We start from the raw sequence: 207,130 nt of genomic DNA, 5'->3' as shown, positions 1-207,130 counted from the left end.
TAGATAGATGATTATTTACATAAATTACATCACCAATGTGAAAAAAAATCCAAAATAACTTCAAAGGATAAAGAGCTTAATTAAAAGGAGGCTTTTACATTTCTTCTGTGGTAGAACGCAGAAGAAATAGAAGAATTTGCAAAGGGAAAACGTAACACAACCATTTTAAACGTTTTGCAGTTTGTCTGTTGGCTTTTCCCCTCTGTGCATGGCTGTGGGGGTGCAGTGCTGCCCACACTGCCCGTGCCCAGGGGACAGGGCACGATGTGACATGGGCAGGGGCCGAGGCACAGCTTCCCAAACATCTCTGCAAAGACTCTGCAGGTTTTGGTGCCACTCTGACCAGTGCCTGCAGCTTCCACCGTTCTCTTACCACCAATTCCATACAACATAAAGCCACGAATTCAGCAGAACTGTTCCTCACCAACTCAGATTTGTTTGGCTTCACGTGCATAAGAAAAATAAATAACATTAAATATATAACAAATACATAATACATTCTGTATAACATAACGTGTACTATTTAACATAATGTGTTCTATTATAACTTACAGATCTACAAAGAGCAGCACCAAGGTGCTCATCAAGAGTGAGATTATGGGATCTGCATCCAGTCCTTCAGTCCTGTGCCTCAATGTCACTCATCAGGAAGCAAATTCAGCATCCTCCCCCCTGCCGTTGTGGATGATGAGAACAGGCTCAGCTGCAAGCTTTCAGCTCCCAGCTACTTGTAAGAAAACAATTTCAAAGGAGGTTGCAGGAATGGGTGAGAGGAGCACGCAGGAAAACCTCCCTGTGTGACACCTGCAGAGATCCAGGAGCACTTTGGGTACAGGTGACTGTGCTGGGCACGAGCAGCCTCAGGAGCCACTGCACACCCAGCACACCTCCAAAAAGATCCCTGAGCTGATGTGACCACGGCCACTGCCCCAGCTGGATTCCCTGGGCTGCAGAGGGGCTGGGCTGGCCAGTGCACACACTCTGCTGCACAGCCCAGGGCTGGAGCACAATCTGGGCGATCCACTGCAATTTCCTCTGCACGCTGAGCTGATCCCCACGCTGACCTCAGCCAATTTGTCTTCCCTCTGCCAGGAATGTCATCCAAAAAGGAAGTTATTAAGTCAAGGAGGTAATTCTGCAAGAGCAGTCCACTGTATAAACAGAACTTGACCCAGGGTAATTTATTTCTAGTCCTGCACACAGGTATGATCAATACATTTCAGGATCTAAATATGCCAGTGAAGGCCAAAACCTAAGAATTTTAGACATATTCATGAGGAGTTTTCTCTACTACTAGAAACTGAGAAACAAGTGTAAAACAGCCTTTGGAATCTGAAGAGATTTGGTATCTGTATTTAGGAGTATAAACATCTGCAGATAGTAGAGCATGGCCTAAAGTTTTGCTAACCAACTCTTATTTAATTCCCTCCCTAATGTGTTAAACTACATTGATGTTCCCCCAGGTAACAACATTACAAAGGGGACCATTTACTGTCTTTTTTCCTTACCAACTTGAAAGACTGCTTAAAAAATCTTTTTAAAATGAGGCAAAGAGTGAAAAAAATACAAATTCCTGCTCTCCAATGTAGGAAAAAAAAAGTAATTTGGAATGCTGTCAGAGGCCTGTCTTCCTTACTAATATTAAATTAATGTTTGTTTAGCCTAAAGTCTCATTTCCTTACCCCAATCTAGTTCTCAAACACTTCCATGAACACAAAGCATCATCTTTTCTTACAGTGGATGCACACACAGACATTCCATAGCTGGTGAGAATCTGCTGCTCCCGGCCCCTGCAGTGGCCACTGCTCCTGGCCAGGATGGCACCACAGCTCCCCTCGGACTTGCCGTGGGCTGCACACCCTGCTGGGCTGGCTCTAGGAAAGAGCCCGGGGTGTGAGGGCAGGAAAATCACCAAGCTGGTTCTGCAGGGAGCAGCTGGGACCAGCCTCTGATTTGGGGCAGGAGGTGTGAGGGCTGCTTTGCAGGCACAGGACAGCTCACATCTAGGGCAAACCTACAGGCAGCCGTGTCACAGTTACAAGTATCAACAGAGTATGGAGGGCTAATGTCACAGTTTCTACATCATCAAACCCTTTCCTGGCGTGCAAAGGTATGAAATGGTTAATTATATTTATACTGAGAATGCACATGACTTCCCAAGCTATGAAAAGCAGCTCCCTTTCTTGGCTGGTATTTACACTTCCATTAAACAGCTCTCTTTCTAGAAATACCAGCATTCGAAGTTCAAGGAACTTCACAGGATCAAATGTTTCCTCGGCTGCACCTGGACCCAGATGAGCTCATTGTGTACAACTACAGCCCTGCTCAAATGCACTGCCTGCACTGTTTGTTTTCACCAGTGAAACACGGATGTATGTCTCCAACAAACACAGAATCTGCTTTTTGTTCTTGCTCTTGTCACCCAAAACGGATTTCACAACATACTCTATATTATCAGCTTGCTTGAACATTACTTACACTAACAGGAATAAAAAGACATCTCGGTTTATTCACTTCTGATCCCCACATTGCTTTTGGGTCCCCCAGCTGGAAAGGCTTCTTCATATTTTGTGCCAGAGAAGTGAGTCTGTTTCTTGGCATTATTTGTGCATTATTCCCTCCTTCCACATATTTCCACTTGAAATTTCAAACTCTTTTCACAAGGGGTTCACTTTGTCTGCTGAAGCCAAACAAATCCTGTTTCTGCTCAGACTTTATTCCTGACACAATGCAATGAGCAGTTGGTCATTTGAGGTCTGCTTTTGCTGGAATGACTCCCATCACACAATTATCTGTCTGGCACCGAGAGCAAACCTCAGAACACAAAACTCACTGCTGGCACACTGCACTGGACATGGCCCCAGGTAAGGACAGAGCAGGTCCTGGCAACTCTGACTTCAGGGAAAACCTCACATCTTTGCTTCATGGGTCTGGCTGCAGGAAAACTTTAATATTCTGCATGAGGCAGCATAAGGGAGCAGTGTGGGACACAGAACAGATCCCTAGGCAGCTTTCTGCCCCCAAAGGAAACGCCCAGAAAGGTGCTCAGAGAAGATCCCATTGGCATCAATCCAGCCCAGAGGAGGGAGGAAAAAAAAGTATCACCCCAAAACCTCTCTGTGGAAGGCATTGTATATATATTATCTGTTTTTTATCAGTTTTCCGTGGTTTAAACAAGCTGAGTGAAGTTGTAGGATTTAAAGTCCTGCCTGCAATGTGAACCAGAGCATCACCTCCAGCCCACCAGATGGTCAGGGTGGTGGTCCTCTCTTGGTTTGTCCTTGGGCTGTTTTCAACCAGTCTTAAAGAAGAATAGAGTTTAGTCCCATATTTTGTCCATTCAATGTATTGGTCACTTCTAGTTTTGATAAATAATAAACTACCTAATATAATACTAATACTAATACTAATACTAATACTAATACTAATACTAATACTAATACTAATATTACTAATAATAATAATAATAATAATAATAATTAGCTGAAAACAGCTAATAAATAACGTGAAACTGAGCATATTTCCCGTTTATGTGGAAGCTTGACTGGCACTGCCCAGAGCTGGCAAAGCACGAGACTGTTGGCCCTCTTCAGACACCCCAACTCTTCTGGTAGCATCCACAATCTCAGTTGGAAAACAGGTCTCCAAATAGCAAAGTGTTGAGACAGAGGATAGGTGAAAGCAATGAGCTCTTTGATGATCAATCTGTCACAACACACTTCTGTGGGGAGTTAAACTTCTAACATGACAGCGAGTGGCATGCAATGCCAGCTGGAGTTAACTCGAGCTTTGTTATTTTCTGTGAGTTCCAGATCAGGCATGCCTCAGATTCTTCCTACAGCTGATAGTACCCATCAGTTCTTCATACAATTATCATAATAATTGTTTGGAATTATCATTACTATTATGCACGCAGAGAATAGAAAATTAAAGTAGCACACAAATCAAATGGAAATATGTGTTTTAAAAGACCAGAATTCAAATCTAAAGTGACAGGCACAAAAACACTACCTCTCTGTGGAAAAGATGTGGATCTTCTTCACAGCTCTGGATGGGGCACTCCAGAAGATTGTTCATCAGTTTGCATTTTAATAGAAGCTTAAAATACTAAAATTAGAGCTGGGTGCAAAGTGCTCAGCCAAATCACTTCAGTTCTATCCGTTTCAGAACACAAGCCCTTCTGCTCCCCTCCTGCTCCCTCAGTGTCACCCAGCGAGGGCCAGGCTGTCCCAGGGAGCCCTGTGGGTGCCAGCAGTGCCCCTGGACACAGAGCTGTGCATCTGTGTGCAGAACCAGCCCCAGAGAAACCCCCAGACAGACACACAAATGCTGGGTTCGAGTGCAAAGGCAGCTGATACTCAAACCGAGCACTGCAATCCATTATTACTCACTACAGATGGAAACAGTGTAAGCTTACACTTTTCACACCACATTTTGACTCAATACCAGCCAAAAACCGGAGCCAAAATTCTATCAAGACTCTGTTCTTTTCAGTTTTGATTCCTTGAGAAAGAATCTGAGGGAACAACATGACTAGGACTCCTTTAACCTAATTAAAAACTTATGCCCTCTTACAAATGAATAGAAGAGATATAGACAGTGAAAGGAAATGTCATCAAAATCCCAGGATTCCAGCAGTCACAGGGATGTGAGCAATCCTCTGGTAACCCAATAGCTGCATCAAAAGCAGCCAGTGAGCCCCGGGCAGTGTGGCCAAGATGATTACTCAGTTCCTCTTGGAAGTTTACATCCAGCCTCATGTCTTACGTGCCCTGCTCTCCACATTCTGCAACAGGTAAAAGGAAACTGAGCCATGTGTTCCTGTTTTAATTACAAATCCAACCCTTTCAACTCATTCCTGGATGACTTAATCATGCTGGGAGACTGAGCAAAGCTGACAGGTGAATGTGAGTATAAGGAACACACAGTTGTTAATCTAAACCTTTCCTCTGTGCTGGGGGACCACGGACTCCCACCACGACTGGCAGGAGTGAAACATTCAAGGACCCCAGGGAGCACTGGTGTGGTTGTAAGGCTCGGGTAGAAACTGCACAACTCCCCATCTCTGGTCTATTTTCCTTGGTAAAACCCCTAAGAAATGCAGTTGTGAACCATTTTGCAGAAAACGAATGTAGACATACCAAGGGACTGAGCAATTCACCCAAGGGGACACAGAGGTCGTGCCACATGTCAGCAGGGGACTGAACTTTCACGTCCAGACTCTTTGGCTTCTTTGCCAGACACAAGTGTGCTCTCCATACCCAATCCATACCCGAAGGCATGTGCCATCCAGCACGAGCCAACAGACCAGCAGAGGCCTGGGGTGCTCAAAGCCACCTTCCAGCTGTAAGCACACCTGGCTCAGCCCTCATGCCAGCGTGGCACCGTGGTCAGTGACAGAACTCCCCCTGAAGCAGAACTGTGGCAAGAAAAGCAAAGGGAGGTTTGACCTTATTCAGCATTTTCCTTCCAGCATCCATTACCACATGCCCCATAACGCTCAGTCTCAAATTGAGATCTCCTAGCAGACTGATGGTGGAACATTCCAGGCCCTCTCAACCCTTGGGATGATAGCAGATGGCTCTGCACTTCACTACTCAGATGAAAGCCCATGGGTTCAGAGGTATTTCATCTCTCTGCAGCATGTCTCAGCATTTTCTTTACCAATGATGATTATTCAATAAAAGTTTGTAACGGCAACTTCATATCCACAATATAAATCAGTTTTAACTGCACAGTCTAAGTATGTGAGTGTTCTGGCAACCAATTGAAAACAGATAGGTTCCTGCTCACAGCTCCATGGCAGTGAAAACCATGACAAGCTGAGGAAGGTATGTTCAGAAAGGAAAATCTCACACCAGGGCTCATATGGAAATGATTTTTTCAAAACACTGTGGTATTACAAACCCAGCCCAATAAACAGCAAGGTCACAGTAGCATTGTTCATCATGGCATCTCCTGTAAAATTCAACTTATTCAGCATTTTTTACTGTCAAGACCCTATTTGCTCTTCAGTGCTAAAAGTTAACAGCTGAACAAAAGTCATCTTCATGGCTACTAATTATTTTTAAAGGTTCTCGAACTCAGCCTGTACACTCCTGAGTGCTGGAGCCTTATCTATAATATATATACATATATATAAAAAACATATATAGTTATATATATAACTATAATATAGTTGCCTACCTACCAACACAGAACACTGCATACTTGCTACTTTTAGTAACAAAAAATAACAACTTTATTAGTTAGCCCCAAGCCTGCCAGTGCTTAAGAATTCTTTGGACAAAGCTCTCAGATACATGGTTTAACTTTCCAGCTGCTCCGTGGAGTCAGGAGTTGGACTCGAGGGCCCTCATGGGTCCATTTCAGCTCAGGATATTCCACGATTCTCAGGATATTCCATGTTGTTGGGCCAAGACCAAAGTACCCATGACAATATGTTCAAAAGTCATGCAAACATGTCAGTTTATAGACTGCATTGGATATGTCTGTGGCTGGAGAAAAAGCCGTGATCAAACACATAGATTTAACTTTAGAGGCAGGAACAATTACACAAAAAATTCCGGAGTGAAGGCTAAATTTGGTCCTCTTAGAGATTTCATAAATACAAGGTAGTGATGAGGAAAGTGACCAAAAAATACGATGTCTCTACCCAGTCACCCGGGTCTGAGTAAGGGCTGGCCACCGTGGAGTGGCTGGAGGACCCAGGGGCTGCCTGGGCTTCCTGGCAGTCCAGGTGGGCAGGCAAGGGGGGACGAGCATTCCTCTGCTCAGGCCACTTCTTGCACAGGGGAAATTTTTGGCTGTTGCCCTGCCAACCACCCTTTTGGTTTGCATACCCTTATACAAGACACTCTATCTGATTTCAATGGTTCCTAATCCAGGAGAAAAACCAAACATGTGCTTAAACACACACTGAAGTCCCGTGGAAGCAAAGAGAGTAGTTTAGGAATCAGTGCCAAAGCAAGGAGAATTATTTCAGTGGTTTGGGAAACAATGTTGTGGGTTTGCTCTTCCCTCCCTTGCTCCGAGCTGTCTGCTCTCATGCCAGCACCTGGCCACCCTCGGGGCTAGCAGGGCTATGTGCCACTGCCAGAACAATGCAGCACCGAATCCACCGCCCAGTCCTGCACGAGCAGCACCACAGGAGTCCCTTCAGTGCTTCACTGTGCTTTTATCACAAACTGCATCAGCCCAGGGAGCCTTGAGTGCAGCTCAGGGGCAAGGACCACATCCTGCTTGGAGACTGGGGCCACGATATTCCAGAGAACCTGACTTGCAGGAACCACTGACAGGATGAGATGACCCCAAGCTGCACCATGGAAGGTTTAGATTAGGTATTAGGAAAAACACCTTCATGGAAAGGGTTGTAAAGCCCTGGCATAGCTGCCCAGGTGGAGTCACCATTCCTGGAAATGTTCAAAAAGCATGTGGCTGTGTTACCTAAGGACATGGTTTGGTGGTGAACATGAAGTTGATGATGGGTTGATGGTTGGACTTGATGATCTTAAAAGCTTTTTCCAGCCTTAACAAGTCGATAATTCTGTGATTGGAGTTTCTTCTCTGTTATTTGGAAAAAACACGTTTTTACTGTATTTTTCACTCGGGAATCTCATTAGGAGCTGTCATGATGGTGTGGCACAGGGAGAGGCAAAAGGCAGTTCCAGGAGCAGGAGGGCTGGCTACGCCTGGGGAGAAGGAGACAATCAGCTTTGTCTGCAGCAGAAAGAGGTAAAGCATTGCTGCTACCAAAAAAATCCCAGGTGTGACTGAGCAGCACCTCTCGCTCTGGGCAGCCACAGAACAGCGACAGCAGCAGCCAGCCTTTCACAGAGGTGCCTGCACATCACAGACACGACCTGCAGAATTCAGCTCATTACAGCCCTGCTGCTTCTGGACATGCATTTTTCCTGAAATGTACTTCTGTCACCTAATTGCTTATCAAATAATCTGTTTAAATTTGGTCTTTGAGTGGTTGCTGCTCTTTGGGGTGAGTGAGGGTTCCTGACAGCTCGTTCCTGTCCTCTCAATGACATTCATAATGAAAAGTGGGCAAAGAAAGGGAATAAGCCAGGGACCTACAGCACTGGGGTGGGCCAGGGCTGAGCACCCTCCAGAGACAAACCCCCACACTGCTGTGGACACTCAGGGGTCAATCAGTTCTTCCCCATATGTTGTAGCAAGCACTTACACATCCCACGAAGGGGCTGTGTTCACTGATAAATACCAGATTGCCTCAACATGGCTGTTCTGGGACTTGTTTCTGGGACAAGTTTCTTGAAAAATGCAGTTTTAAAGATAATTAAGCATTGTTTTCTTTGGTGTGAGTCACCGAACTGCATCATGTTCTGCCTTTGCATTTTGGACGATCAGTATGATGATACTGGGAAAATATAGTAATTTTGATTACCACAGCAAGAGCAAGGGCAACAAGTTCTGATCTTAAATTTCACGATGCACATCTATTACTACTCCCATATTAACAAAGCAGAGCCCTGAGCATGTTCATTTTTTACCCATGCTCCTTGGGAATATTGGAATAGTTCTTGTTCTATCCCAGTTCTTAGATACTACAGCTCTGCAGTTTACAAGCTCAAGCCAAATTCATACTGACTTCAGGAAACTATTAGAATATTTCAGCCAATTTTCCTCTAGCAAGAAGTAATCCCTTGGGAACAGAAAGGATTAAACTCCATCTTCAATGGGGTCTAAGCGGTTTTTTAGGCACTTTTCCAGGAATACCACACTGGAGAAGCCAAGATCCGTAGTCAGTCTTGTAAAAGATTTTGCATCACCAGTAAAAGCCTTTGGAAGTGAACCAAGGCTTTGCTGTCATTTGGTCAATGGAACCAAATCTTTGTCACCTGTGCAGTCCTGGGGGCAGGATTTTCCTGCAGACACTGTGAATTTAGGGCACATCCACCTCATGCTCAAAGGCAGTGCTCCAGGGCTCTAGTTCACAGCAGAACAACTTCTGGCACGGTGATGTAGGGGCGTTATGCCAAAGCTGTTGCACAAATTGCTTGGCTTTCTCTCCTGTTAGGGTTGCTGGCTAATTCCCAGGCAGAAGTGGGCACTGGACTGTAGGGACACTAGAGTCCACCCCCCTCCCCTCAAGAGCTGCCCAAAAGTCAACTTTACTTTGTGGAATTTCTGTTAATTTCAACGTCTTGTGCCTATTGCAAAGGTAAAAATCTGCCTATTAAAAATAAAACAGTGTTAGGCATCAGAAATTCTCAAGCAGTCTTTCAGAGCCTCAGAGGCTGTGCTGAAGCGTTTTCTTGTGATCTGTTAACAAATGTTTCATTTCCTGAGAATAAAGACTCTCACTTTGGTTGCTAAATATAGCTCAGACTTATAAAGCCTGTACAAAAACACACTAAAGCCAAAACAATAAAGCAGTAGATTTGATTCCATTTCCATCCAGGTTTTCTGAAATTTCTGTGTCTGATCTCCAGCTGACAAAAGAGGACCATGATCATCTGTGAGAAGAGTCTAGTCCATGGTGGGAAGATCAGCTGCAGCCCAGGCAGGACTGCAGCTCAGGAGCGTTTCCCTGTTTTGTACACAGTGAGAGCTCACAGCACTGCAGGATTTGTCTGCTCCCAGCTGAGGCAGCTGCCAGAGCATCGCTGTGGGAAGCCTCAGCCTCACCTCCTTTGTCTTGCATGTTTAGATTTCAGAAGGTTTCAGGGCTTAGCAAGTCCTTGAAGTACTTGGCCAGTTGTTTTGGTTTTGTTTTCTTTCATGGGGTTAGAAAATGGAGGCTGAAATGGGGAAGAATCTTCCAGAAAAAAACAATTCTAGTTGTTCTTAATGATTATAAAAATATGAATATATATAGAAGAGTTAGATTTCATATGGAAAATTATTAATCCTCTCTAAAACTTGATTACCTACAAAATACATCTCCTGTGACAAAGCTTTCCAAAGGAGTCCAATTAGTTTCCATAAGATAAAAATCACAATAAATTCTTAAGGTTTCTAAACCATTTTTATTCTAATCACATTTTTATTCCTAATACCTGTGATAAATTATTTTTACCACTTTCTGAGTGGTAAAATGACCAAACCACACTACTGGAATAAAACACTTTAAAGATTACCATTCCCATGAAGCATTTTGATTATGTTATTCAATTGAACTTAAAGATAAAAATTTTTAAATCACAAGGGAAATTCTTGTGTGGTTCAAAGACGTGTTCACCTGGTTTCAGCTTTTGTTTTTGTATTGAATTAAAGCTATACTTATTAACTCGAAACAATACACTCAAAATTTTAACATATGCGAGCTGAATTTGACTCGATGTCCTGGCAGCATCCCTGGTAAGGTGTTACCCAGTTCCTTATTTTGCTTTCATAGATGTACAACTTAGAGCTCCATAGACAATGCTGGTGCCTCTGAGATAGTCCAGATATATTTAAATATACATTAAAACACAAATATTAGGCTGCCACAGCCTTACAAAGGGTGCCCATAGTGCCAGCATTTACATTGAAACCCCAGAGTAAAGTTTGGGATGTTTTTCTGTGATGCAGGAAGGTACAAAAAGAAAGGACAAATGGCTCATCAATTACTAAATAAAATGCTGGATTTTCCTGAAGACGTGTGGTTATGCAAAGGCCATTTGTCAGTAGGAGGGACTTCACAAAAGCATCCTTCTTACCACCATGTCGTCTGAGTGTGAACTTCAAAGGTCTGCAGGGCATGGTGCACAGCCCCTGCCAGGGGAGAAAATGAATCCTCCCAGTGTGACCCGATGTTCTGCACACCCCTCTGCCTCTCCAGTCCCAAAACCACAAGCCAGGATTACATTCCTGGCTCAGCGTTGCCTTGGTCACACACAGGTCACTGTCACAGAGCTGCTCACTAACAGCAGTGTCCAAAACTGTCCCCTGAATTTAAAGCAGGAGGTGATTTTTGAAGTGTTGTGGCATCTCACAAAAGCAATTAATTGTTGTCAGCATTGGATATTCTATTGTATTCTCCAAACCTTGAAAAGAGCTCCAATAGTTTCAGTGGAAATTCCCTGAGGTACAGGTCTGCTGGCAGAGGAATGTGGTTTAAACGCTGTTAGCTGATCACACACCATTTCTAGATTAAGTGACAGGGCACTCCTTGCTCAGTGGAAGCCAATAACCATGAAGAATGATTGTGCAGGTGTTGATATCGCAGTAACTAAAAGGAGAAAAGCCAGCAAGGGCCAGAAGGGCCCGAGGCTGTCCCGGCACCTCTGGCTCTGTGCCCTGGGCCACCGCAGCTGCAGCGCCCAGAGCCCCGCGGCTCCACCTGCACCCACTCACCCCAAAATGCTCACCTCGGTTTCTGTGGACACGGCAAAAAAACCGCAATGCAACACAACATGTAAGGAAGACAAAAGAAGTATCTACAGAAAATATTTGCTAGATAATTTTCACTCATGGCAATACTGAAGAAAAGCCCAGCTCCCACAGTACACATACTGAAATAAAGGTCCAGAAATAAATTTCTATCCTGTGCACATGCTCTCTATATTATATTGCCTGCCAAGTGTTTTTAGAGAAACGTTTGTATTAAAAAATGTGCTGATTCATCAACAGTAAATTTGTATGTAGGTAAAAAGGTCAGTTATGAGCAACTGACAGTTTCGATATCCAATCCAAAATCCAGTTTCAAAAGTCTAAATTTACAGTTCCAAGTTTTCATTCAAAGTCAGTCTTTTACTATGAAAAATTGATTATTTTTTTCACGAATTTCAAAAATACCACATGAAACAAAAAACCTAAAATTTAGAATAAAATATTTTGAAATATTCTAAGCAAGCAGTTACAACTGACTCCCTTAATTTTTATGTTTTCAGTTCTTCCTCACATTTTAATGATACATGCCATAATGTGGATAGTGGTCTTAAGTCTTTTCTCAATATTTTTTCCCTGCAGCATCCCTCTGAGTACTCTCCATAGATGCCAGAATTTCCTGTCAGCATGATTCAGACTGATGCAGAGGGCTCACTTCAGAGGGTCAGGTCCAACACTGAGGCAGCTGCAGCCCCGTGAGTATCGAGCCTGAGGAGCTGCTCTGACAAACATTTCTCATTTCAGCCATCCTCCCTCACCCTCTGCTAATGCTCCATCACCGCATGGCATGCTAGGGCAGCCTTCTGAAACCACCTTTGGCTCCAAAATTCATTTAGGAGCCTCTTTTACTTACCCCAAGTACTCATTTTGTTCACGTAGCCGCATGCGTAGGATCATTAATGAATGAATACCGTCCCTTTCTTGCTTTCCTCTGTCATTTCTCTCCCTCCCACAGGGAGCATGGAGAGCCAGCCGGGCTCCCAGGGAGCCTCTCTGTCCTGGACTGGCCCCTGGGCTGGCCATGGGGTGGCCATGGGGTGGCCGTGGCCACTGGGGGCTGGTGGCAGGGATGAAGGACAAGCTCTGGTGGCAGGGGTGAAGGACAAGCTCTGGTGACAGGGATGAAGAAGACTCTGGTGGCAGGGATGAAGAAGACTCTGGTGTCAGGGATGAAGGACAAGCTCTGGTGGCAGGGATGAAGAAGACTCTGGTGGCAGGGATGAAGGACAAGCTCTGGTGGCAGGGGTGAAGGACAAGGCTCCCTGGCACCGGGGTGCTCCCGGGATGATGAAGGCTGTGGGCAGCCAGCCCCTGCCAGCCTGCCCCATCAGCACAGCCTGCTGGTGTCCCTTGGGGCTCGCTAGCAGGACACAGGCACCTCTGGGACCTCCATCACAGAGCTGATCACACAGAGTGATTTCCAGCTCCCCAAAATGACGCTGAGCTATTAAACGCTGTGTGGTGCACATTTCCTGAGCCACCAGCAGCAACCCAAGGACAGAAGCTTAGACTAGACTACAATTTGCCTCTACATTTTAATCAAGACCCAGCTCCTAATCAGCCTTTCCTGTAACTCCCCACTAAAACAACACCATGGAGGGTCAAGCAGCGTTCTCCAAAGTTTCTTTTTACAATTTCATCTTAAACGAAACAAAACAAAAAGTGAGAGTTGCATGGGATATGTGTTGCCGGTCTCAGTTTTCAAGGCAATTAAATCCTTCTGCTTTAAAATCCCCAGGTTTTTTTACTCAGCAGAGCAGAGAAAATCTCTCTGTTCACGGGGAAAGTGACGACTGGGATTTACTTATTTGTTCTCACTGTGAGGCACCCCACTGGCAAAGCACTCCTCCCACCCTGAGCACGCACCTGGGAAGGGCTCTCCCCTCTCCACGAGCTGAAACTGCCCTTGGCTTCCCACAACCACGACTACCAAATGTTAGAAAAAAAAAAAAAAAGTGAAGAAATTAAATTAAACAAAGGCGGTACTATAGAAAGGGTTCCTGATACACAAGATAAGCTTTCACGCTTTAACAAACATTTTACTTCCAAAGGACACCAATCTGGGTAGCCCAGAACATTATGTAAGGGGCATTGACAACAGAAGAATCATAAAGTTTAAAAGTCTCTCTTAATCAATGACAAATTTAGTACTTGTTGCTACAATTACAACGATAATAGTTCCTTTATGTCAGTGTCTTTGGTTTTGCAGCTGTAAAATAGCTTTGAATTCAGCATTTCAAGTAACAGAAATTAATAGGAGGTCATTTCTTCCAGAGAAATTTTAGGGGCCCATCCTCTCTAATCATCATTAAAAACTAAATCCACAGGAGAAGAGGCACTTTACTGATTGTCAAGTGGAAGCTATTATTCATTTGATGAAGCTCTTGGCACTGTGCCATTTATTCTGCTGTAGAGCCTGCTGGTTGCTCTACTTCATCTCATGCAATCAAGGTTGTTTCTGCCTGCCAAGAGTTATTTATAGAGTGGGGGAAAAAAATAGCAATATGTTCTCTTGCTTCAAAAGCAAGTTTCAAACTTTCTAAGTGAACAACTGCCTCCCTTCTCCCTAGTGACATTCTTCTTTTTGACCCACACTTGCACAAAAACAAAAGCACTTTCCTAGATTTCATCTTTCTTGAAACATGAAAACAATCCCCATGCCATGGACATTTTCATTGAGAAGTCATCTGCTTTTCTCCAGTTAAGATTCTGCATAGCCCCACAGCTCTGGCAGCAGACAGCAGCTCCCCTGTGTGCCCCCCTTGCAGCCCAGCAGTGCCAAAGGGGAATGCAGGAAGGAACTTCTCTGAGGGTCACCTTCACTGGTGCAACTCACCTGTACCTGCAGGGCAGGGACATTTCCTTGTGATGGGGACACTTTTCCTGTCTTCACTAAGCTGCCAGAATGAGGAGGTAGCCAAGGCATTTGGGATGAGGGATGCTGAATTTCTGTGCCAAAGCTTGATTCTCCAGGCCCAGGCCACGTACAATCCTTAGACCCAGGTGGGGTGGCTGCAGTGCTGTGGAAGTCCTTTATATCCATTTGATGTGCAAATGACCATAAATCCCTAAACAAAAGCTTAAACTCTGGTCTTGACCTCAAGGACAGTTTAAATTAGGAATCCTGACGTTCTTGTAGTGATATATATAAAATCAGAAACAGTCTTTAAAGTGAATGTTGTAAAGCACCACTGGTGTTGAGTTTGTGCATAAAACCAGAACCAACCCTTTATGCTTTTTGTAGTTTTTAAGAGCAGCCCCAAATAAAGCTCAGACTAAACATCTGAAAAGGAGGGGGAGGTAAACTTCCTGCATGGTAACACTAGAAGTCTCACAAATGTTTGGGAAGCAAAACTACCAAAGTGCAATTGAGTAATATTCAATTCTGATTTATTCTTCTCTGGGAAACACAAGGCAAACCACGGTCATCTCCACTTCAGAAAATATTGCTAGCCCTCCATTTCCAGAGCTATTAATCATTTTATTTAAACAGGCATAGTTATTTCAAGGTTACTCACTGCAGTTCTGATACCTTTGCTCACACAAAGTAGCACCCTATTCCATGGGTGTTCTCCCCTGATATCACATAATTATTTCCTGACTTAGCTCTCACTGGTGTCCTACTCCACCTTAGGACTTCAAACATAATAAACAAAGCACAATCCCTGCACCAGTCTCCTTCACCCCTAGACCAAACTAACTATTCCCTAACACAGTCCATAATAAATTCTCTCTGGTGTCTAATTTAGGGATGTCTGGATAACAGAGCAAAGGCAGGGGCAAGTGTGCAAACAGGAAAGGATGTATGCAGTAACCACAGAGAATTTGGGTTGGAAAAGCCCTCCCAGACCCCTGGGCCCAAGAGTTGCCCAGCCCTGCCAAGGCCACTAACTCCTGTCCCCAAATGCCACATGCACACGGCTTTTAAACTCCTCTGGGAATGGGAATTCTCAACTGCCAATGGGGACAAATTTCTTGGTTGGTTTGCAAACTTTGGAGACTAACAAAGATGATTAAACTAGCCCTGTTTCTAAGCTTTTATTATTATTACAATCTTTTAATGAACCTCATAGACAAAAAAGCAGAAATTTGATTTCATATCGTAATTCCCTAAATAAATATCAACCAAATGCAGAAATGCTGTTTTCTGATGGGTTCTATTCCCTTCCTTCTGACCAATATAAAATGTGCTGTAGTTTAGTGGATCATTAGTCAAACAGAACTCATAAGACATACAGAGAGCTACTTATATATAACAACTACAGAGAGACTACCAGAAAATCCCTTCAGTAAAGAAAATGTTAGCCAGTTTCCTAGGGATTTTATACATAATAAGCAAAGTACATTAGGATCTCTCAATTTAACAAAAACCCCTGAATTATGCATTTGTGTAAGGATGAGTATTGTAGGCAACATTTCACAAATATGCAAATTTTATGTAAAATATTATTTGCATATGGCGTAATACCCATCCCCCAAATAAAACATGGTATAATTTCAAGGAAGAATTCTCAGCACAGTAAGCTTGATAAAGAAAACACAGTTTTCTAAAATAACCAGCAAAGCTATTGTTAAAACTGAGATGTGAAAAGAAAAGATGCATAAATCACTGGAAAACCATGTGTGCTTTGAGGATTCTGTCTCAGAGCTGGTTTTCCCATTGGATGACATGCCAAACCCCAGACACCAAAATGGGTTATGCTGAAGAGCAAATACCAGTCATTAACTTTCCTGTGGTTTAATAATTACACCTCTTCCTGGGGATGTGATTAAACCACACACAGCATTAGAAAACAGAGGGAATTAAGTCAATATGCCTCAGAGCTGATGAGTTAGTGAGTGTGCAGAGTCAAGAAAAAGCTGGATCAGATGGCTGGCTGTATGTTTCCAAGGTCCATACAGCCGTGCAACACACGAATGCAATAAGAATAACATCAGTACCAGATGTAGAACGTTCCCCCCTCCAGAAGGAAAATGCAGCATTGCATTACAGATCAGCCTGAGGAGCAGCACGGACAGCAGAGACCTGACCCCCCGCCACCAACCCTGGATCTCCCAAAGGAAGGATGGCTCCTTGGCAAAACATTTTGGTCCACTATTTATTTAATCACTGATGCTGTGGGTTTATATTCCTTCCTGGAATACAGGGGAAAAGCACTTGAAATGCCTGGCAGGAACTGAAAGCCCTCAAATCATAAATACAATCAAACTGTAACCTGTGGAAAGAAGCACTCTGCTCAAAGACAAACACTGCCATTCCATACATGCCTGGCCAAGGACAAGTTGAGGGTCCAGACATGTGTGCTCTCTTCCCCTTCACCATGATTTTAGCACTGCAGTGATGGAAACATTCCCAACCAAAGCATTGTGCACGATCCATGTGGCACTGTGAGATGACATAAGCCACAGGAAATGTAATTTCTGAAGAACTGTGTTAAGCAAACGCTCCCTCATTTCTCCATTTTTAACTGGAGTAACTCCAGGAAATTCACTCTAGTTATGTCTGGGTGGGAAGCAAGAAAGAGGGGAAAAAACAGGTTCTGTGTTCCTGCCTCTGCCTGTAAGACAACACTGCACAGTGCACTGTCCATGGGAAACCAGCACATACCAAAGCATCTACAAGGAAATAATAAACTCCAAGTGTGACACGGGCAGGGAGAGTTTCCAGCCCTACTCTGACATGTCTCGCCCTCCCCACATTTTTCTCAGCCCACTTGCTTTCCAACCCATGACCTCACTTTTGTGGCAGAAGAGCAGCACAGCAGCAGGGGAGGCTGGAGGAGGAAGGACCACTCATTGTCCAGCAGCCCTTGGCTTACACTGGGCAGCTCCATCACATCCCCCGGGGAGAGCAGCTCCGATCTGAACTAGTGACCAGGAAAGAAGGGACCTTGTCCAGCTTTTGTCTGCTGGGCCAACCCAGTGCTTCTTAAGATGAGCAGCAGCTTAGCTAAAAAGTGTTTGTGGACTCCCATGAGTGAGATTACGAGTTTTCACCTTGTATTATTTTACATTCTCTGGTGAAGAGACCATCTATAACAGCTGGCAGAATTTGACGCAAGAAATAAATAACAAATTCTAAAAACCTTCCAGCTTTATTAGACCCACTGTTAATACATCATACCTAATCTCTCCAGGTCAAGTGCAAATCCATAGGCAGGGGACAGCTCTTCCTTGTAACGCCTTTGACCACTGACCATGCTCTCTGACTGTGGGATGGGAGGAGAACTTGCTCTAAAACCATTTGCAAGCAGAAGAAACAAGCCAAAAAAGTTTGGCAAAGTTCAGAAGGATGCTGGCTGAGGAGGCCAAAGTAATTGGCTTTGATGGAGCAACATCAGGGAGGAATTTAGGACTAAAGCATTTCAGTTGTGAGTAATTTCGGCTCCAATGTCACCATCTGGTTTTGGACAACTCTGGAACTGTGCTGCTCAAGGCTATGCTCCTGGGAAGAGCTGGCAGCTTTGTGCCAGGGCAGGGACCCATAGCTACCCAGGTGATGTTTGCCGTCCCCGAGGAGGGGGAAATGACAAAAGTGACAATGTTTTTATTGTTTTTGAGCATTTTTCTTCAATAGTTTTGTGGTTCTCTTTGAAATATGCAAAAAGGCATTGCATCTTTCAATCATTTGAGAAATCATTCTCCACTCAGTGGTAACATCCCGAGAACTTAATTGTAAGTTAACTGTACAAACTTGCATTTCAACAGAGAAAAAATGGAAGAAAGAAATTTCCCTCCCAAAATAATTTTGATCTCTCTTCACTTCCAAATCCATCCCTGAGTGATTACAGTAGATACTTGGCACTATCCCACTAAAGCCCCTTGTATCATCCTTTCCCAAAATTATTTGAGCTCAGACTAGCCCTGTACACATGAGGCAGGGGAGGGAACCTGGCACACATCACCCACTGCCAGGGGAGGGAACCTGGCACACATCACCCACGGCCAGGGGAGGGAACCTGGCACAGATCACCCACGGCCAGGGGAGGGAACCTGGCACACATCACCCACGGCCAGGGGAGGGAACCTGGCACACATCACCCTCAGCCTCTGCGTGCTGCTCCCAGGCTCCTGCAGTCATCTTCTGCTCCTCTGGAACTGCTGACTTCCACACCAGACCCCAGGGCACAGTGTAAGAGAGGAGAAGGGGATTTTGCCCTGCCCGAGATGATCCTTCCCACCCGCTGGCATTTGCAACAGCAGCGCTGGCCAGATCACCCCTGCAGAACACTCGAGGTCCCTGCTTATGGGACCTGTGAGCGGGGCTGGATCTCTTCAGTGTTTGGCAGTGTTTTTCTTCCTGTCTTATCTCTACTTACAAAGATCCCCTCTTATGGAAATATTCTGGTTTGTTGCAGACAGGAGCCCTGGAATACGGAAATGGAAGATGCTGCCGGTGAAAGCACTGGAGATTTGCTTTGTTTCCTTGGTAGCAAACTGAAATATTTCAGACCGAATGTATCCGATGCATCTTTTATTTAAATTGTAGGGGTTGCATCGGGAGTGAAATGTGTCACATCCCCGATCATTGATGTGATATTTTATACTGCAAGAAGACCCAAAAACACACTAGTTTATTTTATAGACTAGTTTGTTATAAAAAAAGTTATAAAGATAATAGAAGTAAATAAAAATTATAAATATAAATTGTAAATAAACATATCTCCTTGATAGAAAGGTGATAAATACATCATTTTTAATGAAGATGCATGCCTCTGAAATTCCTCTGACCAGTGAAGCAGAAATGCAGTTTATCCCATCTTGATAGTCTAATAAGGAGCCTTTAAAAAAACAACTATTTCACTGAAATAAAAGCGTCATTTCACAGCCCTTATTATGTAAATCATATGGATTTAAAGCATAAGCAAGGGACCAGGAAGGGTATGGAGCTCTAACACTTTGACTGTAATGAGTGAGCTGATCTGTATTTCCTTAGGGTGAAAGAGACTGAAGAATTAAAATAAAGGCACATATCATGCTCTAAGTTTCTTGCAAGAATCAGACTCTTCTAAGATTCAGTAGCTCTTCAGTATCTCCTCTACCTGGACTGCCTCACTATTTGCTTTAATGTATTAAATCTACTCTCTAATGACAGTAAAGGAGACCACTCAGGTAACTGCAGGTTATTAGAGGATGTCACCTTCAGCAGCTGTCAGGCCTTACTTCCACAGTCACACTTAACCACATACATTGCATATACTCATTTTCTCCTGAGCTTTAAGGAAGTACACAGCATGTGTGAGTGGATACTCCCATTTTGAGTGAAGCCACGTTATTCATACAGACCCACAAATGCTGACTTTAAATGTTGACATTCACAAAGTTCTACTGTGAACCCTATTTAAGCAAAACAGATTTACAATGTATGCTCTACAAGAAGGGATTTTTCTAGCAAATTCTGGGATTAGCCTAAAGGAAGTGTGAGACAATAAATTTAACCACTTTAATAAACATGTGATTCCCTGGGGAAATAAAAAATTTAAAAAGAGCGGAGTCATTGTGGTCTGTATGCCAGATTGTTTCAGTGCTTCTGCCCTGTTACTCCATCTCATCGTCCCAGTGTTTGCTGGAACGAAGGGGCAGCTCCTCTGCACCTCTCTGAATGCCATGTCTGCCACTGGCTTCAGCAGCTCCACCGGGGCAGCCCCACAGGAGAGCACCAGGGACAGAACCGGGGACAGAACCGGGGACAGAACCGGGGACAGAACCGGGGACAGAACCAGGGACAGCACCAGGGACAGAACCGGGGACAGAACCGGGGACAGAACCGGGGACAGCACCAGGGACAGCATGGCAGGGACAGCTGTGCCCAGCGTGTGCCCACGGGGCGCTGCACACCCAGCCAGAGCAGCCAGGGGCACGCAGAGGGGCGAGGGGCCAGCCCTGCCCTGGCACTGCCCAATGCCAGGGATAGCCCAGCCGGGGCACGCAGAGAGGGGCGAGGGGCCAGCCCAGCTCTGGCACTGCCCAATGCCAGGGATAGCCCAGCCGGGGCACACAGAGAGGGGCGAGGGGCCAGCCCAGCCCTGGCACTGCCCAGTGCCCAGCTCAGCGGGTGTCCCTGCCATGGCTCTGCAGGGTGGAGCAGGGCTGAGGGCCGGGCTGGGCTCTGCCCCAGAGCCCTGCTCACCTTGACAGGAGCTCAGGAGCAGCTGGCACACACAGAGCACCCGAGCCCTGCCCGCTCCCGGCTCCTCCTCGCCTGCACTCACGGTTTGGCTTCACCTCACACTTCCCTTTGATACAGCTCCACACGGGCTGGCTCCCTTGGACTCAGGTAGAAGCTCGAGGATTTTTTCCCCTCTTTAATTTCACCCAGAGTTACCTGGGGAATTGGGTTGTATAAATATTGACAGAGAAATATTCGTAACAAAAATATTTATAATTTCTATTTCCCTCAGCCCTGAAGTTTTGCTTTCAGGACATGAGGTGCCTGTTTCAGTGAACCTGCTCATCAGTAGACAAAACAAACAGGATTAAAGATCTGTTTTTAAACAGGGTCAGTGATGCACTCCCTGATTTAGAAACTGCCCCGCTGGCACGGAGCCCCAAGGATCCCTGAGCAGAACACGGTCCTGCCTTGGGGAGCAGTGCCTGGCTCCCTGCTCCAGGCAGGGCTGCCCTGGAGGAACTGGCACTGCTGATGGAATGAAGCTTGGTGGGAGTTTATCGGGGCAGGTGCAGGGTAATAAATGCATTCCTAATATCTTATTCTCACTATATTTAAGCAAAAAGCTATTTTTCCTGGCCTGTCCTTCCTAGGAGATTCCACACAAACTGGAGTATGAGTAAATATTGAAATGCACACTGGGATTCTCAGCACAGCACCAGAGCAGCATGGTTCCCAATCCAGCCAGAGGAATTTCACTGCTATCAGTACAACATCTGGAAGAAGCACAGTGCCCAGGTCAGAGTGACTGCAGCCCTGAGCAGGATGTCCATCCCAGCCCCAAAACTGGCTGCAGCCAAAACAAAGCCAGTCCAGCAGGGCAGCTGTGATCTGCAGTACCTGCTGCATTCCTGTCAGAGCCATCCCACATTCACCAGGAACCTGGCACAGGGCAGGGAGCAGACTGAGGGTCCTGCTCTTGAGAACCTCAAACAGCAGTTTGGTTTACTGAGTCAGTTCTCTACCATCTGCCATAAAGAAAATCAGGGGAGACATGCTGTATCTGCATGAGTGACTCAATTCCTGTGCCATCCAGGCAAAACAGGAGCCCATGTTATTTCTGTCATTAGTTATAATTAGAGAACTCTAATCAACCCCCTGCCTGCCTCAGTACTCAAGTGCTTGAATCTGCAATTTTACTTGTGTTCTTCATTAAGAGGAGGGAAAAAGGAAAAGCAATTCATTCATGAAATTTCCATCCATATCAAAGACTTTTATTTTAGGATTTACTTCCAACTTATATATCTTTAGACCTTTCAAACAGGAATACAGTCTCTTCCTCTGCCATTCTCTTTCATGTAATGTCTTTCATGTAATGTATATTAAAGAGCAGAGAATTCTCATTCCTCTGTAGCAGTAAATACAGGACTTTGATGTAGAGATGGAGAAGAAATATTAAGAGAACATAAAGATCTTTAAGATAACCAGAGATATTTGTTGCACATACTTTCTGGTGCAGAAGGGCAAATTACTTAAAAATCTTCAGCATCTTAAGTCTCAGCTATTTCCAATAGATGGAGCTGATGACATAATTACTAGTGATTAAATTTTAGCATTTATTAGTGAAGAATTTTAAAAGGCACAAGTTAGCAGCATCAAGCCTAGAGTGAGATCTTCACCAGGACTTCCATGACAACAAATTTACTTCCACCCACTCCACTGCTTTGACACTGGATCTCACAGATTTCATAGGCTGCTGGATTTCAGGGGTTCCTAAAGATCACAGACAGAGTGATAAATAATCATCCTTTTACTCCATCATACGCTTGCCCAAAAATGTGACCGTGCCTGCTGCAGAGAGGTGGGATGTGGCCACCAGACAGGGAAGGGATGAAGTTTTAGCTTTGGAGTAGAGGAGCCCTTTGGCACCCCCAGTTAGCCCCGTGCTCCCAGCTGCTCAGCCCTGACTGTGCCACACGGGCTGCCCAGATGTCAGATGTCAGCTCTATCTGATGAAGAGGTCCCTGCCTCGGGCTGTTTATATATAACCTACCAGAATTTCCTGCTGCATGATGAAATAATTAGGGGGCCCTCATGCAGGGAACAATGTTGTGAGTAGGTTGCAAAGGCAATACACATACAAAAAGAAAATTCTAAGCATTTTCCTTATCTGTGGTACAATCTTCTAAGACTCCTTATATACATTCAACTTGTTTGTATTATTTCTTCTGGTGCTGTTCATACAGATGCTAAATGAAGGCTTCAAAAAGTTCAGCAGCAGTCTTCCCTTTATACTCAGATTACACAGTGGGAATAACAGCATGAGAAAAACAGAAAAAATAGAATGTATTTGTTTGTTTTAAATCAAGATTGCTCTTTGCATCTTAGCTTGGTGAACTCTAAACTGCAGATAGCTTAATAGAAGTTGATCCTGTCATCAGACTCTCATTTTGTGGCTCTCCTTTTTCCTAATCAGTTTTAATTCACAACTGGCTTTATCCATAAAGAGATCACCCACAAGATAAAGAGATCGTGCCCACAGATGCTCCATGTGCTGATTCATCTCAGCTCACTCCCCTCCCAGCTCACTAAACTACAAAACCAGCTGGATCGTATCCTCAGCTGCAGTCTGGATCAGCTTCCCTCTGACTCCCAAACTTTCAAGTAAAACTTAGGAATCTGAGGTTTCAAATCTCCTGTGTCCTAAATATGTCCGAGACAGTTGAACTGGGCAATTCTGCTGGCTGGCAGCAGAGGGGAAACCAGCTCGGGAGGGAGGTTGGCATGGAGGTCTGTCCAGAAACACCCCCAGAGTGTCACCCCTGCAGCCACTCAGCCGTGCCAGGCTGTGCCCGAGCCCTGGAGCTCAGGGCAGTGCTGGCAGTGAACGTGGCCAGCTGGGCTCTCACAAACCCCGTTTTAATGAGGTCAGCAGCACATCTGAGGCAAAGTAGGAAGTCATCGTAAGGGAGAAAGTTTGTGGAATATTTGGCATTGGGGTAGGCTGCCCAGAGAGGCTGCAGAGATGCTCAGAGCTCAGCCTGGTGCAGCTGACTCTGTGTGAGAGTGAACACACTGAGAGTTTTCTCAATGAGAGCAGCCAGTCTCGGTGTCCCTCCAGCCACAGCCATCCTCTCTGGCTCTGTGAAAATAGCAGCAAAATTGTTGTTAGCTTAAAAAAACTGACATGCTTCAAAGTCTTCCTGGATTCCCATTTAATTTGTGGTTATTCTATTAACTACTTACAGTGCAGTGGAGAACATGACACTATACTTTCTCAGTTAGGAGATAGATGTACAGTGTCACCCTTCCCTGATGTTCTCACCTGGTCTCATGGGCATTCCCTACGTCCTTCTCAGAGCAATTACCTGCTTGAACGCATATTTTGCTCAGAAATGTAAATATTTTCTTTCTGTCTTGCCAGTTTCCAAGGCACCTCTATTACCTCTATTCTACTAAGACAGGGTTAGAAACAGCATTGTCATTTGTTTTGAGAGGACAAAAATATTAGATAGATCCCATGGTTCAGATTAAGAAAATGAATAGATATAAATTTTCAGATTGGGTGTGTAATTCACAGCCAGCCACCGAGCCTGCATTTTGACTCTCCCATCTGGGGGAAGCTTGAATAAGTAATAAACATGTCATTAAATGATCAAAAACATATTCAAAGAGTTAATCAAAATGGGATATTCTCAGAGAAGTGCAGTAGGAAACAAGGTTATACTGAAGAAATAGCTAGACATGAGAAACGAGTAAGTCAGATTTTCTTGTAAATTTCTCCTATCACAAATCATTAAGTAATTTTGTTTGGAAGGAACCTTAGAAGATGATCTAGGGGCCTGTACTCAGAGCAGGGACCCCTTGAAAGCAGGTCAGGTTTGAATGTCTCCAAGGATGGCAGCAGCCACCACATCGTTTACCTGCACTGCTCAACCTTTCCAGCAAAGCAGCCGTGTGAACCTCGGTGACCCCGAGCCACACCGGCCGTGAGCCAAATAAACCAACGAAGCAAAGGACAGGGGAGCACACACAGTCAGTAACAGCCGGCAGGAGCTGCGAGCAGGCAGCCCCTGGGGAGGGAACCGGGGGGCACTGACAGCACCTCAGCCTCTCAGCCAGTGCCTGGGGGGGCCCGGCTGCTGCCAAGATTAAACCACAGCAATCATGACAGACCCCAGTGCAGAACAAACCAGAATGAGCCATGTTACCTTGTCTTCTTCTTGTATACCCTCAAACAATGCATCAGGACGTACCAAAAATCTTTTCAGAGTTCAGAATCAACCTATCTTCCAAATTGCTCAAACAGTTGCCGTAAGTGTATGACATTTACAGACTTTGTTTAATTCAAATTAGCCCAAATAATTGGAAATAGGATAACAGGTGACCAAAACATGTAGAAGAAGAGTTTTCAGTGTGGTGACCATCTATATTTTCATGGTTAGGAAAACTAGATCCATGCTTTTGTTAGAACACAGCATGGAAAAGAAATTCACATATCCCAAATATCAAAAAGTATATATGTCACTGTGCTACAGATACATAATATAAATCAATTTCTAAATTGCCATTGCCTTTCTATTAGCATCTCAGCTGTCTTCCTTTACCCATCTTCTTCTCTAAATGGATCCTGTCTTTCACTAAGCAATGGTTCAGGCACAATGAACAGACATTTGTTTGAGTGTGCTGTCCCCACAGCTACCAGTTCATATTAACACTTCTGAAGTTAGGTTTGTACATAGCACACCTTACAGTACTGCCAAGGAAATCATTCTTAAAGATTGAAATAAAACAACATTTTTTTTAATCTTAATTCTCTGTACAGCTCACTATTTAATAGCTTCATTAGGTATATCAAGGAGATAGACCCTCATTTTTCCCCCACCATTAAAATCATGCGAGTACTGAACATCAGTGGAGGCTCTGGGTGGGGGCACAAGGGAGGCAGGAGCACATCTCACATCAAGAGCAGCAGCATTCTGCTCTGAGCCAGACAGAAATGTATTCCACTGTGCTGCTATTCAGCCACTGCCAGCTCATTTTAAGTTCCTTATTCTCAGTGCACATTCAAGGAAGAATAAAAAGGTCATAAGAGAAGGAAATTTTTACTGCTCATGTATTTGAAGACTACAACCATAACAGACATCAAGCCACCTATCATCAAGGCCAGGACACCCTCTACAGCAGTCATTCCTCTGTAAGGGAAAATCAGCAATGATACGTGATGATGGAAGGCACTGCCTTCCTCAAGGGCCAATTTAGCACAGCAGGAGAAAAGTAGCTCAGGCAATATGCATCTCAAAGCAGGAGAAAAATTAAAGGCAGGAAAAGGAAGAGTGGCTTTGGAAGGGAGAGTAAGGGATGAAAGCAGTAGCAGTAACCATGGGAAGGATAACCATGACAAGAGCAGTGGATAAGGTGGAGAAAATTTAGTCCTTGCAGTTTGTTAGTGCATAGGATACCTGGACTGAGAGAACTGGGATGTCACAAGCAGGGTTGGAGCCTAGACAAGTGCAAGTTCACAAGAACAGCTGTTTCTTTGTTCAGCTGCTTTCTACCAAAAGGTAAAAATCTTTCAGAAGCCAACACCTGCATGTCAGGTATCTTGCAGCAGGATTGCCGAGCTGTGGCTCTCACTGAGCACCGAGCTGGGAATGCCTTGCTAGGGTGAATAGACAGGAGCTGCTTCTGGCCCAGCATGTTTGTCCCCAAGCCCAGCCCAGACGAGGTTGTCCCTCCACCCTTCTCACCCTGTTTGGCACAGCTGCTGCCACACGGGGCTGCTGCTTTCTTGCCGAGGCAGAGCTCTGCGTGCTGGTGCCCAGCTCAGGAGAGCATTCCCACACACAGCACACCCCTGTGTGTCCCCACAGCCCCACGTGCTGCTGGGGTGGAGCATGCCAGCAGACCCCAAACCTCTGGGATCCCAGCTAAATCATTAATCTCCCCACACCTCTGTTTCTGCCTCCATTAAATTTTGCTAACTTACCTTACAGAGCTGAGAAGAAAAAATATTAAATTAGCATATTGAAAGTTGTGAAGAATTCGCTTCACCACTGTCTGCTTCCAGAGCTGTGAAATTGAATCTTAAACAATTTACAAGCCTTATAAGTGCCTATTATTTGAATAAAGTGTTTGTTGAATGAGCATTATATTTTGACCTCTAATTTGTAACATCAAGTTACTTCTGTCTAAATTGTGCATATTAAACAAAAACCCAGTAGTGGCAGGGTAAAGGAACAACAAAATCTTATACAAACTAAATATGATCACTTGAAGTTGATGTAGGTAACATAAAATTTTTCACCTGTTGTGCTCTGCCCTTCAACCCAAAAATTTCATAAACTGAAACTTTTTCCAAGTTTCTATGCGTTTAGGCAGTCCATTTGAAAATGGACTTCCAACTGTTCTGTAGGCAAAGGACTCAAAACAGAGACAAGTCTATTACTCACAGGAAAATTTTTCTTATGATCCACTAAATCCAATATATTGTGGGACAGATAATACTGAAATGTTTCCAGTGTGATGAGGACTCTAGTCTAAGGGAAACCTGAACTCCCTTGCTGCCTGTCCCCATGATTTTTGTGATTAATTATATATATCCTCATCTTAGTTTTAAGCTATTCTTAGTTTATTTCATTTGCAACATTTCTAAGCCCTTTTATGATAATCATTTTATTCCATTGCCTTCATTTTGTTTGGCAACAGCTGAGCTGGCAGCAAGCCCAAAGCCTGATAAATGACAAATCACTACCAGATGAAGCTATGAGTTTTACACAGAGCATGTCCTCCAGCCATGGAATACTTTTGAGGCCAAATAAAAATTACCAAACTGACTGAGAAGCCAAGTTCAAGCTTCACATGAAGGCCTGCCACTAACAAAAAACCAGAATAATTCTCCAAGCAGTGAGACAAGTGGCCAGGCTAATGAAGCCCCTGAAAAGCTGAAGAATTAGAAGCAGAGATAGAAATGCAAATTCTTAGCAGGGCCCCCAGGCAGGGTTTAACACTCCTGCCTCATAGGAGCAGGAAAGGCGCTGTGCTCCCAGGAAGGAAGGATGACCCACAATGGTCCACAAGAAGCACTAATGCTCCTTCCATCCTCATGCCCAGCTCAAGCTCTGGAGCCGTGCCAGGTGAGCCCAGCACGGGCACAGAGAGCTCCCCAGCAATGCAGCACTTGGGCCAGAGAGGAAAACGACTCTGGACAGAATTAGTGCTGCTCATACCCACTCGAATCCCTCCCTGCACACCGCGGGTCAGCAGAGTGAGGTGAAGTTGGGATTGGGAGGAAAGATGTTTCTCCTGGGTACCCTCCAAGCAGACCAAGACTGCCTTTTTTCCAGGAGTGCTCCCTGTAGAGTCTTGTGAACCCTGCACTGAAACCACAAGGCACGAAATGCTCTCCTGAACCTTGTTTCATCCTTCCCAGTCTGGTGCCACAGGACAGTTACAATTTTGGGTAACAACATTTTGTTACCCAAAATTATCAGACAAGAACTGAGGAAAGCCACCTTGCAAAAAATGTTTCCCTATCTTTTGCTAAGTAGATGTTTTTAGTCAAGGGTTTGGCCTCACGGTACCCTTGCAGGTCATGTAGAGAAGATCCCTGCTTACTCTAGTAGTATAGAGAGAGAGGTCTGAATTTCTGTGTGTAGTAATTTTGTAGCAGATACACAACGATACAGTGGATGTAAAGCAGCACTGTTCTGAGTCACACAGCACAGGCTGGACAGCACCTGGCTGTGGACATAGCCAAAAGATGCCAAGTGAAGCCATGGGAGTCCTGAACCCTCCTGAGGTCAGATTGTCATAATGGATGATACATCCATGCAGTGAGTGCTGCACACTAACACCAGAGGGGAAGGAAAAGACTCAATGAAGAAGAGGTGTTTGGCTATAATCCTGTGTACCTGGATGTCACACAATAACACAAATTCCCTGCAGCCTCTCCCCTGGGCTCCCACGGAGCAGGCCCCCATAGGCACCCACTGCACGTATGGGGCAATATATATATATATATATCTATATATCCATATACCTATGTATCTATAGATCCATATATCCATATGTCTATATATCCATATATCCACATATCCATATATCCATATGTCTATATATCTATGTATCTATAGATACATGTATATGTGCATGTATATATGTATATATACACGTATATAAAAGCCATGGCAGCACCCACAGCCCCCAAGAACCTGGGACAGGGACCCCCAGCGCTGTGGCTTCAGAAAGCTGGATGGTGGAGGTGAAAGCAGCCTCAAAGGGTTAAGTCCAGACAATACTTTCCTGTCCTGGGGGCATCGGAGAGGCCTGTCAGCCTTCATTGGCCACAGGTAATGGTATAGGGTAATTTCTCCTGATAATGTCACCGGAAGAGGAAATCCTGCAGACTAAACTCATTAAGGGCTGAGGGGAGCACTGTAAGGGGCTCTTTCTGCAGGAAGAAGGGCTGTAGGCTGGGTTTGTCTGAGTGGAGAGCGTCTCTTGTGGCCTATGGTTGGAAAGCCCTCAGGGATTTCAAATACCCTTCTTTGGCATATGTCAGCAGTGAAGTCCAAGTTTTCACTTTGAAGGTAAAACTCATCCTTCCTTCCAAAATGCAGCCCCCCAAGGGAAAACAAAAATACCAAAGGGACACGGCAGATTGATGCTCAAGAGCCAGTAATTTAGAGGCATTCGAAGAACTGTCATTCATTTGCACTCTTCTATCAAGCAAGCAAATAAATTAGACACTACATTGCTGTACGTGCTTGTTCCAGAGGCCATTAAGGGTTTGAATCTCAAGACTGATAATGCCTTGAGTTGCTGAAGGGCAGCACCATCTGCCAAAAAAAAAAGCACGATTTTCTTTGCAAGGCAGCCGAGGTACCCACAGGATTCAGCACCCAACTCCCCCCTGCTCCGGCCATCCTCAGTCTGGAGTGACTCTCCTGTGGCACAGCAGGAGGGGCCACCACGGCACAGGGCTGCTCACGGGGGGAGCACAGGGCACCCATCGTAGGGCAGCCCTGCAACCACCAACTGCTTTGACCCCAATAAACTGCACACTCTGGGTGTTCAACTCCTCGCCCCACACCTGCTCTCTGACCTTGAGGTGTTGTCCTGCACATCGACAACAGATCTGAGGAAATGTGGAGTTCCTTCTCTTCTGAGAAGCATGGTGGGACAGCTTATCTACTCAGCTCAACAGAAAAATGCCCAGAAGCAAGGCAGCCTGATCTCCTATCTTTTATAGGAAAATATTTTGACAGTGTAACAGATGAAATTAGCTAAAGCTAGGGTGACTGGCACTTAATCTGATAATCCCTCCAGGACCTTGAAAATATCTGATAAAATTTGTTCAGTGTGTGTCTCCGCTGTGGCAGTGCAGGCACAGCCCAGCTGGTGTGCAGCTCTGACCTGGCCAGCTGGGGGTGGGACAGTGTCCTGCTCACCATCCTCTCACGAACATTTTTACTGCTCATCTAAGAGAAGCTTCTGTTTGTTGCTTCAGCTTGAGATTGCAGAAGGAGAAGAGAGTGACAGAAGGAACCACTAATTTTAAAAGCAACTGTTTGTTTTAATACATACGAGGAAACACTCAAAGAGGAGTCAGTTCTGGCACAGCCCTCCCACCCCTTCCTGCACAACACAGCTGGTTTGCACACCTCTGGAGAAAACTGGGACTTGATACAGGCAAAATTCAGCTGACTGGTTAGAGAACTTCAGCTTCATCTCAACACAGAAAACAATTGTCATTTTACACCAGCTCCAGTCAGAAAACTTCTGATGGACAAGTACTTTAAAAATTAACTTGTCACAAGTGAAACAATTTAGGGAAACAATATGTCACTTTTACAAAATGCTAAGCTTCCTCCAGTATCCCATTTGCAGAGGAAGATATTACACCCCTAACTGCAACCATCATTCTTCCAATCCTTTCCTAAAATAACTGCTTTTATTTGGGAACTTAAATGGAAGAAGCCATATGTAAGTAGTGCAGAATGTTTTTAAACCATCACTTCTAGGCATTGAGCTAGTCTAATTCTGTTTCCTTCTTCATTCCTGGCCATGGACTTTAAAGCCTTTTGCATCAGATCCATGAGCTTTTGCTCAGATATTACCTCACACCTAAAATGACAGAAAGAGGGTTGTAAACAGACAAATCACCAATGTGAGCCATGGGCACCCAGCCTAGGAGGACAGCTCTTCAGGTGACCCTGAAGGAGGTGAGAGCTGCTCTCTCTGCTGGACAAAGGTGAAAGGAGCCTCCTGGCACCCCGTGGTGTGCACCTGGCTAAAGACTGGCACAAACCCTGCAGAATGCATCCTGTGGGAGCAGATGATCTCAACTGAGCCTCAAAATGATGAACTTTTTGTTGCCTGAAGGTGTTTAACTGTTCTTTGAAAAGTGAGACAGAAGGAATCTCTTGTCTCATCCCCTGTGAGAAGATGAGAGATGTTGTGGCCAATGAAACCACAAAGATGCACTTGGAGAGCAGGCTGCTCTATCTTAACTACTCTTGGTATCAAAATGCAACTGGTGCTTACACACCGTGGGTAAAAGTACGTTCATTTGCCAAATCAAACTGGTGGAAACATACTTGGTTCTTAATTTTCTCTTATAGTAAAAACAGTTTCTACAAACCCTGAAAGACAGCAGAGCTAGAAAGAAGGCATGCTTTAGCTGCACCAAGCAGAACTCTTTAGTGATATGAACTTCAAAGAAAACAGGATCCAGGAATATACATAATACAATTTATTAAGACTGACCCCAAAAATAAATTCTATTTCTCTTACATACCTATTTTAAGGTATATTTTTTTTCTACTCAAATAAAAGTGTTTCTGTATTTGAGATCTTAATTATATAATTAGTAGCAATAACAACAAATTAAAATGAATTAATCCCATTCTGATTTATTTTGCTTGCAGTATTAAATAAAAGGTACACAAAACACAATTAAGTAATTTTAAGTCCTCTCTTTAAATCCTAATCAGAAATTAGATACCCACATCTAGATAAAGCCAAACTAAAACAAAGCTTTTCATTTGTTATGAGTTGAGAATTGTCTAAAGTGCACAGTCCTCACTGACTCCAAGATAACTATTTCCACTGCTTCTCAGGATTTCTGGCTAAAAAGTTGCTCAACAATTTCAGGACTGTGCAAAGATGATTACAGAGAATCTGCTACTTAGAATTATTAATGCAAGGAAGCTTTAACTACAGTGTACAATATACAGACAGACATAAACCTGAGGATGGGGAAGGTCTGGCACTTGCTAAAATAAGAACAGAAATGGTTTGTTGACTTGCACTGATACCTCCCTCATGTTGTGTACTGGCATTTCTGCACCTCACCCCCAGGCAGCCTGCTTTGTTGTTTTTTAAGCACCCAGATAGAGCCCGGACTTATGTCTCCAGCTAAGGCATTGCACATGCCCAGGTAAGGCTGGGACACAAGGCCCACCGAGCCCAGCTGAGCTCAGAGCTGCCCAGCTGGCAGCAGGCAGCAGGCACAGACAAGTGGGCACTGCCATGGGCACAGCAGGGCTGTGCAGCTGGCAGGGGCTCCGTGCCCAGCACTGCCACAGCAAGGGGAGCTGGCTCTGCCTGTGGGGGAGGCCCAGGGCTGCAGCACCAGCAGAAGCACGGGAAAGGTGCAGTGGTGACACCTGAGCTGCTGGAAATGTGACAGCACCAGAGGACAGAGCCTCACATTTCTTCCCATCCCACACACCGCATCATGGGCATGTGACAAGTAGAGGTCCAAGAGTTATTGACCCTTTTTGGGTGATCTAAGTTAGCCCACCTGTGCACACACAGACACTAACTACCTGCCCACAGACATACACGTCCCACCACTGACACTCATGGGGTAACTCCTGGTGCAGAAGTTGGTAACCCTGCCACAAAGCAGAAAATAAATATAACATGAAACAGATGATTTTTTTGGATGGTTCAGCTGCTCTCAAACCACCTTGATGCAGTTTGTGGGTCCCCCTTCTCACCTCATTTTTCTCCAAGTGGTGGCCAGACTTCTCCCCTGCACGGGTGGACAAACCTCTCCCCTGAAGATGGCAAATGTAACCCTGCACTGTTGGGCTGCTCCTAAAGCCTGATGAGAGCCAGAGCTTGCAGCTGTGTGCAGCACAAATAAGAAGTTCGAGAAGGGGAATCAACATAGCTGTTGATTTTCAGGCAGCCTGAGCACCAGAGAGGAAGCATTGTTCCCCTAGAATGCACCAAAGATACAACCAATGCTAACCACAAATTCTCTGCATGGCAAAAAACAGCATAAAATAAACATTGCAGAGAGAACTCTCAGCTATTCCCAGGGCAGTGGGCAATGAGGAAGGTACCTAGTGCCTCTTTCTGCTCCAGAAGATGTATTTGTGGTTAGACAGGCACTGCACATTTGACATTTTCATTTCTCTGCTGTACCAATCAACATTCTTAATCTACATTCACTACGCACTCAATAAGGGAAGAAGTCCTTCATTATACCGACACCTTCTTACCTCCTTTGGTCTTTAGATGTAGTAGCTGTCTGGTCGGACTCCATTCTTCTTGTATATATCATCTAGTCATAGCTGAATAGCACATTCATAGCCTCTAGCACTGAATAGAATCCATATGTTCTCCTTTTGTACTCCTGCAGAGATCTATCTGTCTGAAATACTTGCTATGGGATCATGCATATCCCATTTTACACCAACATTTAGACATAAAGCAGCAGCATGAGAACGTGGGGAACAATCAAACATCAGTATGAAAATCTCCCAAAACACTGGGATGAACTGCAGTGGAGACAGGATAAATGCAATTTTCATTTCTGAACTCTCTATGATTTTGTCTCACCAGAAAGAGCAGATTTCCACAGTAACAGTAGAAATACAGCAAAAAATGTTGCAGAATACAAACAGTAAACAAGGCAGAGAGGGGCCATGTCTCCCACTCTGCTTGCAGCTACCTAGGAGGCAAAACCAGACAGACCCTGATGCTCTCACAGCTGCTGCTGTGATGAGCACGAAGCCAGCAGGCATTCACAGAGTTGTCTTTCCTCTTGCCAAAATCCTGGGCTCCAGCCCGACTGGGCTCCACACACTGGGAGAGTTTCAGTGGGCAGGAGCACGGCAGTGCAAGGGCTTCACTTTTGTGAGCTTCACTTTTTCTGAGCCAGGAGCCCATTGCACTCTTTGTTTTGTAAATCTGCCTCTCAGTGTCACCAGAGACTGATTAAAGGCGGTGTAGGAGTTTGGATATTTATAATAGAGCAGTAGAATCACAATATTATAGTCTCTATAACCCTGATGGTAAGTCAGTGTTTCACTCAACTCTAAGTTTTCTTTCATCCATCAAACCTTCCTGAGAGTTGGTGAAATAATTTTTCTCCTGGTCAAGCACCAACATTCAAATTGGTACCAAAGAACGGCAAAACATTAAACAATGAAGCGCTGTTGTATGTAAACCTTTTTTTCAGGTAATCTGCCAGAACTGACTCCTCTTTGAGTGTTTCCTCGTATGTATTAAAACAAACAGTTGCTTTTAAAATTAGTGGTTCCTTCTGTCACTCTCTTCTTCTTCTGCAATCTCAAGCTGAAGCAACAAACAGAAGCTTTTCTTAGATGACCAGTAAAAATGTTCATTTTCTGTCGACTTTCCTTGTGGGGTATAGAGTACTGAGTGCATAATGAGAGCACAGCATCTCCTGGGCCCCAAAAATGGAATGAGTAGCTTTGTGTAGAGCAGTGGGGTGAACAAGACTGTGTTGTTAATATGCTGTTTAAGTAATCAGCCTCTTCAGTTACTTTTTTTTCTCTTTTAATATGCTCAGTGAAATTTATCCTTGCTGTCCTTTGAAAGCAAAGACACCATAGCTGGAGCACTGCTGACTGAAGCAGGACTACGATTGGATTCCATAATTATAGCCAAGGTACCACGGAACAATGATTTTTTCCTACAGCCACCATGTGCTCACAGATCAAAGATGTATTTTAAATCCCAACCACTGTCTTTTCCTGTATGAGAAGGTTAGTTAAACTCAGAAAACAGCTCAAACCAAGCAGGCTGACAAAGGGAATTGTGTTGAAATTAATATGACGTTTTCCCCGTTTTGTCACCTGCCAAAAGCACTGGACTGCTTTCAGGCACTAAACTCAATAAAAGATATCTGAACAGAAACGTATTGTTCGGGCACTTCATTCTCCTCCAGACCAACATCACTCTGGCACCAGCTAAAATTTTCCCACTCAGTTCTGCAAGTGTCAGTCAAGAGTTAATGTTGCCAGATCAGTTTAAAAATTATAAACACCAAGAAGAATAAGATTTCTCATTTCTACTTAGAGCACTGCACTTCTTGCTACTTAAAATCTTCAGCCTCCGCACTTTCCAAATAAATGTATTTTATTTTGGAGCATAACAGTAGCACTTTGTAAACACCAATTACAAAACTGTAAATCTTGATTTACTTGTAGACACATGCAAATATTTCATCACTTGTAAGCTGTGGGCAGCAAATCAGGATCTCGTTTCTGGAGGCTCTCTGTATTTTTCAGACCTCATATGAATGAATCACCTTTCGTTCATGAGCTCCCCTCCCAGTCTGCTCACTTACTAAACAAAACATCTCTAGCTCGCTAATCCCAAATGTGCTCGATCTTTAACAGATATTTTCACTTTTATACACACACTTAACACTGTATAAACACGCAGTCACAAATAGGCTGGGGAAAAATTTGAAAGACGAATCTGCCCTGAAACTGATTTTTCTCTGAAAAGCATTTGCTGTGCTGTGGAGAAGGGAGCTGAGGTTTCTCACACCGGTGGCTGCCTGTGCCCCCTCTGCAGGGGCTGACACCGAGCGGGGTGCCTCGGAGCACAGGGCAGCCCCGTCCGAGGGGACTTGCAGCCGCCGGCGCTGCCCGGCCAGCACTCCTCTTTCCAAACCCCGGGCCGGCTGGATTCCTTCCTCTCGGGGCAATCGCCAGAGCGGCCAGGAGCAGGCTGCGGTCCGGTTCGGCCCCCCGGGCCCCGCTCGCTCTGCCCGGCACAGCCCAGTGCCCATCGAGCCGCTCCCGCAGCGGGTCCCGGCCCGCCCGCCCGGCACCGCTGGCCGGGAATTCTCGTTGCCGGCCGCGGACTCTCGCCTCAGCCGCCCCCGCTCCACGCGTCCTTCCCCGTCACCTCTGTCCTTCCAGCGCCGCAGCGCCGACAGCCATCGCGGCCCACGGCCCAGAGAGGGCTCGTATGAGTCCCGGGGCGCGGGCGGTGCGGGACGGGGGCCCTGCGAGCCCGCAGCGGCGCGGGGCTCACGGCGCCGGGCACAGCGCTCGCCGCGGAGATCGCGCTCAGCTGGACTCGCTGACAGCGGGCGCGACCCCGGGCCCACCGGGAAAGGGTTCCGCGGGGGAGCTGGGAGAGTACAGGGTTTCCACAATACCTGCGCGGGTCCCGGCGCAGCCTCCCCCCTTCCCCGGGCCGCAGCAGAGCAGGCTGCGGGAGGAGCAGGCGGCGCGCACGGCCGTCGGTGGCTCCGTCCCCAGCCGGGCGCGGCTCCGGTGGAGGGGCCCTCGGAGCAGCTGGACAGCCTGCGGGGGGCAGAGATAACTCCTAGGGAAGCTCTCCTACTGCCGCACCCCTCGGGTGTTTCCCAAAGCCCGTCCAGGGAGGGGCTTCCAGCTGTGCCCTGTCCGCATGGACGACGGCAGAAGGAGCCGAAAACCTTCCGAGCCTACTGCGGCCCCGGGCCCCCCGCCTCCCCGCACAGTCTGTCCCGCCTGACAGCCCGGGTCTCCTGCCAGAGACTGATTATTCATCGCATGAACAGAAGAGAAAGGAATCAGGCAGGCAGGCACACCCGATACCTTTCGGGCCCTCCAGCGTGGAGTTATCATGCTCACCGAAACCAGGACATCCTGGTTGTGCCTGTGTATTTATAAACAACCCGCCACGGTTTCCAGTTTGGCTTTGCCTTCCATTACGTTAGGGGCAAAATGCTCTTGTACATAATCTGATTGCTGCTCTAATTTCCTCCGTCCCCAGCACTTTCCCTGAGTGACAGTGTGACACAATTAGCATAGATGCTTATAAAGTCAACTTCCACATCAACTGTTCACCGCGATTTCAGGAACGCAGAGATGCAACACTTGATTTGAACAGGCACGACTTTCAGCCAGATTGTATGTTCAGAGTGCAGAGACCAAGAGTTGAAATAAATGAAGAAGTTCCACGCTGGGATGTCGAAATTACTTCCTGCACTTCTGCTCGCAGTGCAAGAGCCAGCGCTCTAAAAAAAAGCAAGGCTGCATCTCACTGACTCCCCTCTTGCCATCTGCCTCCCCACTCCAAGACCTCTCTTGAAGGGAAGGAAAAAAATGCTAGAAAAACCCAAACAAACAAAAAGGGGGGGAAAAAGCAAATTGCATCAAATTCTTGGTCTTGGTAGGGGAACCATAGTCTCAGGAATCCAGTTAGGAAATAGGAATTTTTTCCTATTACTGATATTGCCACTGACAACTAAGCAACACAGAGCTCTACACTGGAAGAGCCGTGAACGAAAGCCGCATGTCTGCAGCCCTGAAAGATCCCAGACCCGCAAACCGGAGACAGACAGCCCGACCCAAGGAAACGGCATTGCATTGATTTGGGAAAGGAGTCATTGGCAAGAGACTGGGTTCGTTTTCTTCCCGTTAAATCAGCCCAGAGTCAATTATTTAGGGCTAGTCCAAGCCCTGCATCTTTTACCAGTGGCTGGGATCAGTGGGCGTGCAAACTCAGAGAGCAAGCCTGAGGGCGCTGGCTCGGTTCTTTCCTCCACAGTTCACAGAGTCTCTACAGCCCAACACACGGCGATCTACAGATGAAAAACCTCTAGATACTTGCAGGTGTACAAACACGCAAGTAGTGCAAAGAAAAGGTTGACACAAGAGACGAGAGCTGCCGGGGAAGTGAACCTTGTCCCGCACAGGTGTCGGGCTTCCCTCTCTGAGCCGTCCCACCTCTCCGAGCTCTCCTGCCAGCAGCTGCTGAGAGAGGATGGGGTGGCTCTCGGGTGAAGGGACGGCGCGACCCCGCGGTTCCCCCCTGCCCTGCGACTCGTCCGTCCCACCGGCAGCACGGGGGGACCCGCTGGGCGGGCTCCAGTAAGCGCCGCTCGGGCACCGGCAGCGCCGTGCCCAACGGGACCGGCCGGGGGTGGGCACCCGATTCACAGCGGCCCTGGTCCCGGTGCCCGTTTTCCGTAAGCTGACCACAGTGGCGGTATTAATTTCTTACACAACTTGTTTTAACGGGAGAGCCGTTGTCGCTGAAGAAGACTCCGGAGAGAAGCGCCCTGCCGCATGCACTTGCAGCACGGTGCGGTCTCTGATGAAGGAGTCCGTATGCTAACACCTTCTCGTTAAAACAGAGGTATTTTTTTTCGTGCTGTACCTCATCGTCAAATATTTTAGAGATCTCTTTTATGTGCAGCTGGTCAGCGCTCCCACCTACATACATCTTGGTATAAGTCTTGAGAGACAGGATTCAGAACCAGATACAGTTCCCGTCGAAGGGTCCCGCCGGAGTCCCCTGCTCTTCTCCGCTCTCAGCCTCAGCAAGATCAGGCCAGGGCCACCCTGTCCGCCCCGTGGCAGGTTCTCCTTCCCTCCCGTCTCTGCCGACAGCGCGACGACATGCTGCGGGGTCCTACCCGGCGCCCCAAAAGGGGACACATCCTTCCGATGTGCACAGAGACGGCAGTGGGAGAGCAGGGTGCGCAAGAGTCGGGAATTCTCTAGAGCCTGCGTGTCTGCCGGTTTCCATCTCTTCAGAAAACGATGCAAGGAATACTCACTTAAAAATTGAGGGCGTGTAATTTAAGCGATGAAGTTTAGACTGGACTTCGGAGAGATGGGTGATAGAGGTGCACGGGCCAAGGTGTATCCCGGATAACCAAGCCCATATACTTCCCACGTCCACCCTGTACACATTATCGCGTTTCTGACCGCTTTTCAAAAATAACGCCTCTCTCCAATTAGCTCGGCAAAACAGCTCACCTTTTGGGAAGCCCCTCCGGCCACAACAACAACCCGGATCTGCTGACGTACTGTTGTCTGGGCGCGTTTTCCTCCTGGCTCTCCGAACTTGTCGCTCCCCGGAGCGGCCGACCCAGCCTGCGGCTCCGAGCAGCCATCGGAGAGGCCCTGGGTGAGCCCCGCCAAGCACCGCACCCCGCAGCGCATCCCCTGCCCCGCCTCCGCTGAGACCCTCGCGCTGCTCGGGGCTGCTCCGGAGCCTCGGGGCGGGCGGAGGGACCGGGGCGGCCAGTGCGGCCGCGCCCGCTCGTCACCTGGCGGAGCCGGCTCCGGATTCGCTACGAAACATGGGGATCTCCTGCACACTAGTTCTCCTCCAGCACCGCAGTATGAGCTACGGCTGCTCGTAATCTCACGATTGCCGCGGCAAACAACGCGCAGATTGACTTTGTTGACTCCTACCGCTGTATTTCCAGAGAGAAAAAGCGCATAGGAAGGGGGTTATTTCATAGAAATCTAACCCGCAGCCCTCTTCAGAGCGAGCACCAACCTCATTAATAATCTCGTTGAAGGCGTAGGAAAAGCACTGACGATCATCAACCTCGACGCTGCTCCCGGCCGTGCCCGATTCGCCGCGTTCGGACTCACCTCACGGGCTCTCGTCACGGTGGTCCGGCCCCGCCGCAGCGCATCCCTCGGAGCCCCCCGCCAGGTGCTCATTTTCTGTCGTGCTACCTGCGACAGACGACAGTAGTGCTGTCGTGACTCTGTCAGTCACGGATGGGGAGATCCGCGTGGGGGGCAGGATGGGGGCTCGGCAGGATCCGCGCTGGTCCTGCTCCGAGCCGAGCGCTCCGCTCCGCCCCGCCGCGACCCGCGGGGCCGCCCGAACACTCGGCCGCTGGCGCTCCGACCTGCACCGCTGCGGACAGGGAGCAGAGCCCAGGGGGGAACCTTGCTGAGGGGGGGAGAGGTGAGGTTACCGGACGCTCTGCGGGGCCGCAGCCCGTCGGCTGCGGGGCGGATGTTCGGGCCGGGCCGGGGCCCATATTTGGGTCGGAGGTTGGGCAAGCACACGCTGGGTCTTCGGGAGAGACGCCAGAAAGGCGGCTCCAAGCCAGCACAGGTATTGGCCGGGCTGGGCTCGGGCTCCCAGGGGCCGGCGTTGTCCGTCTTCCCTGCCGCCACTCGGTGCTTCGGACGCCGGGCCCGGCGTCGGTCGCTCTGCGCCGAGCCACGCCACGCCCTGCTTGCCTTGCTGAGGCAGCGGTGTCAGGGACACCGAGACTGCATGTCAGGGAGATTCTGCTCACGGTTAGATCGGTTAAAATCACTGGACGAACGAGTAATTGACGGTAAGTCCCGGCTTTACCGGGGCTCGGCACAGCCGAGTTTACTGTTCCGCAAGATCGGGTCCAGGGATTTGAAACAATTATCATCTTTTTTAGACGGAGAACAATAAGGGGCTTCTCCTTTCACACAGTTCCTCAAACGCAGAATTCCCTTTTATCAAATCCATCATGTTTATAAATGTGGGGGCAATTCTCTCAGATCGCTTTACCGAGGCTCATCAACACGTCCTGCATCCGTGGTGAGGCAAGGCTGAACCACCGAGGTGAGAGAAAAGATGGAAACTAAACGACAAGTTTAATTAAAACCAGCTGGCTGGTTAAGCACGTGCCTAGAAGCAGATACCCGATTATCTACCTCACTTGCGAAGGACAAGCTACTTCTCTATTCTCCCCTAATGTCCCGAGAGCACCATCAGTGTTCGGTGTGAGGGTACTCTGCGGACAAGATTTGTGATCGCGCAGAAAGGGTGCCCGTAACTCACAGCCTCTCCGCGACTGCTTCTGCAGATAGTGAGGGGCACCTCACTCAGCCTCTGCACCCTCTGCTCGTGGTGCCAGCGGGACACTGGTGTTAATCAGCAGCACCTGGGGGAGCTCAGAGCCGGAGGAACGCTTCCGCAGCTCAGGCCTTTCTATTTTAGCTAATTGAGAAAGGTTTTATTACGGGATTTCGGAGGTGCAAGCAGCAGGTGAGGTAGTGAGACGGGTGTAGGAGCTGTGAGCTTGAGCTACAGGATTCGCTTGGGCTTTGGGATTCAGGAGTGTGGGAAAATCCTTCCCGTCACACGGGCTCTCGCGTTCTTCCGTGTTTGTTTTCTTCGCTCAAAGGGAGGTGTAACTGGAACGTGTGCTTAGACTGGAGTGGTGGGGGAAAGCTGTGGCAAAAGATGTGGCAAGTGAGGGGGTTCTCGGGGTGAGGGGGTTGCATTTTTGTTGTTGTTGTTGATGCTGGGGGGTTTCCGTGCCTCCTCCCCTCACTAAACCCGCACGGGCTCGCTAGTGGAGATAACGGCCCCGCCGCGCTGGAAGGCGGGTTCTGTGCAGGAGGTGAGGCCAGCGGGGCAGGTCCACCCACTTGAAAACAAAACTTTTTTCCTGCAGGCGCTGAGAGCAGAGACCGGCGCGGGGTCCCCGGAGCCGGCTCGCCGCCCGCCGAGGGCTGGTATGTGGTAGGGTAGGGCCATGTATTGGAAGAGTGACCCGATGTTCGTCTGCAGGCTGGAGGACAAGGACCTGCCCGCGCTCGGCGGCCCGGCGGAGAAGGTGCGCGGGCGGGGGGGTGGCGCGGCTCGGGCTCCTGGTGCAGCTCGGCGGCTCCGGTGGCCCCGGCCGTGGCACTCCCGGAGGGACCCACGGGTGTCGGTGGGCCAGACCGAGCCGGCGTGGGGCTCCTGGGCGTGGCCGGGCGCTGACCGCGGTGTCCCGGCGCTCCCGCAGGCCAGCCCCGCAGCAGCTGACGAGGACTCCTGCTCTTCCTCCGCTGCCCTGTCGCCCTCCTCATCGCCGCGGTCCATGGCCTCAGGCTCGGGTTGCGCCCCCGGCAAGTGCGTGTGCAGCAGCTGCGGCCTGGAGATTGTGGACAAGTACCTGCTCAAGGTAAGGGCGCCCAACTCGGAGCCCCCTTTGTCTGGCGACTTCCCCCACGGCTGAGGCCAGGGAGTGGCCCTCTTACGGAGAGCCTGCCCGGGCCGCCGGCAGTGCCCGGAGAGCCTCGGGGGACCGGGCCCGGTGGGATCCGAGGGTACAGCCGTCCGGGACACCTCCCCCGCACGACGTGGAGCTGCCGCGGACACGGGAGTGCGGAGTCCCAGCGAGTTGGTTCGCGGTTTTCGGGTCGCAGACGGAACCCTGGCTGCTGTGGGTGGTTCGGGTGACGCTGCTTGCGCTGGGCTGCGCGTTCCTGACGCGCCGGGAGAAGCGGGGAAGAGACTGGGAACGGGAACGGGCGGTCCCGGCCGTGGTCAGACGGCGGCGGCGCGACCTGCGTTACACTCAAGTAGGTCTGGGGGGAACGACGTGAGTCGCAAAGCCAAAATTGCCTCTCGAGAAATGTGGAAATAAGTTAGTCCTGCAAAAGGTGGTCAACTAGCATATTTGGAAGAAACGAGCTGCTTACGTGCAGAGCAGTTCTCTTGTCTTAGCAATCAAGACCGAGTAAGATAACTTAAAAACAAACAAACAAAACCAAGTGGCCTTAAACATGAAGTGTTACTGTGGGGGAAGGGAGGGATGAGGGGAGTTTATTTGCCTTTTGTATTATAGCCATTAAAATTATTCTGGGTCAGATTTTTTCCGTCTTTCCTTTGAAAAGTGAGAGTAACGATCGTGACAGAAGTCGGTTGATTCAGCCTTAAACAAAGTTGTTGTGTACTTGCAAAGTGATAGTAGGTGACAGCCCTAGAAGCATAACTGGTGCTACTAAATCGTCTACTTAGGTCTTGGTTGAGGTGAGGAGGTCCGAGGAAAATGTCTACGGGGGCTAGTGCTCAGTTAATGCCACGCATTCCTAGTTCGGGTGGCCCTGTCTCCTTTGCAATAGTCTGGGCTGACACAGAATGGGCGAGAGGACCAGCAATAGAACTGACTTGAACTCAATTTCAGTTCTGCTAACTCCCGTGACGTTTTGGCAGCTCATTTATAGTTTACTGATCACTGCTGTCGCCTATTTGAACAACCAGGATAACGGGACTTGGAGCAAAAGACCTGTAAATTATTTAGCTTTGAGTTTAAATTAGCTGTTACTGCTTCTTGTGTAGGCAGAGAGGACGCTGGTATGCTACTACCTACCAGCAGCACGCCTTTCAACTTCAGCCCTGTCGATGGACAAGGGCACCGAAGGGGATAGCCACGGGAGCTGCTGGTGTCCTGCATTCATCTCTGCAGAAGGGGCAGTGGGCTCTCGGTGGCCCAGGTGCCAGCTCGCGTGGTGCAGGGCAGCGTGCCCGGGCTTGGGGAGGCCCAGGGAGCCCGGGCAGGGCAGGGCTGGCTGCGGGCAGGCTCAGTCTGGCTCAGCGCTGCCCCTCTGCTCTGCGGCCTCTCTAAGGGATGGTTGGGAGGGTTTGGTGACAGCTATTATCTGCTATCTGCAGTTTCGTATATTGCGGTGTGAACTTGTCGGCGTATGGGAAGGTGGCTGCCAACAAGGATAAGGGTTAGGAAAGCATTGGGCAAACTGCAATATTACAGCCTGAAGAATGACTGGAGTGGGGGATCCCAGCAGGAGTGTTGGAGTCCATGCCTTGCCTTCTCTGTGCTTTGTCTGGCCGTGCTCTGATGAAAGGCATGTCCTGGATTATCTCAAATCTGCTTTCCCATAGGTAACATATGGGCTGTTTGGTATGAGATGAGAAATTGGCTCAGTGGGGAAAAAAATTTAGACTTCATCGTTGTTTGGTTTTCAGAATTCCTCCTATACAGCATGGGATTATCCAGAGGGTTATTACTTAATTTTTGTGGTCACTGGGAGTCTTGGGTTGTCAAATGATTTATTTTGGTGATTCACAATGTCTGCACAATTAAGAGTTCCTTTTATAGGAAAGCAGAAATCAAAATAATTGCTCGAACTTTATTTATTTTATATGCCCCAAAATTATATGTAGGTTTTCAAAAATGCTGATTTCTACTGCATTCCATGACTACATTTAGTTTTGCTGTGGACATATTAAAGAAATGTCGATTTTGATATTAAAACACCTGCTGCTTTTTTTGAAACTCAGAATGCTATTTGCCAATTTTGCTTTACTAGAAACGTGGCAAATGGAGGAGTGGTTCATGGTGTGTTTCTGTCTGATAGACTTATTTTTTTTCCTTTCAATAAGCATGTTTAAAAAATTTAAAGAACTTTGCAACGTTTGGTTTTTTGTTGTGTTTCTTGGTTTTGTGTTGTTGGGTTTTTTTTTTTTGTTTTTTTTTGTTTTTTTTTTGTTAGGCAGGAATTTATACAAACTAGGAAATAGAAGTGTGTAATTTAGTTGCCTTCCCAAGGTTACATAAGACCAAAATTTGCTCTCTTACTCTAATGCTATGATAACAGAACTGGGCACAAAATACCTGCATGGAACTTGTACCTCTTGCTTCCTCTTCTACTGTTTTTAATTACAAACCCATGAAAGCTTATTCTGAAGACCTGAATCAAATTAGTTAACCTTCAATATGCAAGCAGTTCTGTAAAGAAAAAGTTTTGCATTCAAGATAATTTTTCTGTGAATCATGGTGTGCGTGTATAACTTCTGACTATTTCTGGAAAAAAAACCAGTGTTTGTAAATATACAGTGTAATATTGGTAGTACAAGTATTGAAGGTTTGGTGATTTTTTTGTTGGGTTTTTGCAGGTAAATGACCTCTGCTGGCACGTGCGCTGCCTCTCATGTAGCGTTTGCAGAACTTCCCTGGGAAGGCACACCAGCTGCTACATCAAAGATAAAGATATCTTCTGCAAACTTGATTATTTCAGGTATATCGTCTAGGAATGTAATTTATCAGACAACTCGTTAACTTGCTTGTAACTTTTCACTGCAGCACAACTGAAATTCACTCGAGGCTCTTTCATTTGCTAGGTTTATATTCAGCGGTTTAAACTCTGACTTTTCTTGAGGAGGGATTGGGGAACCCTAAGTCTGTGTAAATGTGACTGCCTGCTAAGTCTCCTGTCTGCCTTTCCCCTGTTGTGCACAGCTGCTGCATTTATATTGTATTTATCACTTACTTGTGTATGCACCAAGGGGGAAAAAGTCCGAGTCCCTGCCACAGTATGGTTGTAAAGCCATTGTATGTGCAAAGAATTGTCCTTGGGTAATGCTGGCTGAGAATGCAATGTAAATTTGAGATGATCTGTTTGGAGTAATGCTTCACTGGTGTGGGGCTTAAACCATCACAAGGAGCTGCAAAATCAGTCCAGAATAAATCCCATGATATTTAAAAGAAGCTTTCAGCAGTTATACCTTTCTATGATCAGTTTGATTTAGAATTTTATTCTTTCAAAATTACAGGCTAATCTTGCAAGGAAGGATATTTTTTGTGTTGGCAATGTAGTACTCAGGATGCAAAGTCTTTGATCCAGAAAGCAGCAAAAATTGTTGCTGTTAATTTTGATGCCATTGCTAGCACTGGTCTAGTTTGATTGCTACACCAAACTCTTTCTGGGATTCTCAGCCGTGTGGTGAATAGATTGCATTCAGCTAGCCAAGTCTGACACAGTGGGAGGGGGCAAGCTGAGTGCTGTAAACTTCTGAAAAAACTGAATTTGTGGAAGTTGAAAAAAATTTGGGTCTGCAAAGATCTTCAGGACAAATTCTTATCTAAATAATCAACATATTTTGGTGATATGTTTCCTTTTCAAAGAAATTTTCTAGTGTAATAATGTAAATGTAGATTTTTTTTTAATTTTTTAGTTTATTTAAAAATGTGATGTGAATTGATGAAATAACTATGAAGATACAGGTTTCCCCCCTTCTGCTGAAGATACTGAAAGATGAGCAAAGGGGTAATGTAGCTAAATATATTAGTTCAGACTACCACCAGAGTAATGTGAAATACATAAAGACATTCAAAAATTTGGAACAGTCTGCTGTTTCCATCTTTCCGCTTTTAAGAGTAATTATCTTTATAAAAGGAATGAAAAGGTGTGAATTCATGTAGCAGTCAAAATGCTTCAGCTTTGCTTTTTGCCTTCTGAAAATACTAAGCTATTCTATTTCAGTGGTGTCTTACCTTAAGCTACCAGAAACTCGCCGGTTTTTTGGGGATTTTTTTTGTTGTTGTTTGGGGTTTTATTTGGTTTTTTTGGGTTTTTTTGTGGCGGTGGTCCCGCCATGGCCCCCTCGCCCTGTCTTGCAGGCGGTACGGCACGCGCTGCTCGCGCTGCGGGCGGCACATCCACTCCACGGACTGGGTGCGCCGGGCCAAGGGCAATGTCTATCACCTGGCGTGCTTCGCCTGCTTCTCCTGCAAGAGACAGCTCTCCACGGGAGAGGAGTTCGCCCTGGTGGAGGAGAAAGTCCTTTGCAGAGTACACTACGACTGCATGTTGGACAACCTGAAAAGAGAAGTTGAAAACGGTAACGTACTGCTTGTGTTAAGAACTGTGGTGGTGGTTTAGGTTTAATTAAATTGTTGGGGTTTACTTAATTTTCCATGCGGAGAGATAATTGACTGCTTTTACTAAGACTGGAAGCACAGGTTCCTGAAGCAAAATAATGGAAAATAATTTCACGTTTGAGGGATTTTGTTTGTTCCGTTTTGGTTTTGTTGCTTTTGGAGGTGGGTTGTTGGTGGTTTTGTTTGGATTTTTTTTTTTTTTTTTTTTTTTTTTTTTGTCTGTAGAACTTGTTTGGTATCCTAAAGAAAAGAAAGCAACAGCATGTTAGATTTATTTCTTTCACTTGTGAGGGAGTTGTTTAAGGCATAAAGTGTTATGGTAGATCAATTTAACTTCAACTCCTGTTGGTTATTGTTGGAGAACAGTCTGGCTTACATCATTGTGAATATTTAGAAGGCAGTGTTGTTTTCTTTTCAATGTTTCAGGTAATGGGATTAGTGTGGAAGGAGCGTTACTAACAGAACAAGATGTTAACCATCCGAAACCAGCAAAAAGAGCTCGGACCAGCTTCACAGCAGATCAACTCCAGGTAGAGGCAGTGCTAAAAACTTGGGTAGCTCAGGTTTATGCAGGACATGGGTGCTGAACCAACAGAAAGTTTTATGCATACGGGGGAAAAGAAAAGCTTGAATGCTTTAAACTATTTCGTAAATTATCAAGACTCAGCATGTTTCTGGAAGTTTAACATGAAGTAGTATTCTTTGAGCTCGTTATTTCCCTGGGGGCAGATCATAATTCTGAAGAGTGGAAACAAAAAGGTGGTTCTATTTTGATTGCTTGATGAAATCAATTTAATCAGCCATTTACATCACTAAGCATAATAAAGATAAAATATTTTTTAGATTATGTAATGTGAATTATGAATTATGTAAAGTTGTTAGTTTATTACTAAAGATGGGCACTGTATGTGACTTCAAGACATTAATAGGGTGGAAGTTGGAATTATTGTAATGCCTGCATCTCCTCTGCTTTCCAGGCTTCTTGGGTTTTTGTTGTGTTGGCAAGAGTTAACTCCTATTGAGAAAATCCAGAGCTATTTCCAACTCTAGATAACCACTTAACTTAAATTAGCTTTCTAGGGAAACACATAAAGATAGGGCCAGCTTCCAGTGAAAGAGGGAGTGAGGAGACAAGATCTAGAGGTTTTAACCTGTAGAGAGAAGGAAGATGTGACTTTCTACCTAATCCTGGCTGTATCTCCTTGCCTTTGGTTTAACAGGTCTTTGAATTTCTGTTCACAGTGTGAGTTCTGTTTTGTTGGCCTGTCTCTTATTCATAGTGAAAGCAGTTGAGAAACTCATCTTGAGGTGTAACACGTGAGGGTTAAAGTAGTGCTCTATAGACAGGCATGGGACTGTTCAAAGCTTGGGTTCCTATTATAGTCATGACTGGAGGCAGAAGGTGGTGTTAACACAAACAAGCACATAAGCAATAATCCAACCAGGTGCACAGGGCAAGGGCTCTGGGCACTGACCCTGAACTTCAGCAAAAGGGAACTTTTTTCCCCAGCAGAAGCTGAAAGGGAGATAGGACCTGCCATTAGGATGGGAACTGTATTCAGGGCTTCTTCCCAGCTGCTGCTATTGAAACTTCCAGGTTCCCTTCTTTTCCTGTTTAAAGTAGATTGTAACATGCTTTTGCAGGTATTTGAGGTCTTATGGCATCTTGTTATTTAATGATACTTCTATCTGCTTGTTGCACCTCCCTACCTATCCTCGAGGCTGCTGTAAGACTTTACTTCCAACAAGAGAAACATTGTAGGGATAAAGTGCACTGTCAGAGAGGCAGGGTGTAATTACCCACCTCACAAAGGACTTGTGCAAAAGAACATCTGTGCTTTTTGAATGCTTTTGTTCTGTAGCACCTTGGTTCTGTAGGACTCCAAGGGGGCTCCAGGAGAGCTGGAGAGGCAGTTTGGACGAAGGCTTGGAGTGACAGGACAAGGGTGAATGGCTTCCCACTGCAAAAGGGCAGGGATGGATGGGATATTGGGAAGAGATTCTTCCTTTTGAGGCTGATGAGGCCCTGGCACAGGGTGCCCAGAGCAGCTGTGGTTGCCCCTGGATCCCTGGCAGTGCCCAAGGCCAGGTTTGACGGGGCTTGGAGCAGCCTGGGACCGGGGAAGGTGTCCCTGCCATGGTGTAGGGCTGGAACAAGGTGAGCGGTCTATGGTCTGTGATTCTATAAAGAGTTGCAAAAGGAAATGGTTTCTGAATGTGGTAAGTAGTAGACCGAATCTTCCAAGATGAACCCAGGCAAAGTTTGATGGGTCAAAAGTCCAAAAAGGAGAAAACAATCCTTTGCAATTGCTGAAGATACCCTGCAGAAATCCATGAAACCCTACTTTCATAAACAGGGCGAATCCTTAAGCCTGTGAAAGTCTTCAGTATGTAGGCCAAATTCACAATTACTTCCTCAAAAAAGGTCTAATTTATACCCTTAAGACAAGTGTTGACTTCACTTTTCTGTTCAAAGATGAGTAACCAAACAATCAAAAAAGATCAGATCGGCCAAGGTGGAGCTTCTGTTTCTTGGTTGGTGAAAGGCGAAGGAAGCACAGAGTGTCCCTGCATTCTCCATGGAGATGAAAAGAAGATTAATTGCTCCATATAATGTATGATGCAGACAAGTTCACAGTGCTGGATCATGACTCCTGCCTTTTTTATGCTGTGGTCTGCTACTATAGGTGTTTATTGAGCATATTTGAATTGCTTTGCAGTGAATTTTCTTCTAGAATTCTTTTAACGCAATCTTACAGAGTACCTCTTCCAGTTTTTACTACTGCCAATCTGAATCCAGTCTTCAATTTCTGGTAAATGTCACGGCTCAGTCAAGTATAGTGAGGACTTGTATTTTGGCTTTGGAGTTTTTTTGTTTGTTTGTTTTTTAATGTATTTGGTACACTCTAGAGACTAGTGACAACAAAAAATCCTGAAGACAGGCAAGGAGTAGTACCATAGGCTGAGAAGACTCTAATCTGGCTTTTGACACAAATGCTCCTGCAATCTCATATCTTGTCTTTTCAGGTTATGCAAGCACAGTTTGCTCAGGACAACAATCCAGATGCACAAACACTTCAGAAACTGGCAGAAAGAACAGGCTTAAGCAGGCGTGTTATACAGGTAACAGTGTGAAGTTACTTGACTCAGCCTGGTACTCATCCATTGGAAATGCTCAGTCACAATTTTCTCTGGGCTTATTCTAACATGGAGAAAAAATGGATTAAAATCTATTTTCATACAATAACCTTGGTCAGGAATACACCTAGAACAAGCATCACAATTTGGAAAACTTGCTGCATTCCTCTTGCACTTTGTGTGGAGGATTAAGTGTTCTAGGAAGAAACTTCTCAGCCTAAATAGTACAGAAACTGGCAGTAAGTTATTCCAAATATGTATTTCTGACTGTAGTAGTATGTTCTTAAGACCTGCACTCTTTTTGAAAGTGTCCTGTGGTATGACATTAGGAGCAAGTGAATGTCTAGGATATTGTTCTAGAGAGCAGAGTTAAAATGTATACACATGCCAACCAAAACTGAAACACAAACTTGGATTCTTTGTTTGAAGGTGTCTCTCAGCAAAGACATGGATGCATTTTTATATGTAAATTTGATTTAAAAAATATAATACCAGTTAAATATTTATATGTTAATATAAAAAAAATTTGAGTTGCCTTGGCTCATTCTAGCCTGGAAGATTGACAGAGTATTTCTATAGAAATGAGGTATTTAGCTGCTGCAGTCAGTCCTTTAAAAAAAAAGGAATCTTGTGTGCTTTTCCATGTGAAAAGGCAATCTGATATCGTATGAAAAATATGCTTTGCTGTCAGTAGTTCCAGGCAGGGAGAAGATTGTGTCTGGGACGTGCTGAGCAGAGCTGCAGGTGATGTTGCTTGGCCTGGGGGGGCACTGGCCCCGGGAGATGCCCAGCCCCTCACTGTGCCTGTCCCTGTCCTTGCTGGGCTGCTAGGTACTGAAGAGGCATTCTGACCTGACCACACTTGTAGGTTTAGAATGGATATTTCTCCATTTGGACTGTCAGCATTGTGTCAAAGGCCCAATTAACTAAGCAAACTCAGCTTAAGATAAACACCAAGGTTGTTGTTGTTGTGCCAGCATTGAATGCAATCCATCAATGTGATTGATGATATGTGATGTTATTGATTGATGTGATTGATTTCCCTCCTTTTCAGGTGTGGTTTCAGAATTGCAGAGCACGCCATAAGAAACACGTCAGTCCTAATCATTCATCCACTGCTCCTGTCACAGCAGTTCAGCCCTCCAGGCTGTCTCCACCCATGTTAGAAGAAATGGCATACTCTGCATATGTACCCCAGGATGGGACGATGCTCACTGCTCTGCATAGCTACATGGATGGTGGGTATAACAGCTTTGCTCTTTTTCTCCTCATGAAAACATTATCAGCTGTAGCAAAAACAGTTTACCAAGTTCTGATTAAAGAAACCTAATTCCTATATTCCTATTTACACCTCATTAAGAAAGCAGTAGCTCTTCACTGCAATAGCATGGCTGAAGATCTGAGTATGAAGACAACTATTCGTGCTTATTCTAGACCATTAAAACAAGAATAAAAATACTTATTTAAGCATCTACTTCACATATTTTAATAATGCATACTTTTAACGAAAACTGTTTGCCACCTGCTCCCTGGCTTTTATCCCATGGACTGTGAATATGCTCAATCCAGCAAATTCTCTGAGAGCTTCAGCTTCCCTTGCAATAACACACAAAGGAGGGGGGGAGAGCCTGGTGGTCAAAAGTGCTTCAGTCTTTGTCTTATGACCCAGCAGGTCAACAGCTTTGGGTCCTACTTGTGGTTAGGAGGGACTGTGATGGTTTTGGGAGAACCAGGCTGAGCCACGTGTGTGGCCTGAGCTCGTTTTCCTCCAGAGCAGTGGTGTTAAGGTGGGCTGTGGGTGGAGGAGTGCAGATGCTGGCCTAGGAAAAACAACATGCTGCAGGGTTAGGACAGTGAACAGTCATTACCCAGTGGAATTTACTGACTTCTCTTTTGCTACTTTCGATGAAGCTGACTGGTAAATGTTTCTGTTTTTGTAGCTCATTCACCTACAGCTCTTGGACTTCAGCCTTTGCTACCCCATTCAATGACACAACTGCCACTAAGTCACACCTAATTCCTTTTCATCAGGGATCGAAACTATTAAAGATGTAACCTTAAGTCATAGTGTATTGAAAATATAATTGGAAAGATACTAATGTTAACTTTTTATTTAACACCCAAAGCATTTTCAAGATAATTCTTGCCCAGGTATGTACGTCTATTTAGCCTGCAAGACACTTTTATGGATTCTGCATAAGTAACTATTACATTGTTTACAAGCCTTATTAAACACCTTTTTGTATTGTCTGGAAGTAGTCCACTCTAGTTATGTGTGTGTTAATTTATTTGTCATCAAAAGAGCACTTTGCCTAAAAGAAAGGACTGACAATTGTGCAAAATGTTTACAATTCTTTGTGAAATTGTAGTTTATCATTAGTTTGTATCTGTAAGTTATTGCTAAAAGTATTTACCTGTATTTGAGTTGTCTACAGCCTATATGTTAAAGCTTATTCTGTGAGTTTACAAAAGTAAATTTTGGTTGCTAATATTTTCAAAAAGAACTGAATAAAGTTTCTGCTGTAGCATGCCAAGCAAAAATGTTGCTGTGTCTATGGCTGAACTGTAATCATTTGTCAAGTGCTTAACTTGAATCTTTAATTTTAAGAGAAGGTCCCTGGTATACTGAGGAACATTACACTGAAGTCCTTCAGGAGGACTCATCTATTTCCATTGATAGTAAAAATCATTTCATGGACTTAGATGGGTCTTGACACACTCCAAATATTGATATACAAGTGGGTACATGCAAAGCAGTGCTGCTCATGAGGGTGCACACCTTGTGGGGGGGGAACTGGGCATGTGTAGGACAGATTTTAAACTTTGATTTGTCAAATGGAGAACCTGAAGTTGCAGCTGCTTTAACATTTTGAATTTTTCTTACTTCAGCTTTTGTTTTCTTCTGTGTTTTTATCTTTTGATTTTGTTAAGCAGGGCCATAAATAAGAGGCAATACTTACACAGTGTGCTTTTCCAAAGTAAAATCTAGTTTGGCACTTTAACTGACCAATATCAAACTGCATATGAACAATGGCTGGGATTCACTCAAATGCACTGTAGTCTGCTGTGTTTGGAGCTGCTAATATGCTAGGACTTACTAGTAGAGCATGTTTTGATACACTAATTTGAAGCACAAAGGTTACTATAAATTCAGTTGATTTTTGTCTTCAGAGACTAGTTTCCTTCAATGATTTAAGACAGATTCCCCCTAGCTTACTTAAAGTTTATTTGCATCAGAAGGAAACCATACTTTGCAAGGGTGTTTGTGTCCATGTCCCTTTTTTTCTCTCCCAACTATGCATTAGTGTCTGCTCTGTGAAATTCCTTAACAGTGCTGGTCAAACCATTTCAATTTGGGAAAGGTAGTGTAGTCTGTTGATGACTTTTGTGAGCAGAACTTTGATGGCAAGCTCTGAATTAATAGTTTTATGAGTTAAATGCTGGCACTGTTTTAAGTGCTGCTCATAGATGTCTAAGCTAATCTGAGTAGCCAAAGCAATCTCACTGGCACAGTGGTTTATCAAGGCTTTTATTATCCTTTTTATGCCTTTTTTTTCAAAATGGGGGCTGTAGTGGAACTTGACTGACCTTACATTTTATTTGAGCATACATAGCTTCTAAGTTAAATGCCCTGGGTAGAATATTGAATTCCAGATGACATTTTCAGTACCTAAGTTAGCTCCATATATCTGCATGCTACCAAAGTGCATGTGTAGCAGTAGACAAACTAGTTTTTGCTCATTTGTTTGATATGCTGAAGTTTTACCAGTTTAATGACAAACAATGTTAATTTAGATGTTAACATAAAATGGTAATTCAAAATGCAACTTGGCTTGTACTGAGCCCCTTTAAGTAAAAGAAATTATTCACTCTTATTTGAAGAACTGAGTAGCTTCAGGCTGCCTGAAACAAAAGCAAGTTTAAGCTTATTTATGAAATGCCTCTTTCTATTCAGTTTCAAGGTCAGAACAGGATTAAAGTACATGGGGAGCAATTTTCCTTTTTCCTTATAAACATAGGAAGCAGGAGCATTCATCTTTTGCTACTGTTGAGTGCATGAGCAGATATTTGTGGGTGGGGCTGGGAAAATGCAGACTGCATTGAAAAGAGGAGACTGCAGCAGAGTGTCTGGGCTCTGAGTCTTCTTTTGCCAGACCTGTCAGCAGCTGCTGCTGGGCTGAGAGAGATTTTTTTAAAACTTTGCCATACTGCAACAGAAACCAATCCTCTTCCTGAATGATAAAACAGCTTCTATCACAAACTGCACCAATATTATTTTCTGAGTTAATCTCATGGGAGAAAGATGTCTCCTGCTCCAAGCCTCCCAAAAACAAAGGTTATTACTAAAACAGGGGAAACTTAGGACAAGTAACAGTATCCTGTATATAAAAAATTTATATGTTTTCTTATTTTGAAATTAGGCCATTGCATTTTTAAGATAGCTACTCCATTAAAAAAATCACACAGGGAAGTGTTTGAGTTTTTTTATTATGTTAGCAGGTCATCCAAGAAAGTTAATCATAGAAATATCATTTAAATACTATGTAAGCTGTAATATGCTGAATGCAGGAATCACTAGCAGCCACTTTTTTTTACTATTTTCAGAAACAATCAGCATAAATACTAGCATTTCTATAATGTGGATACAGGCACTTAGCCAAAATATGATTTTAAGATCAAAGAAGTGTATATCTATGTTATGCATAGTTAAATGCATAAAAGTGTTTGTTGCATTTCAACATGCACTTTGGTCTTCAGTGTCTCTGCAGGAATTTGAAGAGGTGACTGGGTAGCTGGGTGGGATGCTCAGACACGCTCCACTGACACATTCCAATATGCCAGTGCAGGTTCATCACAACATCAGTTCAGAAAGAGTTGCAACTGCAAGACTAGAGCCACTAATATAAAGCTCACAAAGAGTTTAACAGTTGTTTTAAGCTCTGGCGACCCAGAACCACTGCAGCTCACTGTTATACTATGACTTGTTAATCTGTTTTGGACCATTGTTAGCATTCTCAAAAAAGCAACCCATTTGTGAGTTTAAACATATCAATGTCATGACTATTCAAATTGTCAGCATTTCTGTAAGAAAGTGGAACTTTGTAAACCAAAACAGAAAGTAAAATAAAAACAACACAACCCTTTTGACATTATCATTTGGAGCAAAATAAGTGCAGACCCTTCTCCTGGGAGGACTTTGATTCTTTTCCAAACTTAGCCTCTTTCAGACTCTAAAATTAAAACAGATTGCCTGCAAGAGCCCAGCCAAACCAACAGAAATGAGAACCTGGTACTTAATTAAATGAAAGTTGATTCAGGACAGGAAATTGAATTGGTCAGGTGTGTTGAAAATGATGGCAACCAGAAACTACATTGTGAAGCTCTGTACAAAACAATCCTTTCCTTCTCCAAGCCATCTGCAGATGTGTGGATTTGCAAAGGAACATGCCAGGTTTTTGCAGAAAATGCACCAAAAGCAACAGTCATCTGCAAAGTCTAACCACGACGACGGTATGCATCAGGTGCTGGCTGAGACAAAACCAGAAATATTTTCATCCCATATTTACGACCAAGGTCTGTTTGACTGTAACAGGTCAGTTATGTTACCATTTCCTTCTTTAGCTGAAATTTCAGTCAGAGCACACCACTGCTGCACTGTTGCTGTGGCCCAGAGTAACTGCAGCACAATGACTGCAGCCCGTGGTGCCACTGCAGAGCCTCTTCTTCCTCTCCCCGAGCAGCTGGCACCAGTGTCAGGAGGGCACCTCCATGAGCAAGGTGCTCAGGGCATGGGTGCTTCCCAAAACAAACCGACTGAAAATGAGAGCCGTGCTCTGTCCCCTCAGGTGTGACACGGGCCACTGGTCCAGGGCTGCCGGGGACACTTGCACAGTGTGACACTCCTCTTGGCTCACCAAAAAAACCCCAAAACTGTGCAAAAGTAGGATCCTTGGAAAAGACTGGAGAGAAAAAGATCCAGGTAGACTTTGAATTGATCTGGTTGTGGATTAAAGTTTCTGTGGCCAACATTAGATTTAAGTGTAATGTGACTAGCAAGAAAACCATGCGAGATAAGAAACCCATCAGCCTGAAATTTTAAAAGAGGCAAGAAAGCAATTCTGTTAGTAAACCTGACATCTTCTGAAGGAGGACAACATAACTAGTAGCTGCAGTCAGTTCAATAAGATGCATGTGTTAACAGGAGATACTGATGTTAGTTTAGAAAAATATCCAGATTTTAATCAAAATAACAACGTACATATGAGACACATAGTAAAGATCCTTTATGCTCCAGAATCCCCTTAAAATAACTTCTATATTACAATTGTACCCTCCAGTGTCTGGGTACACTATGTTAGATTCTTCAAGGCTATACATGATCACTTGTACTCAAAAAATGTTCTTTAATCCACACAATGCTTTACTGTTGTTGTTACCTTCTGGCACGAAAAAAAAAAAAAGAGTTTTACAGCAATGCTTTACAGCACAAAAAGCATGCAGGTTTTATTTGCATCTGATTAAAAGTTAAAAAGAAGAAAACCCAAAACAAATAAAAGGGAAACAAAAGTAAATATGCTTTCATGGAGATTTACCATAGAATAGTAGTGTCTTTTATCTCTTCTAAGCAACTGTAATGCACCTTGTCCCATGAGGCATGGCCTCAGTCAGTCTAGGAGCTAACCTGGGCTCAGGAAACATCAATAGAAAACATCTGAAGATCACTTTTGCTTGCTCACTTTTCACTGTCTAGTTCAGACTGAACTGGCTCACATCTAAATCTCCTAGGCTGTGACACTCTCCTGTCCATAAGCATTTGCTTTCACAGAATCACAGAATATTCTGAGCTGGAAGGGATCTTCAAAGATCATTGAGTCCAGCTCTTCAGGGATCAAACCCACAAATTTGCCACAAGTTGCCTTTTCCAGCAGTGGCCTGCCACCCCTTGTGGCACAGACCTGGGCTGAACATGTACTGCTATTCACTGCCAGTGACTGGACAGCACAAACCAACCAATCTCTCCAGCACTGATAACATTTAACCCTTGCTAAAAAATAGCATCCTATGGTATAAGCCTCATACACACTCATTTTCCCTTAAATGATTTATGCTGCAGTTATGCACACACATTGTGTGCCTGCATCTATTTGCTGTTCAGCCACTAAATCCCAAACACACAGCCACACCAGCTTGCTTTGCTAATTCAAGGTCTCGTTGCAGGGAATGCTGGACGCCAGAAGCAACTTCGGACAAGGCTCCCCACATATGGAATGACTTACAAGCATACCTTAACCTTAGCCCAAATTCATCCTTTGTCCTGACTCCAAAGAACTGCTCCACTGCTACCGCTGCTGAAATCTATCCCCATCCCTGACAGGCTTTTGCATGGGGTTTGGTGCTGGCCATTTTCCTTTCCTGTCCTCCAGAAAAACGAATGCAACAGGCCCCTGGCCAGATGGGGAGTCATTTGCCATAGCTCATCTGCCTGTGATGCTCTGCTTACTCACGGCGTACAATAAAGGCTTCTTCACGTCTCACAAACACACAGGAAAGCATGACTGTGAGACTCCTAAGCTTAAAAAAAGATTTCTGCTGAGTTCTATGGTATGATTTCAGCCATACATTACACATTGCTCTGTGTAAGATCTCGATTCAGGTTCAGACAAAAAGTAGTATGGTTTATTCTAACACAGTTAAAAAAAATTAAATTGAAATGAAAAAATGTGACAAACAATCCTCCATCTTTTATAAATAAGCCTCAGAATTCCCCTCCAACCAGAGGCAGCGGCGTGGCCCCTCCCGACGCCTCCTCTGCTCCGCTCCTACGCGGCAGCGATCGCCCCGCACACCCCGCCGGCACCGAACTGCGCCGGTATCGAACTGCGCCGGTACCGAACTGCACCGATACCGAACTGCGCCGATACCGAACTGCGCCGGCACCGAACTGCGCCGATACCGAACTGCGCCGGTACCGAACTGCGCCGATACCGAACTGCGCCGGCACCGAACTGCGCCGGTACCGAACTGCGCCGGTACCGAACTGCGCCGGCACCGAACTGCGCCGGCACCGAACTGCACCGATACCGAACTGCGCCGGCACCGAACTGCGCCGGCACCGAACTGCGCCGGCACCGAACTGCGCCGGTACCGAACTGCGCCGATACCGAACTGCGCCGGCACCGAACTGCGCCGATACCGAACTGCGCCGGCACCGGTCCCTCCTCGGTCCCTCCCCGTTCCCTCCTCCGGTCCCTCCCCGGTCCCTCCTCCGGTCCCGCCCCGTTCCCTCCCCTGGTCCCTCCCCGTTCCCTCCCCCGGTCCCGCCCCGGTCCCTCCCTGGTCTCTCCCCCGGTCCCGCCCCGGTCCCTCCCCGTTCCCTCCCCGTTCCCTCCTCGGTCCCTCCCCGTTCCCTCCCCGTTCCCTCCCCGGTCCCTCCCCGGTCCGGTCCCGCACAGCCCCCCCGTACGTCCCGGCGCGGTGCAGACGCAGTCCGGCTTATATCGAAATCTTTATTAGAACAATCCCCAAAAACTGTAAAAGGGTGAAGTAACAACAAAATTAAGGTCTTCCGTTATCAAAGGTATTTAAACAATGGGATTGTATTTCTGCATAGCAGAAGCAACAGAGTTTAGAGCTCAAATCATCGTGCTCGTGTTAATTCGGTTTTGGCAAAACAATACAATCTTAAGAATCATATTAATGAAACAGTAACCTACCTTCCATTTCTTAAACCTCAAAGAGCCATTTTTATGGTTTTAAAACTCATTATTTGGGACACATGCATGTGGACATTTTGTAGCATAGAGTAACAGACAATTTTAATATTAGTAGCACTAGTGTTACTTGAACATGAAGAAACACTCGTTTTCTAACTGTTTACAGTGAAGTACAAATTACATACTACCCCAAAAATCATTGCCTGTATCAAAAGTTAAAAAAATTTAGAACAATTTATAAAACCGTTCCAGAATAGGAAATTATCAGTCTTGAAATGGAGAAAGAACTTAATGCTTATAAACAGGCATATAGATATATTACAGTAATATATATGTAATTTTTAGCTTTACTCCTTCTGTTGTAAGTAGCAAGAGCCCAGTTCTACCCACAGTTACACAGGTACAACACACATGATCATTGTAAACAGAAAGCAGAATAGGCCCTACTCCGAAGTCCACCATACCACAAATTAAAGCTATTATAAAAATCTGTATAAAAATGGAACAGTCTTGCATTGTTTTCACTTATTTGCAACACTATTGTCATGTTTTCTCTCAGACCACACCATCAACTTTCATAATCTGACAACAGCAACAGGGAAATGATGGGTGCTGCATCACACAGTGCAAACACATCTGACATCCTTCCTACGGTTCAGTTTTTGTTAGTCAATTTGAAATACAGTGTTTGTTTTCCTCTCTAGCCTTTTCTGTTTTGTAGTCTACATGGTATAAATGAATTTCAGAATGTAAGCCAGGTAAAGTAACAGCCAGTAAGGCACTTTGTCTGCAGCTGTCCAGGCTGAGCAACTGGTCAAAGGGAGGCATTCTGGGTTACACAAAAACCAGTCAGTTTATTCTTCATAATCACTTATCTGACAGCTCATTTGTGGAAGAACACTTCCTGACTATTCCAGAATCAGCCTGACATTGCATCCATCAAAATATTTTTCCCGTTCTACAGCAGAACATGCAATAGTAAAATATTTCATTAAATTCTAACATTTAAAAGAATACTCAGCATCCTTGGATCACCCAAGAATCATTTGCTGAATACTGTTTGGAAAAAAAAAACAAAAAAAACCTCAGCAGAAGAAATTATCCTATTTCTTGTTTCTGTGTTTTGTTTCCATGGGGTTTTTTATTATTATTTGTTTGTTTTGCTGGGTTTGTGGGTTTGTTTTTTGTTTGGTTTTTTTTGGTTTCTTTTTTACAAAATTCGAAGGCTTGACATTAAAACTTTGGTATAAAACATGTAAATGAAAGCCATTCAGTAATTTGCTCTAGGGAGATACAATGAATCCAAACCAAACTAAACAAACGTGATTACATGGATGTGATAGCAGGTGTATTCTACTGTCTTGGTTTCTACATTCTACTAGTCTGTGATCTTGAGAATGTTCTTTTTTCTACTCATGTAAAAGGGTCTTTCTTCAGATCCACCGGGTTTTCCACAGCTCCTCCCAGGGAGAAGGTGCCTGGCATGACCCAGCTCTGCTGGGGCCACCGTGGCCACTGAGCACCAAAGCACGGAGCTTCTCTGACCGTGTTCCACTCTCTGAAGTAAAAAACGGAATTCTGCATTTTATACTAAACCAAGCCACAAAGTAAAAGTCCAAATCCATGAATGTCAATATCAGTACCTTCTCTGTGGTGCACATCTGCAGACTCTGGCCCACAGGATTAATTAGTAACCATTATAATAAGATAGTTTTGAAACATCTTAGGTGAATCTTTCCCAAGTAAATATTTGCATTAATTTTGACTTAGTAATTATTAGCAAATTATTTTTATAAAGCCAATTTTAATTTTAAATAATTACTACTTATTTACTGAATTTATTGGTTACGAAATCTACATGGTATTGCTTTATATTTTCACAGTTCTCATAATTACATCATAAGAAAATGGCTTTTAAATTTTCTTCTCAGAAACGATGATCAGTTACATTCTACTTTCACAAAATAGTGAGAGGAGCAAATTTATACATATATATACTTTTTACTGTATATAAATAATAATACAATTTAAAACTTTCACTTTTAGAAATTTCTTTAGTAAATGCATAGGTTTGTTACAAAAGTGTTCTAATCAAATAACTGTATACTATTTCTATTATGTTTTATTCCTAGTAAACTCTGGTTACATTCATATGATAAAAAAGCAAGTTATATTCAGAAATATGCTTTTTCAGTTGAGCTCCCAGTAAGACACTCAAGTCCAGTAGAAATATAGATTATGTAATGCAGTTTCTTTAGCTGAAAGTTAATCAGTAGTATTAAAAAAAAAAAAAAAAAAAAAAAAAAGGCTTTAGAATATGGATTGTAATGAGACCAACAGCTTCTTTAATTACAGAATGGTTACACATATCCCCAAAAGTTACTGACTTAATTCTCAGAAAACATTAGAATTATGGGGGGGTTGTGTAATCCATGCCATGCACATAATGAGAAAGGAATGATGATGATGATGGTGGTGATGATGATGATGATGATGAAAAACTTCATCCCTCACAAGTCCTTTTTTTTCCCAAAGGTGGGATTCTCAGTCCTTTCCAAAAGTCAAGTTTACTCAAGGGTATCTCGGGAGGGGTTACCAAAATCTAAAGGTGCCTATAATCAGTAGCTACATTTGAAACTGTATGCCTTTATTTTACATTGTGAACCCCTCATTTTTGCTTCAGGGAAAAGGGCTCCATCACCCACTGGACCACAGAGGAAGCTTACAAGGACACTCCCACTTGCACCTCAGGTCACTGAATTTCAAGATATTGCCATGCCCACGACTGCAAGCTTGTGGATGGTGGTCACTGGTGTTTCAACATGACCCCAGACCTGTGGCATGAAGGACAGTGTTACTGCCTTTGCTGTGATCACAGCCATCACAAACCAGAGCTGTAAGTTAGAGAGCAAAATCCCATTGGGATGTGGATGGTCAGAAATCAGAAACTTGCCTTCAAATCATTAGGAAAAGAATTTGTATTTCTTTTTGTGACACCAGTGGACTTCTAGGGTTAGCAAAGTATTTCCAGGTGCCGACCTCCTGTCACAGAACTGGCAAATGTATGGCACATGCCACTCCTGGAAAGTGGACAGTAGTGAAATAACTTTTCAGTATCCTGGAATCCATGAAAACTAGGGACAGGTCTCAGTATGCCTGGCTCACCCAAGAGACTAATACATTCAAATCTTTTTAGCTCAGTCTTTGCAGTAACAGACTTGAGAAACTCTCCAGTGTTAAGGCTTTTTCCATCAGCAGAGTTGTTACTTAATGGCAGTGGCAGTTCCACTACTGGGAGGGTCATAAACCACACCAAATGTTAACGTGCTTTCTACCAACAGGTGTATTAATAACTTTGTACTAATGACTGGGCAAATTTAACAATCAAAAACCAAACTAAATCTTTTGGAGCATCTCTCAGTAGTTGAATAATTCATCCTGTACCATGAGAAGACTTGAGTTCAGGGTCCTAGTACCTTACTGTGGGAGCCACTGGGAGCACGGAGACGTGCAGGACGTGCAGCCCTGGCCCTTGGCACCTGCACAGTCATTCCAATGGCTTGGGAGGAGCCCTTCTCAGCTAGGCAGAGGCAATGGAACTCCTTGTGCACACACACAGAGCAAAGACTTTGTTTCAATGGAAAAAAAAGAGACTGCATTTAGTTTTCCTTTCAGTGAAGCTCAACTTTCTTGTAACACAAAACGCGATGGGAGACTTGTCAGAGATAGGGGGATATTAGCACACGTGCATCTCTCTTTGACATCAGCTAAAAATTATACATTCACCATCTTGTACCAGATGAAACCTCATTTGTGTGAACCACAAATCACTCCAGCTGCAGTGGGACCTTCTCTCACAACTAGGCACAACTCCCAGAAAACTTCACTTTAAGCAGTATCAACTAAAGTCTTTCCTGATTACCTTCTCTGGGACCTGCAGGGTACCATCATGTCTTAAAAGATGAAGTTGTGGATGTGATTAAAATATCACTACATTTTTCAGTATAGGGAATTATTAATGCATGTATAATCACAGTTTAAATAGCTGTGAACCAGCTTGTACAAAAAAATACAATCATAGCACCATATTTACAAATTTAGTACCATCTCCTCATTAACTAGAGTCTCAAACTATGTTTTTTTATGGCTAATTAGGTTATACGTTAGTGCTTTCAAAAAATTGCCTGAATTTCTTTTACAAATATACACTTATAAGAAGAAACATTATATCAAAACTGCTGTCATCTAAGACAGCAACTTGTATTACAAAAGTTATTAAAACATCATTATACACTTAAAAAAGTTTCAAATTTACATTTTCCTTTTCATAGGCACTCTATAAACTAAAATGTGGCCTTGTTTTCACAGCTATTAGTTTAAGCATTTAAACTAGATAAACGTTACCAATGTTGCTTTTTTTTAATATAAGCAAAAGGAAAAAAGAATCACCCATTAACCAGAAGCATCATTTACAGTTTTTACTTTTGCCTACTTTATACACGTTTTGCTTAAAAGTGACACTTTTTGATGTTGAGGTTTAGCGTTCATTATCCCACTGCCTTCTTAGGGCTTAGTTTCTTCTTCCCTAGAATTCGGTGGAGGCTAGCTGACATAAAGTAGGGTTTTGCTGTAGATCCATCATTTCTTTCCAGGTCTTCACCTGAATTTACACAGCAAAACCAGTCAGAAAAGGAAACACTACAACTACACACACAGAGACACAAAGAGAATTGAAAGAACAAGAGAGCAAAAGACCCAACAGTAAAAGAAAATCAAGGTAATTTAGCTTTATTATTAAGTTGATGAAGGACATTATAACATTTCTAATTTTTAGACCACAAGAGGTTTTATGTGATGCAGAGACACAAATATCTTGCAATTTTTTAATGACAGCAATATATTCTTTTTATTCTCCAGATCTTTGATTTGGCAGTATAGGTGGAAATTTTCAGAAACTGTCATTCTTCCACTGAACCCTGGCATTTTGGAAACCTCTTGCTAGAAAATGTGTCAGAAAGACAGCCATGGAACTAAGCACTTTCTAAAACGGGACCATTTTTCACTGCCTGAGATAAAGTTAATTTGAAAACCTGTTGCTGTGAATTAGTGATATTCTGATCTATTGTTCATTACTTAATGGGAGTATGGGAAGCAGAACAGAATATGAATTTTAAACAACAAGGCAGACATTACTTTTTTCCCTACATAAGACCATGACTAAATCATCAGTCAGGGCTCAGCCCAGTTGGTGCCATGCAGCAGTGACAGACTGTGAACAATTGTGAACAATTACACACCAGTGGGCAATTGTGAGAGAGAGTGACTGAAGCACAGTCATTGTGAGTGCAGCCCTGCAGAGCTGGATCTGCAGAGCCAAACGAGAGTCTGAGCTGTAAGGAGTGGCCAAAGAAGCTAGAGGAGGCAAATCCTAATATATCTCCCTGGCAACATATACCATCTCTGGAATAAACTAATAATAAAATATTTTGGGTTTTGAATGCACCCACAAACTTGCTATAGTCCATTTCAGTCTAAATAACAAAATAAATAAATAAATAAATAAATAAATAAATAAATAAATATCACTATTTATTTATTTATGGTTTAGCTTATTTCTTTGAGTATTATTAGTGCTATATCTGCCTGTGCTCATGTTTGCTTAGAACCATAACATGAGATAAATAGGATGTAGCTCTCAACTAGAAACCAGTTCTGAGTCTTCTAAATGATCTTCTTCCTGTGATTCTTTGGCAATGCAGTTTTTCAGAATCCCTGCTAACCTTAGTTTCCAGGGAAGCAACGTTAAAGTGAGAGAAGAATCAGTATTACCACATTTACCTCACTTCAGTAATCCATAGTGCAGATTTATGAAAGATCAAGCCTTAGTATTTCCCTTAGTATTATCAAATAATTTACAAATTGCAAGAACAATCACTGCCATGTAACGAACTTCTACTTGGACCTACTAGAATGGCTTTCATTACAGAAAAATACAGCACATGGAAGGTACTACATGCTAAGGACATCTGCTTCTTGTAAGCATATCCTAATTCAAGACCAACAGATTTCTTTTGTGATTTTAGTATTCTCTGACTGGACAGCCTGAACAGTGGTCCTTTTGACAGGGCTCGTGGTTGTTTGCCATTGGGAGTCCAAGGGACAGTTAGTTTCAAGTGGTGTTTTACTGAATCTTTGCAATAATTCAGCATAATACTTTGTTCAGGGTTATTAAACTGAAAACAAAGTACCACCTATATACCAAAGAATATACTTGTTATTGTTAAGAGGCTTAAGCAAATCAGTACTGTACAGGGCTCTTCACAAAGCACCCAGAAGTAAACTTAATGAAATTTAAGGAACATCTTAAAAACAAAAGCCAGATATTTCCATAAACCATAAAGCTACCTTACACTTCTTAAAGTAATTAAATTTGAAAACTAGAGCATGGAAAACTGTATCACAGAGCAACATGAAAAGAAGAAGCTGCTAATTTTTTATACACTTTGCTAGTATGTAACCAGATTTCTGTGAGGAATGGATAAGGTGATTTTCTAGTCCTCTTTCCATGATTTGCAGGTATTATGGAAAGAAAACATAGTACTTACAAAAGCAGAGGAAAAGCGTGTCAACACACATTGCATAGACACTGAAGAACCCGTGTGCAACTAGGTAGGAGCCAATGATGACTGTCTACAAAAAACAAACCACAATAAACCCCCAAATTTCTTTCAACACTACTGTGGTAGTATTAACACAGGTCAGAGGCCTGGTCTGCAAAGCAGATTTAGAAGAATTTAATGTTAGCTCTGTATTTTTACAAAGGTTACTACTGCTGTGGGCAGGGATCACAGGTTCAAGGCACTGCATTCTAACATATACTAACTTCTAGTTTCCCAGCTGGAAATAGTTCCAAACTGGAACTATTTCAACCTCAGAAGAGATTATATGCCAAGAATATTCTGAACTCCTTCAAGAACCACTCAGTCTAGAGATGTTCTGAAGCTTAAGGGGTCGGGGGGGCTACAAAATGAGAAAGAGATGCATTGCAAGTCCCTCCCTCCCTTCCCTTAGACGCCATACTGTCATCAGTGTCTCGCTGTCTTGGAAGTCTGAGGAGATGTGAAACCTAATTTTTCTGAGGATTCAGAGTCACTGCAGCACCACTTCTGCCTGGAGGATCCCAAGGACTGGAGTGCAGCAGCTCAGTCTTCACTTGAGTGGATACTGTGCCACCGAGATGCTGACCAAAGCAGCTGCTACCAGACCATGCCCTGAGTAGTCTGAGCACCTCAAACTGCCCCAAGCATTCGAGAGATTAAATGGTTGTCTTACCAATAATGGTACCCAGTAGTAATTTAGCATTGGCACTTCCTGTGCAAAGATTGGTATTCTCTGTGTGAAGAAAAAGAATGCAAGAACACCTGCAAGAAGCACAGGCAATTAGTGATTCCCATGCTAGCTCTGATTTCCAGGGATCTAAAGAAAGATAAGACAGACAATAGATCCGAGGCTGGTTTCAATAAAAGTTTGCAAACAATATATTCTTCTGTACTAATTATCTAACAGAAGAGGTATGCAAATTAATCAATTATCACCATAAAGATATAAATGGGCCTGGAAAGACTTTAATGAGTTGTTTTGTTTCACCATTCTACTGAATTTAACAGCAAAATTAACAAATAATGTAATTCTACAGTGATGACAAAATACTTTAGATTAGCTCTTGATAGTAGTTATACTTTTGATTAAAATATAATTCATTAGTTAATTTTTAAAGTATACAGAATGCAAAATACAATTATTTGTAAAATGGTTTTTTGAAACTGCTGTGACATTTTGGAAAAACCACAACAGAACACTGCCAACCTGATTTTTGAAAGTGCTTAATTTTAAAAAATAGAAAACCACTTTTCTGTCACAGAAAATCTCATCTGCAATTTTGTTCAGTTCTTACAAAAGGAGAACTGACTGTGGCTGACTTACTGGACATGAATTTGGTCTGATTCAACTATGATGCTGTGGCTGTACAAGTCCTTGCACCAGCCACACATTCAAGAGCTGTAAAAGCAATTAAGGAAAAGATACTGTCAAGGCAAACCAGTTGCTGGGCAGGGGGGAGAAAAGGGGGAAAATAAAGAAAAAAGAGAAAAGGTTTTAGATCAACCTAGCAAATCCTAGAAACACAGAAACAGTTTTCCAAATAGTCAGACCAATGAGAATCTCCAGCTGCTAACTAAGCGTATATGAATATGGCAGGCATGCTTGCATGCTTGTGGGTACCAGAAAATAGAGCACACCATTTATTAAAAAAAAAAAAACCAACCAGCTTACCTACACCACCAGCAACAAGGATTTTCCCGAGAAACAGAAGGAAGTCTGTAACTTTGTCCAGAACTGCAACCCTGTTTAGCAACGGACAAATTATAGATAATCATCACAAACGCAACATTTGTATTCTTTCTCCTTAAATCCTTAAATGGATAATTGCAGAGCATGACCAGAAGCTGTCTTCTGCCGGTTTTACAGGCTGACAGCACAGCACCACAGGCAGGCAGTGCTGAGATGGGTGTTGCTACAGAGTAATCTCAGGAGGCAAAAAAGCACTGAGCCTTTGTTAATGTAGCAATGACAGGACTGATATGAAGACTGTTCTTTCCTCAAGTTGGTTTAAAAAAAAAAAATCAATCAACCCAAAACTTAAAAATATTTTTATTTCAGCCTTACTTCTAGGGGCACAGATAAGGCAGGCCAGAATAGGGGAAGTACACATCATAACAAGAAGCAGTATTTATGTAGATTGCTGGTAGGTCTCCACTTGGTCCTATCTGGACCCCTAACATGCCACATCTACTACTTTAGATATCATGATACAACACGGAAGGCAGGAGACCTCAAAGCAGGAAGATAATCACATGAGAAAAGTACACAGAAAAGCTGACAATAAATCTGCAGCTCTCATTGAAACACAGCAGGGAGTTTCTGCTCAATGTCCAGCCTGTCTAATCGGAAACTGCAGATTAATAATGGATGAAAAATGAACTTTGCATCATGAACCTCTTGACAGCACTGAGGGCCACATTACCATTATGGATATGGTAATATACAGTACTGGCTACTGCGATAAATAAACGTCAAGAACTAATTAAGAGACAAATCATCATTAACCTGTCAGAATTCGGATTTAGCAAAATACACAAGATATAAACATCTTTATTTGAAACAAGAGAATTATACGTCTAGCTTTTAACTACTGTTCTTCCTGATTAGGAGGAAAAATTATAAAGGGCAGAGAGGTGATATTCTGTAAGGAAATAAAGGCAGCTTCTCTTTTCTATTGCACAGGCATTACTTAGTACGGACATCACTGTCCTGATACTGGTGCAGGGTAACACAGTGAATGTATTCCATCTCCCAACTCCAGTCCTTTCCTCTTCTTTCTTAAGCGTCACTTCCACTTTCCTCTTTCAGCCTTCCCCTCCATTTCTCTCCTCCTCCCAGTCCTTCACGTAATGCTTTATACCACCTAACCAGTTTACTGAGTCTCTTGCTTGGTACTTAGATTGTGTGCTATTGCATCAATATGGCCTGCTCCTGAGTTATTCTCCTATTATTTTTTGCTCTTACAGTAGCAAAGGAGGAGCCAGAGGCAAAGAAGAAAAGTACTGATGAGGACAGGGAGTTTGGCAACGTGCTTGGTGGTGGAGAAAAGGGCCAGGAAATTTCCAAGCATCAGAGGAGATCTGGTTATGTTAAAGACAATCTTTTTGAAAGGAAAGTATTCTGTCTTCTTTACTTCCATTCTCTGACACCTCATAAGATTTCTGAACGAATCTGAAGACATAGGTTTTTCTGCTTTCCCTTTCTCAGACCAAGTGGACCAAAGCTCAAAAAACAAACATATGGCAGATGATGAGCACCCCATTCCCATGTATCTGCAGATCTCCTCTCAGGGGCTCTACTTGTTTCTTGGAGGCATTATTACAAATTATTACAATTATTACTGAGGAATTTAAATCGCAACAAAACCGTGAGATTACATCAACTCTGCATAGGTTACTGCACTGGACAGACTGATGTTACACACTGAGTATAAGAAGTGAGGGCCATGTCTGAGGACAGAAGCAGCTCTCAGTATTTGGAGGAGACAGGGGAAAGGAAAGAAGCGAGCCCACAGAGTGCAAGAGCAGGAGCTCCTGACATTTCCAAGGACTGGGAGATGGGCCCTTACCTCACCACATTCCGCATGAGCAAATAGAATGCTTCCTTTGCTGAGGTGCAGAAGTTTTTACCGTATATGGCAATCTGAAAAACAACAGTAGCTGTTAAGTGCTTTCAATAATTAGGATACCTTCTTGTATGCCAGGATCTATCTGCATGTAATGCATAGTTCTCCCTAATACGTGGCCTTGAAACTCAAATGGACATAAAACAATTTCCTCAGTCACCTGCTACTTCTCAACGCTTCCCATCAGGCTGGGACAGAATATTATCCATCTTTTCCCTTCAAATCACCTGGTGATGAGCATGCCACCCCTTGTGATCTCACAGGTAGTAGACTCAGTACTGAGTACTGAGTTTGAGCAGAGCAAAAAAGGTACTTGTTGAGGGATTATTTTCCCTTTGCTAGTTACCTACACTATATTTATAGTCAGTGGAAAAGAATAGGCCCTTGTAGAGCTGAAGTGAGCTGACCCCTCTAGTTATCTCCTTGGACCTGATGCTGCTTTCCCTGAAGAAGAAAACAGCATGAATTAAAGCAATTAAAGTTATTCAGGAACAAAACCACTTCTTCCTGGAATACTGTCCACCAGGGTAAGATATAGTAGAACAGCTCTCAGCTCAGACAGTTTATGAAGTGAAAGAAGAAAGATTTGAAACATCAATTGCATCAACACAGGTTGTAATGGACCCACTACAGCCACCTCCTTTGAGACAAGAAGTCTGTGACTGTACTATGCAATCATTGAAATTGCTTCAAGCCAGAACATCCTAGGCTGAAATCTGTATATGTTAATTTATGTGAAGATTTCAAACTTCTCTTACCTGGAATCTAAGAAGGCTTATTTGAGAGAAATATCACTGCTCCTGCTAGTAGAATTTGTGCTTTTAACTTCCAAGTGGAAATACAATTATCACATGCCTTCTGATCTCTTTATTCAAATATCACCTCCAAATAGAAATGTCACCCCAGAACAAATATGCAATATGAAATAAGCTAATTTTCCTGTTGAAATCAGGCTATCAATGATTGAATTACAAGGGGAGTTAACCAGTTATTCCATCTATTCCCACTTATTTTGGGGGTGAGGGTAATGGACAAAGACAGGGAAAAAAAGAGGTTGAAGTTATAAGGAAGAAAATCATCTCACTTTTTCATGGTAGAATCCCATGCATGTACTGAAAACTCCCATAAATCCTATTTATTCAGCAGATTCAAGTACTGCTGGCCTCTGATCAACTAGTAGTGTCTAAGATATTTTATTGTCCTAGATAGGGGAGGCCACATGCAGACATGGCACATACCATGATGTAGGCATTTCTGTTTACAAATTTTAAGAATTTTTCCAATAACCAGAAACAGCACTTGAGGCAGCCGAGTAGGAATCTAGTGAAGGAGTTCTGAGTACCTGAAAGAGCAGGAGAGAGTACATCATACATAGAGCTCATGAACAGTCTTCAGTATATAGAAAGCTATTCAGAAGATTCTAAATTGTGACATTATTTCTTTATTTCTAGGTATTGACTCTCTCTCAACCAAATTTAACTCACTAGCTTTCAATTAGATCAGGCTCATATCCCATCTGAACTTTGCATTAGGTTCCCAAGAACAGAGACTCAGTTCGAGTCAATGAACACAGATTTTTCTGGCTTCAGAAGAAACCACAACGGATAATGTCGAATTGTTCTCTTTTCCTTGCTAAAAAACAGCTTGGGAAACTAAGGAAGTAGTTTAGCAAGGAAGGTCTTAACAACTTAGGGCAGAATCATAAATCTCACCTTTCAGTTTGTGATCCAGGTACTCCAGTATTACTCTAATAAGCTGGACAATTGCAATAATTAAGGCTCCAAATGCCAGTGAACCTGTATGGTATCTAAAAACAAAATATTTGACTGTTATATCACACGTATGCCTATGTACATGGATATATGTATGCATATGTGTACGTATATACAAGTAAAATCAGAAGTGAAAGAAGGTCCATTAGTGGGAATTACATAAAATTAACAGACTTTCACCCCGATCCACTACAGAGGAACAGGATGAAGCCATTGGTGCTGCTGGTGTTTGTGAGTGCTGTGTCTTTCTCTCAATCTGTGTACACATGTGCTATATACATGTATTTTGTGTGTCTGTCTACTGGGAGTACCTGCTCAGCATTACAATTGGTTGGACCTAGGGGCAGGGAGCTGCAGCAGCCTCAGTGCTGTAGGGCTACAGAATTCAGCCTTCCCCAAATAACTACATCTTCCCAATTGTGCTGGTTGAATGGAATAGAGTTAGTTTTTTTCATAGTAGCTTGTGCTGTGCTATGTTTTGGATTTTTGACCAGGACAGTTATGATAACACACCCATGTTTTAGCCACTGTCGAGCAGCACCTGCACAGCACCAAGGACTGCTCTGCTTCTCACCCTGGCCCACTGGTAAGCAGCTTGGGGGTGCATGAGCAGCTGGGAGGGGATAGCTGATGCCAAATAACCCCAGGGATACCTCACACCTTGTGTTGTGCTCAGCAGTAACAGCTGATGGAAGGAGAGGTAGGAGGGGAGCATTTGGAGCTACAAAGTTTGCCTTCCTAAGACACTGCTATACATGAAGAAGCCCTGCTGTACTGGGGGTGGCTGAACACGTGCATGCCTGTGGGAAATGGGGAATTAATTCCCTGCTTTGCTTACTTGTGCATACAGCTTTCTTTTCTCTATTAAACTCTCTTCATCTCAGCCCATGTGTTTTTTCATTTTCAGATTGTCTCCTCCATCCCACTGTGGGGAAACAAGCAGGCGGCTGTGGGGGGCTTGACTGCCACCAAGATTAAACCATAATGCTGACTGATCATTTTCTAAGACTGGCTTCCCTAGATGTAAAAAGGGCACTAGTCAGATACACGACAAGGCTCACTTCCAGCTCCACAGTCTTACCGTATTGCTCGTCCAAAGGAAGAGAAGAGTGGCCACAGTGGAATATCAGCTGGTTTTCGATAGGCCCAGTAATAAGAGGCAAAGGCACCAGCAAGGGTACATTGACCCAGTGCAATTGCAAAGTTCACCAGCCAGAGAAAGACAAAGGCATTGGCTAACTGGAAGATGAAGATGTACTTATGGTACAGGCTTTCTCCTCCATAAAAAGCAAAAGTACACTGAGCACCTGGGCACAGTTTAGTCACATTGGTTGTGTTAAAAGTCTAAATAGAAAGAAAAATAAACACAATCATAAGCAATGAATTCTATGTACATAGCCTCTGAAGTTTAGCAGGGTAATACAAATAACACAACTCTGCTTGATGTTTCATTAGCTCATTCAAGACTATGCAACCTGTTTACATATTTAAGGCTTCATATAAAGGACTTACGCAGTCTTATACAAAGACAACTTTAAACTAGGAATTACCAAACAGGGATGTTCACCACATCCTTGAAATTTGAATAAATAGAATTTGAATTTCAGGAATCTACTTTTAAAATAGATAAATGCTTCATTAAAGAAAATCTGCTCAATGAAGAAGAAAAAAAGAATTACTTGAAAACTAGAGGCCAAATCGGATGTTCAGGTAAATCATCATGGTTGAAATGAAAAACTGAGCTATACAATTTAATATAAACTGTGGATGTGGTCACAACTTAGCTTATGTATCTCAGACTATTAGAAAAAGGAGTAATCTTTACATTGAATTACTTTTCCCTATTTCTAGTGTTCATTTCATGTATTTGCTTCATGAAACGAAACCAGATGAATTCTAATTCCTTTCTTTTGTAGTGCTTAGACATCAGCAGGGTGTGCATCACCACTGCAATACAATGAAATTTAATGCATCCATTTCTGCTCATTGCCCCTTGTCCCACTGCTGGGCCCCCAGAGCAGAGCCTGGACCCTGCTCTGCCCCTCCCTGCACCCAGAGACACCCATGGACACTCAGGGACACTCAGGGACACTCAGGGGCAGCCAAGGACAGACAGACAGGGACACCCAGAGACACCCAGGGACACCCAGGAACACCCAGGGCTGAGGCCCCTCTCAGCTGGGGCTCCTCTCCAGGCTGAGCAGCCCCAGCTCCCTCAGCCTTTCCTGGGCACAGGGATGCTCCAGGCCTTGCTCAGCTCCAGGAGCTCCTGTCCCTGCTGTGCTGAGGATCCAGAGCTGGGCACAGAACTCCAGAGGTGCCTCCAGGGCTGGCCACAGGGCAGGATCAGTCCCTGACCTGCTGGAAATGCTCTGCCTGAAGCACTTCTTGGCCCCAGGACAAACCACTGGCTCAGGGACAGCTCGTTGTCCACCAGGATCCCCAGGTCCTTCTCCACAGAGCTGGCCCCCAGCAGGTCACCTGCAGCCTGTGCTAGTGCCTAGGGTTATTTTTACCCTGGTGCATAACATTTGATACATATTTCTACTTTTTAAAGAATCTTTAAATTCAAACCCACAAGTAAAAAAAAAATGACTGAAGGCCAAATTAAAAAAAAAAAGACCAATATTTTTGGAGCTTCATAAAGGTAATTACTGTGCCAGAAGAAGCTAAGCTTCTGTTTCAAATCATGGCTAGTCCCTGAGCAAGTTTGAGGTGCAGCTTTTAAAGCTTGCCATTGCCTTTGAAAAACCAAAAAACAGACTCCTCACAAACTCAAGAACATCTTTCAAAAAAATTTTATTTTAGTCTCTTCCTTTCTCACCCTGTAAATTAGAATGTTAACATTTACAGGACAGTTTAGCAGAAAAACTAGTTTATGTCTGTAAAATAAAATAATGCTACCTGAACATCAGGTTATATTTTTAGATTTAACATGGAGACTCTTTACTTGAAATATGCACATTTTTTATTAGCATTGCATTTAATAGTGATTAAGAAATGCAATTAGTATTGCTCTCACGATAGGTTAATATTTATTACACTTACCTCCAGGTCACAGGTCAGGTTTGCATACTTGCACAGTGTTTGATTAGCCATTACTTTATACACAGGTTCTCCTGATGTGGCCAGAAAACTGGAGGAAATATTTTAAGGAAAAATCACAGAACTGTGGTTTTTGAGCAACTTAGGATTCTGCACTGGGTAACCACCAGCTCTAAAGAACTTGTGCTGATAACAGAAAAAGTGCTCTTGCTCTGCAGAGATGTATCTGGAGGGTTGACAGATAAGACTAAGTATTCTCATTACTTAGAAACCTAAGGCAAACTCATACCTGGAGCTGTAATAACCCCTGACCAGAATGGGCAGGGGGCATAACCTTGAAAATTGTCTCCATCTCTCCTCACATCTATCTTTGACAAGGCAGACTATGCAGTAGTTCTTGTGTTTTGGCAGAAGTAGATATAGAACATAAGGATGAATTAACACTGCCCTGAACAGCAACAACTGACCCCCTTTGCATATGAAATAACAGCTGTTTTTTAAATAGCAGTTTTCCCCTTTTTTAATCCTTACCAAACCCTTGCTGTTCAGGAACAAACAGTGGTTGCTATTAGGAAATTCAGAGAAGATAGTGCACTGCATATTCTCTCACTCTTTTCTCACATTTTTCTGAACAAAACACACAGAAAACCCACTCCACCTCAAGTTAACTAAGAAACCATTAACACCAGGCCTGTGGAGCACAGAGCACATTAAAGATCATACTCACTCTTTGCTGAGGGCCCTGTTCACCCCCTGGAGTCAACCTTATGCAGTACACAAGGTTTTGTATGATCCCCCTGCCTCGGCCTGAATTTTAGTCCAGTTTTTTTTAATTCAAATAAAATTACTGTCTGGTTTGTCCATCACATGCAGATGGACAGTGTGGAACACTGCATCAGAAGAGTTAAGTGCTAAGTGACCAAATAGCCCTCTTAATATTGGTTTAATTAACGTGAAATAGCAGAAAATTATCCAGTCTTGCAGACCAGAAGACTTGCTCCAGATAGGTACACAGACAGAAGGATACACAGCTGTCACAGCCCAGTAGGAAATACAAATTGCAATGAGTAAGAAGGTGACAATTGGGTAGAATAGTGTAGACATTATATAGCCAATTGCCCTATAAAAGAAACAAAATATATCAATAAGCTACAACAATTCCAGAAACAAGCTTTTTATCAGTCCTCTTCTAGAATTTTACTTTCAGAACCTTGTTGACACTCATAGCATAACCTAGTACTGGGATCTCAGAATGTTGCATGCATTTTTTTCTCATGTCTTCAAACTCTGACTTAGTCATTTCTACCACTCCACTTTTATCAATGGTACTACAGTGAACTTTATCAATTTGCCATGTTCCAACCTGTCTTCGACTTTCTCCTTCATGACTGCTTTGGAGATCCATCTCTTTCCAGGCCATGAACTGATTTCCTTGACATCTCCTTGCCGACTGCTGCAGGCATTACCCTTTATGTGCTTATCCCACTCTGCTCATCCTGTGTTCCTCCTTCATTCCTACAGACCTGAAACTACCTTGTTCTATTTGGTATTTGACCATTCTGTCCCAGAAACTTTCCTGCATTAAGTGCTAGCTATTCAGAGGCAGAGACAGTATCTTGTCTTTGCAATGCTAGGACAGACTGACACCTTCCTGCAACTCTGTGACTTTCCTTGCACATGCCATAGGTAAGTGGTGCTCACCTATGACTACTGGAAGGCAAAATGAGTAATTGCCTTTTCCTGTTGACAGCTTAGGGAGCCTCTTTTAACATCAAGGCATATGTAGATTGATATTCCACTGCTAATTGCTGTGGCTAGAGTGTGACTAGTGAGCAGGAACTTGAGCATGCCAATTCCTACCCTGCCAGGGGCTCATTCTCTCTAAGTGGGAGCTGCTATCCCAGAACTGAACACCTCCAGCTGGGCATCTCACTGGATGTGATGTCAGAAAGCATGTGCTTTGGTCACCAAAACTTACAGGTTGGCTCTCTTTATCAGAAGCCTTTTTGTCTAGTACTATTTCCTACAGTATTTCTCCTATGACTTAGGGCACTTCTGATGCTATTTGTTTTACACGATGCAGTTTCCAGAATGCAAAAGGAGAAAAATTTACTCAGTTTCTAAAGGCAAAGTAGTAAATGCTGGCAGGAATGCAAGGAAACTGTCATGTGCAACCCAGAGATCATGACCAAAACATCAATTGTTGTCTGAGTCCAGAGACAAGAAAGTCCATTATGAGTCACACAGAACACAGCCTTATGCTGTCTGAGAAATAATCACAACAAATCAGCTGTGTTCAGCAGTTATTAGTAGGCCTCTTAGTTACCATTAAGACCATGGCCTATTATTCCAAAACACTGATTAACAACTGTTGTTTCCAACTATGGATTTCAAGTCAATTGTTGTAATTGTAACTGTAATATTTTTGAAAATGTAGCTAAAAGGTATTGAATTACAATTGAATAATTGAATAATTTAATATTGAATAATAATTTGATTTCCAATCATTAGCACTTTACTTTTTACCTTCCTAAATACAGGACATGGTCTGTTAGGTTTACAGTAATTACATACAGTGTTTCATCTCATCCATTATGCACAAGAGAAAAAAGTTCACCTTCAACTGACCTTTCCATGCTGCTTGAAAACTACAGAATGTTATTACTAGTCAGCAAGAAGTTTATGTACTTCCTAAAATCCTTCCACTTGTCAAGGTTGTGACCTAAGGTTTTGCAGAATGTTAAAAGTGCTCCTGGATTTTAATGAACAGGAATTAAAGACTATAATTTAGTGCTGCCTAAATTAATTGCTATGCTCTAATTGCACAGTAACATAAGACAAGAAAAAGATACCTGGCTAAATGCAGAACTTCAGTATTTTTTAATCCCACGGCAAAAATCCCAAATCCTGATTCCTGGGAACCACAGTGGCAATAGAGATGGCAGAAAACCACAAGCAAGTGCACAGAGATGAACTGAGAGCTAATTCTATGTGCTCTGAGAACACAGCCTTGCTTTCAGGGCCTATGACACCATAATCTATTTGCAATGAAACCCAAGGTCCTGATGTTTTAAGTCAGTCAGTTTTAAGTCCATTTATATTTCATAATATGCCCACTAAAAAAAACCCAAACAAACAAAAAAACCCCCAACCCCCCAAACAAAAAACCCACCAAAACCCAAAAAAAACCAAACAAACAAAACAAAAAAACCCCAAAACAAAACAAACAAAAAACCACAAAAAACAAAACCAAAACCAACCAACCAAACAAACCCAAAAAACCCCCAAAACCAAAACACACAAACAAAAAAAAAAAAAAAAAAAACAAAACCAAAAAACCCACTAAATGTTCATACTGTGTAAAACAGGAACCACTGTGAACAAAGCTTATGTAGATTCCAGGAAACACACCCTGAAGAGGTCCCTTAGGCCTTAGACAGTCATATCCTTCTCAGCTTTCTTCTTTACTCAGAGCTAAAACAAATATCTTAGACTGCACCCTCTTACAATATCTGGTCATAGAAGTCTCCTTTTCTCTCTGCAGATTTATGCCTGTCCACACAGAAGTTTGACTGGAGCCAGTAAAATCTCCTAGTCTTTCCTAAACAGGAGCCACAGCCAAAACAACACCAATCCTCTGGTTTATGACTCCAGGGACAATCCAACGGCAGAGCAAAGTCATGGGGCCATTGTGGGGCCCAGGCTCCTATGAACACCCCTAGCTTTGTCTGCTGAGACAGCTTCTTTGCACTAAGGATATGTGGTAATAGAACAGTGTATGTGTTCTTAATGCAAGAAGAGGAGAGATAAATACCTTATTTAAAAGAGAAAGCTCTATTAAGCACAACCTCATTAAAAGGTAGCTGGCATTCCTTGAATGCCTCCTTTGAATTCCTTGTTGAACCTTTTTGGTTCAACAAATGCAGTGTTGTGTTTCAAAGCCCAATTTTCTGCCCTTGGTAGTGCAAGATGGAGTTCAAGAAGAGTGTACTCTAGAGATCATTTAATAAAATTCAACTTGTATTAAAATCAGACTAACATACCTACTACCTTCCTTCAACAGTGCAATAGCAATCCGGATCCGATTTCTTAGGAAGATTAGCATCAGTATGATTATGACCTCAACACCACAAAGTATTATCACTGTAAACAAGCAAATAAAGAAGTTAAATTTATCAAGAACCAAATCAATATGTTGCCTCTGTAATTTTTTTTCTTGTAATTTGAACTATTATTCATGAATTCTGTAAAATTCTCTGCTTGAGCACTTCTTTCTCCAACTGCACCTGCCAAACTTAAATATTATTTCATAGGTTTCTAAGTCTATTGTAAAAAAATTCTATATGCAGAGAGTTAAAATGTGTATGACCCTGATATTTATATTTTTAACAGAAAAATGGAACATATATAATTCTCAGAAAAAGATAAAAATTTACTTTGATGTGACTGCAGTATCTAGTCTTAGATACAGTTCATCCTTTACAAATTCTACTTTCCATCAACAAGAATTTTGCTCATAATATAAGCATTTCTTCATACTATACTGTTGCTCAGTAGTATTGCTTCGTAGTATTTAGATAATAAAAGCTAGGAGATGATTAGTCAAGTTTTTAATGGAGAGTGCATTTTTCTGATCTACATTGTTTTAAAATGTAGATGTACTAAAATCAATAGGTTTATTTGAGTATTAACCTGGCATCACCTCATTTGAGTTTGAAAAAGAAGAAAATAAGAAGAAAAAACTAAGATAGGATCAATTTGGACAAATTACTTTCACCTTCCAGTTGTGTTGCTGGAATCATGCTCTGATATTAGAGCTGAGAGCTCTTAGTTATAAGCAGTATTTGAATCATAACTCTGATTCCAGTATTCTGTTTCTTTCTGATTTCTATTCGTAATGGTTCAAAACCTACTTCTGCAATAGAAAGTAAGAAAATTCTGTGAACTTCACCTAGAGAAGACTGGTGGATATGTCTGTATAGTCTCTCTGCTTCACCTGAAGCACACATTCTCTGACTCTGAGACATATCCATTTATTTTTGGTGCTTCAGATTGTTAGACAACACTTAGACGAGACCAGTGGGGGCAGGCTGCTGTAAGCAGGAGCACCTGTGTCCTCCAGCTGAAATCAGGAAGTTCCATGGAGGGAGAGGAAGACAGAGGGGACAGTACCCTTAAGTATCCCAAAACTTATATGAAGGTTTGCAAAGGAAGACAAGATTTGGCTTTAGGTCCCACAGCTTAGACATAGTCTCAGAATATCAGACCAAATAGTCACAGGTGATGTTGAATTGCAATCCAAGTATCACCCCAGCAACAGAACTGCAGGTGGCAAGTGACTGCTGTGGTGCTCTGAGCCACAGGCCTTGTTCAGAACAAAGTTTTGTTAAATACATTGCAATGCCATTTTCCCATGAAGGAATATATAAACAGCTTTATTTAAAGTCAGTCTCATTCCAATTTGGTTCTGTTAGATTAATGTACTTGTCTGAAACATTGTGAAAAAGGCCAGCAATGTTAGCATATGATGAGTTCTAGACTAGGACTCTGACTATGTTTTCTTCAAGGATATGTAACTATTTACTTTGCTGGGTGATTTTGGAAAAGCAATTTAATTCTTGAGTACCTCAATTTACTCTTGTGAAAGTGCTAAACTATACACTGGCTGCTAAGGATCAGGCAGGGAAAGAGCTTGAAGAATTAGAAGAAAAAAACACATAATAAAGTCCTAATATTCTCTAGGGAGAAAACACTAAAAAGCTCTGCCTCAACAATATATATAGAAGACACATCATAAGCTCAAAGATCCAATACAGAAGTAAATAAAGACATAAAGAAGAGAAGGAGATTTAAGCAGTAAACTACTGTTCTGTTAACTTAGCTACCAATAGGGAGAGGCAGGGTTTTTGGCTATGACCCATTCATCATCAGTTAAAAGTCTGTGTGTCTTCTACAGGAGTGCAAGTAATATTTGACAGTTATTTCTTCTCTCTTCTGCCCCTCCTTTCTTGGGGAGGAACGCGTATGCTGCAGGTTTTCTTGTTCCTGTAAGACTTTGTTTAAAATAGTTCATTCCACAGTCTTAGATCAGACTCCAGGAAGATTCAGTAACATAAGTGTAAACTGACAGGAGACCTCACTGTGGTCTTCAACGTCCTCACAAGGGCACGTAGGAGGGCAGGTACTGATCTCTTCATTCTCATGACCAGAGACAGGACTGGAGGGAACAGCTGGAGCTGGGTCAGGGGGATTTAGGTGGGAGATCAGGAAAAGGTTCTTCCCCCCGAGTTGGGCACTGAACAGGCTCCCCAGGGAATGGTCATGGCCTCAAGGCTGCCAGAGCTCAATAAATATTTGGACAATACTCCCAGGCACAGGGTGGGATTCTAGGAGTGTCCTGTGCAGGGCCAGGAGCTGGACTTGATGATGTTGATGGGCCCCGTCCAACTTGGCATATTTTATGATTATAAGACACAAAGAAGTGTAGTTATTATTGTGACTTATTAATCTCAATTCTGGGGCTCTCAAAGAGGGAGAAAAAATAATCTGAGAGAGAAAAGTACCCCTCCTTATGCAACTTCATCATGATTAACTTAATTATTGCCTTCTGCTTTCCCCATGATGAAGACTGAACACACAGGAAGTAGAACACTAATAACAAAATATTTTTTCACTCTTATCACTAGTGTGATTGCATTATCTCCCTTTACAGATATACTAGTCTCCTTGAAAAAAAACACAGCTTTACACAATAGAGAAAAAGGGAATTCTGCTTTCTTTTCTGAGCAACATGTGTAGAGGAGGAGATTCAACAAGGCAGAAAGTGTATCAAGACATTGATTGATTTTCCTGAATATCCATTAACAGATACCAAATTTAAAGGGCACTTACTAAATGCTAACCATGTTTGCCTCAGTTGTAGGTACACTTTGAAGTCTGTCTGGAATCCAATATCATAAACAGTGAGGTCAGATCCAGGTATTCCTTTAAGATGATCATACTCCCAGTAACAATGCCAAATGCCTTTTAAAAAAGAATATAACAGGAATGTGTCTGAAGAGTGCAAAGACAGATTTTAGAAAAATCTTACAAGCCAAATGTTTTTTGCTTTTGTATAAGCAAAACCCAAAAATGCATCAATGTGAGACTAGCCAATTATGATATCACATATATAGGAAAGAAATACCAGTACAAGTGATTAACAGAATAAGCATACTGTGTATGGGTAATGCAAGTTACTACATCTGCTGCTAAGTATCAGCACAGCTGGATTCTTGCTACATTTTGCTGCCATTTATGTCCTTCTCACTTAACTGTGTCTAAAACTAGGCATTAATTCACCCAATTGTACCATTTAATTAAAGTAACTACTGATTTTCCTTGCCCAGACTTAAGCAGTAAGAAAAAATAGTCTCAGAGGCTAGAAAATTACACCTACCATATCCTATAATTCCAATCACACCAAAGATGAAAATCCAGAAGAGAACACCAGCTGTGAACCTCAATAACACAAGGAACAGCAGACTCAGCAACATTGCAATAAACAGCCCACTAGAAAGTGAAGAAACAGAAAAACAGGGAGAATGAGTGTGAGAATCTATTCATTTTCTTGCATTCCTGTTACTCCAAATGAGGGTCACTTCATCTCACAGAATAGCATGGTTTGTAAAAATGTATTTCAAAATCTTTGTTATGAAATACATTCTCATGGCTACTATCTGCCATTACAAACAAACAGCTTAGATATGATGAGCTCACAGGGCCTGAAATGTTTATGTGCACTAGGTTCTCAGGCTGGCTGAATGGGATTAATATAATGACTTTTTTGTCACTTACACCAGCTGAAAAATTCACTGCCTTTTTCAGGCCACAGTCTAATCTACAGTACAGAAAGTTAAACTGGAGGAATACCTATGTGTGGGGAAGTTGCTGGTTTATGTCCTCCACAGAAAATCCCTGCTTACAAAGAAACAATGTTAGTAAAAAGCATTCTAGGAGCTTCCTAGGAAAAGAAAAATAAATGTAGGAGGAAAACTATCAGGAGGTTAGGAGGACACAATTTCTACTCATCACAGCCTCTATTAACCATAAGAGGAAATGACCAGGGCACTGTGATGCACAGAAAGAAACTGTTGAGAGCATTTCTATGGACCCCTTAGGAAAGACATCTACAGTGCCTTCTCTTCATCAATATCATATCATACCATATCATATCATTAATATAATATATAATATATTAATTCACTCCTAGAAAGCAAGTAAGAAAGAAAAAAAATATTGTAAAAGGCTTTTTTACTCCATGAGACTTTCTAAAAAATTATAAAGAAAGCAACATGAATATTAATCCCATAAAATAAATATCCAGCTCAGGTGCTTCAAAGAACATTTCATGTCTCATTTTTAGTAGATGTTACATGAGAAGTTTTCATTTGTACAGACTCAAAAAAAATTTAACCCCCCTTCCTACCTGTGTCCAGTAACTTTTCTTCTGAATGTTCCCAGCTTATTTAGCCACTAGCCAAAGCTAGAAAATGGTGCAGCCTGATCATAAAAAATCTCATCAGCTTATTTAGTTAAAGCTTTTAAGTTTGCCATTGTTCCTACTCCTTTAAAGGCTTCCTACCCTGATGTACTTTGCCTTTCTGAATGATTTACTGACATTCAGAATGTATTCCTCAAGCAAATCTTGTAGTTTTGGAGCTCCATCTTGAAAGCAGTAAATTACCTTTATCTAAGGTTATCTTTAGCGATACATGAGTCCTAGCAACACCAAAACTAAGTACACAACAGCAACTGTCTTCAACATACTAGTTCCCTTAAACTGAGCCTTGAAGCAGTAGTTCTTTTGGGGTATGCTAAAATGACTACAGCAATTTCATATTTAAATTTTAATCCAGCCTCCCTTCACTGTCAAGCCTTCAAGTCATCACCCAAACTCTGGCACTTAAAATATATTTGTCCAGAAATCATTTGATTTATGCTATAATTTGGTGAAAAGTATGAAGAAAATTCTATCCAACTACTTTAAAGTGACAACACTTCCTTACAAAAAAAAATACCATATTTGAAACTGGAAACTTGCGTCAATATTTAGAATTTCTGCTAAAAAAAAGGTCAGTTCTCTGTCCAGTGTGTTCAGTGTATCTCCTTTGAAAGAATCTGTACCATAAGCCTGATTTCAGTAAGAGATAGAGAGACCCAAGCTTGCTGAATATCTGTGAGTTCCCTGCTACTAAATATTGTAAGCTCAGTATCAGACTATGAGAAAGCTGTCTTTCCACCAGTGACTGAACACCTTTAAAAGCTGACAACTCATGTTTCTGAACTGATTAAATCTCCGTATTATTTTCTAAAGTATGTATTAATTGTCGTGGATTTGCCTTCAGGATTGACTAATGTATGCTTAACATGTGCACGTTACAGGTTCTCATCTGGTGACAACCTCCTGTTTAAATAGATCAACACACTGGTTGTGTGGATCATCAAAACCAACATTAATGGGCTAGGAATTCACAAATACATATTTTCTTCAGCAAAGTAGCTAATTCTCATGTTTCAGTGCTGCATTTTAAATAATTGCATTTTAATTAACTAATGAATATTAATTGCAAGATAAAGTTAATGCTGTTCAATCATTTTTGTTCTTGATATTGCTTTGTCTGCTGCATTGCATTTATGGGCTTATATTGAACTTAGGTATTATAATGGCTTTAACTGTATATTGCTTGCATGAATTCAGAAACTATCTGTTTTATATGTGTACTGCAACTGCAACTGGCTTGGAAGTCAATTAAGATTCTTCAGTTTTGGAATTGCCACACACATGGGTGCTGCAACAGAACACTGCACCTCCTGATTTTCTCTCTGGCAGGACATTAAAAAGCTATTGCAGACCAACTGACACTCTACGTATGCACGCTGTATTATTCTTACCTCACCCACAGAAACATAACAACAGTATCATGTGTAATGAGAGGAAATTACAGCTGCTCCTTGAGTTTTAAAGTAGGATTTGTGCCAAATACATACATGATCTATTTTTTTATTCCCTGCACACTCCAAAACGAGTTTGGAAACACAAAAAATACTAAAAAAACCCTTACATTAAAATCCAATACCAAGAAATGGCGTAGTCTTCAAAAATTTTCATTCCAACTGATCTTGCATCCAGGACAATATTGATGCCACTGAGAAAAGAAAAATCCAAGAAAAGGTTGCTTCAGGTAGAAAAGGAGAATTTATTTATACAAAAAATAGGATCAGTGAAATACTTTGAAATATCTTTTGCAGTGGTATGAGTACATTAAAATTTTTCAGCTCCAGTTCTGTCACCAAGCCAATATCAATAAGTTACAGCAAAGAAAAAAACTGCATAAGAATGTCTCTAGAAGTCCTGAAAAAAAATTCATTAAAAAGGCTTTATTGTCAGAATTGCTTATTCAGTCACAAGACAAGTGTATGCTATCAATATCTGCAACGTACCAAGGGAAAAACAGTTGTGACTCTAGAACTGCTAATAGCACAGAACCAGAAAACAGCTCAGTGAAGCATCTCCATGGAGCTCTTTTTCTATCCTGCAGAATGCTTGCCCATATAATTGTTTTCTGAGGAACAGCCCAGTGGAGCACGAGCGCTTTGAAGCGCTGAGATGCCCGAAGCTCTAGGCCAGCCCACGGCACTGCAAAGGTCAACCCAGAACAGCACAGCCAAGGCCATTTCTGACTGGCCTGAGTCCTGCAGCATGAGGATTGCATTTTGAACCGCATCTAACTTTCCTCACAAAACTTATTTTTGCTAGGAAAAACAAAAATTATTTCAACAAATGACTGAGAGCATCAGACTAAAACTTTTTGCTCCTTTAGGTCCTTTCTGCACACCACAGTGCTGGATTTCCTTAATGGAACTTTGAAAGTGCTCAGGCACAGAGAGATCATTTACTACCAAGTCTTGTTTGGGTACCCTCAGTCATTTGCTACAACAAATTCTGATTTTTTTCCCGTTAATAAATTATTGCACAAACTTAGAATCCAACAAAAACGGAAGAAGGGTAAAACCTACTTTGCAGCTTCCCTGAGATCAGTTACATTTCTTGTTTTCCCTCTTCCATCTTTGAATGTAGTCTGATTTGCCACGGTCAACACACCATTCTTCGTGGAGAAGTCTGGGAAGCATCTCTTCAGAACTATTCAAAATATCAAAACAAAGCCTGCATATTACATTTCATGTCAAGCTCCCCTTTTGTAATGTGTGTTTTGTAACATATTTAAATGATTTCAGATTCACAGTCAATTGTTTTTCAACTGATTATCTAACAATATGTTGACTTTGACAAATCTTGGAAGAGTAATTTCATTCATTTATGCTCTGGGGCTTTTTGCCAAAGCTCAGGCAGGGTGGGATCATAGATTTCAACTGGAGATCCTAAGTCCTACCAAATAACAACAGTACTATACCTAGGGGTTTAAGAATTCCTAATAAATGTGGAACTTTCTGTCAGTATCTGGGCAGCCTATAAAAACTGCAGCTTCTCAAATACACCATTTGATGGTAATAACCAGACCACCCCCCGGGGACAGATTCAACTTGACTGGTCATTAATCATATTAGCCCCAAAACAATATATATGTTTCCTTGTATGCCAGATGAGCTCCAGTACCAGCCACTATCACTAGATATTATTGAAGATGAAGCAATGGAAAAAAGACAGAAACAACTGGTTAGAGAGAGGGAAGAGGAGATTATAAAAAAGAAAGAAAAGGAGAGATGTTTGCATATGCATTTACACTGCTCTGTTCTTTGCTGCAAAATGTCTTTGGTTTCATTCCAAAGAAAGGAGCAGGTGAGTCCCCCTTCAGAGCTGTACTTCACATAACCATTCAGTGCTTTCCTTACCAGATTCCAACAAATGCTGATGCCAGGGCTCAATATTCAGTCTGGTGTATCTCCCCCAGCAATTACTCTGACTAAATGATTAAGTAACATATCTTAATATATATTTTCTCCCCCTGTAATCTTTGCCCCTTGATGTAGTCTAAAAGAATATAAGAACTTCTTTACAAATTATTTTGTCTTTTGAGTCAGCACTTCAGTTTTCATACAAATTCAGACTATGTTTAAAAAATTTAATACACATTTTCTCCTTTTAATAATGTGTTCCTGGTTTACACGATCCCTACTTTAAAGAAGTATGGCAAAAACAAAAAGCAATTTCTTATTTCCATAAGACTCTGGGTCAGTGCTACACTTGTGCAGCTGAGAGGAGCTCTGAGATCAGTGGTTATCTACTCAGAAACACTTGCTGACCACAGTGACACTTCTTGCCCCTTAATTCTTCTGTATGCTCTACATAGCCAGCATTGCACTGAAAAGAGAGCTGCATTGTAACTGGGCTGAAGTATCATTTGAACTTCAACAGCTGGCCATATGATCCTTCCAACATTTGTAGCATTTTCTCTACACCAATGGTTTTGCTTGCTCTTGTGTTGGAAGGCACAATTTGAGTTGAAGAGCTCTTCTTGCTATCAGTGATGATTCAAGAACAAAAAAGAGCTCAGCTTGACCTGATCACATGCTGAATGTTCCCAGATGACTGTTAGAAAAAATATTAATAAACATTTGTATTTTCAAATTGAATTGACTTGTACTTTAAAACTGAATTAATGTCAATGTGAGATAACAGACAGCTCCTAGTGATGTTGCCACAAAATACACTTCAGATTGGAATTGTGCTTTAATATGAATGCTCACAATCTGCTAAGATGTGTATAAGAAGTAGAACCACTCACAAGGTCTGCTTGGAACGATCATCGAAGGACAATCTTCATCACGTAGAACTTGAGCAACAGACTATAAAGAGAAAAATAGGAATGCTGAATACACAGCAGTATAACCAGTGTTGTTTATTTCTCACCCAGTATGAGGGAATTCCTCAAACTGGGCTTTGCAGCCTCCTCTCCAAATTTTCCTGGTGGAGCTGCAAGATATATTTGTATCTAAGTGAGAATCCAAAGTGTCACTGAGATTTGGAAAAAGACAATTATTTTCTTTTCTAATGACATTAAAGAAAAGACCTTTGGATCAGCATCTAAGCCAGAAGTGACTGGGCAATTGTTCCTTGCCTACCCCTCACCTTTTCTCTTAAAGTAAAGTTAGAATTTAACCCAATTAATATAGCCGAATTGCAAGATGTTTTAAAGATGAGAGAAGTAATGCAGTACATTTGAGTGCAAAATCGGTTATATGAAGGACAGACTAATTTTCTTAGCTAACTTTCCAAGTAGCTAGAGATGACTTAGGAGCCTTAAGAATTGGTTTGAGACACTCCACTCTACAGCTGTGGGGTACCTAAGTACTAAAGGACACTGCTTGCCACAGTACTGCAACTACATGAGTAGCTGCAGGTAGTTTTTTAAGAAAACAGCAATCTTCTGAAGAGTGGGGGATTTAGTGTGCATTCAAGACTTTCAGCCTAGATTAAACGACTGTCAAATCACACAAATAGGACATCTTCTATGCTGAAATCAGAATAATTCAAATCTTTGATGCAACTCAGTAAAATCATGAACATTACATGCTGCTTGAAGAAAAAGTGTACTTTATCATCTAGAGATACATACACACCTTGCGAGGATTGTTAAAACCAGGTTTGCAGAACTGCCTGAAGTAATTCCACTGATCTGGTCTATATCTGTAGGAAGCCTGAACATCAGTGTAGGTTGCAAACCTGTCTGGGCACTTTGAGACACAAAGCTGCAAGAAAAGAAAAAAGTAAGTAAAGATACACTCTGGGTAGAGAAGGGTAAGGAAAGTTAGTGTAAAGAAAAAGCAAGAAAAATGCCACTGCCTTCAGTAACATTTACTGAAGGATTTAGAAAGAATATGTTGTCATTTTGATTCCCTAAATGAATACTTCTAGAATTCTTTGATAGAGAGCACTTTCAAAGTGTGTTCTCCTCATAGCTGGCATATCAAGCCCCTCTCTCTATCTTCTTAGGTTCTACACATTCTGATAGGTAAGAAGAGCTTTCAGTCTGTCGAAGAGTATTACTTATCTTTTTGGACAGCAAGAAAAAAAACCTGTCAGGTCCTCCTCTATATCTACCAGCAGCAGTATACATGAGCAAGGTGGTGTGACAGCTACTTTCACAGGATACATGCAATTTCCTTCTACATGTATAAGGAGAACTTTATTTAAAGAAAATCTCACTAAAATCAAAAGTTTCAGGTACTGCGGTTTCATCCTTCTACAAAACCTCTTCAGTCAATTACATCTCTACAAATATTATAAATCACTCAAAAGGGAATTTTAACTGTGGACTAAGAATGGTTCTCCCCTAGTTACAAAGCCAGGGAATGCACATGTCAAGCATGAACTTCACATGAATCAAGGTATAGTCATTATAAGCTGGATTTATGTGAGAAATCAGGTGAAGACTGGAGTTTATGGAATGCATCTACTGAGAAGTGGTTTAGATTTAGGATATGGAGAAGCAGCTGCCCTGATAAACAAACTCTGAAGGTTCTGCTGGTCCCTGGAATCACACAAGTGGACAGACATTCTGACTCCTCAGCGTTTAAGACTGTGAGGTGGTTTGAATTCCATCTTTACAGCAAGTTTCAGCCTTTTCTGGAAGGCAGCTTGTTTCCAAAGCTGTGCTATCCAAACACCCTTTGCAAAGCTCTGCTGTCCGAATACCAGAGAGACATCATGCACAAAAACTGTCTTTCATGTCAAGGGCATTCCATCATAAGTAATTCAACTCAAAGAATTTTGGGAAAAAGTCTTGTACTAATCTTAGAAAGGGCAGATGCTGCAAGAGGGTCTTTCTAGGTGAGTATTTCAGTCCTACAGGCTACCACAGGCCAAGGAACACAGAAAGAAGAGGTTTGTCCTCGCTGGGGCAACAGATGACTAACAAGTACACACTTTGCTATAAAATGTTTGCCATCTATGAAACAGGCAGTGAAATGTGCTGTCTATGGATACAATGGACTGTAATAACAGTTTTTAAATTCAGTCTTATTCAAGAACTGAAGCTCTCCTCATGTTAATTCTTGGGGTTTTTTTCTCCTACAATTTATATGTAGAGGTCAGGAATGAAGGACTCTGTTTGCAGTTCGAAAGAGGAATGATTAAAAAAAAATTTCCCTAGCATTTTCCAAAAAGACCAGTAATTTAACCATCCACAGTGAAAAACAGCATTCAAAATCAACATTCTTAGTTTCGGAGTTGGTGCATATCTGAAAATGAACACAATAACTACTCTACTCCCAAAAAATCTCCTTCAACAAGTATTTCACCCTATTTGATTTACAGCCATTGCCAACCTGACCACAGCACCAGTCAAATCCCACACAATTACCTCATATTTCTGAGCAGACTGAACTGTTCCAGTTAAAGAGTCTAAAGATTGCAGGGTAACAGTGTCAGTGTCTGCATGTGGATAGACAGGGATTCCTGAAGCAGATCTGCAGCTGATGGAGCAAGTTTTCATTCTGACAGCAACTAGCCAATGTTAAGAGGGCTCTTGCTCTTTCTTGTTGCAGATTTCCACGTTTTATGGTGGGGAAAATGGTCTTGTAAGAAAAACTGGGAGGTTAATCTTAACCCACACAAATGCAGTGGGTTTATTTCTCAAGTTCATGAGGAGTCACAGTACAACAAATGGAGTACAAATGGTGGCATAAGGCACGAACAAGCTTTCAAAATCTCTGCTTTTGAAAGAGCCATAGGCTCCAACCACACCCAGATACTCCTATCACTGGAAATACGCACAGTTTCTTGAACATGCCTAGCTTTAAAAACCTTAGGTATAAATATTTTCTGCATGCACTGAATACTACTGGATAGTTGCCTGTGACAAATTCATAAGTAACAAATTGCTGTATTCAAGTCAGCAGACTTTTTTGGTCTACTCTTATCCAAAATACACAGTCTTGTGCATTTCCATTTCATGTTTCTGACCATCACACGTTACAGAGAGTGCATGCTACAAGTAATTTATAAAACAATCACATTTGGAAGGACATGAACAACAATTTTTAAATCCAAACAAATACATGTCTCATTTTAAAGCACCATGACTAAGATGCAGGGAAAATATTTTATCTCCATATTTTCACTCACCTGTGTTGTAGGGCACTGTAGGTTTATTAACACTACGGGGCTGGCACATTTCAGAATGTTGAAGTAAAACAAAATGGTCTTGTTCCTATGGAAATGGATATAAGATAATTACCATAAATATAGGTGCTTATACATCCTACCACTCCAAAATTTGCAGCATATATTGATATTTAAATTCTATTATTGTGAATATCCATACAATCCTTGCAAACACAAGACAAAAAAAAATCCCAAGCAGACTTTGAATGTTTCACATCAGGACATCTATGAAACCAGAAGTATTTGCTCTAAAGAATGCTAATTTTGACAAGCTTTTCTCCACAGCAAGATTTTGAGCTGAAAAAATCCATGTATCTGTAGTCCTGCCTCGAGAGGATGAGGTTTGGAAAATAACCCTGCAAAAACACCATAGTCTCTGTGCCACCAACATCCTGTGTATGCACTGCATGCAAACTCACCATCAGCAAATGCTTCATTGTAAAAGCTGCCTAATTTTTGTTGATCAGAAGGTGGCACCAAAATCAATCAGAAGCTTTTTATGGTTGAAAACCAAAAGCAGTTGTCCAGAAAACAGAATATAATAGCATCTACTAATAACACTGACAAGATGGCCCTTCATATAATTAAGGGTCAGTCTGTCAGTCCCATGTATTTGGTATCTACTGGAACTTGGAGCCCTGTGGTAGCTGTCACTTAAGCCTGGATTTGTTGGAAACTGAGGACCCCAAAATCTCTTGATTTAAAGACTTGGGTTTTGAAGACAGAAAAATGTGCAGTTAGTCTTTGCTATGTCAGAAAATTATCAGATAGATCTAGTGAAGATAACATGGCAGTAGACTTGCCCTTTTTAAACAAGACTTCAAAGCCAGCTACTCAGGGTTATGCAGTGTCCCTGAGAGAAATGGTGCATAGCACCCCTATGGACTATGAAGGGCCACCAAGTCGATCAGAGAGATGGAGCACCTCTCCCAGGAGGAATGGCTGAGAGAATTGGGATTGTTCAGCCTGGAGAAGAGAAGGCTTCAGGGATGTCCTAACTGTGGCTTTCCAGTACCTGAAGGGAGCCTACAAAAAATATTGAGAGGGTATTTTTACAAGGGCTTGGAGTGACAAGACAACGGGGAATGGCTTCCCACTGACAGAGAGTAGGTTTACATGGGATATTGGGAAGAAATTCTTGGCTGTGAGGGTGGTGAGGCCCTGGCACAGGTTGCCCAGAGCAGCTGTGGCTGCCCCATCCCTTGAACTGCTCAAGGCCAGATTGAACAGGTAACCTGATCTAGTGGAAGGTGTCACTGGCCATGGAACGAGGGCTGGAATGAGATGAGCTTTAAGATCCCTTCCAACTCAGGCTATTCTATCCTTCTGTGATGTGCAAGAGACCCCACAAAACAGTGTTTGAGCCCTCATAGTAGGACCCAGAGCTGGTCTGTGGGTTAGAGAGGGTTAATGAATGAGGTTTGTTTTGAGAAGTATTCTCTGACCAAGGCTGTTGGTATGGAGAACAAGAAGAGAAGAAGGAGAAAAGAAGATAAGCAAGAAGAAACCTGAGCTGGGAAAAGTATTTTTAGAAAAGTTTTGTGGAAAACAGAGGCATAGATGGTTTTACACCAATCAACGTTATGTTGATCTATTGTAATTAATGACCACAGGATAAACTTTGTAGAGTGTGTAAAAGACAGCATGCTGTTGTAATAAATGGGGTATTAGCCTTCTGAAATGCAGTGTGCTTTTTGCATGTCTTGCCTGCCTCTGCAGCCACACTCACTGACCTTCACCATGGCAATGCAGCACAGTGGGAGCTCCATCTTGTGAGCAGGATGGCACTATTAACAATGAAGGGTGCTTGAGCTAACAAGGCTGCCCCTCTTCTATCTGTCCTGCTTCAACACCAGTCCTGCTTCTACATCTCACTGTATCCCCCAGTCAGGACATATCCTCTGCTCACCCAGCAGCATGTGAATCCCACCAACTGCTGAAGAGGGCTATGCCTTCAGAGCCATTACATAGCACCACTGCACATTCAAGCTCCATTTAAGACTGGGATTAGCTCAACTGCCTGACATTTTAGAACGTTAACTTGTTTTCACTGAGGTATATTCTGCTATGCACTGTTTAAGAAAAGATGCATCCTGGTAAAATTATTCACTGCCATTAGCTGCTATTTATTTAAATTAGTAGAATACAATTCTGGACTGAAATGTCATCATTCTTCAATAGTTTCTTGATGGTATTTATGATCTTTGAGTTGCTCAAAACCATTTATGAATTCATTTTCTTAGCCCACTTGCTGGTATCAACAGCAGAAAAGAAAGTTTAAACATATACATAACACATGAAAACACCCACTGAGAATTAGGTCTGTATTCTATATAATGAAACTGTGTTGTATTGAATTAGTACATTATGCTCTGTAGAATGCAAAACAAGTTCAGAGATTACACAGCAACTAATGGAGACAGATTACAAGAAGACACGAAGACGTCTAACAAAGACTTTCATGATGATACAAACAATTTATTTGACTGGATGGCATTCACTAGAGTTCAAATGGATTTTTGCACAAGTGGTGAATGTTGACTTTGTTTCTAACTTGTCTTTTCTACTCCTCAGTGAGATTGCTGAAAATACTTATTACAAGGACAAGTTTCAAAACATGAAGACTGTGATTACTTTCCAAGAAAAATGTCTCAGACTAAACCCTTGGGGACTTCGGAAAACCACAGCTCTGGGTCAGTCTTTCACACTGCTTACTTTCAGGGAATCTGAAAAACAATGGTATTGACGAAAGCCTCACAAGTATATCCACAGCCCCACTCCAGGGACTAGAGGGACTCATTCAGAGGAGTGTCCTGGCCTACTGCCATAAACACTCTTGCTTTCTTGGTAGGTTGTATTATGTATCTTCTGATTTATATTTTTATAACAATCTCCTCAATGTACCAAATAAATTCCAAAATGCAGTCTCAGTAGCTGTATTATTCTCCAGCAATCCTATACAGGGAGGGTCATTTGAAAAAAGAAACCTAAACTACAGTGTAAGAAATAACTAAAGGGAAGACTCAAGTAATAAAAAGAAAGAGGGAATGGGAGTGAATGGTAAGAATCAGAGAGAAACACCTGGCTCCACATCACACAGGATATTGAAGCTGTGTGTCTGAGACTCCCAAAGCTATTTGTCCACTACTTCCCAATGGCAACAGAGGGGACAAGGACAAATTGGCAGCGAGGCGGGGAGCAGAGAAGGCTTGTGGTGAGGGGAACAGACACACCAACACAACTTTTTCTTCTTGTTTTTCCTCTTCAGGAAGTTTGACTCTCCAACAATTGCTGTGAAGAATAGCCAGAGAACAGGTTTTCTTTCACTAGCCTGTTTCCCCTGTAAAAAAAACTTGAGAGTATATATAGCCCTAGCTCTACTTTTGTTCCAGTCTCTATCTCCTGCTCCTCCCCTTCTAAACTGCCCTTTGGACAGTGGCTTCCTCATTTTGTTCCATAGAAAGCTAAGTGGGAAAAGAAAGAAGAAGAAACGAGTTGTTATCAAACACTAGCATAGCATCCAGCTTCTTGACAGTGACAAGGGCATAAAATGTGCCGAAAACTTACCTTTCGAAAGGAAGATGGTGAGTGAAAAAACAAACCTTTTAATAAAATTATTTCTTAAACCACTTAGATTTTCAGAGAAAAAACTGATGCAACATCTTTCTTCCCTGAGCATAAGCTATCATCATGCGTAAGTACTCTATTGGTATCAACTAATTTAACTGTAACAATTCAAAATCTAAAATGACTGAAAACTAGAGACAAGTTAATAGAGCCATTTAGCTGTATTTACCTCCTGTTTATCCAAGGAGGATATGGTTACAGCTCCCAGACTACTCAGTCTCCTCTTTACCAGCACCACATAAGCACCAGAAAAAAACCAAGAGCCTTTCACTACAGACTTTTCTGTTATCTGGGGCACGTTGACAAAACTATAGACCAGGCTACAATGCCTTAACACTACTCTTATCTCAATGTGGATGAAGAATAACCTGTTGAGTAATGAATTACCCAAACTTTGGCAGTTAGAAGCTATGCCAGCTAGTCACTTTCTATGCAGCTGCTGACACAATCTTTAAGTTATATTGATACCTTACAAAAAATATTCTCTAAATGATGTAAACAACTGCATTACAGTACTAATTTGGATCTGGATTTGCACTGGGCAACTAACATATTTCTGAGCTTTATCTGCAATACATACAGTAAGAGTGTCACTGTCTCTTTGACAGAGACATTTGAAACCTCACATTGTATTCACAGTGCATGAGTAATAAAGGTATGTGAATGGATTTAGTACTCACTCATTGAAGGTATCTCTCTGACCACAGAACTGCCCATAGCTGTCAGTTGGATAAATCACTTTTCTGGGGTCCCCGTGCACCCAAGCTGTAAAATATAAAATACTTCTTAAGATTTTAGTCAAGTGCTCCCAGTTAATGATTAAAGCTAGCTAGTATGAGGTACCATTTTATTCTTTGTTGATCAACACTGAAGAGTTCTGATTAGTAGATTTCCTAATGAAAAACTAAAATGCAAAGCACAGTAAGCTGTACTAAGATATGGATTAAACTGTAAGAAAGCAATCCAATGCTCCAAGGCCCCTCCAGCCTGACCTTGAACACTTACAGGGATGGGGTAGCCACAGCTTCTCTGGGCAACCCGTGCCAGGGCCTCATCACACTCACAGGGAAGAATTTCTTCCTAATCTCCAACCTAACTCTGCCCTCTGTCAGTTTAGAAGCCATTTCCCCTCATCCTGTCACTCCACGCCCCTGTGCAAAGTCCCTCTTCAGCTCTCTCAGAGACCATTTAGGCACTGCAAGGGGCTCTAAGGTCTCCCCAGAGCCTTCCCTTCTCCACACTGAACAGCCCCAACTTGCCAGCTTGCCCCCATAGCAGAGGTGCTCCAGTCCTCAGAGCACTTCTCCTCTGGACTTGCTCCAGCATGTCAATGTCCTTCCTGTGCAGGGGCCCCAGAGCTGGATGCAGGAGTGCAGATGAGGTCTGACAAGAGCAGAGCAGAGCAGAGGGGCAGGATCGCCTCCTTCGACCTGCTGACCACACTTCTTTCAACACAGCCCAGGATATGTTTGCAATTCTGGGCTGCACGTGTACATGGCTAGCTCATGGTCAAACCTCACCAACCAGCATTGCCAATTCCTTCTCCTCAGGGCTGCTCTCAACCCAAGTTGTTTTTCTCTAGCTTCTGCTGCCTGAAATTTTCCAATACAGTTACTTTATGACAGCAAACTTATCAAACCACATATTTTTTTTGAAAACACTTAATTTTGAGGGTTTTTTTAATCAGTAAACACATGGCTTTGAACTTCTCCCAAATTACCTACAGGGAAGCAGCTCTTCAGAGAAAGACCTTGGGATCCTGAGGGACAACAAGCTTTCCCCAAGCCAGCAGGTCGCCCTTGGGGCCAAGAGGCCAGTAGGATCCTGGGCTGCCTCAGGCAGAGCATTCCCACCACATCAGAGACTGATCCTGCCCTGTGCCCAGCCTTGGAGGCACCTCTGGAGTTCTGTGCCCAGCTCTGGATCCTCAGCACAGCAGGGACAGGAGCTCCTGGAGCTGAGCAAGGCCTGGAGCATCCCTGTGCCCAGGAAAGGCTGAGGGAGCTGGGGCTGCTCAGCCTGGAGAGGAGCCCCAGCTGAGAGGGGCCTCAGCCCTGCCTGTCCCTGGGTGTCCCTGTCTATCCGACTGTCCCTGAGAGTCCCTTGGTTTCTCTGGCTGTCCCTGGGTGCTCCTGTCTGTCCCTGGGTGCAGGGAGGGGGCCGAGCATGAACCAGCTCTACTCTGGGGGCCCAGCAATGGCACCAGAGGAACACGCAGGGACTGAGCCCAGGAAGTTCCACCTGAACATAAAGAAGATCTTCTTCCCTGTGCAGTGATTGTGCACTTGAACAGATTGCCCAAAGAGGGTGTGGAGTCTCCCTCACAGGGGATATTCCAGAACCATCTGGATGCAATCCTGTGCCATATGCTCTGAGATGACCCTTCTGAGCAAGGATGTTGGACCAGATGACCCACTGTGATCCCTTCCAGCCTTATCCAGTCTGTGATTCTGTGAATTACAATAGATACTGAATTTTAATTCATTATTTGCTTCTATCAAAGGCATTTCTTATTGATTGGGAAGCTTTGCACAAATATAAGCAAAAGGGACATTTCAATTAAAAATTCTAATATTCACAAAGCTGCCTCCCCACTTTATTAAAAGACATTACTATACTTCTATTTACTTACCCACAACTCCTAATGCAATGTAACACAGAATGACAACTATGAAGATCACACAGCAAATAATGTCTGTGCAGCGTCTAGGGGCAAGAAGAAACACTTTTTAAAAATAAGGTGTTTAATATGACCCTTCAAAACCACTTATTGTCATAGGGTATTTTAACACCTAAGTAAGCTATCTGGACCAGCACTTTGCAGAAGCTTTAGTCACAAACTCCCGTTCGAGGTGTAAGGTCCTGTTTTTGCAGCAAGACCAGCAAATAAATGTGTACGGTTTTTTCACTGCAGACAACGAGAACATACTGAGGAACAGATTTAAATATTGTTGAAACAAGTGAACCCATGAGATCGCTTATCATATAAGTGATCATATAAGTGGTGAAACATTCTACAGGACATCTGCCTCAGAATTCATTTTTAGCATCTGCCATTCTTTCTGTTTTCCAATCTATGTTTCCTCTTACAGAGAAACATTTTTAGCATAAAAGAGATAAGGAGAGCAGATTTTTTAAACAGCTGGAGAACTTGAAATATGTTACCAAGTGTGGACACTTCTCCCTTCATAGAGAGGAACAGCTTTATCATCTCACTGAAATAAACTTTTGGTGAGGCTGAGGTGGGACAGGATCCAGGGTCAATATGACAGTAACCTAAGATAGGACAACTACTCAGAATTGAAGAGGCAATGCTAAAACAATGCTTCTCATTTTCCCAGCCTCCATTCAAACGCAATTCTGACACCACTCAAGTTTGGCTTGATACACCAGCAGTATCATAAAGATACTTCACAAATTAGGACTTACTCCCTAAACAAGTATTTCTATTTATTTCTAAAATTATTAGCTTTCAGAAAGGAAAAAATACATCCTTCATAGACAAGAACAGTGTGTGTGTTCAAATGACAGTATGACAAGCCTGCAGTGTTCTTCTCTGTCATAAATTTTCTCCTGAGAATGATAAAACTGAAATAACTTGTGGTTCTCTAATTTATTCTTCTCAGTAAAGACAGTAAATGCTAGTTTAGAACTTACCTCTCTGCATCCGGAAAAACATAGAAAAATTAACCATGATTAAAAGTTGGACTTGATGATCTTGGAGGTATTTTTCAACCTTAATGATTCTATGATTTCCTTAGATGCTTTCTGAGCAATTTCACTCTGCTCGTAAACTAATGAACCTCCTAAGTGGTAACACACTTTCACCTGCATTTCATAAAACTAAGTCAAGCCAGATTGCTCTGGTAAGAGGTCACAAAGAGGCGTATCAGAACTACTACACGTTGGACGGCAGATTCATTAGTCAATGCAAGGCACACAGAATTGGCATTCAAACTAAAAGGACTTAAGAGAACACAACTTAATACTGCCCAGTAATCATCCATCCTCAAGGGCAGTAAAGACGGTGGTCTGGATTTAGAAGACTTGCAGAATCAAATTCACAAGTTTTGCTAACAAACATTTTTAACCCCTGTTCACCAAAAGGATTTAACAGAATGAGTTATGATATTTACCTGTTATGAACAGGTCCTCTGAACTTCGGGTCAAATTTCCTTGGTTCACCTGCATTTAAAATAAAACAGTATAAAAACATGTCCTTATTTAAGACAAAATCTGTCCAGAGAGGGGTGTTAACACCAGCCTTTGAAGAGCATCTTCCATATATTTCTATTTAATCAGTTTTGTTAGAATTATTTCACACGGGCAATACCAGTAATTCACCAATAAAATTACCTAGATTTTGTATATGAGATTAAGGCCTTTTTCTTCTAACTTAAAAACACTGAGGGCCTCACATTTACCACATGATAAATTACCTTTAATGTACGTCCTATGACTATGCCTATGCTCAGGTTCACAATGTATTTGAGAGACAAGGATTATGTGTCCCAGTCACAGGCTACGTGTGTCTGACAGTGAGTAAATGAACCTACCTCTGCAATTACAGACTATGCTCTTCTGATTTTTCTCTAGAATTGTAGAATGTTAAAGGATTACAAGGGACCTTTAATATAATCTGGTCCCAACACCTCCTGCCATGGACAGGGACACCTCCTCCTACACCAGGTTGCTCAGAGCCCCCTCCAACCTGCCCTTGAACAGTGCAAGGGTTGGGGCATCCACAGCCTCCATCAGCAATCTGTTTTTCATGTGGCTATCCTGATTAGCACAGTTCCAACTGATTTACTCTACAAATAAAAAAAACTGCATTAAAAAACCTACCAAATACCAACCCACCAACCTGTGCTTCCAGTGTGGATCTGCATCAAGAGAAATTAAAGTATGATCTCACTTGGTAAAGAGTAACAAAAACTTATGGTCAAATTAAAATTTTCAAGTTTTGAGCTACTATACTGAAGAAAACCAAGCAGTTTTCCATTCAGCAGACGAGAATTTGGATTTTTCCTTTTGAAGCTAGCTATCCAGTTTTATGGGACTTTTTCTTTAAAAAGTTCAGTAATTATGAAGATTTACTGAACAAAACTTTGTGCAATGGAAAATTATTTCTTCATTCAATTGTCAAAGCTGCAATACAAATTACTGCTTCAGAGTGCTTTTCCACAGCTCTCTGAACGATCTCCTCTTCTGAACATCCCTGGAATTACATGGTGCTACCAGCCTAAATTTCCTCCCCCGGGCCTCAAGGAAAAATACTTAGTTTTGTCAATGAGAGAACAATTCAGCAACTTCTCAAAAGCGGAATTTGCTTATTAACTAAATGCCAGACTTTGTTCTTGGTTTATATCAGAAAAACCTTATCAAAATACACACATACCAGTACAATAAACACAACAGTTAATAAAATCTTATTTGCCCTTCATCTGAGGTATTCAGAACCACATTACCAAGCTCCTGCAACAAAAATATCTTAATACAGAAGAGACCAAAACATTAAAACTTTGGAGAAGTGATGTATGACTGCAATGCTAGGGAGTGGAAGAAGCTATGCTGTGATACATGGTTAGGAAAGCATACACAATACCTAATTCTGGGCCAACACCTTTATATTGAATGAACCTTTTTGAACAGAAATTTCTACAAAAATTTCTACTAAGAAATAATTTACTGTCATAACAAAACCGTACATAACATCGTGCCCTACAGGCAAGTTCTGGCCTTAAGGCACACTGAAGTTGAAGCTCTGTTCATTGCTCATACAGGACCTAAGAGCACATAAGAACAGCCACACCAGATCACACCTAAAATTCCACTGAACCCACACCTTGAATCTTACAAGGGGCCATATCTGAGGAGGAATGCCACACCAAGGCAAACTCTGTAGTATTTCCCCAACACTGATACTACAAAGAATTGCAAACGCATTTTTCCTGAAGTACTGACTTTGCATTTAATAGCTGTGAGTGAATTTCTTTTTCATTCATTGACAAATTGAGATTCAAGGAATCTCTATTTGCCTTGCATATACTTTAACAATCTGCAATGCCATACACATCACAGAGTATTACAAATTAATCACAAGTTAACTACAAGTTAAGCAATGAAGTACTACCTCCTTTTATCTGTTTTAAGCTTGCAATCAAACAGTTTATAACTGTACTGTATAACATGGCAGCATGTTATGCTACCAAAAATGTTTCAAATTATTATACTCAAATGTCCTGGTCTGCTCTAATGCCTCTTGTATATAAGCCATTTCACAGTTTCAGTCATGCTTATATTCCTTTTCTTACCTCTTATAGTGCTACTACAGATCACTAGAAAAGGAGGGTCCAGAATGGCACAGGACATTCACCACAAATATTGGATGTGATATATGTAATCCTATAATGACTCTTTCTATTTGACTTCAGTCCATTCCTAACAATTCTCTCTAACAGTCTACTTGCTTCTATGGGCAAACACTTTTACTGAGTCACCTATCAAGACACCAAGTTCTCACTCTTGAATTTTAGTAGTTAGCTCAATCCCACTACTGGAGGAGCCTATTCTCCAAAGCTATTTAATGCTTTCCTTAAAAATTAGAACAAGGAAGTAAAATGAACACTTTGAAACTATGCAGGTGACAAATGTTAAAGTACTTCTGGAGACAGAAGCATTTATCAAAAAGGATTTTTATAAACAACACTTCAAAGTGATTTTTGTAAAGTAATAAAATTTATAAAGACAAACTCTATTCAGAAATCCATACAGAACAACAGATTTCAAAAACACTGTTGAGAAAAATCCTAAAGGATTACAGCACACTACAAAGAGAGAATGAGTCAGTCAAGCAATGACTGCAAAAAAAGCACCACTCTTTTAAGATGTACGAGCATGATGCAAAGTCACTGTTCCTTGTGCTTGGGCACATGTGAGGCCTCAGATGAATAACTATGTCTAGATCATGGCACTAGAGTTCCAGAAGATACAAATAAATTGGAGAGTAGAGGGACTTATTAAAATGAAGATACTAAGAGGTTTACAGAAAACTGTAAATGAATGCAACTTCAATGCCTGTGATTAAGCGAAGGAACACAAAATACCAGTCTTCAATCACCCTACAAAACCGACAACGATCAGTAGTTCTGTTTCCTCTACCAGTTAGATAAGCTAACCTCATATGCTGCAAGGATGGTTTAGATTAGGCATTAGGAAATCTTTCAGGACGTAATTATACACTGGAATTTTCATCACCCTAAGTTTTTAAGAAAGGATTACACAAATACCACTTGGGAAGAGAACAGGAAAATGTAACATGTCCGCACACAGACAGCCAACTGGATCTAATAAATAAGAGGATAAAAACAGAGCAGTACAGAAAGGGAGCTCTATTTCAAATGGAGACTCTCATCTCCAACAAGCAAGAAGATGGATGCTGTGAAACAGTAACAGCCACTAACAGCTGAATTATTAGAATTATTGCAGTACTGCAAACTCCTTCCAAGAATTGTTCCTCACACCAGCAGTCTGTATGCTTATGGTGGCATGGTGTAGGGCAACATGGCTCAAACTCCTCCTCTGTCACTGAGCTCTTGGTATGAATTCATTACAGAATATGGTAAGAAACGGTAACAACATTCTACGTTCAAAATACACCAGGATTCACTGTCAGAAGTAGTCTGGATCCCTGGAACACTCGTTGCAGCTGATCACAACTGTGATCAGTTTCATGGAACAACAGGAAAAAAATAAAAATGCCATTTGTTTAATCTAATTTTTCTAACTTAATTCTAAATTAAATTCAAATTCCCTACTTAATTACTACTATTCTTTCATAATTCAGAAGACTTTTTGGGGGTGAGGTGGGAATTATTTATGTTTCTAGTATCCAGATAGCTCCTGGTAAAAGCAAACCACTTCCCCAGCTACAGAAGCCCAAATGTTGAAAGAAAGCAAATTCCACGCTTTAGGAGTTTGGCAGGCATAAGGAAGAAAGTAGTGGTGAGGGGGGGACTGACAACTTTCACTAAGATTAAAAACTGGAATTATATTAGTTCTTTGCAGATGAGACAGATCCATTTTACAGGCTGTCTTAGAATATGAAACTTGTGTAAGTTGAAGTAAAATATCATTACAAGAAATAACTCACAAGATATTTACAAATTCTGACTCCAAACAGCATATGAAGTTAATTGTTACACTTTATCATAGTAATAATTTTAAAAAGCAACTCTAAATTACTTATGTAAAATAAAAATCGACTATATACACATGTAAGATTTACCTTTGATGTGCAATTTAAATAAACTAACAAGTGACATGAAGGAAAAAATTAGAATATTCCTGATAATTGAAGAAGTTACAGAAGATCATTGGAGTCTGGTTCCAAGCCCATTTAAGTCAATTAAAATAACACAGTTGAAATACATGAGATTTAGATCAGCTGTTTTGAATTGTTCTAAGAAAGCAAGTAAATTACCATGTTTTCCATAGTAGTTTTCTTCATCTCTATCCATGTTACTGTACCTGGATCAGTTGAGCAAGCTGTCTGTGTGAGATACTGACTGTGTACTTCTGGGCTGCTAGCTAGCACGCTTTCCCCAGCAAGCAGAGATACACAAAAATACTATTTAAATAAAGCTGATTGTCAGAGACTTCTCCAACCAGAACAGAAATTCACAAAGTAGGCAGGCCTTTCTGTGAATAGAAAGTTATCAGTGCCTTGTCCACCTACCCAAGCCAGTCTGTACAAAGAGGAATGACTCTTATCAGCTTGTATTAACCTACACTGTACATGCAGAAAAGGGAACGGCTGCACCTGAATACCATTTGTGAAACAAACACATGGAAGTCAATACAACCGAAAAAAAAATCCCGATGATTTGCTAACTGAAAATAAGGTATAACACTGCTGGCTACATTTCTGTAGCCTGTGCTACTATGACAGTAAATAGTCCTTGCATGCAACAGGTGCCTACATCATTCCTCCTCTATACATATGACTAGCACCCCAAAATTCAAGTCATGTGAGTTTAAAGTGTAAACTCTCTTCTGTATACCGAAATTCCAGTCTTGTCAAGTGGAAATTTATCTTTAGAAGCAGTCATAATTTACTAAATTATTTATTACTAGAACGTACTTTTTGTGTTTCTGCACAGCACAAAAGTGAAGAACAGAAGATGTAGTGCTAGAAGATCTCAGCGCTGTTACATTGATACTGTAATGTTTTTATAGTGAAATTAAGTACAAGGCGTTATACTCAATTAGTGAATCTGAAAGCCTGTGGCAACCTCTCCTTTGAACCCACATAGGAACAGAATCTACTCGTGGTGATCCTGACCAGAATGAAATTTCCATTCTCTGTGGAATATGGTTAAAACACTAATTGTAGAATTCTGCAATGAGAAATGTGTACACTTATATACGCACTCCCACGATAATGTACAAGACAAGGCTGAACTACATGCTGGAACGCCAAAACCAACATTTTAAAGTCAGCACTGTCACTGCATAGTACGCAATGACAAAGAAGAATAATCTCATATGACATTTCACCACTGATGCCTGTGATATGAAGTCAAAGCCCATTTTGTTATTACAGAACTTAGCAGCAATGTTCTAATGTTTACCAAATTAGATATTTAATATAACCAGTATCAGGCAACCAAGGTAAAAGCAACGCATTGAGGATGTAGACCCATCTCCTGCAGAATATTAACTGTTGACTGAACCTAACTGCCTCCCAAGACCTCCTGTCATTCTTAGGCAGACAGAAAAAAAAGACATGCAGTGAGGCAAGTGACTGATTGTACTGTGCTCCCACTCAAGTTTGCACTTCTGTGAAAGGCTCCTTCACTAAATATCAATATAGTAAAGGAACAGAAGGCACTGAATAGACAGTGCTAAGCAAAAATGTACACTAACTAACATGTATTTGGTCAGCAATATATTACTCAACTGTAATAAAATGCTATTTCTAGTTTGATAACTACTAGAGTTTCTTTAGGTTTCTTCCCTGGTGTTTGGTCAAAAATTACACGTGCCAGTGACTAGAACAGGTAGTCAATAGTAGTCAATAGTCAAAGGACAATAGATCCTTTGTCTTAGGACAAAGACTTAGGTCTTTCAAACCAAGACAGGCTTTATAAGAGAATAGTGTTTTAATTAGCAAGCCGTTGGATCTGCACGTGTAGGAGCTGCTCCCTTCTACTGGAGCCCATCAGTCAGTTCATGTAATTCAAACTATTGCTAGAAAAGGCCTCAGCAACAGTAAGTCCTCCGTGTACTTAAGCTGCTAATTGTATGCTCAAAGATGCAAGTGCACAAGACAACAAATTAGGCTGCTAACAAATGCAGGGGGTGTAGTAGGATTGAAAGACGTTCATCCCAGTTATGTTTCTCTAAAAAAAAAACACATTAAGATTTTGATGCTTCTGCCCATCTGTTCTCAGTAGGATTATAAAAAATCGCAACACAAGTCCCTGCACAACTGATCTATCCTTTTCAAAAGCAGAAACTTCCTGAACATATATAAAAGCCTAAACTTTTTAAGGTTTACAGTCTTAATTTTGCAAAGAATCCAAATAAATGTTTGAAATGTACTGCTGTTTAGTGGTAGTCAATTTAATTCTACTTAGAAGATTTTTTAGGCAAACTTAAGGTACATTTTAAGCCACATTCAGTATTCCTTATGCAGATACAACCTAATAGTCCTAGTAATGTAAAATAATGCATTATTACTGTAAGACACACAGTGTTAAAGCAGTCTATTAAGTTAAAAGCTTGACATTAATACAAAAACAACTCTTTCAGCAAGTCTTGTACCTGGTTGACCGGCATACTGGGGTTTTTTCCCTCTTTGAAAGATTCAGGTGTAACTTATTCCTTATAAACTCATCTGTTGCATGTAGGTAAAAGCTTATAAAAAATAAGGGCCTTGTTACCTTTGTAAAATCATGGCTCAGACCTGCTACTTCGGCTAAGCAGAAGAGGACTATGGGAAAGTGACTCAGCTGAATTGGAGGTAGAAAAACAAGTTAAATAATCATTACATGTTCACATCGTGGTTTATAGTGGTTGGTTGGATTATGCTTGTTATGTTCTAAAACTATGTAACTGATACTGGGCTAACTGCTTTAAAAGGCCTGGTTTTTGCAGTAAAGTGGTTCTCCTTTGCACCTGCCTGGGGACTCTGCGTCACTTTGCTTTGTACAATCGTGCACACATAATTTGCAATTTTAATAAAAACACACTTATGATTCCTCCCCTGTGTAATAAATCATACTAAATGGTAGCTGTCTTTGAAATATCTTTTATGTGCCAGTATAAGTTTCTGGACTGCCATTATACTATTAATACTGGCTCATAACTTGCAAAAAAAAGAAAGGTAAAGAGGGAAGAGGAGTGGTAGATAAGACAAACAAGTCACTTCATCACTTAAGTGCTGTTTCCTTTACAAAGATGCAAAGACAGCGATCTCAACATTCAAGTCATTCTGCACCCACACTTAGTCTAAGTTTCAAAAGTGACTGTCCTGACTTACAGTGAAGCTGAGGGCATTCAGCACTGCTCACAAACCAAGTGCCACTGCTGCAAGTCTTACCAAAGGACACAATAAAGGAAGAGGGGCAAAAAACACAACACAGTGAAAGGCAAGGGTTTAAGGTTTCAAGCAGACCAAACTACTACGTACTGTTTAGTTCTACCCATCATTCAGACTCCTTTGCTTCTCAAGAAGTCCAGGGCACGTGCACTACATAAAGAATCCTGAGGTCAGTTGACAGTTCAGTGGAGAAGGCTGACTGTTTTTCCATTGTGGTTAAAAAACCAAGCACTAAATCAAACTCTAAGAATGAAATTATTATCATTGCAGTCTCCTAATTAGTCATGTAGCTGAAAAGGTATGATGTACTCCATGTCATAGCCACAAGACAAAGTGAACAACACATCATATTCTCAGATGACTATCAGTCCAAAGATTGTACAATATTTTTGCTGCTGATGATTGTACAATTAACATGCTGTCCATGTTCACTTAACATCAGACAAAACATCACCAGCATGACATAATCACATGTCAAAGGTCGACATCTAACATTTCCTTAATATTAGTGACAGCACAGGCTATTAGGGAGGTACTGAAATATATCAGTTGTCAAACAATTACTCTCAGAAGGGGGAATGAAAATGTATACAGTTAATGTATTACATGGAAATTATCATTGAACTTCAATTCTGCCACGTGATCAAAACCACCAATAGCTAGTGGAAGTTTTACAGTTCTCTGAACAACAAACAAAATGTTCCCAGCAGTTTGGGTCACATACAGACCTTCATTACGGTTTCCATTTCAATGCGCTTACTAGCTGTTCCCCCAAATTCTTCTTCGGTGCTGAAATTGTCTGTTCTTTTTTTTTTTTTTTCCCAGCTTCCATTTCTTATTCTTGTTCTGGGACTAATGCAGCAACAAGTTTCATGGGATATCCAAGTAAAAACATAGTTACCAAGATACTTCTGAAATGATGTGTGTGTGAAGAATACTTCTCTGCAAACTCAACTATCCTGCAAGACATTTTTTTTCAAAGTGAGGTTGGGCCCAGGAGACTGAGTGAACTCTAGAACAAAGCAAGTTCTGTTTGTTAGTTATGTCTGTTGTAACTGTTTTATTAAATATTTCCTTTTCCCAACATTTTGACGTATTAATCCAGCTAGAAAGGGCTCTTGGTCTTGGAACACACTCTCATGCTTTAGAAAAAACAGCATCTAAAATACAGCTTTGATGATGCTTTACCCAGAAAAAGGAATGTTTTGAAATAATCAGATGTTTCCCATCCAGGATCAGAAAATGGCAGAATTTTCTGTTTTTATGCTTCTTTATTCCAGCTGATCTAGAATGACAGATGGCAGCTAATGATTTTTTTCTCCCAGCAGAATCTCTAGCCCCAAACGCTTTACACCATTACATATCATTGTAACCTTTTCCAGTTATTCTTATGCAGTAAAATGCTGCATGCAGATACCATACCAAGACTTTTTCTATAAATCATTAAAGTAGCACTTTCATAATCTCAGAGGGAGGGTTATCTTCAGCATCTACCATTAATAATCACAATGTAGCACTGTTGCTACTGGGGAAAAAAAGTGCAACTATACACATTTTTTAGATATAAAAATGCCAGGTGGATGAAACAAGAGCTGGATTATTCTAGGTTTTGTGTACATCATCTATCTGCCACTATTTTATTTGTAGAAATACATTAAATTACTTAGGAAGCAAGAGAACAGTCAGACTCACAAACTTATGAATAAACTAGTGTCTAATTCACAAAAGCCATGTTGAAACTGCAGTAATCAGAGCCTTGACCGCAATGCACAATTTTGAAGATCTGTCTTTCTGTTTACCACATCTTTTCTAATAGCTGCCTATTAAACCAAGAATAGCCAGTAGTTGCCTATATTTGTTTAATGAGCTGACTCTTTTTTTGAAAGCTAGAAATCAATAATTCTAATGTAACATGTTTGTACAATGTCCAATATAAAATGAGTACAGCTATAACATGTCTCAAGTTGTTCCTTAATTCCAAAATTTTTCTGTCAGTATTACTTACATAATTATGAGAATACTAAGATAAGGTTCTATCCTTTCTCTCCCCTCCCTGCACAGCCTTTTTAAACATTTTAAAATGCAGCTTGTGTCTTGAAGACAATGAATTGGGCATCCAAATTTTAAAGACAATTACCTCTGGTTTATCTCCCCTTACGGTTCTTCACATCTTGGAGAGTCTACGCCTGGTGTGCACTACCCTGTTCCTGATGTAGCACACACGTACGACACTTCCACTTCAGCAGGAAGTGCCTGCTGAGCACATTCAGAAACTGGCAAGTTCACGTGTACAGTTAGGACCTCACTTTTAAGAGGAACTGTAGTCCTGCAGGTAAATATAGTAATTTGAACATAATCTTTACACAATTACAGAATGTACTGAGTTGGATGGGACCCTCGAGAATTATCGAGTCCCACACCCATCCCTCCATAGCGCCATCCCCAAGAGTCATATCATATGCCCGAGAGTAATGTCCAAATGTTTCCTGAACTCTGTCGGGCTTGGTGCTGTGACCACTTCCCTGGGGAACCTGTTCCAGCACCCAATCACCCTCTGGGAAGAACCTTTTCCTAATACCCCCTCTAAACCTCCCCTAACACAACTTCAGGCCATTCCCTCGGGTCCTGTCACTGGGCACCAGAGACGAGATCAGTGCCTGCCCCTCCTCTTCCCCTCACGAGGAAGTTGAAGACTGCAGTGAAATCTCCCCTCAAGTCTCCTCTTCTGCACGCTGAACAGACCAAATTACCTCAGTGGGCCTTCACACAGCTTCCCCTCAAGGCCCTTCACCATCTCTGATGCCCTTCTTTGGATGCTCTCTAAGAGCTTAGTATCTTTCTCATATTGTGGTGACCAAAACACACTATACTCAAGGTGAGGCCAACCTGGTGCAGAGCAGAGTGGTACAATCCCTTCCCTTGCCCAGCTGGTGATGATGTGCCCAGGCACAGTTGGTCCCCCTGGCTCCAGGGCACTGATGATTTATACTTCAACTTTCTGTCAACCAGGATCCCAGGACACTTTCCACAGCACTGCTTTCCAGCATCTCATTCCCCGGTCTGTCCATACCTCCAGGGCTGCCTATCCTATGTGCACAACCTTGCACTTGTCCATGTTGAACTTTATATGGCTGCTGGTTGCTCAGTCCTCTAGCTTGTCTTCTGGCTTTTCATTCAACAGCAACAAAAACCCCATCACTACTATTACAGAATTACATGACTCTGATACTGAAATCAAATGGAAGATGTAAAATAAATAAGATAGCCTTTAGCTCTAGAACAAGTTATGATATATTGTTAAAGGGAAAGCAGACTTTTAATAGCCTTTCACAATTCATTTTTGGGACTAACAAAATTTATACCACTAAACCTTTAGCACAAGGTTCAAATTCCACAACATATTTACATCTCGTGGACTCTGACCTTTGATAATTACTATAATTTTCTGTAAGATCGACTCTTGGCCCTACATGGTTAATTATGCCAAAATGTAGACCACTCATAGATTTGTCACAATTTTCCATTAAGAACTAAAAACAAATAATAACTTTAAATTGTCTTTTATTTTCTATTAATTTTTATACTAACAAGTATCCACTAGAAAACAACTATTACAACCTATTTAGAATCTTCCATTTAAAACTTATATAGCAAATTTAAAATTTCTTTTAGATACAAACAGAATACTGGAAGTGGCATTAAAAAATATGTTTTTCCTTCTGTTGAAGTAGAAGCATTTGAATAAGAAACTTGTAGCATAGGTCAGTTTAAAACCAGAGAAATGATATGAGAGTATTCTGTAAAATAAGTATACACATAAAGCTCCACTTTAAAAAGAAGTTAAGAAATTACAATTTTTTTAAACTGCAAGCCAGACATCCTGATTCACTCAAGACAAACTCCTGTCTCTCACCTTTAGTTTTTCAATAGAATACACAAATATCCATTCCCACAGTCCTTTATTCTGAGGGAAAAGGGGACACAGATCTATGAAGCACAGTCTTACAAAGTAGCACAAAGTCTCTGGAAGAACTGTCTCTAGTAATTAAACGCACAGCTTTCAGAAACTCCTAGCCCTACCATCTATGAGAATCTGGCATGGGAACTGCACTGAGCTAGGATGGCTGATTACTAGAGAAGACAGAAAAGCATCCAGAAAATATCCCTGCATAGCTTGAAGAATTAGTAAAATTTTAATCAGTTTTTTAGCAAGTCCTTGGATGTCATTATCGTATGATAAGCTGCTGCAACACGTTTTCTGTGGGTGTTGCCATCATTCTCCTTGCATTTCATATCTGAAATAAAACCACTCTTCTGCTTAGAGAGACTGAAATACTGGAAGCAGAGCAAGACATTTTCTGCCCTAGTTCAGCTCTACGCCTCAGGCAGCCCCTTTTGGACCACACAAGTGAGAGAAGTGCTAATGCCGAGCCCTGCGAGCCGCCTGCTCTCCCGCAGGCCTGGGCCCGGCTCCGCTCACGGTCTCTGGGGAGGCTCCGTGGCAGCGGCGAGGAGGCCTCGGCCAGGGCCGAGCCCTCTGGGGAGCCCTCGCCAGCCGCAGCCCGGGCGCCTTCGAGCTCCTGCCCGAGGCCACGGAGGCGTCCGGCCCTGGTGCGGCCCAGGCGGCCCCTGCGGTAGCCAGCCCTGCCTCCCGGCCTTGCCCAACGCCATCCCACGGGCCCAGCCCCATCCCGGCACGCGTGGCCCAGCTCCCACGGCAACACTTCATCTGGCAACAGGATGGTTACATAGAGTGACTAATTAATTTTTCTTAAAGAAAAACGTAACAGAAGTTCAAGCATATTTAACATTATTAAAACATTTTCTCTCAATAGAATACGCTCCACAACAGCTGAAGGGTTGTTTCACCCAAACATTGCTGAATACCAATAGATCATGTCTGCAGAGCAGCGTCTGCTAAATTATACTACATAAAACTGGACAATTTAATATGACATGTTGACAGTTCAAGGCGTTTCCAAAGCTAGAAAATGTCCTATTTTGTCTTTACAAAGGGCGTTGTTCTAACCCAGCACCCAGAATTTCAGTGAAAGTCCTGCTGCCCAAATGCGTGACCAACTTTTGCACTTGGTTACTAGTATTCAGTATGGTATTAGAATACAAAAACAAACCCATTCAGATGAGATTTGGTGAGTCATGACTACTGCTGCTTTAACAGAGATTAAAATATATGTTTATATACCATTGTACATAAGATACATTATTATGAATGCCTGTCTTTCTGAACAGTCTCTGTACAGCATACTTTCTGGTATAACAAACAAAGCACCAGCTCTCCCTGGTTGTTTCTGAACCATGAGATATGCAGTGACAATTAAGAGTTTGTAAGGCTATGTCAATTAGATCCAGTATTTTAACAGGCAGGCACATTTTCATTTATTTTGCCTTCATTTCTGCCACTTACTGTAAGATGTGCTCTGTAGTCTCAGTAGTGTTAACAATGGTTCTGTGTCTGGAACAGTGAATATATTCTCAAAATTATAATACAGGCAGATGTAATTTAAGAATTTATTTGAGCAAATACAGTAGCTTAGAAAGGGTCAGAAGTCACCCTTTATTCCAAGTTTTTTCACTTATTAATAAAAACAGACTTCCACTGTATTCTCTATTTTGTCTTCATAAAAGAAAATACTCTGGAATCAAAAGCTTGGTTTTTCACAAAGCCAAATGTGTTCTCAGACAAAAGGAGTGTGACTACTGATGTTTTCTGTTTCTATAGGTTTTGAAAGGAACAACATATCTAAGTTAGTCTGTATCCTTTGAGCCAGGTTCGATTCCTAGGACTGTTAGCAAATAAATAATCCAATATTGGTTACAGGATTTTCTTCCTCAAAGGAACTTGTTGGTATTTCCAACACACAATTAATCAGAGATTGTTACACACTAATGCAGAAAACAATGTCTCCATACATTTCATTATTAGGTGTAACAACAAAGAAATTATGATTTGAATGGTGATCTGAAAACTGTTTGAATATTTTGGATGTAAGAGGACTACGCTTAGAAAATTTCATGTTAGCTAGATATCTGTAAAAACTGATACACAGTGACTCCTAAACCTGTACACACACTGACTTGCAATGCTACTATGCCAGGCACAGTGCAATATGAGAAAAGGTTGTTTCTAGGAACCAACCTGTTTCTGCAGAAGCAGGTGTCAAGTTAGTGTCTAAAGCACAGAACTGGCTCAGATTCCTCCTCAATTTCTACAGAAAAACACACAACATGCTCATTGAATAAGACTAGGTTTATTATAACTAGTTTGAAGACTTTCCAGTTTGTGATGGGTAACCTAAAGCTAATTTGGAACTTGTTTTCTATTACTGGTGGTGTATCAATTTAGACCAAAACAACTGAAAAGTATAATCCTAGATGTAAATCCACAGACACAGTGGCATAAATAACAGTCCTGAATGCTTAGTCTAGACTGAAATGATTATAGGACTAAAGTCCATATACATGAATCGTTAGATATGTATCAGCTATATGTGGAATTAATGAAGATGTGATCACAAAAGATAAAATCCTCTGGGAACTTTTCTACAATGCTTCTTGTTGTTTAAAAGAAAGGATAGTCAGTGATAACCCAGCCCAAAATCTGCTTCATTATAGAAATGGGCCGTGGGCCTTCCCAGCATCTTAACAAGTGTTCAGGATCCAAAAGCTGGGCATTTAGCTAAATACAGATGCTGGATCAGAACCTCACTGTTTTCTAAGGGAGAGGAGATATTCTTACAGACTTTGCAGCAGCTCCAGAATACGACACACTCGTTATACATAAACGACATGAAAAGTGTATTCCAGCTGCTGGAGGGAGAGGGAGGAATTAAGGGGAGAATTGCAGCCCACTGTAGATGTGAACATTTAATGTGGATGTTTAACACATGAATATTTAACAGACTGACAAGTAACTTGTCTAGAAGAAACATCTCAAAGACAAATCAAAACCAGACCGATACAGAAGGCAAAATACGATTTGGGGGATTTGGGGAGATTTCTCAGAATAGGTATTAATCTTATCAACACTGAGAAAGTTTTTAAGAGAGTTGTGAAAAAATATGAGAAGATGGAAGCTGCATGACTAAGAAGCTGGTTTACTCTGATGAAAGATCAGAAAATTCCTTCCCAGTCTCAGAAGCAGAACAAGTCTCACCTCCTTATAAAAAGTTACAAAACCCGAGCACTTTACAGTCCTAGACTCAGCTTTATGCACTGCAGATGTACCTTAACATTTTGAGAATAACAGTAAGCAATTAGATCATAATGTATATAAGAACCTGCTGACTGGAAGTTCTGCTACTATTTTCTGAGCTAAAAATGCTTAATATTAGGCCTAGGTACCTAATAGTTAATCTCTGGTTTAATTTCCAACTCATTCCTAGAAGCTGATGTCTTATATTTGATAAATATTAACATTCACATTAATTATAACTGGAAATTAGTTTCTGCTCTTATATGTGACAAGGTTGTAATATCCTGTGAAAACTGTGAAATCCTAGGAAATGGAAGCAAAGTAAATTTTGAAAATTGAGCCTTTAGCATTACAGTTTTATTGCTGATTCAACTCCAGAGCTTTTTTCTTAGAGTTACTTGGCACTGCAAAGTACAGTCAAGAAATATCACGCTACTAATAAACAACCGATACATTGTTATTATTGCTGTTATTGTTGTTACATGTCTCCACTAAAACTGCATTTTTTGGTGTTACATATTAACGACCAAGTTATTTACACTTTTCTCTGCAACGTACGAAGCCAGTTGGTAGTACACAGATACCAAAGAGGTGGACTGAAAGCACATAAGCTTAACATTCAGCGATGAAGGTGCTGCTAACATACTTTGCTACATGGAATTTATAGCAGTAAGGTTTCTGTGGCTCGTAACGCTGCTACTGGTGCCACGAAGAATTCTACTCTGTCTTTCCCAACGGCATTCTAAGCAAATGCCCTCAGGACACACGTACTTGGAGCCAGTGCGGGTCACAGAACTCTCTTTATGGCCTTCAGATACTGTGCTTAAACTGTGACTGAGCCTACAGAAGGCATTACCACAGGACACCTAATCTCACCTCGAGACCTTGAAGGAATTGCACACCAATGTGCAATGTTTTCTGTTAGAAATGTTAGGGTGTGCAGTCTCAATTTGCCTTCTCCGGTGAGCCACTACAACATAGTATTCATTCTCTGATTGATGCAAACAAAAACGTATTGCAAAACTGAAGTGTCAGTTGTAGAGGGAAGATTTCACAGTGCATGCTTGTACCCTAACTTTTTCCTACGTTTTGTTAATCCACTTACCTCCTTAAAGAAGGGAAAGTGAGGAGAAAGATATTATATCTGTACTGTATTATGTATAAATGAGAAATACATGCATTTATTAACAGCACTCACTAAATATCCCAAATCTCTGGAGAAGCTGAAACACCCCAAACTATTTACTAGCAATTTTGCAACAACTGTATTTTACCTACTGTTTCTTTCCATGTGTGGTCTGGGAGTATACACATATATTTTATATTTTAATTGGAAGGACTTTCTTCATTGTGATTCTAAAATGCAAGATTTTAACACTCCAGGGTGACATGCGTCCACATGTTATTGCATAATAACACTTCCTGTCACCTTTAGTTAGCTAGCATGCTACATACTTCCTTTGCAGTTGAGCAGACTGTTCTGGTAAGAGAGCAATCCTTTCGTAATAGGGAGATCTTCGTGGAATTCTTCTGGCTAAAAAATAAGTAGAACATGTTCAAGGATTCATAAGTGCTATTTCCATTATCTGTGACCTCCAATGTTCCAGGTCCTGTAATATGTTTCCTTCTGTTCTGTCAATTCCTTCAACCCTCGTTTCCTAGTTCACATTCTTAAGTAATTCTCCATCCTGAATCCCAAATTATTCTCCCTTCTCTTCCTAACCACATTTTTATTACCATTCTGCTGCCATATATGAAATGAGATTGCTCCTGAATGATAGGTTTCCATTCTGTTCACCCTTAGAGATAAAAATGTTTTATACATTTTTAATGTTGGAGAGCTTATCCAAAATCAGTACATAAAGACCAATCAAATAAAGGGACTACTGCATACTAAATCTGCTTTCTATACCTTAGAATGCATTGCACTAATTAAATATCTCAGTGAGGAGTAGCATTTGTCTAGGCTCCTCTGAAATGGTGTCATTTACACTGCACCATCGCCTATTAAAACAAAATTAGCTCTTCATGTCCTCTAGAACATTTTGCCAGTCAAGAGCCGATCTGTTTGGAAGCCTGTCACAGGAAATAACTCTGAAGAGTGAAATCAACATTCCAACAATATTGTAAATTATGTAAGGTAACCAGAAACTAATTTGAAAAACAAGAGATGTTATGTAGAAACAACCCTGTGTTGACAGAGAGATTAATAAAAGGAAATGTGAAAAAAAGGACTGTTTATAAGAAGAAAAATATTCATTTTCATATACATTCCTTTTCTGGGTATAATTCAGCATTATGAATTTGGAAGCTGAGATTCTAAATCTTGCAAATCTTTTTTAACTTCTTTAATTAAAAAGACAAGTATCTTTACAGACTCCACAGGCAAGGGCCCAGGTTAAGTCTTTCCTGTAAGTCGAATGAGACTTGAACTAGTCTGAAATAGTGGTTCAGAAATTTCATCTTTCTCTACTGCTTCTAAATTGTATCTTCTCATTTGTTTTTTTATAAGGCAGATGGAGTTCTTAAAGAGCAACCTAAATTTGTGTGGCAATTACTACAGTAATTCCAAGAAAAGCTGCAAACATGTGCACTGAAAATAGCAAGAAATCTTGAATTTCGCTCATGTTTTAAGCAGCAGACCTTATGCTAGAGAAACTGATGCCAAAGATAAGTATCAGAAGTTTTTTGACTGCCCTTTTACTATTTTCTGGAAGGTTTCCTCTACTCTAGTAACTCAGACTCGCCTAAGGTGAAGAGACAGATCTCTAAACTGAAATAGGGGCATTAAAAAAATGTAAATAGGCAGACTTAAGGGATCCTGATACAAGCAGACCATACGGACAGTAATTTAAAAGTTGAGATCACTGTCAGTAAGCCAAGAGGAAAACAGGACTGGTTGACAGATACACTTGCCTGGTGGGAAAGGCTTGGTTTCCAATCTCACAGTACTGATTTTATGTTAAAGAGCTCTCAGAAAAAAAACAAAACAAAAAAACCCCAAAACAAACAAATGAACAAACCAAAGGGGGGGAACCAAAACAAAAAACCCAACAAAACCAACCAACTAAGGAAAAAAAAAAAAACCTCCAAAAAAACCAAAACCAAACTTATTCAGGACTTTCCTTGGCCTTTTAGCCAGAGCATCTCATACGAGAACTACTCTATTGAGATTTTTACAGCAGTAGAGCTCTTCTGAATGTTTGCCTATTCACACTCCCCAGTCACCTAAACAAGACTTATGTCATTGCTCAGAAAATATGTAGTCTGCAATGGCAGTGTTTTGGTTTTTTTATGTGCTGCTTCCAGGATGGCAGGATTGTGGGGTTTTTTTTGTTTGCTGCTGGTTTTCTGTTTGGTTGGGTATTAAATAGCAGTGATCAAATGTTTTAGAATGCTTATGTTTTCAGCTTTCCAGACTTCTTTCCCTGTCAATGCAACAACAGCAATATTTGTTCTTCAGCTTAAAAAACACAATACCAGATGTCCATCTAAACTGCGATTAATGGGGCTTGATTAATCATTAAGTGGAATAAAAAAATCTTCTGGAGGGAAAAAAAGGAAGGAATGAAAAAAATAGAGTGGAAAGCAAGTGGAAATGGAAACAATCGGGTAAGCAAGGGAAACAGGAACAAGATGATGCAGAAGGGTAAACTGAAGAACAAACTGTAGTGCAAGTGTAGGAGAGTTTAGAAGACTGATCAGATATCCAAGAACAGCAGCAAATTATCCATATGCCTTTCACTAAGGACAAGTCCACCACAAGTTGTATTTAGTAGGCAACCTAAAGGCATTAAGTTAAAATTGGACTTCGGTTATCCTGACAGCTGCAAAATGGAATAAAGTGTTCAAAAAATCAATTTCTGAATCAAAATTTTGAATCTGAAGCACTGGAATTTTGTAATTAACAGCAGTGTCAATGGAAGGAAGTTCAAATCCTAGCATGTTTTCAAGATACAATTCATATTATGACTTAAAAAGGGTTGTTTCTTGAATCTTAACCATCAGCAATAATTTCTTTTAATGCACCTAAACATTTTCTAACAATTACCTCCCATCCACTGAATCCATTGAAGTCAAACTATAACTGCAGTAAACTGTGCATAAATGAGAATTTGATAGTCACAATATGTTATTACTTGATTTTGATTTCTGGATAATACACTAATTAAATTATTCCTGAATGCTGACAACAAAGGCAGAACCCTAAAGATAATGAGCATGTAGTGGTAAAATGCAGAATGAGATAGCAGTACGTATACATCCTGAACGCTTTAGAAAATGCAATAAGGAATTTGACTGAAGGAAAATTACCTGAAACACAACCATGTATTTTCCTATTATTAATAGGCAAAGTGAAGGCTAAAAAATGATTTTCTTCTTAGAGTACCTTTTTGTGAGACATCTCAATCACTAAACCTAATCAAAGTTTCTATAAAAACTGAAAGGATTAATATAGATTAAATGGGACAAGTTGGGAATACTAGGACACAGAAGACTGTCTTTCTAGTCTCACATGCCAGAAGACTGCTCCAAATTATTATTCTATTCTAAGGACGGAAGCAAATGCTTTTCAATTCCAGGCTTTTTTAGACATACCAATAATTATCCTCAGTCTCTCTTCCTGCTTCACTACAGGCTAGGAAAAAAAGTTAAAATTTACTTGAGCTGTGATTACTGTCCTAATAGGAAAATTAAATCAGTTTGCCAGTGACTCTATAGTCTCACAAAACACTTTTAACTATGTGTTTGCTGATTATTTTATGCCAAGACATGGTTCCCCTTTCCCTCACTGTGATTTGGATACCGACCCTGCTAAGCCCTACTTTGCTCCGCAACTTGTGCTGGAACACTGAAGCAACTACGTGTCTTCACAGACCATATAAAAGCCATCATTCAGACTTAAGGAAAAAAAAAACAAACTATGGCAGTGGATTGGCCCCCCCACTCTTTAAATACTTCCCACCTACTAGTGAATTCAAGCAAAAAACTGTTCCACAGTGCACATTCCATCCTACTGGTATTCCCAGAATAGAAGTGTTTCAATTGTTTGGCACAGTGCATCACCAGGAATAAATACATCAAGCCAAACAGAGCTTGCATTAGGTATAAAGACCTATTATTTCTGGGATACTCTGTCATTTTGTCACAGTATCAGTACATTTACATTTACAATTGCTTTGAGTGCTACTGGGAAATGGTCCTGGAGCATGAACAACTTCTCACACATTCTGCAAGTCTCCCATCTTGAGCAACACACAAATCAACAAACAAGAGGCTTCCTTTACCAAATAAACATTTCGTCATCTTTTTCTAATGTGATAGTACATGGCAACATTCTTCTTAGTACTTCTAGAGGAAGGTTTTCTCATGGCCAAAAGATTTATTTTATTACATATTCAGCATGCTAATTCAGCAGAAGATTTGGAAAAGATTTGCAAACAACTTTCAACTTTATAGAAAATCTGCTGCAAAGTGCTTTCTACCTAGTTCTATGAAAATTGCAAAACAAATCAACAAAATCACCTCCAACAACTTGATCAATGTTTATCACTACTGAGGTTTTGCCAAAGAAAACGGGAGGTTTCCTATAGGTGTCCATCATGCATTACAGAGGATTCAAAGCTGGAAGTCAAGTACAAACTTCTCCTGAGAGAAGTCCTGTGTTCTAAACACAATTATATTTTGGCAATCTGCAATTACCTTTAAAAAAGTTCTGATGGTGAAATATGCTGCAAACGTAACACAGAAAAAAAGCTTTGGACTCTTTGCTTTTTGCTCATATTTATCTTTGATGTAGGTCAGATTTGTAGAATTGAAACCATTAGAGTGAGAATAGGAAGGAAAAATCAAAATTCCTCCAAATCAGAGGACAACAGTGAAGAAGTATGTGATAAACTAAAACTGTATTTTGTAACAAAAAGACAGGTGATTGACAGAATAGAGAGAGAAAAACAGACAATAATGAAAGACAAAGCAGATACTTCAGATGCCAGATGCACAGATGATGTCTAAATAGATGCCTGTAATGCCAACAGCTATAGTACAGGAACTTGACATCTGTACTAATAATTTGCATAAACTTTCTTTATCCTTGCAGGGATGCAACCTCACAATTATTTAGAAGCATCTACATTAGTAACATTAGCAGCATTTGGTTGAGGGATTATGTCAAATGGTCAGGAGGAAGCTGTGAGTAACCACAACGTAACCTACCACAGCTTTTGTAGTGCAGTCAAAGCAGCAGAGAAAGACAACCTAATATGTAGCTGTCATCAAATGTAAACATAGCCCACAAAAGTATAAGTACATAATTTAATCTTCTAATCAAATATTTAGCTTTCATCTATCTTTGAAAAAGAAAAGGTAAGGACATGGGTGAAGAGTAAACCAATCCCAGCTGTAACTTGAAATCATGTACAAGACCATAGCAAGGGAAAGCAGACACATATGGCTTTGCCCTTTATTACACTAATCATGACTGATATCAAAGTTAAAATGCTCTAACATCGGGAAAACATGTTTTAAGATAGTGCCCAGCTATCCCAAGGGTTTGCAAGTGCTCATCAGGTCTGCATGAGAGGATGAGCAGACAGGCCAAGACAGTGCAAGCGTGTTTGAATGGTCAAAAAGCACACAGCTATACAGATACAGTCCTAACCTTCCACAAGTGCTCCAGAAAGGCTCTTGGGGTCACACAATGAGAACAGAATCCACTTCCTCTTTCAGTTTCATTTATTATGCAGGCTACAAGCAGAATTTCACCAATAAACATGAGAATCTTTCCAAAGGCATAGCAGTCTGTGTTAAGGACCTCTGTCATTCAGTTGCCTTTGTTTGGTTGGTCAACTTATTATTTTAAAGGCAAAATCAATACAGGCAAATTCAATACTTTAAAGCTAATTCATGTAGGATGCCTTTTAAAGGTAATCTTTGGTACAGACATAAAACTATGATACTTTGCCTTAAAGTATAAGAGAAAATGGTTAGAGACAACATCGTTTAGTGCATGCCCATTAGGACTAGTCAAATCTAATGAACTTTAATTCCCACATTGAGTGCAATATTATCATTAACTGATCCCACTAACTCACTCAACAGCTTAAAACAAGTCAAAAAAACAGGTGACCAAAAATACACTAATTGACCATCCACATCCCCCAGGAGTCACTCTGTGAGGAAAAAAAGAAACCCTTCCCCACACTGTTCCTTTCCCATGCCATCCTTTCTTGCTATATTTTTCTTATACTTTTGAGTGACACAGAGCATAAATAAACAACATTTGTAGGTTTCCTCATATATCCTATTCTAGCAGTGGTTACAGTGTACACAGCAGGGAAGAGTCATGGAAAAAAGCTCTTGGCAGTTGGGGGGTTTATTTTTTTTCTGCTGGCAGAGCCACATTTCCAGGTGTATTATACAGTTTCATTGATAGTCACTGCCTCAGAATTCTAGTGTACTTGTTTATTTGTTTACAGATTCACTTGATTTGGGGTTACTTACACTTTGTAAAGAAACTTTCACTGATTTCTCTTCCTATTCTGCTTGTCAGTATCCCAAACCACTCATTCACTAGCTACAGATTTTTGATTCACTCAGCTGAAAGGAAAACCTTTCATTATAAAAGGATTAAAAGAAAAAGACACGTTTCCAGTAGCTGGACTCTCTTTATTATCTTCTTTACAATTCCAAAATAAGCTTCCAGACAGCTGCCAAGATGGTTGTTTTCCTTCTGACTAGAGACCAAAATGCTGGCTAACTTCAAGTTTGTGGACTGGTGTTACATGGCTCTTGCCACACCAGTCAGTCACTTGTGAAGAGCCTATCAGCATAAATTAGCAAGGATCTGCTCTGCATGAACTACATGACTAGTAATACAATATAATGTAACATTATGTTACTTGACAAATGAAATTATGTATTCCTAGTTATAATTCTGTTAGCAATATATATATATGCATATTATAGACATATTTACTTAAATACACACACACATATATATATGTATGAAAGAACTGTATTATCTCACAAATCCTACACAAACCTTTAAATTACTTATGGGGGTAAATATTATATGACTTCAAGCACACTGGTCACAGGGCACATAATTCCCCTGTTTACAGCATTTGCCTAGATGGTAGCACAGACACTGCATTGTACTGAAAGCAACAAAAAGGCGCATTCACAGATACAGCTTATTGCCTTTTGTCTGACAGCATAAAGCAACAGCATAGGAATTATTTATCATTCTGCCAGGAGGGGGTGGAATCTAAAAACAAAAACTGCATTTTGCTACACTTAGCTAGCAATCCGATCATATCCAAGAAATTATAACTCTTATAAAAGAATATCAACGATGAAAATACCAGTTAATTTTCATGCAATATCCACTACAAATAATCTTAGTTAATAAATACCAGAAGTATTATTCCACATATTCATTCATTTCAAAGTACATGGATTATAAAGGACACCAATTCAGCTACCAAATTTCACAGCACATCAGCTTGCACAAGTCTAGATGATCTGCATGCAGTACTTACTTTCTTCTGTATACAATCAGCTGTGCAGAAGAGATAATTATATGGTATCCCAGCCCACTCATGTTAGATCTCCTCTTTCTGGTGAAACATACTCCTAAAGCACAAATGGGTTCCCACCCGTATCACATCAGAAGTACACTCTGAATCATATATTTCAACAGATATCTACTGGTTAAAAGTAGGTACAAGCATGGGACTTCCTGCTGGAGAAGTAACCCACCAAACATCTTTTGGGAACCTTAATCAGTGGTCCTCTTTAGGGAGAGGATTGCTTTAGGCAAAACTTCCTTTTCTTGGCAGATGTCACAGGTCAATCAAAGGCACCGTTCCAGGTTTTAGTAAAACAGAAGACCTTTGACTTCACAGTACAGTCACTTGCTGCAGCTCCCTTCAGCACAATCTAGGAGGGAAAGGATGAGGCTGGAAAAATGCAAATATCCCTGAATTAGAAGGAACAGTCAGATGTATCCCATCTCTGCCCGTATAAAGTTGCCCATAATTTGTATAGGCTTGTGAACAGCACTGAATTTCTACATCAGCAGTAGACTTTGTGATTACCCCACAAGCGACAGAGATTCCCTCCTGGCTACTTTTATTTCTGGGTGCTTATAGCATCCCAGCTGCTGCAAAATGCCACAGCAGATGAATGTGAAAAGAAAAAACTCTTGATGCTTCATATGGATTGCAGCTCTATTATTTGGAATAGCAGGTATAAAGCTATTTATATCTATACCTGGAGAGAAGTGAATTCCAGAGACTGGAATTCCAGTATCACAGAAGCTTGGTACCAACAAATTTAGACTGAACAATGTGAAAAAAAAAAAAAAGAAAAAAGCAGAAACATTCTGCTTAAAGTTTAAGTTGCACGGGTCTTTTGTCCAAAATTATTCTCAGTCACTGTTGGGATCTGTTGCCTAAGAATACTTAGACATCAAAGACATCCACTTAACTCTAACTGTTGCCAGGCATTTATTTCCTGTCATCCTAGTAAAAATAAAACACAGGTTTATTATTAGCTTATTTCTTTCCCATTTTTTATTAGACTTGTCACCACTTTTCTACATCATCTTCATGGACTTTGAGTCCTGTGTATCACACCACCTCCCAAGTAAGTGCTCACAGAAAATGAAAGAACTTTGGAAAGAACTTTGAAAGGTTATTCTGTTAGTCTTCTTACAGGATTTCTTGGGTACTCCACTGTTTCCTCAACCTCTGACTGAAACACCTTCTTCAAAGCCCAAAATGAATCAGTACAAGTTCCACATATGGAAATCTAAATGTCCAGGCTCACTTATATGTTGTACAGTGCACAATCATCACATTTTCCTTACCTTCACTGTAGAAGAGTAAGGTTGTTAAAACATTTGGGTATTTACCTTCCCTGTATTAATCAAATCAGAGTATTATTCCATAAAACACACCTTGTTCCTAACCTCACAGTCAAGCTCTTACTTTATGTGCTTTAATAGTCCTAAGTTAACATAATTTACACTATCCTGCTAGATGCTTCTGTGTTATTTTATCAGAATATTAGACAGTAATGACACGCTGATTCCCTGACATAATACCCAGATGCTAAGGAATCACCTTCGCAGATTTTGTAAATCTGACTGGCTCTGAGCCAGATACTAGCAACAGGAAATACAAACACAGTTAAGCAACTGTGAATGTGACGTGCCTTTACACTTCAGGAGTGAATGCAGAGCAAACAGATTTTCTTCTTCCAAGTGAAGATCAGTTACTGAATTTACTAAATCACCTCCACATTTCTGTGTGTTTAATTGTAGTGTCATTTTATCTTCTGACCAGATGATTATAGCAAATTTATTTTATTTTTGCTTATTATGTAACAGTAATAACTAATTAGCCTGTGCAGAATTTATGACTCTAATACAAGATATAAGAGATATTTATGACTCTAATATAAGGATATAAGTGTAGAGAACTACAGGCCTGGTAGAACAGGAGAGACTTTGAGAAGCAGAGATGCAAGATTGTACAATAATATACTATACAAGCTTGGGATGGTAGTAGAGAGAATTTCCCCTCAACTATGTATTAGTATCCTGGTTGTTAAAAGATATAACCAAGTTTAATTAGTCAGCAAGAAGCCTAACTTTTTAAACTCTTTCTACATAATGTTCAGTGACAATTAATCATAACCCACTCAATAGCGTGTAACTATAACTATGCATGACAGTTCCATTAATCTCCTTACTTACAGATGTTCTGACTGTATTGTCCTTGCTCATGACTGAGCCAATACCTTACTACTAAGAATGGCTCATCTTAAGTCAATAAGCTAAAAGATGTACAACACTCAAGTGGTAAAAGAATAACAAATGCAGAACCTGGATGCTTTCAGATACGCTAGAATCTTAACTGGACTGGAATATGCAGTAATTAATTTGGCTCAAGAAATACAAAGAAGTGGTAGAGAACCAGATGAGGAAAAATTGTATTATTTAAATCCTACCAGTTTTATTGCCTATTCACTTACCCACCAAACCATCTCTAGTATGCAGTACTTTTCATATTTTCATAGAACCACCAAATGGTTTGGGTTGGAAGGGACCTTAAATCTCGTCTCATTCCAACCCTATGCCATGGGCATGGACACCTTCCACTAGAGCAGGTTACTCAGAGTCCCATTCAACCTGGCCTTAGACACTTCCAGGGATGGCACAGCCACAGCTGCTCTGGGCAACATGTTTCAGCACCTAATCACCCTTGAAAAAATTTCTTCCTTATGTCCAACCAAAATCCTCCTTCAGTTAAAAACCATTGCCCCATGTCCTGTCAACAGAAATCTTGGGGGAACAAAAAAAAAAAACCCAAAACAACAACAACAAAAACCAAACAAAACAAAACAAAAAAACCCCAAAAACACTTTCTCCATCTTTCTTTCAAACCCTCTTTACACATATCAAAAAGCTGAACAATCTCAAACTCTTTCAGCCTTTCCTCATAGCAGAGGTGTTCCATCCAGTCTGCTCTAAGATCCCTGTCTTTCTGGTGCTATGAATGCTGGAAACAGATGCAGTAACTTCACGTGGGGTCTCACTAGAGTGGAGTAGAGGGGCCGAATTACCTCCCTCAACCTGGTGCCTCACTTCTTTTCATGCAGCCCAGGACACAGCTGGCTTTCTGGGTTGCAGGTGCACATTGCCAGGCCATGAACAATTTCTCATCCACCAGTACCCCAAGTCCTTCTTCTGCAGCCCTGCTCTCAAACCATTCATCCCCCAACTTGTGCTGATAATGGGGATCCACCTGACCCAGGTGTAAGAGCTTGCACTTGGCCTTGCGTGACTTCATGCACCTTGCAGATCCTCAAGCCTGTCATGGCCTCCCTGAACGGCATCACTTCCTTTTAGTGTATCAAGTGAATCACTCACCTTGAAGAATTTGCCTTTGTTGTTTTAAATGCTGTGAGGAGTCCTTAAGTTTCCAAATAAAGAAGTTTAGGACATCTTTTCCTCTGAAAAATAACCAGTTGCTGGCAAAGACAACAAAGTCAAGAGAATAACTACTGCAGCAATCTAATTGAAAAGGAAAACCACATTACATATGCTCAATTTGAAAATGCTGCACCTTCCGCTTTGTAAGTCCTTAACATCATGGGATCTAACAAGGGAAAAAACCTTGCTCCCCAACCTAAGAGTAGAGTAATTGCTCAAGATTTCTGCAAATGTAGTAACACAACAAACATTACCACTATTAATATCCATATATGCAAATGAACTAAAAGGAAGTAAACACACTGATGAAACAGCTCAAATAGCAAAAATTCTACAATTCTTCAGAATGCTGCCTTCCCCCCTAAAGGTGAATAAAAAGATTCACCCTTTCTTACCCATGTAACATACTTTCAAAGTGAAGTTTAAAAGATTTCTGTATTATGACAGTAAAACACTTGGTATCGCTCTTCATGACTTAACCAGTGTTCTTGCTTCAGTAAGTGTACTTACTGAACTCTATTAGAAAGCTATTTTTCCCTTCCTGAATACTATGTTCCTGCTCTTCTTTCAGAATAATACTTCTGCTTTTTCTGTCATTAGTGCTGAATATCTCTGATCCTAGGCCTACACCCTGTCTCTCTGCAGTAACCTGCAAAACCATTTGAATTCCATAGGAGTAGAAAACGGTTCTCTCAGAAGTTAAACGATTTCAGACTTACCAATTTTTATTTTACTTTTAGCCTTGTGGCTTGTCTTCCCTCCCTAAAGGCCTTTTTTTTTTTCCATTTTCCTTTTGCGAAGGAAGCCAAGCCATGGATTTTCCTTTAGTCAGATCAAGGTTCAGACCATGGCAGTGAATTAAAAAACAGATTTTTCCAAGGTGTAAACATGTCACACAGCATGCCTGTGGTACCATGGCAAAGGCTGCTTCACCAAGCCACGTTTACCCTTTTGTGTAACTTGGCTCATTGCTCATCCTAGAGCAGCAGACCCGTCTTAAGGGTGTTTGCTCATTCTGCACATTTGTTTTGCCATGCAAATCTCGCGCACACTGGAAGAGGAAATCGGCTTTATAGCGACACCTTCAAACAGGCTAAGCAGCTTTGCAAACCCCGTGTCCCTCATCGCAAATACATTGCCTTTCAAGGAGCAATTAAAGCAGAGCCCAAACACCCAGATGAAGTTCTGTCCCCGGTGACCTTCCCGCGGCGCCGGTTAGCAGGACCAGCGGGAAGCTCCCGCTGCACGCGCCCCGAACGCCAGCAGTCCACAGGTACCACAGGTACCACAGGTACCACGGCACAGCGGGCTCCGGCCCCGCACACCGCTCCGGACAGCCCCCGGCCCTGCACACCGCTTCAGGCATCCCGCAGTCGCACGGTTCGGCTCGGCCTGCGCACCTGCCGCCCGGCCCCTTTCTGCCCCAGAACGCGGACAAAGCGGCCACAACGCACCTGCTCCCGCGGCGGGGGCGGCGGCGGAAGCTCCAGGTCTGCCCGCCCCCATCTCTGCGCCCGCCGCCTGTCCCCCTGAACCGATCGTCCTGCTTGCTCCAGGCCGGGCCAGGTGCTCCGGAGTCCTGGGGTCTACCTCCGACACGGGGGACCCTGCGACCACCGCGCTCCCGCATTCGCCAAGGGAAACAAACTCCGTCTGCCTCTGGCTGCTGCTGCCCGCCGGGCGGATCCGCGCTGTAAACAGGCCGGAGGGCAGTACAGGCGCCGGCCGCCCCCGCCCCAGCACCTGCGCTCGCCCCGCCGTGCCCCGCGCTCACCGTAGAGATGTGCGGAGGCTTCGCCCTTCCTCGCCATCGTCTCTCGGTGCCCTCCGCGCCAGCACTGCCGGGGCACAGCCAGGGGCCCGGCGCCTCCGCCCGCCGCTCAGCGCGTTCTTTGTTGCCGTGAAGGCATGAGAGGCGGCGGCGGCGGCCGGGCAGCCTCCCGCTCCGCTCTGCCTCGGCCGCCCGCAGCACCGCCCGCACCCCACGCCCACCCTCCCGTCCCGCCGGCTCCGCGGCGACGCCTGCGCCGACCCGCGGGGGCGGTGCCGGTGGCCGGGTCGCGAGGAGGGGGAGTGCAGGCGGAGCGGCCGCGCCACGGGCTGGCGAGGGGAGCCGGGACGGGTCGGGCGTCGCCAACTTCGCTTGGGCCCGGCGGCAACTTCGGCGTCCGGCGAGAGCGGGGCCGGACCCGGCGGGGCCGTACCTGGCTGGGCGGTTTCCATCTTCCCGCACCAAACGCCGCTGGCCGCGGCCGGGTGCGCTGCCCGTCTGTGCCCGTGCCCTGCGCAGAGCCCCGGAGGTGTTGCCGCTGGTGGGAAGCGGCCGGCCGGCCTCGAAGCCGCTCGCCGCCCGCCTGGGCCCCGCCGGGAAGCGCCTCCCTTGGCGGAGCTGTCCGTGCCGCCCGTGCTGAGCGTCGGGCCGGCCGGGCCGCCCTCGGGCAGCAGTCTCGGGCCCGGCAGCCGGCACGGGCTCCCGGGGCTGGAGGAGGGCGACGCGTTCTTACGTGCTCACCGACAGCCGTGCGTCTGTCTCCCGACGGGGGAAACTGTATTGGGTCTGCGTTGGGGCATTTTCATGATTGAGTCAAAAAACGCGCTCAGTACTGAGAAATACGCATTTCTGATCATGAACTTTCCGTCAGTTGACATCTTCCTCTGTGCGTTTTGTCTGAATAGGACAACGGCCACTTAGGAGCAACTAGTCTGACTGCTGAAATTCTTTTACAGCACAAAACATCACTACCGCAAAAGGCCACTGTACGTAGATGTCACGATGCTATTAGTCTGTTGTCACTCAGTCCAACACACAGAGTAAGAGAAAACATTCTGAAATGCCAGAAGTGCACCTGGCGGCTATTACTTATATTTTCAGACGTGAGCCTTACAGGAAAAGTTACTTTCCAAGGCTTGCAAATAAAGGTACCCTCTCAAAAATTTGCTCAAGACCTGAAAAGCCCATGGCTCGTTTATTTATGAGTAAATTAATGCCCATAGATCATGGTAGTTGTTGCTACGCTTGTATGGAAATGTAAACCAATCATCTGTGCCTTAGTGAAGGTACGTGCCTCTTACATACACGGTTAGTGCATCATCAGGTCTTGTAGAGGTAGCTGTCTTGGCTAGTTTCAAGAAAACTAAATCAGGCATCTGTACAGCCCTATCCATCCTCCTAGAGGTCTCAGTTCAGGCCAGTCACTCCAATAATTACTGAATTTCACATATGTAGTTTTGTCTGCTGGTTGTGGAAATACTGGGGGGAGTCAGTCACCCCGTTCCCTCCTCCCCCACAATATATTGAATTGTTAGAATTTATACTTTTAAATATTATATTTTCAAATGAGTACTTGCTTCCTCAGTCATCCCACTTCTTCAGAGTATTACCTGGGCAGAGGTGTATGATTCTGTGCACTGCTCATGGTCTACAAATTTAATGAGAGTTCCTTCTTAACCTCATCCCCCTATTCTCTAGGCCACTTACCTAACCTAGCTACCCAAGATGCCTATCTGTGTTCCAAGAAATGGACCTCAAGTAAATACCTGATGTGGAAAAGGGCTGACATATTTTGCTGTCTAAGAAGAAATGCTTATTTCATCCCAGTGATGTTAACCAGGAAAACAATTCAGACAATCTCACCTACAGAAGAGCTTCTTGTGTCAAAGACTGAGTCAAACATGAGAAAAGTGGCATAGGACAGCTTTGAAGAAGGAAGGAGGTGTATTAATGCCTTCTGGCTCATTCTGATAAGGCATGGCAACCTAAAGGTAGCAGGGCATGACCGGATTTGAGAGTCAGAGCTTAAGTAGCATGCTTGAGTTCCACAGCTCAGTGTTCTTCTGTTCCCCTTGTGCAGAAGAATGTATCTATATATAGCTGTATTGGTTTGGCATGGCCTCGTGGGTACCTGGCATTGGGCCAGTGTCAAACCACAATAACCAACCTTCAAGAATGAAGATTGGAATCTCAACAATAAAAAACATAGGTAATAGATGTAGTATAGCCTGTTGTACAAATAAATACATAAGATATATAAGTATCACATATGATATATCATATGTATAGTACAGAGCATATACAATGTCTATCTTTTATCTATACTATACAGTTTATAGACTATAGTATTTATATCCTCCAGGAGAAGTAACTTTTGACTTGGTTCTGACTACCAGAACCAAGGAATAACTTAAAAATACACTAAAATAGAAAACGTGCTAAAAATAATTCAAATGGTTAGAATAGTGTTAAAAACGACAAGACAGCTATTCAGATAGATAGAAGGCTATGTAAGGAGACCACTTTGAGACACAGCAGACCATCTTTGTATATTCATGTTTCTCCAAAGGGCTGAGAAAGGGCAGAAGCAAGTCACCAGGACTAGACAGAATGAAAAGGGCAGTAGCTACAAACAAGGAGGAATATTCCTAAATTCCTGTAACCTATCAAAATAGGGAATGGTTGTGTTCAAATGAGTAAATTATAAAGGATCACAAAATTGGGCATATTAAATGTGAAAGAACAGTAAGACAGGCCAAAAAAGAGTTTGACCATTAATGTGCAAGAAAGTATGGATGCTAAAAATATCTTTTTTCTAAAGGCCAAGTATGTAGAGTTAATAGGATATTTTCCTTAAGCCTCCTATGCACATATAAACTTGAAGGTAAGAAACATTTTCAAAATTTTTGTAAATACTTCCAATGAAAATCCATAAAACTGCAGACCTTGCCTCTGCATGTTGCAAATAGTGAAAACTGCAATAATGCAGACAGATTTGGAATATGTGATATATTGGGAAGTATAATTTTGTAAAGAGAAGTCAAGGCTCAGAGAGCTATTGAAGACTTCCCAAGGAGCCAGCAGACATGAGAACGAGGGAATACAGCTGATTTTCAAGATATTTGGATTTCTGAAAACATTCCACAAGGTTCCTAATGAAAAAAAGTTTTAAATAAAATTAGCCAGCACAGAGGGAAAAGTCCTTTTATGGCTAAAAATTGTTAAAGAGTATCAGAAGGGTCTGTCATTTCTTGCAGCTCCAAGACCCCTCCTGTCCTGCCCAGCCACTGGAGCCCATGCTGGTGCCTGGGGACGCAGGGTCCCTACCAAGGCAGAATGATGTGGCTGCTGCCGCCTTCCTGTTTGTGCTGCACAGTCTTGCACAGCACCTACACACAGTACTCACCCTCAGCTCCAACACAGGGCACAGGCAGCCGTGTCCTCTCCTCCTCCCAGCTGGCAGAGACAGAAGGTCCCTAGTGCAGGCACACAGAAGATTCCCTGGATGCCCAAGCACATGCACATTCACCCAGTACCCCAGCCCAGATCCCAGCCTCCTTGCCTGCCTCAGGAGTGCCTATTTCCAGGCTGGTTCAGCTTGATGCTTGCTGCAAACATATTGCACTTACACATCTTACAGGCACTCCACACTCACAGGTTGCCATGAATGACAGGATGGATCCCTGCCTGTCTGATGACCTGATGTCTTCTACTCATTGGCAAGTCCAGCTTAAAGTTTGCCAGGAAATGAGACACACACACCCACTCTGGGGAAGATAATGGCACCCTCAGCATCCAGCACCATGCACACAAACTGTGACATGTGGTCATGCTCCAACTACTGGTGCTGAACCCCTCACTCTCCTCACCCACACCAGTCCCTCCCAGTAGAAGACTGTCAGGACATTCACTGTTCCCACCTCAGCAGCTGGCAGCTAAGACCTCCAGCCACTCCAGCAGCAGATACTGAGACCTCTTCAACACCAACAGCACCAGTGGGCACCCACATTCCCAAATGTAACCTTGGTACAAAATCCACTCATGGAGGACCCTCAGTAGTTGCCACTTCATCCTTACAACACACATACACACATGGGATAGTGAGATAGGGCTCAGTCAGACAAGTGTACCTACTGCTCCTTTTAACATGACTGGTCCATTTAATGCTCCATTCTTTATTTTCTCCTCTGTTTCTCCAGATGCCCTTCCTCTGCACATTCCTTCATTAATTTGAATATTTCCACAGATCCATTTCCAACATTATGGACCCCCAGGTTTGCATCTTATCACGTGTAAAGCCCCAGTTTGCCTTCAGTTTATTGAGAGGCAGTTTGTTTCCTGTCTTTGTTATCTTCGGCTGTCCAAGTTTGTGTCTTCATATTTTGTTTATGACTTTCCACTTTTTCTTATCTCACTTGACAAGACCTTTAATCAGATAATCATACCGAAATAAACATTCTTCATCAGTTAGTATGACTGTCTGATTTGTGTCTCATCCCTGACTCCTTCACCACTTGTTAGTCAGGTCTCTGTCTCTTCATGTTCTTGGTTATGGCTTCCTCTGTTTCTGCACTGCAAAGGTTCATGACCAGATATCCTTAAAGAAGCATACATTTTTGTTCCACATAACCTTATGAAAAATACTTTTATTAAAATTTGAAAACTAATAAAAAATTTGTTAAATTGGTGGGGTCGCCCATGGAATCTCAAAAGCTTCTATGTTGGGACTCTTGTTCCAGATACTCAAAGATTTAAAACGGGAGAGGAATAGTGAAGTGGGAAAATTTGATGCCAATAGTAATGGGGGTGAAAGAATTTCACATAAATTCAGGGCAAAAAAAAAAACCAAAACACATGGACAAGGGGTGCAGAGAAATAATTATGTACAAAGATGAGCTTTGAATTGACTATTACATCCCACATCTTGTTGTCATAGATAATATATGAAAATTTTCACTTTGGTGTTCAGAGGTATTAAAAAAAGTGTAATAGAAAATCACACAAAAAGACCACAGAAGTTATACTCTTATATTTTTGTAAGAACATGAGCGACTCTATGATTCTAATTCTTTGACACAAAGCTAAGACATTGCAGGAAGTACTCAAATATGATTATTCAGCTCAGAAAAGAAATTGCTATGGAGATATCAACACACTTTTTTTATTAAATCTTTGATCCAAAGAGGATGACTGCCTCAAGGATGTTATATTTGAATGTGCCTGTTTGAATTCAAGTAGTAGGGACCAAAAATTAATTTAGCAGATGTCTGATTAAAAAGAAGCAACCTGAAGTGGTTCTTCATAGTGTAGTAAGTAAGCTGTGGTTCCCAACACATTCCAAAAGCAACCAGTCAAGGTAAGGGATGAGACATCTATGAAGCAGTATTAAACACAAAGGTATCACCTCCAGCTCAGGAAACCTGTAAATTGAAAAACTTCTGGAGTGTTGAAAAAAGAGATAAAAACAATCACTACGTTATTGGTAAATTATCTGTTCTGGAACCATTTCCTGACCATTCTTTGTTGCACTGCCATAAACTGGATACTAGGTCAAATGGATCCTTGGTCTGACCTAGTCCAAGCTTCGGCTATTCATGTTGTAAAAGGCCTCATTGTTTGTCACATGAATGTTAGATGAAAATCTCAATCTTGTGCTCATATTCTCAATCCCAGTATTCTTCTTCCAGAATCTCCAACCCAAGATTTCTCCCGTTCTTAACTTTTGCACTGCATGTGCCTCAATAGGGCTATAATCTCAGCTAGTGTTTCTAAACTTTACCTTATACAATTCAACAACAAGCAACAGCTATAATCATTATTGAATTCTGTCTTTATTATATAGGCATAAATTCTGTCAGCTGTTGTAGAAACTGAACTCTTGTGATTTAAGGCATGTTTTACTTTGTGTTGTCATTTGCTGCACTTACTAAAAATAAGTATGCATGTTTTACTATAAAATTAATATTTACTAAATTTACTAAATCAAAAATTAAAGCTTGAAAGCTTTCAAATGAGACTGGTGTATTTCCTTATATAACATCACAACACAGTGTTGCGATGATAAATAAACTGAGGAATACAAAGATACTGCGTACACACAAACCACACAAATAGTTAAATAATATATAGACAGAAAATGGACTGCTCAGTAATGAAATTCCCACACTATATTCAGAAACATGACTCTATATAAAATGGAACACAAAATGCAGACTGAGCACTGGCATTTAAAAGCCCCACTACAGCTTTACATTCCAAGGCTATGGTGTACTTGAAACACTTGAAACATACAGAATCTACAAAAATACTTAAACAACATAGAGTTATAAATTATGCTTTTGTCTTTTACTCAATTACCCTTAAACTACAAAAAAAAAAAAAATTCTACTGATGTTAGAGTGAAAAAGCAGCAGTCCTGAATCAAAGCTGCCTACATGCCTCCCTTAAGTCACCACTTGCAATCACAACAGTATGAAGTCTATAAAACATTACAATCATCTCCTTTCAGACAGTTGATAAATATGTCTGGAAATAACTTTTATATGGCTAGTTTTCTATCAAACTGTTTCTTTGGTATTAACTACAAAATCAATACTCTCAACTGTCAGAAACAAAACAAGCAATTAAGAGCCAAACATAAAAAGGCAATAATGATGGCAAAATATTTGTTGCATATTATTTTATTATGCAAAATAAAATGTTATTCGAAATCCAACTTCCAGAAAAATATTTTGTTAATTCTGTTAAAATTTCACACCAAATAAGGAATTCACAGAAAAATCAATGGCTGCCATTTTTCTTGAAATCCTTGCTTTAATAAACCCCTAAAAAACACTATTGTGAAATAGTGAAACGATATTCAAGAGCATATGCTTTTACACACCGCACGTAATTTCCAAAAGCATTGCTCTTCCTGTAAAATACAACCGGAATTAAGAGCATTTATAAGCACGTTTAATGTAACTATCAACACGCAACAACTCCCGTGCGCCAGGCCCAGTCACTCTCCAGTTCCTGGCACAACTCCGAAACACGAGTTTACGATTCCCTGAGGCGCAAATTACAGTGAAACTGCTTACACGGGGTTTTCTGCTAGCAGGTGACTGGAGCCAGCCTAGGACACTGAGCAAACAGGCAGCAAACCGGCCAAGCGCGGAGCACGGACACGGCCGGGGCTCGGGCGAACGGGCCGGGCCGCTCACGAGCCGCAGCCGTCCTCGCCCGGGCGGGCGGAGCACGGAACACGCCCGCACCTCTCCTCGCAGGGGCGGAGCAAGGCGGGGCGAGCGCACGGCTTCTCCGGGCGCTCGGCTCAGTGGCCAGCCCGCGTGGCACCGCCCCAGTCGCCCAAGCACCGCCCGCCGAAGCCGCTGCGGCTGCCGGGCACGCCCGCCGAGATGGCTGCGCTGAGGGCGACGCGGGTGAGTGGCCGGGGCGGGCGAACGCTCGAAGGACACAGGACCCGGGGGAGGCACGGCACGGCACGGCACGGACCGAACCGAACCGAGGCGCTGCCGGTGCTGGCGGCCGGGGAAGCCCGGGCGGCGGGGAAGGGCCGCAGTATCGCAGAGGGCAAAGGGGCGGAAGAGGCAGGGCCAGCCCGGATTCCGCCCGCCGTGACCGGCGGGACAGCTGCAGGCATAGGGGCTGACCCCTTGGGGAGAGCCGGCGCGGCTGGAATTCGCTCGCTGCGCTGCTTTTCCTGACTCGGAGTATTACCGAGTTTATCGTCTTAATCCTCACAGTTCGAATGGGTATTGCCTTCTGGTGTTCTTCAGTGGAGTTACTGCACAGCCCTGGCGTTCCTTATGTGCCAAAGGCTGCGTCGTGCCAAGTGTGTCTGACACCTCCCATTTAGCGGTGGAGACGGCTTCAAAACACCGGGGTTAGAGTTCAGAGTATTTTGTCCAATGCATTTCCTTTCGCATAGGTATCTGTACTAGCTACGTTAATTTAAAAAAAATACGTGTGAAATATAATAGTTGGTTTTCTAAAGTGCAAACTTTGTTTTGTATTGAACTACCAAAAACCCCACAGCTTCAAACTAAAAAAATAAAAATTATTCAAAACACATTTAGCATTTACACATGCCTTTTTTCTGGATCCCCATTTCCAGAGGCATTCATGAGTCTGAGTTACTTGAAAGGCCCTTCACAGCCTCCTTAGCAGCAGTGTTAGTTTGCCCCAGATTGATGCAGCTTGGCCACAGGTCGCAAGTGTTGCTGTGAGAGTGAGGGAAGAAGTCTCCATCTGAATTTGGTATCTTATGGATCAAAAGTAATGCTTTAGTCAAAGGAAGCCCATAGGGAGAAAATTATTATTTCAAGTTCAGCCTCCTGACATATTGCCCCAGCAACAAACTGCTCTTAATAATTCTTTTCATTTTTGCCCTGAGATACATGAGGGGGAATCAAAGTTAACGACCCTTAGCTTATTGTTGTCCCACCATTTTCTGTGATGTGCATCTTTTCAGACACGTTCTGTAGCTATTTTTGCATCAAGGTAATAAAGAGATTGCATCACTTTTATGAGTAGCCTTGTCATACCTTTTTCCTGACAGCACATTCTTCCAGTGTTAGTCACACTACACTGATGATCATATTTGTAATTGGGACAGTTTATATAATAGTGCAAGGAAATGCAGTAGGAGTTGCATCTGAATTTGTCACTGAATCTAACTGTTCCTCAGAGTCAAGCAACAGGAAAGTTGACAAGTAGACACATGGTCATCCAAATTCTTACATGTAGCAAACCCTCATCATGCAGTCATGCAGCTTCCAGGTATGAATCCCATCTGTCCATATTTGTTTGTGGGAGTGTTGTTGCGTTTTTCCAGAGTAATCTTCAGTGTTACCTTGCATACTGTACCACAATAGGCATAAGTTCACTGGTTTAAATTTTACAGCTTCTTCCTTGTAGGATATCACTTTTGGTATTAGTTTGAATCCAGTACTTTTCCAAGTGTAGGCAAAGCCTTTTGGTGGCAAAGCTATGCACTAATCTATCGAGGGCTGCTCCTTAGAAAAAGAAAAGAAAAAAATTTACAATTATCTGACTTTTTTCAACCTCATCTTGTATTTTTTCCAGATAAAATAAGGTGTAAATAATTCTGAAGAATTTAAGTCTTTCTAGATTTTTGTGGTATTGTTTTGGTTTTTAATATAAGACGTAGCAGTAACGGAAAACTTAGCAGGATGCTGTTTTGCAATGTCTATTGTTTCTAAAAACTTGAAATTAATACTATATTACCTACTGCAAAATGCAATCTTGAACTATTAATAAATTGACATTACCAGCACAGTTTGCAAATATGTCATACACTCTCCCTCTTCTGTGCCCAGCAGTGGTACTTCTGCATTTCTTCACCTTTGAAATTTATAGATGCTTTTAGTATCTTCTGGAAATACTTTTTTCACTGTGTTGATACCTATTATTGGCAGTATTCTTCATGCTTCTTGTGCTGTGTTATAACCTTCTATCATATAGCATTATTATTTTTAAGAGCACAGTTTATCTACTGTAACTTTTTTGAAGATACTTGTTGCCTCCCCAGCTATGTAACTTTCTGTAATGTCCTTGTCTTCTAGAGTTCCCAGTAAAATTTCTGTAATATTTTTTGCATTGCTATCAATAATTAATTTTTTTTTTTAATGCTAGGAAATAAGTGACTGCTCTGATCACAATTCAAAAAAAGAAGTCTACATTTTCACAGAAGAAAATCAAAAAGTAGTCTTTCCTTAATGTTTAGGCAAATTTGTTTTTGCAATATTGATTTGGGTAATTCTAAAAAATTATCCAATTACATATTTTTCACTAATTTCCAAGCATTTCAGAGGTTCATAGCTCTTGAAGAGAGTAAACCATCCTCTCAAAACAAATTCAGACATGTTTTTGCTCAGTATTAAGACATTCTGAATATAGCTGTAGCAACAATATTTGGGGCTCTAAACTTAAAAAAGAAGAGAAAGTACTTACAATGAAAAAGAATAAATTTGTGATAAGTATTAGAAGGAAATATAAACTTCAGATAGTCTGCTATATTCTATCCTATTGAGGGTAATAATAATCATCACATGTCAGTGGCAGCAGCTTATTAAAAGAAAGCAGAGATTAATTTAGGACATTATCAAAATATTTTGTTATATTGGCTAATAGGTAGGTAGTTTTTTAAATCTTGCTAAATCTGCATGTAGGTAAACATTGAGTAATTGGATATTCACTAGATGGGTGTATGTATAAATTAAATATATATTGCTGTGTCTCTGTGAACATAAATTTTAATTATGCTTAATAATTTTTAAATACTCAATTGCACAATACTTAAAAGTGCATACAGCAGTTCGCTCGCTCTTGGTCCTGTTACAGCCTGCGATTCCTAGTAGAGGTGTCAGGTCATGTAAGTGCTGCTTGCCACAGGAGGAAAACACAAAGTAGCCAGTAATTCTTTTATCACTGTAGTAATTGTATTATACCTGATGTGATACCGTTTCTAGAGAGGGAGTCTACATTTAAAGTTGTGCTGCAGACAGTTTAGTAGCTTTAGGAGGCTTGAGCTGTAAAGATCTTACATTCCATGTTCTTTTCCTCTTTAGCAAATGCTTCAAACCATCGCAGGGCATGGATGGATGTCCTATTCTAGTAAACCTGCTCAAAACTTACATGTAGGCAAACCTGGAGCTGGCTTCAGCTTTGGTGAGTAGTACAGTTTTTGAAAGAAATGTAACAATAATGGGCAAATTGCAGAGTTAAAAATAAATAATATCCGATATTGTAGTTGACCATAATTTTAAAATGAAGGTGTTTGTTCTAAATATATTTCTATTTAAAAATTCGGTTAAAAAACAAAGTAACTTTATCCTCAGCTGAGGCAAGGTAGATATGTGTAGTGTTCTGAAGATTTTCTTCTTTTTTTTTCATATCTGTCTTAAGAATTTTTATTGCCAAAGTGTCTTACCTTGGAATACTTACCTCATATTGCTGTTTTCAATGTTACAGTACCTAAATGTAGTCATAGTTGAACTTGGTTATCAAGAAATGTAAAGAAAAGAAATTCATCTTCATCTTAGCATATTACATACAATATATATACAAGCAAATGTAGAGGATCAGGGCTAGATGTTTGAAACTGAAGAGTCAGGATCTTTAGGCAACCTCTCTTTTTATGCATTTAATTAACACAGTGTTCTTCTTTCTTTTGGTAATACATTTTATATTACACCTCTCTACTTTGTTTTCAGTATTTTATGGATGATGTCATCAGACGTAAGTGCATGTAGGGGCTGATTAGAGAACAGTGGAGGTTTTCTCCCGGGAGGAAGAGGAACCTGAGCTTTTTTCTTCCTGGAGAGCCCCAAATAGAGGTGGTTTGGGTTGTCCTGGAAGGATGCTCTTGTTTTCTTTTTTATCATAGTCTTGATAATTGGCAAAATAAAAGACAGCAGAGGATTTTTGATCTTTTTCTCTTCCTTTTTTTAAAATAGAACTCACTGATGAACAGAAGGAGTTTCAAGCTACTGCTCGTAAATTTGCTGTGGAGGAAATTATTCCTGTTGCTGCACAATATGACAGAACTGGAGAGGTAAATCTACCATAGTGTAAAAGAAAAATTGGGAAAAACACAGACTTTTATCTTAACCTGCATAAAATTTAAAGTTTTGGTTGTGGTGAATCAGAACATGATTTTCCATGTTTCAGTATCCTGTTCCACTTATAAAGCGGGCTTGGGAGCTTGGTCTTATGAATTCACATATACCGGAAAGCTGTGGTAAGTAAACATTCTTTTTAGTCCGTAAAATGAAACAACGAAAAGACATTAGATGAGATTCCTATGTGTAATTATGGATTAATTATTCGAATAAACGGTTGGGTACTTGAATAATCTAAATTTAATCAGTAGGCAGGTTGACACACAAATGTGTTACTAGGTGTGGGTGTAATCAGGAGACAAATTAGACAGATTATGGTTTAGTAATTTATGACCAGATTTTTCTACCAGCTGCTTAATGTTCCCCTGCTGCAGTGTCATCTGATTAGGCAGAGAAATTAGGTGGTCATGTTTTTTTCTAGTCTCTAATACAGGCTGGAGCAATTTTAGAGTTTATTCCAGTTTAGATTAAGTGCAGTACAGCAGAATCCTGGCTCATAAGATATATGAGTGATACAGACAAACAATATGCTAGAGAAGGATTTTAGTCAAAGGAACTCATGTCTCATAAAATCATTGTAGTTCTCTGAAGTAGCTAATAAATGTGTGAACAAGGAATTGCTGGTTGATAATGCCTGAACGTCCAAAATAAGTTTTAAAAATCATCAGGTTTCATACGGGCAAAATTAGCAGCACAGCCTTGCTAGGTCTTGTGCTAGTTGGGATGTCTATAAATAAACTGGGAAAGGGCATAAATGCAAAGGTGATAGAGTTTGCTGATAATACTAAGTTATTCTGCGTAGAAAAGATGATCTGTTCAGAGAGCTGCAGGAAAATGTCATGAAACAGAGTAAGAGTTTAAAGAAAAAGTGTTGCACATGTGAAGGGAAAGAAGCAAGCTGAACTTCACAGAGAAAAGGTATGCTGTGCATTAGATACTGCCTGTCAGAAAAGATATCTTTGGATCCTGTGAACATGAGCATAATGCTCAGAAGTGGTCAAAACCATAAAATCTAAGGTCAATAGGGACCCTTAAGGGAATGAAGAAAAAAGCAGAAGGCATAATTATGTTGCTTCCTGAATCCAAATTGCACTTGCCTCTTAAAGTCGTTATACAAGTCAGATCCTTCCATCTCAAGAGAGTATTGGGGAAGTGGAGAAGGTTTCTAAAAGGATGACAAAGATTATAAAAGTTTTATCTTTTGTGTGAGATGTAAATTCTATAGGAGAAATTACTAAAATGTCAGTGTTATGGAAGAGTGTGAAAAGGAATTGATGGTTCACTGTCCCTTTCAATACAATCAGAAGGCATCAACTTATGTCAGCAGATGCTGGATTCAAAACAAGTGAAGGGAGATTGTTTCGCATGCATGGAGTTAATTTGCAACCTATTGGCCCTGTAGGATATAGGTGCTAAAATTTTACATAGATTCAAAAAGAGACTGGACAAATTAATGTAACAGATGTCTGTCAGGAGTTGGGATAACAAAGATACCAAAGAGAATTATTTCTTTGACCGAGGAAGTCACCTGAAAGTTCAGGGAAATATTTTTGAGGCAGTTACTGTATTTGTATGTAGTGTTGGCCAGTTTCCCATAGTGTTTGCTTCTTTCAGAAACAGATTACTGCATTGGTTGTCTACTGTAAATATGGACACTTATTTGTTCCCAAATGCTTTTGGCTCAGGAGCCCCTTCTCTGCTTCTTAGGAACTCTCAATTCTTGAATGTACAGTAGTAAAAAAACATGAGTGGCACATTCTTGCCATTTTGTGCAAGTTGTCCCACATTAATCAAACAGTAACTCTGGACACATGATACATAGTTTTCAAATCACCTGTTACTCTTCTGACAAAGATTTATTTGAAAAGCTTGCATCAGAATGCCTAACCAAACACCATACACAATCACATGTATGTTGAACAATACATTTTTGTTAAGTATGTTGTGTAAATCACTAATATTAATATGCTATAATTTAAATCCCCTTGAGTAACTTAAATACTTCAACCATAGGTGGCCTTGGCCTTGGCAGTTTTGAAGCGTGCCTTATTACAGAAGAGTTAGCTTATGGATGTACAGGGGTTCAAACTGCCATTGAAGCAAACTCCCTAGGGGTAAGTTCTGTCTTTTCTTACATCCCTTAAACTAAAATCTCTGCCCTTGAAAGAGCTGGATTAACGGTCTAAATATTTACTTTCAGCAAATGCCAGTTATCATTGCAGGAAATGAACATCAACAGAAAAAATACTTAGGAAGAATGACAGAGGAACCAATAATGTGTGTAAGTATAACTGCTATATTGTAGAATGTTTCTAAATCATATTAATAGTGTTATTCCTTTTTTTTTCCCCTTTTTTGCGATTTTTTTTCCCCCTAACACTTATATGTACTCACAACTTAGCTCTTTTTGATTTGTATGTAAACAGTGAAAGTTACTGAAACTTGGCGAATACCTAATGAGATACATACAGTAAATAAAGAGAAGATATCACTTGGAAAATTATCCCCATCCTAAGTCATTTACCAAAAATTAATAGTTTTTATTTCCCTTTCAAGAAGGCTTGTAGACGTTAAAGAAAAATACAAGGTTTGTGTAAGGAGACTCTTAAATTGGACAGGAATGAAACTCTACTTGTGATCTTAAATATTACATAAACAGTACTTGCTACATAGAAAGAAGATTTGTGTGCAACGTATGTAAGTCTACAACTAAGCCTCCAAAATTGAAGGACTCAGTAAACATAAAATGTTACTCAGTGGTCTTATTTCAGACTTTAAAGATCGTCAGCTTTCACATCAGAATTTTCGAAGCCTGAGGAAGTAATGACTTAAGGGTTACAGGGTGTTTGTTTGATTAAAAGCCAATTTTATGTATTATTATGGATGTAAAAAGAAAATTAACCCTTACCTGGCCAGCTGTTGGCAAGGGGAGGGGGCTGTGTGTTAGGTTGTTTGGGGGTTTTATTGGGGGGTTTTGTTTACTTGGTGTTTGGATTTTACCATGAAGTTCACTTAAAGTTTGACAATTAGTTTGATGCACATAATCTACATTAATTTGTAGTTGACTAAAGATAGAACTTTCATTCCCCAAGATTTTTCATCTTAATTTCATTTAGGCATACTGTGTAACAGAGCCTGGAGCAGGCTCTGATGTGGCTGGTATAAAAACAAAGGCTGAGAAGAAAGGAGATGAATATGTTATTAACGGTCAGAAGATGTGGATCACAAATGGAGGGAAAGCGAACTGGTACGTTAACTGGTGCTGTAGTTCTATGCTGTTATGTAGTGGCTTTACTCCACCCCTCCAACCTCAGCTAAATTCTTTAAAGACCTGTCCTTTAAAGACCTATCCTTCAGATACAAATCTGAGTGTTCTCTGTGTTTCAGCAGACTACATTTTAATCTCTGCCCAGTTTATCAGGATAGCTAGCAGGATAGCGTATACAAATCAGTCTTGAGTGCTATGCAAAGCCTAAAAAGGAAAATGAGTAATGACATCATGACTCCACACTCAAGAATGGCCTCTTGAATCTTGCGGCTATCAAAATTAAATGTGATTCTACTAGAAACACTGTTAGATTGTAGTATTAGTTTTTATGTTCTGAAAAGAAGACATTTTCCATCTGTCAAAGATTGCAGATATGGCCGTGTTGCCTGGAGCATGCTTTAACGATGTAAACCTCTTAAATTATATCTTACATCATGCTGATGCACAACACAGAAATTTCCCTGAATTCAAGTGGAAAAAACTTTATACACTTAACCAAAACCTGAATTTTCTAGTTATTTTCTTGTTGAAGCCAGACCCACCAAAGACAATCTAGCAAATTTCTTTTGACCTTACTGAATACCATAAAAGCGATTCACAGCTGTTCAATTTCTAAGAGAAATACTTATTTACCACTTACACTTAGAAAAACAAAATCAAGATCTTTGAAATCAGGTGGCAACTTTTACATCCAAGAATGTATGTCCTAAGCATTTATTTTTATGTACATGCTATGAATAGGTTTCTTTTGTACTATTTGGGAAGCTGTTAATATCATAAAGACTAACAATACATGGAAAAGGTAGGCTATCTTTGCATGCTCATCTGAATAATTTTATTCAATTTTATGAAATCTTGAATCTTTGAAACTTCTACTCTTTTGTTCCCTCTCCTTTTAATTTCAGGATGGGCAAGAAAGGAAGGTTGTTAACTCACAGACAGAATTCATTATATGGTAGAAACGCACACAGAAATGTTTAAAGTGCTAGATAAATATAGCTTGCTAATTGTGAGGATAAACTGCATCCATCTACTTTGTTTTACACTAGGTATTTTTTGCTAGCACGTACCAATCCAGATCCAAAAGTTCCTGCAAGCAAAGCCTTTACAGGATTCATTGTGGAAGCAGATAGCCCTGGGATCCAAATTGGAAGAAAGGTGAAGACTGTATTTCTAGTTCGACAAGCCAGGAATTATTGTTCAGTTCTAAACCAATAATAAAACTAATGTACTACTAAAGAAAAAAGACTGTTACACAACTGAAAAGTTTCATATGCTTATGTAGAACCACCTTTTCATTTTCACAATATAGAGGAACTATTCATAAAACACAATTTTAAAGCTATTAATTCAGAAAAGAAATTTTTCAGAGTGTTTTAAAGTAAGATGACTACTTTGAACAGCTGCAAAACAGTCTTTGAGAACTACTGTATTGGCAGGTGCCAAGAAATGAGAAGTAGTATGCCTTGAAAGAATAAGAAGCAAGTTGGACAATTTTGACTGTAAATACACACATAGTGAGTTTTAATTTTAGCTAGTGCTGGTCAAAGAAGAGGCCTTAGAGATACTGATGCTAGTTCTCTCTTTACAAAAAAGTACTATTTTTAATAGCAGGTAAACCTGAATGTTCAACATTAGGCAAGAAATCTGAAAACTTGAAAAGCTCATTTATTTATTCATTTGTAGTATACCTGTATTTCCTGCATATTAGATTCTTTTCCTTTTCCACTTGCATCTCAAAGATAGTTGAACTAGAAGACCACAGGAAGACTGATTACAGTGACAGAACTGATTTCATATAAGGAGAAAGTAAACTTCCCAGCTTAGATAAATTAAGGGCATGCTGGTCTGCAAGTACAACACTAGTATTTGTCTTGTATGTGGTAATTTTTAGATTAAGTGTTTTCGGGAAGAAAAGCTATATGCTTTGAATCAACAAAATAATGAAAACATATTGTACCTTTGAATAATCCAATTTAGTAGCACATCTGTAAATTTCCCACTTCAGGAAATGAATATGGGTCAACGCTGCTCAGATACAAGAGGCATTGTCTTTGAAGATGTGAGAGTCCCAAAAGAAAATGTATTGATAGGTGAAGGAGCCGGCTTTAAAATCGCAATGGGAGCTTTTGATAAGACCAGACCACCTGTAAGTATCAGAAAAAACTTGGTTATAAAATATAGCAGGACTTTCTGATTTTTTATTCTGGCCTGTATTCAATTTAGGTAGCAGCTGGTGCTGTTGGATTAGCAAAAAGAGCCCTTGATGAAGCTACTAGATACGCTTTGGAGAGAAAAACCTTTGGGAAACCAATTGTTGAGGTAAGTGTAGGGGCAGACAGAATATAATAAAAGCTTATGTTTTCACACCGGATGTACTGCTACCGATTTTTCAAGGTTATTCCTTGGTATTTATATTTCCTTAATTTTTATATTATGCCTCTTGCATTTTGTGGTTTCCAAGTATATAGGCTGCACCATAAGTAAACTTAGCTACATGGTAACTTCAAGAATTTTTGGTAATTTATCAATGGTAGTAGTAAAAGCAGAAAGAAAACTCTGCCCAGAAGCTCAGAACTTACATACCAGCAGGACATACTTAAGTTCTTCAGTGCTAGTAAAGAGGGATTTTCAGGAGAGAAGAAAACATCTGAGGTATGTGAAACAAGACATATAGTATTAATGAACACCAATAGAATACATTGCCCATCATGCTGCTTACCAGTTTTGAAGAAATACAAATAAACAGCAAGGTAAATACCAATCTCATAAATAGGAAAGAACAACTTCAACTGTTGTTTAATCAGTATTTAATCCCTATGACTAAATGGATTTGGAAATCAAAAACTTAAGAGTATAATTCAACATACGTACATGAGAGCATGATGCATATTCTGTAGAACTTCTCTTGTACAACGTACTGAGTTTTTTGAAAAAAATCACTGTATTAAGGAGATTGCATCTTTCTTGGATGCCATAGAATTTAAAGCAGGTAATATTAACATAGTTTATTTCATCATAGCACCAAGCAGTGTCTTTCATGCTTGCTGAAATGGCAATGAAAGTTGAACTCGCTAGGATGGCTTACCAGAGAGCTGCATGGGAAGTTGATGCTGGTCGCAGGAATACCTACTATGCTTCGATTGCGAAGGCATTTGCTGGTGACATTGCAAACCAAGTAGCTGCAGATGCAGTACAGATTTTTGGAGGAAATGGATTTAATACTGAATATCCTGTAGAAAAACTAATGAGAGATGCTAAGATCTACCAGGTAAGTAAAAGAAAATGTGATAATGCATAAATTTTGTATAGAATAAACTAATGACTACTTATTTGAAATTGTGATGCACACAAATGAAAAAATCATTTTAGAATAAAAGCACTAATCCTTCCATTTAAAGAAAGAGTCATTCAAATCAGGAAATTACTTCCATACAAAAGTCATTGCACTTGATGAAAACTGAAACCACATAAGAGAAATAAATTATGTTGTGAGTTTGCTTTATTTTCCTCCAATGTGGTAACTCTTTGCAATTCTTGGATTCTCAATTTTGAAGTTTTTGAACTCTTAGGGAAAAAATCCTGATCAAAATACTGATGCTTCCTTTGGTGTTCTATAACTAGAGGTGGTTTACATATCATACTGTTCTTGAAAATTTTCAGAGATGCAAATCTTCTGACCATCTGTCTGTATCCTGGATTGATGTCTGCTTATAGTTTAGCTGTCTAATTCTTAGCCTGAACACTAAAGCAGTTTCTTACCCAACAACTTAGGAGGGAAGACGTGGTTTTTGTTTGGTTGGGGTTTTTGTTTCCCCATCCACCTGCAGCAATCAGCACCCTCCTGGTCAACTCCCCCTACGTTTATATACTGGGTGTGACTTTTTATGGCATGAAATACTTTGGCCATTCCAGGTCAGCACTCCTTGCCATGTTCCCTCCCAGCTTTTTGTGCTCCTCCCTGGCAGATCACAGGAAACTAAAGTCCTGGATTTCAAGTAAGCACTACAGAGCAAGAACTGAAATATGAATGTGTTACCAACACTATTCTCACAAAACACAGCACTGGACCAGCTACTGGGAAGAATATCAACCCTATCCTAGATGACATGCAAAATTACTACCTTGCATGTGTTATATCAACAGAAGTGTGATACAACCTAGAGTGATAATCTGTTTTTTTTAACAACAAGACCCTTTTGTACTCATGTTTAGCCCATAGTTCACTGTAATCCCCAGGTTTTTTTACTGCAGTGTTACTGTCAAGAAATTAGTCCTCGTCATGTTGTAATTAGTATATTGGCACATATTATGCTGTAGTTCATTCAGCACAAATATTTTCATTGCATTCAGCAAAAACAGTAATCTTTATTGACATCTAACGGTAATAGTGACTAGATAAAACATTCCAAAATAGAGATAGCAAGAAATGCACATAGACCATGACCTATAATGATTGTTAGATATAAGAGCTGTCATTCCTAAGGTTCTAAGTAGTTAATATTTGTCTTACAGCTGACTTCAAAATGCAAACTATTATTGTCACTAGCCAATAATTTATTTTTTCAGTTTAAGGAAAGACAAGTGCTATGCTGGAATCTAAAGGTCCCTATAATTAACTTCACTTCTGTGAGTGAGGAAATGAATGACTAATTGAAATTTATGATTGGGATTTTTTTCCCATCAGATTGCATGCTTTTTTAGAGAACGATGGTGCGAGTATTCACAAAACACAGTCTGCTCTGTAGACTGGATCAACATGGGGTAAGCAGCAGCAGAGAATTCACCTTGGGAATCAACAGCTTGTTCTGAACCAGAACATTAATGTGAACACAGGTTATAGCATTCTTATTTTTAAAATGGTTCCTGGAAAGATTATTCCTGTAAGTGAGTTTGCATGATTTTCAACAATTTGCCACACCAAGTTCTGGCAGAACTGGGAGCTGAAACATTAAAACTAAACTATGTTGCCTAAGCCCTTGCATTATATTGCAGTATGCCTGTGGAGCATACCTCTTCCTTTGGCATTAGAACTTCGTAGGTGTCTTTTTCGTCTATTTTTGACTTTGCTGCCAGCAAACGAACAGAACAGAGGGATAATGCAGGCTGTTTCTAGAAGAAAATGCAAGAATAAAGAAAACCACAAACAAAACTGTATGGGGGAGAGTACTAGTTAACAAGAAGCAATGGAAATATATGGATCAAACAGCATATGATATGACCTTGAAAGGCTAGTCAAAGAAAACTCTTAAGGACAAGTCATCTCTTCCCTTCCACCCATGATTTCAGATCGTACTTTCAAAAATCTAAATAATGTATTTTCTTCTTCAAATAAGAGGAATGTTGTCACCTGTCTATTTTCATTAGAGCCCTGCTGACTTTAGATAAGAGCACCTGAGAGAACAGGACTTTCTCGGTATCTTGTATGAGTTACATTTCATTTAGCCCACTGTAAATACTCTGTCACACTGGAATTTTCGCTGTTTTTTCTGTCTTCGTGCACATCCTAATCCACGCTGGATTAGTGCCATGGATGTTTACAAATGTATACCTGTTAAAATCTTTTTTAAAATCACCCAGTAACATTATTGCAATTCTTCTTTTCAGATTTATGAGGGAACTGCTCAGATTCAAAGGATGATCATAGCTCGTGAACATGTTGGCAAATTTAAGGCTTAAAGAAATGTATAAAGCCTGCCTGGCCCTACTGTAGTGTTCTGTGTTCTTATGGAAAAAGATTTTAAGTGTTTCTCAATAGAATTAAAAAGGGATGAAGAAAAAAAATTCCCTCAAAATATTTTTATTCTGTTCATTATTAATCACTGATTCTGTTCTCACTATAAAATAAGATAATCAGAATGTAATTTTTGACAGTCAATGCTGCATTTTATTAAAATATTTTTAAGAGAAGTGTGGTTGGTTTATATTCATTTTGCTTATCATATCACTTACACTGGACAACTAACCCAAAATGCAATTTCTGAAGTAGGTTAATTTGCTGTATTTCAGTTTCTCTATGCTCTTGCCCCAAGCAGCTGAAGAGCCGTTCCAGAGGAGCAGCAGGAAGGCCTGCATTGCTATTGTCTGCATGTATCTGTGCTCAGGATTCATATACTATTCAGCAGAAGCAGTTCCAGCTTGAGACAATCAGGCCTTCACACTCTGAAGCGTGTACATATTAAATGAGGATGAATCACTTCAAGTGAAAATGTGTAGCTTTCCCTTAACAATTACTTAGAATATGTTTTTTATCTGAAATCCAATATATTTAAACACAGAATCACAGAGTACACCAAGTTAGGAGAGACCCACAAGGACCATCAAGTCCAACTCCTGGCCCTGCACAAAAGTCTCACCCTGTGCCTGAGAGCATGGTCCAAATGCTGCTTGAGCTCTGGCAACCTTGGAGCCGTGACCACTGCCATAGGGAACCTGTTCAGTGCCTGGCCACCCCCTGGGGGAGGAACCTTCCCATAATACCAAACCTAAGCCTCTCGACTTAGCTCCAGCCATTCCTTCAGGTTCTGCCACTGAGCACCAGAGACACGAGATCAGGGTCTGCCCCTCTTCCCTCACAAGGAAGTTGTAGACTGTGATGAGTCTCCCCTCCAACTCTTCTTCAGGCTGAACAGACGAAGTGACCTCCACTGCTCCTCATACAGCTTCCCCACAAGGCCCTTCACCATCTTCATTGCCCTCCTTTGGATGCTCTCTGATAGCTTAATGTCTTTCTTGTAAATATAAACCTCTTGTTCCTTTCCATCAATGTATATACTTAACTATGTTTGCAGCAAGAACAGCCAAAAGAAGGAATTAGGAGATTATTTTTTAAATCTTGGATAGACCCTTCTTGGCAATGCTGGCAGAATGGACATTCCCTGGAGTTTTAGAACAAATTGCTGGATACGTGAGGCTGTACTGCATCCAGTTCTAGGCTTCCCTGTATAAGAAAGATGGGGACTTAAAGGAGGGAATCTAGCACATGGCCACAAAAACATTAAGGGCCTGAAGCATCTGTCATGTGAGAAGAGGCTAACTTTTTAGCCTGAACAAGAGAAAGCTCGGGTAATTTACCTATATGCATAAATACCTGATGGGATGTAATGAAGAGGAGAGAGCCAGCCTCAGTTGTACCCACTGCCAGGACAAGAGGCAATGGAGACAAATTAAAATACATGACATTCCATGGAAAACAACTTACTTTTTTATTGTGAGGGATGTCATATGGTGGCAGAGGTGGTGGAGTCTCCATCTGACACTCAAAACTCAACAGGCAGTGGTCTTGAACAACCTGTTCTAGGTAAGCCCACTTGGTGTATGTGGGTTGTGCTCCATGATTTCAAGAGGTATGTTCAAATTTCAATAATTCTATTAATTAATTTCCAATTTCCCTCCAAAATGTCCTTGCTCTGTCTGGTCTCTTTCATGTCTCATCTGAATGTAGTGCTGGATGGTACTATTACTGTCATCAGGTATAAGCTCTGCAATCCTTACTTCTTGGGTAAGCTACCTGGGAAGTTAGTTCTTTAAAGAAAAGTGTTTAGTCTCTATAAAGTACCGACTTTCCTCCAGGAAGACTCATAATGCAACATCTTTGATAAGTATTTGACATACGTAAGAAATAGACCTTATTTTTGACTGTCCTATGCAACCCAGCATTATACATATTACTTCTTGTTTGACGTTCCTGCCTGGTACAGTTCAGGTGGTACATGTGCCAGCATCAAAAGTTAGTAATCGTGAACATAATCACCCAAGATAGTTTTAATTAGGAAGCAAGAGAGGCAAAAGGACAGTTGTCTTTACCCGTTTTACCTGTGACTAAATTCTTGGATTTGCTTTTCCATAGAATTAAGGAAGGAAACCGAAGTTATTTCTAAACGCCATCTTGTTTGCTGTGATGCAAGAAAGTGCACAGCTGGAGTTAGGGTACTTTAAATTTACTACCCGTTTCAGAATATACTTTAGCTGCAGCAATAGAGAACGCGAAAGCCCCTCCCGACTCCCTGAAGGGCACCGCGCACGGCGGGCGGGGCGCGGGCGGGGCGCGGGCGGGCAGCGCCGCTCGGCTCTGCGCAGGCGCCGTTGGGCGGGGCGCGGGCGGGCGGCGCCGCTCGGCTCTGCGCAGGCGCCGTTGGGCGGGGCGCGGGCGGGCGGCGCCGCTCGGCTCTGCGCAGGCGCCGTTGGGCGGGGCCCGGGCGGGCACAGTGAGGCCCCGCCGGCCACCGCCTTCCGTTTGGCCTCTTCCTGTGCGTGCGGAGACCATGGTGGGTCGGGGCGTCTGTGTTGCGACTCGTCTCGCCTGCGGGAACGCGTTGTTTTCTAGCGCGCGGCTGTATTGGCCTTGGAGGAGCGCGAGTCGCACTGCGTCCGCTCGGGGGAGGATGGTACTCGCCTCGCCAGCTCTACAGCGGCCCCGGGACTGGGGACTGGGCTGGGCCGGGCCTCGCGGGGCCACGGGGACGCGGGGCGGCACGGCTGGGCCCGGGGAAGGGCTCCTGCGTCCGGCACTTCAGGTTATTCTTGTCGAGCTGGTGTTATTTCTTAGCTTTATTGCAAGGTTTGGTTCTCAGCCTTTCTCGGGGAAGAGTTTAGGCATTCTGAACAGTGATGGCGTGAGATATGCAACCTGACCAGGGCTCAGAATAGTTAAAGAGATGTTTTTTCCCCAGAGTCACAGTCGCCGGTGTTGGCTGTATTATACCAAGTTGCTGAAACGTTTTGACCTAACATTGCAGCTGACTTGTTGGTGCTTTTTACAGGGGACACCGCAAAAGGATGTTATAATAAAACCCGATGCCCCAAGCACATTACTTTCAGAAAAACATGCGGATTATATAGCTTCATATGGAACAAAGAAAGATGATTATGTAGGTATCAGTTTGTTACAGTACAGCTGTGGTTTTGTTAACAGTAATAACCTATAATTATTGGCTCAGATTTAAGGGTTAGGTGGATGTTAACAAGGTAATTGGTTTTTACCCTGAAATCCAAAGTAAAAAATAAAGGTGCCTTTAATTTCTCTAGGTCTGTGATGAGTTTTGGCATGTATTATCTGACTATAAATTTGAAGATTATCATTTTAGCTCTATAATTACTCTGAGACTTGAGTACTAGTTTCTTCATCCACTAGAACACACAAGTAGACTTGCATTTACATGTTACTCTTTCGATGGGACAATTTACATCAATTTTATAGTCCTAAGTCGTCGAATGTGGCCCACAACAATGGGATTCCGCCTCCAGGAGGTGAAAATTGTCTGTAATGGCTTATGAGAAGCTGCTGTTACCTTTACTGTTCATAAAAGCATGCCAAGCACTGCTGCTTTCGATTGTACTGCATGTAAAAGATAATGTATATGTAGTGTAGGTGATGTAATCAGTGTAAGAGAATTTAATACAAAACTTCACTTCCTAGTGCAACTTCAAATTGTCAGTTTTAGCACTTGGAAATAATAGACTTATTATTTTTTGAGACTAGTTGGGATGGCAATTTGAGCGTTTCTTTGAATGCCAACATAAGTGATCTGAAGTGAATTGGCACGCAGCTGCTTGTTTGTGCCTAATTTGACATTGAGCTTGATGCTTTGAACTAGAAAAATACAGGAAGGAAGGGAGTGTAGTATGTGTTGGTATCTACATGTGCATTTTCCTGTACATGTGAGTGTATATATATACACATGTGCATGATGTACAGAATATCTGTGAGTGCCTGATGTGTAGTGGCTAGATGCATGGAAGATGGGTGACTAACTAGAAGCTATTTGTGAAAGTTAACTAATATATTTTCATTGCACTATATAGACGGTGTGCTTATCTGATCAAGAACTAAAATAATGCACTGTTTAGGAATACTGTATGTCGGAGTATTTGAGGATGAGTGGTGTATACTGGGGATTAACAGCAATGGATCTCATGGGGCAGCTGCACCGAATGAACAAAGAAGAAATTCTGTCATTCATCAAATCGTGTCAGCATGAATGCGGTGGAATAAGTGCCAGCATAGGTCATGATCCTCATCTTCTATATACCCTCAGTGCTGTCCAGGTAAATGTAGCAGGGTAATTTTTGAAAAAAAAAAGTTTGTGATTAAGATTTTGATGATTGCAGATTTATGAACCAGTTACTGCTGGAAGCCCATGGCAAAAATTATTTCAGTAGCTTATTAAAAAAAAAAATCTAATGGACAAAACCGTAGGATTTAGCTGTATCACTTTCTAAGAATTGTTATATTTGGGAATGTTTTGCTTTTAGTGGTCCATTAATGGTTACTGCATTGTTGCCAATTTTGAAACTTGTCTTGAAATACTCCTTAGCTACAGGTTTTACTGGAGCATTTTATAGATAATTTTTGATTTTACAAAATCTTCTTAGTGTACATTAAGGTGACAGATGTGTATGACCAGAATAAGTAATTTTTTTTATTTTTATAGGAGGTTTTAGGGGCATATAATTTAAAAATTTTACTAGTTTGTTGAGCATTTAATTAATTTATTTGGTGTATACATTCCCTCAATAAGAAGTAACTCTCAATCTTATTTTTTCACTGCAACTATCTCCATTATAGACTTATTTTCTCACTATTGCTTGTGTCTTCGTTTTGTTCTGTTTTTTGTTTTGGTCTATTCTGCTCGTGTGAACCATTGTGTGAAAAAGTACTGAAAAGGCTCAAACAGTTCTGAACAAATAGCTTGATTGCTTGCAGTGTGCGTCTCTCATTCAGTCTTACGGATGAACTATTTTAATGGCATTACCAATAATACGGCATTCTTTTCTAGGCGGAAACTATGCTGGATTTAAGGTATGAGGTTTGAACCCCTTAGGTAGGACAGGATGCTCTAAAGTTGATCTTTATTACCACTTTAGCACTAGAATTACTCTGAATACTTTGAGAACCAGGACACTAAAGTTTCTTCAGGCTGTGATGTCTGAACTTTTCCAAACTGCCCAATCCAGCTCCTTTCACAAATTCTATCTCAGTATAAGGAGGGTACAGTTTGAGGTTGTTACCTTACATACGTTAGTTCGTAAATAAATACTTGATATTACTAGGAGATAGCTCCATATTAAGTAAATTGAGCTGTAGCTGTGCAAACTGAAAAAGTGTTTACAAATGCTGATGTAAAATTTGTGATAAACTTAACCAGGAAATCTTAATGAGTATGCATGTTCTTAATGAACAAACACTGTTTAGTCCTGTCTACTTATCCAGGAGGTTTAAAGGGACATGTCATATGTTCTTGTGATCACAGTTAATAGTAATTTGCCTAGATTTGCGTTTGGGGTGCATGCTGTGATTGTATATTTTCTGTGGGAGCTCTACATTTTTTTGGAATTTTCTGTAAGACTTAAGTTTTATCCAACAGTTGAAAGATTTCAGTTAACTAGGTTTAAAGTCCTGGTGTCCAGTGTTTTTCAGCATTGGTACTAAAATATTGCTTAATTTCAACTGTGTTTCTTTTCTTTTTTTATATATAATAAATTTTTACTCTCTTTACCGATTATGCAAATTATGAGTAAAAACATCAAGTCAGGTGGGGCTCAGAAACAGTATTGCAGTTTTCACACGAGATTGTGATACAGATTTGCTGGTTTAAATCAGTGCTGGTTTGGAAAATTTAATTCCCTACTATTACCTTTCTTTTTCTTCCAGAATATATTCACTGTACAGTTGGTGTATAATCATTATTTAAGAAATAATGTATAATCAAAATTTAAGAAATTTTTTTTTTTCTAAATTATTGCTTCTATTGGGTCTATTAGTTATATTTAAAAATTTAATGTAAATAAAAATCTAATAATTTCAAACTAGTAATTGTTGACAAGTTTGCACTGTAAGTGGAATTAGTAACTAGCATCTTAGTGTACGCATATCCAAGTAGCTGCAGTGCAGAACTACAAATTGGTACATCTAAGGTGTCAGTGTCCCATTACAATATTAACCTTAACCAAATCTCTGTTCTACATATTGCTAACATAAAACAAATAAACCTGGTTATGCTTTTGAAAGGAGACCTCAACACTGGAAAGTAACAAAGCATGAAAGAGTTCTGTTTGAATTACTTGTATCACTGTCTGAGAATGTCCTAAAGTTTTTAGACAGAGATAATCTACAGTGTGGAGATTAACTACTAAGGTAGAAGAAAGTTTAATAAACCTTACCAAATAGTATTCAGAGTTAATTCAATCAAGTCTTTTATAAGTCCATGATTTTTTTTTTTGTTAAGAAATACATTTTTAAAATTTTGCTTCTCTCTGATTGTTACTGTGTCCTTTTTTTCCCCTCCCAGATTCTTATCTTATATGATAGTCTCCATGTAGTTGATGTAAATAAAATTGTTGAATATATACAGAGCTTGCAGAAAGAAGATGGATCATTTGCTGGAGATGAATGGGGTAATTTTTAGATCTTTTAAATGTAGTGTCTAGGTTGACTTGTCTAAGTCTGTAAACTTAAGCTTCCTTGGATGGTCTTTTTGCACATGTATTATATGTGAACACTTATTTTCTGAGTCGGGAAAAAGAAGGACAGAATTATGTTTCGTTCCTCTCATAAATATTCTCAGTTTCAGTTCCATTCTTGTATTAAGAATAGTGTTCAGTTCTTAAAGAAGAAAACTTCCGGGCATTTTTAACTTAACAGTACTTTGATATACTAGATATGCTGTTTCATAAGGCCCGTTCTGTACTGCTATTTGATGGAGTTAGTAATGATCTATGTCCATGCCAACTGAGAAAGGATTTTTCCATGTGTGGGAGTGAGAAAAACTGTGTTTGTACTCATGAACTTCTGTTAATACTGGTTTTGTTTCTGGATATAAATTCTTTATGAACAAACATGGCATTTTTAAGCTGTGGCATAAATATTTAGTCACTCTAAAAGGATTTATCACCGTGGAAGACCTAAATTTTAAGAAAATCTATTGCATATCACTCTTGTTCAAGTAAAATTCTGCAACTGAGATCTTGGCAGTGTATGTATGCTACTGTAGAGGTAGATGATATGCTACGTGCTAAATTGGTTCACAGTTTGCTGTGTCCTTTTTGTTGAAGTATTGTCACAAGTGTACTGATTGCACTTGGATTGACATTATTTCCAAGAGGAACAGCTGAAGGACTGGGTTCCCTGATGTAGGACAGAGCAGCAGATGTTTGCTTTATGTGTTTCAGCTTGTGAATTTCTTAAGAAGAGAAGTCTTGCGTAAGTTCGAACAAGAAACTGAATGTTTGCATCTCAGTTCAATTTTAAATTGTGACTTTAATTATTAATTGCCTGGAGTTTGTGTTACAAGAGTTACAATGGACTTGACAACCAATAATTCTGTTATAGGTGTAGGGGCTTTGGTTTTTCTTCTACGTCGCAATATGCAGAAGAAACCTTGTAACTTTAATTAGATTTTGCCAAAAACCAGAAATGGCTTCTACTTCTGTCTAGATTTAAGGCAGAGCAAGAGTTGTGTGATTATTTTTGCATTATTTCCATTGGTCTGCAATTATTTGTATAGCAGTACAGATAAACTAAAATTAAACAGTTATTTGTAAACTACCACTAGCTGAACTGATTTGGACATACAGAGGTCCAGCTCTAAATGAGTTGTTGACTTTTATGCATAGTAAAACATACAGATCACTTAAATGGTAATGTATATTTTCTAAATTACTTGGGAAATAATTGATAAGCTGGAAAATTAAATTGCATGGGGTGATTTTTTTTAGCTGATTTTTGTTTTTCGATGTAGAACCTAGGATTTTAACATTTTGTTCCATATTTTCAGTAGTTATTTAAATGTATGTTTGTTGAAAAAATAATCTTATTTCATTCCTTACCCCCCACATTATAGGAGAAATAGATACAAGGTTCTCTTTCTGTGCTGCAGCAACTCTTGCACTTCTGGTAAGTCCAAAACCATCACCAGCACAAGTAGAGAATTGATTGCTGCTGCTCTTTGATACTGCTGAAGTTTCTGCAGAAGATCAGCTTGGTAGAATATCAAGTGCATTAGTTATTTTCTGACTTGCAGGGAAAGCTGGATGCTATTGATGTGGGAAAAGCAGTAGAATTCGTTTTGTCCTGTATGAACTTTGATGGAGGATTTGGTTGTAGACCAGGTTCCGAATCACATGCAGGACAGGTGAGTTTCTCTTTATATGGAAATATTTTAAATTAGCAAGCATCACATACTGCCTATAAATGTTTCTTTACAACATGTATGAGTGATGACAATTGATGTACCTCTTGTTTCCCAAATGCCCGATTCTAGTATCTTAGTTAAAATAAATGAACAGATATGGAACCTCATCTGAGAAGGTGAGTCGAGACTCGAGAGTTTAGTTTAGGTAGGAAAAAAGATCATAACAGAACAGCTCTTAGGACTGTATTTCAGTCTTCACGTAGTGATTTTGAAATTGCTAGTGTCAGGATTTTTAGAGAATTTGAAATGGGTATCAGTGTAGACAGTGGACAAGATTTATCACTGTTTCTGACACGGATGATAATGAGATATAAAAATCAATCATATAGTATGTTTGAGATTTATCAGCCAATGAACCCAAATAAAAATGAGACGTGAATCTGTTACATACAGGTAAAATATTATAAAAGAAAGGCTTTATAAAATCAGGTCTTGCTCTGCTGAGTAATCATCTGGCCTGTAAGTTCCTGTAAAAAAAAATTAGTGAAATGAAAAACAGTTAACATAAAAAACTATTCTTGTAGAGAAAAGCAGTCTGCACCTGTGAGAAACAAGAAATCTGTCCCATGAGAATCAGTGAACATATCTAGAGAGAGAAAATTTAATAGATATATGCAATAGGCCTTACCGACCAATGAACTGAGTTTCACTATATTGCTGAGCAATTAGGTTTAACATGGTGCCTTGTCTTGGTTTCATTTCGATTTCCCGGCCAATGCACTAAATTAATGTCTTCGTTTTGATTTGCCAATTTAAATAAACTTATTTTTTCTGTTGTGAGACAGAACCAGGAGCAAAAGAGCAAGGCAGGCCTAAAACTTGAGAGAGTGTAAAAAAACTTTATTAACTACAAGAACAAAGAGAAGGAAAAAAAACAAATTCAGAATAAGATTTTTCAGATCACTCCTTCCTTCCCTCTCCCAACCTTCATAACAACAAAACAAACATATAACAAATACTTCGGTCAGTCCCCAATTTAGTCTTTCTCAGTTCACTTCTGGATTGAGAAGCTTCCTTTTGTTAAAAGCTGTAGGGATTTTTTTTCCTACAAGAAAGAAGACAGTTCTCTTGTGGTTTTATCTTTCACGATTTGCATCCGCCCGGGAACCTGCAACCGTGGCACTCCTCCCAATTCCACAGCCGCCCCAAAGTTGTAGATGTGGGCCATGTCTGTCTCATGGGGTATTACTTTTAAGAATGAAATGTTCGACAGCAAAGTTTCTCTTCATCTCCTTTCTCTCTGTTCAGGCTTCATCCTCAAAAAATCCGAAATCCCCTTTTTCCTCAAGGCAAAGATTCTTAACACAGGTGCTCTTTAGTCAAATCCTCTATTAAATGAAACATTTCCATCCCCCCATGTCTCTTTCCATGATTTATAGGAATATTCAGTACATCAGTTCATCCCTACAATTTTACAAAAAAGATTTTCAGCCATTTCAGCATCTTCTCATTCTCCTTCCATCTAAAAAACTCAGCTCTTACTTCACTGACTTCAGAAATCTTACTCCTTTTCGTCTTCAAAGGAAAGGCCAGAAGTTTTGCAAATCTTAACACTAAAGAGTTAAAGTTTAACACAAGTACTAAAGTTGGGCCAGGCTCAGGCCGTGCTGGGGGGTGGCTGAGGTGTCACTCAGCCTTTCTGGGGCTGGGCTGCAGCCCCACACTGCTCATGGCCACCCGGGCAGGCCCGGCCGGCAGCAGCAGGAGCCGGGCCCCCCCGCCAAGCCAGAGCCGCAGGCCCGTGGAGGAGGAAGCCGTGAGGGTCTCATCACACAACTTTGTCTCCCCCCGGCCATCGGGTCCCCTCGTTGGCAAACGGGGCCCAAGCGGCCTCCCGAGCCTCCTCCCCCGCATGGGGGGGGGAACTCGGGTTGATGTTACCTTGATGTTACCTGCTCAGCCGCAGGAAAGACCAAGAGACTCAGTTCCGGATTACCTCCTTCAAAATGTGTGTTCACCGAGCAAACTAACTTTCTCTAATTGGCTGTTGAAAGTGTCCCAACCCCCACAGAGGAAATTCCCTTAGACAGAACCTCTCTCTGAGTTTTTTCTTCCCAAATCAACTTATCACATGCCTTCTGATAGTCCTATGAAATATGGAAAAAGCAATAAAGATCTGACTTTTTCTGCATGATAAAACTGAGTCCCATCTGCATTATTGCAACATGAAACTTGTCAAGCATTACTTAATTTTTTGAAGAAAGACACTTTTAAGATGACATACCTAACTTAGTAATGGGAATATTTATCAGTTAGAATCACTAGTGTTATGCACTGTTACTGGTGATAGTGAATTCTGAAAAAAGCTCAGTAAAACCTACTTGAGAAGAAAATGCAGTAGTAAAGTTAGAACAAATTAAGGGATCTCCTGAGTAAGGCAATCTAAGTAGTTTCCTTCCTCAGGAAATTTATATAGTCTAAATAATTTTAAATTTAAATTTACCTTTCCTATTTTTACTTCTTTTCATGGAAGAGTTTAGTGCACTTAACCTCATTGTATGAAAAAAAGCAACTTTTAATGCTGTTACAGTTACCTGTTTATTTTGCAAAATTATGGTGAGTAATGCCATAGCCAGGATTCACTTTATCACATGAAAATACTAGAGTCATTTGGTGACAAGTGTTGGGTTTCCTGCCCTTTTTTTGTTTAAAATCAGGAAAAGAAGTTAAATCTGTTACATGTACATACCTTAGTTTTAAATATAGCAGCATTGCCCATATAGTCTAAATGGCACATTCTAGTGTTCGAGGAAGTCAGTTCAATAGCTGAACCCACTCTGTTTGCAGCTGGCATTTCCTGTGCGGATTGGATCTGTTGTGCTTATTCACATACTCCTTAAAAAATTCTCTCTTTAACCTCCATGGAAATTCAGTAGTTTTCTGGGAATGTTGCCAAACGTGATCTCCTTTTATGACTTGGTGACCTGCCTAGTGGATGAGAGAAAGGCAGTGGATATATCAGTGGATACCCAGACTTGAGTAAAGCTTTTAACATGCTTTCCCACAGCATTCTCCTGGAGAAGCTGCAGCCCACGGCTTGGACAGGTGCAGTCTTGGCTAGGTGAAAAATAGGCTGCTTGGCTGGACCCAGAGAGTAGTGGGGAATGATGTTAAATCCAGGTGGGCAAAGGGGTCACAAATGGGATTCTCCAGGGCTCAGTCCTGTTTGATATCCTCATCAGTGGTCTGGACAAAGGAATCAAGTGCATCCTCAGTAAGGTCACAGGAAGGACCATTTTGTGTGGGAGTCTTGCTTCATGTGAGGGCAGAAGGCTCTGCAAAGGGGTCTGGACATGCTGGATTCATGGGTCAAGGCCAACTGTGTGATGTGCAACAAGGCCCAGGGCCGGGTCCTGCATTTGTGTCAGCAACCCTGTGGAATGCTCCAGGTTTAGGGGAAGAGTGGTTGCAAAGCTGCCCAGCAGAAAAAGACTTCAGGGTGCTGGTCGGCAGGAGCTGAACAGCCCAGGTGTGCACAGGTGGGCAAGAAGACCACAGTGTGGGCACTGCACCGGGGCAGTTGCTGTCCCTTGTGCTGGCACTGCTGGGGCGCCTCCGATCCTGAGGACACATTTGGGCCCGTCACTTCCAAAAGGGCATTACAGTGCTGGAGCATGTCTATAGAGAAGGGTAGTGGAGCTGGGAAAGGGTCTGGAACATAAGGCCTATGAGGAGCAGATGAGGGTACTGGAGTATTTAATCTTGAGAAAAGAAGGTTCAGGAGAGACTTTACTGTTCTACAGCTACCTCAAATGAGGTTGTGGCAAGGTGGGAATCAGCCTCTTCTCCGAGACTGTTTGTAACACGACAAGGGAAGATGGCCTCAAGTTGCAGTGTGGGAGATTCAGGTTGGATATTTGGAAGAATTCTTTACTGAAGGAGTGGTTAAGCATTGGGACAGGCTCCCTAAAAAAGTAGTGGAGTCTCCATTCCTGGAAGTGTTCAAAAAATTAGTAGATGTGGCACTTTGTGATATGGTTTAGTGTTATTTGGTGGTATTAAGTTAAAGATTGGACTTGATGATTTTAGACGTCTTTTCCAGCTGTGATTCGATGATTCTTGGCTTTTTGTGCTTTGCTGCTTTCTTAGTGACCATATGAAATGTGACCAAAGTATGCTGTTGGACCGTAAATGTTATCTCCCAGGAAAAAAATTAATATTTAATTTAATTATTAAAAGGGGATTAATCAATCCAGATCTATTACATGGTGCTTTGAAAGTAAGTGTGACATGACTGAACATACAGAGAATTGCCAAGATAGTCGATGATCCGGGTTAGCCTGTTTCTGCTAGGGAATTCATTTGGTCGTTTGTTTACTCTCTGCAAGCGTTAGGGTAAAAGGCAGGTACAGGAACAAACCATAGACTGGATGCAAAATTTTGATTAGGGCCATATCCAGCCTGCAGAAGACAGTTTGACTACTCTGGCATGAGTCTGTGTTTTTAAAATAAAATTATATGGTTCTCTCAGATCTGCTAGGATCACTTTCCCAACCTTGCATTAGTGTCTTCTATTAGTAAAATACTACTGCTCTGTAATTAAATTGTGTTACCAGTACTTTTTACAGAAGCAACTGTAACAATAACATACTTTTTTGAAGGAAAAGTCTTTGAAACTAAAAGTTGAAATGTGTGTGCGCTTATTTTGCATTGTTTATATGACTGTATTGCTGCTTTGAGATCTTCCTGCATTAAGTCTGCTAAACTGTACTTAGTTTTTAAATACACAAAAAATTTATGTCTGTAATTTTAGATCTATTGTTGCACAGGATTTCTGGCTATAACAGACCAGTTACATCAAGTAAATGTTGACTTGCTGGGTTGGTGGCTTTGTGAACGTCAGTTACCTTCAGGAGGTCTCAACGGACGACCAGAGAAGGTATTGTGTGGCTTCTTTCCTTTGTTCAAACCTCAATAGAGATTGTTTTTTCTGAAGTTGAACTACTTCTGCAAAATGTCATGACTTCTATAAAACATTTAGTAAACTTTTCAAAGAAGTCAGGCCTTCATCCTGATTCTTTGATTACTAACACGTCATGCACTCCTTAGCTATGCTTTGTTTGAGTCCTCAGTATAGGAAGGTACACGTACTGAAGCATGTCTTGCTGACCACTTGAACCATTATCCTGTTAAACGGGGTCTTTAATATTTTCTGACTTCGGGAATGATGTTTTCTATAGTATTTGTATAAAAATCACTGTTTTACTTGATGTAAATCCAGTGTGTCCTAGTGTTCCACATCACACTAGGAATTTGTGTAACCTAGAATAATCTCTGCCAAATAGATAATCAACCAACAGATTCCCCTGCTTCCCCCCTTGCCCCCAAAATAGAAATAGTTGATACGAACATCTTTGTATTTCTTCTTGAAAAAAGTGCTGTGTTTTCTCAGCCTCTCTCACAGGAGGTGAAGTCTTTAAAAATCACATTCTTGTGGTCTTGTTTCTTGAAGAAGGGAAGAAGTTTGAAAAAGATACAGTCCCTTCTTCAAAACAGAAGCTGGCTGAAAAGAGACTCTGTCAAGAAATTCTTTTACTCTAAAGACACTCTTAAGTGTTGGGTCTCTGCAAGAATATTATGACAGCACACCTGATAATGTGCAGGATTGCCAGTAAAATTTGCATCATTATGTTTTAAACCAAATCAAATATTATTCTGCTTCTCTGCTTGCCAGTTACCTGATGTATGTTATTCATGGTGGGTACTAGCTTCTTTGAAGATGATTGGTAGAATACAGTGGATTGACAGAGAGAAACTGCGCTGCTTTATTTTGGCTTGCCAGGATGAGGAGACTGGAGGATTTGCTGACAGACCAGGAGATATGGTAAGTAATATTTTTTTCTAAATAAAATACACATGGAAATTTCAACAGGAAGTTTCAACTTTTGTTTGAGTGTAACTCAACTCGTGATCCAGGTGGGTTTTGCAAAGGCTGCAGTTTACTCTGAAGAAAGAATAGTGTAGAATTGCCATTGAAGGTGTACTTGGGGACCACATTCTTTATAATGCATTTGTATTCCCCCAATGAAGTCAGTTGCCATTCCTTACAAAATCTGGTTCAGTTCCCATAACACGTGCAACACAAACTATTTCTCACAAGACCGTTTGGAAGATCTATGTAAAAACACTGTGTTTGGTGGTGGGTTTTGTGGTGGGTGTGTGGGTGTTTTGGGTTTATTATTTTGTTTTGTGAAATGATCTGCAAGCTAAAACCTGGTAAGTAGGTTAAGCAATCTTCAACTGTCTTGGTGATTTTGTCCGATCTAAATAAATAATGAGTTTTTATTAAGAATCCCTATACACTAACTTACTTTTGCTAGCCCAGGGATTGCATAAATCTTACAGCTGGCATTTGTTTAGCAGAGGGAGGAAGAAGCTTTTGTGGTAACATCATCAAGAGGCTAGCGGTATGGATTTTTTGCTTGTTGAGAGAGCAGTTATGATTTAGCTGGTCTGTTCTCTCTGGTTTCAAGAGGAAGTAACTGATATTGTCCCAGTGAAATGGCAAATAAAGCTTGTATCTTTCAAGAGTGCTGGACAGATAAAATAAAAAGTATTATGAGACTTCATTGCAGTTCCTATCAAAGACTTGGCTTATTTGTTAATGGTGTGGAGAGGTATTAGCTGTTTTTGTTGCAGTTGCTCATGTCTACTCCCGTTTCTACACATGCATTAAAAAATAAAGTAACGTTGTTTGGGGGTTTTTTTGGTTGTTTTTTTTTTTTTGCAAGCAGCTACTTTATTTTCAGTTTGAGGAGAAATCTGATAACTCTGATCTGTCATTTGGAAAGTGTTTTTATGTTCTTAAAATAGTGTTTTGTATTTCTAAGGACCTTAGAGGAAGACCTTTTCCATTTTCAGAATTCTTCAAGAAAAGCCCAGAACTTGAAGTCTAAATGTTTTTCTAGCTTTGAGTACTGAAATATTTGTGTCTTCTTGGAAGAGCAGCTCTGCAGAGCCTCTTCTCTATATCTAAGGAGAGCACCTTGGGGAGAATTTTTCTATGTTATATTAGAAGTCATTTAATATTATTTTTACCTGTCTTTGATTGCTGAAGTGTAGAAATTTCTACTCCTGTAGAAATGTTGATGCCCAGGTTTTTTTTTTATTCTCGTAGAAACTCATTCCTAACATTCCTTGTTTAGGGGGATTTTGTGTTCGGGTTGTTTTTTTCATTTGTTTGTTTTGTGGCAGGGAGAGGGGGTGGTGGTCGTGTGGTTTTAGGAGTAGAGCTTTGGGGGGGATTTTGTTTATAGTTCTGGGAGGCTTTCTAGCAAAAAAGGTTGCTGCTTCCCTCTCAAGGTTTTACAGCACAGCTCTGTATTTGGAGACCATTACAGAGCATTACGATGTTTCTGAAGAGCAAATGGGGAATTTATAGAAGTGGTTGGTACCTGTAGATGAACCAGTTTACTTGAAAATGTCAATTATCTTTGCTTCTCCTACACTGTGATATTGCATGCTAATAGACAAATATGAGCACTTTCTGTCTAACTCAAGAGTTGGAAATAGTCTTAGCAAGCAGATAACTGAAAGGCATTCCTGAGTAAATCAGAGTATTGTAAATGCATGCTATGGAAATTGTCTTGCCTGTCAACACGTTAGCACAAATGAAAGTTTATTCGGTTGTATTGTCTTCCCCAGCCATAGAGATTTTCAGTTCTCTTGCTGGCAAACGAAAGTTTCATTCCATACAGGTGAAAAACCGATTGGCTTTTGGAAACAGACACAAGCGTTCTTTTTTCTCCCAGGTGGATCCATTTCACACCTTATTTGGTATTGCTGGACTATCTTTATTAGGAGAAGAACAAATTAAGGCTGTCAATCCTGTCTTTTGTATGCCAGAAGATGTCCTTCGAAGAATAAATGTACAGACTGAGCTTGTAAGCTAAGCCTTGTAGAGACAAAATGTTTGTATGACCAATGGCTTTGGTTTTACTGATTTATAATCTCATCTGTGAAAATGTCAGCTTATTCTGCCTTCAGATGTGTTTACATCATGGAAGTAAAGCAATAACTTTGCTGTGGACTTTGTCACTTTATAAATTGTATCAGAACGGGCTGGTTCTCATAATCTGAGTGTAACATGTTCTTTGGTTGTATTCCAAGATATGTAGAAACATTTCAATTCTGGATCTAAATGTATGGGCCTTGGTTTGTTGTTTTTTTTTTTAAATACAATATTCAAATCAAAGCTTGACACTGAATGCTTAACTTTTCTATTCCTGTAATATCAACCATGCTAGTACTCGTCTTCATACAGGCTTCTTTTGATGGTGGATCATGCAAAGCACTTTAATAAAAAACCAAAACACAATCCTACCATGCACTTAATACCACACACGTATTTGATTCTTCTTGTTCATGTTTGCCACCACACTTCTGTACTGAGAAACAGCTGCGTCTTCTCACAGTAGCATTGATAGTAGTAATTGATAGCAGTAAAACCAGTAATATGATAACAGTAATTATGGTTCTTTTAAATATATAAATGTCTTCATTTATTGGTACATCTCTTAGACAAAATTCCACTGATACTCGAAATACAGCATACCTTGAATATGTATAGTGAAACTTGCTGACATTAAACATTCTAGAGGACATCTCTGTTGGACAGTGACTTGTAATGGAACATAGAGTTGATTCTAAATTTGTTGCTGGAATGAAATCCTGCTTTTGTAGCTTTTAAAACACTAATTGTCAATATTTGATTATAGTGTAATTGAAAATAAAACTAGCTGTGGAAAATACTTGTTCTCTGAAGGGTGAAATCCTCTTTGTCTTCATAGAAGTGCTAAAATTGCCTATTAATTTACATTCCACACATCCTAGCAGAGACTGAATGATATTCCAGTTGTAATATACAGTAAAAGGTAATTGTGAAGAGGAGGAAGTCTTTGATAATCTCTGTACTTATGCTTAAGGTCTAAAGTTGTTTCACCTGTACTTCACTCAGCAGAGATAGCCACCCAAGATTTGGCCTGCAGTTTTCATACTAGCAGAACTATATATTAATGTGTAGTCATTTAAAATAAAAACCCAAACTCACTGAATAGAAAATCGGTTTAGGTTACAATAGTGGGAATTAATGTAATAATAGTAAAGACTAGCCATGACCAGTCTTTGAACGAACTTCAGTCACAGTAACAAAAGTGTCTTTCAGCACTTCCAAAGTAAAGGCTTTTTCTTGAGTACAGCAGAACAGCCCAAAGCCCAGTTTGGATCATTGTAGTTCTGCAGGAAAAGAATGCCTCAAGCGGGAGAGGGCTATAAAGCTGTACATACCAAGAAAGTGGCCTATTCCTTCTCCCAAGTTTCATATCCCCCCCTCACACCTCCACCACCATCCTGAAAAGCATAGTCTCTTCCTGCTTCTGGCAGCTCTGAAATCCCACACGACTGCTGCACCACAGCTAGAGACCTTGAATCAACTTTCTCCTACCAAAACACTGACCCTTAAATTATCAGAACTCTGGCACATCTCGAATCTGATAGGCTACGCTCTGTCTGGTGTAGCCTTGCCAGCATCTCCTGATCCTAAGTTCCAGGTAAAAAAAGGCATCTTTCATTGTCCCAAAACATGTACCCAAGCTCCGTTCACTGCATCTCATGCAGAATTTTCAAAGACAAAAAATCAAACCCACAGTATAGCCTCAAGCTTTTCAGCAAACCTTCCTTCAGAATAGCTAGAGTGATCTGGGTCCCTTGAAGTGGTTACTTTATTCAGAAATAGCTCAGCATTTGAATTATGCCATTGGAGGTAAGATGAACGGCCCGTGTGGAATAGGTGAATGCTTACGGGCATAGTGGACATCGTGTCACTTTGGTTTTTTTGTTTGCCACAGGAGATGCTGTGCAACACATGAGTGGAGTATTGTGCGCTACTGAGGACTATTTTTGTGGAAGAGGTCAGTGTTGGCTGGTATGACCTCCAGCCTTGTGTTTTTGCTGCTGATGAAGGGGCACTTACCTGCTGATGGCAAACAGCATGCCAATTAAATCGATGTTGTCCTTCTTTAGCTTGGATTCTGACGCTCAGCCCTCTGAAAGCGAAATTGAAGGGCCAGTGGTCTGGGAAGGTAAGGTGGAGAGACTGCAGAGTGGGACGGGCGAGGTGCTTAAATCAGTGCAGTGGTGGAGGGGTGTTAGGGATCAGTCATGTTTTGGTGCTCAGAACAGGTGTGGGATTAATTCCACATGAGGCGAGCATGTGCTGTGCACGGCAGTTCCCGCCTCTGTTCGGCCTCGTCCGGCGGCATCTTTCCAGTTACAGAGTTGTTTTTTCTGCTTATGATAGCCTCGCACATTACGGTCATGTCGTGTTATGTGCAGCCTGTGCGCGCTCGAGGTGGAGCTGCACAAGCTCAGAGCCCTCCTGGTACTGCGGGCCCGCTGGGCCCCGCCCCACCGCGCCTCACGCCACTACGGGCCGGCTCGGCCGTGCCCGCCGCCCGCCCGCTGCTCTCGGTTCGGGATCCCGTGCCGCCCCTGCTCGCCATGGTCCGCTGCGGCAGGTCTGAGGCCCGGGCCAGGCCGAGGCCGGGTCGGGGCGGTTCTGCGGGGCGGGGCAGGGCTGTGTAGGGGGCGGGAGCGCCCCGTCTGCCGCCTTTCCGTGGCGAAAGTGGCCCTTGGGTGCGGGAGAACTTCCGGGGCAGCGTCATCACCGTCACCCTCACCGGTATCGTCGTGATCGCCATCATCATGACAACGCTCCGCGCCTTCACCTGTGACGACCTCTTCCGATTCAACAACATGTGAGCTCCGGCTGTCCCCTCTCCCTGCCCCCGAGCTCCTGCGCGCTTTCCCACCCCGCGGGGTCTTCGGGACGCCCCGCCGGCCAGGCGGGACAGGGCCCGGGCCTGGGCCCTGGGTGAACGCCGCACTCTTCCCCCACAGCAATCTGGACCCGCTGACCGAGACCGTATCCTTCCCGCCGGGGCAGGGGCGCGGGGTCGGGCGCTGGCGGCGCAGCCGTGGCGGCCGCAGTTGCTCCTTAACGCAGCGCGCAGTACGGGATTCCCTTCTACTTGCAGTACCTCGCCCACTGGCCCGAGTATTTCATCGTAGCCGAGGCGCCCGGCGGGGAGCTGATGGGTTACAGTAAGTGCCGGGTGTTCCGGCGGTGACGTCTCTCTTCGTTGCCTATCTCGGGGATTATAACGCGGGAGCTTTTCTTACTCTTCGCATTTACGAAATATCCAACGTGGATGAGGAACGTTGCGTTGCATCTTACCGTTCCTTAAATGTCTTAGGGTGTTGTGCAAGATTCATGGCCGTAGCTTCCAGTTTGATGTTCCTGTCGCAACGGGGAGCCTTAGCTGTGGTAACATCCACCCGTATTTGGTGGATGGGTATTTCTCTAATCTGAAATTAAGTCTCTACACTCCCTACACACAGTGACTAAAAGTGCTGGGCTTTTTTGCATTGCCCTGTAAGGGAAACCTCTGGGCCTGGATGTCATTTGCTAATTTGTTGTGGAATATTTGTGTTTTTCAGAAATCAAGCCAAAGAGAACTGCCAGGAGGCAGGGTGGGGCAGAATAATGGTTTTTGCAGGGACCCAAGAAATATAATTATTTGACATACTAAAGCTTATTGTTACTTATTAGCAATGACTGTGATGTTTATAAAAGCACAGGGTGGAAGTGTGGATGTTCATTAATAAAGTAACATTGGATTGGCCCAGTATAGAAAGGAGAGAAACTAGGAAAAAAAACCCCCAAAACAGCATCCACACCTCCAATTCTTTTTCCCCTTTAAACACATCGTGTTTTTAGGGCCTTTGCTTTCTATTGCCAGATTGGCAGAGCTTCCCAAGCTTTATTCCCTCATAATCTCCAAAAGTCTCAAATAGTTGCTGGAATGGAAATTTTGGATTTCTAGCTCTCTGCTCCTCCTCTATTTTAGTCAGAGCTTAAATTTTGCTTCAGTGAAAGACTTACAAGAATTGCTTAAAATTTGCATTTAGAGGTCACCTCAAGCAAGGAATTTGCAAAATTGTTGGGTGTTTTTTTACACTAGTCAAGAAACTGCTGTATTATTTGAGCAAAATGACATTTTTAGTGGCTGCTGAATCATAGAGTGAAAAAGTGGATATCCCTGTTTTAGCCTCTGCCACAACCATTGTAATGTATGTTTATCCATGGTTTATTCCTCTTGTGAAGTTGTCTGGCTGCAGGCACTGCATTACTCCAGAGGTGCTGCTCTGCTGATGCTCTGTATGTTCACAGTTATGGGCAAAGCTGAAGGCTCTGTGGCTAGGGAAGAATGGCATGGACACGTTACTGCTCTCTCAGTTGCACCAGAATTTCGACGGCTGGGTTTGGCTGCTAAATTGATGGAGCTCCTGGAAGAAATTTCAGAAAAGTGAGTAGTATGTCTATCTTTAAATTCATCTTTTAAAGTAATATTTTAAAGTAGTATTTCTACAGACACCTGTCCCTGCTTTATGTGGTAGAATTTTGCTTTACATGGTGTTCTGATTTTCTGAAATTCCTCATAATTGGAATAAAAGAGTTATGAAAGTTGCTTAGCAGTTTAAAATCTCAGGGTTTCTCCGAAAGTTAACATGCCAGAGTGACGAAGACGTAACCTGAATTCCAGTAGAGATACTGTGTAAAAGAACATTTCTTGACAGGAAAAGAGATTTGTGAAATGTCAGCACTGTTTCCTGTAGGGCCTCCAACATACTTGTTCATTAACTGTAGGCTTTGTGCAGTGCCCTCAGGCACAATCTGGAACAAATTTTATGCTGCAGAGTATCTTAGTTTGCTTGCCATCCCGTGCTTCGTTACTTGTACCTGAGAAAATTTAATTTAGTGTCAGATGAACCCACTGGGAAGTGTCCTTAATTGATTCTGGTAGGGCAACTCCACTTTGGTTGGTAAAATTAGAAAGTAGTACGATGTATTGAAAAATTTGCCTTGTGAAATTAAGGATCTGTCATCTCCTGTTAGACAGCTGAATTTTCTGACTGATTCCACTCCTCCTAATACAAGCAATCTAAAGTGTGGATATTTTTTTAATCATATCATATGGATTTAGGCCTGTGGGGGCATTTAGCATGTCCTGTTCTTTCTCTTAAACTGAACCCACCAATTGGTGTAGAAGGGCCGTGTGACAAAAATAAAATTAAATCCGTGTCTATATTTGAATTTTCCCTTGGTAAAGGAGTGTATCTGTTACTACATTGTGAAGGATGTTTGATTAACATACTGCATTAGACTTGCTTTGGTTTCATTACAATTTATGGGTTGTTACTTAGAAATATATTTACCTACTATTCCTTAATGTGGCATGTTTGTTTGTTTTTCTCCTCCCCTGCTAAAGAAAGGGTGGATTTTTTGTCGATCTCTTTGTGAGAGTATCAAATCAGGTTGCTGTAAATATGTATAAGCAACTAGGCTACAGTGTGTACCGGACAGTCTTAGAGTACTACTCAGCTAGCAGTGGGGAGCCAGATGAAGATGCTTATGGTAAGTTCTTGTTTGGTCTCAAATTGATTGGAATGATTCTCATGTTGAGGGCTCCTGGGCTTGTTTGTAAGATGATTACTATTTTTTTGGCCTATGAAACAATTTCAGATAGTTACTGACTAATGGGATTTTTGTACCCTCCTTTAGATAACTTTTCTTACTTAAGATTATTTCAATTACAAAACTTAATCTTGCCATTTACACATTTTATACCATCTCTGGCAAAATCAACTGCAGAACAAGAATAAACAAGAAGGAATGTCAGTACTTTCTTCCTTTCATCCCATAAGAGGGACTTGAAACTTTTTCTCACGTGTCTGCCTGTAAATTAACAATTGGCAGTGTTCAGCAATGGCAGAGAATTGGGTGACATTTTCAGTTTAAAAGGGAAGGAACTTGGAAATTCAAGCATGTTAATGTTAATTATGTTAACAAACGTGAACTACCAGGTGCTTCCTCTTTCTAGGTCCTTTTTAAAATTATCCTCCCAAAGGGTTACATGGCCAGGCTGTGTATCATTTTTGTTCTTGTGCTATTTATTTGTTATGTAGGAACACTAGGGCTAGGAGGGCTAGGATAGACACCTACCCTTGCTGCATGTGACCTAAATCATATATTTGTCCCTTTAGCCTGCCATTTGCTTTCCATTCAGCTGAGTTTCTTGCAGTGTTTTATATCAGTTGATATAATTGCCATTGAGCAACATTAAGGACATGAATGTGTCCTGAGGAGAGCAATCAAGATGGTGAGAGGTCTTGAGGGCAAGATTTAGGAGGAGCAGCTGATGTCCATGAGTTTGTTCCACTTGGAGAAGAGAAAGCTGAGGCACGTCCTCATCACAGTCTATAGAGGACAGCAGGGGGAATGTTGATCTCCTCTCTCCAGTGACCAGTGACAGGACACGAGGAGATGGAGCAAAGCTGTGTCAGACTGGGCATTAGAAGGCTCTTCACAGAGAGGGTGGTTGGTAACTGCAGTGGTCTCTCCAGGGAAAGGGTCATGACAGCAAGCCCATCAGAGTTCAAGGAATATCTGCACAATGCTCCTGATCATACAGTATAGTTTTAGGTATTACTATGTAGAGCAGAGTGTTAGATCCTTATGGGCCCCTTCCAACTTGAGGTAGTGTCATGATTCTAGGAAATTTTTTTGATTAAAAATTATCTTATTTTAATGGAGAATTTACTTAACATGGCCTTGTACAATGACTGCATTACTATTACAACATTTTTTCCTTTTGCTGTAGATATGAGAAAAGCTCTTTCCAGGGATATAGAGAAGAAATCAGTTATACCTCTGCCTCATCCTGTGAGGCCAGAAGACATCGAGTAACTTTGAGCTGTGGTTCTCATGCAGTTTACTAAGTGTCAGGTTCCATCTCCTATAACCCCCAACAACTCATGCATAAGAAGTTTTAGGCCGAATTTTTTCCCCATGAAATACTAAAAAGCAGTGTTGAGAAGTCTACTAACACTGCTTCTATTAGTAATGGCTGTATACTGCTACACTTACTCTATTATTTTTCTTTCATGTATTGGAGATTTGGAGACTATTAAAATGAAATTACCTCCTGTATGGTCTTTTCTTGGTTTTCTTTGAAACCAAAATACCTGAATTCAGTAATAGTAAAAACTCTTCCAATGATTCTCTTCATGATCACTGAAAATGCTGTACAATACCCAAGAAACTTAGCACCACTGGAGCCCTCCGTGGGTCACCCAGGACTGGTGCCACATCCCCCTTGATCCCAGCAGCTCCACTTGGGCGGGGTGGTGGGAAGGTGCTGCCCTACTGGCCACAGGACTCATGGCACAGGACTGGGGGAGCCAGGGATGGAGAAGTGCCAGGCCAGTACTTCCATCTGGCACAAGATGGATATGTCTTTCAACCGGGGCTCCTCTGCAAAACACATCCCAGGAAACACATTGGTGGCAGGGTTTTGAGAGTGGGAATTTGGCGAGGAAGAGAGGAGAGATCCTCCAATAAGTGATTAAGGCCAGTTCTGCTGGCTTTGGGTGCTCCTAGCCCAAAAAATCATCCTGGTTAAAGGAGACTTGAAGAAGCAGGGGACTGTGCCAGGGGGCCTGTGCTGGAACCCCCAAGCCCTGGTCAGGGATGCTGGGAAGTGTCACCTCCTGAGGAACACTACAGAGGGGCTGCGCCGGTAACCCTCAGATTCCACCCAGATATGGTGGGCACTGCAAAACCTTTGGGACACCACTGAGAGGCTCCACTGCCCGATCCAGAGAGTTTTCCCATTATTTTCTGCTACGCTTAGCACCAGGCAGGTCCTTACAGCCCCACAGGTTGAAATGCCCTTTGGAGCAGTTGGAATGACGGACGATCACACAGAAGCCAGTCTGGGGGAGGAAATGAGCTTTTGCATAGATTTATTTTTCCCAAGGTGTTTTGAATTTATAGCAGAATCTCTCCTCTCCCCTCAGATCCCGTATCCCTAAGTCTTGAGTATTCTCATAAAGAATTCTCAGCCTACGCTGGAAAAAAAATTCCCTGGCACCGCGGGGAGCGGCGGGGTTTGGGGGGGTCATGGGGGCGGCACGGGCAGTCCCCGCGTCCCGGCCGGTCCCGAGGGCCCCGAGGAAACCGAGCGTGCCCGGAGGCGCGGCAGGACGGCAGCGCAGCGCCGCCTGGCGGCGGAGCAGGAGAGCAGCGCCGGGCCCCATGGCAGTATCGGTACCCGTGCGCCCCCTGCTGTCCGCGGCGATGCAGCGCCCGATGCCGAGTTCCACGCCCGTGTCGCCGAGGGAGAGGGGCACCGCTGGCTGGGGCCTCCCCGCCGACACGGACAGAAGCCGAAGCAGAAGCCTCGGTGCCATTTGCGGCCCCTCCCTAGCGGGCCGGGCTCCGCATGGGCCCGCGGCCCCGCGCGTTATCGGGTCGGCCCGACGTCGCTGCCTCGCCGGCGCCCGACTTCGGCACCCCGGCCCGCCTCCTGGCATCAGCGCGTCACCGTCCCGCGCCGTCCCGCCCCCCCCGAGCCGCCGCGTCATCGTGTCGGCGCGGCGGCCCTCCCCGGGGCCGGGGCCGGGGCCGGGGGTGAGCATGGGGCGGGCCCGGGGCGGACATCGGGAGCGGTTCTCGGGCAGCCCCGGGAGCGGTTCCGGGGGCGGGACACGATGGCGGAGTGCCCGGTGCTGGAGCGGTCCGTGTTGGAGCCGGGCAGCGGCCGGGCCGAGGAGCAGCAGAGCGGGAGCGGCGGGCGGGCGCGCGAGGCCCCCCCTATCCCCGGTGTTCCTGTGCGCGGGCTGCCGCGGCCCGGGCGTGACACCTCGAGCCGGGCGGGCAGTGCCATGGAGGGCGGCTGCATCCTGCGACCCCGGCGCGTCCCCGCGGTCAATGCCGCCATCCCTCCCTCCCGCTGCAGGTGCGGCTGCCAGCGTCGCCGTGCACACAGAGCACAAGGTCTCTGAGCTCCTCGGCGAGTGCAGAAGGTGAGGGCCGGTCCTGGCTGAGCACAGTCCCGGGGCAGCCGGGGCTTCCCGGGGAAGGCGCTGAGGACAAGCCCAGTAAAGGGTCCAGCCAGAGTGCTTGTGTGCCCCCGTGAGGCCCTGGAACACATTCCGCATATGGGGTAAGGCAGAGGGATTTCTCACAAGGACATGTCCTGATAGACAAGGGGAATGGCTTTAGGATGAAGGTAAACAGGTTTAGATTAAATATCAGGAAGCAGTTATTCCTCGGCAGGGTGGAGAGGCCCTGGCACAGGGTGCCCAGAGAAGCTGTGGCTGCTCCTGGATCCCTGGAAGTGTGCAAGGCCAGGCTGGTCACTGGGGCTTGGAGCAATGTGGGATAGTGGAAGGTGTCCCTGCCCAGGGCAGGGGGTGGCACTGAATGAGCTTGAAGGTGCCTTCCACAGTTTAGTGATTCTGAAGGTCTTGCCGAGGTCCATCAGCCTGAGGAGCTGTTGCAAATTCAGGCTGAAAGATGAGCGCTCATAATTTACACTGTGTAAAGCAAGAATGAATGCTCAAAAGAATTCTAATGCCTGATATTTTTTTTAGAAAAGGCATGGGGAGGGGTGCTTCCTTTAATTTTCTTCTGAATAAATGTTATTTCTTACTTACAGCTTGGTAGAAACCTTATTCTGCTCTGGCTGCTCGAGGACACTTGGCAGGATCTACAGGTGTACCTCAAGGCATCTCGACTAGAACAGAGATGTGTTCTGTTTCAGTGTTGACTCTGTTGAAAGGTAAATGCAGACTGTTTATGGGTCAGGCTGCTTCCCATGGTGGCAATAAAGGGTCAAAGCAGTGACGGAACCGCTTCTGCTGTGTGTCCAGTACTTGCACTAGGAAAACTGGGAGCACTGGCAGGGACACTGGAAGAACTGTGAGGGAAATGGGAACATTGGAAGGCACGCTGGGAGGAAACTAGGGTCACAGGGAGGACACTGGGACTCCTGGGAGTGATCCTGCCATTGAGAAGGACACAAAAATATGAAAGTTATCCCAGTGTTGCAGGACACTCCAGAAACCATGAAGACACGGAACAGGGCCCCTGGGGCCATCCAGGACCACTCCAAGGGCAAGCAGAGTTCTAGGTGGTGCCAGCTTTGGTCTGGGAGAAATCCTGCGTCAGTTGGAATTTTAGCAGGCAGAAGCCCAGTTCCTGGAACAGGGACCTATACGCAAACTGTGGTCCTTTTCCCTGTAAAACAAAATTGACCCTCCCAGTTTCCTGATGTCAGTTTGGAGGAGGCAGTTGGCACTCAAACAGCAGGCTAGGTTTGTAAAGGGTGGCAGGATCCTGATACATCACTCTGTGCTCGATTGCTCCTGCCTAGATCCATCTCTCAGTGCTCAATTGCTCCTGCGTTCATCCCATAATTGGCGTTCGATTGCTAATGCCTGCCGATCGATTAGCTCGGCGATCGATCACTAATCCCTGCCGATCGATTAGATCGGCAATCGAGTGACCGTGCCTGCCGATGGATCAGGTCGGTGATCGATTAGATGGGTGATCGATTGCGGATGCCTGCCGATTAATTAGATCGGAGCTCGATTGATCGCGCCTGCCGATCGATTAGATCGGCGATCAATTCGTAATACCTGCCGATTGATTCGATCGTTGCTCGATTGATCACGCCTGCTGATCGATTAGAAATGCCTGCCGATGGATTGCGAATGCCTGGCGATCGATTAGCTCGGCGATCGATTGATCGCGTCTGTCGATCGATTAGTTCGGTGATCGATTGCTGATGCCTGCCGAACGATTAGATCGGCGATCGATTTCCAATGCCTGCCGATCGATTAGATCGGCGGTCGATTGCCAATGCCTGCCGATCGATTAGATCGGCGGTCGATTGCCAATGCCTGCCGATCGATTGCTAATGCACACTATTTGCACACTCCTTGCACACCCTTTGCACTCATACAGAGGCAGGAGGTTTCTCAGTTCTGGTCGGGGTTTTTTGGGGCGTTCATTCAGGGGGATTTCCTCAAGGATTGGGACACTCCTTGATTCCATCCCTTGCCTGTCTCCCAAGCGCCACCTGCTCAGCTCCATGAAGGCGGCCGGACGGAGGCTTCACCCCTCCAGCGTCGCTCCTGGGGCTCCGTCCCGAGCGGGAGAGGCGCCGGCAGCTGCCCGCGCACATCCCGCTACCCCGGCGCACAGCCCTGCGCGTCCGCCCCGGCCCGCCGGGAGTTGTAGTCCCGGGCTGCGAGCCACGGGGAGCTGCAGTCCCGCGAGGAGAGCGAACGGGTCCTTCGCCCCTGTGAGGGGCGGGACCTTTCCCAGCATCGCCCCTCCCGAATGCCGGCTTTGTAAACGTCAAGGTAAAACGTCGTTTCAGACATCTGCTGAGAGTTTCCCATGGAAAGTACACCTATTCGATATGCCTGCGAGTAGCAGAAACTAGTCAGTTCCAAGACGGCCAAGCGGATAGGTCAGATTTGCTGCGGAATACCGCTCTCAAGTCCGGACGCCGCACCACGATGATTTCCACTTACACTCTATGACTGAAAGTGAGCTTGCATGGTGACTTGCCTGCCAGATGAAAGGCAAAGGGCTACAAGACACATCTACACAGCACTGTACTTAATACTGAGAAAAGCCAGCCCCCGGCACCACCCCTAACCCTGACTCCAGCCCCCGGCACCACCTCTAACCATCACACTCCCCCAGAACCACCCCTAACCCTAACCCAATATCCCGGCACCACCCCCTAACCCTGACACGAAGGGTGACCCTTTTCCCTGTGAAGCAAAACTCACCGTCCCACTTTCCTGATACCAGTTTGGAGGAGGCGTTTGTCACTCCAAAGGCAGCCGGGCTTCTAAGTGGTGGCAGCTTGGGTCTGACAGAAATCTTGATCTGTTCGGAATTTTAGCAGGCAGAAGCACAGTCCCTGGAACATGGACCGTGACACAGTGACCTATTTCCCTGCGAAAGAAAAACCACCCTCCCAGTTTCCTGATGGCAGTTTGGAGCAGGCAGCTGGCACTCAAACAGCACCTGGGTTTCTAAGTGGTGGCAGGTTGGGTCTGGAAGATTTCCTGCATTATTAGGAAAAAAATAATTTTAAGTTGAGGGAAAACATTTTCTTTTCCATAATTGTCTGTGTTTAAATTGAGGGGAATCTCCTTCCCTGCAATTTTAATGGTATCAATTGAAGAAAACCCTGCTTTTTCCATGATGTCAGGGATATCAGCTGATAGGGAATCCCCATTTTCCATTTTTTTCCAGTTCAAATGGAAAAGGAGAACCTTGACAATGCTCTTTTATGGGTTTGAATTGAGGGTAACTCCTGTATTTTCATCATCCTACAGTTTAAATTGGGGGGGGGAAGCCCAGTTGTGCTTCCTTTTTAAGGATATATATTATATACTATATATTTTATATAGATTTGTTACTTATATTTGTTCATATTATATGTTTATACAAATATATTTATAGTCTTATTTTGACGTCATTTTATTTTGATGTCATTTCCCCTGCCTGACTTCTGTGCAGCTCCTAGCTGGAAAAAACTGGGAAAACTTAGGGGGATAGAGGTGAAATTTTTAGCTGAATATTTCGAAAATTTCTAATTATACTGAAATTATTTCTGATAGCCTAGTGAGAAGAACACAAACTCACAGCCATTCAGGGCTGAAAGTCCCCTGCAGCAAGAGCTCAGCAGACACCCACAGAGCCAAGTCCAGCATCTGAAAGAAAGAGAGAAGAAAAAGGTGATTTCTTTTGTTTCAAAGTTATTTCAAGTCCTCAAACCCAAACCAACTCTCGATTTTAGTTAGGTGGATCGTGAGCAGTGGGCACGGGTCGTGTCATTCATGAGGATGTGAGTGACGTTTCCTGGAGGCAGAGCAGCTGATTTCAAAAGTTCACTTCCTGCCTCGTGCCTGATCTGCACGGGAGAAAACCTCTTCCATGAAGGCATTTTTCTCCATCTAATCCCCTTTGCCCAGTGTAAGAGTCGGTCCGGAGTTCCCTCATACACCTCATGACCATTGCGAGGATAGAGGCTATCCCGAGGACCCCCCACCCACTCACTTCTGGACAGGAGTTCTGGCCTGGTCCAGGTGGCTGCTGGCCAAGGGACTGTTTGCTGGTGCGCTCTGCTTGCCGTGCTGCTATGGTACAATGCCTTCGAACAGGTACTGCACCTACAGCTGCTTCTCGGAGCACCACTGCATGTTCTGTCTGGAGCACCTCACAATGGCCCATAAATCTCCACACCTCTTGGCCAGACGCCACTCGCTTTGGAAAAGGACTGTAAGAAAGCGACCCTCTGGAGAAGCCTTTGAGATCTCCCCACAGAAGACGTGTCTATTGGCAGGGACCACGAGGACACCGGAGTCTACTGGCTGGAACCACGAGAACCCCGGTATCTATTGGACCAGACCACGAGGACATCCATCTCGTCTGTCGGTAGCTATTCCCTATCTCCCTCTTTCTCTCTCTCTCTTTACTTTATTTTCTTTAACCCTCCCTCTATCACAAAACTGAGTTGTTGGCACTCAATAAAAGTGCATTTCTGCTTGTGCTGAGCACGCTTCCTCACTTTCCCCGTTCTGGGTTCTGGCTCCAGTCCAGTCTGAGTCTTCCCCTATTTTCCATGGTAAGAGACAGGAAATTGTCCTGGTCAAGGTGTAAGCCCTTAAACTGCACATTGATCTGGGGTCTGTGACTGGGATTCCAGCAGAAAACACAATATGTGTATCCAAAAACAAGGATAAAATGATTCTTTCTGCTTTTAGTGGGACCAGGGCTTATTTTGTCCTGGAATGACAAAGAACTCCCTCAGACCCTCCTCAAAAAGCCAAAGCGCAGCAGGGGAGAGAGGGAGGGAGGGAGGGCACCTCTGCTTCACCTGCTGGGGACAGCACAGGTCCAGCTGCTCCCAAGGACTGGGAATGTGTCTGGAGCCAAAAGCACCTTCCCATGCTGGAGGGACTTTTCTAAAGCACCACCTCTGGGAAGCAGAGGGCTATGGAAGAAATTGAGTGGGAATTTACAATAATAGTCATCATGTTATTGGGAAAGAGCAACAACGGAAACAACAGTAATTCCAAGGGAGCAGGAGGGATGCTGAGCTTTAAACAAGGTTTGAGTGAGGCAGCATCTCCTGGGAGTTCTAAAGCACAGCTCCAGGTCTGGGATTACAGGAGCAGTTCAAACTCCTACTGTCCAATCCCTGAATTTGCCTCCTGCCAGCACTCAGCACCTCGGTCATGTTTGGGTGCAAGTGCTCCAGTGCTGCTGCCTCGAGGGATTGAGAATATGGGCATTAAACCCCGTCCCACAGGGGTTTCCCTGGCTCTGAGCTCTGGCACCCCTGGCATTTCAATGAAATCAGTTCCCATCACTTTGAAGATACACTGAATAAACTCAGGGCACGTAAATAAACCTTTCTCCATAAGGACATCCCCAGGGAATACAGTTATTCCTATGCCTGGTCACACAAACCAGCAGCCAGGTTTTGGGGAGAGACTCTGGGGAGAGCGCGCAGCCATCCCTGCAGCCATCGCAGTCATAAGCAAACAGCTGCGTGTCGCTGGGACTGCACGGGAGTTGGACTTGCTCTGCTTGCCCTGTGCCTTAGGGGCCCTCCCCGCTCCTCCGCCACCTCCCCTCTCCCCACCAAGTCACCGCTGCTCCCTGGTCCAGGCTGCGATCGCAGAGCTCGCCTTTGCCACCCGGAGCCACTCCCGGGCAGCCTGCAGGCTACGCCCCACCCCGCCCCCTGTCCCGAATGCCGATGGGGCGCTCCGGTGAGAGCTCTGCGGGGGCCTTTTAGCCGGGACCTGGGCACGAGAGAGGGTCGGAGAAGGGGAGAGGGGTCTCGGAAGCGGGACCCAGCGCGACCACGGACTCTTTGAGCAGCCCTGGCTCCGCCCGGCTGGGCGCCCCGCGCTACCATGGGCTGCAGCCTCGCAGCTTCCAAGCCCCTCCAATCCCGGCCCGCCTTTCTCCGCCCTGTCCAATCAGAGCCGCCATTTCAATCCGGGCACGGCCCCGCCAAGCTCGGCCCGCTCAATCGCGGCCCCGCTCCCGCTCTTCACCTCAGACGCTGTTTCGGGAGACGGCAGAGCCGTGCCGCTGGTGGGGGAGCCTCAGCAGGTGCTGTTGAAGCCGAGGAAGGGCGGGCGGGAGCCCCCCCGTTCAAGTCGCGCCCCGGAGTTCTGCCAGGGAAACTGGGAGACGGCGGGAAGCGGGCGGAATCGCGGGAGCGGGGCTTGAGGGGACTGTAGGGGCTGGAGCCGAGCACGGCGGGAACGGGCGGGCTGTGATTGGCGGGCCGGCGCTGCCTCGGCCTGTGATTGGCTGGCCTGGCCGGCCCTGGGGCATAAATAGCGTGCGCTGGGAGGTGTGCGGCCAATAGTGCGGCGGCGAGCGACGAGGGACGGTGGAGAGCAGCGGCGGCAGAGGCTGCAGGTGCGCGATCTGAGGAGCGCCTCAGCGCCAGGACGGGACCCGCGCGGCTGCCGATCCGGGGAGCGCTGGTGAGCACGGATGCGGCTACCGAGGCTGGCAGTGTCCTGGGGCAGCGGGGCCGGCGGTGCTCCGTTCTTTGTGCCCTGTGCGGCTCGGGCGGCCTGTGGGGGGCCTGGAGCAATGCAGGGGGACCGGCTGCTACTACTGAGGGCAGATTATGTGGTTTAAAATACCGGGAATAAAGGTGACTTTTTGCGGTTTTCTTATTTTATTTTGCTTTTATTTGTAATAATCACGATTTTTTTCTTTAATAGACTGCTTCATTATTTTGCTATTTTTATTGCGTTCCTAGTAAGTTTTTTTTACTGCCTACCTGATATTAATTTGTTAAAGGTTATAGGGATAGGGCTGAAACACGGGCAGCCTTGGGGAGGTGAGGGAGCCTTTAGGAGAGTGCTGGGCTAAGGCCCGAGGGAGTGGGGGGAGAAGGTAAGTGTTAGGCATCAGGCCTCAAGAGTCCCCAGAATTAGGATCCTGTGGGGGCGGATAGGACAGCTCCTAGAAATACTGAATTAATGACGGTAACCGATTTCTGGCCTTATCAACAGCTCCGGGCTGCAGTGAGAAGCAGGATCAGCTTTTAGCTGCTGGCAGTGAGAAGCTGAGGAGTTGGAGCTGAGGAAGCAGAGCTGGAGAAATATGGTAGGGCTTGAGGACATAACTGCTTTGGGGATGTGTTAAGGAATATAGAGACAGGATGGGATATGTGTGGCTGGAGATAAAATCATTAAGGGATGGGATAGGGAGTCTAGAGATGTTAGTGGAGTAAGTATTCTCACATCGTGACTGGAATACGGGTTTAGGAGTTCACCTGAAAACACACAGAGATAGAACGAAAAAAAAGATACTTCCGTGGAAGGCAGAAACACCGTTAAATGGCACGACAGAGGCAACGTGGATACAGAAGCAAAGCAGAAGAGCTGGCAGTTCAATAAAGCTTGTGGGTTGAGAAAGAGCTGAAATCACTTGGGGTGGGACACAAGCTGCCAGTGGAGTAGACGCTGTTGGGCTGCCATCAAGATGATGGGGTTGGTGTGCTGAAATCAATGCAGCCCGGGGCTATTGGTGGAGCGGCGGGGTCGTGTGCCGGAGCATGGAACGGACACGTAGGGCTGAAAAAGGGGGGACTGTAGGATTGCTTGCGCCTGAAATCCCTTCCCTGCCGGCATATTGCCCGGGCGTGTGATAGCTGTGGTAGGGCTGGAACTGGCAGTGAGTGTGTGTGTGTGTGTCAGGGAAATGGCAAGTGGGGCTGGGATTGTGAGTGAAAAGGGGCAAGAAAGTGTGGAGCCGAGAAAGGGACCGTGCGCCCAGAGGTGAAACCACTGTGTGGCTGGGGTGGGGGACGGCAGGGCTGGAGGTGAAATCACAGTGGGACTGGGATATGGACTGGGCTGGGCTTGGAGGCTCTAGGGCAGCAGCTGAATTGTTGCAGAGCTGGAACCAAGACAGACATGCGGCCCTTTGAAGCAGGAGAAGATTGCGCTGGCAGAGATGGAGAAAGGCTCAGCTGGAGGTGGAAGAGCAGCAGTGGCAGTTCAATAAAGCTTGTGGCTTGAGAAAGAGCTGAAATCACTTGGGGTGGGACACAAGCTGCCAGTGGAGTAGACGCTGTTGGGCTGCCATCAAGATGATGGGGTTGGTGTGCTGAAATCAATGCAGCCCGGGGCTATTGGTGGAGCGGCGGGGTCGTGTGCCGGAGCATGGAACGGACACGTAGGGCTGAAAAAGGGGGGACTGTAGGATTGCTTGCGCCTGAAATCCCTTCCCTGCCGGCATATTGCCCGGGCGTGTGATAGCTGTGGTAGGGCTGGAACTGGCAGTGAGTGTGTGTGTGTGTGTGTGTCAGGGAAATGGCAAGTGGGGCTGGGATTGTGAGTGAAAAGGGGCAAGAAAGTGTGGAGCTGAGAAAGGGACCGTGCGCCCAGAGGTGAAACCAGTGTGTGGCTGGGGTGGGGGACGGCAGGGCTGGAGGTGAAATCACAGTGGGACTGGGATATGGACTGGGCTGGGCTTGGAGGCTCTAGGGCAGCAGCTGAATTGTTGCAGAGCTGGAACCAAGACAGACATGCGGCCCTTTGAAGCAGGAGAAGATTGCGCTGGCAGAGATGGAGAAAGGCTCAGCTGGAGGTGGAAGAGCAGCAGTGGCAGTTCAATAAAGCTTGTGGGTTGAGAAAGAGCTGAAATCACTTGGGGTGGGACACAAGCTGCCAGTGGAGTAGACGCTGTTGCGCTGCCATCAAGATGATGGGGTTGGTGTGCTGAAATCAATGCAGCCCGGGGCTATTGGTGGAGCGGCGGGGTCGTGTGCCGGAGCATGGAACGGACACGTAGGGCTGAAAAAGGGGGGACTGTAGGATTGCTTGCGCCTGAAATCCCTTCCCTGCCGGCATATTGCCCGGGCGTGTGATAGCTGTGGTAGGGCTGGAACTGGCAGTGAGTGTGTGTGTGTGTGTGTGTCAGGGAAATGGCAAGTGGGGCTGGGATTGTGAGTGAAAAGGGGCAAGAAAGTGTGGAGCCGAGAAAGGGACCGTGCGCCCAGAGGTGAAACCACTGTGTGGCTGGGGTGGGGGACGGCAGGGCTGGAGGTGAAATCACAGTGGGACTGGGATATGGACTGGGCTGGGCTTGGAGGCTCTAGGGCAGCAGCTGAATTGTTGCAGAGCTGGAACCAAGACAGACATGCGGCCCTTTGAAGCAGGAGAAGATTGCGCTGGCAGAGATGGAGAAAGGCTCAGCTGGAGGTGGAAGAGCAGCAGTGGCAGTTCAATAAAGCTTGTGGGTTGAGAAAGAGCTGAAATCACTTGGGGTGGGACACAAGCTGCCAGTGGAGTAGACGCTGTTGGGCTGCCATCAAGATGATGGGGTTGGTGTGCTGAAATCAATGCAGCCCGGGGCTATTGGTGGAGCGGCGGGGTCGTGTGCCGGAGCATGGAACGGACACGTAGGGCTGAAAAAGGGGGGACTGTAGGATTGCTTGCGCCTGAAATCCCTTCCCTGCCGGCATATTGCCCGGGCGTGTGATAGCTGTGGTAGGGCTGGAACTGGCAGTGAGTGTGTGTGTGTGTGTGTGTCAGGGAAATGGCAAGTGGGGCTGGGATTGTGAGTGAAAAGGGGCAAGAAAGTGTGGAGCCGAGAAAGGGACCGTGCGCCCAGAGGTGAAACCAGTGTGTGGCTGGGGTGGGGGACGGCAGGGCTGGAGGTGAAATCACAGTGGGACTGGGATATGGACTGGGCTGGGCTTGGAGGCTCTAGGGCAGCAGCTGAATTGTTGCAGAGCTGGAACCAAGACAGACATGCGGCCCTTTGAAGCAGGAGAAGATTGCGCTGGCAGAGATGGAGAAAGGCTCAGCTGGAGGTGGAAGAGCAGCAGTGGCAGTTCAATAAAGCTTGTGGGTTGAGAAAGAGCTGAAATCACTTGGGGTGGGACACAAGCTGCCAGTGGAGTAGACGCTGTTGGGCTGCCATCAAGATGATGGGGTTGGTGTGCTGAAATCAATGCAGCCCGGGGCTATTGGTGGAGCGGCGGGGTCGTGTGCCGGAGCATGGAACGGACACGTAGGGCTGAAAAAGGGGGGACTGTAGGATTGCTTGCGCCTGAAATCCCTTCCCTGCCGGCATATTGCCCGGGCGTGTGATAGCTGTGGTAGGGCTGGAACTGGCAGTGAGTGTGTGTGTGTGTGTGTGTCAGGGAAATGGCAAGTGGGGCTGGGATTGTGAGTGAAAAGGGGCAAGAAAGTGTGGAGCCGAGAAAGGGACCGTGCGCCCAGAGGTGAAACCACTGTGTGGCTGGGGTGGGGGACGGCAGGGCTGGAGGTGAAATCACAGTGGGACTGGGATATGGACTGGGCTGGGCTTGGAGGCTCTAGGGCAGCAGCTGAATTGTTGCAGAGCTGGAACCAAGACAGACATGCGGCCCTTTGAAGCAGGAGAAGATTGCGCTGGCAGAGATGGAGAAAGGCTCAGCTGGAGGTGGAAGAGCAGCAGTGGCAGTTCAATAAAGCTTGTGGGTTGAGAAAGAGCTGAAATCACTTGGGGTGGGACACAAGCTGCCAGTGGAGTAGACGCTGTTGGGCTGCCATCAAGATGATGGGGTTGGTGTGCTGAAATCAATGCAGCCCGGGGCTATTGGTGGAGCGGCGGGATCGTGTGCCGGAGCATGGAACGGACACGTAGGGCTGAAAAAGGGGGGACTGTAGGATTGCTTGCGCCTGAAATCCCTTCCCTGCCGGCATATTGCCCGGGCGTGTGATAGCTGTGGTAGGGCTGGAACTGGCAGTGAGTGTGTGTGTGTGTGTGTGTCAGGGAAATGGCAAGTGGGGCTGGGATTGTGAGTGAAAAGGGGCAAGAAAGTGTGGAGCCGAGAAAGGGACCGTGCGCCCAGAGGTGAAACCACTGTGTGGCTGGGGTGGGGGACGGCAGGGCTGGAGGTGAAATCACAGTGGGACTGGGATATGGACTGGGCTGGGCTTGGAGGCTCTAGGGCAGCAGCTGAATTGTTGCAGAGCTGGAACCAAGACAGACATGCGGCCCTTTGAAGCAGGAGAAGATTGCGCTGGCAGAGATGGAGAAAGGCTCAGCTGGAGGTGGAAGAGCAGCAGTGGCAGTTCAATAAAGCTTGTGGGTTGAGAAAGAGCTGAAATCACTTGGGGTGGGACACAAGCTGCCAGTGGAGTAGACGCTGTTGCGCTGCCATCAAGATGATGGGGTTGGTGTGCTGAAATCAATGCAGCCCGGGGCTATTGGTGGAGCGGCGGGGTCGTGTGCCGGAGCATGGAACGGACACGTAGGGCTGAAAAAGGGGGGACTGTAGGATTGCTTGCGCCTGAAATCCCTTCCCTGCCGGCATATTGCCCGGGCGTGTGATAGCTGTGGTAGGGCTGGAACTGGCAGTGAGTGTGTGTGTGTGTGTGTGTCAGGGAAATGGCAAGTGGGGCTGGGATTGTGAGTGAAAAGGGGCAAGAAAGTGTGGAGCCGAGAAAGGGACCGTGCGCCCAGAGGTGAAACCACTGTGTGGCTGGGGTGGGGGACGGCAGGGCTGGAGGTGAAATCACAGTGGGACTGGGATATGGACTGGGCTGGGCTTGGAGGCTCTAGGGCAGCAGCTGAATTGTTGCAGAGCTGGAACCAAGACAGACATGCGGCCCTTTGAAGCAGGAGAAGATTGCGCTGGCAGAGATGGAGAAAGGCTCAGCTGGAGGTGGAAGAGCAGCAGTGGCAGTTCAATAAAGCTTGTGGGTTGAGAAAGAGCTGAAATCACTTGGGGTGGGACACAAGCTGCCAGTGGAGTAGACGCTGTTGCGCTGCCATCAAGATGATGGGGTTGGTGTGCTGAAATCAATGCAGCCCGGGGCTATTGGTGGAGCGGCGGGATCGTGTGCCGGAGCATGGAACGGACACGTAGGGCTGAAAAAGGGGGGACTGTAGGATTGCTTGCGCCTGAAATCCCTTCCCTGCCGGCATATTGCCCGGGCGTGTGATAGCTGTGGTAGGGCTGGAACTGGCAGTGAGTGTGTGTGTGTCAGGGAAATGGCAAGTGGGGCTGGGATTGTGAGTGAAAAGGGGCAAGAAAGTGTGGAGCCGAGAAAGGGACCGTGCGCCCAGAGGTGAAACCACTGTGTGGCTGGGGTGGGGGACGGCAGGGCTGGAGGTGAAATCACAGTGGGACTGGGATATGGACTGGGCTGGGCTTGGAGGCTCTAGGGCAGCAGCTGAATTGTTGCAGAGCTGGAACCAAGACAGACATGCGGCCCTTTGAAGCAGGAGAAGATTGCGCTGGCAGAGATGGAGAAAGGCTCAGCTGGAGGTGGAAGAGCAGCAGTGGCAGTTCAATAAAGCTTGTGGGTTGAGAAAGAGCTGAAATCACTTGGGGTGGGACACAAGCTGCCAGTGGAGTAGACGCTGTTGCGCTGCCATCAAGATGATGGGGTTGGTGTGCTGAAATCAATGCAGCCCGGGGCTATTGGTGGAGCGGCGGGGTCGTGTGCCGGAGCATGGAACGGACACGTAGGGCTGAAAAAGGGGGGACTGTAGGATTGCTTGCGCCTGAAATCCCTTCCCTGCCGGCATATTGCCCGGGCGTGTGATAGCTGTGGTAGGGCTGGAACTGGCAGTGAGTGTGTGTGTGTGTGTGTGTCAGGGAAATGGCAAGTGGGGCTGGGATTGTGAGTGAAAAGGGGCAAGAAAGTGTGGAGCCGAGAAAGGGACCGTGCGCCCAGAGGTGAAACCACTGTGTGGCTGGGGTGGGGGACGGCAGGGCTGGAGGTGAAATCACAGTGGGACTGGGATATGGACTGGGCTGGGCTTGGAGGCTCTAGGGCAGCAGCTGAATTGTTGCAGAGCTGGAACCAAGACAGACATGCGGCCCTTTGAAGCAGGAGAAGATTGCGCTGGCAGAGATGGAGAAAGGCTCAGCTGGAGGTGGAAGAGCAGCAGTGGCAGTTCAATAAAGCTTGTGGCTTGAGAAAGAGCTGAAATCACTTGGGGTGGGACACAAGCTGCCAGTGGAGTAGACGCTGTTGCGCTGCCATCAAGATGATGGGGTTGGTGTGCTGAAATCAATGCAGCCCGGGGCTATTGGTGGAGCGGCGGGGTCGTGTGCCGGAGCATGGAACGGACACGTAGGGCTGAAAAAGGGGGGACTGTAGGATTGCTTGCGCCTGAAATCCCTTCCCTGCCGGCATATTGCCCGGGCGTGTGATAGCTGTGGTAGGGCTGGAACTGGCAGTGAGTGTGTGTGTGGTCAGGGAAATGGCAAGTGGGGCTGGGATTGTGAGTGAAAAGGGGCAAGAAAGTGTGGAGCCGAGAAAGGGACCGTGCGCCCAGAGGTGAAACCACTGTGTGGCTGGGGTGGGGGACGGCAGGGCTGGAGGTGAAATCACAGTGGGACTGGGATATGGACTGGGCTGGGCTTGGAGGCTCTAGGGCAGCAGCTGAATTGTTGCAGAGCTGGAACCAAGACAGACATGCGGCCCTTTGAAGCAGGAGAAGATTGCGCTGGCAGAGATGGAGAAAGGCTCAGCTGGAGGTGGAAGAGCAGCAGTGGCAGTTCAATAAAGCTTGTGGCTTGAGAAAGAGCTGAAATCACTTGGGGTGGGACACAAGCTGCCAGTGGAGTAGACGCTGTTGCGCTGCCATCAAGATGATGGGGTTGGTGTGCTGAAATCAATGCAGCCCGGGGCTATTGGTGGAGCGGCGGGGTCGTGTGCCGGAGCATGGAACGGACACGTAGGGCTGAAAAAGGGGGGACTGTAGGATTGCTTGCGCCTGAAATCCCTTCCCTGCCGGCATATTGCCCGGGCGTGTGATAGCTGTGGTAGGGCTGGAACTGGCAGTGAGTGTGTGTGTGTGTGTGTCAGGGAAATGGCAAGTGGGGCTGGGATTGTGAGTGAAAAGGGGCAAGAAAGTGTGGAGCCGAGAAAGGGACCGTGCGCCCAGAGGTGAAACCACTGTGTGGCTGGGGTGGGGGACGGCAGGGCTGGAGGTGAAATCACAGTGGGACTGGGATATGGACTGGGCTGGGCTTGGAGGCTCTAGGGCAGCAGCTGAATTGTTGCAGAGCTGGAACCAAGACAGACATGCGGCCCTTTGAAGCAGGAGAAGATTGCGCTGGCAGAGATGGAGAAAGGCTCAGCTGGAGGTGGAAGAGCAGCAGTGGCAGTTCAATAAAGCTTGTGGGTTGAGAAAGAGCTGAAATCACTTGGGGTGGGACACAAGCTGCCAGTGGAGTAGACGCTGTTGCGCTGCCATCAAGATGATGGGGTTGGTGTGCTGAAATCAATGCAGCCCGGGGCTATTGGTGGAGCGGCGGGGTCGTGTGCCGGAGCATGGAACGGACACGTAGGGCTGAAAAAGGGGGGACTGTAGGATTGCTTGCGCCTGAAATCCCTTCCCTGCCGGCATATTGCCCGGGCGTGTGATAGCTGTGGTAGGGCTGGAACTGGCAGTGAGTGTGTGTGTGGTCAGGGAAATGGCAAGTGGGGCTGGGATTGTGAGTGAAAAGGGGCAAGAAAATGTGGAGCCGAGAAAGGGACCGTGCGCCCAGAGGTGAAACCACTGTGTGGCTGGGGTGGGGGACGGCAGGGCTGGAGGTGAAATCACAGTGGGACTGGGATATGGACTGGGCTGGGCTTGGAGGCTCTAGGGCAGCAGCTGAATTGTTGCAGAGCTGGAACCAAGACAGACATGCGGCCCTTTGAAGCAGGAGAAGATTGCGCTGGCAGAGATGGAGAAAGGCTCAGCTGGAGGTGGAAGAGCAGCAGTGGCAGTTCAATAAAGCTTGTGGGTTGAGAAAGAGCTGAAATCACTTGGGGTGGGACACAAGCTGCCAGTGGAGTAGACGCTGTTGCGCTGCCATCAAGATGATGGGGTTGGTGTGCTGAAATCAATGCAGCCCGGGGCTATTGGTGGAGCGGCGGGGTCGTGTGCCGGAGCATGGAACGGACACGTAGGGCTGAAAAAGGGGGGACTGTAGGATTGCTTGCGCCTGAAATCCCTTCCCTGCCGGCATATTGCCCGGGCGTGTGATAGCTGTGGTAGGGCTGGAACTGGCAGTGAGTGTGTGTGTGGTCAGGGAAATGGCAAGTGGGGCTGGGATTGTGAGTGAAAAGGGGCAAGAAAATGTGGAGCCGAGAAAGGGACCGTGCGCCCAGAGGTGAAACCACTGTGTGGCTGGGGTGGGGGACGGCAGGGCTGGAGGTGAAATCACAGTGGGACTGGGATATGGACTGGGCTGGGCTTGGAGGCTCTAGGGCAGCAGCTGAATTGTTGCAGAGCTGGAACCAAGACAGACATGCGGCCCTTTGAAGCAGGAGAAGATTGCGCTGGCAGAGATGGAGAAAGGCTCAGCTGGAGGTGGAAGAGCAGCAGTGGCAGTTCAATAAAGCTTGTGGGTTGAGAAAGAGCTGAAATCACTTGGGGTGGGACACAAGCTGCCAGTGGAGTAGACGCTGTTGCGCTGCCATCAAGATGATGGGGTTGGTGTGCTGAAATCAATGCAGCCCGGGGCTATTGGTGGAGCGGCGGGGTCGTGTGCCGGAGCATGGAACGGACACGTAGGGCTGAAAAAGGGGGGACTGTAGGATTGCTTGCGCCTGAAATCCCTTCCCTGCCGGCATATTGCCCGGGCGTGTGATAGCTGTGGTAGGGCTGGAACTGGCAGTGAGTGTGTGTGTGTGTGTGTCAGGGAAATGGCAAGTGGGGCTGGGATTGTGAGTGAAAAGGGGCAAGAAAGTGTGGAGCCGAGAAAGGGACCGTGCGCCCAGAGGTGAAACCACTGTGTGGCTGGGGTGGGGGACGGCAGGGCTGGAGGTGAAATCACAGTGGGACTGGGATATGGACTGGGCTGGGCTTGGAGGCTCTAGGGCAGCAGCTGAATTGTTGCAGAGCTGGAACCAAGACAGACATGCGGCCCTTTGAAGCAGGAGAAGATTGCGCTGGCAGAGATGGAGAAAGGCTCAGCTGGAGGTGGAAGAGCAGCAGTGGCAGTTCAATAAAGCTTGTGGGTTGAGAAAGAGCTGAAATCACTTGGGGTGGGACACAAGCTGCCAGTGGAGTAGACGCTGTTGCGCTGCCATCAAGATGATGGGGTTGGTGTGCTGAAATCAATGCAGCCCGGGGCTATTGGTGGAGCGGCGGGGTCGTGTGCCGGAGCATGGAACGGACACGTAGGGCTGAAAAAGGGGGGACTGTAGGATTGCTTGCGCCTGAAATCCCTTCCCTGCCGGCATATTGCCCGGGCGTGTGATAGCTGTGGTAGGGCTGGAACTGGCAGTGAGTGTGTGTGTGGTCAGGGAAATGGCAAGTGGGGCTGGGATTGTGAGTGAAAAGGGGCAAGAAAATGTGGAGCCGAGAAAGGGACCGTGCGCCCAGAGGTGAAACCAGTGTGTGGCTGGGGTGGGGGACGGCAGGGCTGGAGGTGAAATCACAGTGGGACTGGGATATGGACTGGGCTGGGCTTGGAGGCTCTAGGGCAGCAGCTGAATTGTTGCAGAGCTGGAACCAAGACAGACATGCGGCCCTTTGAAGCAGGAGAAGATTGCGCTGGCAGAGATGGAGAAAGGCTCAGCTGGAGGTGGAAGAGCAGCAGTGGCAGTTCAATAAAGCTTGTGGGTTGAGAAAGAGCTGAAATCACTTGGGGTGGGACACAAGCTGCCAGTGGAGTAGACGCTGTTGCGCTGCCATCAAGATGATGGGGTTGGTGTGCTGAAATCAATGCAGCCCGGGGCTATTGGTGGAGCGGCGGGGTCGTGTGCCGGAGCATGGAACGGACACGTAGGGCTGAAAAAGGGGGGACTGTAGGATTGCTTGCGCCTGAAATCCCTTCCCTGCCGGCATATTGCCCGGGCGTGTGATAGCTGTGGTAGGGCTGGAACTGGCAGTGAGTGTGTGTGTGTGTGTGTCAGGGAAATGGCAAGTGGGGCTGGGATTGTGAGTGAAAAGGGGCAAGAAAGTGTGGAGCCGAGAAAGGGACCGTGCGCCCAGAGGTGAAACCACTGTGTGGCTGGGGTGGGGGACGGCAGGGCTGGAGGTGAAATCACAGTGGGACTGGGATATGGACTGGGCTGGGCTTGGAGGCTCTAGGGCAGCAGCTGAATTGTTGCAGAGCTGGAACCAAGACAGACATGCGGCCCTTTGAAGCAGGAGAAGATTGCGCTGGCAGAGATGGAGAAAGGCTCAGCTGGAGGTGGAAGAGCAGCAGTGGCAGTTCAATAAAGCTTGTGGGTTGAGAAAGAGCTGAAATCACTTGGGGTGGGACACAAGCTGCCAGTGGAGTAGACGCTGTTGCGCTGCCATCAAGATGATGGGGTTGGTGTGCTGAAATCAATGCAGCCCGGGGCTATTGGTGGAGCGGCGGGGTCGTGTGCCGGAGCATGGAACGGACACGTAGGGCTGAAAAAGGGGGGACTGTAGGATTGCTTGCGCCTGAAATCCCTTCCCTGCCGGCATATTGCCCGGGCGTGTGATAGCTGTGGTAGGGCTGGAACTGGCAGTGAGTGTGTGTGTGGTCAGGGAAATGGCAAGTGGGGCTGGGATTGTGAGTGAAAAGGGGCAAGAAAGTGTGGAGCTGAGAAAGGGACCGTGCGCCCAGAGGTGAAACCACTGTGTGGCTGGGGTGGGGGACGGCAGGGCTGGAGGTGAAATCACAGTGGGACTGGGATATGGACTGGGCTGGGCTTGGAGGCTCTAGGGCAGCAGCTGAATTGTTGCAGAGCTGGAACCAAGACAGACATGCGGCCCTTTGAAGCAGGAGAAGATTGCGCTGGCAGAGATGGAGAAAGGCTCAGCTGGAGGTGGAAGAGCAGCAGTGGCAGTTCAATAAAGCTTGTGGGTTGAGAAAGAGCTGAAATCACTTGGGGTGGGACACAAGCTGCCAGTGGAGTAGACGCTGTTGGGCTGCCATCAAGATGATGGGGTTGGTGTGCTGAAATCAATGCAGCCCGGGGCTATTGGTGGAGCGGCGGGGTCGTGTGCCGGAGCATGGAACGGACACGTAGGGCTGAAAAAGGGGGGACTGTAGGATTGCTTGCGCCTGAAATCCCTTCCCTGCCGGCATATTGCCCGGGCGTGTGATAGCTGTGGTAGGGCTGGAACTGGCAGTGAGTGTGTGTGTGGTCAGGGAAATGGCAAGTGGGGCTGGGATTGTGAGTGAAAAGGGGCAAGAAAGTGTGGAGCCGAGAAAGGGACCGTGCGCCCAGAGGTGAAACCACTGTGTGGCTGGGGTGGGGGACGGCAGGGCTGGAGGTGAAATCACAGTGGGACTGGGATATGGACTGGGCTGGGCTTGGAGGCTCTAGGGCAGCAGCTGAATTGTTGCAGAGCTGGAACCAAGACAGACATGCGGCCCTTTGAAGCAGGAGAAGATTGCGCTGGCAGAGATGGAGAAAGGCTCAGCTGGAGGTGGAAGAGCAGCAGTGGCAGTTCAATAAAGCTTGTGGCTTGAGAAAGAGCTGAAATCACTTGGGGTGGGACACAAGCTGCCAGTGGAGTAGACGCTGTTGCGCTGCCATCAAGATGATGGGGTTGGTGTGCTGAAATCAATGCAGCCCGGGGCTATTGGTGGAGCGGCGGGGTCGTGTGCCGGAGCATGGAACGGACACGTAGGGCTGAAAAAGGGGGGACTGTAGGATTGCTTGCGCCTGAAATCCCTTCCCTGTCGGCATATTGCCCGGGCGTGTGATAGCTGTGGTAGGGCTGGAACTGGCAGTGAGTGTGTGTGTGGTCAGGGAAATGGCAAGTGGGGCTGGGATTGTGAGTGAAAAGGGGCAAGAAAGTGTGGAGCCGAGAAAGGGACCGTGCGCCCAGAGGTGAAACCACTGTGTGGCTGGGGTGGGGGACGGCAGGGCTGGAGGTGAAATCACAGTGGGACTGGGATATGGACTGGGCTGGGCTTGGAGGCTCTAGGGCAGCAGCTGAATTGTTGCAGAGCTGGAACCAAGACAGACATGCGGCCCTTTGAAGCAGGAGAAGATTGCGCTGGCAGAGATGGAGAAAGGCTCAGCTGGAGGTGGAAGAGCAGCAGTGGCAGTTCAATAAAGCTTGTGGCTTGAGAAAGAGCTGAAATCACTTGGGGTGGGACACAAGCTGCCAGTGGAGTAGATGCTGTTGGGCTGCCATCAAGATGATGGGGTTGGTGTGCTGAAATCAATGCAGCCCGGGGCTATTGGTGGAGCGGCGGGGTCGTGTGCCGGAGCATGGAACGGACACGTAGGGCTGAAAAAGGGGGGACTGTAGGATTGCTTGCGCCTGAAATCCCTTCCCTGCCGGCATATTGCCCGGGCGTGTGATAGCTGTGGTAGGGCTGGAACTGGCAGTGAGTGTGTGTGTGGTCAGGGAAATGGCAAGTGGGGCTGGGATTGTGAGTGAAAAGGGGCAAGAAAGTGTGGAGCCGAGAAAGGGACCGTGCGCCCAGAGGTGAAACCACTGTGTGGCTGGGGTGGGGGACGGCAGGGCTGGAGGTGAAATCACAGTGGGACTGGGATATGGACTGGGCTGGGCTTGGAGGCTCTAGGGCAGCAGCTGAATTGTTGCAGAGCTGGAACCAAGACAGACATGCGGCCCTTTGAAGCAGGAGAAGATTGCGCTGGCAGAGATGGAGAAAGGCTCAGCTGGAGGTGGAAGAGCAGCAGTGGCAGTTCAATAAAGCTTGTGGGTTGAGAAAGAGCTGAAATCACTTGGGGTGGGACACAAGCTGCCAGTGGAGTAGACGCTGTTGCGCTGCCATCAAGATGATGGGGTTGGTGTGCTGAAATCAATGCAGCCCGGGGCTATTGGTGGAGCGGCGGGGTCGTGTGCCGGAGCATGGAACGGACACGTAGGGCTGAAAAAGGGGGGACTGTAGGATTGCTTGCGCCTGAAATCCCTTCCCTGCCGGCATATTGCCCGGGCGTGTGATAGCTGTGGTAGGGCTGGAACTGGCAGTGAGTGTGTGTGTGTGTGTGTCAGGGAAATGGCAAGTGGGGCTGGGATTGTGAGTGAAAAGGGGCAAGAAAGTGTGGAGCCGAGAAAGGGACCGTGCGCCCAGAGGTGAAACCACTGTGTGGCTGGGGTGGGGGACGGCAGGGCTGGAGGTGAAATCACAGTGGGACTGGGATATGGACTGGGCTGGGCTTGGAGGCTCTAGGGCAGCAGCTGAATTGTTGCAGAGCTGGAACCAAGACAGACATGCGGCCCTTTGAAGCAGGAGAAGATTGCGCTGGCAGAGATGGAGAAAGGCTCAGCTGGAGGTGGAAGAGCAGCAGTGGCAGTTCAATAAAGCTTGTGGCTTGAGAAAGAGCTGAAATCACTTGGGGTGGGACACAAGCTGCCAGTGGAGTAGACGCTGTTGCGCTGCCATCAAGATGATGGGGTTGGTGTGCTGAAATCAATGCAGCCCGGGGCTATTGGTGGAGCGGCGGGGTCGTGTGCCGGAGCATGGAACGGACACGTAGGGCTGAAAAAGGGGGGACTGTAGGATTGCTTGCGCCTGAAATCCCTTCCCTGCCGGCATATTGCCCGGGCGTGTGATAGCTGTGGTAGGGCTGGAACTGGCAGTGAGTGTGTGTGTGGTCAGGGAAATGGCAAGTGGGGCTGGGATTGTGAGTGAAAAGGGGCAAGAAAGTGTGGAGCTGAGAAAGGGACCGTGCGCCCAGAGGTGAAACCACTGTGTGGCTGGGGTGGGGGACGGCAGGGCTGGAGGTGAAATCACAGTGGGACTGGGATATGGACTGGGCTGGGCTTGGAGGCTCTAGGGCAGCAGCTGAATTGTTGCAGAGCTGGAACCAAGACAGACATGCGGCCCTTTGAAGCAGGAGAAGATTGCGCTGGCAGAGATGGAGAAAGGCTCAGCTGGAGGTGGAAGAGCAGCAGTGGCAGTTCAATAAAGCTTGTGGGTTGAGAAAGAGCTGAAATCACTTGGGGTGGGACACAAGCTGCCAGTGGAGTAGACGCTGTTGGGCTGCCATCAAGATGATGGGGTTGGTGTGCTGAAATCAATGCAGCCCGGGGCTATTGGTGGAGCGGCGGGGTCGTGTGCCGGAGCATGGAACGGACACGTAGGGCTGAAAAAGGGGGGACTGTAGGATTGCTTGCGCCTGAAATCCCTTCCCTGCCGGCATATTGCCCGGGCGTGTGATAGCTGTGGTAGGGCTGGAACTGGCAGTGAGTGTGTGTGTGGTCAGGGAAATGGCAAGTGGGACTGGGATTGTGAGTGAAAAGGGGCAAGAAAGTGTGGAGCCGAGAAAGGGACCGTGCGCCCAGAGGTGAAACCACTGTGTGGCTGGGGTGGGGGACGGCAGGGCTGGAGGTGAAATCACAGTGGGACTGGGATATGGACTGGGCTGGGCTTGGAGGCTCTAGGGCAGCAGCTGAATTGTTGCAGAGCTGGAACCAAGACAGACATGCGGCCCTTTGAAGCAGGAGAAGATTGCGCTGGCAGAGATGGAGAAAGGCTCAGCTGGAGGTGGAAGAGCAGCAGTGGCAGTTCAATAAAGCTTGTGGGTTGAGAAAGAGCTGAAATCACTTGGGGTGGGACACAAGCTGCCAGTGGAGTAGACGCTGTTGCGCTGCCATCAAGATGATGGGGTTGGTGTGCTGAAATCAATGCAGCCCGGGGCTATTGGTGGAGCGGCGGGGTCGTGTGCCGGAGCATGGAACGGACACGTAGGGCTGAAAAAGGGGGGACTGTAGGATTGCTTGCGCCTGAAATCCCTTCCCTGCCGGCATATTGCCCGGGCGTGTGATAGCTGTGGTAGGGCTGGAACTGGCAGTGAGTGTGTGTGTGGTCAGGGAAATGGCAAGTGGGGCTGGGATTGTGAGTGAAAAGGGGCAAGAAAGTGTGGAGCCGAGAAAGGGACCGTGCGCCCAGAGGTGAAACCACTGTGTGGCTGGGGTGGGGGACGGCAGGGCTGGAGGTGAAATCACAGTGGGACTGGGATATGGACTGGGCTGGGCTTGGAGGCTCTAGGGCAGCAGCTGAATTGTTGCAGAGCTGGAACCAAGACAGACATGCGGCCCTTTGAAGCAGGAGAAGATTGCGCTGGCAGAGATGGAGAAAGGCTCAGCTGGAGGTGGAAGAGCAGCAGTGGCAGTTCAATAAAGCTTGTGGCTTGAGAAAGAGCTGAAATCACTTGGGGTGGGACACAAGCTGCCAGTGGAGTAGACGCTGTTGTGCTGCCATCAAGATGATGGGGTTGGTGTGCTGAAATCAATGCAGCCCGGGGCTATTGGTGGAGCGGCGGGGTCGTGTGCCGGAGCATGGAACGGACACGTAGGGCTGAAAAAGGGGGGACTGTAGGATTGCTTGCGCCTGAAATCCCTTCCCTGCCGGCATATTGCCCGGGCGTGTGATAGCTGTGGTAGGGCTGGAACTGGCAGTGAGTGTGTGTGTGTGTGTGTGTCAGGGAAATGGCAAGTGGGGCTGGGATTGTGAGTGAAAAGGGGCAAGAAAGTGTGGAGCCGAGAAAGGGACCGTGCGCCCAGAGGTGAAACCACTGTGTGGCTGGGGTGGGGGACGGCAGGGCTGGAGGTGAAATCACAGTGGGACTGGGATATGGACTGGGCTGGGCTTGGAGGCTCTAGGGCAGCAGCTGAATTGTTGCAGAGCTGGAACCAAGACAGACATGCGGCCCTTTGAAGCAGGAGAAGATTGCGCTGGCAGAGATGGAGAAAGGCTCAGCTGGAGGTGGAAGAGCAGCAGTGGCAGTTCAATAAAGCTTGTGGCTTGAGAAAGAGCTGAAATCACTTGGGGTGGGACACAAGCTGCCAGTGGAGTAGATGCTGTTGGGCTGCCATCAAGATGATGGGGTTGGTGTGCTGAAATCAATGCAGCCCGGGGCTATTGGTGGAGCGGTGGGGTCGTGTGCCGGAGCATGGAACGGACACGTAGGGCTGAAAAAGGGGGGACTGTAGGATTGCTTGCGCCTGAAATCCCTTCCCTGCCGGCATATTGCCCGGGCGTGTGATAGCTGTGGTAGGGCTGGAACTGGCAGTGAGTGTGTGTGTGGTCAGGGAAATGGCAAGTGGGGCTGGGATTGTGAGTGAAAAGGGGCAAGAAAGTGTGGAGCCGAGAAAGGGACCGTGCGCCCAGAGGTGAAACCACTGTGTGGCTGGGGTGGGGGACGGCAGGGCTGGAGGTGAAATCACAGTGGGACTGGGATATGGACTGGGCTGGGCTTGGAGGCTCTAGGGCAGCAGCTGAATTGTTGCAGAGCTGGAACCAAGACAGACATGCGGCCCTTTGAAGCAGGAGAAGATTGCGCTGGCAGAGATGGAGAAAGGCTCAGCTGGAGGTGGAAGAGCAGCAGTGGCAGTTCAATAAAGCTTGTGGCTTGAGAAAGAGCTGAAATCACTTGGGGTGGGACACAAGCTGCCAGTGGAGTAGATGCTGTTGGGCTGCCATCAAGATGATGGGGTTGGTGTGCTGAAATCAATGCAGCCCGGGGCTATTGGTGGAGCGGTGGGGTCGTGTGCCGGAGCATGGAACGGACACGTAGGGCTGAAAAAGGGGGGACTGTAGGATTGCTTGCGCCTGAAATCCCTTCCCTGCCGGCATATTGCCCGGGCGTGTGATAGCTGTGGTAGGGCTGGAACTGGCAGTGAGTGTGTGTGTGGTCAGGGAAATGGCAAGTGGGACTGGGATTGTGAGTGAAAAGGGGCAAGAAAGTGTGGAGCCGAGAAAGGGACCGTGCGCCCAGAGGTGAAACCACTGTGTGGCTGGGGTGGGGGACGGCAGGGCTGGAGGTGAAATCACAGTGGGACTGGGATATGGACTGGGCTGGGCTTGGAGGCTCTAGGGCAGCAGCTGAATTGTTGCAGAGCTGGAACCAAGACAGACATGCGGCCCTTTGAAGCAGGAGAAGATTGCGCTGGCAGAGATGGAGAAAGGCTCAGCTGGAGGTGGAAGAGCAGCAGTGGCAGTTCAATAAAGCTTGTGGGTTGAGAAAGAGCTGAAATCACTTGGGGTGGGACACAAGCTGCCAGTGGAGTAGATGCTGTTGCGCTGCCATCAAGATGATGGGGTTGGTGTGCTGAAATCAATGCAGCCCGGGGCTATTGGTGGAGCGGTGGGGTCGTGTGCCGGAGCCTGAATCAGGACGTGTGGGATTCAATATGGGGGATTGTACGTTCAGTTGTCAGGTTTAGGGTTCAGTTTCAGGAGTCAGATGTAAGTATTAACGTTAAAGTCCGAGGTGACTTGTTAAGGTTAGGAGTCAGGGTCAGGAGACTGGATAGTACGGTCAGAGTCACGCGTCTGGTGTCGGCGTTATGGCTCTGGTCAGGGTTCGCGGTCTGGGGTCAGATATAAGGGTCAGCGTCAGATTCTGGGGTCTGGGTTAGGAGTCTATGTTCAAGGTCAGGGTGAGCGTGAGGCTCACATGTCAGGGTCAGGGATCTGTCGTCAGGGGTCAGAGGTAAGGTTCCGCGGTCAGGGTTTGGGATCAGATCTAAGGCTCAGGGTCAAAATCAGGGGTCCGAGGTCAGGGTCATGGTCATGGTCAGGGTCAGGGTTTGCATCAGGGATTGCAGTCAGGCGTCAGGGATTAGGCGTCAGGGGTCAGGTACATGGTCAGAGTCAGGGTCAGACATCAGGGTCACGGTCAGGGATCAGGGTTAGTGTTCAGGGTCAGGGGTGATGGTCAGGGAGCAGGTGCCAGGGTCAGGGGTCAGGAGTCAGCCGGCCAGCGCTGGCACGGACACAGCTCAAGGGCTGCCCGCAGCTCCTGGGCCACGGGCTGCTCTGAACAGGCACCCAGAGATGCTTCAGCCCGGACAGAGTCCCTAAAGCCCCCCAAGTGTCACGATCTGCTGTTAATACAGAGCAGGGGTCGTGATGGTTCGTTTGATCTCAGAGGTGCAAACAGGCAAATAGCAGGGGACAAAATCAGTTTACTCAACAACAGCAATGCATTTTTATTAAATGCCAGCAACTCAGTTGCAATAGAGGGGAGAGATATAGGAAACAAGGTATAGTGAGAAAAAGAGGGGTTTGGGAAAATAGCTACCAACCAGACGAGATGGTTGTGCAGTACATGTGGTCTCCAGTTGGTACCATAACAGCACAGTCCAGTGAACACAGGACACCAGCACAGTCAGTGCAGAAGGGATGGAAAGCTTTCACAGGTGGGTCCCACTGGAGATGCGCTGAAGGCAGGGATGTCCATCCCCTTCCTGAGGGAAAAGAACTTGCATAAGTCACTGCTGAGGCTCTGGAAGGAACTGAAATTCTGCAGGGAGAGATGTCCTCTCGTGGCCCCAGGGACTGCCTCGGCACGGGCCACGAGCGCCTCCGGCCCCTGCCTTCTCCTGCTTGAAAAGATCACCTGGAGCCCGAGCTCGGGGGGGTGAAATCAGCTGAAATCCAGGTAACTCTGTCAAGTGCCCCCCAGGGACATCGGCGGGGCTGGGGGATGAGGGTTTGAAACAGCAAATTCTTTGGAATATACACCTGTCCCTGTGCCGATGCTGCTGAGCTTCCTGCCACAGTATATCCCCACTCCATGAGGCGCTGTGAGGTTATGGCAGTGGGAATTGAGCAGGGAATTCGGGGCTATGGGCATAATTCACGGGAGCTAGCAAAGCTGACAGCCAACCCCAAATCGGGGCACAGCACAGAGGTGATGATGGGAATGACGGGAATGAATGGTGGGAATGAATGATGGGAATGATGGGAATGAATGATGGAAACGAATGATGGGAACCTAATGCCAAAATCCCGGGAATGGAGAAATCTGGGAATGAGAATTGGGGAATTTTGAGGGAAATTTTGGGGGGATTTTGGGGGAATTTTTGGATTTTGGGGGAATTTTTCGGGGGATTTTTTTGGATTTTTTGGGGGGTATTTTTTTTTTTAATTTTTGGGAATTTGGGGGGATTTTTCAGGGGATTTTGGGGGCAGTTTTGGGATTTTTTTGGGAGTTTTCTGGGGATTTTGGAGGGGATTTTAGGGGATTTTGAGGGGATTTTATTTTTGGGGGACATTTTTAGGATTTCTCTGGGGAATTTTGGGATTTTTTTGGAATATTTTGGGGATTTTTTGGGGGGAGATTTTTGGGATTTCTCAGGACAATTTGGGAATTTCTTGGAGAATTTTTTTGGTTTTTTTGGGGGAATTTTTAGGTTTTCTTAGAGGAGATTTCGGCTGATTTTGGGGTGATTTTTTGGGGATTTTTTGGAAATTTTGGGGAAGATTCGGGGGGATTTTTTTGATTTTTCAGGCGATTTGAGTGAATTTGGGGGGGCATTTTTTTGATTTTTGGAGGATTTTTTGGGGAGATTTTTTTTAAAATTTTTTTTGATTTTTGAGGGATTTTTAATTTTGGGGAATATGGGGGGATTTTTCTGGGGAGTTTTGTGATTTTTTGGGGGGAATTTTGGAGATTCTTTTTGTAATTTAGGAGATTTTAGGCGGTTTATTTGGGGGTGATTTGGGAGATTTTTTGGGGTTTTTTTTGGGGCGATTTTGGGATTTTTTGGGGGTGATTTTGGTTTTTACTTCCCCTCCCCACGCGCCCCTCGCTGTTGGCGACATCGCGGCCTGGCCTTGCGACTATTGCGACATCCGCGGCCACCATGGCGACATCTCGAGACAGCCGGCCCGGCCCGGGGTCCCAAAATCGCCCTGGGGACATTTCGGGGTCCCCAAACCCTTGGGATGAAATCTTTTTCTCCGGGAAACGTAATTCATCCTATCAGGTGTCACTGAGTCCAGTTTTGAGGAGGCCTTTGGCATTCAAACTGCTGCCAGGTTTCTAAGTGGTGGTTGGTTGTTTCTGCTAGGTTTCCTGCATTATTAGGAGAAAAGAATTCTATGTTCAGGGTAAACATATAAAGAATAGAAAAATAAAAATATAAAAATATAGCTATATTTGTATCGATATAAAACATCTCCAGATTAATCTATATGAAATATAGATTCTAGAATATAAATAATGCAAATAAAAGAATATGTATAAATATGAATTATAAATATGAAAATAGAAATATGAAAATAGTATGTGTTACAAACAAGCTCCTCTTTGTTCTGTTAATGTTCTGTTAGCTGTGGAAAGCTCCCCGTTTTGATGTTAATTGTTGCCGTTGTTCTGGTCTGACTCCCACTCCCTGGAACTGCCTTGCCCTGAACGGTGCCAGGCAAATCAGAAAACCGCAGGTGCTCATGGGACACAACTCAGTGACAAAAACCCCTAAAACCAACGAGCCAGTGTAACACAGAAAACTAAAAATGGCCCTGCCAAGTAAGAAAAGCAGTGCCGGAGATGCCATCAACAAGAAGAACGCTGCTGCCTTGTCACCGTGATCTGAACAGCGCCCGATGGCCATGACAGCCCTGGAGCAGGGCACGGGCTCTGGGTGCGGCGGCCCTCGGGTGGGGAGCGGGGTCGCGCTGCCCCCCAGAGCTGAATCTGCCGTGGTCGGCATCGCTCGGTGGGGGGTGCAGGAGACGCGTGGGGCTCCGGCCCGGAGCTGGCTCAACCAATAAAGGCACTGAAACGGGAACTGCTCTCCTTGACTTTCTTTATTTGGGGGGAGTCTTAAGTAAATGGAAGTTGTATGATTGGTTTTTATTTGATGTCAGGTTGGGTTTTACAGAGAGAATAGAAGCAAAAAGATAGACAAAAATGCAATAAATATATACGGACATCAGATTATGAATATATATGCGTATCTAAATATATATAAGTATAGATATGAAATAGAAATAAAAATAAGTACATATATGGTATTTAATATAAATATTATTGTACATATATTGTTATAGTATATTTTAAGATACAATATACATAGTATAGATATATGAATATAAAATACAGATATCAATATGAAAACTGTAAGTAAAAAAATATATTTAAATAGAGTTCAAAATAAAGGGAGTTTTTCTTTCTATTTCGTTAGAGGTAGGGTTTATAAATAAGACTAAAAATATAAACATAAAAATACATAAAAATTTACACATAAAATAAAAATATTAGGAATATAAAGATATATATATATAATGAGTAATAATATTGTATATGTGGTACATCATAATGGAAATTAAATTGAATCTATAAAATACGTATAGGTTATGAACTGGAATATAAATTAAATATTTTTAAAAGATAGAATTCTTTTATATCTAGAGTTGTTTTCTTATAATTTTCATTTGGGATTTTTTTTTTATTCCCATGGACACCTCCCTAAATAAAATCCCTCATTTCCCAAGGAATTGGGGATTTTGGGACAACCCCCCCCGCCCCCCCCACTAAATAAAATCCTTTTTTTCCCATGGATTTGTGGATTTTTTGGGATCCCCCTCTCAAAAATATCCATTAATTTCCCGTGGATTTGGGATTTTTTTAGGGTGTTCCCCAGAACCCTCAATTTTTTTCGGGATCGCTCCCTGAAAAATTCCCAGAGATTTCTCTCCAAAATCCCGCGGATCCCAGGGTCCCCTCCCCAAAATTCCGTGGCTCTTCCTCTCCAAAATTCCATTTATTGGCGGGGTCCGGGAGGATTTTTGGGGGGTCGGAGGGGATTCTGGGGGGTCAGGGTTGATTTTTTGGGGGGGGGTTCAAGGGGAACTTTGGGATCACTTCTGGGAGAAGCTGCTCTGGGATTCCAGGGGATTTTGGGGTGTGTGTGTGTGGGGGTGTTCGGTGTAAATTTGGGAGCGCCCGGGGAATTTCGGGGGGATTTTCCCGGGGATTCCGGGGTCACTTCTCGAACTGCTGGAGCGGGTCGTGCTCCCCGTAGGTCTCCCGGTGCCGCTCCAGCTCCTCCCGCTGCCGCCGCAGCCGCGGGGGCATCTCCAGGTAAAGGTTGGAGAAGAGCAGGTGAGGCGGCGGCTTCGCCTCCCGCTCCGCCTGCTCGAAGGCCTCCAGCACCTGCGGCAATTCCCCAGCTCTGGAATTACGGGAATTCCAGGAATCCCTCCTTTCCCAGCCCCCCAAACCGGCAGATTCCTGCCTCAAATCCTGCGCGGTTTTGCGGGGAATTGGGGTTTTCACTTCGATGAAATCCTGGCGCAGAATCTTGGTTATTCAACCCAAAAATCCCCGTGGTTTTGCATCCCCAGATTCCAGATATTTGCCCACCGCCCACCCACCTCCCCCCCCACCAAAAAAAAAAAAAAAAAAAAAAAAAAAATAATCCCAGCTCAAAATCTTTGGGATCTCTCAAAAAATCCCAGGGCCCCTTCTCCTAAATGCCAAAGCTCTCCTGTCCATGAACACCAAAAATTTCCCTCCCCAAATCCCAGTGATACTTCCCCACAACCACAACATGGCTCCAAAATCCCATAAATTCTCTCCTCAAATCTCAGGATTTCTTCCCCAAAATTCCTAATATTTCCTACCCCAAAATCCTTAAACTTCCCATCCCAGAATCCCACAAATTCCCCCCTCAAACCCCAGAGATTCCTCTCCAAAATTCCGAATATTTCCCACCCCAAAATCCCATAAATTCCCCCCTCAAATCCCAGGTTTTCTCCACCTAGAATCCCAACAATTTCGCTCCCCAGATCCCAGGGATTCTTCCCCAAAATGCCGAGTATTTCCCACCCCAAAATCCTTAAGCTTTCCATCCAAAAAATCCCATAAATTCCCCTCCTCAAACCTTAAGGACTCCACCCCAAAACACCAAATATTTCCCACCCCAAAACCCCCAAACTTCGAAACTAAAATCCCAGCGATCCTTCCCCAGAATCCCAATGATTTCTCTCCCCAGACCCCATGGATTCCTCCCCCAAAATTTCCGAGTAGTTCCCACCCCAAAACCCCATAAATCCCCCCCCCTCAAACCCTAAAGACACCACCCCAAAACACCGAATATTTCCCAGCCCGAAACCCCATAAATGCCCCGAAATCCCATAAATCCGCCCCAGAATGACCATTTTCTGGGAGCTCTCTCTCCAGGCCTGCTCCTGCTGCTCATCCCACCTGCCCCTCCTGCCCAGGTAGAGGTGCAGGTGGGAGATGGGATGGTCCTGCCTGTCCCAGGAATTCACCTCGTCCACCAAGCGGTACGCTGAGCTGTCACCGCTCATGCTGTGGTGGCCAATCCTGGGGAAGAAAATCAGTGCGAAATGGGGGAAAACATCAGTGAGAAATGGGAAAAAATCAGTGAGAAATGGGGAAAAAATCAGTGAGAAATGGGGGAAAACATCAGTGAGAAATGGGAAAAAAATCCATGAAAAATGGGGGAAAACATCAGTGAGAAATGGGGAAAAATGAGAAAAAAAAATCAATGAAAAATGAGGGAAAAAAATCCTTGAAAAATGGGGGAAATAATCAGTGAGAAATGGGGGGAAAAATCCATGAATAATGGGGGAAAAAAATAGTGAGAAATTGGGGAAAAAGTCAGAGAGAAATTGGGAAAAATCGGGAAAAAATCCATGAAAATTGGGTGAAAAATCCATGAGAAAGGGGGGAAAAAAATCATTGAGAAATGGGGAAAAAAATCCAAGAAAAATGGCGGAAAGAAATCAGATCGGCGATTAATAGCTAATGCGTGCCGATCGATTATATCGGCGATCGATTGATCGCGCCTGCCGATCGATTATATCGGCGATCGATTGCTAATGCCTGCCGATCGATTAGATCGGCGCTCGATTGCTAATGCCTGCCGATCGATTAGATCGGCGCTCGATTGCTAATGCCTGCCGATCGATTAGATCGGCGATCGTTTGATCGCGCCTGCCGATCGATTAGATCGGCGTTCGATTGCTAATGCCTGCCGATCGATTAGCTCGGCGATCGATTGATCGCGCCTGCCGATCGATTAGATCGGCGATGGATTGCTAATGCCTGCCGATCGATTAGATCGGCGATCGATTGATCGCGCCTGCCGATCGATTAGATCGGCGATCGCTTTCCAATGCCTGCCGATCGATTGCTAATGCACACTATTTGCACACTCCTTGCACACCGTTTGCACTCGTACAGAGGCAGGAGGTTTCTCAGTTCTGGTCGGGGTTTTTTGGGGCGTTCATTCCGGGGGATTTCCTCAAGGATTGGGACACTCCTTGATTCCATCCCTTGCCTGTCTCCCAAGCGCCACCCTGTGGGCAGAGCGCGGTACTGCGCGCCTGCCTCTCCCAAGATGGCGGCTCGGGTGTCGCTCCCCGACCTTCTAACTCTGGCTGCAAAAGGAGGGGGGCACAGCAAGGAGCCCGCTCGCTCTAGTGGGATGCCTGCGCACGACGCCGACACCGATCCCACGGGTGCGATTTTCGGCGGCGTTTCCAATCGTGCGGACATCTCCTTCAGCCCGCTTCGGCCCGGGGAAGAGGGGCGGGGCCGCCAGCGATGGTCCCGGCGCAGCCCGGGCAGGCTCGGGGCGGAGCCGGGGCTTGGCGAGGCGGGGCACGGAGGTCCCGGGGACGGGACCGGGCGGGGCCGGGGCGGTGCTTTAGGGGCGGTCCCCAGTGGTCCCGGGCGGCACCGGGGGCGGGGCCGGGTGATCCCGGAGCGGTACCGAGCTGTGCTGGGGACGGTGCTGCAGGGGCGGTGCCGCGCCCGCCTCAGGGTGATTGAATGCCCAGAAATCGCCTCCTCTGCCCCGTGCTCACACTGAGCTGCGGGCTGCAGCGTGCTGTCGGAGCTCCGCACACAGCACGGATTTGGGCTTCCCCTCCTCTCAAACCCTCTCCCCCTTCTTCCTCCTCCTCCTCTTCCTCTTTGTCCTCTGTCACTGCTGAGGCTCTGGAAAGAACTGAAATTCTGCAGGGAGAGATGTCCTCTCGTGGCCCCAGGGACTGCCTCGGCACGGGCCACGAGCGCCTCCGGCCCCTGCCTTCTCCTGCTTGAAAAGATCACCTGGAGCCCGAGCTCGGGGGGGTGAAATCAGCTGAAATCCAGGTAACTCTGTCAAGTGCCCCCCAGGGACATCGGCGGGGCTGGGGGATGAGGGTTTGAAACAGCAAATTCTTTGGAATATACACCTGTCCCTGTGCCGATGCTGCTGAGCTTCCTGCCACAGTATATCCCCACTCCATGAGGCGCTGTGAGGTTATGGCAGTGGGAATTGAGCAGGGAATTCGGGGCTATGGGCATAATTCACGGGAGCTAGCAAAGCTGACAGCCAACCCCAAATCGGGGCACAGCACAGAGAACAATCTGTGTGCTGCCCTGTCAGCTCAAGCTCCTGGGCTGGGAAGTATTGGGAGTTAAATGTATGGAATTACACAAATCACAGCAACTGGCATCACCCAGAGGGACAATCCAAGGCCCAAACAATTCCTCCACAGTCCACTCTGGGAAAAACACCCTGTGCCTGCCAGGAGCTCTGACCCTGCTTTTCCTACCAGCTCCTGAGCAGTGTCAGGGCCACCACGACGCCTTTAAAATCCAGATAAACCCCAAATCCTACACAGTGAATAATCCAAAGAAAGTACTGAATTGTTGTCATTAAAAGCTCAAAACTCATTAAGAATTCTATGACAACAGTGTAATGGACTCCCAGGAACCTCATGAATGCTCTCGGTTTCATTTTTGTGTATTTTTACTCCCTCATTTGGCAGCTTGTAAAACTTATCCTGGAATTCAGAGGTCAAGCAGGATCGACTTTGGATTGACCTTCACCTCTGTTCCCACTTTGTGCAAACACAACTCGTGCCCAGGTGGGTGAACTCATCACCTCAGCTTTTCACTCCAGAGTATCCCCTCCTTATTTCCCTGTAGATGAACTCAGATCCACTCCTCACCTCCACTGGTCATCCAAGCGTCCATTCTGTTCCCCACAGGCCCTGGTGGCCCCAGGGAGCTCCCTTGCCCTTTCTCCTGCCCCTCTGCAGCCCGAGGTCGCTACACAAACAGTTCTTGTGTCCCCTCTAAATGACCCCGGGTTTTCTGCTCAATGAATGGCATGACCCGTGCCCACTGCTCATGATTCACCCAACCAAAATCAAGAGCAAATGTTGCTTGGGCTTTAAGAACTTGAAATAACTCTGAAGCAAAAGAAATCACCTTTTTCTTCTGGTTTTTATTTTTATTTTTTCATTTAAGATGCTGGACTTGCCTCTGTGGATGTGTGCTGAGCTCTCACTGCAGGGGACTGTCAGGCCTGAATGGCTGTGAGTTCGTGTTCTTCTCAGTAGGGAATCAGAAATTATTCTTAGACCATAGAATTGTTTTCTGAAACCTTTCCCCTTTCCTCTTTGTGCCTTTGAATTTTTCAGCTGTTCCCTGTTGTCACTTCCCCTGCCTGACTTCTGTGCAGCTCCTAGCTGGGAAAAACTGGGAAAACTTAGGGGGTACAGAGGTGGAATTTTTGGCTGGATTTTTCTAACATTTCTAATTTTGCTGAACTTATTTCCCCAGTGAGAAGAGCACGAACTCACAGCCATGCAGGCCTGACAGTCACTGCGGGAAATCTGACACAGTATTAATAAGTAACCTTTCCTGAGAGCAGTCACCACCCCAGTCCTCCAGCCTTGTCAAATGTTTGCAATGAATGGACCCAAGTTCTAATCCTTAATCTAAATTTATGTCAGCTTTTGTTAGAAAGATACCGGACAGTAAATCATACAAGAGAATTTAAAAATTGCACAAAGAATAACCGGCCCAGACCAAACCCAACCGCCCCCATCAGTGCTCCACCCCAATTTTGGGAGAAAAAGTGATACAGTTTATAAATACTCTCCTTCCACACTATTCAGTCCTTCACCGCACATCCCCAGAGAGGAGTCCCTCAGACCTTGCTCCCCTGAACACCAGGAGAGCTGGAGTTTCACCCAGATCCCACATTCCCATGGCAGTTAATCCCAGCAGGGAGGCAAAGAGGAACCCTGCATCCTCTGACATAGCCCACAGCACGGGCAGCACCAGGAGCCCTCCAGGCTCAGACCTCTGGTGCTGAAGCCTCTGGGCTTTGGCTGATCAAACACCACAGCTCTTGGCAAAGATGCCAGGAGAGTCGTGATTCTTCCTGTCCTGAAAGAGAGGAGGAAAAGAAAATTAAGTCGACTGCAGAAGGATTCCAGCTCTCAACTTCTGCTCTGATTCCTCACTCTGGGGTTTTATCCATGACAAGTGACACCAATTCAGAGTGCCCTTTTCCAGCATTTTTATTCCTAACTATTAAAAGGATGCTCATTTCTCTTATTGTATTCTTTGCTTAATTTTATTAGAGGCATTTTCATCCCAGACCCCACTTGTCAGTTCTTCAATCCTTTAGCACTGGACTTGGCACAAAGGGATACCCGTGGTGCTGCATCACAAGAAATCCCAAAGAGAAACCCCTTCCAAACCTGACGGAGAAAGCTTTCAAGGCACTCCAGAACACAGACAGCTTTTCCTGCCTTGTCAGGCCACACCAATTCTGTCCCATCCACCTGAACTGTGCAGGTGAGGAAAAGGCTTTCCTTGCTCCTCGGGAATCACTGTCTGAGACCACAGATGTCCATCCTGGGCAGCACCTGGAAACAACGTGGGAAAGGCAAAATGAGAGTGTTTTCTATCAGAAAATTACTACTACTAATAAAAATAACAATCAGAACTTCTGGACAAATTTAGTAACATCACTTTGATATGAGAAATACAGGCCATGCCCATCCTTGTAGCCCAGGTGAAAACAGGAAGGAGAACTAGAGGAAAAGCAGAGTCCCTTATTTGATCTCTGGACACAAACTGAGGCCTTTTCCCTGTGAAACCAAACTCACCCTTCCAGGGTTCCTGAGATCAGCTACGAGGAGGCTTTTGGCACTCCAAGAGCAGCTGGGTCACAGCTGGATGCGGCTTGGGTCTGGGAGACACCGTGCTCCTTCTGGAATTATAGCACGCAAATGCCTGCTCCTGGCCCCAGGCCCGGAGATAAAATCTGTGGGGTTTTTCCCTGTGCAACATTGTTCACCCCTCCCAGGTTCCTGAGATCTGCACAGAGGAGGCTTTGGGCACCCCAAAGGCAGCCAGGGTTACAGGTGGGGGCAGCTTGGGGCTGGGAGAAATCCTCATCCATTTGGAATTTTATCAGGCAGAAACCTGGCTGGGTGCACAGGTCTCTGGACACGACCAGTGGCCCTTTCCCCTGTGAAACAAAACTCACCCTGCCAGGCTCCTGAGACCACTTAGGAGGAGGGGTTTGACTCTCCAAGAGCAGTCGCAACGAGAGATGCTCACACAGAAGGCCATGCAGAAGAGGAAACGAGCGCACCCGCAGCCCCCCAAGGCGCGCCCCAACGCCCCAGACCCGGCACTGCCAGCTCGGGCAGTCCCATAAAGCATCCCCCGCCTCCGCAGCGGCGGGACAGGCGGGGCCCGGGGTCCCGAGGAAACCGAGCGTGCCCGGAGGCGCGGCAGGACGGCAGCGCAGCGCCGCCTGGCGGCGGAGCAGGAGAGCAGCGCCGGGCCCCATGGCAGTATCGGTACCCGTGCGCCCCCTGCTGTCCGCGGCGATGCAGCGCCCGATGCCGAGTTCCACGCCCGTGTCGCCGAGGGAGAGGGGCACCGCTGGCTGGGGCCTCCCCGCCGACACGGACAGAAGCCGAAGCAGAAGCCCCGGTGCCATTGGCGGCCCCTACCCAGCGGGCCGGGCTCCGCCGGGCCCGCGGCCCCGCGCGGTATCGGGTCGGCCCGCTCCCGTCTTCGTCGCACCCGGGCCCTGCTCCTGGCATGAAGCGCGTCACCGCCCCGCGCCGTCCCGCCCCCCCGCGCGTCATCGCGTGCGTTCGGCGGCCCGCCCCGGGGGCGGTGCCGGGGGCGCTACCCGGGGCGGTGCCGGGGCAGTGCCGGGGGCGGCACCGGGGGCGGTGCCGGGGGCGTTCCCGGTCGCCGTGCCGGGGTAGCCCGGGGAGCGGTTCCGGGAGCGGTTCGGGGGGCGGTGCCGATTGCAGTCCCGGTCACTGTCCCCAGTCCCCGTCCCCAGTCCTGGTCCCGGTCCCAGTCCCCGG

At 43.9% G+C, this 207,130-nt stretch overlaps 5 protein-coding genes, 6 long non-coding RNA genes and 1 other non-coding gene across 19 annotated transcripts; 8 read left to right on the top strand and 4 right to left on the bottom strand.

Moving 5' to 3' along the window:
- Nucleotides 1–39,785: 39,785 nt before the first annotated feature.
- LHX8 (LIM homeobox 8) lies at nt 39,786–51,590 on the top strand. Its single transcript, XM_088169552.1, has 9 exons — nt 39,786–39,818; nt 40,917–41,078; nt 41,253–41,411; nt 44,147–44,268; nt 45,651–45,871; nt 46,338–46,441; nt 48,939–49,034; nt 50,104–50,287; nt 50,990–51,590. The coding sequence occupies exons 2-9, from the start codon at nt 40,998–41,000 to the stop codon at nt 51,064–51,066; spliced, it is 1,044 nt and encodes a 347-aa protein (XP_088025678.1). The 5' UTR covers nt 39,786–39,818; nt 40,917–40,997; the 3' UTR covers nt 51,067–51,590.
- A 10,637-nt stretch (nt 51,591–62,227) lies between these two features.
- On the bottom strand, nt 62,228–125,735 carry SLC44A5 (solute carrier family 44 member 5). 4 transcript variants are annotated; one of them, XM_088169567.1, is made up of 22 exons: nt 125,684–125,735; nt 96,794–96,842; nt 95,290–95,363; nt 93,338–93,422; nt 88,992–89,076; nt 86,486–86,614; nt 85,651–85,711; nt 83,924–84,047; nt 82,969–83,052; nt 80,304–80,416; nt 79,757–79,888; nt 76,909–77,008; nt 73,893–73,985; nt 72,869–72,956; nt 70,902–71,164; nt 69,761–69,855; nt 69,287–69,390; nt 67,992–68,065; nt 66,095–66,165; nt 65,096–65,184; nt 64,369–64,453; nt 62,228–62,423 (listed from the first exon to the last, which is right to left on the bottom strand). In XM_088169567.1, exons 1-22 carry the CDS (start codon nt 125,700–125,702, stop codon nt 62,311–62,313), a joined length of 2,130 nt encoding a protein of 709 aa, XP_088025693.1. In that variant the 5' UTR covers nt 125,703–125,735; the 3' UTR covers nt 62,228–62,310. The 4 variants fall into 4 exon arrangements, with proteins under 4 accessions (XP_088025693.1, XP_014748041.1, XP_014748040.1 ...); XM_014892555.2 differs by lacking the exon at nt 125,684–125,735 and adding an exon at nt 125,254–125,456; XM_014892554.2 differs by lacking the exon at nt 125,684–125,735 and adding an exon at nt 101,140–101,191.
- A 6,815-nt stretch (nt 125,736–132,550) lies between these two features.
- ACADM (acyl-CoA dehydrogenase medium chain) lies at nt 132,551–146,073 on the top strand. Of its 2 annotated transcripts, none has more exons than XM_014892563.2 (12): nt 132,551–132,671; nt 135,843–135,942; nt 136,731–136,828; nt 136,945–137,014; nt 138,909–139,009; nt 139,096–139,176; nt 140,012–140,142; nt 141,213–141,321; nt 142,172–142,312; nt 142,390–142,485; nt 143,186–143,434; nt 145,771–146,073. In XM_014892563.2, exons 1-12 carry the CDS (start codon nt 132,648–132,650, stop codon nt 145,840–145,842), a joined length of 1,272 nt encoding a protein of 423 aa, XP_014748049.1. In that variant the 5' UTR covers nt 132,551–132,647; the 3' UTR covers nt 145,843–146,073. The 2 variants fall into 2 exon arrangements, with proteins under 2 accessions (XP_014748049.1, XP_088025695.1); XM_088169569.1 differs by lacking the exon at nt 132,551–132,671 and adding an exon at nt 132,995–133,135.
- On the bottom strand, nt 133,780–143,407 carry LOC148222748 (uncharacterized). The gene is made up of 2 exons (XR_015805289.1): nt 142,124–143,407; nt 133,780–134,267 (listed from the first exon to the last, which is right to left on the bottom strand). It is a non-coding gene; the product is annotated as an uncharacterized LOC148222748 (long non-coding RNA).
- A 2,198-nt stretch (nt 146,074–148,271) lies between the features above and the next one.
- On the top strand, nt 148,272–163,105 carry RABGGTB (Rab geranylgeranyltransferase subunit beta). The gene is made up of 9 exons (XM_014892552.2): nt 148,272–148,430; nt 148,926–149,033; nt 150,013–150,210; nt 152,454–152,559; nt 154,005–154,057; nt 154,185–154,295; nt 159,109–159,234; nt 160,030–160,179; nt 162,107–163,105. The coding sequence occupies exons 1-9, from the start codon at nt 148,428–148,430 to the stop codon at nt 162,245–162,247; spliced, it is 996 nt and encodes a 331-aa protein (XP_014748038.1). The 5' UTR covers nt 148,272–148,427; the 3' UTR covers nt 162,248–163,105.
- On the top strand, nt 149,190–149,272 carry LOC148222747 (small nucleolar RNA SNORD45). The gene has a single exon (XR_015805572.1). It is a non-coding gene; the product is annotated as a small nucleolar RNA SNORD45 (small nucleolar RNA).
- NAA20 (N-alpha-acetyltransferase 20, NatB catalytic subunit) lies at nt 162,721–169,402 on the top strand. 2 transcript variants are annotated; one of them, XM_014892553.2, is made up of 7 exons: nt 162,721–164,263; nt 164,376–165,109; nt 165,252–165,276; nt 165,365–165,455; nt 166,585–166,720; nt 167,684–167,829; nt 169,076–169,402. In XM_014892553.2, the coding sequence occupies exons 2-7, from the start codon at nt 165,057–165,059 to the stop codon at nt 169,159–169,161; spliced, it is 537 nt and encodes a 178-aa protein (XP_014748039.1). In that variant the 5' UTR covers nt 162,721–164,263; nt 164,376–165,056; the 3' UTR covers nt 169,162–169,402. The 2 variants fall into 2 exon arrangements, with proteins under 2 accessions (XP_014748039.1, XP_088025691.1); XM_088169565.1 differs by having other exon boundaries at nt 167,684–169,402.
- A 1,490-nt stretch (nt 169,403–170,892) lies between these two features.
- Nucleotides 170,893–175,854, top strand: LOC148222746 (uncharacterized). The gene is made up of 3 exons (XR_015805281.1): nt 170,893–171,281; nt 171,917–175,022; nt 175,449–175,854. It is a non-coding gene; the product is annotated as an uncharacterized LOC148222746 (long non-coding RNA).
- LOC106855408 (uncharacterized) lies at nt 173,639–177,548 on the bottom strand. The gene is made up of 4 exons (XR_015805285.1): nt 177,357–177,548; nt 174,931–174,998; nt 174,066–174,234; nt 173,639–173,838 (listed from the first exon to the last, which is right to left on the bottom strand). It is a non-coding gene; the product is annotated as an uncharacterized LOC106855408 (long non-coding RNA).
- On the top strand, nt 177,528–198,970 carry LOC148222745 (uncharacterized). Its single transcript, XR_015805287.1, has 3 exons — nt 177,528–177,797; nt 178,338–178,431; nt 198,305–198,970. It is a non-coding gene; the product is annotated as an uncharacterized LOC148222745 (long non-coding RNA).
- LOC148222743 (uncharacterized) lies at nt 196,152–206,881 on the bottom strand. Of its 3 annotated transcripts, none has more exons than XR_015805282.1 (3): nt 205,493–205,631; nt 204,882–205,175; nt 196,152–196,430 (listed from the first exon to the last, which is right to left on the bottom strand). It is a non-coding gene; the product is annotated as an uncharacterized LOC148222743 (long non-coding RNA). The 3 variants fall into 3 exon arrangements; XR_015805283.1 differs by lacking the exon at nt 196,152–196,430 and adding an exon at nt 206,762–206,881 and having other exon boundaries at nt 204,206–205,175; nt 205,493–205,660; XR_015805284.1 differs by lacking the exon at nt 196,152–196,430 and adding an exon at nt 206,287–206,870 and having other exon boundaries at nt 204,206–205,175; nt 205,493–205,660.
- On the top strand, nt 202,185–205,512 carry LOC148222744 (uncharacterized). The gene is made up of 3 exons (XR_015805288.1): nt 202,185–203,102; nt 203,765–203,863; nt 205,373–205,512. It is a non-coding gene; the product is annotated as an uncharacterized LOC148222744 (long non-coding RNA).
- Nucleotides 206,882–207,130: the final 249 nt, after the last annotated feature.

This window comes from Sturnus vulgaris, chromosome 9 (assembly GCF_052056855.1).
Source record: "Sturnus vulgaris isolate bStuVul1 chromosome 9, bStuVul1.hap1, whole genome shotgun sequence".
Classification (NCBI taxonomy): domain Eukaryota; kingdom Metazoa; phylum Chordata; class Aves; order Passeriformes; family Sturnidae; genus Sturnus; species Sturnus vulgaris.
The sequence above is the reverse complement of the archived record's forward strand: the minus strand, read 5'-3'. Positions and strand labels throughout refer to the sequence as shown.

What these genes read in the sequence shown, in the direction of transcription:
- NAA20 (XM_088169565.1), top strand. Translation starts at nt 165,057, where the DNA reads ATGACAACGCTCCGCGCCTTCACCTGTGACGACCTCTTCCGATTCAAC. An exon ending in CTCTTCCGATTCAACAACAT is followed by an intron (nt 165,110 to 165,251) that starts GTGAGCTCCGGC and finishes CTTCCCCCACAG; the next exon opens with CAATCTGGACCCGCTGACCG. An exon ending in CGGGGAGCTGATGGGTTACA is followed by an intron (nt 165,456 to 166,584) that starts GTAAGTGCCGGG and finishes GTATGTTCACAG; the next exon opens with TTATGGGCAAAGCTGAAGGC.
- SLC44A5 (XM_014892555.2), bottom strand. Translation starts at nt 125,290, where the DNA reads ATGGCGAGGAAGGGCGAAGCCTCCGCACATCTCTACG. An exon ending in TACTGGGCTGTGACAGCTGT is followed by an intron (nt 72,957 to 73,892) that starts GTATCCTTCTGT and finishes TATTTCCTCCAG; the next exon opens with TTTTCTGGCCACATCAGGAG. An exon ending in TCCTTTGGACGAGCAATACG is followed by an intron (nt 69,856 to 70,901) that starts GTAAGACTGTGG and finishes TTTTGTTTTTAG; the next exon opens with ATACCATACAGGTTCACTGG.
- ACADM (XM_014892563.2), top strand. Translation starts at nt 132,648, where the DNA reads ATGGCTGCGCTGAGGGCGACGCGG. An exon ending in CTGCGCTGAGGGCGACGCGG is followed by an intron (nt 132,672 to 135,842) that starts GTGAGTGGCCGG and finishes TTTCCTCTTTAG; the next exon opens with CAAATGCTTCAAACCATCGC. An exon ending in GAGATGCTAAGATCTACCAG is followed by an intron (nt 143,435 to 145,770) that starts GTAAGTAAAAGA and finishes TCTTCTTTTCAG; the next exon opens with ATTTATGAGGGAACTGCTCA.
- LHX8 (XM_088169552.1), top strand. Translation starts at nt 40,998, where the DNA reads ATGTATTGGAAGAGTGACCCGATGTTCGTCTGCAGGCTGGAGGACAAG. An exon ending in TAAGCAGGCGTGTTATACAG is followed by an intron (nt 49,035 to 50,103) that starts GTAACAGTGTGA and finishes CCTCCTTTTCAG; the next exon opens with GTGTGGTTTCAGAATTGCAG. An exon ending in TCTGCATAGCTACATGGATG is followed by an intron (nt 50,288 to 50,989) that starts GTGGGTATAACA and finishes CTGTTTTTGTAG; the next exon opens with CTCATTCACCTACAGCTCTT.
- RABGGTB (XM_014892552.2), top strand. An exon ending in GAACAAAGAAAGATGATTAT is followed by an intron (nt 149,034 to 150,012) that starts GTAGGTATCAGT and finishes TGCACTGTTTAG; the next exon opens with GAATACTGTATGTCGGAGTA. An exon ending in TCAACGGACGACCAGAGAAG is followed by an intron (nt 159,235 to 160,029) that starts GTATTGTGTGGC and finishes TCTGCTTGCCAG; the next exon opens with TTACCTGATGTATGTTATTC.